This window comes from Pteronotus mesoamericanus, unplaced genomic scaffold (assembly GCF_021234165.1).
Source record: "Pteronotus mesoamericanus isolate MK-2021 breed Mesoamerican mustached bat unplaced genomic scaffold, CSHL_Meso_final scaffold_31, whole genome shotgun sequence".
Lineage (NCBI taxonomy): Eukaryota > Metazoa > Chordata > Mammalia > Chiroptera > Mormoopidae > Pteronotus > Pteronotus mesoamericanus.
In genome coordinates this window covers 6281672-6570029 of record NW_026555312.1, presented here as the reverse complement: position 1 = coordinate 6570029, position 288358 = coordinate 6281672, and the positions used below count along the sequence as shown (strand labels likewise).

Sequence of the window (288358 nt, the reverse complement as noted above, 5' to 3'; positions counted from 1 at the left end):
TATACATTGATGGTGCCTAAATCTAAAGGTCAAATTGTGTTCCTAAATTCTAAATCAGCATATCTAATTGCTGAGACTTTTGACTGTATGTCTGATCAGTACTCAGAACTCATCTGCTACAAATAAAATTATTAATATTTCTCTTCACTTTACAGTCTGCCCAAGTCCTCTTCCTTTATTGAATAGCATCATTTTCCATCTTCCCAATCACTGAACCTCAACTTTCTGGAGCCATCTCTGGCTCCTAATGCACGAATTCTTTTTCATTTGATCACCAAGCCCTTGTTGATTCTAATTCTTTCCTCAATGGTTCCAAAATCTATTCATTCTCTCTATTTCTTCTGACCTCATTACTTTTTGCTTAGAATATTATGAGAACCTTCTAACCAATCTCTGTAATTATAATCTACCCATATCCCATACCACCAAAAGAATGATCTTTCCAAAACAAAAGTATTAACATATTATTTCCCTTCTTAAAACCCTTTAGTGACTCTCCATTGTCTTGATGGCAAAATATAGGCACACTAGCATGATATAATGAGCTCTAATAGTGGAAATCCCTTTGGTTACAAGAAAGAAAAAAATAGTTCTGGCCAACTCAAGAAAAAAACGGGGGGTAGTTTATTGGAAAGATATTGGAGAAGCTTATGGAATTGGAGAAATTGAACAATCAAATGCTAAGAAGAATCTGAACCAAAGCAGCTCTGAGTCTACCAGCAGCAGAAATTCAAAAGCCTTAACCAGGGCTACTACTCATAACGGTGCTGATTGTTCACTGTTGGTGGTGGTCATTCTCTCCAGAAGTCTCATTAATATGACTCAAGTTAAAGATTCTCAGGCCCTGTGTCCATCAATTTCCCTAGAAATTCAAAATCCCTAGAAATGATATTCTGATTGGCCTAACTTGGATAAATCTATTAATCTCTAGACTCATGGGAGGAGCAAATCATGCAGGTGTGGCCACCAGGGACTCCCACCTGTGTATAGGGTATTCTCAGAGAACTGGGAATCACTGTGAGCTGAGAGTGTATCTAGAGGGTGCATGCTGTACACTGCACTTCCTCTCAATTTTCTTTCTCCACTATGCCTCAGATTGTATATCATCTCCTTCCACGGCATATGTAATTGACTGAATGTTTGTATCCCCTCAAAATTAATATGCTAAAACCCTATCCCCCGATGTGACTGTGAGAAAATAAATTACTGTTTTTTAAGCCACTGAGTCTGTGCACGTTTGTTATGGCAACTTAAACTGATGAAGACAGTGTGCTACTTGCTGTCTCCTGAAACAGACCATGATGCTCTTTTTAACTATCTTGTCTATGATTTGCCTGGCTTTTTCACCCACTGTTCACTGGGGCTTGAATTAACTTCTCTCCACTAGTACATTTTCTCCCCTTCTTTATCTTGCAAACACACATTCATCAGTTAGGAATCAACTTAAAGATCACATCCTCCAGATACCCTTCCTTGATTCTTCCAGGCTGAGTCTATATTTCTCCTCCATATATTCATAGCTTCCTTAGCTTAACTTTATGACGGCTCTTATTGTAATTCCCTATTACTAAATCTGTCTCTCCTACTAGCTTGTGAGATCTTGGAGATCAGGGGCTGGTATTTTTAAAATTTGTACCGGCAGAGGCAAACACAGCACCCAATTCATTGCTGATGCTCTCCATATACTTACAGAGTGAGTGACTGAAACTCATGGCTGCGCAGTTCCACACTCGGTCTGAATTCAGTAGCGCCCTATCTCCAACTCTATGCACTGCCTCTATGCACAGCTGGTTTTGAATGTGTGACTCTCACTCATACAAAAAAATTATGAAGAGCTAGAAGAAAATATTTTTACCTTTTACTTTTGTGTCACCCATCACATCTCACTTTGTATTTTGTAACATATTAGGTAGACAATACTTTTTTGTTAAAGAAGTAAATATGGTTGACAAACAAACAAAAACCTAATGTACCTTAAACTTCATTAACAGATATTCACTGTAAAAAGACTGTTTGTACCTCTAATGATTCTTATGTGGATCAGATCACATCTGAAGTATTACGTTCTGTTCTGGGCAACAGCTATAAATTCCTTCCTTCAACAAATATTTATGGAGTGCCCACTTTGTGCCAAGCATATTTCTTATATGCCCAGGGCTTGGAAATTAAATAGACTTAGGTTTGAATCATAGTTTTGACATTTACTGTGTAATTGGTCAGGATAGACTAGTTATTGCTGAAGAAACAAATAATCCCAAAACTGGGTTTACCACATCCCAGTTTTGTTTCTACTTCATGCTACATGTCCTTCATGGACTGGCTGTAGCTCTATTCCACATAGTCTTCATTCACTCCAGGATCCAGGCTGCCTCCATCTGGAACATTGTTGGCTTTATGGCAGAGAGAGAAAGCATAGTGAACCATGCACTGACTCTTAAAATTTCTACCAGAAGCGACACATGAGATTTCTGCTCATATTTTATTGGCTGAAGCAAGTCATATGAACACATTTGGACAGATACAGAGAGGGGCAAATAAGGATGAACAGTATTATAGTCTACCATACTATGTATATTGACCTACTCAAGTCCCTGTTTTTTTCATTTGTAAAATAGTAATAATAATCTCTGCATTGAAGACTGAAGTGAGGATGCAAAATAATGTATGCAAAGTGTTTGATACATTGAAGTTTGCCAGGAAGTGGTAGTTATTTTGGTTTAAAAGTTTTTAAATCCTGATATTCAGCTTAAATTATTGTAAGGAAAGCTCTCTACACACTTCACAATAAAATAAATTAGTTCTCTCTTACTTTTAATTGTTTTTTTTTTTTTGAAGACCTCAAACTGTCTGAACTGTTTTTAGCACTGGCTTGATATTTTTTTCCATCAAGACGGTTTTTGCCAGAATAAAGGTGATCTGTGAAGAAACAGGTTGGATAAAATTTCTATGATTTATTATTCATCTTTTCATGTTCAAAGTATGTTTTCTAAGCAAGATTATCAGCAACTGAGACAAGGCCATATCTCATACCTTTTTGCATCACTAGCAGGTAGCACAATTCCCTACCCAGGGCATTTCTTGTTGTGATAAAGCTGTTTGGAAATAGAATTAGGACTTGATGTTGTTATTTCACAGTATCCCTGGTTTTCTAAGTTTATAGTTACATTTTGGAGATATTTATTTTTAAAAGCATCTTATTTATTTATTAAATTTACACATCATTTTCTACCAAATAAAGTCAGAGCAAAGAGCAAAGTTGTCTGACTTGGCATATAGGTAGAGTTACATGAATGTGGGTAAGATTTCTTCTGGATTCACCCAGTGAAAACTAAGTAGAATAATAATTTACTTTTCATTACTTTTCCTAGAATGGCTAGAAGAAATTCTGTATAGAGTTGAAAATTCTTTCCATGAGATTATTCATTCTAGTTCTTTTAAATATTTACACACTAGCAAATATTTAGCTATGAAAAATACAATATATGGCTTCCAATATAACCTCTTAACAGGTATGGGCTCCAGCCCAGATCTTCTGAATCAGACCCTTTGGGTAGTAGGGCCTAGAAATAGGTGTTTTTTAAGGGTGCCTTGGTGATTTTCATTATCTGCCAACTTTGGGGAGTATTGAGAGGAAAGCTAGACTGTGTGCTACTTTGATCTCTTGGTAAAAGAGCTATTCCTGGGGCTTAGATCATTTTGGCAATTAAAAAGACCTGGTCAGAACCATAGCCCTCCCCACTGTCCTTCTGCATCGCCCCCCTGCCACACATACACCATATTATCATAGATCCTGAGGAGTGCAAACCTATGGACCAGAAAATATTCCATGCAGGGACCTCAGTGACTGCATGCCCATTAACACTGGAGTCCTGAGCCACACATCCCCAAGGGCGACGCATTTCCAGTAGTGCTGCCAAGCTGACTTACTGCTCAGAGTTTTTTTTTAAACCGCCCCCCCTCCTTAGCTGCTTTCCATCTCACTGTTTATACTGTGTAGCATTTGTCCAACTGGACCCCAGTTGATTCGATCCAGAACCCCCCTTCCTTTGAGTGCTTGTAAGCAGTACCTGACAGAGGAACTCTTTTAAAAGGAGAAGTCTGTGTGCACATAATTCAAATTCTAGTTTCCAGTGATAACACTATTATGTATGATTGCAATTCTCTAAATTCCTCCAGCTTATTTCCTGCCACCAGAGTGACGAATGCCTTGCTACGTTCCTGAGTTTCTGTGATGCACTGCCATGAAGCCCTGTAACATGTCTCATTGATGGTGTTGATCTCAGGGTTAGCTTTAAGTGCTGGGTTGTTTCCACACCTCCTAGCACACCTCCTGCATTGTGTTTGCCCTGTGAGGTATGATAACACAGCGGCCCCAATTCCTTCCCTATCATGCTGTCATGTTTGGTAAACATGAGGATTTAGTGTAATTTTAGAAAATTACAGATCCTTGTTTTAGAAAGTGAGTTTACCTATAAATGTGTATGTATATATATTTTATAAGTGCATATATGTGGATACATGTGTATGTGTGCTATTACAGTACATGTATACACCTATATACTATAAGACACCAATTTTTTACTATTTTTATATCTCAAAGAGCAATACTATGGTCATTTCTATTTTTAGTAATTGTAAGAGAACACATGATCACTTGTGGAAATATAATTAACTCTTGAAATAATTTAAGTATTTCTGTCATTGAAAGTCAGTATTCAAAGTCAGAAAGTGATACCTAAAAATTCAGGGTTGATGGAGGATGTGGCACATGAGAATAGACTGAAGGACCTCAGTCTTCTCTGTTTATCCTACCATTATTCTGTCTGTAAGGTAATTTGACAAGTCTGCCCCAATCTGTCAGTTATGGAAAAGGAATGGGTCATGAAATAGTTAGAGAACTAGATTGGAGTTTGCAGAAAAGAATGTAGATAAACGTTAGGCATTCTTTCTCTCCTTCCTGTTAGTGTCTCCAAGTTGTTTATTGTCTTTTATTTTTCTATTTCTCTAGCTTCAAGACAAAATTAATTAATTTTTTAAAATACTTTTTATATTAAAATATAACTACGTATCATATTTATCATTGTAACCATTTGTAAGTACAGTTGACCCTTGAAAAACATGAAGATTAGAGGTGCCAACCCCCCCAAAACTTAGCTACTGACAGAATGCTATAGACTTGAAGCCTTACTGATTAAAAAACAGTTGATTAACACATATTTTGTATGTTATATGTATATATACTATAGACTTATAATAAAGTAAGCTAGAGAAAAGAAAATGTTATGAAGAAAATCATAAGGAAGAGAAAATACATGTATAGTATTTATTGAAAAAAACTGTTGAAAGTGTACCTATGCAGTTTGGACACATGTTGTTCAATGGTCACCTGTATACAACAGTGACATTAAATTTTTGTACTTAACGGTGAATTTCATGAGTCCACCATGCTCATTGTGGATAGTGTATGTGGCTTATGGGAAAGATTGATAAGGGTGTACAAGTGAGAAGCCTGGAAGACTGAGACTTTCCATCTTCCTCTACAGGTTCCATAATGGTACTCACTTTTCAAATCAAGGGACTTTTACTATGGGAAGGTTACCTGTAAGACTATGCCAGGTTGGATGGGAGATAGAACATTACAGATCATCTCTCCAGTTCTCTAAGAGCTCTTCATCTGCTGGAGAAGAAAGCCAGACCAAAAAACTAATCATCATATAAATGCAATTGAAAAAATAAAGTACTAAAATGTAGAAAGAGAAGGAAGACTAAACTCTAATTGAGGGAAACCAAGAGACGAATAGAATATCTAACGGAAGAAAAAAGTGGTCCTGGTAGAACAGAGTAAAGAACAGTGTTTGATATAGTAAGTGCTCAATAATTATTTATTGAATGAACAAATGAATGAGGGCCAAATCTGAGCAAAGGAAAAGAACTGTGAAAGTGTAAGGGGATTTTGAAGAATGATGCATAATAACTGGATGTGGTCAAGACGAATAGTGGAAGGTAGTATCAAGATGATGGAGACAAAGTTAAAATCAGATTGGGGAAACCTTGGCTCAGAAGAGCAAGCCTCACCAAATTCACATTAGAATGAATAGAAAGAAGGACCTTGAGGGAAAGGCTATAGATAGAATGAAAGTCCAAGTCAATCCCACCCTTATGAAGGCCTTCAGGACACTTAGGTGGGAGTGAATGGGGGTGGAGGTGAAGCCCAAGAAGTAAGGCAGAAATTTAGACCACAGAGGAGGTTCTATGAATACACTTATTTAGTGAGTCATAAAACAATGAAGCAAGGCCACACATTCAACGAGCATGGACTAAAGACTCACTCAGGTTGTCCCTGTGGCCACAGAGTGGCATAGAATAGTTATTGTATTGGTGGCCTCCGTTCTACTTTGAAAAATAGAAAGGTAAACTTGATTTTGATATGCTCTAAAAAGTGCTATAATAGAAGTTATGTGCTAAATGAAATGACATATAGTGGAAGGAGGGATTAGTTAGTGCCACTGCTCTGGGGTCAGGAAAAACCTACTAGCCAGATGACATTTAAATCTCATTTGAAGTATAATGTCGAAGCTCCTCAGTCAGAGAAGAGGGGCAGGGCTTTCCAGGCAGAGGACGCAGCACAGACAAAAAAGGGCATGAAATTGCATGGCAAGGAAAGCATTGCTTCATACCCTAAGCAGCTGCTCACTAATCTATGCAGAAATACTATGACCTCTGAAGATTAACCATCTGGGAGGACCCTCACAGCTGCTCTTTGAGAACCACTGTGTTAATGGACAAAAGGAAACCACGAGAAAGAGCAAACCTGGCCAAAATAATCAAAGGAGCCGGAAAGTAGGACACTCTTGTCCACCACTCATGGGTGTTAGCTAGATTAATAACAAGTTCATAGTTAACTTGATTCCTTACAAATGTAAATTGACCGATATTATTGCCATCTTAATTCCTCTACACATCAGAAGTTAGCATTTTTCCTGATGGTCACATTTTTGCATTTACCAAATGTGCTTGAATATTCACCTCATCACTATACTTCCTTTGAGGCCTGTGATAAACCTAAGCAGCAACAGGAATTCTACCAGAGGGACAGCATTTGCTCCTATTTGCTGACAGTCGGGTTGGTCCCAAACCCATCGTTCCAGGCTGGCATGCCTACTTAGTAATTAAACTGAAGCTTTAAAATGACTTAAAATATTTTAATGTGATGATGCCCTGAGGGTCCACAGCAAAGTTTGGTTTAATAAATTTAATTACTAATTAAGACGCCCTCAATTTCAACCTTCATTAGGTCAATTTTTTAATGAGTTTCATAATGTCTCTCAGGACATCTTTTCTCTAGATGTGGTGAGAAACACACACATGCACACCCACGTACCAGGTGTGGATTTTAATATTTGACTTGCCGGGCACAAGCTGTGCACTTGGGAAAAATAACTCTTCTTTGCTGGGCTGCTCTTTCCTTAATCTACAAAAGGAAAAGTTTGGACAAAGTTTTCAAAGTTCCCTCCAGTTTTTAAGGTCGAATGGCTGTTCTCAGTACCTCCTTTATAGGGAGGCAGAGGGTACAAAACTATACATCGTGTGTGTGTGTGTGTGTGTGTGTGTGTGTGTGTGTGTGTGTATGCGCGCGCGCATAAATGAAACTCAAACAATCTGGCGGCTGTGTGCAAGTAATAGTGTTAGAATTGAGTATGTTATCAGTGTTCAGCAAGATTCCTTGAAATATATTAACTGACCAATGTACAAATATTTGGAGACAATCTGGAATTATCAAGATGTGTACATTTTCTGCAAACTACTTAACCACTCTGCTCCTAAAGGCTGAATTGGTTCCCCTCCAAGAGCTATATCTTGGAGGACCCACTAGCAATTGGTGAATAAGACTGGTTCTAACCAACCTGCTTTCCTTCAGTAGGGGTCTCAGGGAAAGGCAACTCACCAGCTTGTCCTTTTCCCAGCCTTCTTCCTATCACCACGTCAGGCATACCACACTGCGGGGAACGTACCTTAATGGGGGAAGAATGAGAGGATTTCAGAGAAAGGGAAAGAGAAAAATGAATATATTAACTATTTCACTGCTACAATTGAGTGGTCCTTCTCCCCAGATAGATTTCAAGACTGATGATTTTTTCCCTCTTCCATGTTAAGACCACACACACACACACACACACATGAATAAAATACTGATTCTGATCCATTTAGTGCCTACAAAAATAATTGGTACTTAAAAAAAAAACTACTTTATAATTTGTTTAAAATCCTAGTCAAAATGAGCATTTGTTGAGCAGGAATTTGAGGGAGCATGATCTGAGGCAAAATATGGTCTGAATTATCTTATTTAGGATAGCCAAACGTCAATTGTCCAAACCCATGACAAATCTGCCTTTCACTTTCTTTGTGACATTACTTCCCTCAACCCCGCCGAATATTTAACTCATCTGTAAGAATAAGTTGGCCCGTTCTCTAATACCTTCAAAGCTGGACCTTCCCAGAATGGCAACATTATTTTCACTTAAAGGCCATTGAATTTCTAGAAACATCCATATTTAAATATTAGACTAAAAACATATTACAAAGTAAGGTGAAAAAGTGCACTCTGCTTAAAGCATGGAAAATTAGGACTTGACTGTTTGGGAAAGTTCCTGCTGTGTCAAAATCTGTTCAAAGCATGCCTGTTTTCATTTCTACCTTATTTCTTCTGAAGAGACAAATGTAATGGTTTAATATTTCAGGATGGCTTCCCAAACTTTTTTTTAGGTAGAAAACCCTCCTGTTGTGCTTGTGACATTGTTTCTACCCAAATGCAGAATAGAATCTGAGAATCCAGGTTTTTGGAGTACCAGAGATCCCAAAACCGAATAATTGTACTAATTTTTAAAGCATAATCAGGAAATAGGAAACTTTCTGATGCTCAGCATTTCTTTTCTTTCTTGTTGCTTTCTAATAGTCCCTCTCTTGTAGGTTTCTTCTTCTTTACCCTTTTCCTTCTACTGCTTATAACTTTTGCCAGCTGGCACCCAAAGACTCTACTGGGCATCAGTTTAAACTAACACAGGAGCTGAGAAGCCTGCCAACCCCTGCCTGCACAGAACATGGAGGCAGGAAGAATGTTGCTTGTGCTTTGCTGGACTTGATTTATACACAGGTGCTGCTCTTTTGCTATGTGAAGCATGTCTGAATTAAGCATGCAGGCATGATCCATCCAAGATTCACATTTTTGTTATTACCTAACAAGGAGGAACTCTTGGCCATTCTTGAGCATATTAGGACAACAAAGTTGACTCCTGCACAGTAGCCTATCACACAAATCGTTGTCCCTACATGGTCGTGATGGGAAGGTAGAAACCATAGTAAACATCCCTAAAACCAGTTAGATTTTCCCTTCCTTCTTGGTAGGATGTTTGTAAATGTAGCCATGGCAATGAACACAGAATAGCTGGCTGGAAAGGTTAAAAGTAACTTTAAAAATCTTCCAAACAACAGTTTCCAAACATAGTTCATGCACATCAGAATCACTTGTGGTGCCTTTTAAAAAGTTGGATTCTCAGACGCCAAACCAAGGCCTTCCGAAATACGGTCTATAGAATCAGGACCTTAAACTCTATTTCAAGTGAGCACCTCACAGACAGTCAGGTATCAAACTCTCTGTTAGTCCAATCCACAGTTACCCACCTGCTCTGCATGCGTCCTTTGGGGGAGCAGATGACCATGGAGAGTGAGCACAGTGGCTTCTAAAGAGGGTCAGAATTGGAGGCAAAGTCAGAGAAACTAAGATCCTTAAAAATAAACTGGTGATTTCTTTGAACAGACCTCCAGGTGACATTGCTGGTGCCTGAGACGTTTACACTGCAAAGAGCCTGAGTCTGAAACCAGCGGAGACTGTACAGCAAGCTGAAGCCCTGTTCCGGCTGTTGTTCTTCAAATAACCTTCACTCCTGGAGAATGAAGCTCAGTGGCAGGAGCACAGGGTTGTCGCTGGACCATCTGCCCGTTCTGCCAGAACCTCCTCCACTCCCGATTCCCCAGGACAGATTAGTTACCCTTCCACTATATTCCCTTGAGACCCTAATCAATGCCCCTATCATACGACACGTGTCACAGTGTGTTAAATCAATAATTGTCTATTTACATGTCTTTTCCCCCCACTGTAAACTCCACCTAAGGTATCTGTTTTCACGATATATCACTTTCCCTATAAGGTATCTGCGTATTACCAAGCACTTGGTATTGCTGAATGAATGAGATTGTATTTTAGAAATTCCAACTTGGTTGGAATTTTTTCTGCAGGATTCCAAGTACATTTATTTTGAAAAGCAGCCTATTTGCTTCACGATTTAAAACACTATCCCACCCGAGGATAGGAAACAACATTCACAAAGGTGAGGGCCACCTGCCAAATCCAGATGACCTGCTTTTGTGAATAGAGTGTTACTGGAACATAGTCACACCTATTCATTTATGTTATTATTTTATGCTTTCATGATACAATGGCAGAATTGAGTTGTTGCGACAAAGGCATGGACTGTAAGGCTCACAAAGCTGAAAATATTAACCATCTGGCCCTACATGGCATTGTTTGCCAACTCTTGTCCTAAAATCATATAGACCTGACTATGTGACATTGGACACATTACTTAGTCTCTCTAAATCTCGGTTTTCTCATCTAGATAGTGGGGATAATAATGGCATTCTATATTACAGGGTTTTTGTTTGTAATAAATGGGATAATCCTTATAAATCCGCATGTAGTAGGTGTTCAGTAAATATCTGCTGTTGTTTTAAGACTTTTAAAAACTTGCCTATATTCTTTCTTGTCCTTTTCCTGTTATTCCTTTTTTTTTTAATTTAAATTTTAAAGCCAGAACATTCTTTAGCTTTAATGGAGGCATTGCCATTTGAAAGAACTTTGGGTTTGACTCCTTCTTGGTGATAAACTTCTTGGCTCCTCAGAACAAAGACTATCAAAAATTTTTTAAATATTTTATTTATTGATTTTAGAGAGATGGAGAGAATGAGAAAAACATTAATCTGTTGTTTCATTTATTTATGCATTCATTTGTTGCTTCTTGTATGTACCCTGTCCTAGAATCAAACCCACAACATTGGCATATCAAGATGATGCTCTAACCAACTTAGCTACCCAGCCAGGGCTAAAAAAATTCTTTAATTCTATAAAAAATCCAAGGCAAGGTCTTTGGGCATTCAACAAACTGCCTTGATATGAGGTGTTTGTTTTGCACAAGCTTTGACCATACTAGACAGAAGTGGGGGTTGACTTCCCATGCATTCATCCCCTAATGTGGGATCTGTCTTACACATTACTCCATTGTTTCTCAAACCAAACATCCACTGCACTTCTATTAAATTTCTTTTAAAAATGTGGAGGCGGGGCGAAGCACTAAATATTTCAAATGTTTCCCCCCCCCCTCAGCCAGAAAGGTCTGAATGATAAATAAGAGACCAAGCCAAGAATCTCCAAAGGCATCTTTTACTTAACTTGTAACCGTCATTTCTGGAAAGCCTGCTGACCACTCTTGTTAAAATAAATTGCTTTTAAGCCCTTTAATCAGACAGATGTCCTGCAGAGCAGACTGTAGCTCAAGCAGAGGAGGACAGCTCTCTGACTCATCTAACATCTTATTCATTAGTTTCTTTCTGATCATGGAGCTTAAATGAAATTTCAGTTTTTTCTTTAGTATTTAAGATTTCCAAAGCCTTGGCATTGACCAGGACTCTGCCCTGTGGGAACTTACAGCAGTCGGCAACTCCTACCTTGACTGCCTTCAGGGCTCATCTACCCATCTGAGGGGTTACCTGCTGGAGCACTAGGTCTGGGTGCTCACAGCAATGGGGATTTACAGTGTTTGCCGACGTACAAATCTGTGCTCTAAAAGTATAGTTGAGATATTCACATTTTGGATTTGAATCTGCTTGGATTAAGAAATTTTTTTTGGAATTTTACCCTAAACTCCAAGTTTGCTCTTGTGCCAGTTCAGGTTCTTCGAGAAGCAGCCACTAAGAAAGAATTAGGAGTGCCTGCGATTTACTAGGGGCAAAGCCCATAAAAGGGGCATGAGACCGGGAGTAGGCTGGAAGGGCCTTCAGACTATAGTGCAGGGCTAGCATAAGCGATCAAAGAGAAGAGGAAGGAGAATTGGGTAGAAAGAACTTCGGACTGCAGCAGAACTCGGTGGAACTCTCAGGCAGGCCAGTGGAGAGCCCCAGAGCTAAGGCTTGTCCATCACAGGAAGCTTATTTTGGGTAGGAATGACCAGATCTAGTACCCCACGATCTCAGTCATTGGTTGGGACCAGGCTGGGAAGACTGTGGGCTCGGAATGAAAGCTGGGGCATATCCAAAGGTGTAATAGTTGGAGGATGTTCTATACTTCTTGCATCTGGTTCTCTTGAAAGGAGATCTGAAAAACACACTTCCATGCTTACCACTGTCCACCCCGTGCATCTCACAGATCCACTTCACACCAGTTCAAACAGCAGCTCATCCATGGTTCCCATAGTTCTCTCTTCCTGGAGAGGAACTTAAAATCTAGTTCCATCTCTGCAGTTAATCTTAGCGTCAAAACTGGCTCTCATTCTCCTCTACTATCCATTCTAAATCTCCCTTATCCTCAACCTTTACTTTGAAAGGTATTGGTGGCTCTCCTGCTAGTTGAACCCAAACCCTCAATCCAAAGGTGTGTTCATATCCTCCCAGCACCAGGGTCGTTATCTGTGCCTGTTCACAGTTACAGTCAGCTACCAGATTTCCAAGATGTGACCAACTAGATAATGTGAATTCCACACATGCTCGCCCCAGCCCCATTGCGTAAAAGTATCTCTCGTGCAGGGTGGGGTCAGTTATTCCTGATTTTACTTTTTTGTCTGCTAGTCTCTGGACGCAAGGGTTTCAAAGTATCCAGGTTGCTGCTGTACTTTGTAATTCAGTGGGACTCTTTGCTCTGTCCCCTGGCAAGAGGGTACTTCCTTTGAGGACTAGGGCTTCTAATCCTGCAGAGAATTACCAGGATGGGCCACTGGGAGTAATGGTACGTGAGATGGACTCTTGTTTCTAACCTTTGTGCTCTTCTTAGAGGGGCAATAGTCTCATAAAGAGGTCTTTAAAAGGTTCTGTGTCCTGAAGGATGGCACTCCACCTGGTAGGGTATTGCCACCATATTAGCATTTTAACTGTACCTTCAGCAGGCCATTCTAGTGTTCTGATGGGCCACTGCTGCTTGCTATTGCCAAAAAATCTGTTGTGGAAGGCAATTTCTAAGGTGGCTCTTGATGGTCTCTACCTACTAGTGTTCATGTCCTTACATAATCCCCTCCTTTGAGTGTGAGTTGGACCTTGTGACTTACTGCTAACAAATGAAACACAACAAAAGTAATGGGATCTCACTTTTGAGATTAGTTACAAGAAGACTGCCTTCTACCAGGCTCGCCCTCTCTTATTCTCTTATTTACTCACTCTCATGGAAACTAGTTGCCATGTTGTGAGTTATCTTACAGAGAGGGTTCTGTGGCAACAAAATGAGGCCCCCTAAGCCTACGGGTGAGCTTGGTCACAGATCCACCCCTCCGTTGAGCCTGGAGATGACTCCAGCTTAACTCACATCTTGGTTGCAGTCCTGTGAGACACCATGAGCCATAAGATGTAGCTAAACTACATCCAGATTTCTGACCCATGGCAACTGTGTGATGTATTGTTTTATGCTTTTAAGCTTTAAGGTGATTTGTAATGCTGCAATGGATAACAAATGCACATTCTTTTTAAAAAATATTTTTAAAAATCATGTTTATTCTATTACAGTTGTCTCAATTTTTCCCCCTTTGCCCTCCTCCACCCATCCCACCCTGGCCCCTGTTCCCACAGTCAATTCCCACTCTGTTGTCCCTGTCCATGGGTCATTCATACATGTTCTTTATCTAGTCCCTTCTCCTTCTTTCCAACTTTGTCCTCCTTCCCCATCCCCTCTGGTCATTTTCAGTCTGCTTCATGTTTCCATGCCTATGGTTTATTTTGTTAATGAGTTTATTTTGTTGAATAGATTCCACTTACAGGTGAGGTCATATGGTATTTGTCTTTCACCAACGGGCTTATTTCACCTAGCATAATATTCTCCAGTTCATCCATGTTATCACAAAAAGTAGGAGTGCCTTCTTTCTTTCTTTCTTTTTTTAAAATGCAGATTTATTTATTTATTTTTAAATGTCAAGATCCATTACAAAATATTAAAAGATTTAAATCCATTATGAAGTCTCAGCAATTAAAACAACATACACCAGCACAGAAATAATCAAGTAGATCAGTGAAATAAAAGGAGCATTCTAGAAACAAATGTATATATCTGTCTAGCAATGTAATATATGAATAAATTGGTATTTCAAATAAATGGGGAAAATAAGGCTTATTCAACAAATAAGGTGCATGAACCACTATTACTTGAAATACAACAAATATAGAACCCTATTTTGTACATTACACAAAAAAATATTCAGGTGAGTTAAAAATCAATATATAAAATCTAAGGAGTTTTAGGAGAAAATACAAACTAATATTTTTCTTACCTTAAAGTAAAATATTCAAATCCAGAAACTGTAAAGTAAAATATTCACAATATGACTATATTAAACATCTAAGACTATCCAGTAATATACATATTATAAAAGTTAAAGGACAAGTAATAGAATAGGAGAGTATTTGCAACACATCTAGAAAAGGGTTAATACGTTGTTTATTTTTTAGGGAAAAAATTCTACAAACATTTAATCAAAAAATGGATAAATAATGCCAAAAAGTCATTTAAAGCTTTTTAAAAATAATAGAAATGGGCAAGAAATATACAAAAACAGGTTTAGGTTCAACAAAAAATGAAGTAACAATTAAAATAACATCATTGTCACAGGTTAGTAAGTATTAAAAATATTGGTAAAATTAAGTATTGGTGACTGTGAAAGGAACTGAGTACTCGTAGACTCTTTTTCTTCGTCTTCTCAAAGCAGCCCCTTTAGCAAATCTTGCAATGCTGATTTGGGGGAGGTGTATTCTTTTAGCCTTCTTCTATCTGGGAAGCTTCTTATTTCACCTTCCATTTTAAGTGAGAGCCTTGCTGGGTAGAACAGTCTTGGTTTTTGAAAGAGCAGGCCTTTGCTTTTCATGACTTGGCATATTTCTTGTCATTCCCTTCTAGCTTGTAGTGTTTCTGTTGAGAAATCAGCTGCTAGCCATATCAGGGCTCCCTTATATGTTCCTTCCTTTTTCTCCCTTGCTGCCTTTAGGATTCTCTGTTTGTCTTTGATATTTGACATTTTAATGATGATGTGCCTTGGAGTGGGCCTCATTGAGTTCCTCTTGAATGGGACCCTATGCGCCTCTTGGACTTGTGTGACTTTTTGTCTCCTCAAATTAGGGAAGTTTTCCGCCGTTACTTTTTCAAACAGGTTCTCTACCCTTCCCCCTCTTCTTCTCCTTCTAGTATCCCTATTATATGGATGTTATTTCATTTCAGATTGTCCTGCATTTGTGTTTAGGGAAATTTCATTCCCTCAATGCCTCTTCATTCTTTTTGAGTCTTCTTTCATTTTCTTGCTCTTTCTGGGAGCTTTTTTCTATCTTATCCTCCCGCTCGCTGATTTGTTCCTCTGCTTATCTAGCCTGCTTTTGAGTCCTTCTACTGTGTTCTTCAATTCAGAAATTATATTCTTAATTTCCTCTTGCCTCTTATTGATAGTTTCTATGTTCTTTTTCATGCTGATATAGTTTGCAATAAGTTCCTCGTAGTTTCCTTGTAGTTTTTGTAAATCTCTCTGAGCTCACCAAGCTCATTGAGCTTGCTTAGAACTGTTGTTTTGAACTCAATATCTGATAGCTTACTTGTCTCTAGGGATTTCTCCTTTCCCTTGGACTGGAGGGTGTTTCTTTGTCTTCCCATTATCTGTGAGACTCTTCTTTTTTGCTCCTGCTTCTTAAATTGATCTGTTCTGATTTTCTGACTTTGTGGTGTGAACTTCTAAGGTAGGAGACCGCTGTTTTTTCTTTCTGGATATGTCTCTGATGGTGTCAGATTTGACCCTGTCTGACCTTAGGCAGCCTGTTTGAGACTTCCAAGAATCTACTGTCTGTGGCTGTCTCCTTCAGTTGTTAATCTAATCACTCTGCACTCAGCAGTCAGGCTTAGGCACCACAGGGCAGGGTGGAGTCCCTCCTGGGGACAGGGTTATTGGGTTCTCTCACACTGCTGCCGGTCAGGGGAGTAATCTGCCTGAGCCAGATGGCTGCTGCCACAAATACACATTCTTATCCTGGGCCACTTCTTTCTTACAAGGTAGACATTCAAGTATGCTGCTCTAAGCTCTGTCCATTAGGAACATTTTCTTTATTCACTCCCTTTTAAGTCCATCCCTGAGGGTGGCTATATAATGTAGCATCTGTCCGTTTTTGTCTTGCTCCCATATACAAAGCCAACCCATTCATAAGTCAAGTTCAAGCATTTTTCCTCTGTGTAGGCTGGTCACAAAGGAAGTCCTCTCCCCTCGATAGGCACAGGAAGGTGCAAGTTGAGGAAGAGATGCTGGTGCAACTATGGTGGGTACCATGGAAGTCTCAACTATTTGCTCCTGAAGTTTACTTGTGCCCTCTGGTGCTGCTTGGGCTCAATCCTGGATGTACCAGCTCCATCTTTTAATAGACTACTACTGAATCTGTCTTTCTTTATGACTCGGTAATAACCTAACTCATACTGGGTACTTGGTGCCCCATGATCAAGCATTTCATCATGTCTACCAGGGCTCAGAAAGATATCAAGAGCTCTTTCCCAAAAGGTGCATAATGTTTAGCTGCAGATGGCATGGCCATGCTCAGAACTACAGGGACCTGCATTATAATTCTTCCACTAGGACTTACCATAAACTCCACTTTCCCACCACTGACAACTTGACTAGCATAGGTCTGCTGGAACTTACAGCCCAAACAGTCTGGCTGCCTGTGTTAAATCTGTGACAGAGCCCTTTTCTTCTCTGGGCCCCATCTAAAACTGGAAGTTTTTCATGACACTGGTATATGGACTGGCACAATGTTCCTAGGTATAGAATTTCTTACTTCCAGAACCTCAAAGGCTAATCAGGCATGGTGTTTCCGGTTTTGTACCAGAGGAAATAATGTCAGATGCAGTAATGATGCATCTCTTACCTTGGAGGCATATCCCAACACACCTCTTACTGGCAGATCCTAAAAACTTCATTAATGTGGCAGATCCCTGAATCTTCATAGGGCTTATTTCCCACCCTTTGAAGTGCATGTATCTTACAAAGGTCTCCAGCTTATTAACTACCTCTTGTTCTTTTTGCCTGATCAGCATGATGTTATCGATATAATCATGTTCTGAGGGAAGCCCAGCTCTGTTTTTTGAACTATATTATGACAATTTGAATAGTTAACACAGCCCTGGAGCAAAAAACTATGGTTTGTTGTTCATCCCCTTGACTTTATTCACTTCCAACTTCCATGCTTTATCTCAATTTTAAACTTGAGGACAAGAGAAATGACTCCCATTGGGATTTATGGGCCCAGTGGATCCACTGTAAATTGGGCTACAGCCAGCACTCTAATTATATGCTCATGCGACTACTATTATTTATTTATTTGTTTATCTTATGTCTCCACAGCTAGAATGTAAGTTCTTCGAGAGCTATAACTTTGTAGGTTTTAGTCTCTGCTGTATCTCCAGCACCTTCAACCATAGTATGTATACAATGATTGAGTAGCTCAATTGCATTATTATTTTAATTTGAATTGCTTTAATTATGAGTAAGATTGTGTTTCCTGTTTTGTAAACTGCCTTTTCCTCATTGCCATCATTATCATTAAAAGTATAACAATAGTTATAACAATAATAATAATAAATTTTGCTCCTTCTGTTCCTGGACATGAGCAGTTGCCAGCTCAGAGCAGATAAAAGGGCTGATCCAATCCTGAAAATTTAATTGCCTAAGGGTGAACTTGGTAATGATCTGAATTATTTTAGAGACCATGACTATATCATAAACTCTTGTGTTCCTTTAGTATCCTGTTGTCAGCTGTAAGGAGGCACTTTAGCTGTATTATAATTGTCATTTTACTTGTCTATTACTTCCTCTAAATTTGATTGTTTAAAAGAAAGAACTTTTCATCGTATACAATCAGGTCCCAACACAATGCCTGACAAAGAGTGGGAAATTAAATGAATGCTCATGAATAAATGAATCAAGTCAGCCTGCCAGGGCTAAGAAGTAAATAACAGGTTTAAGTTAGATAAAAACAGAGTCTTTCTGAGCTCTGAAGCAGTGATGTTCAACCTTTTTCATCTCATGGCACACATAAACCAAATACTAAAATTCTGTGGCACAACAAAAAATGTTTTTTGCCTATATGACAAAAAATAGGTATAATTTTGATTCATTCACACCAGACAGCTATTGTGTTGACTGTTGTCATGTCATTTTTTAATTTGACAATCTAAGAGAAAAGAGGTCAGTGTCTCTGACTAAATAGTCAGGTATTACATGTTGTAAAATTTTTTGTGGCACACCAGTTGAAAATCGCTGCTCAACAGTGAAGCTCTATATTCAAGCACCAACATGGCAAAAGATTCAGCTGTCTAATTGGATCCAGGCCATAACTGGACTTAACTCTGGGAGTTTTGAAAAGAAATTTTTCTAGACTTTCATCCCAGGGCATTCGTTGCTCTGTGGAATATGTGATGAAATTTTTTAAGTCTTTAGAAATAAACATTGCCTCAAAATAGGAAAAAAGGGGAAAAGATTATACTCTGTTGACAGACTTAAGTTATTGTGTTATGAAAAAAATCTAATCTTCTTACATATGCATATATATCTGCATTTATATTCCTACTGTATAAGTATATATGTGTGCACATATATGTACATGCATACATTTATGAAGAGTTATTATTGAAGTTTAGTTTGGCTTAGCAGAAACATACAAAAAGAAAAATAGATGTAAATGGCTCAGGGGTTTGTCTACAGTTCACCTATGGAAGATAATCATTTGGTAGTTTAAGCAGACTTAATTAAATATGCTAGTGTGTTCAAACATTCAACTAATATATACAATATTTACTGTACACATACTATGTCTCAGGTGTTATTCTAGGCACTTGACATATATTAAGGAAAGAAGGGGAGAGAGAGAGAGAGAGAGACCCTGTCCATGAGAAACATAAAATAAACATAATAAGTTTTAGAACTGGTGGTAAACTCTACGGGGAAAAAAATTGATCAAGATAAGGTAGTTCGTAAGTGTGTCAGTATATATATGGGGGGTGGGGGGGAGGGAGTGGCAGCAGCTAAGGAAGGTGAAAGCTGACAGAGTTAAGTGGGATGATCAGAGTAAGTCCACTAAAAAGGTAAGATTGGAACAAAAACTTAAAGAAGGGAAAGGAATTAATAAAGTGAATATCTTTGAAATTAACATATCAAATATTATCTATAAGTCTTGCCATATAATACAAATATTTAATTAAACTAAGAGTTTCAATAGTTATATTCAAAATGAATATCTGAATAAAGACAGAATTTTTAAATATCAAAGTATTGAACAGCTATAATTAATAAAATTCACTAGTTATCTTCTCTATTGGTGAGAAATAACCTATGTTTAACTGAAGCTTATACAGTGTAAAAATAATTGATAACTAGAGAAAGAGGGAAAAATATAACAGAACAAATATTAGAATTGCCAAATAAATGCAATTATTTCAACTATTAGCTTGAGTGTTTTAAAGTCTCCTATTATATAGTGGAGACTGAGGTAGTTCAAAGCAATGCAATAATACTAAATCATTAATAGGGGGGCATTTGCTATTGGTTACATCTAGGGTTAAGGCTTTCTTATGGATTATTTCTTATAATTATTTCAAATAATACTCATGTTATAAATGAGAAAACTGAACCTTGGAGAGGTTATGCTATTTACCCAAGGTCACACAAGTTAGCAAGTGTCCAGTTCTGGATATGATCCCAGGTTTGTTTGACATCAGAACCCACCATCTCACTCTTTCAACTCTGCTGCCTGTCCACTACATTTTACTGTTATATTTGTGCTTGTGATGGGAGATAAAATGTAAGTGAGTTAAAACGTCACAAGAGCAAAGGAGAAGTGTAAATGAGATTAGACAATCTTTGTACTTTTCACCTGGTCCCAGAACTTAAGAAAGGGTTACTCAAGGACAGTAAGACTGCAATTCACATTAAGCCTTGTGACACTATAGCCTTTGGAAACCAAGGCTGTACAACTACATCTTAAGTGAGAAAACACCAACAAGCACTTTCCAAGATTTGGGATTACTAACATGCCTGCTGAAGGTCTAAGATAGTCTAAGTTCTATACGTTAGCAGCCCGTATTATTTTTAGACTCCATTGCAGAAAATCAGAAAGAAAATGCTGAACATGCAACTGGCCTCTTTCTAAACTATGGAAGTAATTTTGACTCAAGATAGAGTATTGTATAAAAAAACATGAACAAAGCCCTGAGGAAGGCATGATAGGGTAGTGGAAAGATTACTGAACTGAGGACAGAAGGCTTGAGTTCTCCTCCTGGCTCTACCATTAACTCATGCGACCTTGGTCAAGTCACTTCACCTCTATGAGCTTTGGTTTCCTCATGCATATCATGCCCAATGCTAAAGCTGAAATGGCAATGAGTGTATTTCCTCCAGGGACTAATGATTGATTGTCACAAATAATTTATCTGTATATGTGTTTCCAGAACTGGAAAGTTTGATGCAGGTATCTTAGAATGGGAAATTCCAGTGCTGGAGAGGCAATGAATACAAAAGGGTGAGTTACCATGTATTTAGGACAGATTGGCTAACAGGTACTCTACTGAACCCAAAGAGCCCTCTTCTGAACCAGAGTTATGGAAGTAAGTTGATTGTCCCAGCCTCCGTGTGTGCTGTGCCCTGAGCCCACCTACAATGCGGATGAAAAGAAGCGAAGGCCACAACACTAAGGGCTCAATGCATATAGTCAGGGAGGAGAGAAGAGTGGAGGGAAAAAAGACAGCATTCAGGATAAGTTGGCCCCTCTCTATTAGGAAGGGAGAGAGACTCAGACACGCATTCAAAGCTCTGGTAGTTCCCCAACATATTTTGGAAGAGAGAGTATATTGACTCCATTGAGAGTAGTTTGTAGAGTAGCATGGGCTTCAGGAGTTCCTAGTCTTTGCGGCCCAGGGATGAGCATGCCACAGAGGGAGTTTAATGACAGTTTGTGTCTGGCTTTTGAGCCTGGTTGACCCCCTGCCCTGGACATGTCAGCCAATTTGCCCGTCATTCCCTACTTCCCTGTTAGCTTTACCTTAGAAGGGCCAGCCCTTTCTCTCATTCCAATTGCCTGAACTCTAAGTAGGTTTCAGTTTCTTTTAATCAAAAGCAGCTTGGCCAGAAAGAATACCACCATGTGCCTTCCTGCTGGCTCATAAAATAGACCAGAAACAAGAGCAGTGTTTCTCCCCAATCTCCCGACATCCACATTCCTGGTTCTGTGCCAAGTCTGTAACAGCTGCTGGAGTGGAAGGCTACCAGGCTTTCCTCCTGGGTTTTTAGACTTTAGCTTCACAAGCTACTCTCTTGATTTTGGTGTCCCCCATTATCTCTGGTGACATAGCTCCTGCCCCTGTAGAACTCACTAAGGCAATCAGCCACCCCCGCTCTGGAAGCAGGGGGTTCACACAGTCAGCATCAGGTCTAAGGAAAAGTCACTGGGTTTGGGGAACAGAGAGTGGTGACAAGGAGGGGAGATCCCAAATGTATGGCGAAAGCATTATGGTAGCGCCAACAAACTGATACTAAACTGATGGAATTGGATAATAACACCCCACAGAGGAGTGATCAGGGCATTCTAAGCAGTAATTGATAATTTGTTTCTTGGGGTTTCTTCAGATTTGAGTGGCTGCCCCTGTTTTCCACATTCCCTCATGAGGCATGTCTATGGAAAGGGTTTGCTGGAAAGGGGCAGTCTGAGCTTGAGCTGCCAATATTCAAGTGCCAGGCCTTACCTTCTCAGAAGAAAACTGAAATTGGAAGGGTTAAAAACGTCTCATCCGCACAGCTTCTGGAGCAGGGCCAGAGCCAGGAAGGAGGCAGGGCCATCAGGAATGCCATGTCATCCCTGCCAAGGCAGCTTATGGATTCAGCTCACAGGGAAGCCAGGCCTGGCCAGTAATGCCAAAGCAGTAAGGGAGAGCCAAGTGGGGACTAGGGCTATCATATGGTGGATCAGAGGTCACATCAGCCAGGGTGTTGATACTGACACAGGAAAAACCAAATGGGAGTTGGGCAGGGATGGGATAAGCCTGGGGAGTGGAATAAGTTTTATTAAGATGAAACTGGCAAACGGCCACAGCCTTCAGTGCACATTTAGTACACTCCCTTAATATCCCAAAGCAAGCCCTTGAAGTGTTAGTTTCTCATTGGACTTACAGCACATGGGAACAGAGAAGAAGCCCTGAGCCAAACTGAGAGGGACTTGCCAGAGTCAGCAGCAAAGCTAGGGCAGAGGTGGCCACCCAGCGAAGAGGGTGACCATGAGGGACTAAGACCAATGCCAAGAGAAGGCTTAGAAAATGCGGTCCATTTCATAACTGTCAAGGTCAAGGGGACAACTAACAGAGGAGAAGAGCTTAAGGGAATGGCCTCGCTGGCCTCTGGCAGACACAAAGAGTGGGATGGGATGGAAGATTGTTGGGATGGAGGATTGTGAGGTGTAAAGCTAAATCTTCCAGGAAAGCCTACACAAAAGAAAATGGAGAAGAGCAAGAGATGGCCCAGTCCCAGGTAAAAGGGTAGGCAAGCGTGCTTCAGGGGAAGCATATACTAGAAGGTGGGGTACAGGGTAGGATTCCCCTGAGTGAACTCAAAAACACAAAAGAAGTAAGTGGAAGAAGGGGGTTATAGAGGGGCACACAGAGGCATTCAGAGACAACCATTGCCCAAAGACACTGAAGCACCTGTGTCTTAGTTCAGCCTGAGAACCAAAAACCATTTCCAGACCTACATTGTCAAACAGGGCAAGAGCTATTGATGTTCTCCTGACCCAGAAACTGCTCAGGCTTGGCATAGAAGGGATGGGCTTTGGATGTCTGGGTTCCAGTTATGAACAATGGAGCTAAGATGAGGATCAGTACAAAACCTAATAAAGAAAGGCTCAGACAGGAGCCAGGAAGAACACCTGAGGCTCAGTGGAACCTTTGCCAACTCATGGGAGAAAGAAATCAAGAGCTCTTGTGGTGGACGGCCATCCTAACATGCCACTGTCAAGATTGAGAGTAGGTGTATTCTTTCTGGATACCAGTTTAGCAATGTGTAGAAATATCCATAAAAAATATGCCCTTGATAAAAAAAAAAAAACAACACCCCACTCCTAGGGATATAATCTAAGGAAATGATGATTGGTGCAAACTCAGCTTTATGTACAAAGAAGCTGAGCATCATGGTATTCACACCCAAGGAAAATTGGAAGCAATACAAATATTCAATGGTAGAGAAATGAACTGGCTAAAGTAAGGAGTTCTGGAAAATGAACAATATATTATATGGTCACACTAAATCATGCTGTTGAGAAATCTACATGGCATGGGAAACTCCCTATGCTGAGTGGAATGCTAAGTGGAAAAGCAAAGTCAAATTAAAACAAAACAAACAGAAGAAGAAAGTGGCATATATGGAATAATTTTGTGAAAAAAATGAAATATATCTACACACACAAAAAGATTTAAAGGAGGAATACTAAGACATTAGTAATTTCTACTTTGGATAGTGATATAGGTTATTTAAAAATTCTCACCTATTTAAAAAAAATGAGCCTGTATTATTATAGACAGAAAACAAAAACACACTGTGTACACCCAAAGGGAATTAGGGGATGGGGTGAAATTTATTACGTTGATGTGTTCTTCCTCCTTATGTGACATTTCATAATTGGCCTAAAAATTACACACATGCGCATGATTTACAAGGCTTCTACCTCATTTAGAGCACTGCTCTTTCTGATTACAAATGACCAGACACACAACTCCCTAAATTTTTTACTTGTAAATTATTGAAATCTTTAATTCTGTTGAGGTGTAGCTATATATGACCCATATGCACAACACAATAAAGCCAAATGAGCCCTACCCTTGTTGAAATGAACACAAATGTTTATTACTTCAACATTCAATGGGATCAGTGTTATTATAACCCATGTGCCTTGATTTATAAGGCATGCCAGAGCTTCTACGGCAGGTGAATTAGGAAAAGGGAAGCAGCAGAGCTGGGGATAAGAAGGACTAGCCAAGCTACCCTAATGAGCAGTCCAAGTGTCAAACTTTAATAGGAGGCAGGGTACTTGGATCATTGGGATGGTATCCAAGAATTCTAATCTTATGGAATTCAGCAGTGGCAGATGGTTTCATGGCCTGGTTTCTCAAGAATGGAGAAGCATTTAGCTTAGTTAATTGCAGGGATAGAAAGAATAAGATGATGTTGTAGGAATGTAGGATGTAAGGAAGTCAGGGAACACTCTTAACAGCTGCACAGCTGTACCTCACAGAGACCAGAACATCACGGACTAGAAGCTGCTTTAGAATACCATGCATCTTGCATTATCCTGGGGGCCCCTAGGCACCCATCAGCCTAACCCTTACACCATTTTTACAATAATATAACTATTCTTGGTCATCTTTTTTATTGTTCCTGCCACTTACTGCCAACTTCCTACATTCCTCTTTATGTCTTAAGGCTTCTGCCCATTAATGACATCTGCTACCTCATGGTTTCTGCCTTCTGCATATGTTTTTTCCTCTGTGTATCTTTCCAATGTCTGTTCTTACTGCCAATAGCAGGGACTCTCCAGCTCCTCCTGTTTAAACTCTCCGACATAGAAGTTCTTACCTGTGCTTTTGCTTATGTTTTTCCTCCTTCGGTAGAGTTTATTTGCCAGATTACTTCACAGAATACTGATAAGCCTACAGATAAGCCACGCTTGGATGAGGCATCCAAATTTGGTGGAATCAGCTAAGGCCAGGATGAAGGGTCTGTGGCCCCCTTTCCTAGAAGAAGGGGCAATAGACATCCCAGGAATTGAGAGTATGGGATTTCTCCCCAATGCAGAGAGTTCATCCAATTTGAGGCAGACCCCAGTCAGAGATTAAAGTAAGACAGAACCTGTCCTTAGAGAAATAACAGCTGGTGAGGTTGTCAGAATCAGTCTCAGGAGGGAAACTGAGTCAGATACCAGTCAGATAGACAAGGCACACATGGGAAAAGACTACCACATAGTGCTCATTCAAATGCCTATCGCTTACCCGCCATATCAGATTTCAGGATTGGGACAGTGTACCAGATGGTGATAGATTGGTAGATGGCCTTCCTATCACAGTAAGTCTTGGTCAGGATTAGCCCAGGGCTGAGCCATATTGAACCATATGCAGTGGATGCCTCTGGTTCTCCGTAGATATTTCACAGATGCTTTTGCATTGTATAGGAAGGCAACTTTTCCTCTCTGAAGAGTTTATTCCCTGGCTAACAGTGGGTTAGGAAATACTTCCTGAACTTTTGACTGGGGAACTCTGAATTTAAATATGCAACATAGATTTTTCCAGTCCATCCTAAAAAGGCATTACAGTATTTAAATATTTTTATGTATAGTGTATGTATTAGTTTCCCATGGCTGCTGCAATAAATTATCATAAATTTGGATGGGTTAAAAAAATGCATTCTCTCACAGTTTAGACTAAAACCCCCAAATGAAGGCATTGATAGGACCATGCTCCCTCTGAAGGCGCTAGAGGAGAATCCTTCATTGTTTCTTCCCTGCTTCTGGTTGCCAGCAATCCTTGGTGTTCCTTGGCTTACAGCTGCACTGGTTTAATTTCTGTTTATCTTTGTATAGGTCTCTGCATCTCTTTCTCTTCTTATAAGGATTTCAGTCATCAATTTAGGGCCCACCGTAATCAAGTATAAACCTTATTTTAACTAATTACATCTGCAAAGACCCTATTTCCATATAAGATCACATTCTTAAGTTCTAGGCAGACATGAATTTTGGAGGGTCATTAGTTAACCCAGAACACGTTAAACATTTCCCAATCTTTGATCAAATTAATAATGGAAAGAAAATCCTATGTTTTATTAGGCTCCTTTAGATGAGTTCTGTTTATTACTTGTATCTCTAAAATGGATACAAAAAACAGAGACGACTGAAATTATGAAACCTTAGGTTTTTGACCAGCTGCCTAATACCACTATAGATTCTCAAGGGATCTGGGTAGGAAGGACACCTGGTAATGAACACTACTTACGACTAATGGGTACTTTGGCCCTTACTCCCATGGAGCACCCCATTCCTAAAGATTTGAGGTGAACCACTAGGCCCTTGGTCTAATGCCCTGAAAAAAGGCAAGAGAATGACCCAGAGTCAAGACTATAATTTTCCATAGTGACAAGGGTCAAAAAGGATTCACTCAGATTTTTTTTAAAAAGTCGCAGTGGGAAGAGAAAGTTAATCTCTCCTCCTTGGGAAGTGGCAAATGTAGAGGATAAAAGCCTGGGCTTTGGAGTCAAGTTTGACAGGAGTTCAGATTCTGGTTTTACTACTTAACTTGCTAGATGACCTTGTTCAAGCTAATTAGTCTCTTTAAGGCTCAGTTTCCTCATTAGAACAACGGAGATAGTAATATCTTCCTCACAGAGCTATTGTGAGGAGTAAATGAGATAATCTATGTAATGCATTTAGTACATGGGAAGTGCTAACTATAATCATTACCAAGCCCTAGAACAACCGGTCTAGGCTGTTCATATCAGGACTTTCATCTTCTGGACCCCACACTGATTTTTACTGGAACTTTCTAGAGCAAGAAGGCCCTCCCTTGTGGGAGGCATTCTAAGATCCTCTGTTATCAGCTATGTGAGAGATAAATTCTCCAAAAAGGCAAATCAAAGAGCACTCTCATCTAAACTAGAGGCTGTAACCTGAAAGTTGCAAATTGGCTGCTTGACCTGGACAAAATTTTTAAAATTTGGAAATTTTTGGCCACACTTAAAAAATCCAATGATTTTTTAAGATTTTTTTTAGATTTTTTTATTGTATTTTTTTATTATCATTTATCTTCTTTATACCTTCTTCCAGCTCCACATGCCCTCCCACCCCCATAATCACCACGCTGCTGTCCATGACAAATGTCTGGTTTATGAAAATCAGAAGACCAGGCAATACTATGCCAAAATTTTCCTATGACTAAAGAGTCTTACACGGTATTATACAATTGGCACACTTTTAAAGTGAGAGGAGGCTCTGTTAATAATTACACCTGAACAGGTATTAACTGAAACTGCCTGCAGCAAATCGGAATACATGGTTGGTCAGCCTATCTCAGTGGTCTGGGGCTAAGAACGAACAGATGCTTCCTGTCAGTGTCTGGCTCTCTGTTTGCCCCTACCTCTAGGGTTTTAAGTTTTCAAACTCTACTTTAACACCTTTGTATATCATATCTAGTCATTGGCTCTCCATCACCAGAAGCCAACATCTCTGACCTGGGCTTCTCTCATCTTCCTTCTCTGAGAAGGAAAAAGTGTAGGCCAAGCCATCTATCAGCATATATCCTGAATTTCATTCAGGTGTTATCAGGGATTCTGACAGAATTTCTTGTAGCATAACAACACCTATGTAATGTCATTACCACTTTGTCATTATCCAGTCTCTTATTAATGAATTCTGCTCTGCATCATTAGGGCATATATCATTGGGTTATGTGACATGTGTCACAATAATCATTTAGAGACACTGCACGATTCTTGAAGAGTCTTCTGACTCCTAAAATGATTGATTTGAGAGGGGTGTAAACAAAGTCTTTGAAAGTTCTTAACTTTCAAGGCATCCCCATCCAATGAATGAATTGTATTTCAAATATTTGCTTGTAAGTCTAGTGTAAAGAAATAATGTTATTGCCTCTTCATCCCACACACATATACAAACCAAAAATAAAATATATTATATATTATAAAATAAATAAACTATGGAATATGTAAAGATTAGTGCTGGGCACTGGTCTATCTGAAGGTATTAGTAGTTGGAACGCTATGTAAGAAAGAATGTCTTCTAAGTTTTTTTTTTTAAGTATTCACTCTTTAGAAATTCTGAACCAAGGCCATTGGTGGGAGAAGTAACTTACTGAGGGGGCTTGGAGGACATTCTCCTCTTCTGCCCATTTATATGTGCAAATATATATTCATGGAGTATTTGTAAGATAGGTACAATCTACACAATAAATATCAAAACTTTTTGTTACCTAAAATATTTAATGAATGCAGAAAATGCCTTTCCTTGATCAGAGTGGATTATTTAAAACTTACAGTATGGAATAAGACTACTAGGAGCTGGTGGGTGTATTGGAAAGAGTCCTGCTTGAAGAGACAGGTGACCTTGCTTTAAGTTCAGTCTCTGCTATTAACTTGTTGTGCAACTTTGGGTAAATTGCTTATCGTCATTGAGATACAGCTTTCTTATCAGAAATCTGAATAAGAATGACAACAATAATTCACATTTCACAGACTTGCTTTGAAGATAAATTGAAAAAATATATGTATGTGATAGAGCTTAGTACACTGTGAAATACTATAGAACCCAAGAACTATGATGTAATCATTACTATTATTAACTAGCCACCAATATACAGGGGCAGCAATAATATTCTTAAAATTGCCGATGTAACTCTACTTCTGTTGGATACGAATGAAGAGACTAGAGCATCCCTTCTGCTCTGAGCAGAAACCAGTCAGCCTCCTCCTATTTACAGGACACCAGTCTTGTAAACACCCTGGCTCTGATTTTAATGACAATATTACAAATAGAGATGATGCTGCATCCTGGCCCACACCCCAGAGTAGGAGTGATATTGACTCATTGAAACTTGTGAATATTATGAAGGAGAAATGCCCCACTTAAAGAGTTGGATAATGCCAGACTTGGATTTAATTAATATTTCTATGGGGTGGGCAAGGAAAATGGTCTTGGGTCCAACTAGAACCCATTAATGGTATTATTGTTTTATTTATTTATTTATTTGTTTTTAGACAGGGGGTTGGGAGGAGAAAGAGAAGGAGAGAAAGGGACCTAGCCTGCAACCTGGGCATGTGCCCTGACCAGGAATCGAACCAGCAATCTTTCGGTCTGTAGGCTGAGCCATAATAGCCAGGGCAGTATTATTATTTTATGCCTAGAACTTAACTAGTATTGTATGTCATGGCAGTTTGTTGCCATTACAAATCACCACAAACTGTGTGGATTAACAGAAATTTATTTTCTCAAAATAACTCAGTATTCCAGAAGCTAAAAGTCTGAGATCAAGGTGTTGGCATAGTTGGTTTCTTCTAAGGATTCTCTGGGCTTGTAGAGAGATGTCTGTCTTCTCCGTGCATCCACATGGTCTGGGTGCATCTGTGTTCAATCTCTTCTTATAAGGACCCCACTCACTTTGGATTAGGGCCCACACTAATGGCCTCATTTTTGCTTAAGTACCTCTTTAAAGGCCCTATCTCCAAATACAGACACATTCTGAGGAAGTAGGGGTTAGGGCTTTAACACATTAATTTTGAAGGGATACAATTGATCTACTTTGTTCTCAAGGAAATGTCTCTGTGACCTCTATTTCCTCTATCTTTTCTTCCTCCCAATAGTTCTTCCCTGCTCCCACTACTAAAACCATGTAGCCCCTTCAGTTTTCAGAGCATTTCAAACACTGATTCACAAATATAACATTGTTGGTGGCATTGGCAGCTTCATTTCTGAGGCTCACTGGTATTCAAGAAAAGTCTGTGTAGACTGAGATACCACTTCTCCACAAAACATCTTCAAAGAGTCCTTCTAGAATACACTGTTCCTTGACCCATATTCTAAGCTTCTATTTTTTTTCAGTCTCCAAGTAACTCCAAGATCTCTATCAAGACCTCTTATCTACCAGTCTACTCATTTCCTTAAATTCTGGTTTTTTGGTAAGCTGGTTTTATCTTTTAGTCCCTTTTTTTCCCTCATGAAACTCGTTTTGCCCCCCTCTTGGTTCTTAGTCATTAACCAGAAGGAAGCCATTAAAGCAGGCTTGAGTTTACAGTATTATCTTTATCTAGTCACAGAATAAAACGACAGCAGTTTCATTTTGCAGCCCTACTCAGGCTAACTTCTAGGCAAGTCAACTCACTGTCTTGATGCCTTGCTTGACAGTCCATTTGTTCTCCACCCTGTGTATACTAAGCTGATGGTTTCAGTGATGTTACATAAGAGAGATTTCATCAGTCTTTTAGCTAGTAGGATATATAGTTATGCTTGTGACCTCATATATTCTAGTACCATGTAGCTCCCAGATGAAATTAATTACACCTGGTGAACATCCCAAACTGAATATGTCATCAAGCATAAGAAAGATGTCAAATCCATCCATGGCAAAGGATGTCAATGCCTCAGTGATATTTTTCAAGGTCTTTGAAGCAAAAGTTTACAGACATTTTGAGGTACCAGTCTTACAGGATTATTAACTCATAGTACTATTTTCCCCTGTATTTTATTTCTTTTAGTTTAAGGCCCATATTATCAGCTATTGAAATAATTTCAGACTAAAATCATTTATATTCAGACACCACAATGATTGGACAATAATAGCTCTTCTGATGCCATGGAATGTAATGTCCTCTTGAATGAACTTAAGAGGAAACTTTGCTGAAACAGGTTTATACAAGTAAATATTTTTCAACTTTTATAAGCAGTCACTTCCCAATCTTCTGGCAAGCATGCCGCAGGCAGTCACCCCTATATAAATAGGCAGTTAGAAAGATAAACACTCACTAAAGTCCCTAGTGGTAGCATTGTTTCTCAGGGTTCAGCAATATTTGTTCAGTAGGTAAAGAAAGAGATTAGAAATGTTTCGTTTGGGCTCTATTCCTTCCTAAAGCCAGCCACCGTTTTCTCTGAGGGAAAGGCCATACTCTGGGCATATGTTCCAGAATGCCTCAGGACAACTTTCTACTTCAAGAGCAAACCAGCTCATCACTGGCTCCCTGTTAAGCTACTCATTCTTTAAGGGCCATTATTTTTTAGTAACTTAGTAAATCAGACCTCTAAAATAATAAAAGTAAATTTGTAGTATAAATTTTACATTTAAAGATTTAGTATAGCTTAAATATTTACATGTTAAACTAAGAATGATTCAGATAGGTATGCTGATCTAACTTCATAGACACAAACATTTGAAGACCTTAATCTGTCAATTAATGTGGAAAGACCTCGGGTCAGGCCAATGACTAACTGGGATTTCTGGGAAAGATGGGTTGCACTTTCCTTATAAAACAAAGGAGGATGGAGTAGATGAGCTCTAACATCCTTCTGGCTCTGAAAATTATGATATTTTCTTCAGAAAAAAAACAGATCTCATTTTCCCATCTCATAAGGTTTTTGTGAGGACCAAATGACAAGATGTACTCTGAAACGTAGTGTCATGCATTGAATAAAATACACAGGTGAGGGGTGGCTATATTTGTTTTCTTATCTAGTTAGCATTTGGTAGAAGAGATGAGAGAAAAACAATAACAGAAAATGTTTACCCTTACACTTTAAAGAAGGAAGGAAACAATTTAAGACCCTAAAGTTATTTATGGTTCTTTCAGATAAAGATTGGATGAAGTAATTAAACTTGACATGCACTATTATGTTAGTTACAGTAGCTGATGTAAAATCTTTGTCAAACAAAGCAATACAGTCCTTTTATTTCATTAAAACTTCAAAAGTATTAACAAATTAATCATTAAAAAATAAATTTAGTATTTATGCATATGTACTGTTGTTTTCTTTAAACCTTTTTGTTTATTGATTAATTCCAAATACTTTTCAAGGGGCTTGGGATACAATGGTGAAAAAAACAGGCAGAGTTCTTTCATCATAAAGCTAACATTCTCACACTACTGTGGGGAAATAAAAAATATACAAATAAACTAATAACTATATCAAGCCAATAGACAGGCAAAATTTAAAGCAGAGTAAGGAAGATAGGGAGGTGTAAAGAGAAGAAATGCTGTTTTCTACAGTGGCCAGGGAACATGTCAATGATAGGGAACATTTGAGGAGAGACTGAAAGGGGGCAAAGAGCAAGTCACATAGATATGGGTGGGTGGGAGCCGGGGCGGGGGTTGCCTATTCCAGGCTGAAGGAACAGCAAAGGAAAAATTTCTGAGGAAAGAGAGCCCCTGGGGTATGTGGGGAACAGCAAGCAGGCCAGAGAGGCAGTGAAAAAATAAGAGGAGTGATTTTCCAGGATGTTTTCCTAAGAAAAGTATGGTCAAATTTATCTTCATCTTATCACTGATCTTCATTAAGTCCAACAAAAACTCTTGATTGAAATTTTGTTCTGGGCTTCAGTTTTTCACTGATAAAATAGGGATGATAATAGTACCTCATAGACTTGTTGTGAGGTCTAAATGACTCACTAAATGTAAAGAATAATTAAGACAGTGTCTAGTACAGAGTAAACTATGGAAGGCTAGTTTTTGTTACTATCATCATTATCATCTTGTTATTCACAACAATATCAATAATTCAATTTTTAGTCCAATAGATTTATTTTGCACCAAACATCTATTGGGAGTGTCCTTACACATGTTAAAACATTAATTAGGGTCATGGTACTTAGTGACTACAGCACAGAAATTCATGTTATCAAAGATCTTACAGAGAGCTAAAAATAACCAAAAAACTGGGGTTTGAAATTTAATATGTCAATCTAGACATAAAATTAGTATGATATCATATCCATACACTCACTTGAGTTTTTCTTTAGTTTTTTCAGTCTTATTCAGTTTCCTCTCTCCTCATGACAACACAGAATTCTTGGATGTTTACAATGTCTTTCACTTTTATTTCCAGTATGTGGTCTGAATTGATTCCTTGTTTCTCAATTACAACCATCATGGAATCAAGATTAATAACCTGCTTGGTGAGTTTTGTCCACTTTGGAATCTGGTGCCTTTGTACTCAGTGTGGCCTATCAGACTCTCCATGATTCTTTCTAAATACTCCAGCAGCAATGGTCAAGGACAGCTACAGTGACAGGAAACCTACCTGCCTTTTGGGCCACCTTTACCTGCTTTCATTACTTCAACTCCTCTCAAAGGCATTTAATTATGATTGAGGGGAGTCTGAAAATGGATTTAAAGTTTACTAGTATAATCCCAGTGCTTAGAACAATGCCTGGCACATTGGAAGTGCTCAATAAATATTTGTGCAGTGAATAAAATAGCATAGGCCTGGTAGACAGTGTTGCGCTCTCTAAAACAGACTGTCACTTAACTGTGGCTGAGAGGAAGAACACCTGTCTACTGCATTCTCCTGTGGGGTTGGGCTCACATCTCCACTGTCCATCTGGAGCATCTGCCTTCATTAGCAGTCCCTTCACCTCAGGGCACAGGTACCTGGGAAAAGCTTTGCTTTAGGCAAGTGCTTTTGTAGCCATTGCACTTGGTTTTGCTAGTTACGACAAGATGAGCAGAGCTTATGGCAAAACAAAAACAAAAGATCTTGTAAGGATTTTTATTCTTGGGTTCACTGGTCATTTCCTCAACATTTCTCCAGAAAATATTCAGTCTCTTCTATACCAGACACAGGCCCATGTAACATAATACTGTTGACCTTCACAGTCTAATTTGTATAAATAAACACTACCAAATAAAATACTGCTTGAGAACCACAGGTGCCACAAGAATAGGATTCTATGTACCATATAATGTCAAGCGGGATGATAGATTTTCAATGAGGAGAACAGGAAGAAATGTTCTGAAATGCTGAAGTGAAACTACTACTTCAGCATAGGTGACAGTTTCTCTGTCATGGAAAAAATGAACATTTCAATAGGCAGAATGGTTATATGTTATTAATAAGTACTATAATTATAAAATACAATACTATAGTATCTGTCATGTATGTTTAACTACTAACCCAGCATCCACCATACCTCTGATTTTTGTTTGTTTGTTTGTCTGTGATTCTTTGTTCTTTAAAGCCATGATCCTGAGCCACTTTAACTAAGAAATAATTACATGTAAAACACAAGTTGGTGTGTAAGGGCATGGACTGGGACACTGGCAATAGAATTTGGTGGCAGTATTGCCCTTTATTCCTTCTCTACCAAACATATAAGCCACCTGTCCCAGATAACAGATTTTTAAAATATTTATCCTTTCTCAGTTAATAATTGTATTTACTTTGCAAAAATGAATTGCCATCTTTCTCTGTTTTCAAATATATTCTTCTGAACTTAAAAAAAGAGTGGAGAACATGGCAGATTTTTAATATATTTTGAAAAAAAGTTAGGGGAAGACTGCGATTGAGGAACTTTTCCAAATTCCTTTCCCATCATTTTACTCATTTACTCAACAAATACTTACGTAGTGCCTGCTATGTCTCAGCATAGATGACAGGAAAGGTATTGGTAGAGTTGTTGTGCTACAATATATACTCTATTCAAAAGAAACGCTGAACTATTTTTCATATAAGTTGTGTGACCCAACCTCTAGATAAATGCTTTAATTTTGGTTGTTTGTTTCCCTTACAGTGTTGATGAAGCCCGTTGCTTACGGAATATTTAATGGTAAGAAATAAGTAGCATAGTGAGGGGGACATGCATTCAATTACTATTTATTGAGCAACTTCTATGAGCCAGGTACTGTACATAATAGTTAAGTAATTTAGTTTCTGAAAATGACAATAAGTATAAGGCAGAAAAGAATGGGCCAGTTTTGAAGTTAAGCGCAAAATATATTTTTGTTCCTTAAGGCTGTGGGAAGAAGACAGACCAAGTAAGTTCAAGACCAGATACCTGACTGGAAGGAATTAAATGTGTCCACCTGAGAAATATCCACTTGAACAACAACGACAGAGGATCTGACCCCTGCTGGAGGGTTCAAAAGGTGACTTGTTTCTAAGACTCGCTTCGACTGTCCTACGACCAGCATCACAGGCTGGCTAACACGTCCTATGATGGGGACAGTATGGGGAATCTGGTGCAGTTGACAGCCTGAGCCCTGCGCGCCGGAGCCCTTAGCTGCCTCACTTGCCGCTGGGCTCCGAGCTCCGCCTCCCCAGGCGCGCGGGCCAATGGGTTGGGCCTTGGGGGCGGGGCGAGGATAAGAGGGAGGAGCGAGGCCAGGGGGTGGGGCGGCGGCGGAGGTGGCCAGCTCGGTTTTGGCTGTAGCTCTTGGGGCGGCGGCGGCTTGGCCGAGCGTCCGAGGGTCGTGGGGGGATGGGGTCTGCGAACTCCAGCCCTCGGCGGCGGCGGCGGCGGCCGTGAGTGTTGGGCGGGCGTCCGCGTCCGGAACGCGGGATGGAGTGCCGTGGTGAGTGTGGGGCGGTGGCGCTCGTTTCGGCCGCGGCGGCTGCGGCTTGGGACTGCGGTCCCCTGTGGTGGCCGCCTGCGATTTGCGGTCCAAGGTCCGGTCGGCCCACGCGGTGGCCTTGAGTGGAGTCGGTGCGGCTGCGGTCAGCACTGGGGACCGACCAGGGCCCTCGGGACTCCTGGCCTCTCGGAGGGGGTGGGAGGTCCAACCCGAGCAATGGGTGCGCTGGGAGCGGCATGAGCGGGAAGTCGGGAGGGGGCGAGCGGTCGCTTCACGGACATTGTAGACCCAGATGGGTATCCTAGTTCTGCGACGTCGCCCGAGCCGCCGGGGAGAGACTTGCTGGGCGGACTTTCATCCCACTTCAGGTTCCCCCGAGCTTCCTGCAGCCCTTGTCCCATTCCTGGCCACACGCCCTCATCCGCCTCCTTTTGGAATGCAGGGGCTCCTTTCCCCTTTCCCCGCTGGTTTCCGTCACTGGGTCTTCACGTTCGCCTTCCTCACTTGGGATCTTTTTTGGAAGTTTGGTGGCATTTTCTGAAATTTCAGTCCGACAAATGCCAAGGCTTAGATAAATTAACAGACATCTCTGGTTCCATATCTCCTTTTTCTTATCACACTTCACCTCACTTAGGCCCAGGCTGTTTATCATTTGCCGGGGGCGGGGTGGGGGGGGAGGTGTATGGGTGTGGGGTGGGGCACTAAAGGTGGAAAAACATTCTTCTTCCCTTTCCGAGTGCCCCACTCTGGTGCGTCTCTGTCACTCTCTCCATACCCCTTCCCTTCTCTCTCTTCCCCTTGTGCGATCCCTTCACCAACCCCCACCACCCCCGACCCCCGCTTATCTATCGTTTCCCAGCCTTGGCTCAAGAGCATGTCCTGTGCTTTGCAAAATAGGAATTGACCAGCGGAGGATTGCAGCTGCTACCAGAAAGAGAGAGTATCCTTGTGAATTTGTTTCCTTAAACGTCCCAGGAACTCATGATCAAAACTTCGTTCTCAGGACATTTTTCCTTTGGCTGGAAAAGTGGTCAGGGACTCTCCTTGCCTTTGAGCCCCTCTGACATGTCCAGGGTCTATCTCGATTTTTCACCACCATCCCTCATTAGCGACAAAAGTGAAGTTTCTTTACCACCTCTTCCACCCCTTCCACACTGAGTTTTTTGGATCTTTGATATACTGTCTCCCGACTGCGGATCTTTTGGGGGAGTTAGGAGGTGCTTTGTGAAAGTTCCAAGACCGCAGTGGAGCTGAAATAGCCAAGGAGCTTTTGGTTCCAAATTTACCTTTTTCTTTCCTCTTCTTTGGGAATTAGCTTCCCCTTCTACTCTGTTTGGGGGAGGGGTTTCCCTCTTAACAAAAGAGAATTTTAAGTTAGATATGACAGTGAATATTTAGAATTAATAAAGAAATTACAACAAATTGCTAAGATTTAGATCTCTTTCTTCAGGTTTCTTTAGGCAGTTTGCCAGAAATGCGTCCTTAGAAATGCTTCCTGATTGTAGGAACTGCAAGTGAGGAACCCTGACGCTTACGCTTGATTAGCTTTTATGGTACAAATAGCTCTAGTCTCCTGATGCTGAGAAGAGTTTAAGAGTGAACTTGAAGAAAAGTGATAGGCCTGGGTAGAAAAAGTTTCAGTCCCCACATTGGCAGGAAATGGAACTTTGGCTGAGATGAAGACAGCAGTGTTCAGGGAATCTATGGTGGCTGGTCATTCTCACTGGGCCCATGTCTCTAAAATAGGACATCCACTTAAATTATCAGTGCCTTCACTTCCCAGCTGTAAAGTCCCTTTACCTAGCAACTGGTGGCCTTCTGCAACCAGTGCTGTTGGCCCCAGGGGTTAGTAATATGTTGAACAAAGCTCATGCCCAGATGGCACCCTGGAAGGATTTGTATTGGTGATTCATTTCAGCATTCATTCAGACAATTTAGTGTGATCCCATTCTATGTTAGGGTTCTATGGAACCTTTCAGTCTATTGCATAGAAATAGACAACTCTGAATAAATAGGACCAAAGACATAATATCTTGGGTTACCCAAGAAGTGTATGTTGAATGTCCTATGGGAAAGTAGAAAGATGATTTATTTTCAGTTGAGAGAATGAAAAGGCTTCTTAGCAGAGGTGATGTTTTCATAAGACTGAGGTTAAGAAAATGATTTTAATATGCACAGGAGGCAGAAGAGTCCTTCTGGCCAGAATTGCTGGTTATGTCTAATGCATACCAGGATATCACTGATCAGCTACCATGATTCTGCTTTGAACACTATCTTGTTTGCAGTTTGTTACCTCATCCCCAGCATGATGATGAGCCACAACACATAAAGACACATTCACATGTAATGAAACAAGGAAGTTTAAAAGGAAAGTTAGCAACACATTTTGGTATGATAAGGATTTTTTCCTTTCTTCTTTGTCTTTATTGCTCTAATAAGCAAAAGAGCCATTTGATGCTCTTGTCTCCCTAGATAAGAATTTTTCTATTTCTTAAAAAATATTCCAATGTTTGTCACTGAGAAAGTTTTCAAATACCATAATTTTCCTTTCTAAGGAAGAGGATGGAAAATATTTTTAAAAATATTGAGGACGGTGAGTGTAAGAGACTATTCAAAAAGAACCTTCTGTAATTTTACTTACAGTTTATTTATCTAATGTTCAGTGAGCCCCAGCATGATAACAGATTTTTATATACTTAGAGTGAGTTTTGACTAATGTATACACTCATGTAATCACTACTGTAATCAAGATGTAGAACATTCCCATCACTCCAGAAAGTTCCCTCATGCTTATTTGGAACTCCCACACCCACTCCCATAATCCCTATCCCCAGGCAATTCTTGATGTTTTTAGTAACTAAAGATTATGTTTCATCTTTTCTAGAATTTCATGTAAATGAAATCATACAGTATTCTTTTGTGCCTGGCTTCTTTCATTTAGCAGAATGTGTTTAAGATTCAACTATGGTTTTTGCTATATCGTGGATATTTATTAAGTAGTATTCCATTGTAAGGCTGTATGACAATTTGTTTATCCATCTGTGTGTTGATGGATAGTTGGGTTGTTCCCAGTGTTTGTCTTGAAAAAGTTGCTGTGTACATTTGTGTACAAGTGTTTGGATGAATGTATGTGTCGTTTCAAAAGAGTAGAATTGCTGGGTTGTATGGTAAATGTGTGTTTAATTGTATAAGGAACTGCCAGGGTATAGGAGCAATGTGTAAGAATTTTAGTTGCTCTGCACCCTGCCCCAAATTTCATATTTCAGTCTCGCTAAATGTAAGAATTTTAGGAGCTATTTAGTGGTACCTCATTGTGGTTTAAATTTGTATTTCTCTGATGCTAATGATGTTGAGCACTATTTTGTATGCTTATTGCCCAGTTGTATATCATCTTTTGCAAAGTGTTTATATCTTTTATTCATTAATTTATTGGGGTTTTTTCTTATTATCAAATTGTAAGCATTCTTGATATAATTTGGATACAAATCCTTTGTCAGGTATTTTCTTCCAATTTGTGGCTTGTACTTAATTTCTTAACAGTTGTCTTTCTAAGGGAAGTTTTAAATTTTTATAAAGTCCAGTTTACCACTGTTTTCTTATGGTTCTTGCTATTTGTGTCTGAGAAATTGTTCCCTAGGTTTTCTCTCATGTTTATTTTTTTTAGAAGAGGTATCCTCAAACTTTCTTTTAATGCACCAGATTGTAAATATTTTAGGCTTACAGGCTATAGCAGCTCAAGTACTCAGTTCTGCTCTTGTAGCTCAAAAGCAGTTACTGACAGTCCATAAATGATTGGGCATGGCTGTATTCCCTCAAAACTTTTATTTATAAAAATAGGCAGCTCCCCTTCTGATTCCTGAATTTAAAACACTGATAATTTTAAGTTATATGTTTAGGTCTATGATACATGTTGAGTTAATACATATGAAGTAAGTCAAACGTCATTTTTTAAAACATATCCTCACATGAGGATGTGTTTGTTGATCTTAGAAAGAGAGAAGAGGGAAAAGAGAGGGAGAGAGAGAAACATTGATGTGAGAGAGATATCGGTCACTTCATATAGGCACCCTAACTGGGGATCCAACCTGCAACCTAGGTATATGCCTTGACTGGGGATCCAATCCACAACCTTTCAGCGTACAGGGTGATGTTCCAAACAACTGAGCCACCCGGCCAGGGTGAGGATCATTTTTTTCTCAAGTGTACCTCAAGTTATTTAGCACCATTTGAGTACCTTTCTCCCGCTGAATTACTTTGGCACCTCTCGAAAATCAGTTCACTGTATATATGTGGGTTTACTTCTAGACTCTATTCTATTGATCTTCTCTTTATACCAATATCACACTGTCTTGACTACTCTGTAGCTCTGTATTAAATCTTGAAATCAGGCAGTGTAAGTCCTACAATTTTGTTCTTTTTCAAAATTATTTTGGCTGTTCCATATCTTTTACATATTCATGTACATTTTAGACCTGGCCTATCAATTTCTACAAAAAAATTCAAGAGGTATTTATGTGGGATTGTTTGAAACTATAGATGAATTTGAGGGAAATTAAAGTCTTAAAACAGTATTGAATCTTTCAATCCATGAACATGGTATACTTACTGATTTATTTAGCTCTTTAACTTGCACTAGTGTTTTGTAGTTTTACATTTAGGATCTTATACATGTTTTGTTAAATTCCTAAAAATTTTCTTTTGATGTTACTGTAAATGGTATTACTTTCTAAAATTATATCATCCAATTGTTTGTTGCTAGTATAGAAATAAAATTGATTGTGGTATATTGGTCTTGTATTCTGTGACTTTGCTATGTTCATTTATATGTCCTTAAGATGCCAGTTCAACCCCAATCCCAGTTTTGACAAGTTTTTTTATTAGTTCCTTAGGATTTTCTAGGTATATACTCATACACATATCAACTTAGAATACAGTGTTTCCCTTTCAGTCTGTATGTGTTTTATTCTTTTTCTTGTTCTACTATACTGTCTAAGGCCTTCAGAAGACAGAAGATTATTGATTTTGATCTTGGGGAGAAAACATTGTCTTTCATCACTAACTATGATGTTAACTGCAAATTTCTGGTAGATGCCTTTTATCAGGTTGAAGGAATTCTTTTCTGTTCCTTCTTTACTGGCTAATGAGTGGGTGTAGAATTTTGTCAGATGTTTTTCCTGCATCTATTGCAATGATCACATTTTTCCTTTAAAATTATTTCTATTGTTTATTTTTTTCTATTAAATATTTTAAAATTTTTATATTGTTCAGTTACAATTGTGTCCCCTCCCCCCCATTACTCTATTGAATATTAAACTAAGCTTGTATTTCTGGGAAAACTCTTCTTAATCATAATGTATTATCCTTTTTATATATTGTTGGATTTGACTTGCTAATACCGTGTTAAGAAATTTGGGCCTTAGTCTACGGCCATACCACCCTGAACGCACCCAATCTCATCTAATCTTGGAAGCTAAGCAGGGTCAGGCCTGGTTAGTACTTGTATGGGAGAAATTTGGGCCTTGGCTGGCATGGCTCAGTGGATTGGGTGCTGGCCTGCGGGTCAAAGGGTCACAGGTTCAATTCTCAGTCAGGGCACATGCCTGGGTTGTGGGCCAGGTCCCCCGTTGGGAGTGTGTGAGTGACAACCGATCGATGTATCTTTTACACATTGCTGTTTCTCTCCCTTTTCTTTTTTCCTTCCCTTCCCTTCTCTCCAAAAGTAAATAAATAAAATCTTTAAAATTAAAAAAAAAGTTTGGTATGTTTTCTGGTAGTCTTTGTTGGGTTTCAGTATAAGAGTAACATTGACCTCAGGAAATGAGTTGGAAAGTGTTCATAATATCGCCTCTATTTTCTGAGAGTTTTTGTAGGAGTATTTTCTCTGATTCAATAGATTTCATCAATGAGGCCATCTGGGCTTGCAGTTTTCTTTCTGGGACATTTTCAGTTTTTTTACTACATACAAGGCTATTCAGATTTTCTATTTCTTGTGTTACATTTGGTCATTTGTGTCATTCAAGAAATTTTCCTTTTTCATCTGAGTAGCTGAATTTTTTGACAACGTTGTTTGTAACATTGCCTTGTTACTCATATTTTAATATCTGTAGGGTATGTACTGATGTCCCTTTTTTCATTAATGATGTTCCTAATTTGTTTTCTGTCCTTACTTTTTGATCAGTCAAACTAGATATGTATCTTTTTAAATGATCTTTTCAAAGAACCAGCTTTTAGTTATTTTGATTTTTCACTGTTGTCTGTTTTCTATATCATTGATTTCTACTCTTACCATTGTTTCCTTCCTTTTACTTATTTTGTGTTTAATTTGTTCTTTGTTCTCTAGCTTCTTAAAAGTGGAAGCTTAGGTTGTTGATTTTAGACCCTTCTTTTTAACAAAACATCTAAAGCTGTATATTTCTCTAATTACTGCTTTTACTTTTTGAAATGCATTTTCATTTTCATTCAGTTCAAAATATTTTCACATTTCCCTTCTGGAAGCTTGGCATATGAATTATTTAAGAATATATTTTATAATTTACAAATATTTAGGGATTTCCCAATTATTTTATTGTTATTTATTCCAGACTTAATTTTGCTTGACTCAATCCTCTTAAATTTATTGAGACTTATTGTATGGTCCCATATATGGTCTGTCTTAGTGAACATTTATGTATGTTTCAAAATAATGTGTATTTTGCTGTTGCTGGGTAGAATTTTCTGTAAATGTCTATCAGTTCAAGTTGGCTGATAGTATTGTTTAAGTCTTTTATATTCTTACAAATTTTCTGTTATCTATTCTATCAGTTAATGAGAGAAGATTGGTGAAATCTTAACTATCATTGAATTTATCTCTTTTTCCTGACACTTCTGTCAGTTTTTGCCTCAAGATATTCTGGAGCTCTATTTTAGGCACATACACTTTTAGGATTATGTTTTTAAAATGAATTGACTTATTTATCATTATGGAATGTTTTTCTTTGTCCTTGGTAAAACTCCTTGTCTGATATAATGGAGCTATTTCTACACTTTTATGATTAATATTTGCATGGTATAGCTTTTTCTGTTGCTTTTACTATCAATCTAGCTGTGTCTTTGTATTTAAAGTCTGTTTTTATTTCAAGTCACTATGTAGTTTGGTCTTACTCTTTTATCCAGTTGGACAATTTCTGCCTTTTCATAGGTGTGTTCAGGGTGTTTATATGAGTATTTAATGTGATTATTGAAATGATTGGGTTTAAGTCTGTTATCTTGCTGTTTGTTTTTTATTTGTCTCATCTGTTTTTTGTTTCTTGTTTTGGATTTATTAATTTTTTGAAATTCCTTTTATGTCCAGTAGCTGACCAACTGTATTGTACCTGTGAAGATTTTAACTTATATTTCTTATTATAGTATACCTCCAAATAATGTTATATTTCACATATAATGTAAGAACCTTATTGTATACTTTCATTTCTCTCCTTCCTTACTTTGTGCTATTGTCATACATTTTACTTTTGTATATGTCATACATTTTACTTTTGTATATGTTGTAAATGCCACAACACATTGTTAATTACTTTTGTTCTAAATTTTTAAATTTTTCAAGAAATTTACAAAATGAGGCTTGTTTTGAGGCTTCATTGGGGTGAGTCTAGAATGCCATTTTTATTAGAGCTCAGCTGGATATACTACTAACACATGCCTTTCTGGGATCTCTCTGTGAGTGTTCGTCAGGTGTCTCTACTCTGGGTGGTGAAAACTCAAGAGGTCTCCCAGCCCTGTGGGAGCCATGGGAAATCCTGCTACAGCTCCCTGGAAATTCTTTGCCCATCCTTGTGGAGTTTTGCGTGACACTTATTCAGCTTTATATTCAGCAAGAGAATTGAAGAATGGTCTATGAAAATTTCTGGAGTCGTCTTCCTTTCTCTTTCTGTCCTACATATTCCAGTTGCCCCAGTCTCCCTAGGTTATGATCCTTGTCTCTTCAACTTAACAAGAGTACCATGCTTTGCTTGCCTTCCCCTTTCCTGTGCCATGGTCTAGAATGTGCTCCCAGACAGAAAGTTAGGATGATTGTACGGTTTGCCTCATTTGTTTGTGATCCCTTCTCTTAAGGCTCACAATTTTGTGCTGTCTGTAGTACAGTGTCTGAAGACAATACAGTAGAAGGGCAAGCCTGGTCTCATCTATTCTTGCACTTCATATATGTAAAATTTTAAGGCTTTTTAACCTCCAGATTTTCTTTCCGTCTTTTCCTTGCAATTTATTTAATAAATTGTGTTTACCCAATAAAGTGGCTGAGTCTAGATTTTGCCGAGTGCATCCTATGCTGTAATTTACTATGTTCCTCTGTCTTCTGTATTACTTATAAAACGTTGGTTGGATCTAGAGCAGGGTTTCTCAACCTTGACACTATTGACCATTTTGGGCCAGGTAATTCTTTGGTAAGGGTGGGGTGAGAGGGTCTGGGGCTTTCTTCTGTGCAAGCAGCATCCCTGGCATCTGTCCACTAGATGTCAGTACAACCTCTTCCTTAGTTGTGACAACCAAAAACTCCAGACATTGTTATAAGATGCTTTTAGACCCATCTTCTGTTATGAAAAGTAGGCTACCTAAACTACAGAATCGACTTCAGGAATATGAAGAGACCTATCTAGCAAAAATAACAATATTATGTTAACACTGCAAAGAACACGTGAAAAAGAAGATTTTAACAATATGTAAGCTGAGACTTCGATGAATGGTTGACTCAAGAGCAACATTATAAAGGATATGAATTTCTGTTTGGGAAGGCAAAAATACTGCAGACAATAATAATGTAAAATGGTAAAAACACAAGTAGTTTCTTTTCAATTATATGTTTCTTCAGTAAATGTTTTTTTCCTGCAACCTGTTGAACAACATTTTAAGATGCTGAATTTCTATAACAGATGTACAGATTTTTTAAAAAAAGATTTTGCTGCTTAATTTTAAACCAAGAATTTTGGACTTCCAGAGAGGTATTATTGCAATAACATACTTTTTATACTTGTAACTTATATGTGTGATATAACATTATTATAAACAAAATGCAAGTGGAGGATTAATAAAATAACAATTTTAATTTAAAAGTGAACTATCACTTTTTCAGATGTTTCCAAATGTCATTATCTTTCTTACTAAGAAAGGTGGAGAATATGACAGAAAATTAACGTATCTTTTAAAAGATTTAAGAGGAAGATTGGGATTGAGAAACTTACAAAATTTTCTTCAGATAACCTTACTTATAATTTAACCATTTAGTGTTCATTGAAGACCCACTCTGTCAGATCTTATGCACAATAGTTGTCTGTTTTGAGATGGTTTAGAGGTAGATCTGATCTGGTAGTTTAGAGGTAGATCTGGTGGGAAGGTTTTTTTAATTAACCCCGAGCAGTTCAGAGGGTCACACTTTCCTCCACTGAGCTCCCGGAGAGTTGCCCTGCCACTGCCCTCCTTGGCCTTCAGAATCCTTTCCACTTTTTCCACTCATGTCCTCCAGTTTAGTCATCATTGGTTTCCATGGTGAGTGTCCCTGGTATGTGGTTCTCATCCAAACAGGAACATTTGGATGTTAGGTATCTCCAGTATCTCTAGTGCTTTTGATCTTAGTACAGTTAGGTTTAAGTCTTAATGGGTAAGTTTTAAAATAATTGCTGAGGCCAGGTAATGAAGGAGCCTGGGCTTCTCACATTTATCTTTTTCAGGTAACAAACTAGGGACCTATTTGGCTTTACTTCCCTTGAACTATTTCTATGTGAGAAGTGTCCCTCTTCTCTTTCTCTGGCATTGGGCTATCTCTATATCATTTCTCTTTGTCTCTCCCATTTTCTTTGTTCTGTCTTCATCTTTTTTTCTCTTTCTCTGCCTCCACTTGTCCCTGCACCTTTCTTGGTCTTCTTTCCCTCTGTCTTTTTCACCTCTCCACAATTGTTTCTTGCCTTCTCACATCTCCTTTTGTCTCTCTTTCACTGACTTTTCTCTCCCTCCCTCCTGTGTTCTCCTTTCTGTCTCTCGTCACACCACTACCTCCACCCCATATACCCTTTCTCCCCATCAAGAACTTGTTCAAGATACTGTCAGTGATATTGCCATTTCCACTTTAATAAGGAACACAGTCCTCTCTATTAATGGGAATAGTGGATAAGGTAGCACAAAGTAGTATATTTTAAAATAAATGTGAGGGGGTGTTTCAGGTTGTGTGACTTTCTCATTATTTCTTCTTAAAAACCTTATTTATGATATAATCAGGGTTGCACTGTTCTCCCATCCTGACTCCCCTTTTGGCCTGGGATCTCCTGATGTCTCCTCTTAATAGTTTGTTTCAGTTCAGGGCATTATCAGTTTCCATAGTGAGAGTCCTTGGTGCTTTTTTCTTTCTAAGTGTAGTTAGAAGGACAGTTTGTTTTTGAGGTTTCCTGAGTATCTGTGGTATGTCCTTGGCACTGTTGTGTTTGGGGTTTGAAGGGGTAAATTTATGTAAGTTAAGTCTAAAAATTCAGTGTGGGAGCTGAAGTGACCAAGGAACTGAGTGAGCACTTTCATATTTATCTTTCCCAAGTAGCACTTGAAGGGCCAAATTTGCTTTCTTTACCCAGCATTATTTTTCCCCTAAAGAGTTTAGATATGAGAGACGTTCCTCTTCTCTTTGTCAATTAGTATTTTCCCCCTCTCTCACTATTTCACTTGTTGGCTCTATCACGCTGACTTCCTTTTTCAAATGTCTAAGAAGGTTGTCTTTCCTTTCTCTTATTTCTAATTCTCATTTTCTTTTTCTGCCCTCACTTGTTTCTGCCTTACTTGGTTTTGCCTCTCTCCCTGTACCTGCATCCCATTTTTTTTCTTTCTACTTCTCCTCATACTTTGTGTCTTTTTCTGCTTTCTCCCATGTGTGATAATTTTTCTCTTTGCCTCCACCACTATCCAGCCACCTCCCCCATGTCTCCTCTGTTTCTCCATCAGTTCTCTCTGAATGTTCAAGCACTGAGGCAAAGGACATTGGTTGTTCCAGTGAGCAGTTTGATATGAAAGCTTATATGCTTTAAGCCCCTACTGCCTTCTTTTATTATTTCATCTTTCAGAGACATTTTTCTTATTTTGAGCAAGTTTGAGAGTGCAGTTGAAGAAAGTAATATCGCTCCAAGTCAGCGATTTTCAACTGGTGTGCTGCAAAAAATTTTAAAACAGGCAATACCAATTTACTGCAGTTAGGGGCGCTGACCTCTTTTCCTTTAGATTGCAAAAAAAAAGGACAACAGTCAACGCAAGGATAGCAGTCAGGTGTGAATGAATCAAAATTATACCTATTTTTTGTCAGATATGGCAATTTTGGGGTGCTGCAGAATTTTAATAATCAGTTTGTGTGCCATGAAATGAAAAAGGAAAAATCGCTACTCTAAGTGCAAAGTATTTCCCTCGGCAGAGAGCAGAGTAGTTGTCTGATTTGGCGTTAGTTCAATTCTTCTGAAAAGGAGGTGGTGAGACCCAGGCCTGTGTTGCACTTCACCTGTGTGAGGTCCTGTTTTTGTTTTTGTTTTCTTAAAGGAGTTGGAGAGAGAAGCAAGGCGATCAAAAGAAGTACCTCATAAGAAATATATACTGCTTGCCTTGAGAAATTCCCATTAGCCAGATCTAGCCATCAGGTGACTTGTTCCGAAGGTTCGCTCCGCCTAGCCTGCCGCGTGCTGTACAGGGCCTCTACCATGTCCGGTGATGTTGGGTACAGTCTGCTGGCTTGGGTGCAGCTGACAGCCAGCGTCCAGTGCACAGGAGGTAGGCGCCGAGCCCCGCCCCCAGGCACGCGGGCCCGTGGGCTGGGCTCGAGGGGGCGGGAAGAGTCTGGGCGGGAGGAGCAAAGTCAGGGGGCGGAGTGGCGGCGGTGGCAGCGGCCCGCGGGGTCCTGGCTGTAGCTGCTAGGACTGCGGAGACTACTCGGCCCGGCCGAGCGTCCGGGTCGTGGGAGATGGGGACAACAAGCTTCGTCACTCGGCGGCGGCGTCGGCGGAGGCCGTGAGTGTTGGGTGGGAGTCCGCGTCTGGGCGCGGGAGGACCGCCGCGGTGAGTGAGGGGCGGCGGCTGCGTCTCGGGGCTGGGGTCACCTGAGGCGGCTGCCTTCGAGCTGCCGACCGGGATCTGGGCGGCCCACGCGGTGGCCCGGAGCTGAGGCGGCTGTGGTATGCACTAGAGGCTGGGCCGGTGTCCTCCGGGCGAGGGGTGAGGAGCGTGCGGCTCCGGCGGCTGAGGAGCCGCGAGGGCGCTGAGCGGGTGATGATAATAAAAATAAACACAGCAGGTCCTACTTTCCGCACCCTGTCCTAAGAGCGCTCCACGTTTACCTTCTTTAATCCTCACAAGTCCGAGATAACTTCACCCGTTTTTCACACGGAGAAACTGAGGTTAGAAACCTGCGGAAATCTGACCAGTAATCGGCAGAGTGCGGATTTAAAGCCAGGCAGTTTTGCTTCAGAATCTGTACTCTTGACCGTTACACAGTCTGCTTTTGGTTCTCTGATCTCGTCCTGCTCCCACCTGCCCTGACAACAGTCCTCGCTTCAGCTGGGTCTCATTCCCGAGATATTTTAGATTTCCATGATGCATTGTTTTCCTCCTCTCTGTCTTTTGGGTTAAGGAGGGTTGTTTCGTTCCATCTCAAGGGTTTTCCCCAATTCTGTTGTGGGTGTATTTGGGGCTTGACGGTAGTTTTGGATTTTGCTTTTTAAAATATCTTTTTGGCGGATGAGCTCAAGTCACAGACTTTTCAAGTTGGAGCCCTAGTAACTGGCGCCGCGTGTCTCCATGTTACTCCTTTTTCCCCCTCTCTTTCTCAAGACGGAGTTGACCTCATACCTTTTTGGGGGGCAGGACTGTTAGCGGGTGGAGGAGAGAACCGAGTGCCCCTTCCCCTTTCTCCAGCCGTCTCCGTGACGATATCTGTGCTCCCTCACCATCAGTGTCCGCCTCCCCTTTTGCTCCATTTTCCCACTCCGTTTTTAAATCCTGGATTGGAGAACGCGCTCTTTGGCACTGGGTACTCTGGGCTGGTCAAGGGAGAGCCCTGCCTGCCAGGAATGCTAGACATTCTGGAGGCGTGGGAGGTTGTGCAGCTTCCTCTTTTTTTAAACGTGCTGCGTTCTAACTGCACAGGAATGAAGTGTATGTGCAATGCATGCCTTTCTTTAGAAATTACAGTTATTTGCATATTGCTGAAACTTTTGACATGGCCCTATTCTCTTTTTGTGGAGTGTTTTTTAAAAATATAAAGACCTGCAGAATGAATTGTTCTGATTTATTTAGCATCGTTACGTAGTTTGTTACCAAATCAGACAAAAATTGTGCTGAAATAGCAGATTTCTGAAATAACTGGCCGTTTTTTCCTGAGGTAGAAAAAGTAAGATGGGAACTATTAAGTACAGATATTTGGGGTAGTTTTATACTTCAATTAGCCCAGTGCCTAAAATGAAAATACTTCTGTAATGATACATTTGGGGGTGGGGAGAAGTAAATGGGGCTTTCCAAGACTTTAACAGAGGTTACTGAAGTCTTGGAAAAGCCACATTCCAGGGTACTGGAAATTAGTGTTCACGTTTCTAATGTTCATATTACGCAGAATTTAGAACATAACAGAGCAAGTAGCTTTAAAGCACAGTAATTTACTGTTTGCTACAGGGTTCTTTGAGAATTGGTAAAACATGTTTTTAATGTTGATGGTTTGGAGTTGAAAGCAATGCACAAGAATTAGGAGAGTTTAACAAATATGCTCAACAGTCTGTTTGCACAGTTCAGTCTTCACTTGGAAGTGATTTAATAGGTTTCCATGAAGTCAATTAAGTTTCTGGAATTGTTCTTAGTCCTGTGTTTCTTGTCCACAGTCTACATATATATAGTAGTGAAGCCACATCTTGTTCATTCCTTGTGTTAAAAAATAATGTCCCACAATAAAGCATTGCTATTATAATGACTAGCAGTTATTGAGTACTCATGATGAGCCCGGTACTGGGCTAAGTGCTTTCCATATTATTACCTCATTTAATTAAATTGTCACTTGCAGTCTGTTACAAACTACATTTTATGTTACACTAACTAGAGGGTCATTATTTTGGGACATGGGAAAGTAGTGTGGATGATCTTGAAAAGTGTATATTCTCTAAACTTTCTCATTATCATAGTTCAATTTTATGAAAGCGTAAATTTTGTTATTTAAAATTTTTTGACCTCTAGTAAAGGATGTATAACAAAATTAGTACATTACTCACCATAATGTTAACTAGAGGTAAATTATAACCCTTTTTGGTTCCTCCTTTGTTTACAGATTTCCTTAGTTTTACCTAAAAATGTTTAAGGAGTTTTGAAACACTTTACAACTTTGGGTTACTGACACTTACTAAATTTTTTTTTTCTTTTTTCTGAGATAGGTGAATTGTTTTATCTGGAACTTGTAATATGTCTTTAATTTTTATAATCACCTTTTCACCAGTGACAGTGACCAGTTCTCTGATTTATTAAACTAAATCCATCAAAATTAATCAGAATGACTTCATTAAGTAAGCTGCAAAAATGATGTTAGGTTAATAGTCTTCTCAATTAGTGATTTGTAAAAGAGCTGTCAAAATAAGACATTTAAGTGTTTTGGGGGTTTGTTGTTGTTGGGGAGACTTAGGTATAATGATAGTGCTTTAAAAATTGTCCTACTGTCATTTTAGTAATTATCTATACATTTAAGGATTAGTGTTAGGTTTGAAACAAACTAGTTTAAATGTAGAAATTATGTTCTCAGAAACAATTTGAGATTAACTAGACTATTTAATAGAGGAACTTTAAAAACTATTAGGGAAGTGTTAGAACACTTTAATAATCAGAGGTAGAGAAACAATAATTTAAATTCAATTTTGATTTCAGTTTTATGTAATCTTGCCTTTACTCAACTTCATATGCTTGTTGGGTTTTTTTGGGTTTTTTTTTTTTTTGGAAAGTATGTTTTAGAGACATTTTAAAAAACGATTGATATTTTCTATTCAGAACACTGCAACAATCTGGAATTAACCATTTTTGTTTCCATAAAAAGTAATTAAAACTATAAATTTATAAGCTCCTTATTCATTCTGCAATTAGCTGTGAGTAGTAGTTCATCCCTCACTTGCTATATACTGTGCTGTAAACAGAGAACAAATGGTTAGCAAACAGAGTGGTGCTGATTTCCTTGAGTTTATCATCTAGATAGGAAGATGTGAACCTTATAAATAAGGTTTATGAAAAGTATAAGATGCAGTAAGGCACCTAATAGGAAGGAGATTCTGCTCTAGTTTTTTGGTGGCGGTGTCGGTGGTGATGGTAGTGGTTACGTGAGGTGGGGGTTGGGGGGTGGTCCAGGAAGGTTTCTTTGAGGAAGTGATCTTTGACCAGAGTTTAGAATGAGTAAACAAAGGGAAAGGAGTCGTCCTGGCACCCTAAATTGAACAGTCAGTGTTTTTGAGTTGTAGGATCATGGACACATTATGGATATGAAACCAATTTGGTGGGTTGCCACCAGCATTTTTAAAAATGAAATGGGATAGGACAGAAATTATCTGAGTATATCACCTGGCTCCTTAGCCAGAATCTGTTTTCTGTTTTATGCATTCCTACACATAACACCACACACAAACATAACATACTTAAGTGTATTCTGGCCCATAATATAAATTATTTTCTACCGTGGATCACGGTACACAAACGTTGTTGTGTGTTGCAGGAGGGTTGAGAGTGTTGACTAGGGATCTTGACTCCAGAGGACATTGCAGAGGTAGATAGGAGCCAGATCTCACGCTGAGCCAGCTTTGTAGTGCACAATAGCTTCTTACTTGTCCTTTGGAAGAGTTTCCTTGTTTTGAAAAGTGTACACTTTGGAGTGGGACAATAATGATGTGGAGAGATTAGGAAATTAGTAACAGTAGCTCAGACAAAAATTGGCAGTAATTCACCTCGAGTGGTAGTAGAGTTAGAGGGGAAAAAAATATACAGAGTTAGGTAAGGTATAGGAAAGAGGAAACGACACTATAATATATGTTACATGTGACTTGGAAATGAATATTACATAAAATTTTTTATAGCAAATTTCACAGAAGTCCTTAGTAATTCTGCCATTTTGAAAGTATCCAAATAATCAAGACAAAATACTTGAGAAATGTTTTAATGACAATGCCTGAGCTGATTTGACTCCATAAGTCATTTCCTTTTTGATTCCAAGAGATGCAAACAAAATTAGGACTTTTTCTTCTGGAAAGGTAAAATGTGAATATGAATCAGAAGCAAAGATTTTATTGAGTTCCAACTTTGTGCCAGGATTAGGTGTTTTAACATATGAAGTCTTTTAATTTTGTGTCTCCTTTTAACCTTCACACACAGCCTGTAAGCATATGGAACAGGTCATCTGTTTAGAAGGTATTCAGCCAGGATTCACATCTAAATCTTTTTCATTCCAAAAGATTGTATTTTTACTATATCATCCTGACATTACTAAAAATAATGCCCAGATAATCATACATTTATTTGTTCAACCAATCTGGGCTTGTCAGATTAGTGGACACCCTTAGAACTTGTTTTCAACAAATATTGCTGAAACTTGATAACCTAGATTGTATCTGTTCGTGTATGTATGTAAATATTATTATTATTAAAAACTAAATGTAATTTAACTTCTTTTATATGTTGGGGTGAACACTTCCACGCCATTGTCTATTTTAATGCTTACAATAATCTCCTGAGGTAGGTATCGTCAGGATGTTATCCCCCACTTCATAATGAGCACAGCAGGTAAAGGGGTAATTAACATCATATCAGGCCACACATAGCAAGTGATGGAGAGGGATTTTTGGAAACAGGGCTTATATTTCATCTTTATTTTTGAAGGCGCTGTCATGGAGGAAGAACATGCCCTTCCACTAAGTGACATTTCAGGAAAACTTTCACAAATTACAAAAATTCTGTACCCTAGGAGTTAAGAGCATAGATTTTAGTGACAAGGCAGATACGGGCTTAAGTACCAGTTCATCATTTGTCAGCTAAACTCTTAGACAAATTATTTAATCTCCAAACCTCAGTTATTGAGTGAAATGAAGAGAATAGTAGTTTGCATATCATAAATTTGTCAGGGTTACTGGCACCAAATAAATGGAAGCTGCTACTATTAGTAGTAGTACAGTACAGTGTTCGTTGTCATGGTTGGATTTAATAGAATACTGAGGTGGGCTATGAGCTATTTGTGAAAACCTAGTAGAATGTTCCCCCTGGTTGATGTAGTATTGTGTTTCTCTTTTTTTTTTCTCACCCCTTTAAGGATTTCAGTTTTTCTGACTGTTATATGAAAGGATGATTGCTCACAAACAGAAAAAGACAAAGAAAAAACGTGTTTTATCATCAGGCCAGCTCTCTACTGATGTTACAACTTCTGAAATGGGGCTCAAGTCTCTAAGTTCCAACTCTGTTTTTGATCCGGATTACATCAAGGAGTTGGTGAATGATATCAGGAAGTTCTCCCATATGCTATTATATTTGAAAGAAGCTATTCTTTCAGGTTTGTCAACTGTTTTCTCTTAGATTTCTTACTGGATAGCTTGTAAAATTTTAAATGCCAACCTAGTTACAGATAAGTGTGTACACAGTGGTACAAACAGGGACTTTTCCTGTAGCTATTTAATGCCTTTTTCCTCCCCAAATGTTTACTGTTTACAGTGTAAAGTATTTTATAATCAGATACAGTGCAATATATTATAGGAACTTCGGTAAGTGTGAGGGAACAAGAATACACAAAAACAAAAATAAGTCTTTGGTTCGTAGCGGTTGGGCCCATTCGGCATAGGAAAATTTTAGATCATTGGGATTTTAACCTTCTTAATAATAACAGTGCATTGATTGGTCTTTAATAAGCAGCCTTATGTTCATATTTTACATTGTTGATGCTTCTGCCTAGATTTGGTTTTCTACATTGTTCCTAAAACCTAATCTAAAAATCACTGCTTTTGAGTGAATTTATTTTCAAAAATCAAACTTAATTCTCAGTTTGCTTCTTCAGTTAAGGGATAATCGCAGAATTTATTCTCTGTTTAGTTAGATATGGATAATGGAGCATGAGACTTGATTCTTCAGAGAGAAAGAATTATACACATCTGTACTCTCTGTCTTGCTCTTGTACCTAAGTCTTTCAACTTTTAGTGCCTCTTTTATGTTACAAATTTGATGACAGTGATAATTATAGATACAGCTTCTATTCTTCTGTTATAAGTCACACTTAATTTCTATGTTCATAAATAGTTTGTCTGGATGTGGAAAAAAAAGATACTTAGTGTTATTTAGATGAGACCTCCAGGTGTTTTGTAGACATAAGGTTCTAATAAATATTTTCTATATATATATAAGTTAAATATTTATTTTCTGGTAAACAGAAACTAAAACAATATCTTGTTTTAAATACTGCTTTTTAAGAGTTTATTCTAGACTAACTCTAATTTTTCAGGTTGTATGCCCAAAATAACTGGACTTGAATTGTAACCTCAAAATTTTAGTACTGAATTTTACTTAAAACAACAATCACACAAGCCATTCTTTTAAGACTCTGTGTGTGTGTGTGTGTGTGTATTTTATGACTTCTAATTTGTGAGTAGGCAATTATATTACTTTTAATTTGTGAGTAGACAATTGAGAGTTTAGGAAGAAAGAGGACTGAAAACGGATCCTAAGTGAAAAAAGAGGAAAATGGTAACACATAAAAGATAGCCAGAGGAGACTACCCCTTGGGATAAAAGTGTGTGTATGGAAATATATTTTTCACAAAAATTTAATGTTAAAAAGCTGTAAGGATATTATCCCAATAAGAAAACTAGTACTTCAAAATTTAAATATTCAATTATATTGTTGATAAGAAAAAAACTTGCCATTTATGGCTGGTAAATTAATTAAAATATGTAAAAACCATCTTTTGGACAGCCAATTCTCATTAGTAAGCAGTGGTCAGAAAATTTTGTTGTTTTCCTTTGGGTTGATTGTAATGCTTGGTTCTTCAATCAAGAGTTAAAAGGATGAATGTATGCCATCTCAAAATAAGTATTGGATTTGACAAGAATTTTTTTCTTGTTTTTGGATCATTGTTTTCAAAATCTGAGAATATACTAGTTAGTTTATTTGAGTTGATAGAACCTTTTTTGTTTGTTCTCCTTAAATAAGGGAGTAGGTATAAACATATAAATTAACCTCATTAGAAATCGTTAAGAAATGCTACATAATAATATGCTTACTTGTAATATTGATTATGATTTTTCAGTCTGTTGGAGTATCAGGCTATTCCTTATTTACTTAATAGAATTGTTATAAGAATCATGAAATCTGATCTGGAAAACAGGTAAAAAGTTTAAAATTCTGTAACTCTTTAAGGTGGTATTATGTATATTCCTATAGACTAGAATAAGCCATCCTTTTGTATTCTGGGTATTGAGAAATATCCCTAGACTTCTGCCATTCTGTAGTTCTACCATAGTTGTAAATTGTGACCCTAGAGCAAAGAGCTATGTTACTATTTTTCTTTCGTAGTGAGGGAGCCTTGTCAGTGGCCTTGCCAATATTTTGGTCTTTTGCCTCTTTTAGAGGAAGGATGCCAAATTTTTGTCATTGTTTATGACCTTTTAATTCATATAAGTTGACTGTTAATAAACTAAAAAGTTAGCTTTTGAGAACATAAATTGTAGATGTACAAATCAAGTCACCTTTTGGTGTGATTTGAATGCCATTTTCTTTATATACTTTACCTGTCATAAGACAATGATGTGCAGATCACTTGACTGCTGCTTCAGGTGTTCAGCCTAATAGACTTTTTATGTTTTACCAGAGTACTTTTACATACAAACAGCATTGAGTCACACAGTCCCCAAAAAGGCAGGTACTTTTAGCACCATTTCACAGATGAGTTATATGGATGACATAGATTATGTGATTTCATCAACCCCTTAATGCTGGTAAACAGTAGTTTCTTTTGGAACCCAGAGGTCATGAATGCGGAATGGTGTGTGCTTTCCATTCGGTCCTACTTGCTTTACGTGGCAGATAGTCTGTGAAAACACTGCTCAGTTTTCATTCTTTCATTAGCTAGTTCTCTTTTCACTGGGGATTATCTGGATCTGACTATCCACTAGGGTGGCTTCTAGACATGTGGCTATTTAAATTTAAATTAAAATTAAAAATTCAGCTTCTTAGTTGTAGTAACCACATTTCAAGTGCTTTTTAGCCACATAATGGCCAGTGGCATTTTGGACAATGCAATGAAAAAATTTCCATCATTTGCAGAAATTTCTATTGGACAGTGCTGGTACAGACATTTGGCCTGTATCAATCTTGAGAAATTGAGATAGGTTCTTGACCTATAAGTATTTTTGAATTCTACAGCATTAAAAGGAAACTTAGAAAATTGGTATGGGAACACATTTGAGAAAATTTTACTAGAAATAGGAACTCTTGGGGTGTATTTGGGTTCCCCTTCCTTAGGTTGCCTTTGGAGTGTGTATCTTTCATGCCCTTCTTTGATTTGAACAAGTAGGTCAATATCCAGCCAGATTATACAATTTGGTTAAATTGGTAGTAAGGGATGACAGAAAGAGGACTGGAAAGAGAATCACGTGACTTAGGTTCTAGGCCTAGCTGTGCTACTGACTAGCTTGGGAATGTGGGTTAAGCCATTGAGTAATTTGTTAAGAAGGAGGTGCTTACACCAGATGCTGTCCATTTTATAATTCTATGATTCAAAATTTGATTGGAGTTGGAGAGTCTATGTTGTTCTGAATATTGACAGTTCAAAGCTGAAGAATACAGCTAAGTTTTCAAAGTGCATAATGTATTTTAGAGAACATCCATCTTCCACCATTCTATAGGATTTTTTAAATAGGAGTTTTATGATAACGATCTCATGTGATATGAAAATTTCCCAAGTGAGGATGTAAATCTCATACTGCAGTAGTTGTTGAGGAATTGATTACAGAAAATAGGTGTTTGCCCAAGAGTCCTGTGTCCCTTAACAGGGTTAAGACATGTATGCAGTTTGCCTCTTCTGTTTTTATTTACAAATAAAAATGGAGAGCTTAATGTGGGAGATCAGAGGACTGTGGAAACACTTAATTTGATAGGGTGAGTGGTAGAGCTGTTAATCCTCTTTGTCCTCTACTAATTCAGGGAAGAGTTTACCCTGTAGTCTCCTACAAGTAGTAGATGTGGAATTGAAGTTTTGAGCTCTATCCAATGCTCTTAAGGTATATTACGAATAAAGGGGCAAATTTTGCATCTTATATTAAAATGCTGAAGACACTGAATTATATGTACATCTTCTGTGTTTAAATAAAAAAACACAGATTAATATATATACAGTGTAAATGCCAATTCAGGTTTATGGTTGCCCCTTGAGGAGTAATGTGTTCTGAATTCCAAAGAACAGATTCATAAATCTTCTAGTTTACACAGTAATTTTTTTTTTTAATTATCCTCACCAGAGGACATGCTTATTGATTTAAAGAGAGGGGAAGGGAGGGAGAGGAGAGAAACATTGATGGTTGCCTCTGGTATATGCCTGGGCTGGGGACGGAACCCACAATCTAGGCATGAACCCTAACCGGGAATTGTACCTGTGGCCTTTTGGTTTGTAGAAGGGTGCCCCAACCAACTGAACCACACCAGCTAGGGCTATTCAGTAATTTTAAAATCTGTCTTTGTGACAAACCTCTCCATTCCCAGGCAGAACACCACTTGAAGCCAAAGATTTGGGAATTTGCCTGGGTTTTTAATCAGGCTAAAAAGAATTTTGCAGACTACTTAATTTTTCTGGTACCCAGTGCTTTGAAGTCTCTAATTGCCATTATAACATATTTGAAGGTCAGCAGTTAGTGTAATACTTCTTGTAATATATTGATTATATGACACTATTTTTTTTAATCCCAACCCAAGGAAGTGCATTTTGATTTCAGAGGGAAGGGAAAGGAGGGAGAGAGAAAGGAAGAGAAACATCTATGTGAGGGAGAAACATTGATCAGTTGCCTCTTGCAGGTGCCCTGACCTGGAATTGAACCCGTGACCTTTTTTGTTTTATGGACCATCCTTTCCAACCAACTGAGCAACATTAATAAAAGTTTACTATTGGGAAAACGGTGTCTTGTTTTTCTGTTTTGTTTCTTTTTAAATAGGCTAGAAAGGGAGATAAACGTATCACTTTAAGATAAAGTAGTTCTCTAACTTCTAAGAGTGCTTTCTAATTTGAGTGTATCACTTTTATTTTGTAAAAACATAACTGATCTTATAAATGATTACTTCTAATGAATTCTAGGTCCTAAATTTGACAGGACTGTAGTTAGAAGAGAGGGTTGTTAACTTTCTAAAGCATATTTTATTGAACAAAAGAACTTAATTAACAAGTTTAATGCCATTAAATAATATATTCTGTTGTTAGAGGGAAGTTGCACTTAAATTTTCCAAGTCTGAATTGAAATCTTGTCATATGGGTTAACCCAATTTTTTCCAGGTGAATATAGAGGAGGGTGTATAAATTTATCTTAGGCAAATTTCAGTGCGTGTTACCTTGACTACTGATGACGGTTAACTTAATTTTTAGTCCCTATAATGTACCGGAAATTTTGTAAAATATGGGAAATATTAAGTTGCTAGTCTCAGACATGTCCTCCTGCTGTGTTCTTGTAGAAGTAAATTTCTTTAGAAGTTATTTCTAATGGATATCACTTATGACTCGTTAATAATAATAGGTTATATCTTAGTGCCTAGAAAATATGGATTGAATTTTTGGGGAATGAAGTATGAAATACAAGTAACTCATTCATTATACATGTGCCAGCTCTTAGGAGATTACTTTCCTCTTTTCTGTACTGGTCTAGAACGGTTTGCCAAATTTAACACCACTTAAAATAGTAACTGGCATGTTCTATTAGATATTAAAGCCTATTAAATCACAGACTGTGGAGTACTGTCATTAATCATAGCTTCTTAATCCATGTTGATATGTTTTAGTGATTCTAGAGCTGGAATGCCCAAGGTGGAATCCTCATTCTGCCATAGGCCAAGTTACTTATCTTCTCTGTGCCTCAGTTTCTACATCTGTTCAAAGGAGTAATAATACTTAGGTATTACTACATCACTGGGTTGTTGCGAAGATCAAATGATTTCATAAATGTGAAGCTCTTAGAATAAATATTTTAAAGTGTCAGCTGTTGTTTTTATAGTCCCGGAGTGGCTGGATAAGGAAAGCTGCTATTCAGGCTTCACTTTTATTCTGTAAATTCAGAAGTCATTACAGCTAAATAAAGGGAATTTCCTAGCGATAAGTTCTGAAACTTTTTTCCTCTTTGTTGTTTTCATTATTCTCCCACAGAGGTTACGCTGAATTAAGAAGACTGATTTTAAAAATTGTCAGGTTTTTGTTTTTTTTTTTAATCAAGGAGCACCATGGATTTTTTCATTTATTTACTTAAGCATTTCCATGAAGTGTTTGCAATATAAACACTGCAGTATTGTGTTAATGCATGAGAACCAAAAAGTAGAGCTGGCTAATCTGTTTTTACTTGATAAGCTGAATGAAGCAGAAAATAAATGGCACAAATAAGTGAAACAATAAATTAAAATTCAGATTACCATATTACTGGGATGGTAGATAACAAACATTGTGATACAGGGGTTTTACTTATTAAGATTTTGGTTGAACATTATTACATTTGCATATATAATACCTTTGTGTAGTATAAATTAAATTTCATTACATTTATAATGTGGCCACTATAAAAATTATGTTGCATTTAGTTATATGACTAGTTTAAATACTATAATTTAACTTAATAGGTATAGAAATGTTTTTATAAAGTATATCTTTAATTATGGTTTCCAAGCAATTTACTAATTTAGATTTTTATATACAAAATGAAATTGAAACTTAACTTTAATGTTTTGTTTTCATTAGCCAAATTATTGTGGGACCTTACTATAAGTACGTTTGCTATTGAGTATAATTTTATATGAGACAAATCTGTCTTCAAAAGTATTTAGTTCAAATGGCTTACAGATTTAATAGAAATAATAGCTGTTTATATTAAGACTATAAAGCAGTTTTGTTCCTATTAATTTATTTGATATTCACAACATTTTTTTAAAGGTAGCTATAGGGACAGGCGTTCTTATTAATTCCATTTTACTGAGGATTAATCTGAGATCAGAGAAACTAGGAGTTTTGTAATAGGGTCATTTCAAGGAAGTTTGGCAGATCAAGCATTGGAACCCAAGTTTCTTGATCTAAATCTGTTGTTTTCTACTATACCAAGTAGCCACTTAACCTTTCTTCTGTACTGGGGAAGAATTAATGGTTACTGCTCCTTGTACCTTGCTCATTGGTGCTGCTGTGGTGGGCGGTAGGTGGGAGGACAGACTGGGGATATTTAATGTTGGTGAAGGAGCTACTTAAAACTCCTTAAAATTTTTTTAAAAAGTTTCATTTTCAGCTTAAGATGCCTTGTGTCTCATAAAAAGAATTTGAAGTAGCTTTCTTCTTTTATAAGGGAGAAGAACATTTGGTAAAAATGGAACTTTTTTTTGCACTTAGAACATAATTAAGGGCATGCTATAATTTATAAAAACCCAGGTGAAGTATTATCAGGATATAGTGATGTGCTGATAGTTGATTCTTCTACTAAGAAATGTAGAAAAGTTTATGAATCTTTGTAATTGACATTTTCTTTAGCTGTTGTGTTCATTTTTGTTGATTCATAAGCTCCCGAAGTGTGTTCAAACACAGGAAACTGGAATTATTTATAGGGTAATTTGATGTACTTCTGAAATTTCTTACTAAATTACTCAGTTACTGTATTTCAGTATTTTGATTTGTGTTTATATGTGTTTATAAAGACTTCCTTATAGGAAAAAAAGGACTTCAAGTTGGTAAAACATTTATGCTGATAGTTACTGGAATATTTTTCAGAGTTTTTGTTTGTTTGTTTTTAGAAAAACCATTAACATGGAATCTCAGGACACCTTACAATGTTAAAAATTATTGAGGATCTCAAAGAGTTTTTCTTTATGTGAGCTGTATCTGTTACTGAATGTGGCATTAGAAATTAAAACTAAGAAAATTGAAAACCATGTAATAATTTTGAAATAAATGCAATTCAACATCTTTAATTTCCTTGACTCTCAGAAGACCAAAACTTATTACCTTGGATTATATAGGCCTTTAAGCCATTAGTATTTTGTAGTTCTTGCTTAATATCCAACACTAATTTTGAATATTGATGGTTGTTGTTGACACTCAAAAATCAAGCTTTTTTTGCCTAAGACCTCAAAATAAGGCAAAAGTATTTTCTAAGTATATTAATATCTGTAGATTGCATTATGAAACATCAGAGTGGGGGATAGAAATGACTGGCTTTCTTTTATCTTTAAAGATTAACATAGGTTTCAAAAAGAGTACGGTACAACTTTATGATACTAGGTAATCACTCTACCTTGGTTTTGAAGTAGGCAGAAGTATTACCATAAACTAGCTTTATTTAGTTATAGGCCAAACAAAGAATAGATTTTGCAATACAGAACGGGGGGAAATATAATTATTATATCTAAAAACTAGTCAAATTTTATTATTTTCCAGAAGTTTCTTCTATCTCAAAAATAATGAGGTTTAATTTCAGACCTAACCTTTGTTATTAACCTGTTTCTGCTGCTACATACACTAATAAGAATAACAACAAGTATTTATGGAGGGTTTACTATGTTCCATCTACTGTTCTAAATAATTTATGTGTTTTAATTTAATCCAGCCAATAATGAAGGAGCTATCATTATCATCTTTTTACAGGTGAGGAAACTGAGGCACAGAGAGGCTAAGTAACTTGCCCAAGGTCTCTCTGCCATGGAGTTGGAATTCAAATTCAGGCCGTCTGGTTCTAGAGATTTTGCTTTTAACCAACCACTAAATTATATGGCCTCAACTTGGTGAACCAACCAAACTAACAATTGCAATTATAAAACAGACAAAATAGATATTGATCATTTAATTAAGATAATTTATAACTTAATTATTATGCAACTAGCTGCATACTCACATTTCCCTAGGAATTAAAATATATAAATGAATTTCTAATTATAAAAGTAATACATATTTATGGAAAAAATTTTAATAGTGCATAAAATTCCTAAAATCTTTTCTCCATTTGTATTTCACTTATTAAATAGACTATTTTTAGAATAATTTTAGATTTACAGAAAAATTGAGACGATAGTACAGAGTTCCCATGTACTCTTATACCCAGTGCCCCCTATTTATTTACATTTTATATTAGTATGATATGTCTTTTAATGAACCAGTATTTATAATGATACATTATTAATGAAAGTCCACAGTTTATTCATATGTCCATAATTGTCCCTAATAGTCCCTAATGTCTCTTCCAGAGTTCTATTATACTATATTTAACTGTCATATCTCCTTAGGCCCTCCTTGGTCGTGACAGTTTTTCAAACTTTCCTGATTATTTAATGACTTTGAGAATTGAAGGAGTATTTGCTATGTATTTTGTAGGATGTGCCTTGATTAAAATTTAACTAATGTTTTTCTCATGATGAGACTCGGGTTATGGGATATTAGAACGATAACAATATAAAGTGCCATTTTTATCACATCATACCAAGAGTACTTACTATGAACATGATTTATCACTGTTAATTTTGACCATGATCACCCATCTTATAATAGGTGTTAAGCTTCTCTACTGTGAAACTATTCTTTTTGTCTTCCTTCCATACTGTAGTCTTTGAAAGGCAGTCACCATATACACGCTTTTCCTCCTTGAGGTCAAAAATCTGTGTCAATTATTTGGAATTCTATACAAAAGATTCTTTTTCATTTATTTATTCAATCATTTATTTGTATCAGTATAGACTCATGGATATTCACTTTATACTTTGGGTTATAATCTAATACTCTGATTTTTTTGTTGCTCAAATTGTTCCACCTTTGGCCATTGGGACCTCTTTCAGTTGTCTCTTGTGCATTCTTGGCATAACTCTTCAATATGAGAGTTTGTTTCCTTTAAGCCCTTACTTTCTCACAATACAAGATGCTACTAACTCATCTTTTGTATTTCCTGCCCCGGCCCTAGAGTCAGCCATTTCTCTAAAGAGCCCTGGTTCCTTTTATTGGAGAATGGTATTAGAAATGAAGATCAGGGTGCTAGGTATGTTTGTTGTTACTGGAGTGTCATTTCTTTTAAGCTCTCTCAGCTGACAGCAAAGGAATTTTTGTGTGTATACTAACCTATATACTAACACATATCTGTAAATATCTCTATATGTAGCCACCTATATCTATATTAACATTAATTCTAACTGAAGTATCCAAATTTAATTCATTACCACCTGCATCATTATAGTCTCTTCACCCTGCTAACTGTAAATTCCACCCCAGCGGTGAGATACTCAGTTCCTACCATCCGTCATCCATTTACTCTGTTCAATTCCAGTACCCATGTATAGCAGTATCATAATTGTTAACCCAAATCCTCATTGAATACACTTTATCAACTACAGTACAGTATTTATGTGCATTTTCTTTGTTCTCTTATAGACTGTATTCATTTCCGAGGCTACTTAGGCCAGCACTCGATCCCCTGTATTTTTTCTACTTTAAAATTTTTTAGTTGAATTAGTCAGATTTCTTTTCCTGAAGGCACTCTGCTCTCTCTGTTTCCATCCCTACTATTTTTCTGTGCCTCTTAGAATATTCTTTGCCCTGCTATGCAGGGCTCCCAGCCTTGCCTGCTCTTATTCTACTTATTTCTCTCTCTTGGTAATGCTGTTGATGAATAGAGTATTTGATGAGTGATGGTAGAATTTGTTGTTTTTGTTTTTGTTTTATTCCCTGTAGACAGTTTTTCTTCTTAGTGATATTCTTTTAACATTTCTGAAAAGAATTGTATAATTATAAAAAGTTTTTTGTGTTTTTTTAAGCTATTTCACTAGGGAAGCAGTATAACATGAAGAATGTGGCTTCTAGAATTCTACTTTGTGATTTAAATTTTGGTTCCATAGTTTAGTAACTTGGTGAATTTAGGTGTGCCTCAGTTTTCTCATCTGTACAATAGAGATTTTAAAATTATCTACCTATCAATGTGAAAGTTAAATGCGATACAACTCTCTCATATAAATATAATTTAAGTACTTTTAACAGTGCCTAGCACATAGGAAGCACTTAACAAATGTTAACTATTATAAAACACTAGCGCTCTGTAAAGTTACAGAAAGGCAAATTACCTATTGTATTTAAGGTGGTTGTCTTTTCAAACTTTTGAGCATTATTTCGGGGGTTTTAAAAGTTAAAGGGTAATTGTACTTTTTGGTTTGCCTGGGATGGTGATCCAGGAATATGCCAGTAAGTGCTGTCACGATCATGAGTAGCACCCCATTTTCATTGGCTAGAGTACTCTGATTTGAGTAAATTACTGTTCTTGAATATTGGTTATTATATCAGACATTGTAGGACTTTAACTCTGTTACCATATGTATTAAAACATATATTAAAATAAAAACCCTAAGACAGGAAACACCTTATAAAGTTTCCTCGAGAAATCTGGAGAGCATATTTAGACATAGAAAATTGAAAAAGGTAGTGCTAAATTCTGAGAGACTTGAAATCCTTAATGAATTAAAATGATTAAAGTTTTTTTGAAGGCTGTACATATAAACTATATAATTGCAATTGTGAGAATAGAAGTGAATGTATAGTAGGCAAAAATTGTGGAGACAAAGCTTCAGAACGATCTTTCATAATTTAGATTCCTGAAACTTTATTTTGGAATCAAATTTAATTTTTTTTTTCCTTTTTAAGACTGCTTTAAAGAAGTTATTCATATACGTCTGGATGAACTTCTCCGTGTTTTAAAGTCTGTAATGAATAAACATCAGAACCTCAATTCTGTTGATCTTCAAAATGCTGCAGAAACGCTTACTGCAAAAGTGAAAGGTAAGAAAGATATATTAAAAGTTGGTTGGTGAGGGCAAAAAAGATCCAAGTGATACATTTTCATTCAAAATCACTATAGAGCCATCTTCTCTTACGGCATTGATATGATGTGTATTAATAGAGGTGTGCATACTTCAGTATATAATATTCCTGCTGTCATACCTAAAACTGTTCCTTTTAAAAATTAAAACTTTATTTGGTAGAAAACACTAAAAATACTACATAAAATAAATTAAACAATTAATATTTAAAATTTTTGAAATTTTTGAAATGGGTTGTTTGAAAGAGTCCATGCTCTTTTGAAGGAGGCTATTGCTGTACAAAGTCTTTGTTTTGTGAAGATAGTTGGTGCTAGAAATGGTGATTTGTAGTGACTCACCTTAAACTAGGGAACCCAATGGAGAAAGAGAAGACTTGGGAGATTATTTAAAATATTAAAAATGAAACTAAAATTGTGAAATAAGTTTATCATGTATGCATATATGTGTGTATATAATTTTGTGTGTGTGTGTGTGTGTGTGTAAAAGAGAGAGAGAGAGAGAGAAACATGTGCTAAAAGAATCAAGAATTGGGACATTTTCATCTAACAAAATGATTTGCCACCCCAAAGTAGCAGAATCTGTTATTCTGGGCTGCCGTATATAGGAAGGACTGAGGGTGAAGGGAGTGTTGGAGAAGAAATGAGACTGGAGACACAGAGTTTATTTAGGAGGTTCTTAGAAATAATAAACAAGATGAGGCGGACAGCCTGATCTAAGGGACAAGCAGAGATGTGGCAGAGTGGAATATGGTTGTTACAGAAGAGGGGATGGATGTTAATTTGATTAAACATACCACAGGTTGAATATTAGGGGTTAAGTTGGAGTTGGGAGTTGAAGATGTGGACTTGAGAGTTGTTGATGTGTAAGTGGTGATGGAAGAGAGCGACACCACCTCAGGGTGTGCAGAGTAAATAGAGGGCTGAGTATGAGATCCTAGACACACAAAAATACAACCTAAGAAGTGAGGAGATGTCATGAAATTTAAAAGTGCAAGGTTCTAAGAAGTGATCTTCAGTGTTAAATGTCACCGATAGGAAGTATGAATTCAAGTAATGTAACTATAAATAATGACTCCCCAGGGTTGAGGAAGGAAAGGAAAGATTAAGCTTCCTTGTGGAGCAGTAATACCTGTCCTGTGTCTCCAAGATCAAGTAGGCATTTACTTATTGGGCTAGAGGGCCTTGTTGGGGATTGTGGTATAGGGTGCACGTACAAGAACTGTGGATGTTGAAGAACATGATATCATTGGTGAACACACCCATATATAGAGAGGGCAAATGGCCAGTGTCAAGGGATGAGGCAGAAAGAGCAAAAATTCTTTTCAATAAAGCATAGTTCATTTATTTAAGAACTGCCTCCTCTACTTCTGACATAAATTTATGGTATTTGTATGGTTCTTTTTTCTGTATTTAAAGCACTGAAGGAGAAGTAGATGGATTTAAATGGGAAAAACGGGTAACTTCTCTTGTGACTTTTTAAAATCTGCTTAGTAACCAAATTTGTTTTTTAAATAGACTGTTTATAAGGGCCATTTAACTTAACTTAGGGAAATTTGTGTCTATAGATAGTAAAATTTCCATGCTTGGAAATAGCAAGCACAGTTCACGCAATTGTTGTCAGTAGCTATTGTGTGTGCAATCAGGATGTCCTGGGGAAGGAGTGTGCCTGCGCATAGCTGGTGTCCACATTCCAGAAGTGGACCTGAAGAAAGTGGCCTCTCAGCTGCATTGAAGATCTCTTTTTCCTTTTCTTTCTTTCTTTTTTTTTTTTTGAGGTAAAGCAATCTTTTGAATATTATTTCTCACTATGACTGACTTTACCCTTGGGATCATTGTTAGGATTTAGTTGGTGTTGGAAGAAATTTAAAAGATTACTTTGTTGAGAGACTTATTCTGGTTCAGTAGGATTCCATGAGATTGGAGACTAGAAAATTTCAAAAATTGTGTTTTCTTTGGTGGTGTTTGTTTTTAAATATACCCCCCCCCAACCCCTGACAAACAAACTCTCTTATTCTTGAGGTCATCTAAAAATATCACCAATACCAAAATGAAAAATATTCAGTGACCTAAAAAAATTGAGGTTAAATCAGAGCTTATTTAATTCTTTCATCTAATGATAATTTAGTTTTCAAACCCTGGAAAGCAAGAGGGAGTTAGAAACTGGTTTTAAATGTCTGTTCTGTGGCATTCTCAGTGTTTTGCTAAGCTGTCTACTTTAATATTTTCAAAAATCTATAAAGGCACATTTTTACTTCTATTTTAAAAAGGAGAACATAAAAAGTATTGTATATTAGAATCAGAAAATTTCTGAATGTGGAGATTATCTTGTCTTAACCCCCTGATTACATTTAGAAAACAACTATGACCCTGCTTAGGAGATCTTAACTGTCGAATGCATTTTGTGAATATATCACACCATTAAAAAAAATTACATCTAAATACATAATAACTTTAGAATCAGAGAGGTATAATCTTATTTGTTCTATAACAGGTTTGAATACATGAAATTTATCCACTTGTAAGCATGATAAGTGAGAAATTGCAACCTGACTCCTCTCATTTTTTATTTTAAACATGAAATTTACTTTTTAATAACTTAAAAAAAAAAAACTCCTTACTTTTCCTCATTCATTCTGGTAGTGATTTGTATTTCCTGTGTCTCCTCCTGTTTCCAAGCAGGAAGTGCAGTCTGACAAAATATTTGGAATATGGTAAGAGAGATACAACCTATTTTTGAAGTAGATAAAGGCATCTTCAACATGCAGTAATTTATTATGTACTTATGCATTTGTGTTTTCATTAGTATTTACAATTATTTTGGTCTCATTTGTAATATAAATTAAAGCTCATTTATAATATAAGTTAAAAGGACTTTTTAGGTTTCTCATGATCTGTGCTTGGCTTATATTTAAAAATTGACAAATGAAAAAGAAAAGTAAGATTTAATAACACATCCACAATTATAGAAGTCTCATGTTTTGAAAAATTAATTTTTTAATAGGCAATTCATTTACACAGTTGATCATGGAAATGGTATAAAAAAATATTAAGCAGTGAAAACACTTTCTACCCATTCCTTTCCCTAGATAAGCAACAGCCGTTATTGGTTATTTGTGTATCTTACTACACATATGTAAGCAAATACAATATGTTCTCTTTTTCATCCTCCTTTTTGCACAAATGATATTCTTCTCGCTCATTGTTCTGAGTTGTCTGTACATAAAATATTTCCTTATTCTTTTGTTTTATTTGTTTTATTTTTCCAAAGCTGCATGATAATCCATTATATTGATGTACTATAATTTCTTTTCCTAGTTCATTACTAATAGATGTTTGGTGTGTTTCCAATTGTTTTCCTGTTACAAACAATGCTTCAATGAATATATATGTAAATTCTTAGATGGATGGTTACTGGATCAGAGAGCATGTGCATTTATATTTTGGGTATTGCCAAATGCCCTCTGTGAAGGTTTGCCCTTCTGATAGCAGTGCTGAAAAGACTGATTTTCTGCCCCTTTGCCAGGAGGGCTGATTATAAAGCTTTGTTCTACGATCTTTGTATATCCAGTTAGAGTAAAAATTGGTATCTTGGTGTAGATTTGATTTGCATTTTTCTCATTTTGAATGCAGTTAAGTATCTTTAGATGGTTCAGAGCCATTTGTACATCATTTTATGTGAATTGATCCTTTACCTATTTTTTTTCTTGATGATTGGCCTTTTTTTGGTATTGATTTGTACAAAGTCTGTGTAAATGAAATTAGTTCTAATTTTTAAGTTGCACATTTTCTTGTATTTGTTTTTTTAATATCTATTTCTGGTCCTTTTTGTGTCCTGTTGATTTGTTTAGTCATATTTCTGGTCCTTTTTGTGTCCTATTGATTTGTGGTCCTTTTTGTGTCCTATTTCTGTCCTATTGACTTGTTTAGTCATATTTGTGGTCCTATTTGTGTCCTATTGATTTGTTTAGTCATATGCCAGTACTGTAGTATGTAGTATTGTAGTTTAACAGTATGTTTTAGTATCTGGTAACAGTAGTTTCTCTCCATTACTTTTTTCAGGATTTATTTTTCCATCGAGATACTTGAATTGGCTTGTCTCATTCCAAAAAATATCTTGGTATTTTGAGAGTGGCTTGAGTTAAATTTATAAATTAAATTAAGGAGAATTTATATACTTAGCATTTCTGTCTGAGAATATAGTACATGTATTTCAAGTTGTCTTTTACATTCTAGAAACAACTTAAAGTTTTCATTTTGAAATCCCTTTTTCCCCCTGAGCATTTTTTCTCTGTGCAAATGGTGAAATTTTTCTTCCATTATATCTTCTAATTCAGTGGTTTTCAAGTTAGTGGATCATGACCAGCATTTTGAAGTATGAACAAGAATAGAAAGAAAAATCATAATGTAACACTCATTGAATAAGACTTAAGAATGTTTCAAAAACTTTATAGGTGTTATATAACCAATTACTCTTATGTGTGTATGTTATACTCTGTCATGATGTAAAATCTTTTTCTTACTGAAGGTTATGGTCAAAAAAGTTTGAAAGTTGCTATTCTAATAGGTTATATGTATAAAAACTATTTATGTGATTTCTTAACGGCATACTTAGTGTGTCTTAGTAATTATTGTTGAGACATAGTGGGGAACCCAAGGGAGAAAATTATTAGAAGCTGGAGCAAAATTTTGATGGAATTTTGAAGAGAGGCTAATAGCATGGCAAGAGTAGAGACAGACACCAATGAACAGGTTGTTAAACAGTATAGACTAGGGGTACAGGGTGACCTTTTGATCTAAGTCAGTGGCAATGGGAATGAAAAGGAAGAAGAAACTGTTTTAGAGGCATTTTGAAAGCTAAGCTAATGAAGTAAGAAATGTATGGAAAAGAGTAGATTTGAGGAGCAGAGTGAGAAGAAAGATAAAATACAGTTTAGTACATGTTGACATTGCAATGCTGGTGGGTAAAGACTGGGAAGTGGGGGAAGGGATATATCAAACAGACCATTGGAAAGGTGGGTCTGGAGCTCAGGTTAAAACTAGGCAGGTACAGGTAGTTTAAGAATTCATTCCTTTAAAGGTATGAGAGTGAATAAGTTTCTGTGGGTATAATGTATAGGCTGAGTGGAATGACTGTATAAAGTACAAGTTGTCTCAGATGTAGACAGCTTGTACATGAGGCTGCTTATGTTTACTAATTACCAAGCACTGTACTCTGAGTATGTTACATTTATTTTCTCTGTTGTTCCTTTTAATAATATGCCATTGCACATACGAAGAAACCGAAGTTAGGTAATGTATCGAGTGACACAGGAAGTGGTAGAGGTCAGATTTGAACTCATGTCTGAAACTCTGAAGTCTTCTAATTACTATAACACATTGCTCCTAATAAAGCAGAATACATCAAAGTGGAAGGAAGTATAGTAATAATAACCGACGTTATTGAGGAGGTACTTAATGTATGCCAGAAACTGCTAAACTCTTTTCATGGATTATCTCATTAATCCTCAGCAAAGTTTTGAGGTCATTAATATTGTTATTAGCTCCTGTTTTGCAGATAATGAAGCTGAAACAAGTCTGTTCAAGGTTGTGTGCAAATTAAGTGGTAGAGTTGTTGAGCACTGCAGAATGGTCAAATGGGATGAAAGTGTAGATGTAGAGGAAGGCCCTCTAAATTTGACTACTAGGAGGGTACTGTTGACAGTGTTATTTAGTGGTATTGAGTGAAAATATTAACTGACATTTATTGAGCATTTTTTGTGTCACAGACTCTGTTCTAAGTTTATTCGATCTTCACAACAGTTCCTGAAATACTTACTATTCCCATTTTAAAAATGAGGAAACTGAGGCACAGAGCCATTAAGTTAACCAAGTAAGAGAAAGAGTCAGGATTTAACCTAAGCAAACTGGCTTGAGAATGCATCCTGTATCCAGGCAGCGAACTACTACCAGTGGGCTAAATCTGGTCTGATGCCTGTTTTTGTGAATAGTTATATTGGAACATATCCACTCTTATTTGTTTGTGTATCATTATATCTCATTTGTTTAAGTTTGGCTCCCTTAGGCAGAATTGAATAGTTGGCAACAGATTGTATGGTCTAAAAAGTCTAAAATATGTATTATCTAGCCCTTAACAAAAAGGGTTGTCTAACCCCTAATAATCGTTAAACTGGATGAAAAGCCAGATCCTGGGGAATTCAGTCATAGCCTATTTATCAAAGGTTGGCAGTAAAGAAATAGTATGTTAGACTGGGTAGTAACTTTAAGAAGAAATATGGTAAAATGACATTTTTTTCACGTAGGAAAGATTTAACTATGTTAGTAGCAAAAGAAAAAAAAATGTCAAGTGAAGCTATAAGAGAGGAGTGATAGTGTTAAAGCGTTTTGGAGAATGCAGGAGAGAGTAGGAAGTTTATTATTGGAAAGGAGCCAAAGACTTTTCTATGAAAACTGAGAGGAGCAAAAAAGATAAAGGATATTAGAAATATAGGGATATTTCGAAGTAGAGGCAAGGGCAATAATAGGAATTTTCCTTAGATGGCATAAACTCATTCAAGTGGGGAGGAAAATGGTTGAAATAATTGTCTTTTAATTGTTCAAAATTATTTTTATAGGGCTTTTTCTTGTTTTTGTTTATTTATTTTTAGAGAGACGAGAAGGGTGGGAGAAAGAGAAGAAGGGAAACCTTAATATGTGGTTGCCTCTTGCACACCCCCAACAGGGGACCTGGCCTGCAACGCAGGCATGTGCCCTGACTGGGAATCGAACCAACGACCTTTCGGTTTGCAGGCCAGCACTCAATCCACTGAGCCACACCAGCCAGGAAAATTATTTTTTAATCCCCAATCATGTTTAGTGCTATGAAGAGGTATATTTACAGGAAAGAAAGAATAACTATGGAGTTCTGAATAGTATTATAAAGTCTTTTTTTCTTTGCAGTCTAGGAGGTTAAAGTTTGGAAATAAGAGTAGGCTTTACATTTTTGCTCATATTACATTATAAATTACTATTTAGAGGCTCCTTCCAATGAGATTTTAAAAACAGCTTTATTGAGGTATAACTGGCAATCAGTAAACTTCACAAATTGAAAGGGTACAATTTGATCAGTTTTGACATGCAAATTCCTGTGAAATCATCACAATCATGTCCCTTTGTAATCCTTCCCCTCTGTGCCTCCTTTCACCAGATCTGATTAGCTGTGTTTCATTTTTATTCTGGGCACAATGCTTTCTAATTTCCCTTTTTCTTCTTTGGTCCACAAGATATTTAGAAGTGTGTTAATTAGTTTTCTAATATTTGGGGATTTTCTAGAGATTTTTCTGTCATTTCTAATTCCATTTAGTCACAGAACATACTTTGCCTGGTTTGAAACCTTTTAAACCCATCGAGATGCATTTTGTGGCCAATAATTTGGTAAATATTCCCTATACACCTGAAAAGAATGCACATTGTTGTTATTGGGAAGGATGTTCTATAATTCTCCATCTAATCAAGGTGGCTGATACTTGTACTGATTTTCCATTTACGTTTCCTGTCAGTTATTGAGAGGGTTATTTAAATCTCTGGTTATTACTGTGAATTTGGCTATTTCTCATTGTAGTTCTATTAGTTTTTGCTTCAGGCATTTTGAAATTATTATTAGGTGACCTTTTTGATAAATTTACTCCTTCATTATTATAAAATGACCTTCTTTATCCCTGGCAGTTTCCTTTGCTCAGAAATCTACTTTGTGTGATATTAGACAGTAAGCTGGGAAATTGTAGAGCTTACCACAACCACATTTGTTTCTTTTCTTTAGGGTTATTGGCCTTTGTTGCCTGATAACCAGTGTCTTGAAAACTATTGTCTCATATAATTTGTTGTGGATTTCTTTTCATTTTTTCATGAAGAAATATAAGCCTGTTTTTCCATCTTTGCCAGAACAGAAGTCCAAAAATATTTTTTAAATTAGTTATGGTCGTTCTTAAGTTTTTATTTTTGTTTGTATCAGGGATACTTAGAAGAATCTGATGAAAGGTATGGATGGACCTTAGCCTCTCATATCTACAAAGGCTTATACATGTAAAATCTTGGTAGTAGGCTTAGGGTTTAATTCATCCCTGCAAAGGGATCCTTTTCCATCAAGCATTTCAACCCTAGTTACACATTAGAATCACCTGGGAAACTTAAATACATATATATACGTCACCCAGACCTGTGAGCTGTGAACCCTTGATGGTGGAACCCAGACTTTGGTTTTAAAACTCCTTGGTAATTCTAATGTGCAGCAATCTTAAGAACAACTCAGTTTTAAGGCAAAGAATGGCTTCCTCTCCACTTAGTTTCCCTACCTTCCCTTTGGTGGCGAGGATCCTAGGGAAGGGAGGATACAAGAAGCCAATTGCTTCTTAATCTCAACCTGACTAGAATGGGTTACTTTTCAAAAATTGCCAGTTCTGTCTTCACATTTTGTCCTGATAAATCGTATGTGGATTTTTAACAGAGGTACACACAGAGAAGTTATAATAAGAGAACTTTGTCAGTTATGTCTCACAGTTTGCTTTAACAAGATGCAAAATGCTAGAATATTCCTATGATAAACAAAAGTCAGCTACATATCAATTAACATGGACCTCAGAGCCCAAGGATCTGTAAGAAATAAGGCCATAAATAAATAGGAATTTAAATTTTCTAATACATTGGGTATCTTTATATGGCATGCTTTGTATATAGGCTTTATGCTATGTAAAATATATATATGACTTTATAATTCATAGTGAAAACTGTACTTCATGTTGACATAAGTAAACCACAGGGTGTTTAGTTTTCTTAAAAAAAAAAAAAAAGCCAAAAAGCAATAAGCAATAGAAAATAGAACAGAATCCTTTTAATGAGAGGGAGCTAGTGTAAAATGGACTCTGGATCCCCAAGATTGATTGATTTCACATTGAATCACTTCTGAGATGTGTCAAATTATATAATGCATGGACTAGTCAGTTTGGAATGCCAGCTACTTTTATGTAAGCTGATTCTTTTTCTTTGATTTTTTTTGAATGAAGAATTGAACATCAAGTCCATTTTGTGTATTAGGGTGTTGATTTTCTGATTTTTTTAATGTGTCATTTAAGTAGTGGTGGATTTTTAAGGGATTAAATGACTTTATAGAAATGTAGATTAAAATATTTCCTCCCATATTGATTTTAACCCATCTTTCACTATAGCTGTGAACTTCACAGATGTTAATGAAGAAAACAAAAACGACCTCTTCAGAGAAGTGTTTTCTTCCATTGAAACCTTGGCCTTTACCTTTGGGAATATGTAAGTAGAGTAGTGTCTTTTAAAGAATTTTGGGCCTACATATCTCAGTGAGAGTTTTGTCACATAATTCATTAAATACATGTTAAGTAAAGTATTGACCAACATAAAATAATACCACATTGGAAAAACTATATACTGTGTTGTCTTATTACTGTATATGAAAGTGTCTTCAGAACTACTTAGAAGCAGCATTCATTTGCAAGTGACTATGTGGTTTATGTGAATAGAGTCCTAGGAATTTATTTCTAAGGTTCTTAACTGAAAAAAATTTATTCTGGATGACATGTTGAATGTAAATCCTGTGACAGAGCAATGTAATGACTTACCTTATTTGTTTCTTTTTTTAACCTCCCTGTACAGTCTAACAAACTTCCTTATGGGAGATGTAGGCAATGATTCATTATTTCGACTGCCAGTTTCTCAGGAAAGTAAGGTAGGCTAAGTTTATGAAAGCAAAGACTTTAATATTTTTAACTTAATATTTTAATCATTTTCTAATCTTAATCTCAGCATTACTCTTCTATAGTTTTTGGGACTTAGTGACAAAAAAATGCCAGTTTATATTAAATATGATAATTTATGGTCAATATCTGGAACAAAAATGTAATTGAACTTTTTAAGTAGAACTGTCATTTAAAAGAACATGTCTGGCCCAAGCCAGTGTGGCTCAGTTGGTTGGAGCATCATCTGGTAACTAAAGGCCATGGGTTCAATACCTGGTCAAGGTGTATACCAAGGTAGCAGGTTTGATCCCTGATCAGGGTGCTTACAAGAAGACAACCAATCAATGTTTCTCTCATATCAATGTTTTTCTCTCTCCCTCTGTCTTTCTCTCTCACTCCCAGCTTTCCTTTCTCTCTAAAGCAATGAAAAAAAATTCCTCGGGTAAGGGTAAAAAAAAAAAGAATGTATCCAATAACTTTAGTGTCTTATGTAATGAATCTATGCTATAAGGCCTAAAATTTTAAAAAGTAATTCTTAACCATTTTTCCCTCTTAACATTGTCGCAGATCTTAAAGACTGGTGGAAACTAAGAAAAATAATGCAACAAGAGGTGTTAGTCTTCTCACCAATCCTAGTCTTTTTGTTACCATGAAACATTTATTAACAGGCCTGTTGGTCTTCAGTCCCCCTAAGAACATCCCTATAAGAATGTCAGAGGATTGGGGTTCTGATTCCCAATTGGAAGAAAAGTTGCTGTGAAACAATAGAACATGGGAGAGGAATGTATGTAGAATATTACTTTAAAGATGTATAGTTTTAGTATTTTCATTTAAATAAAATTTTTTAACCAAATGCAAGATATTTAAACAAACTGCATTAGGAACATAAGTTGATCATTTGCTGTAAGGGATGATCAAATCCAAAAAGGATGTCAACAAATACTGGAAATGTGCCAAGTACTTGTATTATATAAAAATAATGTAAAAGTTTCAGGTCTTTCTTAAAATGATAGAAAATATGAATGACTACTTAAGACATTTGTTATATGTACTACAATACTGAGAAAAAAATGGACTACATCTAAAGTCATCCATTAATGAATCAAGGATAGTGTATAAACCATATCAGAATGATGAAGAATTTTAAGATCTTTGAATATTATTTACAATTATGATTTTTCTTCATATTATATTTTCAAATATCTGCTAATTCAGAAGATATAATAAAAATTGTATCTGTGTGACAAGGCTCCGAACAGTTTGGTATGAATCATATTTCCTGTTCCTGTTTCTCTGTTGTACATACATTTTATACTAATTCTTAACGGCAAAATACCTTTTGCTTTCTTTTTTCTTTTCCACATTGTTTTTCTTTTTGTAGTTTTTAATTTGCCCTAGAAATTGAAATAAAATTCATGATGATATAATAATAATAAAATTACTTTGGTGAGTTTTGAACAATAGTGTTAAAACTAATAATTGCCATTTATTTAATAGAGCTTATTACGTACTATGTACTATATGAAGCCCATATCATCTCAGCCCTTAAAATAGCCTTATGAAAGTAGTGTTCTTATCCCCATTTTGCAGATGGGCAAACCAAAGTTAGGTGAGCTTAAATATATAGCTCAGTGTCATACAGCTAATAAGTGATAGAGATAGACCTGGACTTCAAACCCATGTCTCTTTGATTTCTCTTGCATCATATCCCTGTATACTTTACATTGTCCAGCTAAACAGATGAAATTTGTTTGTTACCTCACAATTTTGGTAGATAATGTTTTTCTGCACTGTGCAATAAAGTAGCCTCTTGCCACATGTAGCTCTTTAAATTAATTAAAATAAATAAAATTAAAAATTTATTCCTTATTTACATTAGCTGCTTTTCATATGCTCAGTTAGCTACATGTAACTGGTAGCTACCTTATTGGACAGAGCAGATACAGAACATTTCCATCATTATAGGAAGTTCTGTGCTATGCTCTCCAGTAAGCACTCAGAGAAAATACTTGTCATATAATAAAATGGTAAAAGATGGCTGGAAGACATAGGTCTTTGTCTTCTATTTAGATAGCAGTCTGTTTAGATTGCTTCTTTAACTTCCTAACTTATATTTTTGAGATCTGCAGAATTTAAATTTTGAATGGATTCATTAATGTTAACTAATGCTGTTAGTAAACAATGAGGTTATTCATCTTTGGACCTTGAGAACTGCTGTTGTAAAAAGGCTGTATAATTCTCATAAAATGTTCTGGCATTTAACAGAGTTCTCAGACCCTTTGAGTGCTAAATACTTAAAATTCTTTAGCAGGAATTATGTCAGAATAACAAATTAGAGTGAAAAATACTGAAGCAAAGATCTATTACCTTCTGCTCTAACCTTAAATTTGTTTTCTTCCATGTTGTAAGTCTTTTGAAAATGTTTCTATGGAATCAGTGGACTCGTCCAATGAAAAAGGTAATGCTTAACATATTTTAAACATTTGTTGAACTTTTTGCAGTTATTTTCAGTAAATGTTTAAATTTTGATAAATGCTTGCATCTCTTCTTGCTTAGCAACCTCATATATATTTATTTTAACATAAACTGATATGTAAAGTTTCAGATATAAAACAGAAGGAAAAACTCTGCTAGAGTAGATAGTGTGATGGTAGAGTCTGATCAAGAATTATATTGGGCTTGTAACTTGATGAATAATAGAAATACACATTAAGATCAAAAATACATTTTTACTTCTCTCACCACAATGCTATGAAACTAGAAATCAATAACAAGAAGAACAGTGAAAAACATGCGAATACATGGAAGCTAAATAACATGTTATTAAACAGTGAATGGGTCAACAATGAGACCAAGAAAGAAATCAAAAGATACCTTGAAACTAATGAAAATGAGGACACAACATTCTGAGTCTGTGGGACATAGGAAAAGCATTCTGAAGAGGGAAATTCATAGCATTACAGGCCTATCTCAAAAAACAAGAAAAAGCTCAAATAAGCAATCTAACTTCACACTTAAAGGAGCTTGAAAAAGAACAACAAATACAGCCCAAAGTGAGTAGAAGGAAGTAAATAATAAAGATCAGAGCAGAAATAAATGAAATAGAGTCTTAAAAAATGATATAAAAGATCAATGAATCTAAGAGCTGTTTTTTTGAAAAGATAACAAGATTGACAAACCTTTAACCAGGCTCATCAAGAAAAAAAGAAAACACCCAAAAAGATAAAATCCGAAATGGAGTAGAAATAACAACCAACACCAAAGAAATACAAAGGATTGTAAGAAAATATTATGAACAGTTATATGCCAGCAACCTGGATAGCCTGGATGAAATGGATAAATTCCTAGAGTCATACAATCTTTCAAAAATATATCAGGAAGAATCAGAGAATCTGAATAGACAGATTACACCTAATGAAACTGAAGCAGTAATCAAAAAATTCCCAACAAACAAAAGCCTTGGACCTGGCTTCACAGGTGAATTCTACCAAACATTCCAAGAAGAACTAACATCTCTCCTCAAACTATTACATAAAATTCAAGAGGAGAGAAGGCTCCCAAGCTCATTGTACTAGGCCAGCATTATCCTAATTCCAAAACCAGATAAAGATACTACAAAAAAAGAAAATTATAGGCCAATATCAATGATGAACATAGATGCTAAAATCCTCAAGAAAATATTAGCAAACTAAATACAGCAGTACATAAAAAAATCATACACCATGATCAAATGAGATTTTTTCTGGGTATGCAACGTTGGTTCAACATTTACAAATCAATAAATGTGATTCACAATGTAGACAAATGAAGGATAAAAACCACATGATCATATCAATAGATACAGAAAAAGCTTTTAATAAAATCCAGAACCCATTTATGATCAAAATTCTCAACAAAGTGGGAATAGAGGGAACCTACCTAAATACAATAAAGGCCATGTGTGACAAACCCACTGCCAGCATCATACTTAATGGGCAAAAATTACAAGTGTTCCCCTTAAGATCAGGAACAAGACAGGGATACCTGCTTTCACGTCTCTTATTCAACATAATCCTGGAAGTCCTAGCCACAGCAGTCAGACAAGAAGGAGAAATAAAAGGGATCCAGATTGGAAAGGAAGAAGTAAAACTGTATTTACAGATGGTACTGTATGTAAAGAACCACAAAGATTCCACCAAGAAACTACTAGACCTGTTAAATGAATTCAGCAAAGTAGCAGGATAAAATTAATATCCGGAAATTAGTTGCATTTTTGTATGCCAGTAACGAACTAACAGAAGGGGAAATTAGGAAAACAATCCCATTTACAATTGCTTCAAGAAGAATAAAATACCTAAGAATAAACCTAACCAAGGATGTGAAAGACCTGTACTCAGAAAATTATAAGATGCTGAAGAAAGAAATTGAAGGAGATACAAATAAGTGGAAGCACATACCATGTTTATGGATAGGAAGAATTAACATCATTAAAATGACCATACTACCCAAAGCAATCTATATATTCAGTGCAATTCCTATCAAGATTCCAATGACATATTTCACAGAACTAGGACAAATACTTCAAAAATTTATATGAGACCACAAAAGGCCCTGCATAGCAACAGCAATCCTAAGAGGAACAAAGATGGAGGAATCACACTAATATCAAACTATAAGTCCATAGTTATCAAAACAGCCTGGTACTGACATAAAAACAGACAAATAGATCAGTGGAACAGAATAGAGACCCCAGAAATAAACCCACACTTTTATAGTCAGTCAATATTTGACAGAGGAAGCAAGCACATATGTGGGCTAAAGACAGTTTATTTAATAAATGGTGTTGGGAAAATTGGACAGATATGTGCAGAAAAATGAAACTAAACCACCTTCTTATACCATGCACAAGAATAAATTCAAATACATCAAATGTTATGCCTGAAACAATAGAAATCCTAGAAGAAAACATATGCAGCAAAATCTCACATTGCTTGTATAAATTTTTTGTCAGATATACCATATTTTGTCATGTATAATCACACCCAGGTTTTTGTGCACATTATACATGGGAATAGTATACCCATTTTATGTAGTCATTGTACCCATGTATAATGCACATCTTTATTTTACCCTCAAAAATTTGGACAAAAAGTGTGTATTATACATGGCAAAATATGGTGTCTCCTCAAACAAGGGAAAGAAAAGGAAAAATAAACAAATGGGACTATATCAAACTAAAAATGTTTTGCAAAGCAAAGAAAATCATCAGCAAAATAAAAGAACCCACAGGCTGGGAGAACATATTCACCAATACATCTGATAGGGGGTTAATATCCAAAATTTATGAAGTACTTATAAAACTCAACACCAAAAAAACCAAACAACCCAAATTAAAAAAAAAAATGAGCAAAGGACCTGAATAGACACTTTTCCAAAGACTACCTACAGATGGCCAATAGACATATGAAAAGATGTTCAACATCACTAATCATCAGATAAATGCAAATTAAAACCACAATGATATACCATCTCACACTCATCAGAATGACTTTCATCAATAAATCAAAAAACAAGTGCTGCCTAGGATGTGGAGAGAGAGGAACCCTTTTGCACTCTTGGTGGGAATGCAGACTCGTGCAGCCTCTGTGGAAAACAATATGGAGATACCTCAAAAAATTAAAAATGGATCTGCCTTTTGACTCTGTGATTCCACCTCTGGGAATATATCCAAAGGAATCTAAAACACTTAATTTGAAAGAACATAAGTTTCCCTGTGTGCATTGCAGCATTATTTACAATCACCAAGATATGGAAGCAGCCCATTGGTTCATCAGTAGATGAGTGGATAAAACAACTATGGGACATTTACACAATGGAATTCTACTTGGCCTTAGAAAAGAAGACAGTTTTACCCTTTGCAACAGTATGGATGGACCTGGAGAACATGCTAAATGAAATAAGCCAGTCAGAGAAAGACAAATAATATATGATTTCACTCATATGTGGAATCTAATCAACACACTGAACTAACAAGCAAAACAGAGACAGACTCGTAGATGGAAAGCAGATGACAGCTAGTGGCAGGGGTGGTTGGGGGTGAAGGGATTGAGGAAAAAGTACCCATGGACATGGACAACAGTGTGGTGATTGCTAGAGGTGAGGGTGGGATATAAGGGGACTAAATTGTAATGGAAAAAAATAAAATAAAGATTAAATAAAATATTTTAAAAATCAAAAATACATTTTAATTCGAAACCACCTTAAGTGTGACTCTTTAATTCTAAATGTTACTTGTATTTTTTAAACCAGTTTTCTTTGAAGAATACCTTCTAATGTTTCTTTGCTTAGAGTTACATGATCATATTTAGTATACTTACATAATATTTTTTATTTTCAGGAAATTTTTCTCCTGTAGAGCTAGACAGCATGCTGTTAAAGAACACTGACTCTGTAGAACTGGCTTTGTCATATGCTAAAACATGGTCAAAATACACCAAGAACATAGTGTCATGGGTTGAAAAGAAGCTTAACTTGGGTAAGTAGCTTTGGATCATCTGATTAATTTTGGAGTGTAGGAACTAAATTGTTTGAAATTCATTTGCTACAGACTATGAGTAATATGATTCCAAATTAGCAACTTGTTCATGTCCATTTTCTTTTCTTGAAGTAAGACTCATCGTACAATAAATGTACTTGTTGGATATTACTATAGGGCAACCACTACATCTGGTGACATGAAGACAAATACTGTGTTTGACTTTAAGAAGTCATACCTTAGTGATAAAAAGAAATACAATAAGATAATATGGTAAAAGGAGATAAAACCAACAGTACATTAACAGAAGATAGTGGAAACATAAAAGGAACATTTTAATAGCTAATATTTTCCCAATGTTTATGGTTGACAAAATGCTTTTACATCCTTTTTCCCACTTAATCCTTACCAAAATCCTGAGAGGTAGGCACAACAAGAATTATTATCTCCATTTTTACAGCTGAGACAAACAAGATAGGTGATTTGCTTAATGATGGATTACAGATTTGCCTAAGATCACATAACAGTAACTGGAAGAATATAGAATTTAGCCAAAGCCAGTGCTCTTTTTACTACATTATTTGCTTTATAGAGAATGCCTTCAGAATCACCTGAATACTCTTACGAAAAGAGAGTAAACTGGCCTAGGTCCCCATTCCCCAGGAGAGGCTTAAGCAAGTGTGTTTTTTTTTTTTTTTTTTTTTTTTTAATGTTTTAAATAGTATGTTTAATGCAAAATACATTTAAAATTTATATTTTCAAAAAAACTACAGGGTAAGAAATAAGTATTTTTTTCTGTACATAAGTGGATCTTTTTTTTTTTTTTTATTAATTTATTTACTTTTTAAATACATTTGTCTCTGCCTTCCCCCCCCCTTTCCCTTGCCCCCTCCCACCTTCCCTCCCTCAGCTCTTCCCCTTTGGTTTTGTCCATGAGTCCTTGCTATATGTCCCTTGGAAAATAATATTCCAAGCAAGTGTGTTTTGAAAGCTTTCCCATTGATTCTGACTTTACACTCCCGATGAAGAATCACAGCATCCCATATTTGTTTTATCTCCATATCTACTGATGTACACTTGGGCTGCTTCCATTTCTTGGTGACTGTAAATAATGCTGCAATGAACATAAGGATGCTTATGTTCTTTCAAATTAATGTTTTGGGTTCTTTTGGTTGTATTTTCAGAAGTGGGGTCACTGGGTTAAAAAGCAGGTCCATTTTTAATTTTTTGAGATATCTCCACACTGCTTTCCATGCTGTTTTCCACACTGCTTTCCACAGAGACTGCACAAGTCTGCATTCCCACCAAGAGTACAAAAGGGTTCCCCTCTCTCCACATCCTAGGCAGCACTTGTTTTTTGATTTATTGATGAAAGTCATTCTGATGAGTGTGAGATGGTATATCATTGTGGTTTTAATTTGCATTTCTCTGATGATTAGTGATGTTGGATATTAGCTCCTTATCAGATGTATCAGCTTATATATTCTCCCATTCTGTATTTACACAATGGAATACTACTCAGTTTTTTAAAAATAAAGAAACTTTCACCCTTTGCGAGAATGTATGGTTGGACCTGGAGAACATTATGCTAAGTGAAATAAACCAGTCAGAGAAAGACAAATACCATATGATTTCACTCATATGTTCAATCTAATGAACAAACTGAAGTAACAACCAAAATAGAGACTCATAGAGAGCAGGATGACAGCTAAGGGGTGGGGTGGAGGGTGGAGGGATTGAGCAAAAAGCATAAAGGACTCATGGGCATGGACAACAGTGCATTGGCTGCAGGGGGTGTTGTGGGTATAAGCGGACTAAATGGTATTGGAAAAAAATACAATAAAAAATAAAAATAAAAGGAGAATCAAGATGGTGGAGGAGTGAGTAGAAGTCACACTGACCTCCTCCCAGGACCAACCTGGAATTACAACTAAGTTGTGGAGAAATCACCTGGAACAAACAACTGAACAATAGAGAGAGAAGCCTTGTAACCTTAGAGACAGAAGAATGGGCTTTAGCGTAATCTAACTGGTAAGGGGTGTGGTACAGACCTGAGAAGGTGGGCAGGGTGCCCAGGGGAGGCAGCACCAGAAGGATATTGAAACAGCCAGTTGGATCCCCCTGAGAGAAGCAGTGTCTAAACCAAAAGTGGGGATCTCTAGCCCACAGCACCAGAGCCCAAAAAGTACACAGAAAACAGCCAGCTGTGAAAAGGGGCAGGGTTGCTCTCTGCCAGAGACAGGCAGCTAGAGATGCAAAGAGCCGTTTATAGGGCCAGAGCAAAATTTTTATTTGCAGCCACTTACCCTGGCCTCTGGCAAAGGTGGGGGCAGAGTGGGCTAGAGATGCTTGATGAGACTGGGGAAGGAGGCTTTGGGAGGGAACTGAGAGTAGCTGGTGGGATCTCAGTGCTGACTCATCCCCCATTTGGCCTCAGTGTGAAAGGACCCAATAACCCAGCCCCCAGGAGGGACTCTGCCCAGCCCAGAGCTGTCTAAGGTGCCCTACTGAGTGCAGAGTGAATAGATTAACAGCTGAAGGAGACAACCACAGACAGCAGATTCCTGGAAGTCTCGAACAGACTGCCTAAGGTCAGACAGGGTCAACATCTGACATCATCAGAGGTAGATCCAGAAAGTAAAAACAGCAGTCTCCTACCATAGAAGTTCACACCACAAAGTCAGGAAATCCAGACAGATCAACTTAAGAAGCAGAAGCAAAAGAGAAGAGTCTCACAAATAATGGGGAGACAAAGAAATACGCCCCACTCGAAGGGAAAGGAGGAATCCCCACAAAGAGAACTAAATGAAATAGAGGCAAGTAAACTATCAGATATTGAGTTCCAAACAACAGTTCTAAGGAAGCTCAATGAGCTCAGTGAGCTCAGAGAGAATTACAAAAAACTACAGGGAAACTATGAAGAACTTACTGTAAACTATACCAGTATGAAAAAGAACATAGAAACTATCATTAAGAAACAAGAGGAAATGAAGAATACAATTTCTGAATCAAAGGACACAGTAGAAGGAATCAAAAGGAAGCTAGACGAGGCAGAGGACCGAATCAGCGAGCTGAAGGTAGAAAAAACTCCCAGAAAGAGCTAGAAAATGAAAAAAGACACAAGAAGAATGAAGAGGCATTGAGGGAAATGCAAGACAACGTGAAGCGTAATAATATCCATATAATAGAGATACGAGAAGAAGAAGAAGAGCAAGGTATAGAAAACCTGTTTGAAAAAGTAATGATGGAAAACTTCCCTAATTGGAGGAGAGAGAAAGTCACACAAGTCCAGGAAGCATAGAGGGTCCAATCAAGAGGAACCCAGTGAGGCCCACTCCAAGACACATCATCATTAAAATGGCAAATATCAAAGACAAACAGAGAATCCTAAAGCTTGAAAGGGAGAAAGGGGTAGTAACATATAAGGGAGCCTCAATAATGCTAGCAGCTGACTTCTGATTAGAAACACTCAAGCCAGAAGGGAATGGCAAGAAACATTCCAAGTCATGAAAAGCAAAGGCCTGCAACCAAGACTGCTCTCACCAGCAAGGCTCTGTTAAAATGGAAGGCGAAATAAGGAGTTTCCCAGAAAAAAGAAGGTTAAAAGAATATACCTCCACCAAACCAGCACTGCAAAATATGCTGAAGGGACCGCTTTAAGGTGAAGAAGAAGTTTCTCTGAATACCCAGTTCCTTTCAGAGTTGCCAATACTTGATATTACCAATATTTTTAATACTCATTAGTCTGATTGTGACAATGATGTTATTTTAATTTTTCCTTTACTATTTGTTGAAACTAAACCTGTTTTAGTGTATTTCTAACTTATTTCTATTATTTTTTTAAAAAAATCTTTACATGACTTTTTGATATTCTTTACCCATTTATTGATTAAAGGTTTATAGAACTTTTTTCCCTAAAAAAACACAAGAAACAAAAAACCTATTAACCATGTTTTAGATGTGTTGCAAATACTTTTCTATTCTATTCCTTGTCCTTTAACTTTTTTTATATGTATATTACTGTATAGTTAAATGTTTAATATAGCCATATTGTCAATATTTACTTTGTAGCTTCTGAGGTTGAGTATTTTACTTCAGGTCATGAAAACTATTAGTTTTATTTTCTTATAAAACTCCTTAGGTTCTACATACTGATTTTTAACTGAATATTTCTTGTATAATGTGTGAAATAGGGCTTTATATTTGTTTTATTTCAAGTAATAGTGGTCCATGCACCTTATTTGTGGAATAAGCCTTATTTTCCCCATTGATTTGAAATATCAACTTAATCATACATATATTAATCAGATATATATGTTTGTCTCTAGAATGTTCATTATATTTCATTGATCTACTTGATTATTTCTGTGCTGGTGTCATGTTGGTTTAATTGCTGAGACTTCAATGGTTTTAAATTTTTTTAAAATATTTTATAATTAACTTTGACATTTAAAAAAAAATAAAATCAAACTACATTTAAGAAAGAGAGATGGAACTCCTACTTTTTGCGACAACATGGATGGAAGTGGAGAATATTAAGCTAAGTGAAATAAGCCAGTCGATGAAAGACAGTTACCATAGGATCTCACCTATAAGTGGACTCTATTCTGCAAAATAAACTAACAAACAAAATAAACCACAGGCACGGAAACATGGAGCAGACTGAAAGTGACCAGAAGGGAGGAGGAAAGAGAACAATGGTGGAAAGAAGGGGAAGGGACTAGACAAAGAACAAGTATGAATGACCCATGGCCATGGACAACAGAGCGGGAATTGACTGTGGGAGTAGGGGATGGGGGTGGAATGGGTAGAGGGGGGTAAAGGGGGAAAAATTGAGACAACTGTAATAGAATTAACATGATTTCTAAATAAAAAAATAAATAAATTGCAAAAAATAAAAGAATCACAGCATCATATCATGTGGACTAGTATTTGTGATCACTTTTTAATTGGAGAATTGCAAATAATTTTGGAGTGTGGAGGGGATCATAAATTTTCTTCTGATGCTTTCTTTTACCTTTTTAGAACTGGAGTCCACTAGAAATATTATCAAATTGGCAGAGGCAACTAGAACTAACTTCGGACTACAAGTAAGTGTTCAGTGAACTACTAGGGTTCTATAACAAGAGATTGTTCAGATGAGCTCCAAATAGTGCATTGCAAAATCAGAACATTTCATAGTTAATAAAGGGAAGAACTTAAATGCTAAACTTGTTATTAACAGAATAAAATCCTTTTAAGTTGACCTGGATACCCATTATGAAAATAACCTAGGAAACTCACATTATATGAATGTTATCCTGTTAGCTTCTAATTTTGCTAATTTTATAATTATCAATTTTCTTCAATTTTTTTCCACAGTCACATTTATGACTAGATATTTTTCTTAAAAAAAGGTATAACTTCAAATTTTTCTTTTTGAAGAAGAGTACTGACAGGTGGGTCTAGAACTCTAGTTGACATTTCCATTGAAAAATTTACTTTTGAATTTTAAATTCTAGGAGTTTATGCCGTTGCAGTCCCTATTTACCAATGCTCTTCTTAGTGATATAGAGAGTGGCCACCTTCTACAACAAACTATTGCAGCTCTCCAAGCCAACAAATTTGTACAGGTAAAAATTTATATGTACAATACACATTTTTCTTAAAAAAAAAAAAAAGCATACCTTTAGAAAACAGCTTTTCTTTTTTTTAAAATGCCCTTGACAGCCTCTACTTGGGAGGAAAAATGAAATGGAAAAACAAAGGAAAGAAATAAAAGAACTTTGGAAACAGGAACAAAATAAAATGGTTAGTATTTAATGGAGTTTAATCTATGTATTTGTGAATACCTAAAATTATCTGTAGTGCACAAGCAACTACTCTGGGAAAATGCATATCTTCCTCCATAGTTTTTCTAAAATACTGTATTAGCTATCTTACTGAATATGCTAAAGAAAGCTGTTAGTAAGGGTTTCTTTCTTATTTATTTTTGTGTAGCTCGAAACAGAGACTGCTCTCAAAAAGGCAAAATTGTTGTGCACACAACGTCAAGATGAGTATGAAAAAGCAAAATCTTCCATGTTTCGTGCAGAAGAGGAGCATCAGTGCGCAAGTGGTGGATTAGCAAAAAATCTCAACAAGCAGCTGGAAAAAAAGCGAAGGCTAGAAGAGGAGGCTCTTCAAAAAGTAATGATTTGGGGGGGTTGTTATTTGCAAAATCACAAGCTAAAGCTTTGGCTCTCAAACTTCAGCATGCATCAGAATCACCTGGAAAGCTTGTTGAAAAAGAGTACTGGGCCATGCCCCCAGAGTTTCTGATTCAGTGGGTGGAGGGTTAGCCCCAGACAACTTGCATTTATAACAAGTTCCCAGGGGATCCACACTTTGAGAACCACTATGCTAAGGGACTTTTGTTTATCTTTTGACTTTTAGGGTTTGTTTGTGAAAGAAGTATCTTAGGGAAGGCAATAATTTCATAATTTTTACTTGATTCTTTAGTAAGTTCACCTTTTAGGAGACTGAGTGTATGTGTGTACTAATTCTAATACCTGATAACAAGGCCAGGCTGAAGGTTTGTATTTATGAAATTTAATAAAGTGGACATTTATTTAATAGGTAAATAATATACTAATTGTAAATTGCATTTAATCATTCATTAAAGTTAAGTGCCCTTGAAACACTGACCAAAAGAAATTATTTATCTTTAGAAATGTTCTACTTAAGACATAAAATATTTCAGAGTTTTTATACATAAAGGCTTTTCTATTATATAAATTGAACTTTATTGCAGTAGTATTTGTTTTAAAATGTAGATTCTAAGAATTAGTGTGATTGTGATTTTTTTTTCTGTTATTTCTAAAGGTAGAAGAAGCAAATGAATTCTACAAAGTTTGTGTGATGAATGTTGAAGAAAGACGGAATGACCTAGAAAATATTAAAAGAGAAATTTTAGCACAACTCCGGAAACTTGTTTTCCAGTGTGATCTTACTCTTAAAGCTGTAAGTAATATCTTTAATACTTTGAAGGCAAGAAGAAAAAGTGCAAGAAAGTGAGGGAGATGCTTGATATGTCATAATTAAATTGAATCCCATGATTCTTACGGAATTTCATTTCTGTGGTTAACAGAACATTTAGAGTTTGAAAATTGACTTTTAGTTTTCAATGGTGGTATATGGTTTGAGTTACATTTTTTATCTGGTTTCTCCCACTCTCACCCAATAAATAGATGATTTGTTTGATTAAAATTCATGCCTGAGACTTTGAAATTGCCTCATTATCACTATTTTTTTGGTTTTCAAAATGGATTTGATCCCTGAAACTTCTATCAGCACTGTGAAATCTATTCTTCAGAATTAGAGTAAACTAAAAATTGAGCCCAGTAATTTTTTAAAGATTTTATTTATTTTTTTATTTACTTGTTTTAAAGAGAGGGGAAAGGAGAGAGAAAGAGAGAAACATCAGTGTTCAAGAGAAGCATTGATCAATTGCCTCTTGCACACCCCCAACCAGGGACTCGGCCCATAACCCAGGCATGTGCTCTGACTGGGAATTGAGCTGGCCACTTTTAGGTTTTCAGGATGACGCCCAACCCATTGAGCCATATCAGTCGTGACGAGCCCAGTAACTTGTTTGAAGACAAAACAATCCTGCCCTCAAGTGTTTTCATTTGCCTCTTTAAACATGTTTTTGTAAAACGTTTACCAAAAAACCCACCCTTTTTTGGTTGTATATTTTATAAATTTTAATACATGTATAAATTTGTGTAACCACTGCCACCATGACAACCTGAATTCAGAGTAATTCCATCACTGCAGAATATTTCCTCATTCTGAGCCTTTGTAATCAAACTCTCCACCCATCCCTAACCCCTGGCAAGTATTGATGTGTGCTCCATCTTTCTAGTTTGCTCTTTTCAAAAAAACAGCTTTTGATTTCATTTTTTCTCTTCAGAAAAAACAGCTTTTGATTACATTGTTTTTCTCTTTTAAAAAAATTATTTATACTTGATTTGGCTTTATTTTGCTTTTGTTTTTAATTACTTAAAGGTGGATGCTTGGATTGTTCACCGAGACCTCCCTGCTTTTTAAATAGTTATTTAATCATTTAAATTTCCCTCTAAGCACTGCTTATCTACATCCCACAAATTTTGAATTATGTATTTTCATTTGTGTACAAGTCAGGATGTTTTCTGATTTACATTGACACTTTATCTTTGACCTGTGAATAATGTTGAAGTTTATTGTTTAATTTCCAAGTATTTGATGATTTTCTGGCTATCTTTCTGATATTGATTTCTAGTTTAAATCTGTTTCGGTGAAAGAAATACTTAGCACGATTTCAGTTCTCTTAACTTTGTTATGGTTTGCTTTATGATTCTGTCTTGGTGAATGTTCCATGTGTACACTTGAAAAAAATGTTTATTCTGCTGTTGGCTGGAGTGTTCTGTAAATGTCAGTGATTCCTGTTGGTTTATGGTGTTAATTATTTCTTCTATATCCTTGATTTACTTCCATGAATTACTGAGAAAGGAGTTTTGAAGTTTTTAACATACTGTATATTTTTAGTTGTATGAGTTTTTGCTTTATGTATTTTGAAACTTAGATTTTTTACATTAATAACTTATATATTCTTAGTGAGTTAATCCTTTTATCCTTATGAAATGTTTCTCTTTATCCTGGTAATTTTCCTTTCATTTTAGTGCACTTTAATATTGATATAGCTATTTCAGTTTTATTTTAAGCATGGCGTATCTTTTTCCATTTTTTACTTTTATTATATTTAAAGTGAATTTCTTATATTGCATACAGTTGTCTTGATTTTTTAAAAATCTGTATTGACAACCTCTTTTAAGTGAAGTGCTTAGACCATTTATATTTAATATTAATATGTATTCAGATGTAGGTCTTCATTATTGGTTTTCTGTTTGCACCTTGTTTCCCTTTACCTGTTTGCCTTTGGCTGTCTGTTTTAATATATATTTTTAATTTACATTTTCATTTATATATTTAATTTACTTAATACAGGAGTGAGCAAAAGTGGGTTTACAGTTCTAAGTACATGAAACAGTTTATTCTTGGATTATTTAGTTATTAATCATTGTATTTATTTGTATTATATAAACCTACTTTTGCCCACCCCTGTATAGATTTAATTTAACCTATTTTATTTCTCTATTACAATTATACTTTGTTTATCTAAAATGCTTATCTACATTTTAATTTATCTGTTGGATTTTTTACTATATTCCTTTGTATAGTTTTTTTTAATGGTTGCAGTATGGATACACGTGGTAGGGCAAAAGTAAGTTTACAGTTGTGAGCATGTGAAACAGTTTATTCTTGTATTATTATTTATTAATTACTGTATTTTTCCATATGAACAACTGTAAACCTACTTTTGTCCCACCCCGTATATATCCCTTTTGGAATCAGAATCTGTCTTTTCTACAAGATTCCCCACATTTGTTTGCATATTAACTTTTTTGAAGCAGTTGCTTAGAGAAGTTATAAATAACTTGGTCAAGGTAACCCAGCATATAAGTTGTAAAGCTCTCAGGTAAGAACAACCTGGTTGAATGGCTTTAGCACCTATACTCTTAAATACTATGCTGTCTTGCTGAATGATTATTTAGTCTGGGTTTGAGCAACTCCAAAATTAATAGGATGTTTATACTGACTTAAAAAATCTGTTTCCTTATGGACCTTTCAAGTGATATTGTACTATTATAATCCCTCTTCCACAAGATAGCACTTTAAATATTTAAAGATAATTATCTTCCTTCCTTGTTTTTTCCATATTAAATATTCCCAAATCTGATGACTTTTCATCATGTAACATGGTTTTAAGTTCTCTCATGAGCTGCAATCTTGTTTGTCTACATTCCTCTTAAAAAGCAATGTTACTTGATGATCCAACAATTATGATTTTTTAAAATTTGATGTTGTATAAACAATAGCTTGCCTAATTTTGTATATAATGCATGTGTATTTATCAACATCTTCTAGTTATATAAAAGAAATCTAAGACAGATACTTGCTCTCAAGGAGTTTAGCATCTAAGGAAAGAGAACTAACACATCTGAAAAATTGGAAAGCAGTATATATCAGTGTATGAAGTAGATTTTGAAGTTAAAGTTCCCCAAACTTGAACAAATCCCCAAACTCATGAAAACCACTACAATATGTAATGCATAGAGGTAGTTGGTATATAGGTTCTGTATACATATTTGTGAGTAAAATTTATTAGCTAGAGTTCTTTTGAACCAATTTAATCTATCAGCTAAAAGTTGTCCTGAATGATGTTATTCACATTCAGGTCCGAGCCGATACCATATCCAACCTCAGTTCTTGAGTATAGATTTAATTTACTAGGTAAGAACCATGGCTTTCTCAGTTATGTTTTCTTCCCCTCCATCAAAGAATTTGGGATTTTGCCTTGGCTGGTGTGGCCGAGTGGATTGAGTGCCGTACTACAAACCAAATGGTTGTTGATTCAATTCCCAGTCAGGGCATATGCCTGGGTTGCAGGCCAGGTCTGCAGTGTGGGGTGTATGAGAGGCAACCACCTATTGATGTTTCTCTCCCTCTCTTTCTTCTTCCCTTCCCTTCTCTCTAAAAATAAATAAATAAAATCTTTAAAAAAAGATTGGGGTTTTTGGTGACTTACTTTGTGAGAGCACCTTCCAAATTGTGTTTTTAAATATATTTTTTTCACTCTAGGACATATCATTGCATATATATTGTAGAGGAAACAGAATCATTTGAGATAATAAAGATGATAGACAATAAGGTTCATTCACTATCTTAAGGAATATACTCAAATGAGATTCACATCCCACCAAAATAGTTAGTTATATCATAAGCACTAAGGATTATTCTTGAATATTAAAAATTGTCTTGAATCATGAAGTAATGAAGTGTGTGGGATGTAGATCATAATTACACTTCTAAGTGAGAGGAGGGAGAAGTGACCAAGCCAGTCACTAAAGACCTAATCAAATCAGTGGGCTTTGTGAATGGGAAAAATTAGAACAGGAGTGTCTGTTTTATATTGTTTTAAAGAACATTCTAGAAAACTTTATCATTTTTAAAAAGTATTAGATATAAAATTATATTGAACAAAAATTAATTTTTAGATTTTTGTTCATTTATATGGGAGAAACTTTTCCCATTTATTTTAATTTATGGAAAATTGTATGCCCTAAAAGTCCTGCAGGACCTACGCCAAGGGGCTGCACTCAAGCATTTCTGTTAAGTGTGGGAGAAGGGTGAATTAACCTAAGGAAAAGAGATTTTAAGATTGGGCTACCTGTATATGAGTATATTATTGCTTAAGTCTTTTATTATTAATAAATACTCAGAGACATTCAGCAGATGATTTGGTTATGCCAGTTTATTCATTTCACTTTTCAAATTTTTAGTGATTTTAACTAGATTCATAAAATTTATTAAAGTTCAGTCTACCATTAACTGGAGAATTCCCTGATCACAGCTAGTTGCTGGACTTAAGCTTTACCATCTGCAGTTTGAATTTAAAACAGGGCACAAATAAGCTATTCTGTTAGGTGCACTTTTCAAACACTATTTGTGATGTCTTAGTTTTCCTTGAGGAAGGCCTATCTACCTTGGAAGAGACTTAGGGGCTAATCATAAGTTCAACATATCATTTGGTATATCCAGAGCGATGAAGAGGAAACATGACAGTCTTTGAAATAACATTAAGCCAATGAAATTTGGCATTCATTCACATTCCCCACAGAGGAGACAGAGTGGCATTTAAAAGTATGTCAGATCATGTTATAGATCTTAACACTCTTTAAAACCCTCCACTGTCTTCCCATTGTACTTAAATGCAGCTCCTTAACATGATTTAGATGACTGCTTTCCTTTCTGGCTCCACCTCTTTCAATGTGCTTAAGTCACATTGACCTTTCATCTGTTTCTTGAGTGTGACAGGCTCTTTCCCACTCATTGTTGCCCTTGGGTCTTTTGTCTGGATTGGTCTTCTCCCTGGAACTTTGCATTCATACTTTCTTATATCAGGTCTCACTTCAAGTGCTATTTTCTCAGAAAGTCCTGCACTCACCTGCCATGTCAAAAGTACCTTCCATAAACACGTATCTGGTCATATTCTATAACTTGACAATTAATATAATAATAATAGCAATTTTCAGTACCAGAAATTATCTTAATTACTTAATTTGCTCTCTCTCTTTGATGCTCTTTCTTAAACTCTTATGAGGATTAGGATTTCATCTGTTTGCCATAATATTCCCAAAGCCTAGATTTTTGTGAACATTAAATTAGCTAATTCATGTAAAGTTCTCTGAATGGATCTGGCATTTTATAAGCTCTTGTCAGCTGCTGTATTGTTGTTGTTACTATAACTAGTAGTAGTGATAGTCTATTTAGACATTTGCAGCTACTCAATGGAATATAATGTATTTTGAATAGAATAAGTTCAGGATAGTATCTAATTATAAAAATTGAGTACTCTAGGATACATTATACATATAAAGCATTTCTATTTTTATAGGATTGAAAATGAAAAGTCACATAAGAGTTTAGATAATTATGGTAGACCATTAGAGTACAGAGCTGGGATCCTCAAAAATACATTTAATTCCCAAAATTGTGAACCAGTAGGGACATGGGGCTATATTTTTTTAACTTTTCAGTTTAAAGCATTTTGCTGGAAGTGATTGCTCCTAGATATTGTATTAAAACTCTTGTTTTCTGACCTAGCCCTTGCACAAAGTCAGGAAAATAGTATGCTCACGATGATATTCAGTGTTGTGTGCTTCACTGTACTGCCTTTCTCTCGGTGATGTCACTTGAAATAAATGTGTATTTACATAGATTCTGTATATCATACATTATTTTGCCTTTTGTCTCTGTGATCATAGGTAACAGTTAACCTCTTCCAGATGCAACAACTTCAGGCCACCTCCCTTGCAAACAACTTACAGTCTTTCTGTGATAGAGCCAAACTCTATGACCCAGGTCAAGAGTATAGTAAGTTTGTCAAGGCCACAAATTCAACCGAAGAAGAAAAAGTTGATGGGTGAGAATTAATGATAACTGAAATTTTTTTCAAGAGATAATATTTATTGCTAAGTTTCTATCTGGTATAGTGTCTTTTTTTTTTTTTTTTTTTTTTTACCATTTGTAGATTTGGCAGATTTAACTTTAAAATATTATTTGAATTTTAAAATATTATTTAAGATGTAACTCACTTGAGAGTAAAAAAGCTTTCCATTTGACCCAGTGCTCAGTTCTTGGAGATTTAGAAACCTTTTGAGAATGGCAAATCATGATCATACCTATTTTGAATATTTAGTACACAGATTTTACTGACATTTTCCACAGAGATTATACAAAAAGTTTAACCATGATATGAATTGACTTTGCTTTTGCTTCTCTTTACTATATTTCAGCTGTAATGAGTACAAATGATTAAGTTTTATACATAACTCCTTCAGGAAATTAAACCATGTAATATGGTTCTTAATATTTAGTTAAATTACATTACTTAAATTAACATTTTTCTGAAAATAGAATAAAATAGCCTGATTATTAGTCATTCTTCTCAGTGATTGATTTTATTTGGGTTTTTCTTAGGAATGTAACTAAACAATTAACAAATAGTTCCCACACTTCTGGATATGGACCTGCGGATTCGTTAGAGGATGTTGTGCGCCTTCCTGACAGCTCTAATAAGATAGAAGAGGACAGATGTTCTAACAGTGTAGATATAACAGGTAGTTTTTCACATTAAAGACAGCACTAATCTTATGAAAGATCAAATTGTTTAAATATGATTGTTAAAGGAGTTGTGGCCCTGGAATGTAAAAATTGGCCTTGAGCTATAACTTCACAGTTTTAAGCGCTGTGCTTGTCTTAGAATCGTTTATCGATTACGATTTATGAAACTTGATACATCTCATTTTATATAATGTCAGTATTTTGCCTTATGAACCATCTGAGCCAAGTTGAACTTTAAATATTTTTTCTTAAAGGTCCTTCTTTTATAAGGTCATGGACGTTTGGGATGTTCAGCGACTCTGAGAGCACTGGAGGAAGCAGTGAGTCTAGATCTCTGGATTCGGAATCTATAAGTCCAGGTATGTAAATATTTAAGTCTAGCAGTGAAAAGTCAGTGGAAGATTAAAATATTCCTCAAGAGGAATAAAAGGTAGTTATAAAAAACTACCTTATTTTTATAATGAATTATGTCATAGAGAGCAGTATGCACATATATGTGTACAGTTAGAAGAAAAATAATAAACCATTCTACATTCACCACTCAAAGAAATAGAACATTATCAGTATACTAGGTCCCTGTGTACACCTCCTTGATAACATTGCCCTATTCCACCAGAATAAAAGAACCTTCTGAATTTTGTTCATCATTCCCTAGCTATTTTAGATGTTTTAGTACCTGAAACTAGTTGAGCTTTACCCACTTCAGAATGATACACAGATGGAACGACACTGTTCCTTTTGGACTTTCATGTCTTTTTTTTTTTTTGAGGTCCAAATTGATGCAAGTAGCCATCTTTAATTTTATACTGTATACTTTGGGTGGTGGTCTATTCTGTGAACATAACTGTCTTCCATCTTTTGGATTGTTTTGTAACTAATTGCTATAATGAACAGTATAGTTAACACTGATTCTTTTAACTGATTACTTATTCTTATAAATTTTTTAAAAATGTACTTTAAAGTACATTGATAATCTCATGCTCTCTAGAGAAGCAGAGAAGGTGTTTTTGAGGCTGCCATCATGGCTCCAAAGAGAATAACATGCCGTAGGTGATACAGCTAGCAGGAGAAGGTAGCCCTTGAACTCAGGAGATTTTTACTTCAACATTTGTTCTTCTCCACTTCTCTACCAAAGACTGCTCCAGTTCTGTTCTTCTGGCAACGCACTTGCCTCCTAGGATCTTAGCACTATGGGAGATAACGTTAGTGGCTTGAACCACAAAGTCCAAGGCATTATTTTTTAGTGTTCTACATATTATAGAAATTCATGTAAATAAATTCCTTGAACTTAAGTTAGAAATAGTTTCCACGCAACACTGGTATTTGTAGGCTTACTGTGTCTTCCTTTAAAACAAGCTCTGTTCAAGGGACACCCTGGAGAAGAGAGCCTAAATATTTAACTAAATATTTGTAATTACCTTTATAAAAAACAATGTGGGTTGAGAAATTAAGAGCTTTTCTAGAGAAAACCCTAAATTATTTGGAATCCTGTAAGACTTCAGGTAAATTAGACAAAAATGCAGAAACTGGTCACATGATAAATGGGTGAAGACCTCAGGATACTTAGCTTGGGAAAGAGGAAACTTGGGGACACAACAGCTGTCCTTAAACATGGAAGGCTAGAGTGCGTTTGCTTATTCCTTTAGGGAGAAGTATGACCCAAGGCTAGGATTTATAGAGAGGCAGATTTATGCTCAATAATGTAAGAAAGCCATTTTACAATTAGAATGGTTCTAAAAATGGAATATGTGACCTCATGATTTCTCAGTCACTGGGGACACATTCAAAGCGAAAACCCAGTAACTACCTTTCAGCATATTGTTCAGAGGAATCTTTTCAAGGGGAGGTTGTTGGTTTAGATCATTTTTAAAGCTCTCTCTGTCTCTAAACCTTAGACAGTTAAGACCCTGAGTTAAATGAATTCTTAACTATAACCCTGTTTCTCATATCAGCAGGGAACAACTAAACCTCATTGCCTAGTTGGGCTACTTCTGAACATGCCTTGTTACACATGGCCATGTCTTTTGCTGACATAGTGCATCCTGTGCTCTCAGCTCTCTGTCAGGAATCATTGTTCCTGGTTCCCAGTCTCTTGTATTACTGATAACATAAATGTGGTATTACTGTTGTGTGGCTGAACTTAAAGATTTTTTGTGTATTTTACAAAGCTTTAGGTTATACGCATTTATTTATAGCTTGATTCAAGAAGCATTTAATGACAACTTTGCCACTATGCCAGCCACTCTGTCAGATGTTAGTTAGATAGAAGATGTGAATGGAAAATACTCCCTGTCTTGTAGAGCTTACAGTCTCTAACACTTACTGTCAAAAACTGACAATTAAGGTCTCATTGAGATGTGTGATCCTCAGTTTTACATTTATCTAGAAAAGTCAGTTTGGGTTCAGTTTTCTTTTGTTCCCAGGAATAAATATCAGAAGTTCCTGTATCCAAAGTCTGAGAATGGAAACAAATTTTTTACACTATAGCTAATAAAATTGTATGACTGTATTATTCAAAAGATGTTGTCATTACCCATTTATAAAATTCTATAGGTTATAGTCATGTAATTGTAGTCATAATTTTATTTTAGGAGACTTTCATCGAAAACTTCCACGAACTCCGTCCAGTGGAACCATGTCTTCTGCAGATGATCTAGACGAAAGAGAGCCACCTTCCCCTTCAGAAGCTGGTATGACATTCTGAATGTCCCTGAATCAAGCTCTCACTAAACCAATTGAATCAGTAGCACTGCATGATATTAGGAAAACAGTGTAATTCAAAGAATTAATTTGCTATGTATTAAACAAAATGCATTTTAATGACAAATACGTCAAACATATCCCAACAAATTATGTGTAAGTATGGGTTGATAATATATTAATCAGATGTTACAAATACAGATACAAGGAGCAAAACTACTAGATCTAAAATGTATTAGCATGGAGCCCTGGCCAGTGTGACTCAAATTGGTTGGAACATCATCCTGTACACCTGAAGGTTGTGGGTTTAATTCCTGGTCAGGGCACATGCCTAAGTTGCAGGTTCAGTCCCTGGTCAGGGATCATATGGGAAGCAACCAATCGATATTTCTCTCTCTCCCCCTCCCCCCTTGCCCTCTACATCTCCCTCTCTCCCCCCTCCATTTCCCCACTTCTTCCCTCTCTAAAATCAATAAATATTTTTAAAAATAAAATAATGTGTTAGCATGGTGCTAAAATAGGCTAGATATTTTGATCTTTCATAAACCTAATATAGTGACTTAATTGTTAAAAGGGTTGCCATGCATGAGAACTTCTGAAAAAGCCTCTTCAAAAGAAACAGCAAGGAACTACGCAGGAAGAGTAAATAAATATACTTCTTGAAACAAGGAAAATTGTGAATATTGAAGGATATGAAAGAGAAATCTGTTACCTTAATGACTTGAATTAGACTCATATAAATTAGTTATGTGTATTTGAAATCTCCAGATATCTGTTTTGGCATCATTTTCTGAAATAATATAGAACATTTGATCTCCAGCAAGATACTCATATCTTACTAACTAATATTACCTATAATTTTATAATGATTTAATAATAGCATTATCCTTAATGTGGATAATGCTGATGACACAGTAACCTCATACAGCTAGTTTTCTTTGAAGCTTTTAGAAAAGAGAATGTAATGCCACCTATGGAACACCCATCCCAGTTCAGTTAAGGGTATATTAATGACAGTGTTAACTTCCTGATTCTGAAAACATTATGATGTATTATTTTAGAAGTATCTTAACTGGTTTAGTGGTGACTTTTATTCATTGCTAAAATGTTTGATAAATGTGTGCCTTGTAAGAGATTTCTAAATTAGATCCTTATTTTGATGTTACAGATTCAAAATAATAGCTTCTTGTAACATATGAATGATTGTAAAGTCTAAACATTTTTCAAAATATACTATCTGTGGGAAAAAATTAGTCATTTTACGATTCTTATATAACAATCTGTTTCTATTACAAGGACCCAATTCACTTGGAACATATAAGAAAACATTGATGTCAAAGGCAGCTCTCACTCACAAGTTTCGCAAATGGAGATCCCCCACAAAATGTAGGGATTGTGAAAGCATTGTAGTATTCCAAGGTGTTGAATGTGAAGAGGTAAGATTTTTCTGGAATTACATTAGCCCCTTAACCTTTTTGGTTTTTACTTTTTTGTCATTAATTTTACTGATTAGGATCTTTTGCAAATAAGTTGAACCACAGCGCACCTTCTACAAATTTATATTTCATTTTGCTATTAAATATATTTCAGACACTGCAAGTAATACCTTTTAAATTCATTTTTGTTGTGTTACCACTCTCTCTATAGTTTGTCCAGTTGTGAATAGTTTTAAGGTAAGTTAACCAGTTTTAAATTGTTATTTTTTTAGTGTCTGCTTGTTTGTCACCGAAAGTGTTTGGAAAATTTAGTCATCATTTGTGGTCATCAAAAACTTCTGGGGAAAATACACTTATTTGGAGCAGAATTCACACAAGTTGCAAAAAAGGAACCAGATGGCATCCCTTTTATACTCAAAATGTGTGCCTCAGAGATTGAAAGTAGAGCCTTGTGTTTACAGGTACATTGTAACTCTTAAAATTACAAGTTTTAAACATAAATCTTTGTGTGATTTGTTCTAATGATAAAAAGACTTTAAAGGAAGACAGTGCTCTTAATTTTTATTGTCACCTATTTTATTTAGATCTATTTGGAAAATATTACCTTCACCCAAGTTTTTGCTAAAATGTTAATAAAAATTGAAGTAGACACATCAAATGTATGTGTATGTCCACATTTAGCCATTTGTACTAAAGCAGAATTTTACAATATTTCCCCCTTTTCTCCTCAAGGGAATTTATCGTGTATGTGGAAACAAAATAAAAACTGAAAAACTGTGTCAAGCTTTGGAAAATGGAATGCACTTGGTAGACATTTCAGAATTTAGTTCACATGACATCTGTGACGTCTTGAAATTATATCTTCGACAGGTAAAGTTTTTACGCTTGGAAACTACCATTAACTAGAAAAAAGCAAAAATATGATTTATATTTTGCTGATTACATTTGCTATTCATGTATTTTCATTGACATAGACCATATTAATATCTTTCTTCTTAATGTATAACAAAGTATATATAAATATATGTAAAGTTTACAGACCAGTAGCTATAAAGACAAACACGCATTTACCATCACCTAGCTTAAGGAAATAGAACACTGCTATATTTTTTAAAAGGGTCCTATGTGCCCCGCTCCATTGCAGCCTGTAACTCTGCCCCAGTGGTCTTTTCTAACCATGTTAACAACTCCTTCTCTTTTTTCTAATATACGTGTTGTGTATTTCTAAACAGTGTATCATTAAGTTTTAGAAAGCTAAGCAGAAAGCATACAATCTAGCTGTGTAAGGAAAGGCTATTTTTCACATTGTTATACGAAGGGTTGATTCAATAAGAACAGTGTCTGGCTTATAGTCCAGCTATATACCTCCATTGGTATTTGTAAAATAGCTGTTTTGGGAGGTCAGTGGTAAAGGTTATGAACGCATCCTGGAAGTTCACCACACATGGGGCATCAGGCAAAACTACCTAGAAGCCGGGTACTGGAAGTTCAGCAGGAATATGGTCAGGGAGTGGGCTGCTGGATATTTGCTGTTTCTTTGCTTACTGTAAACTTATAAACTTGTGGTTTACAGACTTAGGTCCAAAGGAAACACTTCAGGTGGGGTAAGATAAGTGGCCTTCATGGCTTTAAGGAGCAGCTTGTGGAAGGGCTGCTGGAACAATCAGCACATTTTCATGATGAGCCAAGTATTAAACATGACCTGGGCTAAGCCCAGCTGCCTTCTGTCCTCTGGTGAAAATGAAGAAGACAGTTACAGAAAGCATAGTGACCATGGTTGTTAACATGTTGCTCTCCAGTGTTCTGTTCTCCAGCTGTTATCCGGGACCTTTCTTCTCCACCATCTTCTCATTTGTGAGGAAACACCTGTCTTCTGTGTTTTGTAATGGTCTCTTCTTCCATTTTAGTCATGCCCATCTTTTGAGCAAGGTGGCATAAGAGTAAATATTGGATTGGCCAAAAAGTCCATTTAGTTTTTACCATAAAATAAAAGACGTATTTTTCATTTTCACCAATAACTATTAATTTGGATACTTTGAGTATGTCAGCTCTCTTCCACATGGTATAACATTGATTGTTCTCAATTAATATCTTCACTTGGTCATTATCAACTTAAACTGATCTCCCTGACCATGAAGCATCATCCAGCAAGAAATCTCTAGCACAAAACTTTGCAAACCTCTTTTGACATGTTTGATTGGTTACAGCACCTTCTCCATACACTGCACAAATCTTTTTTTTGCATTTTTACCTTTCTTGAAATAATAAAGCATAATGTGCCAAAAATGTATATTTTATTCCATGTTGAGTATCTAAATGGCTGCACAAAAATTCACCAATTTTGATGTTTTTTTTAAATGCACGCAGATATGACACTGTCACAATGCAGTCTAACAAAATTGTTTCGAATGAAGTTAAAGACAACTAGGCGCTACTAGATCCATCTTATGGGAAAAAAACAAATGAACATTTTGGCCTTATTTATCTGCCTTTATTCTGTTTTCTTGATGGGGAATGGAAGAGTATGGATAGTGTAGAAGATTATAGCATTCTAGGCTGGAAGGTTTTTCTTCAGAATTTTGAAGCCATTTCTCTAGTTCTCTTTGAAGCCTTAGACCCTTCACTTTCTTGATTGTTTGTAGGTGGCCTATTTTTTCCTCTCTGAAAGCTTGTAGAATCTTCTTTTTCTCCCTATTCGAAAATTTCACAATGAAGTGCCTTGACATGGGTGTATTTCATCTATTTCAGACACTCCGTGAGTTCTGTCATTCTGGTTACTTGTCCCTTAGTTCTTGGAACTTTTAGTCCATTGCTTATTTTCTCCCCTCTGTTTTCTTTCTGGAACTTCTGTTTGGATACTTGACAAGTTGAACTGGTTCTGTAGTTCCTTTTTTTCTATTGTTCATTATTTTTGTTTTTGTTTTCTTCTAACACTTTCTAGGAGATTTCCTCAGCTTTTCTTTCACCCCTACTGTAATTATTTCATTTCTAAGTTCATGTTTAAATTTCTAAAAATTCTGGTTCTCTTTTCTTTTATGGCATTCCTTCTTTTTTAATAAATACAATATCTTACTCACCTAACGGTATTCATAGCTTTTTAAAAAAGGGTTCTTTTCTCTGTTTAGCCTCTAGCCCTGTCTAGTACAAATGTAATGTGAGCCCCATATATAATGTTAAATTTTCTAGTATTTATAAAAAGAAAAAACAGGTGAAGTTAACTTTAATATTATATTTAACATTGAAAATATATGTGTATCTAGTCAGTATTTTAAAATTATTGATTAAATATTTTTTGTTATTGTTATTGTCAGAGTCTTTAAAATGTGGTGTGCATTTTTATTAGAAGCACATGTCAATTCAGACCAGCCACATTTCCAGTGCTCAGTAGCCCTATGCAGCTAGTGGCCACCATTTAGACAGTATAGTTTTAGAGCTTCAAGTTGGTTTTTTTCTACCTATTTTGATTTGTCTTTCGTGGTTGTCTCCCAACTCTTAAAATGAAAGAGTTGGGAATTAAAATGACTTTGGAAGCTTTTGGATATATGAAGGCTTTGAAGATTTGAGCTTTACAGTAATTTGATCTGGGTGGGTTGTTTGGGAAGCACCTGATGCCTGCATCTCTAGGTCTGTTCTTAGGTTGGTCAACACCTCAGAGAAGGGTCTTCTATTGCCTAGAGGGGTGGTGCCAGGCTTTGGGAGACAAGTAGGGTAAGGAGGCTCTAGGATCTCAGCATTCAGCATGCATACAGCCACTAGATCTCTATTTTTAGATAGTTGCTCACTTGTTTCTTGTGCTTCGCATTGCCCATCCAGAAAACCCTCAGTTTTACACTGCTCAGAAAAGAAATCTCCAAGCTTCTGGGCAAGAGGTTGCTCAGGAACATGGAATGGAGACAATGATCGAGAGATCTAGTGCTTCTTGGATAGCTCACCCTCCTTCACAATTAGAAGACCTCATGCTGACAGCCCTTGAGTCTCCCTAGGATCCTGTAAACCGTGTTGAATTTCAGTTTGAAACTGCAACTTTCTTGGGCCAGCTAAGTCAGTACTTGTTCATCTGCTCTTCGGCTGTAAATGTTGGACCTGCCATGTTAGCCCAGGAAACTGTCGATCTCTATAATGACGTTTTACAGGATTCTCAGCCGAAAATGCAAACAAGTTATCTTTGAATGACTGTAAATTTCAGTTAATCATCTTTTATCTCTTCTAGCCGGTCAGGGAAGGAAATGAATGGGGTCCAGTACTATCAGCTCTCATCCTGTCTCAGGAATACTATGTGACCAAGACTTCAGTGTAGGAAGCCATACTCAAATCTGCAGTATTAGAGAGTAGCCTTCATTTTACTCATATATCATGTGAGGACTCTGAAACTCCAAGAGGTTAAGTTACCTTCTTTAGATTGCAGAGTGGTGGAGGTAGAAAGTATTCTCAAAGTGTCCCTCTCTGGGACCAGCAGGGGAAACTAGATGAGCAGGTGCCTACCTCATCACAGACAGTACAGGACATCAGCTAGGCAGAGGTACACTGTATTTTCTGTCACTGAGTAGTGGAAACACTGAAGTAAGTTATACCAGTAGACAGAGCAAGGCGGCATACCCATTGATAGTTTGAGAGAGGAACTTTTTCTGTTGACCTGCTTATAGCAATTCAAGTTTTATTTAAAAATTAGGTAAATAAACTGTTGACAGTTTCTTTCTTGTGAGTCATATTATCTTATGCTAATCTTCAGTCTGATTTAAGTAAAAGCCAAGGACCCTATGGCATTTTGTTTTTCTGTTTCTCCCATACTAATGAAACTCAAGAGTATAAGATTTTTCTAATTAATTTGACTTATTTTGTGTATCATTATGGATTTGTTTCATTAAACAGTTGAAGATTATGCTAACTTTGGGGCAATAATGAACATAAAGTTTATAGAGTTTTACTATCAGTTAACTCATTTTTTATTATTTTTTTAATAAGTATTTATTTACTTTTAGAGGGGAAGGGAGGGAGGAAGAGAGGGAAAGAAACGTCAATGTGTGAGAGAAACATTAATGTGTGAGAGAAACATCGATCAGTTGCCTCTTGCACGCCCCCAACTGGAGATCTGTCCCGCAACCCCGGCATGTGACCTGTCTGGAAATCGAATTGGGGATCTTTCAGTTCGCAGACTGGCACTCAATCCACTAAGCCACACCAGCAAAGGCATTCATTTTTAATAAAGATATGATTTATGGTGATTATGTCAGATTCACTTTATAGATCACATCTATAGCAAATATATGTACATTTCTAAATGTACATATTGACCTTAAAAGACTTGTTAATCTAAAGAAACATGCTAAACCATTCAATAGCTACTTAGTAATTATTAACAGGGAGGGAAATGACAGAATAACATTTCCAATGTAATTTTATTTCTTTAGCTCCCAGAACCATTTATTTTATTCCGATTGTACAAGGAATTTATAGACCTTGCAAAAGAGATCCAACATGTAAATGAAGAGCAAGAGACAAAAAAGGATAGCCTTGAAGACAAAAAATGGCCAAGTACATGTATAGAAATAAATCGAATTCTCCTAAAGAGCAAAGACCTTCTACGACAATTGCCAGCATCAAATTTTAACAGTCTTCATTACCTCATAGTGCATCTTAAGCGGTAAGAACTTTCTATAAGAAGAGTATCCATTAGTGGATGGATAATTGATCGGCTTTTGTTGGGGTTTTTAATTGTGGTAAAACACAAATTTACCATCTTAGTCATTTTTAAATGTACAGTTTAGTAGTATTAAGTACATTCACATTGTTGTGCTCTTGTTCTTAAGTGAGCATTTCATTTCTAACATGTGTTAGGGAAAGGGGGATAATGAATGTATTCATGCAGCCAACATCTTTCCCTCTGGTGCCTTGTTTGTGCCAGACTCTGGCTGGGGGAGCAAGAATGAAAACACAAGATTTTTGTCATCTGTTCTGTGTGTCAGCTTTGAGGGGCAGACCTGCAGACAAGTGCAGAACAGCACCATTCCTGTTCTAATGGAGCTAAGCACAGTATGTGGGGGTTGGAGGGGTGGGTCACGAATCAGAGGGGGTAGCCCTAACCCCCCTGACTTGAAGAACTAAATAGTGGTTTGGCGGCAGAGAATGTGCAGAAGAGCATTCCTGGCAGAGGGTAACAGACACAGAGATGAGAAATCAATCTGCATTTGGGAAGTAGAAGTAATTTGGTTTAGGCTCATATATAACAGAAATTTGCAGGAGTGAGGTAGGTAGAGGCCTGGTAAAGAAAATCTTACATACCTGGCAGATGACTTGACTGTCTTCCTTCTGTATCTACTAAGGAATTTTGAGCCAGGAATTTGACATGCTTAGATTTGCCTGTGAGATCTTTCTGGGAGCAGTATGGAGAATGGTTTAGAGGAGAGGTCTTTACTGCAATTCAGATTTCCTTGAGTTCCACAGGAATAAAAGGTGATGAGAACTTGAAATAAGGCTAGAGCAGTGGGCATGACAATAGAACAGAGAGACCTTTAGGAGTAGAATCAGCTAGGCCTGAAGACTAGCTGTGGGCAATGAGAGAGAACTTGACAATGATATTTAAGTTTCCAGCCTAAAGAAACCTACAACCTATAGCTTTTAGGGTTTTGGTTTTGGTTTTTAATTTCTGCTGGTAAAACTTTGGTAGTTCCTTCTACTTACTTAAATTATATCTTGATATTATAAAATTCAGCTTGGTGTGTGGTCAGCATTTAATCAAGTAAATATATTTCTTTTCTTAGACTTCTGCAGATCATTTTTTCTGCACCCTTCCCCACCCATTGTTAACTACCATTAAGGAAATCTAACAGACAAATCTCATACAGCTTAATGTGTTCTACTTTGCAGAGTCGTTGATCATGCAGAGGAAAACAAGATGAACTCCAAAAATTTGGGGGTGATATTTGGACCAAGTCTCATTAGACCAAGGCCCACAACTGCTCCTATCACCATCTCCTCTCTTGCTGAGTACTCAAATCAAGCACGGCTGGTAGAGTTCCTCATTACTTACTCCCAGAAGATCTTTGATGGGTCCCTACAGCCACAAGATGTAGTTGTGTGTAGTACAGGTAGTGTTGCACCTCCAGTGGAACAAGGCTGTCTTCTGAAGCCTCTGTTATCACCAGAAGAAAGAGACCCAGAACATTTCATGAAGCCACTGTTTTTCTCTTCAAAGGAAGTGAGTTTTGTCCTTTATGGAATTGTGTTGGAACTTTGTAATGTTTATGTTTAAGTTAAAAATCTTTGAACTGTTTATTGTGATGTATGTTTTGCCTCTTCAAGTTTAAAAATTCTCTCCCATCAACAGGATATCCATACCACAGATAGTGAAAACAAAATTCTTGAAGCAACTGTATCATTTGAGGAATCAGAACGAAAGCAGAATGCGTTAGAAAAATGTGATACATGTCTCATTGGTGAGTGGCCATGTAAAATATGTGTTTGCTGACTTAAAACTATGTTAATAAACCATGATTAAAAGCCAAAAAACTTAGACTCCTAGCGCTCCTAAAATTTTTTTAAAATGCTTTACTTGTCACCTGCCTTTAACACATTGAGCACATGTGTGTATATGTCTTTTTATTTCCTTGACTGCAGTCATTTTTTCACTGTATGATAATTTTGCATCACTGTATGCAGTGATTGGTAACTGTAAGACTGGTGGAATGTCTTCCATTTATTACTGTAATACTATATATTACTAGAGCTAAATTCCACTTTTTAAAAATTCAGCCATATGTGTTAAATTTGGTGTATAATCAAATAGCAGTGACATAGCCTGACTGGGCCTAAAAGGTAGGGAAGCTAACATTCATTAAGTGCCTGCCTGCTCTCTGCTAAGCACTGTTTATTGTTTTGATTTCATTTATATGATTTAACCTTCATAACAGTGCTGTAAAGTAGGTAGTGTTAGCCTCATTTGGCCATAGCCTAATAGTGTGAGTGAGGTGAAATCATGCCAGAAGTCATCCCCTAATAAATAGTTCAGTCTGTATTTGAACCTATGTTTGAGCTTATTTCACTGTCCCATGATCTAGGACTCCCAATTAGAATAGTTTATAATAATAAATGTCATTTGTGAGTGCTTATTGTATACCAAATCTGAGCACTTTTCATGATTAGATCATAAGGCTGCACATCAACAAAGATCCAGTTATGATTCTCTTTTGACAAATGAAGACCCTGAGGGACAGTGAGATTGCCTCGCCCAGTGCAGAAGTGGTAGAGCTGAGCTAAAGCCAGCACCTGGGCTTCTGTGTATGCGCTCTTATCCATTAGGCTATGAGTTTTTCCCTCGGAACTTAAGAATATACTTTTGCTAGTGTCCAAGCCTGAACACAATGAGTCAGATACCTCAGAGTGGTCTGTAAACATGGGCATGGAAAACAACAGAGCGTTGCTTTGGAAGCCCAGGGAAGAGAGGTCAGCTGTGTCAGGTGAGGAGGGAGGGCAGATGAGATGACTGACTGGGATTCTGATGGGCGCCTGTCAGCAGACTGTTGCCCAAAAGAGGCAAATGAACAGAGGGCTGAAATTTTCCAGAAATGGAAATATTTTAGGGGAGAAATAGCAGAATGAAACAGGGCTTAACGGAATTCAGAGTTCTAGTTTGAGAAAGCACGGGCTTTGGGTCTAGACTTGATAGGAAAGAGAAGAAGATAAGTCTGCGAGTAAACAGTAAGTGGAGCAAATGGCAATTTTTTCCTTAAAGTAAAACTATTAAACCTTAATTGGATAGGATGAATGTTACAGTCCATTCATTAATTGATCAGATTGAAAGCCATCTAAAGCACTTCATGTAATGCGCTCTCACTGTGGGTTGAGTGTGACTGAAAAGCAGATTTAGGGAGTTGGCAAGAGCATTGGGATTCAGGGGCACCTGTATTTGGCTGGCCTGTAAATTGCTGTAACTTTTCTGAGGTGAATTTACAAATGTCTGTCCGTTGAAATTGTGACAACCCTTTAACCCAGCAATTACTTGTTTGTTCATGCACAGCACATAAAAAGAAATACTTCAGCCAGTGTTTTTATTTTAATTAACCTGTAGTGGATTTTGTAGGTGTTTGTTATATTTATTTAGTAAACATAAAATCCTAACATTTCTATTCAGAGCCCACCTTTAAATTTCTCTCCATAGCCCTGGCCAGGTAGCTCGATTGTAGTGTCATCCCAGTACGCCTATGTTGTGGGTTCAATCCTTGGTCAGGGCACATACAAGAGTCAACCAAGTAATGCATAAATAAGTGTAACAACAAATCGATGTGTTCTCCTCCTTCTTCTCACTCTAAAATCAGTAACTAAAAAATTTTTTAAAAACTCCTTTGCATAGGTAACTGAAACTACCTTGAAAAAAATATGTAAAACCATTGTTGTTTTGAGAGCATGTTTGTAACTCATTTAGACTCTCTCATTAACCAGGTTTCAGGAAGTTTGATTTTCAAATAAATCTGTTCCTTTTTCAGACAACAAAGTGCGTTTGCTTGTAGACCAAGGACTTGAATCAGCGGCACATAAGACAGAAGATGTTTGTAAAACCTCCAAGCCATTTACTCTGAAATCCGATAGGGAAACAAACAGTGTTGTTGAGAGGTATACTCCAAGGACCAAGAATAGACCTGCAAGTTTGCCCGTGGATAGACTGCTGCTTCTTGCAAGCCCTTCCCATGAGAGAAATGGCAGAAATATGGGAAATGTAAACTCAGACAAATTTTGCAAGAATCCCACCTTTGAAGGAGTTAATACCCCTACTGTTTGTTGCAAATTTGATGGCTTTGACCAACAAACTCTACAAAACACTGGGGAGAAACAGTATGAACAAAATGACCTAAATGCAAAGTCTGCAGTGATTGTACCCAATGCACTCCAGGAAGGAGGAGTGGTGACGAGCATCAGGATTGGTGGGGATCATCCAGTCAGTGCTACCCAGCCCAATAAGCCATACCCAGAACCAGTCAGGTCAGCGAGACAGGTGTCAGAGGGACGGTCCTCTGACTCTTGCCCTCCTGCCCTTGTCAGAGCACCCAGAACATTGCAGCCCCAGCACTGGACAACATTTTATAAACCACGTGCTCCCGCTGGTAGTGTAAGAGGGGCTGAGGAGAAATCTGCAGCATCTTCCCCAACAGTGCCTCCTGGCACAGCTCCTGCTTCTCAGGAGCAAGTGCTGAAATCAATTTCAGACTCAGAAAATGCACCAGCTTGTCCCTTGCAGCCCACAAGTAAACCTAAGGAGAACTGTGAGGAGCGTGACTTGCCTGATGTGCACCCAACATGTCAGAGACCAAGGCTTAAACGAATGCAACAATTTGAAGACCTTGAAGATGAAGCCCCACAGTTTGTGTAGGGTTGTGAAAATTCAGTTTTTCTTCTTCAGTTGTTTTGTTTTGTGGTATTGTGTTTGTTTTGTGAAAGAATTTTGACAGGGCCCCTTTTGTATAGGATTGCCAAATCGTGGAGTTTGCTTTTTGTCATTGTATTGTGTTATATCCTGTATTGGTTGTATTGAATGGTAGAATGTTTTGATAGGGCCACATCTGTGTCTCACTGGAATTGTCTGTATTTTTGAAGTTGTGAATAAGTAGGTAAACTCATATTTTTTAAAGTTTAGTTGATTCTCTCCATAAAATGGTCCATTTAAATGCATCCCTAATATATGATCTAGTTCTCAACTAATAGCTGTCATTGGGAAAAATCATCTTTATTTTTTTGAAATAAAACTATGTGCTTATTTATAAAAGGAATGTTTCTGAATGCAAGTGCCTGAAAGATCTTTGTTTTGTATGACTTTTTAAAACACGGTTTTATAGTGTGTCTTTGACCATTGTGCTTTTTACAGTATGTATGCAACCTTTTATTTTTCAATTGGCAAGTTACTTTTTAATACTCATGTAGTGGCCAAAAAGCTTGCAAATCTGTGTTTAATTGCATTCCAATTAATTGCCAGATTTACAAGTGGTAGTTCAGTTGTACAAAGAAAATGCACTTAAACCTGTTTCAGAATTATATAGTGCAGTTATGTCTTATTTGGCTTTAGATGGTTTTAATACATTTAATAGTTTTTTATGTTTTAGCTTTGTTCTACAGTAACTTTTGTTGTTCAACAGTTCGGAACCTTTTGGTATTTTACATAACGGTCCAAAAAATGTTTTAAAATTTAATGCATTTCCTCTTGATATTGTCGGCGTTTAAAAGAAATTTCTTTTGTATGAAATGTTTTTACTTATGAATAATTTTGTGTACTTTTTCTACCTGGACTTTAACCATTGACAATGTATGTTTCCTATGAATCGTGCAAAGATTTATTTAAGTTGATTCTAAGTATAGTTCAGTTAAGCCTTATTGTTTGAAACTCAAGAGGAGGTATAGATGATTGGATATATTCATGTATAAGTTTCCCATTTTTTAGAACTAGTGCAATTCTGTTATTTTCTGGGTTTCATCATTTTGCCTAAAATAGGATATAAAAGGGACAAAAAAGTAGCCTTTTTATATGTGTGATTTCTATTTGTAGTAAATACTTTTGTATGACGATATTGTACTGGATAAAATATATATTAATCTGTTAAATTATCTCAACTTCTGTGGCTTCTTTGAAATTGTTGCCTCTTAGGGGATGAAACTTAAAGGCTTATTAACCATTGGCATAGTGATCAACACTTGGGCTCATATCTCTTGACTTACTACAACATGGAATTTATTTTATGGGAAGTTATATAATTTTATGGCTACAAAAACCTAAAAAGGAAATAAGATCCAACAGTTACTGAGCCCTCTCTATGTGCCATGAACTCTACTAAGTTCCTGCATAAATCATATCAAGTTCACAGCAGCCCATAGTGTTGGTAGGAAAGTATTTTATTATTCCTGTGTTATAGATAAGGAAACTGGAGCTTAGTTAAATGATACATTCTGGGTTCCACAGTTGTAACAGTTGGGGTCAAGTCTCAAACACAGGGGTCAGAGTCTGATGGTTAGTGCCCTTAATGTCTGTATAATTACTAAGTAATCGTATCAGGTAATGTTTAACAATAGAAAATTCACCTTTGGTGGCATTAAGTACATTCACATTGTTTTGTAACCATGACCACTACCCATCTCCAGAACTTTCTCATCATCCCATACTGAAACTTAGAAAATGTACTTTTAAACTCCTTCAGTTTCTTTTTACTGTATTGAGACAACCCAATGAAAGAATATATAATCAACATGCCTCTTTATTTCCCCTCACCATTAATCCTCACAGTGAGAGTTCTGCTTTGGGAGGGTTTCTGCTGTTAGGGCTCTCCGACAACTTGTCCAGCTGAAGCTGTTAGTCTGTAGACACTTTTTAGTTTCCTGGGGCATTAAACAAGTATCCCCTGAGGACTTGCTGCTCTAGAGAAGCCACAGTGTGCATTGTGCCCTGATACCCAGTAACTTGGTGGCACTCCATCAGGAAGTTAGTTTTATGGCACACGGAAAGAATGTGAGCCAGAGGAAAGGGCATTTGGTGGGGAGTCCCTTTAGAGCTGCCAATCCACCAGAGAGCTTTGTAGAAAGCATATTGTTTCCAAGAAGTCATTAGAGAAGGGTTGATAATAACTTCCCCACATAGGTGTGTTTTACATGCTGAGAATTAAAATTTATGAGTATTATAATTACTTTGAGTGCACCTTAGGCAATGTATTTCTTTTGATACAGAGATGAAGGTAGGATCCCTATGAGAGATTTGTTGCCTAGAGATCTCAGAAGCAAACAGAATCATACCTCTCTTCCTTGGGTGATTTAAAGATGGTACTGTGGTTACACTATTCCAACTAGGACTGTGTTACAATATTTGTACAAGTATAAAAATCTCTCTAAATGGCAAACTCTGTATTTTTCTGACAAGTTATAGTCAACATAATTCTTTGCATTTTCTTTCCCAGAGGCAGGAAATTGTTTTGATGTGTTGGTGTGATTATAAATGTAGACAATTCAGTAACTACAGTTACAGTAATTAAAATTTAGCTAAGTTGCTACATTTACAATAAATATGCAAAAGTCAGTTGTATTTCTGTGTATCGCCAACTAACAAAATGAAAGCTTTTAGATCTCTTAAACAATAGCATAAATAATTTGAAATACCTGAGAATAAATCTAACAAAATATATACAAGATCTTCATGGAGAAAATTTTAGATATCAACAAGCATTCAAGGAGATCTTAAATAAATAGAATGTTCCATGATATACATGGACTTGAAGTAACATTGTAAAGATGTTCATTTAGCTTACATTTATTTATAGATTTCACTGTAGTCCCATCCAGTGTGATTTTTGAACCATTTGAAAATTGCAGGAACGATGTCCCATTACCCTTAAATACTTTTAGTCATATATCCTTAAAACAAGAACATTCCCACCTAACATACCATAGTGGGACCATTAAAGTCAAGAGGTCAACATCAGCATATGACACCTAATCCACAGATGACATTCAAATTTGCTAACTGTCCCGCTAATGTTTCTCCCTGTCCTGGCATCCCAGGCCAGGATCGTGCAGTGCATTTAGCTGTCCTCTCTCTCTCAATCTGGAACAGTTTTTTCAGCCTTTTCTTTCATGACCTTGACACTTTCGAAGAGTATAGGCCAGGTATTATATGGAATGTCCCTTAGATTGGGTTTTTCTGATCTTTCTTCATGATTAGGTTCAGGATACATATTTTTGTTAGAAATACCACAGAAATGATGTATTCTCACTGTATCATACCATGAGGTACACAATATCAAATTGTCCCATTCCTGATAAATGTTAACTTTGATCACTTGGTTAAGGTAGTTTCTCCATGGTAAAGTTAATAAAAAGAACTTCATGAGGAGATTCTTTGAGACTGTGTAAATGTCCTGTTCCTTACCAAATTGTCATCAGTTAGTTGAGGTTTGTTAACACTTCTTGCTTAAATCAATTATTACTATTATGGTTGTCAAATGGTTGCTTATGCTTTGACTGATACTCTACTGTAAGAACAGCCCCTTCTCCATTTGATCATTTGTTTATTCATTTATATGAGTATGTACTCACAGGTTTTTACTTTATTCCGTAAGTAGAATATACAATATATTATTGTCATTTATTTTGATACTGAACTTTTCCCAGATTTGGTCTAGGGGAATCTCTTCAGGCTCACTTCTATTTCCCTTTGACTTTTCGAGCTCTTCCTTATTTTTTGACACATGAAGGTATCAAGCTTATCTTGTGCTTTTCCCTGCCCCAGCCATTTTTCCAAGCAGCCCTGGTTTTTTAAAAAGGAAAATAGTATGTGGAAAACAAGAGCTGAATAGTGCTCATTGCTACTGGAAAATCACTGGTTTTAAGCCCTATTGGTGGACAAATGAAATACATGTGTGTATAAACACAGACATACATATAAATGTATTTCTGTATATACATATACATTGAAAACCTTGAGTTCACATTGATAACCTTCAATTCTAGTTCAGTACTTCAGGGTTTAATCTAGTCTTTACATATTTGTAACTCCTTCCTCTCTTAGTGGGAAACCTGGCTCCCATAATCCTAAATATATTATTTGCTTACTCTTCCTTTATGTTTCAACCTCCCAACAGTGCCATCAAGCTCCAATTATGCTAAGTAGGTCCTCCACTACTGCTGCCCTGGTCCTAACCACACGGGTCCCTTAGTGCCAGCTGAAACCCTTGTGAAGACGAGGGCAGCTGAATCCTTGTCCCCTGGTACTGTCAATCCTGACCATGCCGTTTAAATCCGAGGGCCTGGTCATCTGGCTGAACCCTCCACCCCAACAGGAAGGAGAGGGAAGGGATAAATTCATCTTTTGATTATGAGCGCCGATTAATTACTTGTTTATTGAATTTATTTGGAAAACTTTAAATATGAATAGTTATACATGTTTCTAAGAAATATTTAAACATTTTCTTATGAAATTATAGAAAGTTTAAATGATGATTTGCTATCCCTTCTCTGACTCAGCTCTAATACTTGCAAATAATTTTAAAATAGTACTTCCTGTAATAACTAAACCATATTACATATGCTGTTTTTTAATGCCTTTACAATTAGCCAGTTTAATTACTCTACATATATAAAATCAGCTTGCTTTTCAGGAAATAGAGTAAAAGACACTAGTTGTCCATGTTTCTGAGTTATAAGTACTATTTAGGTATGTTGTTGGCTTTTAAGTAAACAACTTGAAATCTGTCTCAGGTTTCTCCATCCTGTCCTGCCCACTCCTCACTGGATATTTTAAGTCTTTCTTAGAGTGCTGAAAGAATTGAAAAGATGGTGTAACAGTGTAACCAGTGAGTTTTCATTACCTAGGCAAGGGTGTCCAGCCTTTTAGTGTCTCTGGGCCACACTGGAAAGAGTTGTCTTGGGCCACACATTAAATACACAAACACTAATGAAAAAAAATCTCATAATGTTTTAAGTAAATTTACAATTTTGTGTTGGGCCGCATTCATAGACATCCTGGACCACGGGTTGGACACCCCTGATAGAGAGTGCTGAGTACCAAGTGAACGTGGCCCAGAAATATAAAAATCAGCACATAGACCCAAGTGTGGTAGGATCTTACGATGGCAGGCACAGAGGCTGGCATGTAATAGTTGTTGTCTGCTAAATTAACTATATCAGGTTTCATCTTACATCAGAAATTTGCTTTTTGAGATCTACTTCCAGTGAAGTCTAAACTTCCCAGTATCCAACTATTTTCTTCAAAGTTGTGAAAATTCATCTAGTTATTTGGCAGTCAAATCAGAATGTGTTGTGATTCAAGACAGGAGAAAGCAGTGAATCTGAATTCTCCAACTGCAAGTGCAGATTCAGATTCAGTGACAGTTTTAAGTGACTTTTGTTTTAAATTGTAAATGCAGAAGTGTGTAAATGTATATGTTTCATCTAAAGTGTAACTAGAATGACCTCCCATATCCCCCCAACCCCCTTAATAGAATGCTAAGAAGCTACCAGAGCACCCGCCCCCGCCGCACCCACACGCACACCAGCTATAACCACTGTTTTGAATTTTCTGTTAATCATTCCCTGGCTTTTTAAAAAATTCGCTACCTATGTGTTATTTAATTTTGCCTGTTTTTATTTTGTTTTGTTTTTTTTAACATTTTGCAAGTGAGATCATTGATTCTTTTATGGCTTGCTTCTTACATTCACCATGTTTTTGAGATTAATCCATGTAGATGTTTCTAGCTGCAAACATTTTTCCTTTTGCGTTTAAAAAAAGAAAAAGACTACTGGGAAGTATGCCTGTGGTAAAGATACCATAATTTATTACGCATCCCACTGTTGATAGACATTTAGGTTGCTTCCAGTTTTATTGTCACTGAACGATGCTGCATTGAAAACTTAATTTTTACCTTTTCTTTCCTTCGCTTTTGTTTTAAACAGAGTTGCTTGTGGTTGTCATCTAGTTTAATCTTGCACCAAAGCAGGTATTCTTAACTGTCTTTATAGCAAATAGACTTCAAAGAGGTTAAATAACTTATTATAAGTTATATAGCTAATAAGAAAGGGTGATAGAACTTGAACCCAGTGCCTTTATTATAAATTTTGTCTTTAAATTCTGTTTATAAATTCTGTCTTTCTAAATTATTGCATCTTTATTTTTTTTTAAAGACAGAAGCTGTCATAAATCTTGTATGTTTAGGCTATATTTTTTTCTTTCTAGTTGCTAGGATACTGAATTTTAGTGTTATCATATCCCAACTTCAAAGTCATTCTTAGTGTTTGTGTGTTAAAGCTTATTCATTTAGTTGTAACTGTTGCATCTAAAGTTGCCGAAGTTTGCCTGCATTATAGCTGGTTTTGTAGCTTAAACTTTGTTAATGATGAGAGATCAATGGAGCCGGTAACCAGATTGACATGCTTATCCCTCCTCTCTGTCTCAGAACAACACTGTCCTGGAGAGCTTTTGAAGATTTTAAGCATACAGAATATAGGGTTTGCACGAGACCTCTTAGCTGCTTCTCCTAATTAGGAAAATATTTAACAAGCCAGGTGAGAAATGGGCCCTAAATTAAGCTGCTGTCTGTGGACATGATGACCTAAATTCCAATTTGTTTTCAGAAACATAATTGACAGGGATCAGTGACTCATGTGAGTGTGGGGGAGTTGAGAGTGGAGTTGGGCAGGGTAGGGAAAAGGATGCTTAACCTGGAAGCCGGGGACTTACTAGCTTTCTTTTAATAACCTATTGAGAACTGAAGGTTAAATTTCAGCACCTTGCCTGTTCCTTTAAGGCAAAGTGAAATCCCATGACTGAGTTAAATGGAGGCAGTTTTTGTGTTAGCATTCTCTAAGGAAGCAATTTATGATTAGATCTGTTGTCACATGAAATGCATCATTTTATGATTTGCTGAGTTCCCAAAACTAAAAAAGTATCCAAGACAAAAACTAAACAACTATTTACAAGGATTATTATCAGCAAGGAAATTGGGCTAGATAATCTGTGAAGTCCTTTCAAGCTCTGATCCTGAAGCTGTGGCCTTGAATTTCAAGTGACTGAGATATTTCTAGGTGCTGGAAATCCTAAAATCATTGCACTAAGCAATTTCAGAGTTTTCATTTTGTCAGTTATTCATGTCAGCACATTACCTAGAAAACATCTTTGAAGTGCCGGAGGGAAATTGTCAACCTGAAATTCTATGAAGAGTAAAAATATCCTTCAAAAATGAAGGTGAACTGTAGAATTAGTCACTAGCAGGCCATAGATGGGTCCCTAGGTAGAAGGGAAATGATGCCAGATGGACATAGTGAAATGTAGAAAAGGATGAAGACCTCCAGAAAGGAGAGTATAAATGAATATTGGTTGTTCTAAAACAATACTAGTAATGTGGAGGATGAAATTTATGTAGAGTTACAATACTTGACAACCATAATGGAACGGGCAAAAAGAACAGAAGTATTATAAAGTTCTAGCATTATCAAGGAAGTGGTAAACATTTAAGATATGCACTGTAACATTAAAAAGAATGATGAGTTAAAAGGAGGGGAAATGAAATATTTGAGTAATATGAAAACCAAGAAGAAGGGGAAAAAAATGAAACAGTGGGTTAAATAGAAAATGAATAGTTGCACAGTAGATATAAAATCACCTAAAGCAGTAATTACATAAAGTGAAAATGGACTAAATACTCCAAGTAATAAACTAATGTTGTCAGACTAACGAAGAAAATAAACATCTACATCCTGTGTTCAAGAGGACATATTAGATAAAGTCACACAAACTACAGGGATGGAAAAAGATAAACCACGCAACTACTAATGAAAAAACCTGATGTAGCATTACTAATATCAGAAAAAACAGATTTTAAGTCAAGAAGCACTACTAGAGATAAAGAGGAATATTCTGTAATGATAATCAATAAGGAAGATTTCACAATCATCAGTGACATTGTTTCAAATATACAAGGCAAAATAGACAACTAAAAGGAAAAATGGACAAACCCACAGTCTTAAGCATCACTTTAACATGCCTCTGAACAGACAAAAAAGTAGCAAAAATGCAGATTTTTTGCAGAATCTGTAAAAAACATACAGAAATACGCAGTTAACAAATGACCTAATCTACATACAGAGGACACTGTCAATGGTGAAAATTTATATTTCATTTAAGCTCATATTTAAAGTTTACCAAAACTGACAATAACCAGGCGATAAAGAAAGCCTCAAAACATTTCAGAGGATTGAAATAACTCAAAATATGCTATCTGATCTCAGGGAAATTAGAAATCAGTAAAAAAAGATAACTAGGAAATCTCAAGTATATAGAAATTAAACAGAACACACTTCTAAATAATCCATGGATCAAAGAAGAAATAACAACAGGCATTAGAAAATATTTTAAATTGAATGATGAAGACATGCCATGTCAAAAGCTGCGGGCTGCAGCTAAAGAAATTCTTAGAAATTTATAACCTTAACTACATTTGCTATAAAAGTCAAACATTAATTCAACTAAATTTTATTTCAAGAGGCAAGAATAGTAAATTAAACCCAAAAAATGTAGGAAGAAGGACACAATAAACAGTAGACATCAGTGAAATAGAAAACAAGGCTAAAGAAAAACAATAAAGCTAAAAACTGGGTTTTTGAAAAGATTAAGAAAATTGATAAATCCCCAAAAACGAATCAATAAAAAGGGGAAAAATAGTATCTAGGGTTAAAAAGAGAATATTAGAGACTCTACAGATATTAAAAAGTTGTGATATAATGAACAACTCTGAATGAGAACAAATTCCTCAATAATTAAACTGACAAAATAAATAGAAAATCTAGAAAGTCTCCATCTATTTGTGGAAATTGAATCAGTTATTAAAAGCCATCCCACAAAGAAAAGTAAGACCTTACCAGTGAATTTTTTCAAACATTTAAGGACGAAATTACCCCAATTTTATACATATTCTTCCAGTATATAGAAAAAGGGAATAGTTCCAAACAATCTGAGTTCCTCCTAAGCTTGATATCAAAACCAGACAAGAACATCACAATATAAAAAAGAAACTTGTAACATGCAAAAAAGGATAATGTGTCACTACCAAGTGAGGTTAGTTCTCCATGCATGCAAATGGGGTTTAACATTTCAAAAAACAAATTTACCACATTTTTTAAAAGGAAAATAGTCCTGACCAGCGTGGTTCAGTTCGGTGGGCATTGTCCTGCAAAGCAAAATATTGCTTGTTCAGCTCCCCAGTAGGGCACATGACTGGGTTGTGGTTCGGTCTCCAATTGGGTCCTGTAAGAGAGACAACCAATCGATGTTTCTCATATCAATGTTTCTCCACCCCTCTTTCTCCCTCCCTTCCCCTCTCTCTACAAATAAATGAATAAATAAATAAATAAATAAAATCTTCCAAAAAAAGGAGGAAAATACAGTTATCGCAATAAGATGCAAGTTGAAAAAAATGGTTTGGTAAAATTCAACAGCAATTTCTTATTTAAAACAAACAAACAAACAAACAAACCTCCTGGTAAGCTTTGGATAAAACTTCCTTAAACTGATAGAGATGCAGTCTACTGTAGAGACATTGTGGTAAAACATTGAAGTTTTATGCCTGAGATCAGAAATGTCACAAGGATACACATCATCATTGCTTCTATTTAACATTGCGCTAGAGATGTGGCCATACAATAAGGCAAGAAAAAGAAATGAAAGGCATAAAGATATTTGAGAAGGAAGAAATAAAAGTCATATACTTGCAGATGATAACAATTATGTACATTGAAAATACAAATGAATTTAGCCACTATTAGTATTAGTTGACAGGATGAATGTTATTGTCCATTTATTAACTGATCAGATATGAAGGAAATCTAAGGCATTTCATATAATATACTCTGATTGTGGGTTGAGTGTAATTGAGAAGCTGATTGAATGAGCAAAAGTCTTAGGATTCAGGCCACACCTACATATGGTTGACATGTAAATTGGTATAACTTTTCTGAGGCTAATTTACCAGTGTAAATGTGACATTTATAATGTGAAAATATAATTGTGACATCTCTTTGACCCAGGAATTTCACTTCTCTGAATGTGTCTTATGGAAATACTAGCTGAAATTTTCATAAAGGAAATTTCACAGAGGCAGATTTTTTAAAATTAAGAGTTTATTATATTAATTTTAATACACATGTATATAATTTTACTCAAACTGTATCTTTAATCTTTTAATATGATTTAGGGATAAATACGCCTATAGAGTAAGTAACAGTTTTTGTCTGATAAGCAGAAAGAAGTATTCACTAATGCCTATGTATCTTTTAGTGTGAGAATAACTTGATTAATAAAATTATATAGTGTCTCTTATTCTGAGAGTGAGTCTGTCAACTTAGTCTTCTTTATTAAGTGCCACACAAGTGTGATTTTGATATGTTTGATTTTCCTATGGCATTATATACCTGCTTGAAGGCCAAGACCTCAAAACATCGTTCCTCTCTTAAGATGAAATATGTCTGAAAACCCCCTAATCATCTTCTTCTAAAACCTGACTAGACCTGTAACTCTGCCTATAGATAGGCTACTTCATATGGCAAAAACAGGAAATGTAAATTAAGAAAAGTTTGGAAGTGTCCTACAGAACATGGAATATAATCATTTTGCCCATGGTAAGACTACATGAGGAAGGTTAAGTCATTTATTTCTGCCAGGATCTGAACCTAGGCCAGTCTGACTTCTAAGCTTGTGGTAGTTGCATTCATGATGCAGTACATATTACAACACAAGGAATGCTGATCATAATCTGGTACTGTTCCAAGCACTTTGCATCTATCACTCACTAAACGAGCTTTAGTGAGCTGCCTATTGATTTATAAGGTTATACATCTATGAACTCAAACTTGGCTACTAAATGCCCTTCATGTTTAGTTTCTAAACAATTAATTATCATTCATTCCTTTAAAAAAACAACAACAACAATCTGGTTTCTGGCCTTGGACCAAGATGTTCTGAAAAAAAAATAAAATAAAATCAGTAACTATCTAGATCTTGTTCAGCCTCAAATTCTTGAACTGCTTTCAGTTCACTGCAGCCCAAACATGCAGTGACATTCAATAAGCCTCCAAGTGACTTCTGAGTAATATACACATCACACACTTTGTGTTTTGAAACTTGTAAACACAACATGCCGATTTTAAAGTTCCACTGATTTTTTTTTTTGGCTCCTGTAAAATTGTCTCTTAATCTGTCTTCAATAAAGTACAGCCAGCAAGCTGGTAGATAAAGTCACTCAGAAGCAGTTTTACTTTCTGGATGGAACAAAGTGCTTACTTTTAGAAAGAATTTTGACTGCAGTTTAAAAAAAAAAACTACCTCTCCAGTATAAATTATGTAGTTGTAAAAGAGAGGACGAGATTTTTTTTAACAGTTGATCTCTGTTAAACACAAGCTTTTATGTTCAAAATGCCAATTGAGAGTTTCATTTTTTAATATTTTTCTGTAATAGCCAAAGAATTTTAGTTTTTACGAGTGAGAGTCACCTGGACTGCACAAAGATGCACTTAAGCCTGTTTCTGAATCATGTGGCTTAGTTACATTCAATACCTGGATTTTAAAATACATCGATAGTTTGTTTTTCATCACTTGGTCTTAGGCATATTTAAATTTTAAATTTCCAATCAAATTCAATGCTGACAACTTACATATTTTATACAAAGATTTAAAAAAGCTCAGAACTGGATTACAGATTAAAAAAATTTAAGTGTATTCACTTATATGTAGAATCTAAAAAACAAAACAAAACAAATGAATAAACTAAATGAAACAAACTCATAGATACAGAGAACAAACTAATGGTTGCCAGAAGGGATGGTAGGTGGGTGCCTGGGAGGAGAAGGGGAAGGGGATTAAGAGCTACAAACTGCCAGTTATAAAACAAGTCACAGGAATGTAAAGTACAGCAGAGGGAATAGAGCCAATAATAACATACTAACTGTGTGTGGTAACAGGTGGTTACTAGACCGTTGTGATGATCACTGTGTAAGGCACATCAATGTTGAATCACTATGCTGTATACCCAAAACTAATATAATATTGAAATCAATTATAATTTAAAATAAATGTTAAAAAATCAAAGTGTATATACACCAAAGCAGAAATATTAGAAAAGGGATGAACTATTGGTGTTTTAAAGACATATTCTAAAACTATGACTTCTTTGAATCTCACAATTCAATGATCAACTTAAGTGTATTTTTTTTATTGTAAAAGTGCACATTATAAAACTGTCAACAACTGAAATATGGGTATAAAATAAATACAATACAGTCTTAAGCTTTCTCACAATTATGTAAAACATTTAAAATTTTGTACTTATATTAATTATGCATAAGCATATATATTAACTATTTATAATTGAAGATATATATATATATAATTTTATATATCTTCATATGTGAACAGTGCATAAATTGTTAAGTAACTTGTACAGAGATAAGACTAAATTTGTGTGCGAATAGTTGAGTAAGTCACAGTATTTAGAGTATGATATATGGTTTAGAACAGGGGCAGCGAGCCATGGCCCACATACCACATCTGACCCACCACCTGTTTTTGTAAATAAGTTGTACTGGAACACAGTCATGCTCAGGCACTTATATAGTGTCTGTGCCTGCTTTCCTGCTACAATGTCAGGTTTGAGTAGTTGGGACAGAGACCCTACAGCCTGCAAAGCCTAAAATATTTACTATCTGTTCCTTTACAGAAAAAAGTTTACTGACCCCTGGGTCTGATGAATGAGTCAGATTGTGAGCTAAATATTTCTCTTGCTGTTCAAATGAGTGTTTTACGTACAGGAATTCCCTCTTCTGGGTTTTGACTAATGCATCTAAAATGGAATAGAAAACAGGCCAAAATAGCCTAAATGTCCACATTAGCATCCACATTTAAATTTATCTGTAGTATGTGTTTTGTATGGCTTTGTTATATCTGCTGAGTGTGTATATAAACTCATTTTTTGCAACCTATTTTAAAGATTCATAGCTCCTCTAAAATCATGGCCTCAGACTCTATTCTTGTCTGTGAAACATACTTTTGATTTTCAACATTTTGAATAATACTTATTTCGCAGTGAGATGACGTACATTTTTTTCATGAGAAGTTCTGAAGGACATTAAGAAAGCCCTGGCTGGGTAACTCAGCTTAGAGCGCCGTCCCAATGTGCCCAGGGTGCGGGCCCTATCTGCAGTCAGGGCATGTGCAAGAATCAGCCAATGAATGCATACGTAAGTGGAACAACAAATCGGTGTTTCTCTCTTTCTCTTCCCCCCTCCCCAACATCAAAAAAATTAGATAGATAGATAAATAGATAGCACTAAGAACTAGAGAGAAATGAATAGCTCCTTCTGTTTGCCCTGGAGCCTTGTTTTTAGTCTTCACTGTGTAAGATATAAAAGAATTATATCACTTTTGGAAACCCAGAAAGAAAATCACTTTTGGAATCCCAGGAAAAAAACCCAAAAAGTGAATATTTATGAGCCTCCGTTATGTGCCAGGCACGGGTACTCTACACACATTCTCTCATTTCATCCACACAAGCTTAAGAATTAGGTTGGTGTTACAAACCAGGAAACTAAGTCTTCATTAAGACGCTTGCCCAAGCCCTGGCTGGTGTGGCTCACTTGGTTGGAACGTTGTCCTGCACACTGAAAGGTTGCCAGTTCAATTCTCGTTCAGGACACATACCTAGGTTTTGGGATTGATCCTTGTCCCCTCTTTCTGGAATGAGAATAAAATAAACCTTAAAAAAAAGACATTTGCCCAAGATCATACAACCAGTAATTGACAGAGCCAGGACTCACACATAGAATTGTCAGATTACGAAGGCAGTGCTCTTAATCTTACTATTAAATAATAGTGTTAGTGTTTATGCACTTTAAAATAGTTTCACACGTCTCTCAACATGTTAAGACAACCAAACTGGAGAATATAACAGAACTACCTGGTCAATTGACAGCTCTGTTTCTTGTCACTGGTAAACCCCAAAGGGAGTGTCATTCTTTGCTGTCATTCTTTCCTTTCTGCCTAGTCTCCCTTTCCCATCCTCTGACACCTGTCCCCACTCCCACCCCCAAACCCAGCCTGCACTGCACACTCTCAGATGATTTGGGAAATCCTGCCTTCAGGGTCTCTTGCATCTCATGTTATTGCTAATCCTCAGCATGTAGACACATGCCAGCTTTTGAAGGCCATGAAACAAGAAAAGATGTTACTATTTTTATTGTGGAAATCATAAATTGGTGGAGACCTGACTGATGCAAAAGGGCAATAATGTGGAATTTATAAACCCAGTGACTACCCGACATCCCTGTGGCTGGTGTATTGTGTGGGCAGGTGAGGGACAGTGTCTAAGGGATTAGAGAACAAACTCTTCTAGGTAATCTGGCTTTATAACTCAAATATTCAATACAAAGAAGGGAGGGCATTTTTTTTAAAATTTGTAAATCATGTTTATTCTATTATAGTTGTCTCAGTTTTTACCCTTTTACCCCCCTCCACCCATCCCACCCCCACCCCCCACTCCCCACCCCCCACCCCCACAGTCAGTTCCCACACTGTTGTCTATGTCCATTCACACATGTTCTTTGGCTAGTCCCTTCTCCTTCTTTCCACCATTGTCCTCTTTCCCCATCCCCTCTGGTCACTTTCAGTCTGCTCCATTATTTCCATACCTGTAGTTTATTTTGTTCATTAGTTTATCTTGTTGAATAGAGTCCACTTATAGGTGAGGTCATATGGTATTTATCTTTCATGAACTGGCTTATTTCACTCAACTTAATATTCTCCATTTCCATCCATATTGTCGCAAAAGGTAGGAGTCTCATTTCTCTATCTTTCTTTCTTAAATGCAGATTGATTTTATTTATTTTTTAAATGTCAAAGTTAATTATAAAATATTAAAAAATTTTAAAACCATTATAAAGTCTCAGCAATTAAACCAACATAACATCTGCACAGAAATAATCAAGTAGATCAAAGAAGTATAATGAGCATTCTAGAGACAAATGTATATATCTGTCTGACAATGTAATATATGATTAAGTTGATATTTCAAATCAATGGGTAAAATAAGGCTTATTCAACAAATGAGGTGCCTGGACCACTATTACTTGAAATAAAACAAATATAGAACCCTATTTCACACATTATACAAGAAATATTCGGGTGAGTTAAAAATCAATATGTAGACTCTAAGGAGTTTTAGAAGAAAATGGAACTAATGTTTTTCATGACTTGAAGTAAAATATTCAACCCCAGAAGCTATAAAGTAAATATTGACAATATGACTATATTAAACATTTAACTATATAGTAATATACATATAAGGGAGGGCATTTTTAAATGTTTCTTACAGTGCATATTTGGGCAATGAATATTTATTTATAAATACAGAGATGGATAAAGCATGTTTCCCCTGATAGATTTTCAATCTAGAGATCTCAAAAGCAAGCAGAATTAAGATCCTCTCTCCCTTAGTTCAGATACTTGACAGATGGTACTATTGTTTCCTTAGGCCCAGCAACTATAGAGCCTCTTATGTTCGTGAAATGGAGTTTCTTCCATATATGCATAGATGGTCCTGTAACATAAAAATCTATTAATGTAATTTTTATCTGGTGATGGCGCGGGGTGGTAACCTAAAATGTTTGCATTATATTTAATCAGCAGAGACATTCTAATATAGAAAAAGATAACAAAAATGCCTATCACTATGGCTATCCAATTACTAGTTAACAGTGTAGTAGAAATATTGGTCAATAAAATTAAGCAAGAGAAAGAATGTAGAGGTAAAAAACTTGGACAAGATAAAATGATCACTATTTGTAGATAAATATAATTGTAAACACGAAACTTCAAAAAGAATCCTAACAGACTACAAGCAATAAGAGAATTTAATGAGATGATGGAGTACAAGATAAGGATCCTAAATCAATGAGTAGCACATAAGGGTTGTCTTGAAACAGTATCACTGTCTCGCCTGTTGATAACTGTCTCTGGTAAAGGGTTGCCACACAACTGACTCTTGTTTAGATTTTCTGATTTAAAAACAATATGTTTGTTTTCCCGACTCCAAAAACTCTTCAAGTACACGTCCTCAAATTACCCAATTTGAGGAACAGAATCTTTCTGAACCAATATAGAGAATATGGTAAGCTAATTAAGCATTTTTCCTAAGCATGTTTTCTATTTAAAAAAGAAAAAGAAAACAATGGACTTTTTGACATGTTTTTCATCTGCAGGCCATCTCGGTTTGTTCCCTCTCCTATAATGGCGGTGGTCCTACCTGAGACTTTTCAGTTTATGTGAATTGGGTCTTTTAAGCATTTCCAAAGAAAAGGCAACTTTTCAGGGAAGGTTGTTAGAGCTATTTCAATTGTCATTGTACACATGCCTCCTGTAATAATACTTAAAATCAGATGATGCTGACCTAGTTAGAGCTAAGGATTAAAGAAATCTGCTTAGAATTTAATTGAGTCCACTAGAACAACTGCCAAGAGAAATACGTTCCACAGAATGCCCTTCAGAGAACCTCTCATTAGCCAGACTGCAAACCTTTGATTTCTTCTCACTTGATATATGACTGACTGGAATTTGTTTAAGTATGTGTGTAATATATGTTCATACACGGTCACAACATATTGGTTCAGTCTTTTATTTTTCCTGGATAACATATAGTCTTATGTAAAACTTATTTGTTTGTAGGTTTACCCTAAAATAAAAATTAGAGGTCATATAATTTTAATACAAATTGTATACACTCTAGATATTTTTGTATGATTTTTACACTTCAAATGCATCAGAATTATGAAAAAGTTAAAGCATTGCCTTTAAACTGCAGGCAGTTTTTCTGACTATATGCCTTTAATCTGAAATTCCAAGAAAACAAATGCAGTCTATTCCTCCTCCCATCAACCAGATGTTGTAGAATCTGCCCAGAGATATCTCTGTGCTTTGCCTAATCTCTGCCAATTTTGCATTTATCCTCGTCAGTATATTTGTTTCATGTCAGATCTATTGTTATCTGTAGCTATTGTATTTTGTCCAAAACGTGTTTTTACTATGTGTCCTATGACAAATGTATTTACATCAATAATATCTATCGTGGACCAGAAATTCTCAGAAGGTAGGATTTTTAACACTATGGTTTTGAACCTCGGCTCTGCATTAAGACCACTTGGGGAGGTTGTACATTTAGTCGTGTGAATGTTGCCCCTAAAGGTTTCAGTTCAGATGCAGGACGGGCCCACACATCAATAGTTTTTTTAAACATTTTTAATTGATTCTTTTAAGAGAGAGAGAAACATCAGTCTGTTGTTCCACTTATTTATGCATGCCTTGGTTGATTCTTACACGTGCCCTGACTGGGGACAGAACCCACAACCTTGACATATCAGGACAACACTCTAACCAACTGCGCTACCTGGCCAGAGCACTTCAATATTTTTAAAAAGCTTGACAGGTAATTTTGATGCATGGCTGAGAGTCAAGAAGACTTGAGAGGCACTCTCTATAGAATTATACCTAATTCTATCCACAGTACCCAGAATAATTGCCTGGCACATAGACAACCCTCAAAAACTGTTTACATATTGGTGAACTGGGTTGAGATTCAGCTGCACTTGAAGGGTCATTGACAATCATTACAAGTCCATTGATTCTAAGTAAATAAAATGCTGCAGTTGTTTGCAGTTGTCATATGAGCCCACCAAATTATTGGTTTAATCCGGACAGGCCCAACCTCTTTTGTAATTAAAAAGAAAAAAATTGGTAAGGAAATTCTGGTTGCTAGCAATCTAAGATTGCACAAGCAATATGCCTTTATGGTCAAAAAACATTATTTTGATTCATGGAGTCCTTTGTCTTGAATTAAAAATGAATAAATAACCATGCATTCAAATAAGTTTCACATAAATGATTACACATCTGAGTTATATGATTCAATAAGTTCAAATTCCCAAAGATTTGCAGGTGATGTAATAATGGAAGTCAGTAATTTTCTTAGCATAAACCAATTCCACTCCTGTTGGAACGGCAGTGGGTTTGTAATAATCTGAAAGCTGTGAGAATTAACTGAACTTGAATGGCAGCGCCTGAAGGCAAACCCTGGCGCCCTCGTGGAACACCACCCTGTCTCTCTAATCTCTGGGATGCTTCTCTAATGCAAGGTGCATCACAATCACCTGGAGAGCTTATTAAACATATGGACTCTTGGGCATCACCCCCAGAGGCCCCGATTGAGTGGCCTGGCCACCAAGCCCAAGAATCTGCATGTTTAACTCCAGGCTGATTCTGATGCAGTGGGTATGACGTCTACAGAAAGGCGCTCTGGGTTGTACTTTCTTTGTTTCACAATCAGTAACCAAAGGAAGCCTATGCAAGTGCCTAACAACCCAGGGTATTGTGCAAATTTCCTGTGCTAGGTGTGTATGATACTGTTTTTATTCAACCTTTTCTTTAAAGAAATGTATTTGTACACCAAAAATCTTTATATTACCCTTGGAGACATTTATTCCTGTTGAAATTCAGTCTTGGAGCCAGTGTTTTCAGAGCCAGTGTTTTCAAACCCAGTGAATTAAAGTGTTGTACCAAATCTGTTGGGAGTGTTTTACAAATCCTACCCTTTAATCTGAATGAAAATAGAATATAGGCTCCATTAAGACAACTTCAATAGAATTCATAATCTAATCAAGAGAGAATACTACTAAGTAATCTTGACACAACACTGGTTCTCTACAGTGGGGAGCAGTTACTATACACTTGATGTTGTGAGTGTGTTCAGTTAACATGGCCATTCAGGCGGTGAAGCCTTTGTGGGAGGTGACGAGAGAGGAAAGGGAATGCTAGAGACTTTTGCCAACTGCTTCACAACCACTGGATTTTCCCGACTTTGGACTAAGGCATCCCAAGAGGGACCTAAGGCAGCACCACCCCTCCGGTCCCCTCGTAACTTTCTAGTCTTTTTCTTCCTCTCTCCAGTGCTGTCCATTCTTGCTTTCTCTTACTTTTTTTCTCAGAAGTGTGAGTGAAATCTGAGGCCCAGGGCCCTTTGAAGGGGTTACTTGACCTTTTAGAAAGATGGCCGGGTGATACACTTGCCCGCAGGCTCCCCGTCAAAGGTCTTGCCTTCAAGACTGAAAGGGCATAACAGCATATAAAACCTACCCACCTTGCCTCCCTCTGGATGCTCACAGTGGTAATTAAAGTCTATTGTGATGATTTCTGAAATGGGGAGGAAATAGGAAGTTAGCATCCTGAAACTGAATTGCAACTCCAGACAACCTGCCAATACATGGCTGAGTCACCATAGGGTCTCCAAGCTGTTTGCCACCTATCAGCACCGTAGGAGGTTAGAATAGAATCTGTGAAAAACAAATGACTCAGTTTTCCTTTTTAGAAAATGCTCCATTTCAGGTGCCTGATTTCCCTATTGAAATGAAAGGGATAAAACCACAACTGACCAGTAGCAGTAGAGGATGGGGTGTTAACAACCGCTCCCTGCATTTGTGCCAATCGCAAAAGGGAGGCTTCCCGAAGCTCATTGATGCACTGTGTAACTTTTTATAGAAGCTATGACATTAAGTGCCAGGAAGAGGAGATGTAAGTCAAAGGAAGAGTCAACCATGTATTTATTTCCTGCTTTGTCAGCCTCGTGCAATGGGAAGAAATGAGAAAGCCTATGTTTCCATCCCAATTTTTCTATTTACACGCACTATGTGACCTTGGCAGGTCATCCTTTTTGAGAATGTTTCCTCATCTGTGAAATGAGAACAATATCTGCATCAGAGGGCAGTTGTGAAGGACAGGTGACTTGAGTTAATGTACCTGAATTAATGTACGCTCTAAGCCCTATAAAAATGTGAAGTACCTTTGCTGCTGTGAAGGTATTGGAGAGATGTTGATGGTTACTGGGTCACAAAATGAGGTAAGAGGAGTGTACTGTTAATACATTTAGATAAGAATGGGTAAATTTTGAATGGACTTTTATTATCATAGGCATATTTTTATATGTATGATGATGGACCTACATTTCAATCATGTTATCATTGGTTTCAAAGTATTATGTAGCAAATGCATCAACAGTAGACATTTCTTATCAAAGTAATAATAACCATCTCTTATTGCTCCCTTTACCAGGGGTGTCCAACCCACGGCCCACAGGCCACAGGTGGTCCAGGATGCTATGGATGCAGCCCAACACAAAATTATAAATTTATTTAAAACCTCTTTTTGCTCATCACTTTTCATTCGTGTTTGTGTATTTAATGTGTGGCCCAAGACAACGCCTCTTCTTCCAGTGTGGCCCAGAGACGCCAAAAGGGGGGGCACCCCTGCTTTAGACTGAGTGCAGCGATAAGCTCTCCGTGCCATCCCGGCTAAGCACGGCCCTGTGAGGCCGGGGCTCTCTGCAGCCACTAGCAACAACTCTGCGCAGCAGGTATCACTATTCCTACTTTACAGGTGATGGAATTGAAGGAAATTAAAATTTTAAAAACTTTCCCAGCATCACACACCTAACAGAGTTTCAAACTCAAGCATGTCTGTCTCTAAAGCTCGCGTCCTTAACCACCAAAGTCTGGAGGCTGCACTGTCTTCCACCGAATTGGAACAGAAGGCTTGTCTCTGTGACAAAGTGACCTTGGCCTAAGTTACTGTCTTTGAAATTGGTACACGATGATGAGAGTAGCTGAAACGCATATATACACACCTGCCCCCTGTCCACCATGAACTTGCTAAGAAGTGTGATGTAACTGACTGACGCAGTGTCAGAAAGTGTAAGGTCTTGTTCTGCCTTCCTAGGGTCTAGCTATGTGTTCTTGAGTAAGTAACTGAAACTCTGAGCCCTGATTTCCTCTGTAAGTGGAGGCTGTGATGTTTATCCAGCCCAGCTTACAGGGAGTTGCGAGGATCCAGTGGGATGGTGTACGTGAAAGTATTCTTATATATTTAAGAGTTTCTTTAACCAAACAGAGGTTGGAAGAACATTTGGTAAGTAATGGAGGAAAAAAAAATAACCATTAATGTTTATGCCAGTAATGTTTATGCCAGTAATGTTGTGCCAGTAATAGTCACTCCTTTCTGATATATTTGACCATCTAAAGAAGTGCCTTTCAAAGAATGCGGAGCCTACTGGTGGGACACAAGATTATTTTTCAGAGGTCCATGAACAATGTATTTTAATAGTTCTGGGCTCTAAGCACCCTACAGAATATAACATAAAAACCCTGTGATTGCCCAGATTACTGTTGAAGATTCAGCTAAGTATAAAAAAGTGAGCCAATTTAAAATCGATTAAATATAATAAAGCACAGGCGTTCCATGAGTCTGGCAAACATGGTGAAGCAGAAAGGAAGTGACCTTACGAAGCACTGACAGAAGTTTGAAAACAGACTTAGAGGAGCTTGCCTCTGATCGATCTCTGGTGATCTCTTCATGGCTTCCACAACAGTAATAATAACAGCAAAGGGGTCTGTTAACATCCTCCCTGAAGCTCAGCCCATGCCCCACCTCCCCTCTTCTGGTTGAATGCACTCAGCTTGAGTCAAAGGGTGGTTTTTTTCCTTCTCTAAGAAATAATGCTTTTTCACCTGCATTACATGGAGGATGCCAAAAATGGACACATCTTCTACACAGGACATGAGTTTCTAGTTTGAAAAGTAGGACTTTACTTTTGGATTCTTAAAGTCCTGCTCCAACGTCTTTCAGAGGGAAAGCCAAGGGGCTCTGGGTAAGGTTTGCAGCAGCCCTGAGGGAATTCTGTCCTCAGTTGGAATTCATTCCTTGGTTTAGGCCAAGTGTTCACCATTCTCTAGCTGCCATTTAGCCACTAAAGGTTGAAAGCCAGTGATAACTATTTTACTACAAAGTTTGCTTTGTCTTTGATGACAGGGTTTTCATTAAGATGGCTTCTCCAAGTAGTATGGAGAAACAAATATTGACCTGATGTGGTCTCTTTAAAAAGCATCACAGTCTCCTGTCCTAAGGGACTTGGATACACCATGTCCAATCTTTCTCCAGATATAACCTAACAAACTTAAATAGGTGCTGAGAGAAAAATAATCATTTATTTTTTTAAAAAAACCTATAGGTATTTTCTTGAGGAACTCTTGGTTTAATGCAGGTATTTTCTCATTATTTTAATAGCAACATCTTATTTTTAAAACATGGAGAGGTTTAGAGAGTCTCGAGAAGTCACACAGCTAAGGGACAGATCTGAGATGATAACCCAGGTCTGTCTGGCTTCAAAGACCATGATTTTCCACGGTCCTCACATTCAGATCTTCACTGACCGATACTGGGAAACAGCATGCTTAAAATAAGTTAATTTTATTAAGAAGGAAAGCAAATCAGAGTTCGGTTAAGTGATGGGGACAGAAGTTATTTGCACACCATTCATGGGGGCTCCTGGGCAACCGCTAAGGGGGACAGCTTGGACCCCAGGGCTCTCAAGGCTACATGTGTGCTGCTAAAATGACCGAGCAACGTCGCCACTGGGGTTGAGGCAGAGATAAGTCCAGGGCGGGGAGGAAGGCTGACCCACCATTTATAGCTAAACACCTGGGCCTTTTTCCCATTCCAACTTCCCGTGACCTAGATGGTGTAAAGACGGGAGGAGGCAGACAGACGGCCAGGGTTCTATGAGTCACGAAGGAAGGGGGTGATGCGGAGCTGTGCGGAGAGAGAGATTTCTCTCATCCAAGAGGGGTTTTTGTCCCTTTGACAAATTTAGCTGAAGGAATCTGACAACCAACCACAAGCTTTCTTTGTGTGACTGAGCACGCAACAACCATGTGAAATATTTTCCCACACCACTTCCACCACCTCACAGAATGCTGCCTAAGTAGTTTCCATTTTCCTCTGTTTTCCCCATGCTCAAGGTCAAACAGTAACTGAAGAACTGATATCGTTTTTGGTCCTTGGGTGGTTCTACCCATTTGGCAGGGAAATTGGAAGTGAGCTCCTCCTGATCATTTGTTAGTTGTGAGGCGGCACCGGCGGGCAGGCTCTGCACCTGTGGTTGAAGATTAAGCAGGTCCACACTGCCCGGGTCTGTGGAGATTTTACTCACCAACCTCCTTACTACAAGTTTCGGAGGGCAGGCTCCAAGTCTTCCCTAACATTGGAAGAGGCACACACCTTCCACACAGGTACTCAAATCACTGCTGTTACCTATCTTATGAAAAGGATCACCACAAAGGACTTGTTCCGAATTACTCAAGGTCCTTGATTCTCAGAAATTATTTTTGGCACCAGAATGTCTCTTTCCCTCTGTTTTTCAAGTTTGTTATTTGATTGCTTGACTTCACCAGAGCCCTTTGGAATGTCTGAGCTGTGAAGCCGAGCTCCCCATGTCCTGGGACTGCAGAGTGGCAGGTCTGGCTGGGGAGTGGGGTGACTCAGGTGTTATCAGACTCTGTGCACAGCCAGCAGCTCAAAACCCCGCTGCGGTTCGTGTGATAACAGCTCAGACTAATGGTCTGCTATGAAACACTCCTCGGCATCCCCCGAAACTCTGTTATCTGGCCAAGGCTTTTGCACTTAATACCCAGAAAATGTAAAATCCCTGGGCTCTGGTGAGTTTTCTGAGTGTCAAGTCAGCAAAACTCTAAACAGCTTTTGAAGTGTGTGTGTAAAATGTGCTTGGAATAGCAACCTGCCTCCTCACTTTCGATAAGAGCTTGATTTAGTTTTATTCTGCCCGAGTAGAGTTCCTCATACTCGGGTGTGTAGATTACCCCCTCCCCCACTTCCCAAAGTCCACAAACACATTCCAAATATATACGGACACATTTTCAGATCTTTAATTTCCACTTGAGTAATTTCTCCAAAAGGCTTTGATGAAGGTCAGGATGCAGTAGATGCTCCATGCAGCCTGAAGAATAAGAAAAAAGTTGGACCAACTGCTAACATAGGACTGGGGCTGTGTGTCTAGGAGAGAAAAGAGTTTGGGGAAACCGAGAAGGGGGCTGGTGGGCTGCAGCACAGGTTACAGTGAAGGATGAGACCCAGAAACTAGACCTTGTTTTCCCAGGGACGGCAGACTTTTGAAAGGGTCCCGTTCTCCCAGAGCGGGAATAACTTTAGCTAGGAATAGAATTCCAGAAAACATTTTTGTTGTTGCTGATTATTAACTTAAACTGTTAATCTGAATTGAATAACAAGAGTACCTATAATTTGCCAACTAATTATATGACTCTAATGGTGAGCGTGTGCCTGTGTGTGTGCTGGGAGAGGGATTGTGCAGGAATAATTTGGCCCCTAAGAGCTACATACGCTATATATATAAATTACTCTCCCATTTTGGATGGTTTGCTAGACATGTACTTTACTTAACAAAGAGTCAAAGAAGAGCAAAGGCAAGACGAGACTATAAATGTGCATTTATTACCAACTTATAATTCACATTATCTCACTTAATCTCATTTTCCCGATGCCCTAAGACAGGTGCTGCTGGGGTGAGCGCCCTCAACTCCTGGCCTTGCTTCCTAAATGAGTCTGCCCCTGCACCTTCCTGGCCTCCTTCCCCGGCAGTGTCTGCGGAATGCAAAGGGCCCCTTCCCCCGCCCAAGGCTAATTCCACCTCCTCCCCCTCCTTGGGACCCCATCAATCATTCCTCATGAACTTCAGTATCTTCCTTTCAACTGGCTCTTTCCTACATATTAATATGATCAAATCTCCCCTGTCTTCAGGGAAATGAAGACCTGCTTGACCGGATGTTCCCTCTAGCTACTGTCTTCGTCATTCTCTTTCCCAGCACAGTCAAGCTACTTAAAAGAGCAGCTGTGTTCTTCGTGTCTCGCTCCTCAACCCTCTGCTGTCTGGTATCTGCCTCCCATTAAAACTCATCTCTCACAGATCAGTCATCAAGTCCAGTGGGCTGCTTTTGGTCTTTGTCCTACTTACCCTTCTTAAGCCATTTGCTACTGGGGGTTGGTTCCTCTTTCTTGAAACATCCCTGCTCTGTGACTTCCAGGACACCCCACTTTCCAAACTTCCCCCCATCATCTCTAGCTCATCCTGATCAGTCTCTTTCACTGTGATCTTTTTCTTCACCTGCTTTTAAAAAAATGATTATTATTGAAGTATAACATATGTACATACAAGTGTACAAATCACGTGTTCACAGGCTGATAATTTTTACAAGCGGAACACACCCAAGTAACTAGCACCCAAATCAAAAGACAGACAGTTTCCAGGGCTCTCAGAAATAGCCTTATACCCCATTCCAGCCACCACATCCCCTCAGAGAGTAACCGTCATTCTGACTTTGAATATAAGAAACGAGTGTTGCCTGTGCTTGAACTTTAGGTAAATGTGGACTACAAATGCTTTGTGCTGGGCTTCTTTTGCTCAGCACTGTGGATGGAGAATTAACCATATTTTTGTAGGTATATTTTGTTCACACCTGTTGCTCTATGAACTTTGACTGAGAATACACCACAATCAGTTTATCCATACTTCTGTTCTGAACATTTGGTGAGTTTCCAGGTTTTGCTACTAGAAGGTGAGGTTTGATAAAACACTTGTGTCTGCTTTTTAAGTGGTGAGCTCCCTAGGTTTTCCTCCTAGGCCTCTCCCTCTATGTAGTCCTCCAGGGCGGCTCTAGAATATTTGGGAGATAGATGGGCAAAGATTAGGCATGAGAGCAGTGTCTCCCCTCATTAAGCAAGAATAAAGATCCTGGAGGCCCGAGCCAGATAGCACCGTTGGTAGCGTCATCCCGATACCCAGGGTTGCAGGCGTGATCCCTGTTCAGGGCATATACAAGAATCAGCCAATGAGCGCATAAACAAGAGGAACAACAAAGTAATATTTCTTTCTTTCTCTCTCCCTTTCTCTCTCTCTCTCCAATCAATAAAGAAGTTTTTAAAAGCTGATTTAAAAGAAAAAAGAATGAAACTCTTGGAAATGTTTCAGATGAACATTTTTTCAAAGAGTGCTATTTCTTAAGTTAAATTCAATATCTGCACAGTAACCCAACAATAATAGCAACCTGAAGTCCAAAATTCTTGCAAGAAAGATTAAATTAGTGCCAGCTAATGTGCAAGATTTTCATAAGAGAAGTTAAATTAATAAAATATAACTTATTGATTGGTGTACGGGGCCAATAATTCCACTAAACCACTGAATGCTTACGTTCCATTAGTTTGGTCATCAATTTCTACTGCATCATAATGAGTGATGGGACCTGGACCTCTTTTATGGCACTGAGTAAATGTTCCTGTTAAGGCAAAGAAGAAAATGGACATGCCATTCTTGCTGCAGTGACCAGTCAAGGCAAAGTGACAGGCAATAGCTCCAAGCCACAGGACTCACTAATGACCCCATGTCAAGCAAGAGCCAAGATTGATTAAAAGATGACATTGAGCTGTAGTTATTTTAGGGAAAAGCAAAGTTCTGGGATTACATTCATATCAAGTTGGCAAAGAAATTTTTTACATATTTTGATATTGCTTTATTTAATTCAGAAATTGTTTTTATTTTAGCATCATCATTCCAGAAAAAAAATGGAAATTTAATCTAGTAACATGGTTAGCAATTCATAATAATAGATATTAATTTTATATTATCCTGAAGAGACAGAAAAAATGCACTACCCAAAATTCTCATGATGTCTAATTTTCTCTCATCCTAAGATATTTTTAAATATGAGACTTTTAGAGATTATTTTTTCCAAAGAAATTCCTTCTACTCTGTGCCAAGTGGTTTTGCAATATTCATCATTTCTCTCTGATGATAAACTATGTGGTATTGCTTCTACTTTTAAAAAACAAAGAAAAAATGTGTTTCCAGTTTCACTTTGGAGCTCTTTTCAAGGAATTCTTGTAACATTTAGTGAATAATAAATTTTAAACAAAAAGTTGCCACAAAACTAGAGACAAATGTAAGTATCTGACTTGATTGATTGGTCACCAAAGTATTTGAAGACTCAGTTGATACAATTTTTAAAGTTTTGATCAATTATGAAAGTGCTTCACTCCCAGCTAATATACACGACTGATGTTTTTGAACCTGTTACACATTATCCTACTTGTCATGACTTAATACTGTTTAGCATGTTTTTAAAGTGTCAGCCTTATCCTAACAGATACAGGAATTGACAATATTGAATATTTTGGAGTTTTGTCTTACTTTCTTAAAAGATACAACAGTATAGATCTTCATTAAACTTGGCTGCAGCTCTCCTCAATTTTCTGCTTATGTTAATACTGCGAGTATGTACCTACTCAGGAAGTTTATTCTGATACATTCCAATAGGCTGCAGAGAGTGCTTTTACCTCATGTCAGTTGGTCCAGGTGATATCCTCTCTTTGATCAATATAACTCACTTTAGTCAGGAGTCTTTCGGTTGCAATTAATAGAAGCCTAACTTGAGCTAAGTTAGGCAAAAGGGGATTTTATTGGAGGGATTGGGGTGTATTACATCTAAATTGCCTGAAAGAAAATCAGGGAAGCAGCTGTGTCCCAAGGACAGCTGGGAACAGGCACAGCTGCAGCTGGGACTTCTGCTGTCTGCCTCTGCCCCTCTCTGCGCATTCCCTTCATTCCCTCTGACAGCAGATCAGATTTCTCCCTGCGGTGGGTGCACAGGCCTCAGGACCTCAGCCAGCCTGCGTGGCACTTTTGTGCAAACTACAAAAGGCCTCCCCCGGGTAGAGGCAGTCTCACAGTTGCAGAGTTTGGTGAGCAGAAGGCACCTTTGTGAAAAGAAAAAGGCACTTTATTTTCACGGACACAGCCCTATGCCAGGGCCCAAGGTTTGGCCAGCAAATGCCAGGGAGATTTCAGCACAAATTCCACTCTTCCCCGGGTACCTTGATCTGAATCTAGTGACTCGGCATAACCTCGAATTTCTTATAGCTTCCCACCTTCTGTAATGATAAACTTATCTTTCTGTCAGGTCCATGGTCAGAAATTCTGTGACTAGGCTCCGACTGGCCCAGCTAAGATCATGGATATGACCAATCAGCGTTGACCAGGGTAACAAGAACCCACAGCATTGGCGTCCTGCTCAGAGAAGCAACTTCTACCCAGCCTTGGATCTATTTTAATGAGTAATTTTCATAAACTAATGTTTATTCATTTATGGCAGTATTACCTTATCAAATACTATTGAATAAGCAGAAGAAATATTTATGTTACTCACAGTGATTAAAGATTTAATTACACCATGATTTAGTTTTGAATTTGTAGGAATAACCTTAAATTTAGAAATCAGGACATTTTTCCTTTTTCTTAGTTGTGATGTCTTGAAACTATCTTTATGCTTATGACATAGAGTCATAGTGCTTCCTACCTCCCTTATCATTGCTGTTTTCAAAGAAATAGAACATGCCCAATGATGCACATGGGGGATAGTCTATTTTCCTCAGCTTGTTACAAGTGAACTGGCTATCTACTAGCATTAGTTTCCTTATCAAATTTATCTACACTCTAAAGTTACAGTTTTCTAACTCATTTAACTTATACATTTGCCAGAGCTTTTATCCAAATCGCATTTTCAGCTATATATTTTTTTCACTACTGAATTTGTGCTGCCAGAATAATTAGTGTAACTGAATGTCTCTTCCTTGAAAATACTGATTTCAACCCTCAAAAATAGGAAAGACAAAAATCTTAAAAAGATCACCGTTTGTCCTCACTTCTTTGTACTTATGAAGATAAATATGGGTTGATATGTTTCATCACTTAACTTCGCAATTTTCAATCCATGTGTAGGGGTCTAACCTGAAAACACTGCATTCTCTACATTTACATCAATTCCAGATTAACCCCAATCAATTAGCTGAGTAATTTTGAACTTTTTTCATCTCACAGCACACATAAACTAATTACTAAAATTCTGCAGCTCAAAAATATAATATATTCTGGGGGGGATCTAAAAAAAAAATAGGCACAATTTTGATTTGTTCACACTGGATGGCTATTGTTGTGTTGGCTGTTGTTTATTTTTTATTTGACCATCTAAGGAAAAAGAGGTCAGTGCCCCCTGAGTAAATACTCAGGTAGCATGTTTTAAAAATTCTTGTGGCTCACTGGGTGAAAATCTGTGAATTAGTGTTACTGGTGATAACTATGAGAATAAAATATGTAGTTACCAGCACAATTCTTGACTAATGGAATAGTCTCAGAAATATTTGAGGTAACTGTGAATACAGGCATTTTTTTTTATTTTGACATAATTTTTAAACAACCATAACTACCTAGGAGAAAAAATTCACACTTAAATCAGGCTATAATATTTAATGAGTTTCTTTAACACCACTAATCATTAGGGAAATGCAAATCAAAATTACAATGAGATACCACTTTATACCCATTAGGATGCTTATTATAAAACAAAACAAAAACCAGAAAATAATAAGTGTTGGTGAGGATGTGGAGAAATTAGAAACCTTGTACACTACAGATGGGAATGTGAAATGGTATGGCTGTTATGAAAAACAGTATGATAGTTCCTAAAAAAATTAAATATAGAATTACCATTTGAGCCCTGACTGGTGTGGCTCAGTTTGTTGGAGCATCATGCCATAAACTGAAAGGTTGTAGGTTCAATTCCCGGTCAGGGCACATTCCTGGGTTGCAGGTTCAGTCCTGGTCGGGGAGTGTATGGGAGGCACAACCATGTTCTCTCACATCGATGATTCTCTCTCTTTCTGGAATCAATAAATATATCCTTAGGGTGAAGAGTAAAAAAAAGAATTACCATTTGATCCAACAATTCCACTTCTGGGTATATATCCCAAAAACTGAAAGCAGAGACTTGAACAGGTATTTGTGCACCAATGTTCATAGCAGCATTACTGACAATAGAGAAAAGGCAAAATCAGCACAAATGACTATGGATCATGAATGGATCAACAAAATGTGGTGTATACATACAGTGAACTATTATTTGCCCTTGAAAAAGAAAAAAATTCTGACACATGCTACAATATGGATGAACCTTGATTATAGGATTATGCTAAATGAAATCAACTAGATGCAAAAGAACAAATATCACATTTGAGTTATGTGGATATCTAGAGCAGTTTAATTCACAGAGACAGCAAGTAGAATGGTGGTTGCCAGGGACAGAGGGAGCAGGGAATGTGGAGTTGTTGTTCAATGGGCGTATAGTTTCAGATTTGCATGACAAAATGCCGGTAATGGGTGGTAGTGATGGTTGGACACCAATATGTTTCTCACTACTGAACAACACACTTAAAATTGTTAAAATGGTAAATTTTATGTTATGCATATTTTATTACAGTAAAAGAGTGTCAACATCAGCAAACATTTGTTCAGGCGAGAACATCAGTTAGATGGATATAATGCTATTGGAGTATTGTCGATTAAATTATAACAAAGTGCTCACAGTTTAAGCTTTTCTTTTGTAACTCAATGAAACGTGGGTTATTTTTAAAACTGTGACAGAATACAGTTCACACAGCTGATATCTGCTGACTACAGCTTCTTTTCCCTTTGGTACTTTGGAAGGGGGCGTATCGCTTCACCAGCTGTAGCTCCCCCACAGAGACTCCACATACTCTCCAAGTTCACGGTCCTTGGAGAACCTGCCTAATCACTCCCAGGGCTTAATCTATACGTTGATCATTCCCAACTCTGTGTCTCCACCCCAGAACTTCTGTTGACCATCTCTACTCAAGTATCGTCATAGAGACCTCAAAGTCAACATAGCAAACACAAACCCACCTTCGCTCCTCCTCCCTCCTTCTCCCCAGGGCCCTCCTCTGGCACTCTCCTCAGTTATGAGCACCACCATCTCACCATGCAGACCACCAAACCCTAAACCCCAGTCATTCTAGCTGACTTCTTCCTCTTCCTTATCACCCACATCCAGTAAGCTACTGTATCTCCTTCCTACTACCACTCCAATCCCTCCCCTATTACTGCCTTTGCTCAGGCTCTCTGCTTCCCCCATCCTTCCCGCGCTGCTGCCAGTGGGAACTTACTCCTCCTGGCAGCCACTGGATTAAAACCTGCTATAGCCTCTTGCATGATAACACCCAGACTCCTTAGCATGTAACAAGATCTGAGAGATTCTACACAGAGCTTGCTTCTGTGCACCTGTGGGCCACTTTGCAGGTGCTTGAGAAATCTCAATCAAGTAAATAATCATCATCAGCTCTTGAATCTGGTCCCTATTTCCCCATTCTAGCCTTTTTTTCCCAGCACTCCATCCACCCCCTCCACTCCGGCCATGCTTCATTTCTTGTGGTTTCTCTGGGCAGGATAAGCTAGTCCTGCCTCCCTTCTTCATGTAGGACTTAAATGACTGAACCCAGCATGATCACATGGGACCCTGAGCCAAGTATTTAATCCCATCAGGCCTCAGGCTCCTCATCTATGAAACAGAATGACTACCTGCCTCACAAAGTTGTAGTGAGGACATAATGAGGTGATGCAGGCAAAAGCAGTTTGTTAACCATAAAAGTACAGTAAAATGTTCTCTTGCGATTCATCAGAGCCTATTTCTAATGCCACCACCCGCAAAGAGCCCTTTGGATTGGCTACGTGGAAACCATCGTCCTCCTCTTGGGACCCCCGCCATGCATAGCCTGTGCGCCCTCATGGCTTCATTTATCTAAGTTCATGTCTCGTGTCTACAATCAGATCGCAACCCCATGAAGCCCACATCCATTCCTGCTCTATGGCTCTCCCTCCATCCTAGGTAGGTCAAGGCTTTAGAGTCTTTCAAAGAGAAGCAACTTCTAATTGGAGGAGGTAGAGATGAAAAGTTCCCAGTGGCAACAGGGTGTCTTCTATTTGGGGTGCCCCTCAGGGTCATGGACGCAACTCCAGAGGGATGCAGCCATCCAGCAACACCCCACTGCGACCTGGGATGGCAGTAGTGCCTCACCGCTGCCTCTCCTCGGGCATGGCCTGTGTCGGACGTGGCTCGTCAGTCATGGGCTCTGTCCCGCTGAGCCTGGACAGTGCCAGCGACTTTTCCAGTACAGCTCCGGGCAGCCATGACTTGTGAATCAATTTTAGCACAAGTGATTAAAAAAAACATGTACCATCCTCTAAGCTCAGAGATGCCCCCAAATAGCTGGCCTAAAGTCACTACAGAGCAAGACAAATGGCTAAAAAATAAAGGGAGAGAGGCCTCCGATCTGGCAAGGGGGTTGATGGAGTTTAAAGGGGCCATCAAACTCTTTATGCTGGCTCAGGACAGGCTATTGTGGAGGCCAAAGCCCAGCCTATATTTATGCAAAGAGATTTTTGTCCCACATTTTAAGGTTAGAGATTCCCAGCACCCCTCTGAGTGAAGCAGAAGCCTAAGGGTCCTGGTTTCCTGTGAAATGTCCTCACCTCAGTTGGCTTAGTGCTCAGCTGCTTGTGTCTTTAAGCGTCTCTTTCTGTTCATAAAAATGAGCCAGCAAAATGCCAGCTTGCTTTCCTCAACAAAGGGCTTACATGTAATTAAAAGGGATTATGCTTCACAGGGGAAACTAGCCTCTAATCACCCAGAGAAGGGGACAGCACTCTGAGCCGGAGGTGTTCTGGCCACGTTTACGTCCGTTGCTTCCCGTGACCTTCGGCCGTATACGGAGGGCTCTGCCCGATCTGGCCTCCGGTGGTCCCCAGCATGGGCTTTGTGAGACAGATCCAGCTTTTGCTCTGGAAGAACTGGACCCTGCGAAAAAGACAAAAGGTAACAGGTACAGTCTGTGGTCTCAAAGTGAGGTGTGCAGCAAATTCACAGGAGAAGAGAGTGGGGTGGTGGAAGTGGGGAGAATGAACAGTTGATGGGCTGGTTACCACTTAGCTCTGAAGCAGTGGTGAACCATATGGCTGCTCTGTGAGCCTCTTGGACAAGCGTCCTGCACAGGCAGACATGCATCTCTGTCCTGAAATGGACATCTTTCACCCACCGCTCAACATGGTCACATTCAAGTCTTCTTTTGCCTTTCCTGCCTATGACTCCATTGCCCACCCCCCTCCCCTGTCCCCTGTTGTTTAAACATGCCAGTCCAGTCCATGCACCCTTGAGCATCCATGCTATGCAGTGGGAAGAACCTAAGTCCTGAAGAACAGGCTCAACAGAAAACAACACTCTCTAAGAATGTCCCAGCCCAAGAACACTGTATTTCATCAATTCTACAAGGCACACTGGCTTTTCACATTTTCTCATTTCTGAAATTAGGAGGCAGCTCACAACCAAGTGACAGGTTAACCAGACACATTTGCTTCTTTCACAGCGTGCCAAAAAAAAAAAAAAAAAGACAAAAAACAGTACATCTTATAATTGATGGTGTCTTAGATCCAGTGAGATGCAACACCTTACCAACCACGACAGGCATTCACTGAGCCCCTTCTGTGAGCAGCTGCGAGGTTGGGCTGGACCAGGGGCTAAAAGCCTAAGACACAGATTCCACCCCAGGCTCACTTCTAGCCTAGCTGGAAGAACCCAAAGTTTTGATGTTTTGAGACCAAAAGCAATAAAAGTAGCTTAAGCCAAAAATCCCCTGAGAAGTACAGGCAAGAGCCCCAGGAAATCAGAGCACCCTACTGGCTTCTAAGTTGTTTCTGGAAAGGGGTAAAGAGTGACTCTATGACTCTAAGGATATATGCACTTTGCCACAAGCTTGCAGTCATGCCAATGTCAAAGGACTAAAACATGACTCAAAGAGCTGAAAGAGGAGGGTGAGAAGGGGCAAGGAGTAGGCAGGGCTGAGCTTAGAAAGACAGCAGCCAGACAAGGAAGGAGAAGAAAAAGGAAAATCTGCTGTGGGGAAGAAGACAATGGTATTGTTCCCGGCCCTGATTCAAGACGGATCTACGTAGAGAGGGCAGGGTTTTCCTGGGTGTTGGAAGGAATGTGAGAGAAGAAAGGATCCAACTGTGGAACATCTGGAGTGTCTCAGTCAGAGAGAATTTAATATAAAAATGTGTTTACCAAGTACAAAGCCAGGAACTGAGAGGGTAAAAGAGATCTCCAAGATATCATGGAGGTAGCAATGGCAGGACACAGTTATAGCCGAGAGAACCAAGGGAAAAATGTGGAATTAAGACTTGGAAACAGCCCTGTCCTGGTGGCTCAGTTTGTCGGCATGTCTTCCCATACACGAAAAAGGTTGTGAGTTCAATCCCTAGCTGGAACTCATGTGGGAGGCAACCAATTGATGGTTCTCCCTCACATTGGTGTTTCTCTCTCTCTCTGAAATCAATAAAAAAAAATCCCTGGGTGAGGACAGAAGAGAAAGAGAGACTTGAAAACGCAGAAGAGAGGTCAGTGGAGCTGAGACTCAGACCTCTGAGGAAGGGGTGCCATGCGGTGCTGTGGGGTCTCTGTGCCTGGGCTCAGATCCAGACCCATGAGGAGGGAGCCCTGGCTGACTGGTGGGTTTGGACTGAGGGACAATTGCTTAACAGCAAACACAAAAGGGAGCAACAGACACAATCCAAGCACAGGCACAGATGTCCTTTTCTGTGTGTGGCTTAGACAGGACTTAGGGAAGCTGGAGGGGGAAGCCAAGTTAGAGCCTGCTTGTCTGTGGGAAGCACCGCTGTCCTCAGGCTGCTTTCCTTTGCCAAAATTGGTGTGATTCTTCACATTTATGTTTCGGTTATTTGTTGCCCCCAGGCAACAGTAGTCAGAGACCCAGTCCCTTGCTTTTAGAAGTTTCCCTTCTAGAACGAATACAGACAAAACTTAAACAAGACTCATTCTCAAATTCTTTCATTTGTTCCTTCAATCAACAAATACCTACTAATTGTCAGGCACTGTGACAGGTGCTGGGTACACAATGGCAACCAAGAAAATCAGTCTACAGTCCTTGCCTGCATGGAAGTCTGTGGAACACCAAGGAAAGCCAATATACCACTGTTTTGCCTTCTTTCTCTCTTTTCCATAAGAAATTAAGATTCTCACTTAACTTTACTCTTGATGTGCACTTTGTGGCCATAAGAGAGTATACCTGAGGACTGTGTCTGCTGGCCTGAAACGCTTCCAAGCCAGAGGAAAACATGTTACTGTTACAGAGATGAACCCTATTTTTAAAGACAGGATTTGGCTAGGAGCCCCTTGCAGTCTCTGTTCCCTTTCCCTGGTGTTGGTGGGTGTCCTCTCTTAGGGGAGTCTGCCCTCTCCACTCCTCTCAGAGGAGCACATTGACAACTCCTCTCCCGTGAGATGGGGCCCTCCTGGCTGAGGACCTGGGCTGGAGAAATCTCCCAGGATGCACCTAGGCTGGGCTGACATTCCTTTGATATCATCGAGATGGCCTGGTAATTGAGATCCCTTGTCAGATGTGCCTCCAGCCCTCTTCCCCACTGCTAACAAATTCCAGGAATTTATAGGCCGTCTGGGTAAAGGTAGAGGTATCTTCCACAGCCCTCAGTATTTCTGAGGCAGCAGGGGTTCCTTCCCTAAGCTTTTGGTTCTTCTGGAAGCTTCTGCCTCCACAAAATGGCAACTCTAAGAAAAAAAGAGAAAGTACAACACTCTCAGCCCATAACTCAGCTCCTAGATTAATTTCTCAAACTTTCATGGTTTGAGGTGTTTACTATTATGAGCAAGAGCAAAAACAGATACCAAATTTCCCCGTTCCTCCTCTCCCAATCCCTAAGGGCATAAGATAGCAATCTTCAGATGTTTCTCCTTCCCATTTTTTTCTTCCTCTGCTAACATTTATCAAGTACAATTTTATTAAGTGTCTGGCACTGTATGGTCACCTCCTTTAATCCTCACCTCAGCTCCATGAGCGAGACACCACTGTGATCCCCTGGGGACTGATGAGGTCTCGGAGGCTTCAGAGAAGGTTAGTGTCGCGTGGACGGGAGCTGGGACTCCAGGACAGGCCAGGGATGTTTGTTGCCCAACACTGTCCCCACGTATTAAGCCCTATCAATAAGCTGACCATGGAGACCACAAAGATAGGGTGGCCATCTCATTTTTCACCCCAACCGAGGTAGTTATGAAAGTGAAAGGGGGCCCTATTAACCTACTAACAATTGCACCAGGACAACAAATGTACACTAACACAGGACCTGGCAAACTGGGCCGTATGGTCACCCTATACCTCCTACTTGGTTAAGCGAGTTAGACATCGCCCCTGCTCTCAGGGAATTTGGAGCCAGGCACAATTACTAAGCAAAATAAGATAAGCAACAGTGGAGCAGAATGAAGCCCAGGGTGGGAGGTGAGGACAAGCTCTGGGATCTCAGAGGAGAAACTGGTGTTGGGCCGGGTGCCGGATGCCTTCTCAAGTAGTTCATCCGTAGAATGTGTGTTCTCAATGATAAGAGATCTCTGCACTGCCTGGGACAAATGCACATTCACCTGTATTTGTGATGGGCCAGGCACATGCAGGGAGGTTTTATAAAAATCATTAGACTTGTCTCTAGCGCCTGAGAGCTCACAGCCGAAGGGCCCCTTGGTGGTGTCTCCCATTCCCAGCTTCCATGCCAGTGAAGGACATTTGGGGAGGACTGAGACTCGAGAGTCTTATTGACTCTCACCTCTCCCAAGGACCACGGGGTCACTTTAGGTGACAGCATGTTGCAAAGGCTGAAGAGCCAGGAGATACAATTAAAATGATCTGCAAGCTCTTAGGCCTCTGCTCACACTGATGTTTCTTCCCGTTCTCCCTCCTTGGGTCCAGAACAGCTCATTTGCCAGTTGGAAAGCATGGGGTTTCCTGAGAAAGTAACCACCAACTGTCCCCTGCTCTGTATGATAGAGGGGCTTGAACCAGGGGAGGGATCAGCCAGCGTGGCCTATCTTTCCCAGGGATAAAATTCGCAGACCCAAGAGAGGTGAGAGGTGACTCACGAGAGTAGGGAGCTTATCATTTCCAGGACCCCAGACCCCGGCACTGGGAACAGCTATGGCCCTTGGTCTCAGGGTCAGCCTTAGGCAAGGAGAGCCTGGCAGGTGCAGGAAGGCTGGGCAGCAAGCGCCCAGGTACCCACGTCCTGGGTCCAGTTCATCCAGGCTAAGCATCCCGTCTGGAGTCCGGGTGCAGCAGGGAGAGTCATACAGCTCATTTCCAGGCTTGGGTACCCAGTTTTAAATTGAAAACAGAATAGGAGGGAAAAAGATCTAACTGGCCACGATTTAAAACTACAAGAACAACTCTGCCCTTCCCTGGGACCCCTCCTCCCCCATGTAGGGTTGAGTGGTGGAGAGAGGGGGAGGGGAAGCAAAAAAGAGAACAAGGAAATACCAGTTTGGGGGAAAAAATTTCCACCAGCCCCTTCTGAGTTCGGCTGGGCTTAATTAAAGCTACAGACACGTTTAAAGGAAGGGGTGGGGGTAGCCAGAGCTGCTCTGAAAACATGCTTTTAATTATGCTGTGGAATTTCTCCCCAGGGTATGCCCTGCACAGTTGAGCATCAAGGACAAGGATGCCGCTCGGGGAGATGAGCAAGATTCTGGGGGAGGGAGAAGGGGTTGTTGTGAGGACCTGCCAGGCAGGAAAAGAACTGCCGGTGGTCTTTTTGCAGGGTGTGAAGTGTGAAATGCAGCCCCTCCAAAACAAAGGCTCAGGGAGTTAGAACAATACCAATGACCTCCCCACAAATGTTTCTCAAGGGTTCCCAGCCACTACCTATGCCCCTGGTCCTTAGCCCCAGCTGCACACTGGACCTGAGAAGTGTAATGAAACCAAACTGATGTCCCACAATTAGAGGTGCTGGTAGAGTTAATCTGGGCCCACTTCCTAGGCTCCCCACAGGATTCCAGCACGCAGCCACAGGAGAACTGCAGGCCCAGGTCGGGGTCCCGGCGGGGCAGGCATCACAGAGGGGCGGGGATCACAGGCAGAGCACAGCAGCCCAAACTCGGAGAGAAGGTCAGAGGAACACCCGCAAAGCCCCACTTGTCCTAGGGCCAGGCAAAGGATGAAGGGGGCATGGAGGATTTTGATCTGGCCGCCCACTGATGGGAGGACTTGAAATCACAATGCCTTGCAAAGACCAGATCCTTCAAAAACACAAGACAGAGTGAGGGAGTGAGGGAGTGAGGGAGTGAGGGAGTGAGGGAGTGAGGAGAGGAAGGACTGTGTGACTGACACTGCAGAGAGGGACGAGAGGCAGGAGCTCGGGTCTGGGAATTTTATCCCTGGGAAAGATAGGCCAGGCTGGCTGATCCCTCCCCTGGTTCAAGCCCCTCTATCATACGGAGCAGGGGACAGTTGGTGGTTACTTTCTCAGGAAACCCCATGCTTTCCAACTGGCAAATGAGCTGTTCTGAACCCAAGGAGGGAGAACGGGAAGAAACATCAGTGTGAGCAGAGGCCTAAGAGCTTGCAGATCATTTTAATTGTATCTCCTGACTCTTCAGCCTTTGCAACATGCTGTCACCTAAAGTGACCCCTTGGTCCTTGGGAGAGGTGAGAGTCAATAATAAATAACTCATGTTTATTCAACATTACCTTGGGCCAGATTCTGCTTTCAGGGTTTCATACGGTGAATTCATTTCATCCTCACAGCTGCTCTGGGAGGTGGGTCCTGGCCTCACTCCCCATGTTACAGATGAGACCCTGAGGCACCGAGAAGTTGAGTGGGTTACCTAGTGTCACACAGCTAAGAGGGAGCAAAGCCAGGCATAAACCTCAGTACTGACACACTCTCAACCTGCAGTGTAAACTGCAAAACAAAATGGTCCCACTCCACATATGAGAAAACTGAGACTCAGATATTAAGCAAGTGCAAAATTGATTCTTAACCGAGAGCTGCCCATTCTTAAATCAATAATGTCTAACAAACCAGACTCCTCCCAATAGACTTGCTCAACGGAAAGCAGCTGACTTACTCGACAGAGAGCCAAGGCTGCAGGTCTTAAGGAAGAGACAAATGTGTTGAATCTAGACTGGTTGTCTCATGTTCTTGGTAAAGGCAGCAGGAACAACTTCCGGTTTCATTGTTTGCACCTATTACTCACAGTGCTATCTTGCCAGACCTGCTCCCCAACCTTAGAGACAGGGAGGACTTGGGACGGAAGGTGTGGAGCAGGTGCAGTTAGTTTGTTAAGTCTGAAAACTGTTGGTGATCCTGAGCCTCTGTGTCACCTCCAGCTTTCCCCGGGGGACCCTCCTAGACCAGTCTTGACAGAGGCTCACTCATTCCGTACTTATTGGACACCTATTGTGAGCCCGGCCCTGTGTTCGGTGCTAGAACCACAGTAGTGATGAGGATAGATGTGGTCCCTGCCCTCAGGGGGCTGACAGCCAGTGAGAGGTGCACATACCTGAAGGAGTCGTGAGTGACCCTGGCATACGGTGAGCCGTAAGACGGGAAGTGTGGGGTGCTGTGGGGACAGTTGCGCTGGTCTGGTAAAAGCAGGGTTAGCAATGGGATGGGGTCACTGGGGAGGAGGCTCCTGGTCCCTTGTCCATTGATTTGCATGTCCTGATTTGCATATCTGGAAGGAACTGCCACATTCCAATGGTTTTCAAGTGTGCTTGGGGTCAGTCCCTTTAACACTGGGTGGGAATAGTTCAATATTGGAGTTTTGCCTTCTTGTGGGAGAATGTGTGGGCAGAACCCTGAAAATGAGTGCCTTAAGGAAAGTCTATTATTCTTTCTTCTTCCCACAATCTCTCTGTGTGTGTTTCCTCTAACACATCCTCCCTAGACATGTTTCAAGTAAAACATTTTGCAATCAGTTACAACTGCATAATCGCCACCTGCCCTAAACAGTTTTTGCTTCATTTTCTTCAGAGTGTTTACCTTTTTTCCTCATTGACTTATGTTATGACTTGTACAATAATAACTTGGCTGTCGGCAGACCTTACTACCAGGGGAAAAAAAACAGTTATTGAGCACCTGGTATGGTGTTCACAATTTTGCTGAGAGTTTAAGTTCATATTATTTTGAAAGGAACAACAAATGGTTAAAGACCATGCTAATAGGTCCTACCTGATCTATATATACTTAAGTCTCTATTCTTCACCACCTGCTTAAGTTCTTTAAATCGTATGCCTTTCCTTCCAAAAGGTCTCTGGAATAGGGATTAGGTTGAAGAGCTATTACACTAGTTCATATCCTCCCTTCCTCCTGCTCCCCCACAATCTCATCTACATATGCCATGCTTCAGAGCGGGGGCAGCAACAACCAGCTGGTTCTTCTTCCTCTAGAGTTAAGAGTCCTCAAACTCTACATTAAACATAAATTTAAATATCAACCTTCAACCATATGTTCACAGCAGCAATGTGTCCCAGTATTGAAAAAACCCACAACAGTACACCCTGTTTTGTCTCTCTAAGCTACGAGCAATGGTTGAAGGAGAAATATTGGTAAACCTAGATTTCTGTTGATTTTGCTATGGATCACAGTATTTCACACAGTCATTTGCACATTCATTCGTTTATCCGTGACCACATATGCAGAGTCTAACGTGTGTTAGAAGGCAGGGCAGTGGGGTGGAGCAGGGCATTGACCTGGAGACAGGAGGCTGCATTTGGGTTCCAGTGCTGTCACTGCTTGTGTGACACTGCTCCGTAACCTCCCCAGGGCCTGTTTCCTTATCCACAGGAGAGCTTCTAATGAGATCTTCACTACCTGCAGCATCAGCATTACATGTGAAATCCGGTGGGGTCTTACTGATCAGAATCTGCTTCACATGTACCGCAACATCCGGAAAGCACAGGAGCACACATCTTGCTGATCCTTGATCAAAATCCTGAGTGAACGTAGTTTTCTAAAATAGAGGCAACATGAACCTCAGATGGACACCATGTCTTGCTGGTCTGACATATCGTAACAGGGGTAGAGTGGGAGAGGGGATAAAAAAGGAAGTCCTTTAGGAAATACCCAAAGTCCCATCACATAGACAGGTGCTGAGATGAAAGGTGTCTTTTCAGGGTATGTTTCCTACAATCTCTTAGCATCACTGATCTTTCTCTTTTTGTTTCGTTTATCCAGATTCGCTTTGTGGTGGAACTCGTATGGCCTTTATCTTTATTTCTGGTCTTGATCTGGTTAAGGAATGTCAACCCGCTCTACAGCAAGCATGAGTGTGAGCATTGCGGGGTAGCCTTGGCAGACCCGGTGTCCCACCCCTTTGTTTAGGAAGGTCTTTGGGGTGGGGGTGCCAGGATCACACCTGCTTATTATCATTTCATGCCCACAATGTAGAAAACAGAGATTTGTCAGTGTTACCCAAATTAATCTTTTATTCTTACACATTCTATGCAAATACCTGTATGTGGTCACTGATGAATTGTGATTATTTTTTGTTTTTGTTTTCTATCCCTAAACTGGTACTAGTATTAAAAGGAAGCAGAGTATAGATGAGTTCTCCAATATTTTGGAGACCAATTTAGCGATATGTTATACACAGTGCCAGAGAAAAATAAGAAAAAGGAACACCATAACAATCATGCTGAATAAAGTGTTATTTCTTGGACCCCAGAGGTGTCCTGGGATCCAGGGTGAGCCTGTGAGTGCCTCTCTTAAACCATGTCCCTCCGGGAAAACCTTCACCTGGTTTCTGGTCAGGGTGACATCTCCTCCCTCTAGGCAGCTGATGTGAGACCTCAAGAGTTATGCAAAGCTGCTCAATCCCCTATTCTTGTTCCTCACCCTCTTGTTCCTGAGTTCTAAGACCCAAGTTCTGATCCATTTCCTTCCCGGCAACCCCTGCAAGGAGTCTATAATCTGTAAGCTTCCTGCCTGCTTGGGGGCAGGTGCTCATAAGAAGGAACAGGTGAGCCTCTTCTCCTCCAGTGTCAGCAACTTGTGGAGGCCCCTTGAGCGAATATCCCTTCGCCCCTCCCACCATAAAGTGATGTGCTCCCCTTCTGTCCCCCCTCTGTACTTCCATCTATGCCTCTGTTAGAACATTTGTCTGTCTTCTGCTGCACTGAGGGCTTGAGAGAGGAGACCCTGTCTCCGGGACCCAGAGCAGGGCCTGGCATGCAGAGATGCTCCTGCTTCTTAGATGAACGAAGCAAAACACCAGAGGGGCAGAATCCTTCCCGTGGAGGCCCTAGTTCCTGGGGCCTTCGTCCCACTGGGTCTGGGAGACTAACTTCTTGTCTTCATTTCCTGTCTTAAAGGCCACTTTCCCAACAAGGCGATGCCCTCAGCAGGAATTTTGCCATGGCTCCAGGGAATTTTCTGCAATGTGAACAACCCTTGTTTTAAAAGTCCTACCCCGGGAGAATCTCCTGGAATTGTGTCAAACTATAACAACTCCATGTAAGTGCTGAGATTTCCACCTTAAGGGGGAGGCTGTTGCACACCCCTTTGTTCCGCCATAAGCTGCAGTGCATGCGCACACCCAGAGCATGTAATGCTGAATAAAGGCTTCTGTGGCTTGCTGGACCCTTAAGCTCATAGGAGCAGGGCATGTTTCCTCTCTGGAGCATTCTATTAGCTATCAGGGCCTTTGGGAGAAAGCTTCCAACTAAGACCACAGGACACGGTTTCTTGATCCTGGTATTTCCAAGATATGACCTGAAGTCTGATGGCAGTGCCCTGCTGAGATGCGCCCACTGCCTCCGGGTGGTCCCTCTGCTTGGGTGGAGTCACTGAACAAGAAACACTCAGTTTTCCTTCTGTTGCCTTAAATCACTGCCCCCCTGGTCCACCCTGACAGATTCCTGTCCCTTTAAAAGCCCTCTTGGACAGTGCTCACTCGAGCGGTACACATACAAAACTGGAACAATACAGAGAGGATTAACATGGCCCATGTGCAAGGATGACATGCAAATTTGTGAAGCATCCCAGTTTTTTTTTAAGCCTTCTTGGACATATAAAGGCTAAGGAAAATGTCAGAGAATATTTTAAGGGTGAATTAAATAAGATTTACAAGATGAAATTTGCTTCCTGGGAGAAAAGGACAAATTCCAAATCCTCTATTTTAGATGACATCAGCTCCCTCAGCAGCAAAATCTGAGGCTGTGGCTGGAGGGTGGTGATTCTTAACCTGTGGGGCTGGAGACCATTCCAAGAAAGTGATGAGAATGGGTGGCTCCTCTTCCAAGAAAAATGAGCACACAGACACGAAACATTACATTAATGTCGGGGGACTTGTGGACTTGAGGTTCATGACTCCTGGTCTGGGGCCGAATTTCAAGTCCAATCCCATAGGAGGAAGGTCTGCCTATGGAATTCCCTGTCAGAGGTGGGAGGGCATGATGGGAGACTGTCCTACACACAGAGGCTCAGGGATGAGGACAGGGCTGTCCTTCACCCACTGGGCTGAACTTGAGCTGCAGCTTGTGAAGCTTATTCCCCAGAACCACCAACAAGGGCTTATTGTAGAGTGGACTTCAACAAAACACCAAGTCAGATGGAAACGGAGGCATTTTTGTTACTTCAGTTTTTCCTCTGGATAGAATTCCTCCAGAAAAAAAAAAAAAAAGCTATATTTTGACTGAAAAAAAAAAAAGAACATTTAGTAAGTCAGCCTAATGCTTAGAGATGGCCACCGGGAACAAACTGTGAAGGCTTTTGCCCTACAGTGGCAGAGTTGAGTAATTGTGACAAAATTATGGCCCAGAAGCCTGTAGTGTACAACTCTTCACTGACCCCTGCATTATAGAAGGGTAGGAGGGGGAACGCCTGTCTTTCTAGGACAGCCGGGAGGTGATATTTTAGGTGGGCTCCCATGGCTGCAGACACTGCCTGAAGGCTTTAATTTACAATCTACACTTTCAGTTTGAGTCTCTTTGAGGTGCCTGAGAAGAAATGCCTATCCACCTAGAGGGATCTCATGGGTTACATGGTGGGATCCAGGGGGCCTTGGCGACATCCTGGTAAGGCCAGATGGAGCTCTGGCGGGACTAGTACGGGCAGTGTCTGTAGATTGAAGGGTGAGAGTTGAGGAAGGGGGGCTTCAGACTTTAGTGTGTGCTCAGCATTTGAACCAGGAAGTCTGGGTTTCATGTTGCACACATATCTTATAGGTGAAATATTGGCTTATTCAAGGGTCTTTTGCATACAAGTCACAGAAACCCCTTTAAACAAGGCAAGTCCCAGAGGAAAATATATGATTTGGACACTAGACCTTCTCATGAAGCCAAGGTGCTGCAGTCAGGTATCTGGAGGGGCGGGCCAAGAATTGAAGAGCCGTCAGAGCCGCTGTCTGCTGTCAGGGCCCGCAAGGCGCAGCCTCTTCGCCTCTCCCTGGACATCCACTTTATTTGTCCCTTCATGGACCAGTGTCTCCTCCTTCTCAGTGCCCAGGCTGGTGCTGGCTGTTCAGTTCATAACACCTTGCTTTGGGCAATCGGCAGAGCATCTTGGAATATTATTTAAATTCCTGGGAACAAATCCGGTTGGTCTGGCTTCATTCTCCTTGTCCAGTCAGCCTTGGCGGAGGTGTGTATGCACACATGTAGGTAGAAACTTATGGATTAAGTGTGGCTATCAGAACCTCCCCCTATAAATGGCTGGAAGGGCGGGTCTCAATGAGTGGGTGCCAGCTGAGAAGAACCTCCAGTAATAGCCACTAATATCCTGCTCAAAGCTTCTCTGGATAAAGACACCTAGAGAGTGGGATTGAGAGGTGACTTGGCCCTGCCAAAGTCGGAGGCCTGAATGAATTGCTCACTGCCCCTGTCTGCTACCTTATATGTATTCAATGCAAAGAAATAAAAATATTATTCTCCTTTTGCCTTGGCACTATTGTAAAGATACATAATGTAGTAGCTGGGTCACGCAGACGGTATCTTTAAAAATTGCACAAGGTGGTATAATTACTATGAGAATGACAGCTAGGTCTTTATTGATGAGGCCTCGTTTTTCTCCCAGCTTGGCAAGGGTGTATCGTGATTTTCAAGAACTCCTCATAGATGCACCAGGGAGGCAGCATCTTAGCCAGCTTTGGACAGAACTTCGCACCTTATCCCAACTCATGGACACCCTCCGGACTCACCCCGAGAAAATTGCAGGTAAGGCGGGCTTCAGTGTTCTTAGTCCTCACTCTCCTCTCACCTATCTCACGTATCAGGGCGACTGAAGATACAGGAAAGAGTAGGGAGATTTGGTGAGAAAAGATGCTAAAAGAGACAGGATGGAATGGGATCTAGAGGGGGCGTGGGTCTCACCTTGATGAGGACTCCTCTTCCCACCAGCCTAGAAAGTAGGAGTTTGGGAAGGAGGATCAGCAAGTTCTTACCCCAGGTAAGCCCAGAGACAGAAAGGAGCACGCCCCCAGAGCTGGTGCTCTGGGAAGTATGAGGCTGGTCTAAGTGTTAGAGGCAGGGAAGATGGATTTTCAGAGTAAGGTAAAGGTACGGGGTAGCTTTCACAGAGCCCTAGAGAGCAAGCTTACCGGGAACATGTGTCCCAATGCCGAGTAGCATTAGGGACTTGCGGAGGCCAGAGAGCATGTGTTTATCATGACATAAATATGTATGATCATTTGATTTCTTCTAGCGATATTCGGCATCCCAAGCGCTGAGGCAGAGAAGAAGGTGCAGGGTCAGGAGATACAGAGCCAGGTGCTTGTAGGGGGGCAGAGAAAGTCCAGGCGGCAAGGGGGTTGAGGGTGGTGATTGAACTACACAAGTCAGGTCCAGGATGCGTAAGGAGGGACAAGTGGCCAGAAGTGCTGAAATGGGCCAGGGGATAATGTGGGGGAGAGGCAAGGAACTAGGGGTCTCGTGGCCCTGTTTAAGGGCTGAGAGAATGAGCAGGATGGAAGGACTGACAGTTGTGGTCAAAAAATGAAGTCCATGAATTCAAGATTTCAAAGGCGGGCAGGATGGGCGAGGACAAGCCCCTCAGGTGTGGCCATGGTGGTTGAAGTGGCGTGGAGGTGACAGTTTGGTTGATGCGGAGATGAAGGAAATGAGAGGCCAGCAGGGTGGGAGACACGGACCCTGCAGTTGTACGGGCAGGAGAGCCCCTTAGAGTAGGGATCAGCGACCAGAAACAGTGGAGGAGCTCCCTCCTGGGCCTCTCCTCCCAGGGGAAAAACAAGAACAAACCAACCCAACCCCAGTAACCATTCTGATATTTCTTCTTGAAGCGACAGTGGGTATTGTGCAGTTGATATGTTTGCTGGAGGCTCCACTGCAGACGGCCCTGGGGACTGGACAAGGCAACAGCCTGGGCCCCAGCTGGAACCGCCCCCATGGGAACCCTGTGCCAGGCCCACGGGAACCCCGGCTCGCTGCGGCCCAGGGGTGGGGAGCAAAGGCTGCTGGTGCGGGGAAGGTTGTTCAAGGGGTGGGGCTGAGAGCCTGAGAAGGAAGCAGTTTGGATCTGGGAGAGGTCTGCTCCTCCGGATGACCTTAGAGGATGACAGGAATGAGGAAGGGGTCTACCAAGAGGACTGGAGGGGCTGGGTAGCACAGCTCCTACTCAGGGTTCCAAACAAGAAAGGTGGAGAGATGGTAGGGAGCAGTCTGGGAGCCTCGCTGTACAACTCAGTCAACATTCAGCAGAAGGCTGGCCAGTGCCTACTGAGCCAGGCTCTGTGCCGGTCCCTGGCGGGAATGGTGGGTCAGACGAGGGTCCGCCTGCTGTCAGGGCAAAAGTGAACGGACAGTGTGAACAGTGACCGCGTGTGTAGAGCAGAGGGCAGGTGGAGCTTCAAGAGCTCAGCGGAGTCTGAAGGGGAAAATTTTCCAAGGAGAGTCTGATCCGCCTTCTCCCTTTGCTCCCCATTGGAGCCATAAAGGGCAGGAGTCTGTCCAGAGAGGACTTTAAGATTATGTTATTACATTCTAATTGTTTCAAACATAGTAAAGCATATGCTTTATGTAAAAAAAACAAACTACAAACGCTATGTCTTTGGCTGCTTGGGATGGAAGAAATTACTTACCTGGAGTTTGAAGGACTAAGCATTTAGTCCTATGAGCACAATCAGCATTTTAATAGTCAGAAAAAAGGGATGGGAGACCCCAACCAGAAAGCACTTTTTCCCCTAAGGTTAAACAGCAGAAGAGAAAATGGCTGGCCGAGCCCTGGCATGGCTGCCTGCCTTGTTCATCCAGCAGACGTTTCATTTTGGTGCCTGAGCCTCGCCTGGAGTCTGGCTGGGAGGAAGTAGAAAGGAAGTAATTTCAAACTTCATTTTCTCTGTGGCCTTTACAGCATGTGTATGAGAACCAAAGATCACTACTTCCTAACCCAGAGCGGGACGCGTTTTGAATTGGCACGCAGGTGGTTCCTCCCTCAGGCCTTCAGGCTTTGGGGGAACACCGCCAAATGACAGCAGCCTCGGGAGTCTGGGCAGACCAGGTCAGGGAAAGCCAACCAAGGCTCCCCCAAGAATTCTGGGGCTGGGAACAGAAACTGCAGAACACCTTGTCTCAGTGGCCCTGAGAGGGGACAAGAAGACCATCCCCAAGTAAAGTCTGGGATACTGCCTCTGAAGGAATCCCAGGCTGGGGACTGAAGTACGTCGTCGGCAGGGCAGACTCTTTCAAAATCTGCCCCAGAGTCACCTGTGAGTGTTGACTCCTCAGCGACAAGCTGCAGTAGAGCGTTAAGTCTTTGAAAGCAAGGTGGCGGCTGTCACTGGTGTGTGCTTTTGCCAGTCAGTTCCCCAGTCACCTGGGAAAGTACGCTGATGGTTGACCAGGAGGCATTTTCATTTTCAGCAAACCTGTAGTACAACATTCTCAGCAGGAGAAGATTAATGGTTAAAGGCAGATGTAAAGCCCCCTCCCCTCTCACCCCCGAGGAAGCTCTGCAGTCTCTCAATCATCTTTAAACACCTTCTTCCCATGAGCCTCAAGCATTCTCCTGGCTGCCCTCCCACCTCAGCTCCCCTCAGCTCTGAGGGCCTCAGCTGCCCCTCCCCCAGCTTCTAATCTTCCTGGGGAAGAGAACAAGCAGAACCACATTTTAAACTAAATTTATTTTTCTTTCCTCAGGCCCCCAGTTCACATTTCTCTCTCAAGAGCAGTGAAACCTCTGTCTGGTATCAGCCACCTCTTACATATTGGGCCCCACACTTCCCTTGCAGGGCCCCGCCCCCCCACTCAGGTGTGTGGAGCCAGAGTGCTCCTGCCCCTGCTCCCTAGGGCCACAGCCGCCCAGTCACCTGGGCGGAATACTGTCTCCCTCGTCCTGTCCCTCTCCCCAGCAAGGTATTTTTATGTAAGGTCAGGTGAGTGAGTTAAAGAATAACAAAGAGATAAACAGTCAAACGGGGTCATGATTTTCAGGTCAAGACCACAGGTATTTACTGGGTGCCCATGCCATTCCTTTTATTGGGGCTCTGATTGCATGTCAGGCTCCAAGGCTGGATGTCAGAGACAGGTGACTTCAAGGGCTTACATCTGTGTGCCCAGCAGTGCCAGGAATGATGAGGGGCATCGATGAAAGTAGAATCCATAGCCTCCTACTTCCGGGAGGGGGGTGTGTGTGATGTAACACTGTACTAAAGCAGTGACTGGGAGGAAAACAACTGAGCTGTTACCACAGGACGAGGATAAGAAGCAGCAGGACCTGCGTTTGAAAGAGGATAGAACTTACCTGTTGAAAAGGAGGGAAGGCAAGAATCAAATAGAACAGCCCCCCTTAAAACCCTCCTCTTCCCTCAGGCTCCTTCCTGTGTCAGGTTCCCCTGAAACCTTCAGGCTTTTCTTATGCAAAGAGCAGTGAGACTGGGTTCCCCCTTGGCAAGACTCTGACGGGCCCCCATCCTGGAGAAAGAGGTGACTGGGAGGGGGGACCTCAGGACAGGCTCCCCTGCCCTCCCTGCATAGCTGGGCCTGTGGTTGACTCATCCCCTTTCAAGGGGAAATGGAGCAGCCAGTCGGTCCGGACAAGGCGCTGTGCAGGGAGAGTCACGTCCTGAAAACAGAAGGGACGGTTGTCACGTACTCAGACCCTTTGCCTCTTGGCTCCCTGGTGAGGGAAGAATTTGGGGAGGGAGGGGATGGGCTTTGGAAGGAGCATGGGCATTTGATGATTAAATCTAGTTAAAGAAGAACTAAACAAGATAAGCAGTCAACCAGGCTCGCAGAGAATTTGGAATGCAGAGATAGGCATTTTCATGCAAACCAAAGACTTTCCCAGAATGTTGAAATGATTTCACAAATATCTGGGCCTGTAACCTTCGTCTTCTCTGGCCAGCTCCTTATGAACTGTGACAGCGGCCAACTTGAGACTGAGTGCTGGCTCTGGAAGCCAGAGGTGGGCACCCTGAGCGGGACTCCCCTGAGAGCGGCAAGAATAACGTGAACGCAATCAGAATAAGCATTAATTGAGTGCTCGCTATTTTCAGGCCTGAGAGCTGAGAGCTAAACACTTTGCATTCCTTGTCTTTCGTCACCACCACAACAATCCTGAGAGGTAGATGTGGAAAGCAGATGCACAAAGAGGTTCAATCACTTGCCCCAAGGTTACCTAAACTGTTAGGAGTCCTTTTTGCCTCCCCATAAAAATGTTCTGCTTCTAGCAGATTTTGAGTGGAGCTAGAAAGAATGTGACTGGGATGATCAGGGCATGAAACTGCAGGCCCAGGCAAAGGGCCATCCCCTCCTTTTCCACTTGAAGTTTTTCTTGACCAAAACAGCCCCTTCTCTCTTAGTCCGTGTCAATACTCTGAGCTTAACTGACCCTTAACTGACATGACAGAAGGGCCAAGAAGGATCCTCTACCCCGTGATGACGACACAGTGGCCAGAGTGTGTGTCTCCTCCAATACCAGATTAGCAATTCTCCACCTTAGCACTACTGGCATTTTGGACAAGATAGGTCTTTGTTTTGTGAGGGGAGGAGGTTTGTCCTGTGCCTTGTGGGATATTTAGCAGCATCGATGTTCTTTTCTCTGCCCACTAGCACCTCCCCAGTTGTGACAACCAAACATGTCTCAGATGGTGCCAAATATTCCCAGGGGGACAAAATCCCCCTGCTCCAGCTCCTTGCTCCTATCTCATTGAGAGCCATTGTCCTAGACCAACCCCACAAAGTATCTGAGGACAACCCCACACCAGACCCTAGGCTAACATTTCCTGCTTTCTGTGCCTTCTCACTAAACTTTGTCCAGCAGCTTCAGCAGTCAATTCTGTGACTCTGTTGGGGGACAGCAGACTGGCAGGAGCTCTGCCTCCAGGCGCTCCTAGGACACCCGAGGACAGAGTTAGAAGTGTTTCCAATGAGTTTTAGATGTTTTCTCTTTTTTGACCCACCTCCTTCTCCTTCGGCACCCTCATCTTTCTTTCATTCACATATAGGAAGAGGAATACGAATCAGGGATGTCCTAAAAGATGAAGAAACGCTGACACTATTTCTCACGAAAAACATTGGCCTGTCTGACTCAGTTGTCCATCTTCTGGTCAACTCCCTAGTCCGACCAGAGCAGGTAGGTTCACGTTCTTGGTCAGTGCTCCCTGGAAGGGAGGGGTGAGCACAAACCTGAGAAAGGCAAGGAACAACTTGGCTCTTTTTTCTTTTTTCCCTTCTTGCTTTCACATTCAGAATCCATAATTCATGCCACATATTCAGAAAAATACCTGGCAGCTACTTGAGCTGAGAAGTGCTCCCCTCTTAGGACTCTGAGACAGTGCCAGTCCTGGGGACACAATATCTCAGCTTTTTATGACTGGAAGGAACCTTAGAGGTCACGTGGCTCGACCTCCTCTTCCAGTGGAGGAAACAGGGGTTTATTCATGTACTCATTAAATATTTAGGGACATTTTGGGCATTAGAATACAGTGTAAACAATATGGGCAAGCCCCTAACTCCAGGAGCTTACTTGGAGGCCACAGGAGAGATGAAGTAAGTAAAGGAAGCTCTCCGTTTGCAGGCCAGCATGGGTGTTGTGAGGAAAATCTAGCAGGGTCAGGAGTGAGGGAAGGACTGGGAGCATGGGATGGGGCTGTTTTAAATGGGGTGGTCTGGGAAGGCGGCATTTGAGCAAACCTGACTGCAGGGAAAGCAGCCATGGAAGTAGCTGTAAGGAGGGTTCCAGGCCGAGGAGCCAGCCTGAGGTGCAACAGGTGCAAAGAGCCTGAGTTGGGCTGAGGTAACCCCCGGGTTACAGACTGATAATGGCCACATGCAGAGCAGACTCTGATTGCCTGCACTGTTTCTTCTCCATGCCAGGCAGACTCCTTCCTCTGTTCCCCTTGCATAGCCTGACCTAATCACGCCACCCCCGCCCCCGCCGCAATCTAGTTCATCCATGTTCATACTCTCCTATATTTATTCAGAGCATTTTTACCACGCACACATGACTTTCACACCTGTTAGCTATGTGCTCTTCACATGAATCCTGAGATGGCTCAAACAGATGAGGAAAAAGAGGTGGCTGACGCCTGAGTGATTTGCAGGAGCATGTAGAGCTAAAAGTTGCGGCAGAATCCAGGCTGTCTCATTCCATACCTAGTCTTCCTCACTCCGGTTCGGTGATTTTCAGAGTCCCAGACCAGTGGCACCGGCAAGGACTCGGAGCTTGTTAGGAAAGCCAGTTCTCAGGCCCCTCCCAGACCAACCAGCAATCCACGTTTTTACCAGCGCTCCAGGTGATTCTGACAGGCTGAGCGGTGAGAACCACCGCTTCAGTTCGGGGCGTAGGGCTCCTGGCCCAGCATCCGGGGTGGGGTGGGCTCCTGGAGAGTCAGGCCTGGCTGCCCTGCTCTGCGTTCCTTCCTCCTGACCCCAGGGGGTGGTGTCAGCAGCCTTGACTGCTCACTTTCCCCTCTGCTTTCCCTTCAGCTCATAAAACTCAAGTCCTGGAAATGCCGGTGATGACTTCCCGTTGGTAATAAAAGGGCGGTGGAGATAAAGGCAGGAATTGAGGGGAAATGTCTTTCTAGTGCCTCACTGACCGGGCGTTTGGATCTCTAGTTGCTGTGCTGCTGCCGTCAGGGCTGAGGCCTTTCATGTGGGGGGAAGAAGGGTCCCAGGTTTCCCGGTTGTGACTTTGTTTAGTGTTTCTGGCTCTGATCAGCTGATGCTTCCCTGACCAGCACACCCCAGAGCTTGAGGGCCTGCGCTGGCAGAGGCCACTCCTGGGGACCCATCTCCCTCTGTGCCCCGTGCCCCCCCTGCTTCTCAGCCTGGTTGCCTTGTGTGCCTGCCTCCTCACCTGCCTCGGTCTCGGTCTCTGTCTAGTTCAGCAGCTCCTTACAGCACCATTCACTAGAACTTTCCTCCACGAAGTCAATGTCCTTCCTCTGTGCTGTCCAATAGGGTAGCCACTAGCCACACATGGTAGCTAGGCACATTAAATAGAGCTGGTGTAGCTGAGGAACTCAACTTTAAATGTTATTTAATTTTAAAGATTTTATTTATTTATTTTTAGAGAGAGAGGGAGGGAGGGAGAAAGAGAGGAAGAGAAAGATAGGTCAGTCGCCTCTCACACACTCCCAGCCAAGGACTTGGCCTGCAACCCAGGCGCGTGCCCTGACCAGGAACGGAACCGGTGACACTTCAGTTTGCAGAATGATGCCCAACCCCCACCAGTCAGGGCTAATTTTAATTAATTGTAAATTTAAATAACCACATGTGGTTTACAACTTTCTAATTGATTATCCTCATCAAACATGGAATTTAGTTCTTTGCCATCACTGGCTACCCATCCTGGCCCTTTCTGCCTGGTGTCTAAGCAGGGCTTAGAAGGGATTCCCGTCACCCCCTCTGTCCCCATCTAGGGGGTTATTAGACGATGAGAGTGATACCGTTCCCTGGTCGGTCCCTCACCCCATCCCCAGCCCTGTGAACTCCTCGACTTGCTTCAAGGCCCAGCTCAAATGTTGTCTCTTCAGTGAAACCAGTCATAAACCCTCCTCTCTTTGTTCTGCCCCCCTCATTCTTCCCTACTCAACGAAGCTGTAGGTTCAAATCCCAGTAAGGCCACACAGTCAAAGGTGTGACCTTCAGCGAGCCACTTAATGACTCTGTGCCTCTGTCTCCTCATTTGTAAAGTGGCGATAATAAAAGTGCCTACCACATGTGGTTGTTATGGAAGTTAAAGAATTAATATATGTAAAACACTTAGAACAGTGCCTGGCACACAGTAAACGATAAATCCTAGCTACTTTTACTAACTATTCTTAACGCTCCCTCTTCTGTGCTCTGGATTTACTACATTCAATCTAGCATTCATTACTATTTAAATGCCTACATTTCCACATAGCCAATGAGCTCCTGACAAAGCAGAAAATTTACCTTGTTTTCTTTTTCTTTCCTTTTTTTCTTAATTTATTGATTTTAGAGAGAGGAAGGGGGAGAGAGAAAATTATTAATAAAGATTTATTGTTCCACTTTTCAATGTATTCATCAGTTGTCTTTCATACCCATCCTGACCGGGGATCAAACCCACAACCTTGGCATATGGGGACAACACTCTAACCAATTGAGCTACCCAGCCAGAGCTCACCTTGTGTTTTCTGTATCACCAGTACCTGGTTTAGTCCCTGCAGAAAGGGAACTCAGTGAATGAGCACTGTGAGGATGAGTGACTGAGGAAGAGAAGGAGCGGGGGACTTCTGTGGTGTCCAGCTTTCCCACCAGCCTTCTGTGTAACCTGCTCAAGTCCCCCAGCCTCTTCTCCATCACTTTTCTCCCCTGGCATATCAGAGGTTTGGACAAAATGAGCTCATTGGTTCCTTCCACCTCAAAATGTTTTACACTCCGGGATTGGGTTTGGGGGACGGATTTTCCCTGGCCTAAGAAGTGTAGGCAAAACAGGAGGCTCTGCTGGAATACGTACCCACTAACAGTCCCCTGAGACGGACGGAGTCCACACCGACCCAGCACCACCCTCGACCAGTGCTCCATTTCAGGATCAGGCTTCCACCTGTGCTCTGGACTCTCCACACAGGGAGTAGCAGGGCCTGGGCCTGCTCGGCTCTCCAGCCCAGAGGACTGTGTAACTAATTGGAAGCCATCGGAAGACTGCAGAGACTTGGGAAGCTCATGAACCTTTTTACAGTCCCCAAGGCCTTGTCCTCTGCTGGGAGTCCAGGATTCCAGGAGACCAGCTTCTGTGCTGGGTGGCCAAGTGTCCTGGCCAGTATTGAGGCAATTTTAGGGACTGTGCTTCAATCATCCTTGCCGAGGGGGCTCCCCAGGAGCTGCAGGATGTGGCCTAACCAGGGGTTAGGGTCGTCAGATAAAATACAAAATAAGTAGTTTAATTTGAATTTCAGATAAGCAACAAATAATTTTTTAGCACAAGTACGGCCCATTTGGACCCTATTTGGGACAGACTGTTATAAAAGTTGTTCATTGTTTATATGAAATGCAAAATTATTTGGGCATCCAGTATTTTTATTTGCTAAATCTGGTGAGAAAAGAGAAAGAGGGGCTGGCCATTTGCCATCCATCACTCCAAATGCGTTCTAGCCGCTCCTCCACCCGCGTCCCGGGGAGCAGGTCTGCCTAAGCACCGGTGCACTAAGAAGGGATCTCTCAAATTCTAAATGGATTGCTGATAAAATCAGGCTTGGGAGTATGTTAGTTTCCTGTTGCCACTCTAACAAATCACCATAAAATGAATGGCTTAAAACAATACAAAGTTATTATCTTATGGTTCTAGAGGTCAGAAGTCTGAAAGTCAAGGTGTTGGCAAGGCTGCACTCCTCTCCGGGGTGGGGGTGGGGGGTGGTTGTCTAGAGGGAAATCCATTTTCCAGTTTCCAGTCCACATCCCTTGGCCGGTGGTCTCCTTTCATCTCCAAGGCCAGCAGTGACCCATCCTGGCTTTCCCACATTGCATTCCTCTCACATTGTTCCTTCTGCCTCCCTCTTCCACATTTAAAAGACTCTTCTGATTATGTTGGGCCCACCCAGAAAATCCCAAAATAAAATCAGCTAGTGAGAAACCTTAGTTTCGCCTGCAATCTTAATCCCCTTGCCATGCAAAATAATGTTGTCACAGGTTCTGTGGGTGAGGACAGGGACACCTCTGGGGCCGCGGCGGGGGGGGGGGGGGGGCGTAGGGGCAGCGGGGGGGGGGGGGCGGGCGGGAGGATGTTCTCCCACAGGCAGTCTGCCAATGTTGCTTCTCCTCCCTGCAGTTTGCTCACGGAGTCCCAGACCTGGTGCTGAAGGACATCGCCTGCAGCGAGGCCCTCCTGGAGCGTTTCATAATCTTCAGCCAGCGCCGAGGGGCGCAGCCAGTACGGGACGCCCTGTGCTCCCTCTCCCAGGGCACCCTACAGTGGATGGAAGACACATTCTATGCCAACGTGGACTTCTTCAAACTCTTCCATGTGGTAAGAGAGGTATTTAGCTTCATGCCCCTTGGAAGATAATTCCTGGGGCAGGAGGACCTGGTCCTCCTTTGGAGGCCCCATGAATTGACAGTCAGGAAGAGTGTGAGCCTGGTCTTCAAGACAGTCCTTGAGGAAGTTCCAGGCTCCAAAGTCCAAGGAATATTGACTGACAGCATTTCTAGAGCATGGGTCCAGTCTCCTGGGAGTCACCATTAGGTATGTGGTTGTGGCAGCTCTGTGTCCACCCCAAAAGTGGGATAAATCCTCTCCACCACGCTTAGTCGCGTGGAAAAGAGAAGGAGGCCTGGTTTGAGTCCCTGTCCTACCATTTCCTAGCCAGGTGATCATAAGCAAGACAGTTGACTTTTCCTGGCCCTATCACTCAACTCTCAGGCAAATATAATACTTTATAAAGTAGCAGGAAAATATAAATGAAAAATATATATGCAAAGTATTTAATTCATTTCAATAAATGAGAGCTTCATGCTCCCTGCTCTGGTTCTGCTCTTGACCCCAAAGGTTCCTGTTTCTGGGTAGGAAAAAAATAACAGGAAAATTTCCTAGTCTTAAAAATTTGGAAAACTTTGATCTAGCTCAAACTGGTATTCCAGAACTACATGCCAGACACACTTCTTGGGACCTGATAATATCCCATCTTTTGCCAGAAGGATCAGATGAGAGGGAATTATGTACGTAAAGGAGGTATAGAGCAGCAGTTCTCCTACTTCGGAGTATATGAAAATCATCAGGGAAGCTGGTAAAAGATGCGAGTTCCAAATTCGCATGCCCAGGGACTGATTCCGGAGATCTGTGCTGGGCTCAGAATCTGCCCTGTTACCTTAGGAGCCCCCTGTAAGCCACGCTTTCAGAAACACTCGAAATTAGAATCCTTCAGAGAAAGGACCATATATAATGCTTCTAGCATTGAATTTTTTTTTCTTGTGCCTACATTTTAATTTCTGGAACTGTGTTGTGAGGAGTGTCTGTCACCGAGAACTTGGTTGAGAAATTTATGTTTTTTGCTTTTCTAATGGTTGCTCTCTGAAGTCCCCAAAAACCCACTCTCAGGTTTCCTTAAAAAGCAACATGAAGGCTTTTAAAAATGAAACAAAATAAAAACAAGACCACACAGTTTCTGGCAGAGTTCACACTTTATCCCTTTCAAAGTGTGATTTTCTGTCGGAACATTACAACATTCCCAGCTCTTCGGGGTGGGCCTCCAGACTGGTAAGAGGTGTGGGGACGCACAGAGGCTACCGCTACTGAGAACCCAGAGTGCCCCAAAGGTCTCTCATCTCCCCACATTGCATGGAGAATAAAAAGCCATGTGGTTTAAACTTCTCTATCCAAAGTTACAATGGAAGCTCGTTTCAGACACACTCATTGGTTTGTTTTCAGAATTAGACCGAAGAGTAAGGCGGTAACAATCCCTTGTCCTGGACAGTGAGCACTGCACAGCTAGGAGACCGGTACCTGCCTGTGTTTGCAGAGCCATTGAGGTTCCCTGGGCACCAAGGGTCATGCAATCCTCCGGTCACTAGAAAAGGGGCAGGCTCTTGAGCCTCTCTTTGAAGGACCTTGGCTGCTGGTATAGGTAAATGTACCTTTGGGCCATGACCAGCAATCCTGAGGGGACATTTCCAGAAGTAGAAGGATAAAGGGGAACCTGTGCAAACTCCATTAGGGACTGAACTCAAACTCTGGCTTCAGAATATTTATTTATCAGACAAGAAAGACCAGAAAGTCTTCCTGCCCTTACATGCTGCTAGAATTCAGAAACCAGAGGAGAGCTTTGGCCAATCACCCTCACTGACCTGAGACAGGACCTGTGTGCTTGCTCGCCACGTCTGCACATACGTATCCACTCACTCAAACCTGGACTGGGTGCCTGCAAGGCCAAGGCTCCGAGCGTGCCCCTCCCACTCCCACTGAACTCTGTTAGCCCCAAGATGAGCAAACAGGCCACGTCACAGCAGCGCAGCTTAGAAACGCCAACACTGATAGCATGTGGGCCCCAGAGCAGTGATTTCCAGCCAGGCTGCTCATTGAGTCACCTGAGGAGCTTAAAAAACCTACGAGTGCCCAGCGCCTACCCCCTGAGATTCTGGTTCTGTTGGCCTTTAGTATTTTTCAGAGCTTCCCAGATCATTCCAGTGCCACAGCTGAGACTTACTGACCTAAAACATAGGAGTTCGAGTCACAGTCTCAATTTCTGTAGAGCAAGCATGATTATAACAGTACCTCTGATGCCTCTAAGGCTTCGAAGTACTTTCATTTGCTCAACCATAAGACCAGGGTGCTGTGGAGACACAGTCTCTCTGCTGTTCTCTTTACAAAACCGCTGAGTGGCCCAGAGACTGCCTAGAGGAGCACCAGGAGGCAGACGGGGGTCTGGAGGAGCCCTCCTACTGGCCACCCTCTTGCTCTGCTCATCTCTATGAGGAAAGAATGCACCAAGACAGGACACATGGGCCCCAAGCAAAGAAGGCAGACACTCTGTCTGGTGCCCTTCAAATGTGCTTTTTCATTTGACAATGGGCAGAACGACTAAACATTAAAAAAAAAAAAAAATTACTAATAAGAAAAGCTAAAAGAAATTACAGGCATTAAAATAGGATTTTTGCTGTTATTGCTCCTATACCCATCCTAACCGTGTTTTTAGAAAAACAGCCCTGAGGGGGCACAGAAAAGCTGAAGGCAGACGCTGGGACCCTTTGAGAGGGGCGTCGGGGAGGCAGGGGTTGCTCTGAGGCCTGGGGTGGGGGTGCCTCTCTGGGATGAGGCTGTTATTGCAGCTGGTTGGCTCGCAGCCATGCTGAGCTCCAGTACAGGGAATGCTGGGCCGGCTCCTCTCCTGGCCTGTTTCTCATATGCATGTATGCCAGTATATAAGTAAGTTTTTATTAAATGCCAAGTCAGTGCTCATTAACAAAGAAAGAGGGACAATCCCAGTAAACCACTGTGACGGCACCTGCTCTTGCTGTGTGAGGAGCTGTGTGTGCGTGGGCTGGGGACTTGGGTGTTAGGGGCAGTGGGGGGTGCCGAGGGGGGAGCACAACCTCCAGCCCCTGAAACCGCAGGAGCAGAGAGAATTGGAGAGGGGCTTTGGGGGTTAGCACCAACTGGGGCCAGCTGTGTTTTTCCTCGGCCCCTTGGAGTCAGAAGTGAGTGTTGTCATCTTCAAATAATCCAAACACAGGACTATGGCCTTACCTCGCCCCACCCGTCCCCATACGGACACCTATGTACACTTGAGAGCACTTTGGAGGCCCAGAGGCTCAGGTGGGCTGAGAAAAAAATAAGCGGCCAGGTGGAGGGGTTTTGTCTGTGAAGACTTATCCCCTCTTGGTTTCACCTAGTTGAGAGCTTAAAAAAGCTTGTCTTCACCTGTGGTCCTTCGGGCTTACCACCCCCAGCTTGAAAGCCAGCAGCTCAGACCTGGGCCCACAGTACCGTGACTGCCAATACAACCTGAAACGATTCACACCTCATAAAAAATGATGTGTCAGTTTCGGGTGAGCAGTTGGGACATTTCCCATCTGATTTGGCCTGAGGTAAGCATGCCCCTCCTCCTCCTCCTTCTCCTCCCTCTAGATCCTTCCTGTTTTCCCTCTGACTCTGGTGCGCAGCTTTGAAATCTTGCTGAGAAGCAAATCTGTCCCTTCTGCTCTGATGTTTATTTGTGGGAGTTCAGCAGGGGAACTGAGGCGGGTGCCAAGACCTGCCACACTGCTGGGAAATGGTTTCCCTCCCTTCCCCCTTTCAATGGATGTTGATAGAGGAAATCTGGCCTCCCCAGCATTTTGGCCCACGGTTTTCCCCTCTGCAGTCGCTTCCAGTGTGGCATGATTCAGCTTTCTTTCCTTCCCCTCAACTCTTACTCCATCACAGTTTTTTATTTTTCTGCCTTCATTTTATCCCTGTCTCTTTGACTACGGTGGGGCTGAACATTGCGTTCTGGGAAAGAAAGGACCCAGTCTTGGGGGTCCAGGCTCCATGCTCCTTTCAAGGTCCTGCTTTGTCCTTGGCTCTGCTCCCTAAATTCCTGAATCATGGGGAATAAATGTGGGTGGATCACCCGCTGCCCAGTGTGAGCTGGCCAGGGTTTCTGCTCTCTGTCATTATTCTTTAGGGTTTGCTAAGTTTCAACTATGTCTTTCAATTTTGGGGTGGTACTGCTACATCAAAATTCCCTGGAAAAGACCCAAATCTCCAGGGTTTTACAATGAGGTCCCATTAATGACTTAATTTCATGATTTCCTCTCCCTTCTGATTTCCGAATCTTTGGACTGCCAACTTTCTCCCATTTCTGTGGGAGGGTTTGGGAAGGGAGAAGAGAAAGGAGTGGTGTCCAGTGCCAGCCGCGTGAGAGTGAGGGCAGCATGACTGTTAGGCAAAGGCCAAGCACAATCAGAAAATATGTTTTTGGGTCTTCGAAAATTCCTAAGCCACAGCAAACATTTTATTTATAGCATTAGTATTTGTTCCTGCCTACAACTACAAAACTGTGTCTATTACAGCCAAAATCTCCCCTCGGTCAACAGATTTCAATAAAGAAGAAATAAAAAGGCAACAGGAGAGGGGAACATCGATGCACACTTAATGTACATTAGGCCTCCAGGCTTGATGGTCATTGGCCTGACTTGACCTCTTTTTGGGCTCCAGACTTACAGAGGGTCAGCGCTTATTTTCGTGACAGATCTGATGTTGTTTTTACGCATTAAAAAAAAAAAAAAAGTTCTAGAGGTCAAAACTAAAGTCACTTAGGACACAAGCAGGCCCCTGTGAAGGCTGCTCGGAGGGTCGCAGGGCCTAGGGTCCTGGCCTTCAGTCAGTACGTACAGACTAAGCACCAGTATGTTAGGGGGCATCAGTTTCTCTCCAGGGTAAACCGATTTGAAGAAGGATTTTGTCCTCATATTTCTTATCTCTACCGAACAGTAGCTCTTAACTATTTTATAGATTAGGACTGCCTTTGAAAATCTAACAACAGCTCTAAACCTTTTCTCTAGAGAAATACAAACACAGACATACAGCGGGTGGGAGCTCATGGAACTTCTGAAGCCAGACAGCAGGTTAAAAGCTTTGGTATTAAAATTTCTTTCCTGCCTACCATTAATATATGTCTTTTTCTAAAGGGTCTCAATATAGCCACGGATTCTTCCTTAACTCTCTTTCTGCGGTAATCAGCTTCGCCCCAGAGCGCAGGACCCGTGGTGAGAGGGCGGGGCAGCGGGCAGCCCAGTGGAGCGCGCAAAGATCTGATGGCCAGGAGGCGGGGTCCTGGCCCTGGGTTGTCCTCTAACTTTCTGTCATTTGAATGTATCGCAGCCACCCCATTTGTAAGGTCGGGATAACAAGGCCTGTGGTACATACTGCATGGGATGGCAGTGACACTCCCATTAGAGAAGAGACGGAAAAGCTCTTTGAAACAAGAAACGTTTTTGCTCTTACCAAAGCAAGAATAAAGCCACTTTGCAGAGGGTCCCATTGTCCCCACTGTTCCACTCCCAGAAACGGCCTCTTCAAACACTTAGGTGCAACATTCTCCTTCCTCAGACTCCTCAGACTAGCAAGAAATCTGTCTCATGGAGTGACCTTTTGACTGCCCCTAGATTCCAAACTCAGTTTTGCTTTCATCAACCACAAATACCAGGACTGAAGTCACAATGGAGAGAAAAAGGCCTAGTTTCTGTTGAGCCAAAGAGAGTCCTATAACTTGTCGGTTCACATACCCCAGAGCCCACCCTCTCATCAGACACTCTTCTCTCCAGTCCTGGGAGACAGCATGTCTCTGTGACCTCTCCCATTAGAGACAGTTTGGCGTTTCCACCCCCGCCCCCCGTCTCTGAGTGATTTAGTCTGAATTCTCCACTCATGACGCATTTCCTGGTACTCAGGGTGTCCCCTCTGGTTGCCCCCTCACCACTGAAGCCAGCTTCCTCTCTTTTCCTCTGGTGCTTAACAACTGACAGGTTGCAACAAACATGCTTTAAATCCACAGTCTCCTAGTTGCCTAGCAACAACTTCCCCCCTGGATAAGTCTGGATTTCCTGTAGCAGCAGCCCAGGCCTGAACACAGGGGGCTACACTGTCCAATGCTGCTTCTACGTTTCACCTCTGTCTGGGTGCTTTCAAGACAACAGCTCATCTTTCACTCCAGATCCTTCCACCGGCTCCCACATGCCATGTCATCCCTGTAAAGACACTTTAACCTCTGGCTACCTATTTACCCTTGCATTAGGTAGATCCTCAACTTAGAAATCAATAGTGTTTTTTAAATGGTCTTCTGTGAAACAGAGAAAGTAAAACAAAAAATTCAATTGATAAAATGTTCTCTTCGTGAGCTGGCAAGCTGGCATCTGTTTAATTAACCCACTAGATCCAAAACATCAGCAAATACTGCGCAAACAAGATTTTTAGTAGCAAATATGCTTTATTCTGCCTTTGGAAAAAATATTACACACTCTGAAAGGACAGGCATGTTTCTTGTCCCTTGAGAACCCAAAGAGACACCTGAAATAACCAGAATCTTCCTATATCCATTACTTAGGTGTATGACCAAGGCTCAAGGACCCCTCAGACCAACCACAGCTGTTGGGAGATGATAGAGACATAACCTTTCCAAAGCCCTATTTGAATATGGAGCTCACTTGGGAGGTCAAACCAGACCTTGAGCGTGGGTTGGTGGTGCTGAGCCTCAGGGTGTCGCGGAGTGTTATTTGTTATTTTGGAAATTAAGAGAACTTGTTTGGCATAGGAAGCAGTGGGGGATGTGTGTGTGTGTGTGTGATACTTGTCATTTAGTCTATGACCTTTTTTCTAGAAATGTTTTCACACTTCTACTCAAATAAACTTACATTCTCTTCCAGTTCTGGCAGGAACAATCCATGAGAATTTGAATAGATAATGGGGGAACCAAAGGAAGAGGAGAGTCCTGGGAAAATTATTTCATAATTTATGTCAACATCATTCAGGCAATTGGTGACCAGGTTTAAATGGAGGGCTGGCTGCCGGGGAGGGGCGGCAGGAGTACATGCGCTGGTGTGAGACGCAGGTTGTGTCTAAAACAAGGGATGAGTTCCAGACCCTCATTATTTACCATATCCACTGGAAAGAGGTGGCCAAGAAATCGCATCTATAGTACCAGGCACCCAGCTGGAGCTCAGTAAATAATTGAATGATGAATATTATTAAGTTATTAACAAGATTGAAAAAGAGTGTTAACAGGACATAAAAATGCATCTCAAGCTATTGTTCCTCTGGTTCCCTCTCCACCAAGTTCCAGGTGTTTTTCTTCTAATCTGACCATCTGTGTAGTCACTCTCTCTTGCTGACTCTCCTCACGTTCCTCCCTCCACTGGGAATTCCTGGCCCTTCCCTTCCTCGTACAAACCCTGTCCTCACCTTAACTATTGTCGACTGGTCTTTGAAACATCAGCTCAAGCGTCATCTTTCCTATCCCCAAGTGGAATTGACCTCTTTCTCATCCTGCAAGTCACCATACCTGCAGAGATGTATCTCATGGATCCTAAAACCTCAATAGGCTGTCTCTTTTTTTTTGCTAGATTATAGTTAATTTACTCATTAATTAGTACAACATATATTAATTGAGCACCTACTACATACCATCCCCTGAGGATGTAAAAACAAAATAAAGCCTATTTCTTTATTTAATGAGTTTACAGTATAATAGACAGATACATTTAAAATAGTTTTGACCCAATATAAAAGTGATAAATGAGTGCACCGAGAATTCTAAGAGCAGCTAGGAGGACCAACTAGCCGGGAGGAGGACAGCAGGAAGAGCATGGTAGTGAGGGAAAGAAGACCTTTTGGAGAAGGTGAGGCGGCTTCAGATGCGCTGACTCAGGCTACAAGGGGCAGTGTGAGGATGGGAGGGACGGGGTGGGTTGGCATTTAATCTATTAGGCCCTAAAGTGATAGGTGTGGTGTCCAAGAATTTCAAGTTTTGCAGAGGCCTACAAAAAATCTTTCAGACTCAAAAAAAAAAAGTTATGGCTCTGAAAAAAAAAAAAACAACTTTAGAATTGAAATTAATAAGCATTAAATTTAATGTTTAAAGATGATAATGTTATTCAACTTTATTATTGAATCTAGTGTTCATAAAATTGGAAATTTAGAAACTAGTTTATAGTTCAGATTATCCCACTTTACAGCCCTAAATATTTTCTATGTTTGCTGAGAAATCATACCAGATTATTTATTAAATGAATTACTCAAGGCCAATTAGTTTCAAAAACAAAGTTAAGAGCCTTAAAATGTATATATAGATATAGATATCTATATTGGTAGATAAATATAGATACATATAGGTGTGGATAGAGAACAGATGCGTTTCATTGAGTCAAATTTGATGCAGGACGGAGTGTTAAGACCAGGGTGCCAATGGAGATAGAGGAGAGAGAACGGGGAGAAGGTGCCCTCTGGGGTAAAACACAGCCACAGATCATCTCTGGCCCACAGGAAAGTGAGGAAAACAGACTAGGAACTCACAGGGAAGGGAACGTACTTAATAGGATAAAGCAGGTCACCAACGGATTGATGCCCAATCTCTTCGGAGGCATGACGGTGACAGTTCCTTATTTTTTTATGCTCCTAGGCCCCTAGCCTCTTTTAGGTGCCTTCTCCTCATCTGGGACCTGACTGTTATTTCCCTGTACAGCCTCTTTGGGCTCCTGCAGGCTCACGTTGCCCCACACTCAGCCCCGCCATCAGTTTCTACATCTCCAGGCTGGGGAGTTTGAGAGTGGAATTGGAATAGGGAAAAGTCAGCGATGACTTCCAGGCTTCTAGCTTTGGTGACTGGGCAGAAGTTGGTGTCACCGCCTGGGAAAGGGTGCACAGCAACAGAAGTTGGTTTGAGAAAAGATCAGTTTAGGACAAGTTGGATCTGAGCAAATGTCCAGCAGACAGTTGGATGTGTAAGTCTGGAGGTCTAGGGAGAGGTCTGGGTTGGAGATGCCAATCTGGAAGTCATCATCAAACAGGTAGCAGATTAAATGATGGAGGGAATGAGACTACCCAGTGAGAGTGCGCAGAGAGAGAGGAGGACAGTATGGAGACCCTTGGGAACCTCAGCACTGAAGGGGCAGGTGGAGGAGCTCGTGGGAAAGACAGAGAAGGAAGAGAGCAAGCCAGAGGAGAGCAATGACACAGATGACAAGGAAGGAAAAGGACATGATCAAAAGTGTCAAGAAAAGCAGAGGTCTGAAAAGATAAGAACCCAAAGTGTCTAGGTAGAAACGAGTTTTTACTTGAAGCTTTTTAATAGCATGGTGAGGTGGAAGATAGGGAAGTGGTGGCAAAAAAGTGAAGTCCCTGAATGTAGATGGCTGTTCTAAGAAGTGTAGAAATACAGGGCAGGGGAGGAAAGCTAGACTGTAGCTATAGCGGTGTGAGAGATCAGAGGAGTTCTTTTCTTTCATTTGTGGGAATCTTGAGCACATATACATGATAATAATGAAGGGAAGGCTGAAGATACATCAGTGAGAATCTTGAAGACAAACTTCAGAAAGGGAGCACTTTGCTTTGCTCATTGCCCTACTCCCAACACCTGGTGCAGCAGAAAATACATATTTGCCAAAATGTGTAACTCTAAGGTCATTTAGTTACATTGAGAACTTGAGTTACATTTAGTTACATTGAGTTACATTATAGCTTCATTTAAAAGCTATAATTGGCTGTAACTCGGAAGCAGAGTCCTGTGGTCAGTCATTCAGGAAGCTCTAGATATTTGATCAAATGTCATCCTGGGTGTTCCCATGTGGGTGCTTTTGATGGATATTAACATTTAAATCAATAGACTGAGCAAAGCAGACTACCCTCCTCAATGTGAGTGGGCCTCATCCAATCAGTTGAAGGGCTGAACAGAACAAAAGAGCTGATCCTCCTGTGAGTAAGAGAGAATGCTTCCTGCCTGATGGCCTCTGAACAGGGACACTGACTTCTTTTCTGCCTTCAGACTCAGGCTGAAACATCAGTTCTTTCTGGGTATCCAGCCTACCGACTCACCCTGCGGATCTCAGGGTTCGCCAGCCTCCGCGATTGCGTGAGCCAGTTCTTTGTAATAAAGCTGTTCACACACACACACACACACACACACACACACACACACTATACGTATAAAATATATACCGTAAGTCCTCACTTAGCATCATTGATAGGCTCTGTGACTTTAGGCAAAACAATGTACAACAAAACCAATTTTACCATAGACTGATATAAAAAAAGAGTTAAGTTCCTATGGCAACTCAACAACATTGTAATGAAATGATGTTTAATGAAACAACATTGAATGAAATGTTATTCAAGGACCTGCTATATGTAGTATATGTAATATATAAAATACATACATCTTATTGGATCTGTTTCTCAGGAGAACCCTGACTAAAAAGGAGAACACTGCCCTACATGAGCATATAATTTTATGGAACATTATGCATATACACAATTATAGTTGGTCAACTTCTTGCTATAATAAGAGCACTCATTCATTAAATTTTATATATATACATGTATATATGTATGTATATGTATGTATGTGTATATGGCATGGTTCCTGTCTAGCATCTAATAAGACGGACGGATGACAAGTAAATGGCAGGATAATTACCAGTGGTGAGAAATGCAAAGGAACAAGGTGCCTTAGAAGAGAGAACAGGTCAAGGGCAAGCAAAGGAGTAAAAAGAAAAGGCTGTCATCTCAGTCTTCCATGGGGACAACTGTCTTTTACATACATAGTTGTGTTAGGACTGAAACGTGGAGGATGAGAGGTTTATCAGGCAGAGAAGGGCAGGGGAGTGGTGTGCAGAGCTAGGGGAATGAGAAAGAGACTGACGTGTTAGAGAATGTAGAAGAAGCCCGGTCTGTGAAAGGAGAAGCAAGAGAGAAGGGTAGAGAAGGAGCCACATACCAGCTCACAGGATCATGTGTGACTAGCACAGCTATTGACCTGTCCTGGAGGCAGTACGGAGCCCTGGAACGTTTTTGAGCAAGAGAAGTGACATGATTGGATTGGCCTGTTAGGTAACTCAGGCTCCAATGTGGAGAGGGCATTAGGAGGGAGAAGCCTGAAGGCAAGGGGCCAGCAAGAAGGCTATTCTGACATAACATTCTGGGATAGAAGCAAAGAGAGCCTGAGCAAAGGCAGTCCTCACGAAGAAGGAAAAAAGACAGAGTATTTACTGAGCATTTAGGAATTTATTTATTTTTGTATGCAAATTTTTTTATTTTATAACTGTATTTTAGAAATAAGTATAAAAATAGAGACAGTATCACAATGAACTCTGGCATGCCCATCTCCCGGCTTCACTATCATCGGCATTTGACTGATCCTGCTTTATCTATTCATCACTTTTTCCCTCAAAAGTCTTTGAAGCAAATCACAGACAGCATATCATTTCACCCTTACGTACTCCCTTACGTATCTCTAACAGATAAAAACACACTTCTTTAAACAACACTACAATACTATAATCACACCGAACAAAATTAACAATAATTCGTTAAAAGTATCTAATTTTTGGTTATGCTCACTGTTCCTCTGATTGTTTCAGCCAGTTTGTTCAGATCAAACCCCGTGGAGCTTCATGGTGAAGGTAGCAGTTCTGGAAAAGTTACTGTGGATGAGACAGGTGCTAAAGTTGAATGAGCTAAAGGATGAGTCTTAGATTTTAATACAGAAAGTTTGAAGAAGAATCGACAGGACTTGGGGATAACTTGCCATTGGCAAACGTTTTTTACCTGCTTGCTTCATCTCTTCCTACCTATTCTTCTCAGCCCCACCCTCCTATGGAAAAACAGGGATTAAAGTGCTTTTCCTAGGATACACTGAAGGTATTTGAAAGAAGTCATGGCAAGACCAATGCCTAGGCCCAGTGTTAAGGTTAAGGAGAAAAGATACTTCTCAGTGGTATGGTTTCTGTGTTGGCTTTGCCCCTCCTATGTCTGGAAAATTCTTCTCCTGTCTGCTTTGCTGCTGTCATGCATAACAAAACCTTTCATTTTAGAGTCAGAAAATAAGCCTAAAATGCCCACTGAGTGTACTTATGTTTATTCTTCAGTCTCAGGGTGAGAGAGAATGCACCCTTGCGTCTATAGCAGGGAGAAAGGGGAGCAGGACATACTGCTAGAAATGAGAGGCAAGACTGGTCAAAGCCTAACTCCACCTGCTTCTCTGCTTTGCCACAGCTGGATTCATGCACCCATGATTTAAGGGAACCACATTGGCAAATAAAAAGCTGAGGTTGTGGCTTGTGGTCACAAGTATTTGAATCAGAATTACATGTCGAGCTTGTTAAAGTACAGATTCCCTCCAGGCCTAGTCAGAATGCACATTTGAGCTCGAGAACCACTGTTTTAAAACTTAGAATTCAGTCCCGAAAGACATAGGATCAGTGAGTCAAGCAGTTTTGAAACTTACAAAGAATGAAGTCATTCGCTCAGGACTTGACCTTGGCTTCTGGAAAACAAGGTGTTCACCACAGGTTCTGGGATTTAGAACCAGCAAGTGGACTTCCACGTTCCACACCGCTGTGGAAAAAGCATGGACAGTTCTGTGTCGTCACATCGATCTGGAGTCACTGGAACTCTGCTGTCACTGTGGAGTCGCAAGGAAACTTTCTCTTTCAAGCTGCCAGCAGCTGCTTGAAAGAAAGGTGATGTAACTGGCTGAATTATTTGCATAAGAAACTAGCGTTGAGCAGAGGAAGCTACAAACCTGCCTTAATGGACACAAAGGGAGCAAAGACTTGAACAATGGGGGCAGGGGAGGGGCGCCCCTGCAAGCAGCTTCCATTACACTCTATTTTCCTTCCTTCAGGAGTCTTGTTTGGTGTTAATGAGCAATCACAATCATTTGGCATATTTCATGTCACCATGAAACTATTTGTGATTGACTTGCTCAGCAGGGTGACTTGGAATAAGAGCCTTTGATTTTCTCAATTAGATAAAAGAAGTTTGTTTCTGAAAGCAGCCTTGCATTAGAAAGAAGGGAAGAGGACTTCCAGTCAAGTTGGAGACATAGGTAGATACACTTTGCCTCCTGGCACAACCAAAAGAAGGATAACAACAAATTTAAAAACAAAAAATAACCAGGCTGCCAGAAAATCGGACTGTATGGAAGTCCAACAACCAAGAAGCTAAAGAAGAAACATTCACCCAGACCAGTAGGAGGGACGGAGATGGGCAGCCGGGGTGGAGAGGACGAGCAGCAAGGCAGCGGCCAGAGAACCAGGAGGGTGAGGCGGCAGGTGGTGGACCGGGCGGTCCCACATTTGCGTGTGGATAAACCGGGAGGAACAGGTGGGGAGCGAGACAGACTGCACAATCCAGGGTTCCAGTGCAGGAAAAGAAAGCCTCAAAACCTCTGTAGGTAAAAACCTATGGAGGTTGTGGCAGCAGAAGAAACTCCCAGCCTCACAGGAGAGTTCGTTGGAGAGACCCACAGGGTCCCAGAATGTACACAAACCCACCCACCCAGGAATCAGCACTAAAAGGGCCCAATTAGCTTGTAGGTAACAGGAAGTGACCGAAAGCTGTCTGGGAGCCAATCAAGTGGCATTGTTCCCTCTCAGATCCCTCCCCCACATACGGTGTCACAACACAGCCACCTGGGTTGCCCCACCCTGGCAAATACCTAAGGCTCCTCCCCTTCCAACCTAACAGGCACTCTGAGATAAAGAAATATAGCCCAAATGAAAGAACAGATCAAAGCTCCAAAAATAGAACTAAACAATGAACAGATAGTCAGCTTATCAGATGCAGAGTTCAAAACACTGGTAATCAGGATGCTCACAGAAATGGTTGAGTATGGTCACAAAATGGAGGAAAAAAATGAAGGCTATACAAAGTGAAATAAAGAAAAATATACAGAAAACCAACAGTAAAGGGAAGGAAACTTGGGCTCAAATCAACAATTTGGAGCAGAAGGAAGAGATAAACATTCAACCAGAACAGAATGAAGAAAGAAGAATTTTAAAAAATGAGGAGAGGCTTAGGAACCTCTGGGACAACTTTAAACGTTCCAACATCTGAATCATAGAGGTGCCAGAAGGAAAAGAGGAAGAGCAAGAAATCGAAAACTTATTTGAAAAAATAATGAAGGAGAACTTCCCCAGTCTGGCAAAGGAAATAGACCTCCAGGAAGCTCAGAGTTCCAAAGAAGCTGGGTCCAAGGAAGCACACACCAAGGCACATCATAATTACATTACCCAAGATTAAACATAAGGAGAGAATCTGAAAATCAGCAAGAGAAAAGGAGATAGTTACCTACAAAGGAATGCCCACAAGACTATCAGCTGATTTCTCAAAAGAAACCTTACAGGCAAGAAGGGGCTGGAAAGAAGTATTCAAAGTCATGAAAGGAGGGACCTACATCCAAGATTACTCTATCCAGCAAAGCTATCATTTAGAATGGAAGGGCAGATAAAGTGCTTCCCAGGTAAGGTAAAGTTAAAGGAGTTCACTGTCACCAAGCCCTTATTAAATGAAATGTTAAAGGGATTTATCTAAGAAAAAGAAGATCAAAAAACTATGAACAGTAAAATGACAACGAACTCACAATAATCAATAACTGAACCTAAAAACAAAACAAAACAAAACAAAAACTAAGCAAACAACTAGAATAGAAACAGAATCACAGAAATGGAGATCAGAGGGGAAGGGGAGGGGAAGGGGGAAGAATGGGGGAAAAGGTACAGGGAATAAGCAGCATAAATAGTAGGTACAAAATATGCAGGGGAAGGTTACGAACAGTATAGGAAATGGAGAAGCCAAAGAACTTATCTGTATGACCCATGGACATGAACTAAGGGGCGGAGGGAAGTGCTGGTGGGACGGGGAGTGCAGGGCAGAAGGGAATAAAGGGGAGAAAAAAAAGTGGGACATCTGTAATAGCATTATCAATAAATTATATATTTAAAAAAAAGAAAGAAAAAAAGAAGGGAAGAAATGCCCCGGCTGGTATGGCTTGGTTGGGTGTAGTACCACAAAGGGATAGTTTGCCCGTTGGATTCCCCGTCAGGGCACATGTCTGGGTTGCTGGTTGGATCCCCAGTTGGGGCATATGTGAGAGGCAACCAATCCATGTTTTCTCTCTCTCATCAATATTTCTCTCCCTCTCTTTCTCCCTCCCTTTCCTTCTTCCTAAAAATAAATAAATAAAATCTTTTAAAAAATAATCATTACTCTCTATGACATTACTGCCTTAAAAAAAAAAAAAAGAAAAAAGGAGGGAAGAAATGTTCCTCAAGCATACAGGAGATCAGATAGAGGCTATGTGTGTGTGTCTGTGTGTGTATATATATATATATATATATTTTTTTTTCCCCCTATCAATTACAGCTTCCTACACTCCTAGATAGCAGTTCTCAAGGTATTGATCTGAGATCCTGGGGAAGAATATTATCTGATATGTCACCAAGATTTCAAGAGGTAAGTGGCTTGATGACAGTTCATTATAGTTTAATTTGATCTTTCCACCAATTTACTACACTTATGATGTCAAACAATTTAATTGTTCCTCAAACCTGTTCATGGAGAAATACATTTGATCTTTCCATCTAGCAATTTCAAAGCACTTGTTTATATCCTAAATTATCCGTGCTCCTGAGATGAAGAAAAAAAGAAGGGAACCATCCTCCTGGTTTCACACCTGGTAAGAAACACCACCTTGTCTGGTGAGGCACGAATTATCAGTGGACTCACAATGGAATATAAGTGTTTCCAGTACTGACGTGGTCCATTATTCTATCATGCTCTTAAAATCCACCTGTATCTGTACCGCAGTAGTAGTAGCACACGTTTATAAAGTCCTTGCAGGACTAAGTGTCTTGCATGTTTTGACTCGTTTCATTACAATGAAAGTAGTTGATTTTTTGGTGTCATTTTGTGAAAGATGTGCTCAGTTTAATTAACATCTGGTTGCACAAGCCTTTGCCCATACAGAAAGTGACCTTCCACTCAATAGATGAGAAGTGCTGGAGGCATAATGATGAACAGATATGGTCACTGCCCTTGTGAAATGTACAGTCCAAAGGGGGAGAGAGATGTGAACAATTACTTTCAAGTATGATGGGTATTATAGGGGAGGCAAAAGATGAAACAATTTTGCCTGAACTTTTCCCCCTCCAGTACTCTCAGCTGACTTGGGTTTAGCCAAGCTGGAATATTGCATGGCTGGAATCTGTTTTTTATAAAGCTAAGCTCAACCTAGGCCGAGTATGAGCAGGGACAGTTAGAGCAGGGCCCACTGCACTGATAGCCACGTGTTGCACTGGCAGTCTCTGTTTAACATTCTTTTATTTATAAGCATTTAAAAAATTCATATCCGGCTAATAGGTTTAAAATTGATTGAGAATGTTAAAAAAACAAAATTCCCAAAGCATATTAACACTGTTAATTCTGTGTGGGAGTTCCAGAAGGATTCTTGCCTGTCTAGATAGACTGAAGCAGATGGCCCCATTTATATTAACTGATGCTAGACCATTTGACCCTGGAACAGCCCCTTCATCTCTGAGTGCTTGGATTAAATGAGCAATGTAATAATAACCCCCTTACAAGACTGTCCTAAGACTTACTGTTGTTGAAGCAATTTGAGATTCCAACTTCATTATTGAAGCCGAGACTGTCATTATAGGCATGACTCACTCTGTGGATTCTACATGGTGCTCAGTAGTTTCGGAGGGCAAGTGTTGGCATGTGGACAAAGAGAGGGGATGACAGGTAAACATCACTTACTGCGGCAGGGGACTGTTTTCAGTCTCACCTGATTGAATCCTAGTGATTTTTTAAATTTCCAAGTATGTTTGAAAATGAGTAATAACATGTGTTAGGAGAATAAAAGCAGCATTGTTTTTATTTTGTGTTTTTCCTTAAAGCAAAGTCAGATGGCTTTGTGGGAGCTGAGACCCCAGCCACTCTGTCAGCCCTCCACTCAGTTCTGGACATCACAGGCTTTTGGGCAAAGGATGAGGCCAGACAGTGCAGCCGGAACCCGTATGGAGAGAGGCCACTGGCTGGTCTAATGAGTCGGGTGCAGAATTTTTAAAAAAAATTTTTAAGTGTTTTTCCAAGTATGGAGACTTCATCTGATCTATATTTGCTTGGATCCTAAAACATACATACAAAGAAATCACAAACCACACATTTCAGGAAAAGGAAGAGTCCACATTTGGTAAAAGTAAGCTAATAAGAAGATAATTTTCTCGTTACAAGAAACTAAATTCTAAACTATAATTTGCCCAAAGAAATTTGCCCAGACATTGTCTTTCTAGGACAGAACCATTCCTCCATCATTTTATTTCCCAATTTTTCCCAATATCTCCATCCTGGTGGAATGATAGAACCAAAGAATTAGTTTACAGAGAAGTATGGTCTACATTTCCCCAAAGACACATTCCCAAGGAATCCAGGTAAAGGGGACTAGAAGAGAGAAGTGATATTAAAATGAATTACTCTTTGATGTTCTTTAAGACTTATCTTAGTTTCTTTTTTTAAATTGAATTTATTGGGGTGACATTTGTTCACAAAACAATACAGGTTTTACAGGTTTCAAGGGTACAACTCAACAAAACATCATCTGCACAGTGCATCATGCATCCATTGCTCCAAGTAAAATCTTTTTCCATCCTTCTTTCCCCTCCCTTTGTCCACCTCCACCTTCCCCCTGACCTTTAATTTCCTCTTCGGCCCTGAGTGGATCACAGTAGAGTTCATGATTGCTGAGAATATGGATGTTTTCTTTTAAATGTGGAAGTCAAATGCGTATGTGGAGGTCTCCTTGATACTTTGGAACTTGATTTCACAGTAGATTATAATTCTGCCTTAAAACAACCTGGAACTTTTGCCTTGCCCTAGTTCATCCATCGACCAAGTGTTCAAGACTTGCTGTGGGTGACCAGGCCCCTCATGCAGACTGGTGGTCCGGAGACCTTCACTCAGCTGACAGATGTCCTGTCTGACCTCTTGTGTGGCTACCCAGAGGGAGGAGGCTCTCGGGTGTTCTCTTTCAACTGGTATGAAGACAATAATTACAAGGCCTTCCTGGGGATTGACTCCACAAGGAAAGATCCTATCTATTCCTATGACAGAAGAACAAGTAAGTTTTCTGTGTCCTGTATATAATTCAGCCTCTGGTGTCAGTTAAGCTGAAGGTTTGACACTTTCAGGTGAAACTGGTTCCAGGGTTGACTCTCCCGTGCTCTTGTTGAGGCGCCTTGGGCAAAGAGCTTCTCCTCCCAGGAAAGCATTTCTCTTTATAGGAACAGGGTGGTATGCACAGAGCTCTGGATTTGAGCCATGGAAAGAACTGAGACCCACTTGGAAAGGGAACAGAGAGGACATTTCCCACTGATCTGATTGAACTAGGGTTACATTCTAGAGGAAGAGAAGAAAGATAAATGAGGAGGCAGCCCCAAGCTGCAAGCCAAGCTCAGGTCAGAAGGGCCCTGGCAAGTAAACACGGCTGTGGGATGTTTTTACAAACACAATGCACTGAACAATCTGTGTGTGTAGTGCTGAATTATGTCCCCAATGGCAAGTCCCTGGCAAGTCCTCTTTCCCACCTTTCAGTATTTTTTTTGGCTCTTATGGGGTAAAGGAGAGTGGGGTGCGTAAGAAGTGCAACCGAGTGACCCTCCCGTTAAACATTAAAGAGGCAGTGAGGCACGCACCGAAAGTCAGTGGGGCCTAAAATAGCCACATACAACCGAGAAGTTAAACAGCTAACTGAAGGAAAATCATTGAGACTAAAACTGAGATTCCAAGGGGAGGCCTCGTGTGGCCTCTCGGTCCCTTTCATCTGAGAATGGCCTCTGTTCCTTGCAATAATCACAAGCCACAAGCGGGCTTCTCAGCCTCCTTCTTCTAAAGCAGAAGAAACCACAGGGCAAGCCCCGTCCTTTCTTTCTCTGATGAGGCCCTTATTGAGATGAACTGTGACATTATGTTACTTTCTAATGACGAGCTTGTTATCAGTGGGGTATAGCCTATTAATTTATTACTTGTAAAATCCTCCAGCATAAAGTTGAATAAAACATGTGATCTGAACACACTAATGACCATATTTAGCTCTGAGCAATGGGAGTCTTTATAAAATCTGTCCCTTCTCTCCTGTCAGCGACCTTTTGTAATGCAATGATCCAGAGCCTGGAGTCCAACCCTCTAACCAAAATAGCCTGGAGGGCAGCAAAGCCTCTGCTGATGGGAAAAATCCTCTTTACTCCGGATTCCCCTGCTGCACGTGGGATACTGAAGAATGTGAGGTCCCAGCTGGTCTTGTCCCTTCTACCCTGGACCACCCAGAAGGATGAGAGAGAGGGAAAGAGAAGGGGAGAGAGGAAAGTAAGAGAGAAGGAAAGGGAGAGAGAGGAAGGGACAGAGAGAGAGAGAGAGAGAGAGAGAGAGAGAGAGACTGTGCCCTCCTGGTAGTGAGGCTCCTGTTTGTTTTTTTGCTAAGTAGACTCTTGAGTTTCTCCTCCATCATCAAAATGCTTTCTGCTAGCACCCCTGCCTGGACCCTACCCTCTCTACCCAGCCTACAATGAGGTTTCCTTTCCCAGAGCCTGAATTATATCCTGAACAGGAGAGTTCTCAGAATCCTGGCTACCTAAAATAAAGATGGGGAGGATGGGAGGAAGAGCATTTGCTCACAGGGAATCCAAATCTAGCTTTAGTTAGATTCTGAGGTAATTACATCATCAATATTACATGTACCTCTGAGACACTAAAACATTATATTCTGTCAATCCTGGGAGGCTGGGAAATAGCAGATTGTTCTGGAAAATATCAGTGGACTGAGAAAATTAAGACATAGCCTAGAAAAGCCTTTCCTAAACATTGAGGGTTTCTGACATGAGCAGGAAAGATAAAACCAAAGGTTCTCTCTCACTTTTTTTTCTCTCTGTCTTTTGTCTATCTCTGTGTGGTTTTAGGCCAACTCGACTTTTGAAGAGCTGGAGCGTGTTAGGAAATTGGTCAAAGCCTGGGAAGAAGTAGGGCCCCAGGTCTGGTACTTCTTTAACGAGAGCACGCAGATGACCGTGATCCGGGTAAGGATGATGGGGGAGGGGAGGAGCGGCCAAGAAAGTACCTCTTGTTTCCTTTTCCCAGTAAAGGACTAATCACTACTGGCATTAGATCAAAATATAACAAGCAGGGCCCAAAGGCACTAGTTCCAGAAGCTGTCACCAAGTGGAGTCACTGACTTTGGGTGGGAAATATATTTCTGGGGAAATGTAAAAACTGCCACAAGGCCAGTGGCTTCCTGAAATTTCTTGCTTTTATGAATTCACCTGAGGGCCTCAGATTCAAAGAGGGGTCTCCTCAAGGAGCCGCCGCCTCTGTAATTGCAAAGATGGTTATAATTTCCAGCTTTGCAAAGCCAGGAGACAAGGGTTCAATATAGCAAGGATAATTAAAAGAGAATAAAAAGATCCGTAAGTAAAAGAAAGTTCCCTATATATCACTTCCTTTGCCCCTCTCTCTCCACCTCAACATACACATCTTCCCTCTATTATAGAGATTATATGTTGGGGGGAAATGGGATATAGATAGGTATGCTTATAAAGGAAGAAAACCCACCAGTTTTTTAGCGTGCCTTAGAGTCTCTATCCCTATTCATTAAAAATTGGAACAAGACGAAGGATCCTTTGGAATTTTCTAAATACTGTGACTGCATTGCTTCTTCCCAAGGACACCCTGGCAAACCCAACAGTAAAAGCATTTTTGACTAAGCAGTTTGGTGAAGAAGATATTACTGCTGAATCAGTGCTGAGCTTCCTCTACAAGGGTCCTCGAGAGAGCCAGGCAGATGACGTGGCCAACTTCAACTGGAGAGACGTATTCAACATCACTGATCGTGCCCTACGCTTGGCTAATCAATACCTGGAGGTAAGGAACAGCAAACCATGGAAGGGCCACACTGGGCCCCTTCAAGACAGCCCTGTGGATGGATCCAGAGACCTCTAAGCAAGTCAAGTGGTCTTGGCTTCAGCTATCATTTTCCCCACTGAAGAAATAAGAATTTGCACAGCCCCCAAACAGAGATGGATCCTTTTCTCTAACAGCTTATCCACACTTAAAGCAGTTCCCCCTTTCTACCTGCCTCCTAACAACTCCTCCATGACTTCCCCTTCATCGTAGCCCGTGAAGTGTCTGTGGCTGTCCCCAACCCTCTTCTGTTGGCTATCACTTCAGTGACCATCACTGACCAGTGTCTACCAAACCTCAAGTCTGAGGGCCCATTGCTTGCTGGACACTCTCACCTTCAGGTTCTGCAGACACATCAGACTCCACATGTCCCAAACCAAGTTTGTGTTCTATTCTGACTACTGTCCTCAGCCTTTTTCCAAATTCTCAAGCTAGAGACTCTAGTGTCACCTTTAATTATCATTCTTCTTCCCCTTCCACACAACAGCTATCACTTATTGAGTGTTACTTTGTGCCAAGCACTGGTTAAGTGCTTTTACATATGTAAACCAAAATTAATTGTAGGTTGTAACAAAAACTTTTTAAAAAACATTTATTTGGGCAAAAAGAGTTGCAGCCCAGGACACACAGATCAGGTAGCAATCTAAATTGTGTTCTGCTGAGAAAAAGGGGAGGCTTTCTTTTCTAGCAAAAGTTCCCACCCAAGTTCCTAGTTAGGTCCCTTTTATGTAAATGAGGTATTTAAATTTGTACACTTCTGATTGGCCCAAATCATACAGTCCTGATTGGACAGGGAAGGCCTTAGTCCACTGGTAGAAAGCTGAAACCAGGAACTCCCTTATAATAGTTGACCCAGCTGGCTTAAGGAGCAGGGCATACGTAGTATGGGAAGTCCACGGTTCAGTTTGGGTTTCTTCCCAGTATACGGAGTACGTGAGAAGCCCCTCTCAGCAAATGACTGCTAGGCTCTTATTATTTACAAAATTTGGGTCCTCAGTTTACCCTAGGGAATCCTCCTCAGCAGATAATTTCCTCCTCAGGCTTCTTATTAAATGAATCTTCCTTCTCGGGTCCACATATACATTAGCTCATTTAATCCTCTACAACTCCATGAAGTGTACACTATTATTGTTCCCATTTTACAGATGTAGAAGCTGAGGTTTAAAGAGGTTAAAGAAGATCCCACCCCACAGCTGTTAGACAGAACCCTGCTCTTTAAACCCCTCTCCTGCCTCTGTCATGTCTAGTCATCAAGGATAACTCTGCACCCAATTCCAATGCATGGGGATTTTTTCCTACACCAATTTTTCCTACACCAATGTAGGATTTTTTTCCTACAACAATTTTCCAATACCAGCTGGGTGTCCTATAATTTGACTCAGTTCTGACACTATCTACCTGGAGATTGCATCACACCCCACAGATTAAGGATTTAGTTCCATAATACTGCCCCGCCCCCAACTGCAAACACCAATCACAAATCTATGTCATCCAACTAGCTGGAGGTTTCCATGATCCCCTTTATGGATTCGATTAATTTGCTAAAGCAGCTCACAGAACTCAGATAAACAATTTACTTATTGGGTTACCAGTTTATTATTAAAGGGTACAGCTCAGGGATAGCCAGATGGAAGAGATGCTTAGGGTAGCATATGTGGGAAGGGGTGTGTTCACCAACCTGGAAGCTCCCAGAACTGCATCCTTTTGAATTTTTATGGAGGCTTCATTATATAGGCGTGATTGACTAAATCATTGGGCTTTAGTGATTGAATTCAATCTCCAGCCCCTCTCTCATCCCAAGAGTTAGGGTGGTGGACAGAAGAGGGTGGGACTGAAATCTCCAACCTTCTAATCACCTGGTTTTCCTGACAACCAGCCCCACTTTCTTAGCCGCTTTTGGAAAGTTACCATTAACATAACAAAGACACCTTTCTCCTCCTCCTCACAGAGGAAGTTCTAAGGGTTTCAGGAGCTCTGTGCCAGAGACAGCGATGAAAGCCAAATACATATTTCTCATTGCAAATCACAGTGTTACACAAAGCTTTGTCTACTCTATCTTCTAAATATCAACTCCACCTCTTGTTTTCCAGACTCTCTGAGGCCCAGAGGCCTTGTCTTCTGCCCACCAGCCTGTTGTAGCTGCTGGGCTCCAGGGTCCAGTCTCTTTTAACTCAGGCGTTTGTCCACACTGACACCAGAACTACATTCCAAACACACATCTGGCAGCATCACTTCCATGCCTTAAAATCTTAATGACTCAGTCCCCAAGGAACACAAGTCCTTCCAAACCCGTCCAGCCTGCCTTCCCAGCCCCTGCTCACTCACTCTCTTTGGCTCTGCTCTGGTCCTTTCACCACCCTCCCTGGACCCCAACCTCTCCTGATCGCCCCCTTTGCAAATGCTGTTCGTCTGCCCATTTTTTAGGGTCTTTTTGCTTAAAGAGGGAGAGAGAGAGACAGAGAGACAGAGAGACAGAGAGACAGAGAGACAGAGAGAGAGAGAGTTTATTGACTGACATAACGTGGAAGTTCGGGGGACCTAGGAATTGAATGCCACCATGGGACCCTTCTTCCATCTCGCCTTGCAGCTTGTCTTCACCTCTTCAGTCTGGGCCAGATCCTCTTTGTTTAGTGACAGATCATCAGCTTACAACCCTCTGTGGTCATCTTTACACCAACAATTCTGCAGAAAGTGGGAGTGGCTTTCCCAGAGTGTAAGCATTACTACTATACAGTTCTCTGATTGGCCTGCCTGCTCTACCTGTCCCTGAGTCCTTGGGGAAGGGGACCCAGGGGGCTTGTGTGCTGTGATGGGGGTCTGGGTCATATGCCCAAGAGAAAGGGAAGCAGAGTTAGCTTCATCTGCTTCTCATGGACTGAGCAGGATTACTATAAAGTGGGGGAGGGTGTTTTCCTAAAAAGAAGAAACATAGGACAGAAAAGCCTGAGATGACTTTTCCTTCCCCACCTGTTTAGCTCCTATGCATTCATTCTTTGAGACTCAAGGTCTCAAATGTCACTTCTGCTTCCACACAGGTTTAGCCATTCACTCCTCTGTGTTTCTCTGGCCTTCTCTTCGCACTTCTCTTAGACTCTATCCATGTTAGATTTGAGTTACCTGTTAACGTGTCCATCTCTGGCTGAATGACAAGACTGGAGTTACCCAGGGCCAGAAAGCACATCCCAGGTATTTCTGAATTCTCGACCTTAAATTCCCAGGGAACCTCTCCATCTAAGGGACTGTCACACCTGACAAAGGGCCAGGTCAGGGCCAGGTCTGGGCCTCATGTCATCTGGAGCCATTAGTAGGTGGAAGATGCTCTGGGCAACAGGAGAGGGAATAAGAGGAGGCCCCCAAGGGCAAGCCCCTCCCCCAGACTCCTGGTTCCGAGGATAACTAAATAGTGAGAAAAAGCCTTGCTTTGCATGTCACCGCAGTGTTTTTGAGGACACTGTCTTGCCCCTGGTACCATCAGAATTTCCCTAGAAATTCCCTAGGGTATGGGACCTTCCCTCTAGAATCATGGAAGGGGCAGCTCAGGCTCCCTAGGTGGCCTTTCGGAATACGCCAGTTGCACCAAACTGCAGGTCATTACAAAGTGATTCTCAACTTGTCTGAAGGCAAAAATGACCTTGGGTGCTTTTTACAAAACCGATCCATGGACACCCACTCAGATCAACTGACTCAGAATTTCCAAGGACAAGGTAATCTGTATATTTTACCTATTAGGTTGGTGGGGCCTTCAAATCCCCTTGTGTAACTATGCAATTGACATCGCCCTCCTCTCACAGTGCCTCTACCAGCTAAGTATGGGTGCCTCCACCCTTGGCTACACCCACCACCATCTACCACTGTGGTTACAATATAGACAAAACTCTTGGAAGGGCATGAATAGAAGAGAGGGACTCTATTCCTTCCTTCTCACAGAATGGAGTTCAGTGGTTTTCACAACGTTTTGGTGAGGCACTATTAGTAATAAATATATTGTAAATAGGATTTTTTATTTGTCACCATTAAATGTCTGAAGGTTCTTGGGCTAGGGGTTCACATGCATCAGCTCATTCAACTTTAGCACCTGTCTCATACACAGCAGCTTTTCTAGAACTGCTGCCTTCACCATGAAGCTCCATGAGTTTTACCAGTTCAAACTTGGGCTTCTTCAGCATTTTGGCTTTTCTAACAAAGACATCATGAAGCAAATGCTATATTTTGCTGTGTATAATGTGTTCTCCTGTATAATGTACACCTGGGTTTTTGTGCACATTATACACAGGATTATTTTACCAATGGTATGGAATCATTATACCCATGTATAATGTGCATCTTTATTTTTCCCTCAAAAATTTTGGCAAAAAGTGAGAATTATACACAGCAAAATACAGTAAATAGGTTGGTGAGCCTTTCCTATGTCTTTTTGAGTGCTTAGTCAATTTATTGACCACTTCTTTCAAGTCATTTGTCTGCACCTTTTGGGTCATGATTTCCATCATCTTCTTCCAGATTTGGTGGACCTGTTGGTGCTGAGTATAAGCGGTCTTCTGAATCTGATTGTTGTGTTTTTAGTTAAACCAACACAGAATAGACAAAGAAAATAAGCATCTGTAGCCTTGACATCAACATGAGCTTCAGTCATGCTCTGCCATTTTTTGACCATGGAGCACATTTTGTCATGGGTAAGATCCATGCCATGGAAATTAGTCAGGCAGGTTTTGCCATGAACATCCTCAGTCATCAGATTGAATTTTCTAAATGCAACTTCCTCATTCTGCAGATCAGATAGGCTTGCTTCAAAAACACGACCCTTCAGACCATCAGATGTGATTCTGTTTCCTTGCATTCTTGTGACCAGTGTTTTCCCAATATTTCTTATATTGAACATAGCTGGTGCTTTCACATCACACCAATCTTCCTTAGAAAAATGGATCAATCGCTGTCTTCTTGGCTCCCTTTTAACGCCTTTCATAAGGCGCCTGTTCTTGCTGACCACCATGCTGCTGCTCAGAGAGCCAGAAGGGGCAGTGATGAGGAACACTTCTTGTCTCATTTGACTTGACATTTACATAAAGGTCTTGTTTTCTTGAAGCATTATTATTATTTTTTTTTCTGGGTAGCTTGGGCCTAATGTAGAACCAGACACATAGAGAACAGATACTTTAAGAGTTCAGTCTCTGATGCCAGAATGCCTGGTTTTAAATCCCTGCTAGTTGTGCTCAGTTTCCCCATCCGTAAAATGGAGATATTAGTAGTTCTTACCTAATAGACTTGTTATGAGAATTGAATTAGTTCATGCCAAGCACCTAGAACAATTCCTGGGATATAATAAGCAGTTAGTAAATATTAACTTTTAAACAAAACACAAACAAAAAATACTGCTTAGGAGAAGGAAGGTGGCATTGGTGAAATCAGGTCCAGCCACCAAGCCACTCCTGACCCTCCTCTAGGGATTACAAAGTCGCTCATTTCATCCAGCCTCAACCACCAACACTTCCTGAGGGCTCTGCTGTCCTATTAACCTAACTGAAGAGCTCCTAGGCAAAGGCCAGGTGGCCGCAGGTCAGTGGCCTCCCCCAGGGGTTCCTAAGCGGGATTTTGATGGTGCAGAAGCAGAGGATGATGAGGATTCTGATCTCCCTGCCTGTGGGGAGATGGGGGAGGAACGGGGGCGGAGGCTGAAAGGAGAATATAGGAGGGGAAAATACGCAGTGAGGGAGAAACCAATCATTGCGATGGGTCCTGGATTTTTCTGCTGTTGTTCTTGTGTTTGGGGAACTCTGGGGGAGCCTTCGAGACTCCCCAGCTCCTGTTCTGAGTGTCTCTCTGGGACAGGGTAGCAACTATGTTCCTTCACAGGCTGTTTACAGCTTGACTGAGGCTCTCCTTTTCGGTACTATGACTTGTACTGAAGAGCTGAGAGAAGTTCCTGGGCCAGCCTCTAAGCTTACTTCCAAAAAAGAAAAAAAAAATCCCCTAAGGGAAATTAAGCAAAAAACAATTTTTAAAATGAAAATTATGTCACTCTAGGTCTGTGGGCCCTCAGAAGTGACTATGAACAATGGAACTGAACTGAGAGCAAAGACCTTTAAGCCTTTTGTCATTAGGGGGAAAGGAGTGGTCCAATAGGTTTTTCTCTTCAGTTAATAGAAAGGCTAAATCGCCTTCCCTTCTGCTTGGGGTGAGGACTTAGTTACCGAACATTCCATTGAGAGGCCTGGAGCCAATCTCATTCCCCAGGGGCCACCCTGCGCCTGGGGAGCAGGCATGTGATGTCAGGCTACAGCTTATGGACAGTTCTCACCCATCCAGTGAGGACAAGTAGGCCTGGGTCTCTGCCTTTTATGAGCTGAGTCACTCTAAGAAAGTCACTTACCTTCTAAGGCTTAATTCTCTTACCTATAATGTCCAGAGAGTAACACAGCAAACCTTATAGGATAGTTGTTGACAAAATGAGAGAAGTGTGCAGAGCCCTGAGAACACTGATGCCATTGATGGGTTAGGCAGGAGTGTAAATTCTCTGCCCTTGAGTTCCTCATCTGTTAGGTGGGGCAGGGTGGGGGCAGTATCGTCTTTTTCAGGTAGCTGTGAGGATGAGATGGGAGAGGGCTGAGTGCATAGCAGAAACATTTAATGCGCGGCAGCTCTTGCTGTGAGCCACATGAATGTCTACCCCTGAACCACAGGCCAAGTAAGGAATGTACCTTTTTCTCAGATTCCAAACTTTGTGTACACATTACCCAGGGACTGTGAGGCTATTCTTCATGTTAACCTTAGTGAATTGGCTTAGAATCCAGAATGTCAGACCGTTCCTGAAAGCACAGCAGGATGGCCCTGGGCACAGCTTCTGTGGAAGATGGCCCAGTGGCTCCAGAATTTTCCTTGTCCTCAATTAGGGGTTTCTACGACCTCATTCATCCTATAACCACATTCTGTCTTCTCCCTGATGCCCTGCCCTCAGCTGGGAGAAAAACAAAACACAACACATTGATGAAAGGCAGCTCCCTGGTCAGGAGGTGGGCAGTGGGGACCAGGGAAAGGGGCGGTGATTTTGGGAGCCTCACATCTTAAGCATGTGGAGAGATTCCCTTCTACAGGCCTTCTGATCACCCTGTTTGCCACATCTAAGGAGACTGAGGACAAGGGAGTCTTCATGCAGGTAAATATTTTAAACTAATAAGCCTCTACTTTTATGGTCATAATTTATATGTGTCTTATTCACATCTATTTTTCTTCTGGAGAAAAGCACCGTGAGAGAAATTAATAATTTATTCCTCTGATTACTCTTTGGTTAAAACAAACATGTACAGCCCTCCACTTTGATTTCTTTGTTTAGGGAAAGGTTAGGCCTGGCACAGATGAAATACTATTTACGGAGTTCACAGTGTATTTTAATTTCATAGTATATTTGAATTTCAGATCTTGAATTTCACATCAGGAAGCTGAATTCAGCCAAACTTTAATATGAAAATACCTCTAACCAAGGCATAAAACTGTACTTTAACCAGTCCCAACTACCTTTCCCTGAGTCTTGAAAAAAGCATGTATTCATTAACTGCTTTTTCCCTCTGCTGTCGACACAGTCACTATAGGTGCATAACTCTTTTTTATCTCTATGATGGTTATCCTGTTGATGAATTATCAGTAGAGGAACTTTTTTTCACTGCTTTGCTCTGTACCTTGCAAACCGTTGGCCGCGTGCCACTACCACCCAGCCAGAATGTGCTCAGGGGTGTGTTTTTCAAGCTGGCCTAAGAAAAATAGGATTAGGAAGGTAAAGCTACTGATCATGTAATGGACTTTAGAGTCAAATGTACAGATATTTGAGGAATATCTGTCCTATTGCATTCTTCTGTTGATTCATTGACTCCAAAATGTGCATCGGGAGACCAGGGTAAAGTTGGAAGGGAAGTAGGAAAGGTATAGAAATCTTTATCATGAGGGAAGTATTCTCTCAAGAGTCATGAACTGGATCATAAGCAACTCATGGGCAGTGACCTTCTTTCATGCTTCATCAGTTTCTCAGAAACATAGAGCAGGACTGAGGACGGAGAACACAAGTTCGGGGAATGGGGGCCTGCAGCCAGGGGTGGAGGAAAGGAAATTGTACCTGAGTCTGCTATGAGCCAGTCACTACGTGGGGCACTTTTACACATCATCTCATACACTGCTCTTAACTACCTGCCAGGCAGGCATGACTATTGTCATTTTATAGAATTAAAAAATGACATTCCTAACATATCACAGCAGATAAGTGGGAAATCCAGAATTCTAATCCAGACCTGCCTGACTCCAATAAGGATGTTCTTTCTCTTATATTATGAGGGGCACATTATTAAGGGGCTCAGTAAGAACTGTTTGGATAAATTATATAATGAGTGAGATGAAGGCACCAATTATTTTATAACATTGAGGACAACAGACACTATTCTGATTGGGTCTTTTCTGCTGGAAAATAACTAGATTTATAGTAGAAAACCAAAATGATTAGAGCTCATTCAGTCATTCATATATTTGCATCTATTGAACTACTTACATCTGAATAAATACAATTCATCCCAGAGCCCCAGAAACATTGTATGGGGAGAGATAAGCATGTTATTACATAATTTTACAGTAGCAGGATCTCAAAGAATGGCCAAAACGATAATTCAGTCTGATGGAGTAGAAACAGGTTGCACAAATCCAAATTGAAAATGTCACAAATCCTCCAAGGATTATCAATTCTTCCTCCAATTATCTCTGAAATCCCTCCTTTTCTCCCTCTTCACATATGGCCTCTGTTTACAGAGGCCTGGATCATCTCTTTAGACTGGTCAGGGGTTTCCAGTCTCTCGCTTCTTCTGTTCAGTTCCCACTTTGCCTCCAGTGAGATCCTTCTAAAGCCCTCGCCTCGCCATAGCATGCCTGCTTAAAGCTACTCAGTGCTCCCTTATTGCCGTAACGGTCAAGTCTACCATGGCCTAACCCCCTCACGACTCTTCCATGTTAGATGGGATGGATGGCATGCTGAGTGGCTGAGCCCTTCCCCTCTCAATCCCTGCGCCCCCTTCAAGACTCATCTCTTATATTTAGGCCTTCCATGCACCATATTCCCTCTATTGTAGCCCTTAATAATGACTTGTTCACACCCCTCCTCACCCCTAGAAACCTGAATCCCTTAAGGTTCCAGACTGCCTTTTTTTTTTTTTTAATTCTCACCCAAGGATATGTTTATTGATTTTAGAGCCAGAGAAAGGCAGTGAGAGAGTAAGGGAGAGAAAAAGAGAGTATAGATTTGTTGTCTCCCCTATGTACCACGACCAGGGATCGAACCCATAACCTTGGTATATGCCCTGACCAGCGATCAAACGTACAAACTTTTGGTGTACAGGACAATACTCCAACCAACTGAGCCACTTGGCCAAGGCTTATTTATGTTTTGATTTCCCAATTTACCTCAGTGGAGCTGCAACAGCATAAAGAAGACACCCATTAATGCCAAATTAAAACTGAAAATACATTTAAAGCTGGGCCTTAAAAATTGAATTTGCTGGCTGAGCAAGGCAGAAAGACAACCTCAGGCAGAAGGAAGACCACTGGCAAAGTACAGTGGTACGAACCTGCAGGACAAGTTCAAGAGAAGCAGGTAGGCTGGGTAGGGGTGTGGCTGTCCATCAGGGGAGTAGCTGGGCATGGGGAGCAGCAGCAGTGTCCAGAGATTTGACTAGAAAGGTCAGCTGGCCCGGTCCGTGAACGACTTCATCCTGTAGGTGATAGGATGTCATCTCTGGCGCTTAGCCATGGGCTCTGTGAGTTTGGGCAGCACTGGGGTCTCACTGCCTGAAAAATGAGGGTGGCTCTGAGCCTGCAGTTCTGGTGGGGTTCACCCAGGTGGGTGAAACAGAATGTGCTCCGATTGGTCGGTGACCAGCTCTGTTGACTATTACATATTTCAAATATGGTTGATACCCGCCTCCCAGAGTTGTTGGAATAATTAAATACGAAAGCTTTGAGAGCTAAAGTTCCCTGCAGTTGTCAGCTAGGTTATTTATTGTTTTCCCTTGGATCCCACTAAATAACAACCATTACCTGGTGGCTTTGCCCCAGTGTGAGGCTTCATGCTCCATCTTGGCCTTTTTACTCGTTTCTCTATTGTATTTATTTGTTTTAGAAACAGACATTTTTTAACAGCTGTGCATTTCCTGTCCCTTTGTTTTCCAGCCATGGTGCATTTCCTTACTCTTTGTGGCTGAATGTTTCAGATGTCTGTTCACAGGCCCAATGTGTTGGATAAAATTTATTGCACTGCCTTGGGCCTCTATCTCACTATGCCCACCAAGCGCACAACCCAAAGCTATGTTATCCAGTGGCTTTTTCCATGTGGTGGGAAATGAACCTTAAAGGTAACAGTCTAGACCTGCCAGGAAATCCATTCTGGGATGTTTGCCCACATCCATTGGCATTTTTCGAAAGGAACCCCAGGTGTCCACATTAACACCAGCAGGACCACTTTAGGCTCCCATTGGCACCCATCAGCCACTTTGTGCTCAGCCTGAGTTTGGAAGTTACAGATGTAAGAGGCGAGATGATAGAGCCAAAATCTCTAAGTGGGGGTGCAGTGCCTCCCTTATCCCTGAAGACTCATCCCCACACGTCCCGGGTGTATTAGTCAAAATGTGTCAGCCCAGGGTGCCTGTCCCCTTTGCTTATCAAGTGCAAACAAAGAGATTTTCTTTCTCTCTTTTCTTCCACTGGACAATGTTTCCCACTTAATATATAATTTAATTTATCTATTACTTAATGTGTTTGAATTAGAGTCAGAGAGGTCACAGTTGAAGAAGGAAGCCTGCTGCTACTGCAGCTTCTCCTTCCAAGGTGGTGTTTGATTTAGCTGCATAAACAAATGACTGCATTCCGCAGAGGTCTTGAGCACAGCTGGCTGCCCTGGAGAGAGCTCCGGCCTCTTCCGCCAGGATGAACTCTGCTTCCTGGGGACTTAGAGCAAAACAGCCGAATCACAGGACTTGTGTGGACTTCAAAGAGTGGTGGCCCTGCCACCTGGGTTTTGCTACAGCAGTTGGGAACTGAAGGAGACACGGAAACCCCTTTTAGGGCATTATAGGGTTGAGATGCCAAACTCTGGTTGGAAAATTCGTCCAGAATCTGCCTCTGAGACCATAAGACACTATCTCTTTATTCACTGACAATACCCTTTGAATTCTTTTCCCAGCCATGGTGCTATCTTTATATTGTGTTCCTTACACTGGCCAGTTCTTATTCTACCTCCGTTTTTCCCTAATATCCATAATTGCACAGTTTCTGTTTGTGTAGAGCCAAATAGCTTTTATCTATTTATTTTTAGAGAGAAGAGAGAGAAGGGAGAAAGAAAGGGAGAAAGAGGGAGAAGAAAGGGATGGAAACATCAATCAGTTTCCTCTTGCAGGCCCCCAGCTGGGGACCTGGCCTGCCACCCAGCCACGTGCCCTGACCAGAAGTCGAACTGTCAACCTTTCAGTCTGTAGGCCGGTGCTCAGTCTACGGAGTCACACCAGCCAGGGCCCAAATAGCTTAGATAGACCCTACAGATAGATTCCATAGCCTCAGCCTCTTTAGAACCTATTATATTTCAACTTACAAGCTGATCAGACCAGACCAAATATGTATGTCAAAATTAATGGCATTGGCCAAGGGTTTAGTCATTAATCTTTGCCTCCCCAATACACTCATGTATGTACTCACATAAACAGACAGGCTCTTTAGCCAAGATTTTAACTTCGGGGACCAGAACAAATACCAATAGGGAATGAGGCAGGTGGCCTCCACATAAGGACTCAAGGGTATACCATGAGTTATACCTCAGAAGATGATCCAGGGACTTCTGGTTAACGTCCACAGCTGCTTTCGTAATTGCTCAGCCTTGACCTCAGGAAGAATTGGTGCAAATGACACTCTGGATTAGCTTCACCAGAGCTTCCATGGGTGGAATTGTCTGACTTTTACCTAATGGCCAGTGAGCGGCAGTTGGTTAGGACACGCCTCTCTCCCTCCCTCATTGCTCAGGGTGGGTATGGGGCTTCGGCTTCTGCCCACAGCACTGTTGTGGCCAGATGATGTGCTGTGATCAGTTCAGGACTGGTTGTTTCCCAGGCATATTATTTAAAGAAAATAACTGCCTTCTCCCCAGATTAACAGCTGTCATGAATGATAGGTGCCCTGGTGGGGGCCTGAAAGCCATTGGACTCTGTTGACTTTTAAGATATTTTTCAAAAACAGTAATAAAAATGGCATTTATTGAGACAGTTTAACTATGTGGCTAACTAGACTCTATCCAGAGGATGTTCACCATAGCTCATTGTGCCTCATAAGTGAGTCTGGTGGGATCATTATAAGTGACATCCTAAGGTGGTTGTGTGGATTCAAAGCATTAATTACAAGCAAAGCCCTTGGACCGGTTTGGGGTACATGGTACGAAGAAGCATCAGCTTTTATTCTTAGCAGCAGGAGCTGGCTGGCCCTTCACAAACCCTGCCAGATGATCCTTGGAACACCATCTGAGGTAGGGTGTTCTCAATTTATAGAGGAAAACAGAGGCCACGCAGGTAGGAAACAACAGAGCAGGAATGGTCTTCAGGGTCATTTGTCTCCTAAACACTACATTATACCACTTTCCGAGATGAGGAAGATAATCCAACTTTGGAAATGGGTCAGGTGTTTCAAGGTAGAAATGAGTGTTTGCAAACCTTTGAAGTTTTGTTTTTGCAGAGTGTATCAGGGTACCAATCTAGGGGGAACACAATAGGAAACATGACACACCAGCTGCCTGATAAAACTGCAAGGATGGAGCCCACGTCACCACAGGACCCAAGAATATCACTGCAAACATCAGCCACTTGAAAGTGTGTTTGTTTTTACTGTTTTGTTTTTTGGGTCTTTGTTGTTGTTGTTGTTTTTGCTTCAGTGAGAGTTGAGCTCTCATTAGCATCATGGCAAAAATTCACTTTATGCTGATTTCTTCTAGTTTCCTGTTTGAATTTTGGGTATACAGGATTATGTTCAAAATACACAGTAGTAAAGCTATGTTTCTTACAGCATTCAGGACTCCTAAAGTCAATTTAATTCAGTAAACACTATTGAGTCCCTCTCGTGGGAAAATGCTATTGCAGAGACTGCAATGAGCAAGACACGGCCCCTGACCTCAAGGAACTTACTGCATCTGGAGCTGTGCTGACCTGTGCAGTAACCAGAGCCACAGGCGGCTTTTTAAAAAAGTGTTTTTATTTATTGAACTGGCTGGTGTGGCTCAGTGGATTGAGTGCCGGCCTGCCAACTGAAAGGTCGCTGGTGTGACTCCTGGTCAGGGCACATGCCTGGGTTGCAGGCCAGGTCCCTGGCCAGGCACTTGCGAGAGGCGACTGATTGGTGTTTCTCTTACACATCAATGTTTCTCTGCCTCTCTTTCTCCCTCCCTCCCTCCCTTCTCTCTAACAATAAATAAATAAAATCTCTTTAAAATTTTTTTTTAATTTACTGATTTTAGAGAGAGGAACAGAGGGAAGGGAAGAGAGAGAGAGAGAGAGAGACATCGATTTGTTGTTCCACTTATTTATGCATTCATTGGTTGCTTCTTATATGTGTGCCCTGACTAGGGATTGAACCCACAACCCCAGCACATTGGGATGACACTCCAACCAACAGAGCTACCCAGCCAGAGCCACAGGGGGCTTTTAAAATCTAAATTAATTAAAGTGAAAAATTCGGTGCCTCAGATGCACTAGTTACATTTCAAGTGCTCAATGGCCAGATGTGGTTACTGGCAACCATATGGGGTAGGACATCAGTATAGAGTACTTCCATATTCCAGAAAGTTCTACTGGTTAGTGCTATCTAGGCTGAGAGATCTTCCAGCTCTCAAATTATGCTGCCTGGACTTTGTGGTTGGAGTCTGGCTTACCTTAGAGCAATGTGCAGGAAGAGCACCGCCCTCAGGCTCAACAGGAAGATATGGATTCAGATTCTGCTTCTGACCTACATTGACCTTGGGGAAGGCCCTTTGCCCCTCACCCCTCTCATGCCAGTTTCTTCACAGGTAAACCAAGGACATCAGGCCACAAGAATTCCGTAACTCCTTCTGTCCAAATATTCTGTGATGCTATGACTGAATTAGTAGAGTGTCGTGTGTGTGGGGTGTGTGTGTATGTGTCATATCTAAAAGAAACTCCAAAGAAAAAGTCCATCTCCCAAAATAATTTTGTTTTCATTTTAGAATTTTTTTACAGATTCACTCTAATTTCCGTTCTAAAATTTTATATATGCAGTCCTAACTTGCCAAACTATTTTTTAATGAGATTATTTTATTATTCATCTTTGTAGAATGTCAAGGTCTCCCTAAAAGAAACTTAAATGTATTTTTTAAAATATACTCTGACAGTTCCACCTTGATGCATCCTTGCCCAAGCAGCAGACAGCTCATTCTCAGTGTTATTAAGGGAGCTTGGCCTTGGGTTGTGATGCAAGTCTACATATTAGATCTCCCCTCGCCCCACAAAAAAAGCATAAAGTAGCAAGTCCCATGTTATTTTTATCTAGAAAAATGAACATTTACTGAGGACCTCCGATGTCATGAGTCACTTAAGTTCTTCATCTCACTTAAGGACCAGCCAATGCTAGGCTGGGCAATGCACGTTTACAACAGAATAGCTCACCAAAGAAAAATTTCCATTTCCCTTAACTCTATGATGTGTGCTACACTTACTGGTACTTCTTAAAGAAATACCAATTCCATTTCATTTTAAAATGACCATCTTCTTACTGCAGTGTCCCTTAAGCCTTAGCCCTCTCAATTTTCTCAAGTACCTGTATTCCTCTTTCCCGTATCAGCTGGGAAACTAATAACGTCCTTTGTTTCCTATCTTTTTATCTGGAAGACTGAAAACATTACAGGGCACCCACTCCCAAGATGTGGAGTCTGGGGTGGGACATTTAGTTCAGAAGGCCCAAAGAGGGTTGATTTGCAGCACCTTTTTTTTCAAAGCTAGCTCCTCAGTGAAGAGTTCTGGTTCACCTTCTGGCACCCTGGGTGGGACTCAGCAGTGAGGGGTTTTGGTGAATGAGTTGGGTTTGTCTGCTTCCTGCCAGTGTGGCGGGAGCTTGGGTCTCTGGTCAGGTCCTTAGGATCAGTCCGCCTGTCTCACTTCTTCATTTATCCGGGTAATTGTTGTGGGAACCACTGACCTGGAGTTTGATACCTACTCTACCACTTCGGAAAAGTTACTCAGCCTCTCTAAGCCTGCGTTTCCTGGGCTGCAAAGTGAGGATGAATAATAACGGCTCTCCTACTTTACCAGCCAGTCATGAACATGGGGACGGCCTGCAGACCCAGTAATACCTGTGGCTCCTGATATGGGGAGAAGAAGCCTGGGCCTGGAGCAGGAGAGTGGGGGGGATCCAGGGCCTGCCACGTTCTAGCTGCCTGACCTCTGGCAGGCCTCCGGTGTTCAGTTTCTCTTCAGTAAAATGGGGATTCCAGGTAACTCAGTCTTTGTGAGAATGAATTTGTTCCTTTGAGCCTGTCTTACCTCAACAGGCTTCTAACCACACTTCCTGCTTCCTCCTTTCCCCCGATCAGTGATCCTTTGGAAACATGATCCGATTCCATATGTCATACACCTGCTTAAAGCCCTACAGTGGCTCCTTGGGGCTTTTAAGGTTTGTCTGGAACGTTCTTGGTTTTAGCTTGGAGAACCTTGTGCCCCAGGAAATGCTTCTGTTAGTTGGTCACACTATAGAGTCTAGCAGAGCAACCGATCTGGTCCCCACCCACCTCCCTAGTGCTCATCTCTCACCATACATCTCTCTTCGCCTTCATAATTCCATGCACAGTGGAACTACCTGGGAGTGTTCGACAAAATGCTGATGGCCTGGCCTTCCTCTTGAAAACCTGATTTCATTGTTTAGAGTGGGGCCTGAGTGTGAATATCTTTTTAAAGCTCCTCAGAGGCTCGAAGGCACAGCCAAGGATGGCAGCCATTGCTCTATTCCTGCAGATCTCCAGGCATCCCACGTGTCGTCGCCTCTGCTGAGTAGACCTTTCCCCTGCATTCCTCCCGCAGGCTAATTCCTGCTCATCTTCATCCTCCTCAGGAGTCTCTTCCTCCAGGCAGCCCTCCCAGGGCTCTCCAGGGAGACTTAGCTACATCCCTCCCTTGGGCTCCCGGACTCCCCTGGGCTTGCTTTCATCAGAACCTGATCATTCTGCCTGATGATTGTTAGTTTACTCCAACCCTCTCCCTTTTTAGGTCTTGAGTTTCCTTCAGGAAGAGATTTTATCTTTCTTTCTTGTATCCCTGGAGCCAAGCAGGCTTTGGCACATTGCATGTTCTCAGTAAGTGTTCGGTGAACAAATTAATCAAGACAAGGCCACCTGACCTCTTGTGAGTTACATTATAAGAAAGAAGAAGAAACATCAACACAATAACCCTCATGTATTATAGGGAACAAGAGATTAAGGAAAAAAGAGATCCAAGTAAATACTTTAACAAATTTATATATGACCCCTAATATTCAAATTAAAAGAAATTCTTAGTTTTGCTCTTTTGGGGGTAATGATGTTTTTCTGTTCCAGGGAGAGAAAAAAGATATATTAGGAAATCCCTCTATTACCAGCATTACCTGTCATAAAATTGTGATTGGAAATGATTCTCTGACTAACTCACTTCGGCTCTCTTTTTTTCCCCCCTCCTTTTCCTCAGCTGGCCATCCTTGCATGTTTGCAGCGAGGCAGGAAGGTTCACTGTTTCTGTCTTTAAAACTCTTTCATCGGCAGGCTTTCTGATCTTCAAAGCAGCCTGTATTCAGTGTGACCCCACTCCCTTGACTCCCCACGCTGGGGAGTGAGAGCTGTGAGTATTGTTGTCATTTTGACAACTTGCATATTTGGACAGCCTCGGACAGCCGGATAATACAGACCTCACTAAATCTGCAGGATTTAAAGCAAGTCAGCATTTCCTAGCCCCCTTCCACCCCGAAATCTAGACACATTGAAAAATTGACACCGGACTCCAGAGTTAAGCAAACAGTAAATTTATAGGTCCCCTTGCATTTGACCCACCCCCTGGGGGCAACAGCCCTTATCCTCTCTGCCCTTTATTTCAACTGAGCCTGTGCAGTTGGTGTTCCTCAAACTCTCTCAACCTTTGTGATTGTCCGCAGTGCTTAATCCTGGACAAGTTTGAAAGCTATGATGATGAAAATCAGCTCACAAAACGAGCCCTGTCTCTGCTAGAGGAAAACAGATTCTGGGCTGGCGTGGTGTTCCCTGACATGTATCCCTGGACCAGCTCCCTCCCACCCCACGTGAAGTACAAGATCCGGATGGACATAGATGTGGTGGAGAAAACCAATAAGATCAAGGACAGGTAATGTTTCAGACAATCCCAGAAGGCCCTGGGCACCCCGAGAGATATATGAGGCTGGGAGAGGGGCAGGAGTCACTTGGACAGACAGAGAAACACTTTGGTATCAAAGAAGCGAACTAACCAGTTGGTGGGACCAAGAGAGCTCAGCTACCCTGTCTTCATACCCTCAACTCAGCACTTCTCCCTGCCTGGCCTTTGTGCAACTTGGAGAGAGAAACCTCTAGGTACTGAATTATCTTCATATAAAGATTCTGCAAATGGGGCTTCTTCAAAGGCACTGAGAGATTACACTTGGTACAGAGTAAGGGATTGAGATTGGACTCAAAGTTAAATGAGAGGAAATAAGAAATTTTGAAAAACTCAAAGTAGAGCCCTTGAATGAAAGCAATTACAAGTCATGTTGTGTCTTATAGTCATAACTGAGATTTAAATTATGAACTAGAAAATAGGATTGGATGGCTTGGAAAAGATTAGGGGAAATATTCCAAGAGAGGGTGCTGAGCCAGCTTGTGTTTGTGAAGTGTGTGTGAGCTGTCCATTCCCATTCCCATCCTTCATCCCTCCCTGCCTCTGGCTTTTCCCTAGGTACTGGGATTCTGGTCCCAGAGCGGATCCCGTGGAAGATTTCCGATACATCTGGGGAGGGTTTGCCTATCTGCAAGACATGATTGAACAGGGCATCACAAGGAGTCAGGCCCAGGCCGAGGTTCCATTTGGAATCTACCTCCAGCAGATGCCGTACCCGTGCTTTGTGGATGACTCGTGAGTGGGAGCCTCCCAGTCCCACTCCCAGACAAGCTCATCGGGTTGCTGGGTGGGATGGGGTGCTCCCCAGGCTTCAGTCTCTTTGGAGAGAAACCCCAAGGACCAGGGGCAGCTTGGGGAGAATGGAGGTCTGACTGAGGAGTCTGCTTCTCCAGGCTCCAGGCAGGGCCAGATGGGCAAATGAAGAGGCAGGGAGAAAGGAGTTGGTGTTGTGGGTGGAAAAGGGAAGGTAAAAATTAAATCAAGAGAAGTGAAGTTGAGGGAGGGGAAAAAGGCATTTAAAATTTCCACTACATAGCATGTTTGGTATGTGGAAGGGTTCTGGTCAGAGTGTTTGCCCAATGATTGCCAAATCAACAAATGAGGACTCTGCATTGCAAGCAGGGCCGGTTCCTAGGAGCCTCAGAATAATGCAGCTCTTTCCCTGATTAACATTCCCATGATGAATGCTTAATGAAAGGTAGAGGAATGTGCTGGATGAGCTCAGGTCCTCCCTGCCTGCCCTCTCCCCTCCCCAGGCCTGTACATTTGTTGGCCAGTAACAAGCTAAGCAAATAACCTAGTGTTTTCTGATCTTGCATTTGGGGGATGGTAAAAAGAGGGACAGAGGGGTGGAGAGAGCTGGGAGGGTCCATTTCCCATGGCGAATGGGGGCAGAAATGCTCCCAGGACAGAGGCAGAGACCTACAACTGGCTTAGGGACTCAACTCCTAGAAAAAACTGGAAAGGTCACGATAGTGTACAAGTGCGTCTACAGGGTTCAGCGAGGAGAGAGATGTGCACAGCCTAAAGAAAAGAAGAATCAAATTGCCAGCTGGCAAGATAGTAAGATAAAGGCCAGTGTGGGCACAGGAAACCCTCTTTCAACATCCTAGTCCAATCCATTCTTCTTCCTGGGCTCTACAGAAGACTAAAGAGATAACAGTGGCTGTTCTGTAACCAGTTTGGGCTTGGACAATGCCCAGAGATGGAAAGTAGAGCCAGGGGCAAAAGCCCAGTTCCACTTTTAGGATCAGAATGGGAGTGGCTGGCAGGGAATTGGGCAGACTGTGAGGAGAGACTAAGGACTCTGCGCATTCAGTGTGTGAGAGCCCTCTGTTGGCAGGTCCTAGAAGTGCAGACTTTATGCATTCATAATTCTTTCCCTAGGGCCATCTTGAGTGAAGCCCTCCCATGCTGTAATCACGCCCTCCCTGCGACAATCAACAATTTTCAATAGATAATAATTCCAGGGGATTTACTAGCATATCAAGCACATAAAAACATGGGTAAAGTTCACAATAAAATAATTCTACATTATCAAATCTACTCTGCTTGCTGAAATGGATATCTATGTATTTATTCCACAGGTTCATGGCTGGTAGAGTCAGTGGCTATTGGATCACTGATTGATTTATTGATGGTCTTCTGGAACTGCCACACTGATTAGTTATATTGTGCCTCTTCCTGCAAAACTGGGGATCCTCCAGGGTAGATAGTACTACCCTGCCTTGGGGGGCCCAAGTTTTGATCTCAACACCACCAGTTCTCTTTGTTTGTGGTCCTTGTCCTTGGGCTTCAGTGTCCGTTGACACATATCTGTCTACTCTAGTCACATGCCACATCACCAAGTCTGCAGTCCTTTCCTGCGAAACCTTACAACTAGGTATATACTGTGTAACATACATAGTACGATTTTATTTACACATTTAACTTATAGAGCATTCATCTGGGCTAACCAAAAAGCTACCATCTTGCTCTAAAGAAAAAGTAATCCTTCAGGAAAAAGTGCTATATATTAAAAGATTCAAGCCCATTGGGTGCTCGTTGGAAATTAGTCTGCCTTTCCCTTCACCAGGTCCTTGTTCTCAACACATGCATTCAACAAACATTTATTCCATCTCTACCAGGTATAGAGAATCCTACCATTCTGCTTTTCTCTTCTTGTTTCAGTTTTATGGTCATCCTGAACCGCTGTTTCCCTATCTTCATGGTGCTGGCCTGGGTCTATTCTGTTTCCATGACTGTAAAGAACATCGTCTTGGAGAAGGAGTTGAGACTGAAGGAAACCTTGAAAAATCAGGGTGTTTCCAACACGGTGATTTGGTGTACCTGGTTCCTGGACAGCTTCTCTATCATGTCAATGAGCATCTTCCTCCTGACAATATTCATCATGGTAAGCCACAAGGAGAAGCCCCAGAAAATCTTGAATAGTTTTGTTCCTCCTGCCTTTCCTCCTGTTAATGAACTTGTGTCTAGATTAGTCATCTGACCACCAAGGATAGCATGACATGTAACTGCCCAGCCACTTTAGCCAAGTCTCCCCCAGGAAGCCACTGTATCATCATGTCTTCCCTGCTCCCACTTCCTGCCCAGGGAGCCACAGTCGACACAGATTATCTAGCCCCTATCCATGGACTGTCTGGAGAAGCTGCTGTTAGCAGAGCCCAGCACAGGGTGATTCTATGTGCAAAGGGTTCTCTCTTTCCAAACACAGAAGAAATTAATACAAGGAGTGCTTTTTGGGGATTACCGTCCCAACCACCAGCTGGGGTGGGAATGTGGAGAGCGTTTTCAGAGTATTAGGGGAAGAGATCTGGATTGTTTATTATCTTCATGGTCTCACCACCCATGCTGCCTGCAGAATCTTCAAGACCTCTCTGTTTCAAAGAATGGAATTTGGAGTCTATCCTTTCTCAGTGATAGGAGTTTTTATAACCCTAGAGAGCAGGCAGAGGTCCATCCTCTGAAAACTTGCAGCTCTCTCACAAGCTATACCTGGAAATAAAATGCGAATTTACTATTTTACAATTATTTTGTATTATTTCACATGGCTAAAACTTCATTTTTAGTTCCTCCAGAGTTGATGATTTTTTTTTCGTGCTTGTTAAATGATAAGGACATAAATTTAGGTAGCTTTTGATATTAATTTGATGAGATTTAGGGTAAGTTTCAGACCTCAGGCTTTGTAAGCTCCTGATATAGTGTCATCAAACTGGTTCTGCCTCTTTCCCATCATCATATTCAGTGACCCTTTGCACCAGGCAAAGTGTATGTTGACACAGACTCTGGTTAAGCATGTGCCATCCATGCTGGACAACACCTGGTAACTACCTGGTTCAGAAATGTTCCATTACGTATCCTGTCCAACCAACACGTATCCATTTAAACTAAACCCTGCCCCTTTGCAGTAAAATGTACTAGGTCTGAGGGGTTTTGATTTTAGTGTTACACTGAGATCCAGTGAGCTGTGACCTTAGCTGAATCCTGTGCTAGAGAGCTATCAAAACCAGTGCTGATATAGAGGTCATTCTGTTCATCACAACCCAACGCAGATGCAGCTTTAAATATATAAAGGGTCCCAGAGCTCCATAGCAATGAGGGGAGAAACTGAGCATCTTGTATGCCTCTGGGGGTTCCCTTGTTCCTTCCCATCCTTCAATCTGCTCCTTTCCCCACTACCAAGGGGACATCTGTGTCCTCAGAACTAAATGATTCGAAATGTATAAGCATCTGACTTACACAAAATGCATAAACATGCATGACATCGCACAATGGCCATAGACTTGTTGCTGATAATTAACATTCAGATTTGCCTTCCTAAGAATGAACACAGGGACTTCAAAGCACTTAGGATGTGAGGTAGAGAATGTTCACCAAGAATTTCTTGTACAAAAGGGTTTCACCTTGTGGGAACCAGAATATTGTTCCAGTAATGACGCAAACAGAGCTTTCCACACCAGAATAGGATTTTCCTTTTAATGACGCTTCCATCTTTCCCTTGTTCTTCCTTCCCAACTCAACTATGCAGGAAAGAAGCTGGAAGCTGGTACAATGGGAGGCTTCCCTTGTTATTCAAGCTCTAAGAACAAAAAAGAAAAAGTGTCCCTCAAAGGAAGCCAAGGCCAATGAAATTGTTGGGTCAGCCAAATGAATTTCATCTCTGCCTTAAATCAATGAGAAATTCTATAGACATAGAAGTTTGTAGGACTTCGCTTTGAGCTGAGATAAGAAATGCATTTCATTCCTCTGAGAATAGCAACAACTGTCTTAAAATTCTTCCAGCCAAAAGCCACAGGTTGAGCCATGGACTTGCTTTTATGTGGACTGTGTGTGATTAAGGAGATTAAGGAGAAAGAGTGAGCTTTCCAGCGTGGTGTGGGGACCTCTTTGACACAAAATTAGGAGCTCTGAGTCTTGATCTTCAGTTTTATTTAGAATTCCTCAAAGTTTGGTTATAGTTAAGCATGGCTCTCTTCCACTACTCTTTGCCATTTGTTTTATTCTATTTTTTAAAATCTGTTGTATCAAAGCCCAGCTGGTGTGAGAGCATGAGTGGAGGAGAAATGGTAGCAACAGCAGATAAGTAGCACGTATGTTCTACTCAACTCTCAAATGCCCGTTACAGATCTTGCTAATTGGTCACTCTTTTCCCCTGCGAGGAACCAGTGCTGCCGGGCACCACTACCAGTTAATCTGACCAGTTAAAGCGATGGACCTTATCTGTGTCTTTATGTTCCCAAGAACAGGTGGTGACCTCTATATATTTGGAGTTAATGTACAAAGGATAAAAGTCTGCATAGGATGCCACAGCAAAGGAGAACCAAGAAGGGCTAATCAATTTGAACATTTCAATTTATTCTATAATGTAATTTGCCAGGAGCTCATTTATTAAAAATACTTAGGTTGGACCTATTCTCTATAAAGCCAAAGTGATTGAATCATTAGTTAATGGGAAAGATACTGAGTATTACTGATGTGTCCTATGAAATGATATTTATATGACATTACAGATGGGGTATTACTTTACTTCCAAGTGCTAAGGATTAATTACTGATATTTTCACCTTGTGAGTGGCAAATCTCAGAATACAAGTACAAGTTATTTTGTTAGCAGGCCAGACCTCAGGCAAAATTTCAAAGCTTGTTGGGTGGTCTCTCTCTTTTTAATTTTTAAAATTTTTTTAGCATCAACCCATTGCTGCCTTTACATGCTATGAGATGAGTTTCTTGGTTAATTCCATCTGCCTCTTTTGTTCCATATATCCCAGAGCTATTGATGCTCCAAGACCCCCTATGCAGATCTTCCTCCTCTGCTCAAATCCCACCAAGGATTTTCTCATTTAACACATAACAATTAGTTGGTATTAGTAATGTGTTATCCTCCTAGGGAAACAGCATTCATAGAATTTAAGGACCTCAATACATTGAGTCTTAAATGTGGAAATGTAGGTACCAGCAACAGGCTGGTGGGAGAGACTCCTCTGGGACAGAAGACTCCTGAAGGGCCTGGGTTCACTGCACAGAGATCACCCTTGAGAGGGACGCTGCCCCTGGACGTGGGTGGAAATTACTGACTAAGGGGGCCTCTTTGGTTTCAGCATGGAAGGATCCTGCATTACAGCAACCCGTTCATCCTCTTCCTGTTCCTGCTGGCTTTCTCCACGGCAACGATCATGCAGTGCTTCCTGCTCAGCACCTTCTTCTCCAGGGCGAGCCTGGCCGCAGCCTGTAGCGGGGTCATCTACTTCACCCTCTACCTGCCTCACATCCTCTGCTTCGCCTGGCAGGACCTGATGGCGGCCGACCTGAAGATGGCTGTGGTGAGGGACCATGGGCTCACTGCTGGCACGTGCTCTGAGGGGTCTGTCGCCATCCAAGAGGACCGGCCCGCCCTTTGAAGGGATCCACTTTGCCTTCAGGCTCAAAGGGATGCAGTAAGGCTTAAGGGCACCGGGATAAAAGTGAGAGTGACCGGACAATTCCTCTTCACCAAACCTGCTTGATTAGTCTGCCCTGGGAAGTAAATGAAAACCAGTTCGGCTCATAGGTCCCTTTGTGTATCCACAAGAGGAAATAGCCAGGCCCATTTCACTCCATTGTCTATTCTTAGCATTTGACAAGATTCAGAAGGAAGGAGCTTGTCTCCCTAATTGTTCTGTCCACAAAGATGTTTCCATGAATTAAAAGTTTTTGTTTCTTGCCAAAAGAACTTCAACCGGGGCAGCTCTCCAAGTATCATTTTCACGCTCTACCACTGCTGGCAGCGCGGGGTGTAGAAAGGAGCCGGGCCCAAGCCGGGTCCTCTTGCCAGCAGAGGTGTCCAGAAACTGGACTGGACTTGTGATTGCCTGAGAGACCTCTTAGTTCAAGATTCCAGAACACCACTGTCCTTTCCTCTAATCATTTTCAAATAGGTTACTTCCACCTTCTCACTGGGCTAAAGAGCTTCTGGGCCCTGTAGGGTGCAGTTCTCCTTGTCCTCCAGAATCTCCCTGTCCACCATTTGCTGTGCAGTGGAGTTGAGAAAGAACTACCACCTGCTTCTCTTGGGGAAATATCTAAGGTCTAAGTTGTTCTCACAATTCAAACTTAGTTGGTTCCAGAGCGGCCAGGACATCTGTCTTTTATTTCTCACGCTAAATAAGAAACTAATTGCTGCTATCTATAGCACCCAATTTTCTTATTTTAAAAAATTTTTTTATTGTTATTCTATTAGAATTGTCCCGATTTTCCCCTGTTGCTCTCGCCTCTCCTGCCCCCTGCCCCCACCGTCAATCCCCACACCGTTGTCCATGTCCCTGGGTCATTCACACATGTTCTTTGACTAGTCCCTTCCCCTTCTTTCCACCATTGTCCCCCTCCCCTCTTCCTCTGCCTGCTGTCAGTCTGCTCCATGTTTCTGTGCCTCTGGTTCTGTTTTGCTCGCTAGTTTATTTTTGTTTATTAGATTCCTCTCATGTGAGATCATGTGGTATTTGTCTTTGACTGGCTTATTTCACTTAGCATAATGCTCTCCTGTTCCATCCATGCTGTCACAAAAGGTAGGAGTTTCTTTCTGCTGCGTAGTATTCTGTTGTGTAAATGTACCACAGTTTTTTGACCCACTCATCTGCTGATGGGCACTTAGGCTGTTTCTAGTACTTGGTTATTATAAACAGTCCTGCTAAGAACACAGGGGTGCATAAGTTCTTTTGAATTGGTCTTTTGGGATTCTTGGGAATATATTCCCAGCAGTAGAATTGCCGGGTCAAAAGGCAGTTCCATTTTTAATTTTTTAAGGAAATTCCATACTGTTTTCCACAGAGGCTGTACCAGTCTGTATTCCCACCAAGATTACACTAGGGTTCCCTTTTCTCTATATTCTCACCAGCACTTGTTGTTTTTTGAATTACTAATGATGGCTATTCTGACCAGTGTGCATCTCTCTGATGGCTAATGGTGTTGAGCATCTTTTCTTATGTCTATGGGCCATCTGTATGTCCTCCTTGGAGAAGTGTCTATTCAGATCCTTTGCCTATTTTTTAATTGGATTGTTTGTCTTTCTGGTGTTGAGTCTTATGAGTTCTTTGTATAATTTGGAGATTAGACCTTGTCCGGTGTATCATTGGCAAATATGTTCTCCCATATGGTCAGTTCCCTTGTCATTTTAATGATGGTTTCTTTGGCTATTGGACCCAATTTTCTAAAATGATCACAATGGATTCATAGCAAGAAGTCCTTTGGACTCTGCCTGGGGGTAGAGCTGAATGACCTTGGCATACTGGCCAGTATTTTGAGACCACAGCTAGATTCTGGGGTGTGTGGATCCACCAGGAAGCTCTCGTTCAGGCAGCCATGTGGATCAGGTCTGGGCTGAGATATTTTAAATTTGTGTGTGTGTGTGTGTGTGTGTGAACATATAGCTAAATAACCCCTTCTTTTAGAGACGCATTCTGAACCCTACCCTCGGTCCTCCAAACTATGGGGAGGCCTCTGAGTGGAGGGAGTGGGAATAGCCCATCCCTCTGCCTGTGTTTATGTGCCTCTGTCAGGTCAGGTCCACCTGTGAGGACTTGGCTGGGGAACTTCCTCTTTAGACTGTCTTCTCTGCACACCGCCCAGCCAGCTGGCTAGTACTCTCCCCAGAGAACCTAAAAGAATGAGTGTCCCCAGTCTGGAGATGGGAAAACGTAAGATAGTTGATGTTGTCTGAGGCATTTCTGGACTCTAACAGACCCCAGGAGGTCATGAGACCTTCCTCTGTGTGGCCCCCTAGCCTGCCCTGGGAAACTGATGACTTTGTGGACCCGTCCAGTGGGATTCTCACAAAGTGGCTCAAGTTAGCTTCTTTGTTCTACCAAGAACTGTGATCTTAAGAAAGAAGGAGAAAGAAGGGGGAAAGGTGGGTAAAGGAACATGAGGACCTTTGGTCTTTCAGTATGGTATGCTGTGCTGTGTTTGTCTTCCTCATTCCACAACTGTGTTTCGTTGAACAGGTGAGATGTGGCCTGGTGGGTAGTAGGCAGGGTGTCTAAGACCTGAGAGGCATTCATAGAATTCTTGTCCCGCGAGAAGACTGCTTTAACCCTTCCCTAGTGTGGCTTTACACCTGGATGCAATGAGGACCTTCTTTTGGCCCTCCTCCCTGCATGTGAGCATCTGGGTGCTGCTGAATTGGGTGCAAGACCCTCTGCTCACCTGTGGACCCTCTTTGCCCCACTGCAGAGCCTGCTGTCTCCTGTGGCATTTGGGTTTGGCACTGAGTACCTGGCCCGCTTTGAGGAGCAAGGCCTTGGGCTGCAGTGGAGCAATATTGGGAAGAGTCCCATGGAAGGGGATGAGTTCAGCTTCCTGATGTCCATGAAGATGATGCTCCTCGATGCTGCTCTGTACGGCTTGCTTGCCTGGTACCTTGACCAGGTATTTCCAGGTAAGTGTTCCTATTCATAGGGTAAAAATAATTGGGTTCTTCAGATCCCCAGCCTGCCCCTTTTCTTCTAGTTTAAATCTCATCCTTTCTAAGCTCTCTTAATTTGGGCACTCAGAACTAGCATTTGAAACTGAAATCCAGGAGCCAAAAATTCTCCAGTGAATGCTGTTGGCTGCACAGTAGGAATAGATCCAGAATCTGATTCCTTGCCACCACCTCTGCACATGCTTCCCAGTCCAGGTCTCATTCTCCCACTACTACTTTCTACCTGTCTGTTCTCACTGTGTTCAGGGATCCTTTCAGAATCTAGGTCAGACAGTGTCAACCTTCTGTTCAAGCGCCTCCGGTGGCTTTTCCTCTTGTTCAGGGCAAAATCCAATGTCCCAGCTCGGGCCTACAAGGTGCTTCATTTTCAGCCTCCAACTATCTTCCTCCTCTCCTATTACTCCATGTTTCTCTGCTGCAGCCACACCAGCATCGTTATTCAGAGTTCTTCAATACACTGAGCTCCTTTTCTTCTCAGGACCTTTGCATCTGCTGTTGTCACTGCCCTGAACACGTTTCTACACACACACACACACACACACACACACACACACACACACACTCTCTCTCTCTCTCTCTTTCTCTCTTTCTCTCTCTCTCCTATCTGCAGGCTTGCTTCCTCACTCTGTTCAGGTCTCTGTTTCCATGTCATTTTATCACTGGAATCTTTCCAGACTGAAACTTCCTAAATATCTATCCTTATATAAATAATAATCTTTCAGTGCTAACATCCCTTATTCTACTTTTTTTTTATATCACTATCTGACATAATATTTCTTTATGTGTTTGTGTGTCAACCTCTCCCAGTAGACTATGGGTCCATGAGAATATGTCCATCATCTCGACTATTCAGTGCCTAGAATAGGACCTTTATTTGGGTGCATACATATCTGATTAATCTGCACCATGAAAAATCAGCTCCTGAATCAAAATTGGCTATTTGCACACTGTTGTGTTTGCTTTGTAGAAATCACATTTTCCTTCAAATTAATCTTTCCTAGTAGCTAGAGAAGTCCCACCTTCATTTGAGTGGTCTGTGGTCTCCAAGTCAACCCACAGCCACATTATGCTGTGGCTTCCACGGCTGGCTCTCGACGCTGTGGCCAGGAGCTGCAGGGGAGAGGGAGACTGGGCCTGGTCCCTGGAAAGAGATGTACTCACAGCTCTCAGATCATCTCAGGGCAGCATTTGCTGGCAGAAATATGTAGGCAGCAAGCCTGGAGTAGGAAAAAGATCACTAGACTGAGTCAGGAGGCCTGGATTTAGATCCTAACTGTGTGACTGTATTAGTTTTCTAAGGCTGTCATAACAAAGTACCACAAACTGGGTCGCTTAGAACAACAAACATTTATTATTTCACAGTTTTGGAGGCTCGAAGTCCAAAGTCAAGGCGTTGGCAAGGCCATACTCCCTCTGAAACCTGTGTGGGAAGGATGATCTCTGCACACCCCATCATAAAGCTATTTAGGGGCCCCCACAGAATCACCTCATTAGCATAAGTTCAGGTGTGGCTCACAACAGGGCTCATTATGAATAACAAAATGCACTCCTATCATTCAGGAAACTCCAAGGGTTTGGGGAGCTTTACCAGAAACTGGAAAAGAAGACCAAATATATTTTGTATTCTACGACGCACCTTAACATATCATTTTTTGGTGCAGGGTGCAGGGGTGCTAAACAATTCAACCCATAACAGTGACTTTGAGCAACACACTTGACCTTGCTCAGCTGCAGTTTTTTTCTGTCTCATTGGGCCATTAGAAGGCGACAAGTGAAAATTGGTTGGATTGAGAATGAAGTATGCGCATAATTCAAGAGCTTTATTTTAGCCAATTTGTTTAACAACTATTTACTGAATAGCCCCTGTGTTTTAGTTTCACCACCAGGTTCTGGGAAAAGAGCGGTGGAAAAAATAGACCCAGGGCTGCCCTAAAGGAGCTTACAGTCTGGCAGTGGCTGACAACCTTGGTATAACTATTAAATAAGCAAAAATAGGATTCTCGCAAAATCGACATTTTATAAGGAGCAAAGCTTGCTAAGAGAACTGGATTAGAAATTGGGAGTCTTTTCCTTGAAACCCAGATGGTTCCAGCAGGGTGGGGAGGTTAAATCCGTGGTATCCGAAGGAGCTTAGCAGTGTTAGAATGCTGTGCCCCTGCTTACGGAGCGGTGACCCGGGGCAGATGATTCAAACCCAGCGGGCCTCTGTTTCCCTGTCCATGAGAATACCACGTATCTCCTAGGGCTGTTCTGAGGATTAAATTATTTAACATACAGAAAAGGCTCACAGTAATGCCTGACACAGAAAAAGCATCTAACGCGTGTTAGTGATTATCACCGTTATTATATGATAATTATTGAAAAGGGCAAGATTAAATTCTTTAATAAAATGTTTTCTTAAAAAACTCATGTCAACCAAGATCATCAGTCTTAGTGTTGCTGGTCCCGTGCCCCCGCCCCGCCAAAAAATGATCTTTTGAATTAAAACAAGCTGGAAGTAGTAGCTGCGTAATGGCTTATGAGCTGTAAATATCTATTGTGACAATTTGAGGTTTAGATAGATAAATTCAATATAGAGCTGTGGCAAGGCAGGATAACTCAGGCTTTCTCTTTTTATTTTCCTGTCTATTTTTAGGGGATTATGGAACCCCACTTCCTTGGTACTTCCTTCTACAAGAGTCCTATTGGCTTGGTGGTGAAGGTGAGTTTTTTCAATTTAAAAATTAAAAAAAAAAACCACTTTAACATTTGAAACTAACTTTTTGGGCTATGGTATATGTGTGGGCTATACAGGTGGCTCTTACATCAAGTGTGTGATTCCTGATTGATTATTCTGCTGCCTCCTGGGAGGTCAGCCACCACGTAGCCTATGGGAACCCACCTTTTGTGACCAGTGCCTTAAATTGACCTAGTAAGAGAAGGTCAGACCACTTCAGGGTACATGTGACTTTTGCTGCTTCTCAATTTAAAGCAAAGAGATCCACAGAATCTTGAAGGAATTTTGCATTCAACCTTCTGCTGCCTTCCCTTCTGCTTTTTTCTCATTAATTTTTCAAAATATGAACTCCTTCTTTCATTCATTCTTTTAAAAGAATCATTCATTCTTTTAAAGGACCCAACCGGAGGCTGGGACAGAGTTGTGATCTTCGAGGCAAATACTCTCAGGCTCTCCTGGCACTGATCTTTGCGGTGGTTGGGGGAGAGGGCTGGAAGGGCATTGCCCAGAACGCCTCTTTGATAATAAAACTTACCTTTCCTATTGAACAGGGCAGGAGGCCACGGGAGCCTTCTGGAGGTGGGGTGTCGGGGGGACCACAGATTCTTTTGTGAGGTGTGAGAGGGCAGCAAAATTTCTGACCTGAGAGCTGGGGACTCCCCTGGATCGGAGAGGTTCTGGAAACAAAGGAAATATTTTCCAATTGGTTTGTTCCTCATCTACCTGCCTTTAACTTTGTATTATTGTGCCTGACCCCGGGTTTATCCTTTAAACACTAATATAGGTGTTTATTTTCTCTAGGGGATTAGTCTAGGGCCTTTAAAAGGTTTGGGTGGGTTCTTTCTTTCTTCTTTCTTTCTAATGATTCAAACAAACAGCACTTCCACAGCTCAGTACTTTTCCATTATGTTGATTTGTCTGTCTTGTCTACCTATAAACTTTTACATTTCTACAATGTTATAAATGGGAATTTTTAACATAGGAGTGTATTCCTGGAATGTTCCTAATTTTAATGAATATCAGGATTTGTGGGCATTTTTCTTTTTCTCTACAATCTTAGCAGAGATTTTTCTCTACAATCTTTGCCTCTCCAAAAAAAAAAAAAAAAAAAATTAAGACAAATGTTCTCCTTCAAAAATGAGTCACATATTTTTGCCAACAGAAGTTAAATACTTTTCACCTGTCTCACAGGCCAGACTGAAATAGATTCCTAAACCTCTCTAACATCAGAAAAGAGCTGAACTTCTCCACCTAACCCCCCTCCTTTCACAGATGAAACAGAGCCCAAGAGACAGCCAATGTCTTGCCCAAGTTCCCATTGGTCACTTGGGACAAAATCTGGAACTGGGACCCACATTTCCTGAAAAGGAATTCACTCCAATGGCTAAACTAGTAACAAGACTATTTCCTCCTGCTTTTTTATTACACGTTAGTACAGTATCCTAGCTAATAAAGTGATGAAAGGAATTGTGGACAATAGATTTAAAAATCCCTCAGGGAGCAGAAGTGGAAGTCCTGGAGGCCCATTACTTGTTACTCCACCACACGCCCTGCACATCTACAGAGGGCCGCGGGCAGAGCGAGGCCCTGCCTGGCTGCTGCCTGAAAACTCACCCCGCTCTCACGGGTGCATGAGGCTGGAGCCTTTAGATGCTTGGCGACAGTGGTTTCCTCCTGCCCCTGGTGTCCTCTCTGGCTGGCTCGCCCTCCCGCTTCTCTCCCCCCTTCCAGGATGTTCTGATGTCCTTTTATACCAAATGCCAAGGTTACAAAAAAAAATAAATGCCTCTGTGTGTGTGTGGTGGGGGCGGTGGATGGGGGTGCGTTGTATGAGAGCATGTGTGAATGTGAGAATGCGTGTGCGCGACATGCAGCTGTTGGGGGGGAGCTGTGTGTGTTTACACCCTGCTTCACTATTTATGCAAGCCTGTACCTCACCCAGGCTCCACTCTGGTGTTAATCCCAAAATATTGAATGTCCATGAAAGTAGATTTCTCTGCTAAACCACTTCTCAATCTGTAAGTGAAGCTGGCTGCCCACCGTATCACCTCGAGTGGACTTTTACTCAAGGTTCACCATGACTTGGACATGTTTGGGATTGAAGTGAAAAGTACTGTTGGTGAGCTAAAGAAAATTAACCCACTTCAAATTCAATCCTGGTTTAGTTAATATATATTTTTAATCACAATGTCTGACATTGTGGGCTTCTCATGGCATGATAAGAGAATAAGGTGAGACTCCTGTTTAAAAAAAAACACAACACACTCCCTCTGGGCTCGGCAAAGGCCACAGGGGTTGGGGTGGCACCGCTGGCCACTTTCAGAACCTCACAGACCCGCAGGTCAGGGGTTGGCAGGGCCATGCTTAGGGCTGGTCCCTGGGAATGCTGACGGCCTTTGGAGGGAACTGTGTTTCCCAGTTATGGCAGGAAACTCTGCCCCCTCCCCCAGCCTCTGCCCTTCTTCCCTCCTTCCCTGACTTACTGATTTGCAGCTTTCCCCAAGGGAGTAACAGTGGCTTCTGGTTCATGCAGGGTGTTCGACCAGAGAAGAAAGGGCCCTGGAAAAGACAGAACCCATAACAGAGGAAATGGAGGACCCGGAACACCCAGAAGGAATAAATGGTAAAAACCTCAGTAAAGGATGCAGAGCAAAGGCAAGGAAAAGGGCCTGAGCAGACCACCTCAGAACTGGGGTGCAAGGGAACCCCAGAAACTGTCTCTGTTGACAAGGGTTAAACCTGATAGCTTCTCCAGGGTCCAGCTGCACATTTGCAGAATGAATGCTACGGCCAGACATGAACGCATATTTCCTGGAGAAAGCAAATACCAAGTATGTGGTGTGTTTGTGCCCTTGTTAGGCAAATCCCGAGTGACTTGCACAAATGTGCTGACTTCCGAGGATTTTGCAAGAACAATAACTTGGGTCACTGGGACTTAAGGCGGATATGAGCTATAAGGAAAGACAAAAATAAATGCTTCTGTGCACAGGGGGGAAAAGTGTAGTGGTACTGCCTTCACTCATGGTTTATAAATCTGGAAGCCCATTCATTCAAGCCATCAAAAGCCTTTCCTGACTGGAGAAGTTACCTAATGATTCCTGACCTGATGAACTAGGATATAAGTGCTTTCCTGGCCTTTGCCTCCCTTACCTTCCCCCTTGAGCCAGTTCTGTAATTCTCCCAAGGTTCTCCATTCCCTAAGCACATGCATTTCTCTGCAGACACTAAAATGCTCTTGTATTTTCACCCTGGGTTTAGAGCAGCAGCCTGACCTCTGGACTTTGCCTGATATTATATGGGAGGGTCTGGCCTCCATACCTCTGGCCCACCCCAGGTGTCATTTCACAAGGCAGAGGTCAGTGCCTTGCAGCTCCTCAGAGAGGTGGCGTGAGTCAGTAGCACCCCTGGCAAGACCCTCCTCCCCGATTGGAATTCCACAGCCAAAATCAAGGGGCTGGAGGCTGCCAGTTCCATCTCAGTTATAGGCGAGGCCAGGAGGTATAGAAAGAGGAAGTACTGGGATGTTTTTTACAAGGGAGTAAATGCCCAGAATGACAATGTGAAGATGACAAGTTAAGTAGTGCCTTACAGGGTGAACCAAAACAGGGAGAGACTGGAGGCAGGGAGAGGGGACCGATACCACGGTAACGAGGGTCTGCAGGGGAGGGGACTGTGGAGTAGAAAGGTGGAGGGTTGAGTCTGAAGGACAGTAATGAGGAAAAGCGGGCTGTCCTACCCACTTAATTGGAGAAACTCTGGAGTTCTGAGGAACAAGAATTCAGCTTAGTTAAAGTTGCTTCAAAGATTTGCGCCAAGGTGACTAGGAGAATGGGACGAACATGGGAGAGTCTGAAGGACAACACTGTTTTGGGAAGAAGATGAGGAGCATGAGCTGCCACCAGGAATCTGTGAGGAAATGCCTCACATACTGTTGGAAATAAGGGCCTAGGATGGAAGATTGAGTGTAGGGCTGACTGCCGGTATAGACAGTAAGCTCATTCTGAGCTGAAATCCCAGCTCTGCCACTCATGAACTTGGTGACCTTAATTGGACACTTGGTGTCTCTCTGTGTTATGTTTCTTCATCTATAGAAATGGGTATAATAATATGTACCTCATAGGATTGGTAAAAGAGTGAAATGAGGTATTCCATATAAAGCACTTGAAACAGTGCTTGGGACATAGTAACTGTTCAACAAGTGTTAGGTACTATTATAACCATTATTATTCTGTAGTCATCTTTACAAAGGTCATGGCTACAGGCATGGGGGCAGGTGAAACTAGAGGCAGAAGACGTGGTCCGAAGAAAGAATTTGGGGGACAGGTACATTAAATTGTCATATTTACCTCATGTTCACTTTTTTCCCCTCCAAGACTCCTTCTTTGAACGTGACCTTCCAGGCTTGGTTCCTGGGGTGTGTGTGAAGAACCTGGTAAAGATCTTTGAGCCCTATGGCAGGCCCGCCGTGGACCGTCTCAACATTACCTTCTACGAGAACCAGATCACTGCCTTCCTTGGTCGCAATGGAGCAGGGAAAACCACCACCTTGTGAGTCTTTGGGCAAAGACACTGGATTGACATCCATCTTGTCACTTTCTGGCTGTATTGTTTCCCTCTTCGCTTCAGTCTACTCTTTCCCACTGAATTTTAGTGCCAAAAATATGCTCTATGTTTGTGTCCCAGGAATACACTGCAGTATTCAGTGCTCACTGGCACATATTGTTTCATTTGATCCTCACAAGAAATTGGAAATGGAGGTGGAGTATATTTATTGGCCCCTTCGTGTGCCAAAGAAGTAGACATCCAGAGAGCTGAAGTGACTTCCTGAGGCCACCAGGTTCTAAAGGTTCAGTGTGGGCAAGAGCCAAGGCCTCCCACAATTGTCTCTTGTCTGTGGCAGTTCAAGCCTGCCCCGCACCCCACCCCCACCTCCACCTCACTAGTGTTACCACCTTCAACCAGTGGTGACAAAGTCATGGTCATCACTGTCATATACTCTCGGTCTGCAGAGTTCTGCTTATTTTTAAAGAGCATTTCCTTCCCTGCCTCTGAGGCTTGGTGGTAGTTTTGGTGAAAGTAAAAAAGGGTACAGTTTCCAGAGGGATAACAGCCTGGTGGCTGAAGGCCAAGTTCAGAGAAGTTGAAGGCTCAGGGCAGACCAGTCAACTCAGGAAGCTTCCTTCACTTTTCTCGGGGTCCTGAGCGCCATCTGCTGAGGAGAACAGGTACCGCTAAGTGTTCCCAAGTTTCAGGAGAGGCGGCCCTCTCCAGGGCGGGGAACCCATGTGATACACAGTCTTCAAGTCCTTTGGCTTCTTTCAGAGCCCCGGGAAGGAACAGCCGTGCACACCCTGCACTGGAATGTTCTCTGAGGGCGGTTCAGTGTAAACGGAATGTGGGGCTGGTGCCATTGTATTTGGTTCTGTTTCCCTCTAGTGGCTGATCAACAGAGATTTCAGCTTCTAAGGTCAATTTCGGAGAGGCTGAGATTGCATCTGGACGCAGGGCCAGGGCTGGGTGGGGCGGCGTGAGAGCCCTCTGACTGCTCTCTGTGCTAACTAATGCGGTCAGAGCCCTCCGCCCAGGACCCCAGCGCCTCTCACAGCCAACACATTACTTCATCGACTGCTGGAATGCGACTTCCCCTGGGGGTTGAGATACAATGTTTAATAAAAATAATATTGTTGAGTTTTACTTTATATTGGCACTCTTCTAAGTGCTTTATGGGCATTAACTCATTTAATCCTCACACCTTCAGGAGGTGGATGTAATTTCTCATTTTCCCAATATGACTAACATTGCTATTGGGCTCTTGATGTTTTCAATCCGAAGACGATATGGTTGGTGGTAATTCCCATGCCTGGCTTGAATCAATTAATCAACAAATGCAAATTGACTGCCTGGGCTCCTGATTCAGACCTTTCCTCTGTGCTTTGTCATGGTGACATCAGGCAAAGCATTGACCCGTGCACTGAGCACCTTCGTGGAGCCCCTAGGGCACCGGGAGTATGATGGCTGCGTTGGGGAGGGACCTTCAGTTGTAAGTGACTCTTCCACAGCCGGGAATCCTGGAGGCCCATCAGTGTCTGCTTGGGAGCACTAGGAAATAAGTAGGAGCAGAGGAGGAAGGGAGATGTGGTCACAGCACTGGGGCCTGGACATACACCTTGGTGCTCAGCCCGGTATGGGAAACTGCTGGTCCCCACGCTAAGAATGGTTGGGGGTCAACCGAGAGCCACGGACAGAAATCATGGCGAGAGCCCTCACCTGCTGTGGGGTGGGGCTGCCGTCCCAAGGCACTGCTACAGGCCATCCTTTCTGCCACCGACTCTCTGTTCGGCAGGTCCATCCTGACGGGTCTGTTGCCGCCAACATCAGGGACTGTGCTCATTGGAGGAAAGGACATTGAAACCAGCCTGGACGCAGTCCGGCAGAGCCTTGGCATGTGTCCCCAGCACAACGTCCTGTTCCACCAGTAAGTAGGACAGGCATTCAGACCCTCCCCCTGTCTTCTTCTTGCCCTGCCCCCAACACACATGTTCTCTGGAGCCCAGCTCCGGGATGCCAGCTCTGGAGGTAGGAGGCAGCACCTTTGGTAGGTTTCCCCGAGTTCAAAGTCCTTTGTCTTGCGTGCAATGAGTGGTGTCCCTCAGGTGTCCCTGTGGTGCTCAGAGCTGAGGTCCCTCCCTCGTAAGAGTGACTCGGGTGGCTTGTCCGGGGCCTCTTGGTCAGCCCTGAGGTCCTCCCTCTACCAAAGGGGGACACCAGTGTTCCCTTCTCCCTCTTAAACCAGGTGCTAAAAGCAGACTTTTCATGAGACTTTTCAGTTGCTTTTTTCCCCCAAACTTTTATTTCTTATCTACAGAGTTATATATAGTCATTGTAGAAAGGAAAGAAGGCAATGTAGATTAAAAGGAGAAAATAAAAGGCAACTATAATTTCACCACCCAAAGATAACCACTGATAACACCTTGGTATATAGTTGTCCAGAACTTTCTCCTGTGCATGTATAGATATTCATGTATACTTTAAAATTATAAAGGAGAATTATAAAACTCTGCATTCAATTTTGTAAACTACCATTTTGTTTTAAAAAAATGTGATTTCTTTCTCTTCATCTAAGATATCATGAACATCTTTTCATGTCATTACATATTCTTCTATAAAATACGTTTTAATGTTTATATACTATACCATTGTATCGAGGTACTATTTAAGCTGTCCCTTCTTACTAGATATATTTAGCAGGGTCTGCTTTTTGTTTTGTTTTGATATTATAAACAACACGATGACAAACATCCTGATTCCTAAATGTCCGTGCCTGTCCTTAGCTATTTCTGTAAGTTAAATTGCTGCAGCTGAAGTTGCTGAGCCCGTCGTCTTTCTTGTCCCTGCCCCCACAGCCTCACAGTAGCTGAGCACATCCTGTTCTACGCCCAGCTGAAGGGGAGGCCCTGGGATGAGGCCCAGCTAGAGATGGAGGCCATGCTTGAGGACACAGGCCTCCACCACAAGAGGAATGAAGAAGCTCAGGATCTGTCAGGTGCTTGGTGTTGGAAAAAGACAGGTCTACAGATACCCATTGTTTCCCAGCGCATAGGGTGTGTGTGTGTGTGTGTGTGTGTGTGTGTGGTCTTAGGCTTATAGCAGGAGCCGCCCTAACAGCTGGAACCCTTCAATAAAGCTATTCTGAGCATCGAAGAGTAGCACCCTCTGGATCATTTTCCACATGGAACAGAGCAGCCTGGGTTGTATTTGTTCTGATGTTTATGGGTTTGAACTAAAATTTGAGAACAGCCTTCAAAAGATCTAATCCTAAGAGGCAGAGGTTGCCTTTTCTGCATTTAAAGAGGCCTGTACAGCCCCAATTTGAATGTTGTATAAACCCCTAAGGAGGCAGCATCAAACCACTGCCAGAGCTGAGGTACCCCCCACCTTATGCCACCAGCCCTGGGCCTTCCTCACCTTGTCCTACGCAGCCCCTGAGACCCCCCTGCCCCACCTCGTCCCTCCAGGTGGCATGCAGAGGAAGCTATCCGTTGCCATTGCCTTCGTGGGAGCGGCCAAGGTGGTCGTTCTAGATGAGCCCACCTCTGGGGTGGACCCCTACTCAAGACGCTCAATCTGGGACCTGCTCCTGAAGTATCGCTCAGGTAATGGCCACTGCTCAGTGCCCTGTGCACTCACTAAAGCTTCCTCCCTGGCCCCTCCTCCCTCACACCTTTCATTCTGCAACTGAGTGTATAGCAACTGCCATAACTACACTCAGACGGGGGCCTTACCAGTGACTTGGATGAATCCAAGTTCCAGTGGAAGCTTCCTGAGAGTTTTACAAATATAAGCAGGGACTCACTAACGGAACAACCTACATTCCAAAATATTCTAGAAAATTCTCTCAACCCTTCTGTCTCAAAAAATGGGTGCAGCTGTAGGTGAAATTCCCGTGACTAAGGGGACCCAAGTCACCTTCAAGTATTCCCAGAAGCTCCATAGTTATTGAATGGTTGCCTTTCAGGACCAGGTATGAAGGTGACATGCCAGTATTCAGTGCTCCAGAAGACTGCTGCAGGTGGAAATGTGTCAAAATGGGACATTCCATCTCTATCCTAGTACTTTCCAACCAGCAGGTGCAGACCCAGAAGCGACAGCAAAGCTGAGTGCCCATAAAAGTGACGGTGTCATTTAAGCCTGTGGTCAATTTGCCATCCTGGAATCCTTATTACCTTTTTAATAAAATGACATTTCCAGCTAGTGTAAAAGACTGTATGTGTGTTCGTGTGTGCTTTGCAAAGGTTACAAATGTAGTGCTTAATGATCCAGACGCTATGGGTACAGAGCTCAGTTGACATTGACTGACATAATGAATGTGCCCCACATACGATATGCAGGATGCTATACAATGTTAACTATTGTCACTATTATTCCAGTACTCTGGACTTGGCTGCAGAATGCTTGTTTTTATTTATTAACTCCTGGTTTCTGAACCCATGTAATGGGGAGGCTGCTGTACACCCTCTCCTGTCCAGACCGACGCAGGCCTGCCTGGTGAGTCCCCTGCCCCCTGCCCTTGCAGGCAGGACCATCATCCTGTCCACGCACCACATGGATGAGGCCGACCTCCTTGGGGACCGCATCGCCATCATTTCCCAGGGAAGGCTCTACTGCGCCGGCACCCCTCTCTTCCTGAAGAACTGCTTTGGCACCGGCTTCTACTTAACCTTGGTGCGCAAGATGAAAAACACCCAGAGCCAGAGAACAGGCTGTGAGGTGGGTGTCTGCCCGGGGACAGGGCCTGTCCTGGGGGAGCGGGGATCACGGCGTGGTGCTGCCCTTCTGGACATTTCTACCCAAGTCAGGCTCTGGCCATCAGAATGGTCCTCTTTGTTTCTGGGGCCATGTGTAGGCTTTGATGAACTGACATTCTGAATCTTCCGACAGAGATGCTTTACCCTAAACAAAACAACTAGTTGTTTTTTTCTTTATTGTTATTGTTGACATTATTACAGGTGTCCCCATGCCCTGTTCTTTGCCCACCTCCACCCAGCCCCCACCCGTTTCCTCTGGCCATCGCCACACTGTCGTCCGTGTCTATAAGCTATGCATATGTGACCTGAGAGCCTTTTTACCTCCGAATTCTAGACCGCATGTGTTGTGTGGTGCAACACACCAGTTACGTCTTATTCTGCAAGGTTATACCATTTCAAGGAGAGTAGTTGTTTAAGCTTCCTATTTTTCATTCCAACATTTATGTTCCCTAATTAAGCCCTAATTCCCCTTATAAACAAAAGCTAAGACAAGGCTTCCTGGGGAACTATAACCTAAAAATGGCGAAGCCAAAAAAATACCACCCAGCAGAGACCCCCTCAGCATGTCAGGAAACCCAGGTTCGGGTCTGGGCTGCAGGTGGACTGATTGTGTCATCCCAGGCAAATGACTTAATTCCTCGTCATTGCTGGGGTTTTTGCACACAGAAAATGAAACAAATAATCTCTGATTCTGCTTCTTAGGGATACGGTGAAGATAAATGAGATAAGGTATTATGACCAACATTCAGGTTGTCACGCTTTCTATATTGTAGCATCATTGATACCTCTAGCCCCTGCAGTTTAAATGTCCGGCTGCCCCTGGGTTTTCCTGTCCTGCGTATATTTTCAGAGCCCAGCATGCATCCTGGGGGAGGGAGGAGCAGAATATCTTGCACAGGCAGCCCTACAGCTATCACGTAAGTAATGACAAGCCAAGGGATCCTTTGAGGTTCTGCTTACTCCCTGTGCCTGAGTCACAGGATAAAATCAAAGAACCACACCTTCAAAATGCTCAGATGAAGTAATAGTTAAAACTGTGAAGAAAAATGTGTTGACCGCACTTGGTGGTGAGAAATAAGGCACGGTGGTGACAACAATCAACATAAGGGAGATGCTATCACTGAAGTGACTGGTGTCCCTCTGTTGTAGGGGACCTGCCGCTGTGCGTCTAAGGGTTTCTCCATCAGGTGTCCAGCCCATGTAGATGAGATAACTGCAGAACAAGTCTTGGACGGTGAGGACTGCGGGAGGCCATATCTCGGTTCTTGTCTGGTGATCGTGTCTCGGTATTGTTGGGTGTGTCGCCTGCTGTCATGCATTTTAATGGGAGTGATGAGAAAACTTGGTGTACTTCTCAAGTCCATGGCATGCAATTGCTTAATTTTTTCTTTGAGCGTCTTTCTCTTCCTCCATTCCCAAAGGGATTTTAAGACTCATGCTCCTGGGGATCCTTTCCCTTTAGTGAGGAATCAGTCTTTGTTTACTCTGCGCCGGGGAGGGGGGGGTGGTAACCAAGCCTCCATTCCTCGGGTCCTCCTGCCCTGGCTCCAGGCCGCTTGCCTGAGTGCCTGGAGAACTGGGCTTCTAAAGGTGGCAGTGGAGCCCTCTGGTGGAACCACAGTGACACGCACCTCTCCTAATGAACTTACCCAGAGTCAGATTGCACTGTGTAGATGCCATGTCTGTGGAAAATTGCACATCCCTATTATACCCCTAACTTTTTCCTCAACTTACCAATTTTCCAGCAATTGTCCCTTGGATTAAAGTGCAATTAGCCTCATAAGAGGTGCCCCCACCTCAAGGGTGATGCAGAAAAAAGGTTGTCACTGCAGAAGCACTCACCCCACAGGATCTGATCTTAGAAACCCAGAGTGTTTGCCAACAACTCTTTCCACTTCTCCATTAATGCCCATCTCCCATCCCTCCTCTGGGGTGTCTTTGCAAATGGAATCTCATATACCCCGTATCCCTAAATAAGAGCAAAACAGACCTAGGTTAATGAAGAGAGGAAGTATCTGCTCATCAAAGAAAAAACGAAGTTCTTATTTACCACAATTTTTTTTCTACATCTGAGGAATTTATAAGTAACATCTGGTGAAATTAGAAAACCAGATAATACTTCTGTACTAAGCTTAAAATGTATGGGAAAATGCCCAGAGTTTCCTCATATTTACTCTCTCGCCCACTCTTTGCACTGACAGAACTTGTGGCTAACATGACACATCCTTTTAGGTTGACAATCATCTGTCTGTTTCTTGCCGGCTTTGCTGTGGATTCCTCCTGTTTTCTGAGGTTCCCTCCCAGGAGGAATCTTGGTCAAAAAAATGATAATTTTTGAATGAATACTAATTACTGCGGTGCACCAAAATCACATTGGAAAGAGAGCCCGCTACCTGGGAGATTTTCTAAAAAATATTCCTTGATTTCTAAATAAAGAACCATTTTCTTTTACTGGAATAGGGATGCTGTGAGTGGTGAGAAGCTCAGTAGGTACTTATGCCCAGTTCACTCCTCGGAGGCTTTCCCCTCACGCACGCCAGGCACCACACTCTCACTCCCAGGCCTCCCTGCCGCCCGAAGGACCACCTCTGGAAAGGCTGACACACACACATCGGAGACACAATTCCTGGGAATCCAGCAGCTTCAGGTTGGATTTCCTTCCTAAGAGAACAATGACCGTGACCTCTAGAGAGCTGTTAGGGCAGCGCTGCTTCCTCATAAGAGGAGCCCTCCAGCCTCTGCATGAAGTCATCCCTGAACCAAAGACAATTTGAGTCCGACTTGCAGGTTTGACATAAAACAAGCTGCTCGGTCCCGCTAGGCAGAAGGGGTCGGGTTGAAAGCCATGAAATCTCTCAATGTGGGTCGTTTCTAAAGCAAAAAAAGAAAAGAGCACACTGGGTGCCCTGACCTGAGAGGACTGCTTGTGGAAGTGCATGGGGGCTGGCTTCTGAGTCCCCGAATTCCTTTGCCTTTTTGAACTGCCTTTCAAGATGATGGGCTAGGAGACGGCTTCAGAAAAGTGCGTTAAACTTTATAAAGTTAGATTTTTAATTTTAAAGGGGCACATGTTTGTGCATAAACCTCAATTCCGATTGCATGAGGATATCAGGCCAATGCTTGATACTGGACATGTCCCCATGCACCCCGCGTCCCATCCCCCTGGTCTGTCTCCACAGCTTCTCAGCCCCCTCTGCATTTGCTGTGAGCTGGGTATTATGTTTTGTTTGTTTGAGGAGGCAGGTGCCATTCCAAGAGAACTGGCACAGTCCTCCAAAAACTTAGACTAGCATGGGTGGGTGATTTGGGAAGGGGTGTTCTCACCCAGCCTAGCTACCATGTCTAGGTATGTGTCTTGAGCAAGTCCCCTAGAGCTTGGGCTAGACCAGGAAAATGAGAGCAACTTTGACGTAACACTCAGACTTGCAGTGAATAAGAATGAGCAACAGCCCTGGCTGGTATAGTTCAGTTAATCGGAACATCGTCCCCAAAACCAAAAAGTCACAGGTTTGATTCCTAGTCAGGGCATATGCCTGGGTTGTGGGTTTGATCCCTGGTCAGGACGCATATGGTATTTCTCTCACATCGATGTTTCTCTCCACCCTCACTCCTTCCCTGTCCCTCTCTCAAAAATTGGTAAGCACATCTTGGGTTAGGAACAAAATAAAAAAAATTAAATTAAATTAAACAAAATAAAATAAAATAATGGGCACAATAATGACAAGTGCTTTCTTACTTGAGATGATGTTCACGATAACAATAACAACTAAGATTCATCTGCTCACCAAGCACATCGTTCTAGGTTTCATATATATATATATATATATATATATATATATACACACACACACACATATTAATTAACTTATCCAATCCTCACAAATAACAATTACTTTGATGCCATTATTTTACTCTTTGCACAGATGAAAAAACTAGGATATGAGCTGCCCAATGTTACATAACTTGTAAGGGACAGAACATTCGATTGAACAAAGGAGAAAATTCAAGGGCATTACATGACCTCTCAAGGTTGCAGAGTTGGTTAGTGGGGGCACATTTTCCTGCCTCTCTCTCCCACTTAGTCCCATCATGAGGCCAACAAAGCTAAAAACAGACATCAAAGAATGTTACTCCTTTAAAAGTCACTCCTGAAGAACAAAATGACCCTTAAATGGGAACAAAGTGAGGACCTGGGCACAGTCACAGTTTTCCAGGTTCTGGAAAACAGTTGCCCTTGGTATTTTTTTCTTGCCCTAGGAGATGTGAATGAGCTGATGGATGTAGTTCGCCACCATGTTCCAGAGGCAAAGCTGGTGGAATGCATTGGTCAAGAACTGATCTTCCTTCTTCCAAATAAGAACTTCAAGCAGAGGGCATATGCCAGCCTTTTCAGAGAGCTGGAGGAGACGCTGGCTGACCTGGGACTCAGTAGTTTTGGAATTTCTGACACTCCCCTGGAAGAGGTAAGGCAGGGGTCACTGACACCAGAAGACATGCAAAAGTCTCACATTAGAGGGAAATTCTGTACATGGAAAAAGCCATATATCCCCATTCAAGCATAGCAACTTTCTTCATTTTTGGCATACTTCCTCTTGCCTGTGTCCATATGCACACGAATTTTACATAACTGTGGTCACCATGTGCATACATCTTTGTGTGTATAGAAAACTGTGTTCTTAGGCAAAGAGTCATAATGTATTTTCTTCTCATTATGAAGCAATACCCAACAAAATTGATCTTGGCTTAAGCCTTGGCTGCAGGTTCAGTTGGTTAGAGTGTCATCCTGAAATGTCAAGGTTGTGGGTTCAATACCAGGTCAGGGCACATAAAAGAAAAAACCAATGGCCCTGGCTGGTGTGGGTCAGTGGATTGAGTGCTGGCCTGCAAACTAAAGGACCACCGGTTCAATTCCCAGTCAGGGCATGTGCCTGGGCTGTGAGCCACGTCCCCAGTAGGGGGCATGTGAGAGGCAACCATGTATTGATGTTTTTCTCTCTCTCCCTTCTCCTCTCCTTAAAAATAAATAAATAAAATCTTTTTTTTTTTAAAAAAAAGCAACCAATGAATGTGTAAATAAGTGAAACAATAAACTGGCATTTCTCTCGCTCCCTTCCCCGCTCTCTCTACAATCAATAAACAGTTTTAAAATATTGATCTTGGCTTAGATTTGTCTGAGAGTAGGAATGTCTAAACCAAATTCTCTCTCTTTTTCTTCTCAACAGGTATTTCTGAAGGTCACAGAAGGCTCTGATTCAGGACCTCTGTTCTCTGGTATGGTGCTGAAGTTTGCAGCTTTTCCCCCTCACTGCACCCCTCCCTTAAACTCTATCTTAAAAATCTAAGGAAAAAAGTCATGAAACTCCAAAGCAGGCAAACATTCATCCATAGTATTTCTCTGACATCCAAATAACACACATTTTGCATTCTTGGTTCCTTTGAAGGACAGAGAAAGGACAAATGGAGTTAGGTCTGGGTGGCCATGCTGGATGAATCAGGCCAGTGGTCGCCCTGGACCTGAGCCCCTCCTCCCCCTCCCAGATCTCTTGTTCCTGCCAAGGCACCGTCCTCACCTCCTCCTCTTATCTCTGCCAGGCCTCTGATCAGCCCGTGTCTGCATGAGTGACAGCCTGCAGAGTCCTTAGTGGTACTGGAGACAGTAAACACATCCCAGATGCTGGCTAGGATCCCCTGGCCCCTTTGAGACCAAGATAATGTTATTCTGAACCCTCATGTAACACCCTGTGGAGATTTGAAACTGCGAGGACCATAATTCCTGTAAATTCTGGGTGCCTCTCTTTTGTATATGTGGGCCTCCGTAGCATCTAGCCCCTTCCATGGTTTCTACCAAAACGCCTGAACATCACAAAGCATTCATGAGTGCAGTAGACATCACTGTGGAGGCTGTGGGGTGGGGAGGTGAACGTGCAAGAGGGGGTTACCTGCCACACTACACAGGCTACTTTTGATAGAACAAAGAACAATAAGGCTCCCACCCATAATGATAAAGCCTTTCCCCTGGCTCCTCTCTCCCCTTCATTTTCCTCTCTCCTGCAAAGCTGTGTAGCAATTCTCCTTTGCTGCTTAGGGCCCCTGCCACTGTTTACCTCCTCCTCTGCAACATAGCGTATCATGGTATTTTCCCTACACAAAAACTGTTTCCCCACTATGGGCTTTCTGGTGCTAGTTCTTAGGTAATATAGTTTTCACCTTGCTTTGTAAGTGATCCCAGACGTTTACTTATCAGCTATGCCCAGAATTTCCAGCGGTCAAAATTTCCAACCCAAACGCGCTCCATGGCTCAGGTAGGTCATGTGGTGGCCAGAGGAGGTGGGCACCCTGACCAACTGGGGAGTGGAGGGTTGGCCTCTGGAGGGGGTGGGAGCAGCTCACCAGAGGGCTGCAGGTTTTCTTCCAGCTTTGCAGACACAAAAATGGAATTTTCTTAGCTCAGCCAAAGTCAAAGACTTCCATTAACCAAGACCAGAATGAAAGTATGCTAATTCATAGCAGAAGCTATGCTGGATCCTGAGTTGGGGTCTTTTACCTGCAGAGAATAAGTTAGTAATTAGGCCTTCTCAAAAGAATAAATTACACATCAAAAGACTGGTCAGCCTGGGCATAGAATGGAATGTCCCAAAGAGATAGTCAAGGATAAAGGTTAAGAGTGTAGCCTTTAGAAGGAGCTCAAACCTGAGCTCCACAATTTGCTCAGTGAATGGTTTCGTATAAACACTTAGCCTCTTTATAATTCAGTTTCCTCATCTGCAAAATAGGAATAATAATACTATCAACCTTTTAACGTTGTTGAGAGAATTAAATGAGTCAATACCTGCCAAGTCTTAACACAGTATGCAAGTTCAGATTAAGATTTAGCAACACCGTAATCTCAACATTTAAAAATCATCGCTTACCTCAAACGTGTGTAGCCCTCTGCACTTCAGAAAGCACTTCACACCCATTGTTTTGTTTAACTGCCATTATAGTCTCATGAGATGGGTAAGGCGGGGATTAGCCTATCTGGGGGAACCTGAGCTCACACAGATTGAATGACTTGCCTAAAGTCACACAGGATTCTGAGTCTTGTTTTCGGGTTTTAGCTTTCAAATCTAGGACCCTCAAGGTCACACTCTTACTGCCTCCCATTTTCCAGATGATTAAATATCCTTTGTTTTGGGTTGGCTCAGTTTTAGAGGACACTTTCAGAGCTAGTCTGAAAAGTCTAAAGGAAGCAGTAGGTGTCTATTGGAGTCACACCTTCCTTGCATGGTACCAAGGTCATTGCCACTTCTGAAGGGGGTGGCTCATAGCCAGTTACCACTAGAGGGCAGCAGAGCTAGGGACAAACTGGGATTCTAATTATGGATTTGGCTCCAGCTGGCCCAGTGGGCTCCGGCCTGGACCGGTATCAAGTGTAGACATGCAGAGAGGCAGCAGGCGTCCAAACAGAGGCTGGCCACAGAACATACCAAATCTGAATCCAAATCAGGAGAAAAGAGACTGGAGAACTAGGACTCCGGCACCCCGAAGTCAATGAGCTTGGGAAAGTTCTTTCCTCCCTGAGTAGCCCCACCTGGGGCACTGCAGGTGCCTGAGAATGCTAGCTGACAAGATGACCTTTGTGACCGTCCTCATCCTGGGGTACGTTAGGAAAGTTAAGAAAGCCGCTGGGGACCAACCAGAGGCCCTCTGGGCTCTCCCTTTATGTCTAACAACACGTTCTGCAAATGAAATTAAACAATGACGATAAACTATAGCCTCAATGTAACTGATAATTGGCAATAGTTTATAAAGCACATTCATATGCGTTAGTTCATTTGACCTTCACAACAGCCCTGTAAATGTTCTGATTTTCACTTTACAGAAGAGAAAACTCAAATTCAGGCAGGTTGAGCTGTTTAGCCAAATTTACCTAGTAAGAGTCGCGCTTCAATCCAGGCCTCTGAATTCTTAGTTCATTAGTCTTTCTACCACTTCCGTGGCCTCTAAGAATTTAGAAAGAACCAAGTCATCTCTGCCTTTTATATTTTTAAATACACAGGTTATACATGAAGATATTTTTTGTTAAAAAAAATCAAATAATACAAAAAAGGGCTGAAATCACCCTTCCCGCGTCACCCTCCCCCCTCACCCAGCCCTGCCCGCCCTGGTAACCGCTGTCAACAGTCGCTGGGCAGTCCTTCCAAGCGTGGCCGTTATACGTGTGTGTGTGTGTGTATCGGAAATGTAGTTTTTCTTTGTACATGATGTATGTGCTCTCTAATATAAATATGATCTTATTATACATATTGTTCTGCCACTTAGTTATATGTTTTTCACTTCTCTCAATGCATTTAGATCTATCTTGTTCCTTTTAACTATTATAGAGAATACTTAAGTGATTTCAGGTTATTCCATCTATAAATGCTTTACACTAAACAGTAGAATTTTTAAAAGTGTATTAACCTATGTAGCTTGATGTTTTGTTCTTGATTTAAATGAAGGGAAATCTAATGCAATAAGAAAAAAATAGAATATGAGATCCAGGCTCTGTGGGTGTTTTTCTAAATTATTCACTCATTCTCAGGCAGCACTCAGCAAAGAAGAGAAACCATCAGCCTGCGACACCCTTGCGTGGGTCCTAGCAAGGAGGTCATACAGACTCCCCAGGGCTCGCACAGCAGCTCTGAGAAGCTGGCTTCTGCTGAGGGCCGGCCGTGCCCGGAGCCAGGGGAGCAGGGCAGCCGGCTCAACATGGGAGCGCGGCTCATCATCCAGCAGGTGCAGGCGCTGCTGGTCAAGCGATTCCACAACTCCACCCGCAGCCACAAGGACCTCCTGGCCCAGGTAACACTGTGGGCCTGTGCTGTGCTCTGTGGCTCCTGGCCAGGGCCTGCCCGCCCTCTGCTGGCCTCTCCAGCCTCGGCCAGGCCTTCTGTGCACAGGGGTTCGGAAGCAGCGGTAAGCACCCCTTTAGGTTCTGTTGGCTGTGTTTCCTCCTTGCCAAACTGTATTTTAATTCTTAGTTAACACAGAGCTTCTCTGTAAGTATTCAACCTCACTAAGCAGAGAAAACAAAATAATAGTGAGTGTGTCAATATTGTTATTATGTTTATGATAAAGGGTAAAGTCATGTTGTTCTTCATTTTTGCAATGACCCGACATATCAAAGTCATTGTCCTCATTTTTTTTTTGTATGCTTTTTATTCAGAAAAAGGAACTCTGGTTCACCTCTGGCTGAACACTGGCCTATCTCAGTGTTCCGTGTTGGCCTACTTCAGCCGTTCTTCACTGGTTACCAAAACATTCTCTTTTCTCCTATGTGTCTTGCCTTTGCACATGCTGCCCGTAATGTTCCCCAGAAACCTGACCCCCCACCGGGGCCCAGTTGAGCTGGTGGGCTGGGATAGGCCCCGCCTCAACCCTGCTCTGCACTCCACGCCCACGGCCACTCATGACCCGCTCTCACCCCACTTCTCCTTTCGCACCTGCACACAGAGGCCTTCACTGCTCCTCGGGAAGCCCCTGCATTGTTGGACAGCTCTTTATTTCTATAATTCCCAATATCAAAAGTTCCATACTACGTTGACTTATGCTTTCCACAAGCTGCTTGAAAGGAACCTGAGCAAGGGAAGGAGGGAGATAGGGATTGTCAGTTGTGTAATTGGACGATGAATGGCATTAATTATGTATGTGGCCAACTTTCAATTATTGCTGTAACTATAGAGAAGGGAGTTTTAGAGGGCATTTGAAATCCACCAAGAATCCTAAAAGTGCGATATAATGTTATGTAACTTCAGGATAAATATTTAAAAGAATGGACATGTGTGGGTGTGTGAGTGTGTGCTTCCATGTGCATGTGTGTGCGTGTGTATGTGTGTGTGTGTGTGTCTTTTGCATTCCACAACCCACAGTCCACGTTGCCGTGCGTATTTTCCCACAGATCGTGCTCCCAGCCACTTTTGTGTTTTTGGCTCTGATGCTTTCTACTGTCGTCCCTTCTTTTGGTGAATATCCTGCTTTGACCCTTCACCCCTGGATGTATGGGCAGCAGTACACCTTCTTCAGGTGCGTAGGCTCATCCCCAGAGGTCATCATTTGCCTCCATGGGGTGTGGGGCTCCTGGGTCACATGCTGCTTGATGGGGCCCTCAGCGCCCTCCCTCCCTGGGATAATCACCAATGTGGTAGGATCCTTGGGCTGCCATCAGAAAGGAAATTAAGTTACCTGCCACTTGGGAAGAGGGATCCCAAGTGGACAACCAGGACAGCCAGGAGTAAGGAAAGAGAAAGCAAAGGTGAGGTGGGTGGCTGAAGCTTCACCTTGGGGAGAGTAGACATGATATGCCCTCAGATTACTGGTATGTTTGGGGGGGCTACCCTCCTCCCAGAAAACCTACTGCCACCCCAACACAGCATTCTGTGCCCTGTGCACATGTCTGGCATATAGTAGCCACTCAGTAAAACATTTGCTGAGTTGCGTGTTGGCTGCCTTGTCCCTCTGCCCAGTCAGGTGTCCATTGAGTGAGCCCCCTCATGTTGTTTAGCATGGACCGGCCGGGCAGTGAGCGGCTTGCAGCACTTGCAGACGTCCTCCTGAACAAGCCAGGCTTTGGCAACCGCTGCCTAAAGGAAGAGTGGCTTCCGTAAGTCCCTGCGCACCCCTGCCCCAACACCAACAGCTGCCCTGGGAGGTCCAGGTGACAGGGCGCTGAGACGGTGGGCTGGGATAGGCCCCGCCTCAACCCTGCTCTGCACTCCACGCCCACGGCCACGCATGACCCGCTCTCACCCCGCTTCTCCTTCCGCACCTGCACACAGAGGCCTTCACTGCTCCTCGGGAAGCCCCTGCATTGTTGGACAGCTCTTTATTTCTATAATTCCCAATATCAAAAGTTCCATACTACGTTGACTTATGCTTTCCACAAGCTGCTTGAAAGGAACCTGAGCAAGGGAAGGAGGGAGACAGGGATTGTCAGTTGTGTAACTGGACGATGAATGGCATTAATTATGTATGTGGCCAACTTTCAATTATTGCTGTAATTCTAGAGGAGGGAGTTTTAGAGGGCATTTGAAATCCACCAAGAATCCTAAAAGTGCGATATAATTTTAACTACTTCTCTCACTTAGTCTTTTTCAGAGCTGTTGATAAGGACCGAAATAGACTAATATCAAATTCCTCTTCTATTTATTGTCTCTCAACAGCTAGAGCCACCAGAAGAGAAAAAAGATGTAAAACTGTCCGCAAACTAGATAATTATTCCCCGGCTACACTGAGTCAATCAAAAACAAACAAACAAACAAAAAAACCAACCAAAAAAACCCCTAAGCTTGATTTTTCGTGGGCAGAAATAGCCTTTAAGAGTGTCAGAAAAAAGAGTGTGGCTGGGGCGGGGGGGCAAGGAGGGAAGGCTAAGGAGGAGAAGGTTGGGCACTATTTCTAACTTCTAGGGACTTTTATCCACTGTGGAGCCAATTGTGAAATATTTTCTTGTCTTCCATGAGGGAGTACCCCTGTGGCAACTCAACCCCCTGGAAGACTCCCGCCGTGTCCCCGAACGTCACCCACCTGTTCCAGAAGCAGAAATGGACCCCAGACCACCCCTCGCCTTCCTGCAGATGCAGCACCGGGGAGAAGCTCACCATGCTCCCCGAGTGCCCCGAGGGTGCAGGGGGGCTCCCGCCCCCTCAGGTACCACCAGCCTCAATGGGCAACTAGGGGCCCTGAGTCTGCCTGAGACCCCAGGGACAGGGGAAGATACATTGTGCCCCCTGAGTTTCTGGCCAAGTAACATTTTAAGCTGACAGTTGGGGGCAGGATGAAATGGGGATCCCTGGGCCCTCTCAGTGGGATTCCCACGGGGCCCTGTCCAGCCACTTGGAGGAAGTCACTGACCTATAGCTCTGTTTTCCACCAAACACTTCCTATGCAACCTAGTAAAAAAAAATGCCTTTAAACATTGAACAATTACACAAGCCATGCATGTTCATTATAGAAAATTAGAAAATACAGATGTCAGAAGAAAAAATTAACTCTATCACTAGGAAATAACCACCAATAAATAACTCCTGGTTTTTACCCAGTCCACTGGATTATATTCAGAATGCCATCTTGAAACCTGCTCTTCTCACTCAATATGAACCAACGCCCATGTCAATATGCATCTACGTCATTGTTTTTAATGCCTGCACAGCGTCCCACTGTTTGGATTTACTTTATTTAACTAATCTAATCTCTCATTGTGGGACCTATGAGTTTTCAATTTATATAACATTATAACCAATGTTGTAGTGTCCTTTCAAGTGCATATGTATTTGCACACTTACTAACAATCTTATTTAACAAGCTTGCCATGTGCTATGTAATTAACATACACAAACTCACACGCCAACAACCTGTCTTTTGCAGGGACATCAGGTATCTTGGCTCTGAGCAGCATCCTCTCTTGGGTGTTGTGAACTCTAGAGTGTATCACAGTAAACCTCTCCCAGGGCTTCCAGAGGCAGAAGGCACCAGAGAAGTCTCACTTTGTCTTGGGTTGGTAGCAGGTCCCCCCACCCCCCACTGACTTGTGCAGAGTGGAACATCACGTGGCTGTCTCCAGTGATCTGCTGATGAACACAGGACCCCAGGGAGGCAGTGTGGTACGGTGTCAAGGGCATAGGCACTGGCATCGGAAAGCCATGGGTTGGTTACTTGGCCTCTCTGAGCCTTGATTTCCTCACTTATAAAGTGGGGGTAACTGTGATTTTTTTATAGCAGCATATGAGATGTCAAGGAAATAATGCGGGTGAGGAAACTGTGTTGCTTAGAATTACACTGAACTGAATGAGGATGACTCTAAACTAGCAGCGGATAAAATAAGACACACTGTGTTTCTCTCTCATGTAAAAGCTTATGCAGGTGCTCTGTCCTCTCTGTTTTACTTGCTTCTCCGTGGTAAATAGGCCTCAACGTCATTGGCCCAGATGGCAGAATCTACTTTCCAGGCAGCAGAATGGAAGAAGGAATGAATAAAAAGAGAGGGCAAAGTGTGCAAATACACTATCTTCTAGAAGCGACTGCACAGCACTTTCACTTATACATCATTGGCCAGAATTGAAAGTCAAGGGAGACTAGGAACTACAGTCTTTAATCCAGGTGGCCTTGCGCTAAACAAAAAAAGTCTATTAGTATGGCACACGGCAGAAGAGCAGAGCAGGTAATGAGGGACAACTAAATTTTGCCACAGCATCAATCATAGTTGCTGGCTTGTAAATGATGTTTTGTGTATGAGCATCCTTTCTTTCTCTTTTTTATATATTAAAAGCATAAGCCTTTGTATTTCTCAAGCAATATATATTCCCCTTGAATCATAACTCAGCCACCTCAGCGTCGCAGGGATCCCAAAAGAGGAACTAAGGGAGTTTGTCCAAATTCTCTGTACCCCAAGAGAAAGCTTTACTCCTGTTGGGTTTGCTGAGGACCCCTCCGGCTGCTTCTACTCTACTATATCCAGCATCGGGACAGAGAGCTCTCACAGTGGGCTCCTGCCAAGGGCAGGGATGGAAGGCCAAGAGTGGCTACGTGGAGGTTCATTTCCCCAAGTGAATCCTAACATCAAGGCTACTTGTCTAGCTCATAGAAACTTATTTTCAGTGGTTTGTCCTTGATCCTTGGGGAAAAAAATTTAACAGGCTACTACAGCCAAGGTCCTGGACACAAGGAAACCAGTTCCTGAGATTTTCTTTCACTCCTGCATTTCCTCATTATCATTCATGTCTTTCCTCAGAGCAAAATTGAACATTACAAATCTGTACAGGATCTCTCTCTCTCTCCCTCTCTCTCTCTCTCTCATATTTACACATAGTCACTCAGACACATTCTCCCATCCAGCCACAACTAAGCCAGAGGTATGGGTGTAAGCTTGGTTCCTAGGTAGTAAATTGCCCTCATCTGGAAAACAGGACACAGGACGCACTCACCTGTAGGGACCCACCTGTTCCAGCATCTTTACATGGTAGTGGGTCCTGAGAAGGGAGTGCTCCATCCATGACTTCTAGAATACATCCAGTTATAGGACTATTTCATTTAAGAGAAATTTTTGAAAACAAGTTACCATAAACTTCCCAGGCACCAGAAACTGTTCCAGCCTAGATCGCACCCAGAGAATTTGGCAGTTCCCTTGAGTGCCAGTCTCAGCTTGAGAGGCAGGGTGACGGAGTGAAAAGAGTGAGGGCAGTGGAGTCCAATAGATGTAGGTTCAAATCCGAGGTCAACCACCTGCAAGTTCTACAACCTGGTGCAAGTTAGCTAACCTTTCTGGACCTCACTTTCTCTGTCAATAAAGTAAAGTAACAATTTCATAAGGATATGAGGATTAAGGAATCTATTGTAATGTATGTAGAGCATTCCACACAGTGCCCAGCACACAGCATTCGGCAGATGCTAATTCTTCTAGCATTAGAGAGAGGAACTGAAGAAAGAGAATTGAAGAAGGAAGTACAATAAAATGGGAAAGGGGGAGGAAGCGATAAAAAGTGTATAAAAGTGAGAAGAGTGGTGTGTGATGATGGTTGTTTTAAAGCCACCAAAAATTCCCATAGCTACCTTTGGTTGACACACAAGGTTCACGACTGACCAGTAGTAACTAAATATCTCATGTTCCCCACTTTAAAGTAATACTGCCACCTGGTGGCCAAACTCATATTCTTTTGAATTCTCTGAAGTCTTTTGATGAACTAGCAGCTGGTCTTGGATGTATTTTGAGGACGACTTGTAAATTGTAAGATATTGTTTGAACTCTTTCACTCATGTCACAAATTCATTGTTTTGTTTATATGCCAGGTACTGATCTGGGTGCTGGGGACAGAGTAGCTAATGAGTCAGCGAAAATCCCAGCTCTCATAAAATTTGTATTATGTAGGATGTAACAGACAAAAACAAGTAAACAGATCAATTGGACAGAAAATTTCAGATGGAGATGAAGATGTAAAGATAACACGACACTGTGTTATGGTACAGAATGACTGGAAATAGAAAATACCTCTCTGAGGAATAAAATTTGGGTTGAGGCTTGAATGATGACAAGCCAGCCCTGTGAGGTGTCCGGGTTGAGCATTCCAGGCACAGGGAACTGGCAAGTGCAGAGCTACTCTGGGAATGAGAGGTGAGCATGTGAGAGGTGAGGAGGGAGAGGAGAGTGGTAGCAGGTGAGCTCAGAGAGCAAGGCAGGGCCAGCTCCCCTGGGCTGTGTCAGCCTTGGTAATAAATTTGGAGGCGATCTTAGTGTTTATGGGAGTGTGGTAAGCAAAGTGCCTGGGGTACTTGACTTGCATTTTTGAAGCTTGGTCTGGCTGCTGGGTGGAGAATGGGTTGCGGAGGGCCAAAGGAGGAATCAGGGAGACCAGTTTGGAAGCTTCTGTAGCTGTCCAGGTGAAATGTAGGTAGAGGTTTGGGCTATGGTGGTCGTAGTGGAAATAGAGAGATGCAGATGTATTGGAGATTTATTTTGGTGCTAGAGCCATTCTATCATATCAATGAGTTGGAGAAAAGGGAGGGATCAAGAATGACTCCCGTATTAATTATGTGGGAACTAGGGAGATGGCAGTGCTTTATTTAGTAGCTTCATTTCCCAGCGGCTGAGTCCATAAATAACTTTTGATGAAGAACAAGCAGTTTCACAAATTGCAAAGCCTTAAATTCCAACATAATTAACACTAATGTCTCATTGCCTCAGAGAGTACAGAGCAGCACTGAAATTCTACAAGACCTCACAGACCGGAACATTTCCGACTTCTTAGTGAAAACGTATCCTGCGCTTATACGAAGCAGGTAAGAAGGGGCCCTGCATGCTTTCCATCCTGGCTCCCTGTAGAAATTATTAACTAAGGATAAAAGATAATTCACTCTCATGATTTATCAACAATCCGGGTAGTGGAATTTTTTTCTTTTTTCTAATTTAAGGGCATCATCCTACAGAAAAAAAAAAACAAAAAAACAATTGAGACCTATGCAAGGAAAATGCAACTTAAGTTTAATTTTGTTTCTGGGTTTTTTTTGGGGGGGGGGTGTTTGGATTAAGTGGTCTTAATGTTTAACCTGTGTACTCTTAAGAGTAAAATTTAGAAGTACAGAATTTACCTAATAACACAGACTCCTATTTTAACTAGTTAAGAAAGAGGCAAAGTTTGGAGGGAGGGATGAACAAGAATAAAGGGGGAAAAGGTAGAGGAAAAAGAAACAAGATGGGAAAGTAAGAAGTAAAAAGCAGAAAGGAAAAAAATGAGACCAAGATAGGACAGAGGCAGTGGCACAGTATCCAAGCGAGCCCACAGGTTGGCCGGGGTAGCTGCGCCTGTCTCACTCTAACTGTAAATTATCACCTGCAGTGCTGCCCTTTAATGTGCCCATGAACTCGTCTCTAAGTGGATTTCTCTCAGCTCTGCAGCTGTTCTCTTCAAGCCCCAGCTGGGGAGGGACTGGCTCACAGCCCCTGTGAGAGTAAGCAGCTTGACAAGAGCGTGCTACCGAGAGGGCTTCGTAGGGAGCCCCAATCCAGGCCTCGTGGGCTCTGGGGCTTTAAAAGAAAACAAACTGTCTAATTTTAGTAGTACTTTTAGTTGCTTCCCCTACCAGGGCCATGCACAAAAAAATAAATGGGCTCAATTAACTAGAACACACTGCAGGTGGTGAAAGCAGCTGCTGAGAGGGCAGGTAGCAAAATAGAGAATGCCAGCCAAACCCAAAAATAAATGCAGTGTGCATAAAATTTATTCAATATTGGGATAAACAACAACCATCCCAAACTTTGTTCTCAGCAGCAAGTTTGCGATATGGAAACTTGGATTTTATCCTTGATGAATAATGATAATTCGTGGACCTGACCTATCAGGTCTACAGTTGACGTCTTGTCATCTTCTATCTTGTCATTTTACCCTTGATTGGCAGGAAGTCAGTCTCTGAGTTTTGGGCTTGGAGTAAGTCAGAACTTGCCCAAGTGTGCACGTGGTCACTAGAGCCTTATTTGTGCAGGCGGAAGAGGAGAGGGCTGCAGACTTCACACTAGCATGATAGTTGCCGTATTACCTGGTTCCAGATGGTCTGACAAATGACCTAACAACAGGGCCACCCAGAAAGCCCAGCACATGGGACGTGACTTGAAGAGCCAGCAGTGGAAACCACCTGTCCTTTATCTGCATGTGTATTTGGCTGGGCTCCTAGGCTGGGCATTTCCATATTGCTTAGATATCAGGAAGGCAAAAATGCCCCCAAGGACTGGGACACCCCCCTGAGTGCTTGGGGAGGAAAGTTAACACCACTGCCATGCTTGTGGTAGTCATTGTATGATTTGTTTTCACTTTTAGCTTAAAGAACAAATTCTGGGTCAATGAACAGAGGTAAGAAACTATTTTTATAAGAAATTAAAATCTCAAATTGATCTATTTAAAACAATTGCATATAAAAAAAAAACCCACACCTCAAAGCCACGTAGATGGAACGTTCTGTATGTGCTCAGGAAGTCACAAGACATGTCCTGAAGGATCTGTGGCTGGAGACACCCGGCACCCCGAAGATGCCCAGTGGTAGGTCTCCTCGAAGGACACAGATGGGAAGTGACATTCTCGAAGAGTTGGTCCAGAGCACTCACACTCAAGGGAGGTTCTGAAAGCCCCACGCGTATAATAGTTTACATACTCATGAGGGGACACAGGACCTATGCCAGCCGTTTCTTGGCCCCTGCTTTTAAGCTTTAGGGAGTCTGGCCCAGCCCCACATTCACCTCGTGACTGAGGCATCCTAGAAACCTAAATGATTCCAGAGGTTTGGAGAACCCTCCAGGGATATTCTAGGAGCGAGCTCTCAGGCTCCCTCAGAAACAGGCCTCTAGAATGAATGCAGAGCTGTTGTCAACTTGATTCTAGACCATAAAAGTGAAATCTAGTTTTTAGAATTGCTCCCTAGAGGGAAGTATGGATCCCCAGCTGAAGCAGAAAGTTGGGGGCAGGGGAGTTCAATTTGAGTCCCCCCTGAGAAATAAAGTTCAGCAAATTTATTTTATTGATCCTGCCATTGAAAGGTTTTAAACCAGAGCGGCACACCCAGATCTGTGTTTGAGCGGGATCACCTGAGGCTTCCAGAGCAGTGAGGAAGACGGGCCAGGGGCGGGAGAGCCCCACGGCTAGGATCTCAGTTAAGCACCCAGGGCGTAAGTGAAGGCAGGAGATGGTGAGGGGCTGACCCACGGAGGGTGGGGTGGAAGAGGCACAGAGCATAGCAGGGCAGGACCGGTCCTGATTAGATTAAGGTGAGCTCAGGGCTGTCAGAAGTGCCTGTTAAGTACAGAAGTGGCACAGGGGAGGAATCATGGTTGGGATGGGGGCAGAGTCAGGAAAGACTTCAAAAATAAGATGACATATGACAAAGGAGTCGGAGTTGGCCTGATGCTCAAGACAGGGAAAGGCACCCCTGGGAATCCAGCAGCCCCGTGGAGGCAACCCAGCCCCTGGCAGCTCTGGAAGTGCCTGGGCGCGGCCGGGATTGGCCGTGTAGGGAAGGCAGGAGGAGAGGCAGGGAGAGGTAAGCAGAGACGAAGCCCAGAAAGGATCAGAACTCCTTTGGAGGCAATAACGAAGCATTACAAGTAGGTTAAAATAGGAACAATAAAATGACAGTAAATGCATGTCTGTCAACAGTTGAATCTAAGAAACAAAATAAACAAGCAGAGCAGAAACAGAATCATAGATTCGGAGAATGTTTTGGTGGTGGCCAGATGGGAGGGGCGTCAGGGGGATGGGTGAAAAAGGTGAGGGATTAAGGAATACATATTTGTTGTTACAGAAGTCACGGGCACGTAAAGTAGAGCACAGGGACTAGAGTAGTCAGAGAACACGTACGCATGACCCATGGGCGTGGACAACGGTGTGGGGATCGCCTGAGGGAGCGGCGAGGGGGTGGCTGGAGGGAGACAAAGGGGGGAAGGTTTGGGACAACTGTAACAGCATAAACAATAAAATATAATTAAAAAAAGAAAGAGAAAAACAAAGTTGGTTTGTAAAGAGGAGCCCTGTTGCTCACTAGCACAGACAATTCCCCCAAAAGTGCACACTTCCCTACGGAGACTGAGAGCCGCTGGCCAGCAGGCAGCCCCACAGACACAGTCGTGGCGCTGACCTGGGGCCTTCTTGTTCCCTTGTCAGGTACGGAGGAATTTCCATTGGAGGAAAGCTCCCGGTTCTCCCCATCACCGGGGAAGCACTTGTTGAATTTTTAAGTGACCTTGGCCAGATAATGAATGTGAGCGGGGTATGTAAACAGAATGGAGATGTGGGTAGGCCTTTCAAAGTGCCAATCATTATGAAACAGAAATTATCATGAGTGCTAAGAGTGAAAATAAAAACCTTCTTGCTTGTTCATTAATTATGATTTTCTAGGGCCCTATCACCAGAGAGGCCTCTAAAGAAATGTCTGCTTTCCTTAAACATCTAGAAACTGAAGACAACATTAAGGTATTACATAGTTTGCCCTAGAGCTAAAAATTCACGTGAGCTGGTTATTTTTATTTTCCCAGATTAATTAAATTCCATCGCATCTCCTGTAGAAATCTAGCATGGAATGTCTTCCAGCTGCCAAATCTTTCCTCCTCCTCACATCCTTTTTCCTGCAGCACATTTTTTTTTTTTTTTGAAACAGCTGTTGGTAGCACAGGGCCTCTGGCATCGTGTCTAGCAAAGCCTCACAAAGCCCGTCTCTGCCTTCCAGGTGTGGTTTAACAACAAAGGCTGGCATGCCATGGTCAGCTTTCTCAACGTGGCCCACAATGCCATCCTACGAGTCAGCCTGCGCCAGGACAGGAACCCTGAGGAGTATGGCATCACCGTCATAAGCCAGCCGCTGAACCTGACCACGGAGCAGCTCTCCGAGATCACAGTGTAAGCCACGATGGCCCCCAACCTCACAACTTCCTGTCCACCTCTCTTCTCTTTTGAGACCTGAGAGGATTTTCACTAACATAAGCTGCTGGGCTGGATAGGAAGGTTTAACCAGGCAAACACAAAAACTAGCAACACTTTGTGTACCAAACTGCTTGGCTGTTCTTTCTCCTCATATTTATTATGGAAGTTTGTTTTGCTTTTTGGTGGGTGGAGTTTACACCAACATTCTTATTGTAGTCTAGGAAGGTTCAGTAAATCTTTCATCTCCCCAGCAGTAATTATCTCATATTCCAGTGACTTCCCTCAGACAGTCAGGCTTTGAAGATGTCGACGGAACCATGCCTTCCTCAAGCTTAGGCTCTTACTGCACAGCTTCAGGAATAAAAACATCCATCTTGTGCAATTTGTAGTACATTTTTAGCCTTTTTGAAGGCAAACTTCTTCTGATAAGCTGTAGGGTCCTCATTTTCCTATTCCAGTACACTGAGTGCCCTGAACACGGGGCCTTCGGCATGCCAAGTGTCGCTGGAAAAGTTGGGCCCTGGACACCCTCCTTTGGATGGTCTCCGGGGCCCTCTACTGAGGAACAATAGTCTGTCCTATGTTTATTCTCACTCAACCTTGCCAAGTCTCTTTCTTGAATCTGAAATATGAAGTAGAAGTCTTCTGTGATTATAAAATGGTGTATGTTCATTAAATAAAGTTTACAGAATATAGAGTTTTAAGAACTTATTATCTATAACCCTATATAGTTTAGGGTATTTCCTCAAAACATTTTTGTGTGTTTCCCTTCAGTCAGTTGTTCTGCTCTTCCTACATGTGTGGATCGTGCTATTTCCAATTTTATAAGAGTATTGACAAGCACAAATGGTGCCTTTGTGGGAATTAAAGGTATTTCCTTCTGTAGGTGGGCACTGTCCCCTGCAGGGTGTCATGGCTTGTATGTGAAGTTCAGGTTGGATTTCGGCCTGCACTTGCCGTCTTAGCCAGATGTCTTCTCCTTGATCCAGGAAAGTGTGAATAGAGACAAGTCCTGTATAATCGGCCCATCCTCTTTTCCCTCAAACTTATCATTGTGAACATTTCCCCATGCTACGATGTGTTTGATGTCCTAAGAGATAACTTACTTCTTTTAACAAAAGAAATAAATTTCAAATATCATATGACTGTCTACCTAGAAAATTCAAGAGAATCTATAGGCAAATTATTAGAATGAAGAAGAGCATTGTAGTATATGACATTAATATAAAAATCCATCTCTATAACCATCAGTAAATAATTTGAAAATGTAATAAAGAGAAAGTTTATCTAGACTTTCATATTGAAATAGAACAATAGTCAACATTGACATGGAATAGAAAACCCAAAAATACTCACTTAACTTTAACCCACTTTAAGACAGTTGAATGAAATGACAAATGTCAGGCTATGGAAGGGGATTCAGGAGGCTGTTGCCATTGGGTGAGCCTCCCCAGAACCTGACTTTGTTTTTCTCCTGCATCTGCTCCTCCTCCTTCACCTCTCTCTGCCTGTATCTCCTGTCCTGCTGCAGGCTGACCTCTTCTGTGGATGCTGTGGTTGCTATCTGCGTTATTTTTGCCATGTCCTTTGTTCCAGCCAGCTTTGTCCTTTATTTGATCCAGGAGAGAGTGAACAAAGCCCAGCACCTCCAGTTTGTCAGTGGAGTGAGCCCTACCACCTACTGGCTGACCAACTTCCTCTGGGACATCGTAAGCGTCAGGTCATGGTGCCCCTCTCACTCCACTGGCCTAAGGGGTGGGCGCTTATGTCTACCCTGACTGAGGGACAAGCAGGGCGGGGCTCTCACACTGCCAGGATTGCTGGAAGGTGCTGTGCGAAGAGCCCTGTGTATCTGCTGTCTGTTGACGTCTTAGAAAGACACAGAACTTGGAGCCTTAAGCTAGGGAAGAACATGAGGCTCAGGTCGACAGCTGCTGAGAGGGGGCTCTGCATGCCCTGCCTCAAGGGGCCTTCTGACCCACCCAACAATGACTGCCCTTCTTGAGGATAATCTGGAGCTGAAGAAGTAATACCAAACAGACCTTCACCCCGCATCCTCTTCTTAAATCCTGCCCCGCCCCCAAAGGGGTAATGAGGGAACTTCCCTGTGGCAGAGTCACCAGATAAATATAGGACACCCGGTTAAATTTGAATTTCAGATAAATAATGAATTTTTACTGTTTCATCCCCAAATACTGCATGAAACATAGTTATACTGAAAAAGTTATTTTTGTTTATCTGAAATTCAAACTAGGTATCCTATATTTTTATTTGGTAAATCTACCCAATGGCCTTATTTTGTTTTCTCAAAGTAGCCGGACTTTTTCTGTATCAGTTAAGCCACAATGTTAGAGAAAATGAAAAAAATTATTTAGCAAATCAACAGCAGACTACACCATTTTCACAATCAGTATTGGAGGAGGCAGGGTGGGGTAATTCATGACAGGCTGTGGGGTTAAAATTAATTGGCAGCAAAGACCTAGTTATAATATAGTAGAGGTCAATATGACAGCCAGTCTATTCTGGGTGTCTTGGGTAATGAGATCCTTTGTTTTATTTATCTCAACATTCTAAGACTAACTTGAGTCCCCACTTCATGTGATGATAAGATACATTATGATGGAGACCAACACAAACAACCTTCTCCACTATGACTTTTACTAATGATAGCAAATGCTAAAATTCCTAGAGACATAATTTATTTTATCTTACTCGGCTTATGAAGCAGCCATCACTTGACAATACAACACCAGAAATTTTAGGTAGCAACTAAGTTCTTTCCTCTCTTTTCTGTCTGTTCATGAAAAAAACACTCATGGGAGGTCAGGTTCTACAAGCCTCACTTTGGACAAAAGCATTACTTCGTGAAGCCCATATTGACATCATGCTTTGAATGTGGAAAGAACTAGGCTCACCTGCACCGAAAAGTTATTAAAGTGCTAGTTTTTCACTCTGCTTTTTTTAAAAGACAAGGAATAGAATTTACACTTGGGACTGACCCATGCATGTACCTGGCTACAGACAGAGATGTCTGAGCCTAAGGAGAGAGATGTGGAGAGAAGGACACAGTGGTGCCTTGGGGGGAGGCGATACTAGCAAAGCAGACACCCAATGATGTGTTAGAAAATGGCAGCATGATGTCAGCAGACGGCCTGATGCTTCAAGTCTAGCCTGGGATTCAGACTCCGGGATTCGCCGTGTTGGAGCTTAGCCCCGCCGTTAGCCAGTGGCAAAGAGGCACCACGTGCCTGGGGCTGATACTGAAGGAGTGAACACTCACTGTTTCTATCATCCACTCAGCACATATATGATATCTTAAATTCTTTTTATTTATATTATGTTTTTTCTTTTAAATGTCGAAACAATAGCAAACTTACCGAAATGTTGCAAGGACAGTTCAAAACTCTTTTTCAGTCATTTGAGAGTAGCTTTCCAGTCAGATGCCCCTACACACATGTACGTGCACACAGACACACACTCACATACACACCAGCACCTCTACTGTAACCAGCATTCATGCTTCACCTCTATCTAAGCCTTAGACCCCACTCAGGTTTTGTCAATTGCCTGAATATTGTCTTTTATGGAAAAGGATCCATGAGTATCTCAGTATCATGCTTTGAATTTACTTGTCCTGTCTCTCCAGGCTCCCTCAGCCTGGAATGTTTCATCAGTTTTTCTTTGATACATCTGTCTATACACTGAACGTTATGGGCTCACTAAAACCTCTAGTTCCAATCCAATACCATAGGCTCATTATAGCTTTCCAGGTTTCCATATTTGTAATTCCCTTCTCCACAAGTGAGACACCAGCTTCTGTCACCTCAACTCATTTAGCTATCTGAGCAATATACCCATATAAAAAAGCCCCACATCTCTGCCACTGTCCCCTCCACCATGTGGACACCCTCCTCCCCTGTCTCCAGCCAACCGCACGTGGAGAAGGTCCTCTTCATTCTGCTCTGGCTCGACACCCTCCACCAGCTCAGCACCCTCCTCACCCCACTGGGGCCCTAGCACCCCGCTAGCCCACCCTCTGTGAGACACCCTCTCACCCTTTTCAGGGTCTCATCCTGTTTGGGACCACTGTTACTCCACCCCAGACCCTGCCACGGCTCCCCATCTTTCCCTGCCCATCCTGGTGGCTTTAGGACTGAACTGTGTAGGAAGGAAAGAGAAGGAGAAAAGCAATGAAAGGGTATCATTTATTTGAGCTTCATGAGGCCAACGACCAGATCTTAAGTTTTTCTGAATTCTGGAGACATATTTAGTAGAATCAATAAGACTTCCTGACCAATTAGAAAGAGAGAATGAGGTAAGAGGTAGAATTTTATCATTCATCCTTTTCAAAGATACAAACTGAAGGTCCCCTGCACAGGGAGGTGGGTGGGGTGGGAGGACTAAGGACAACTTAACGTATGTTTGCTAACAAAGAACTATTTAGACAAATAGAATCAGAACCCCAGACCATATGCGCTGGAGGAGCTGGCCCAGTCCTCTTTGACAGACAGGAAACAGAAACCTCCTCTTCTTTCTTTCAGATGAATTATGCTGTGAGTGCTGCCCTAGTGGTGGGCATCTTCATCGGGTTTCAGAAGAAAGCCTACACTTCTCCAAACAATCTTCCTGCCCTTGTTGCCTTGCTCATGTTGTACGGGTGAGTTTTTTGGGCCATTGGATAATGCCATCAAAAGGGAAGCCAGAGGAGGAGCATGATCTCTTGACAGAAAACCGGGATTTCTGGTGGCAAGGTTAGCTTCCAGCCTCCAGCACGCTCTTCAGGTTGACCAGAAACCTGTCTGGCTTCAGTTTCTGACTCCATGCATGGAGGCGTCCCTGAGGCTCGGCCCACTCAGGGACTATGGCGGTGCCCCACATGGCCTGAATCTTCTTCCATTCCAACTGCCTTAACCAAAATCTGGGAATCTGTCACTCCCTCATTTCTCATCCAGCTATGATTCTGATTCTTTTGTGGCCAATCTATCCATCTCAGTGTCTCCACCTATGCTGGCCAAGAGTTATTTGCACAGCAGAAGACTCCAGCTGAAAAGCTGTTCCTGGGTCAGGGCAGGAGGATGTCACAGAGATTGAATTCAGTGGAACTGTAGAGCAAAGCGTGCAACTTTATGTCCAGGCCTGCCACATACCACCTGCGTGCCGTGGACAAGTAATACTCCTCATCTAGGCCTCAGTTTTCTTAGCTGGCCCTTCCTGTGTGGGTCGGTAGAGTCCTACCAGAGCAATGGTCTCCATTTACTTCTACTGAAAAGGGAATTCAGGCACCAGTGTGACTGTGGTGCATCCTCTCCAGTGAACTGTGAAAATGAGCCTGTTGGGATCTCAGCACAGCTTTGCAGGGTAGGCAGCGCTCCAATGCATCATATAAGGCTTTATAATTTATGTACATTCACAGTTGCTATCTCATTTGCTCCTCACAAACACCCCACGAGATGGTCAGGGACGGCCTTATTATCTCAATTCAAAGATGGTGAACAAAGACCAAGGGGGTGGAGCATCTCTTTGGTCTCCCTGGGACTCTAACCAGCTTAAACATTTCACCTCATGTGTGAGAGGAAAGCATTGTATCTAGGGGTACAGCAGGTGGAATGGAAACTGGCACTCTGTGCCACTGAGTTGTGTCATTTCACACAGATGGGCAGTCATTCCCATGATGTACCCAGCATCCTTCCTGTTTGATGTCCCCAGCACAGCCTATGTGGCCTTGTCTTGTGCTAATCTGTTCATCGGCATCAACAGCAGTGCCATCACCTTCATCTTGGAACTATTTGAGAATAACCAGGTGAGCATGACTTTCTTGGCTTCCTTGTTTGGTTACTAGGACACTAGAGAGTATGTGATGGTAAAGCAGAGACATGGGCGAGCACCATCGGGACAAGCTTAGGACGTAAATGAATGTTGTTTCCTCCCTCCCTCCCTCTCTCCCTCCGTTCCTTCCCTCCTTCTCTCCTTTTTTTCTTTCTTTAAACACCTTATTCATGTTTGTACTCTAGAGTCATGGTTTTCTGGGCTCATTCTCCAGCTATAAATGACCTTTCATGATTTTAATCTTTTATTAGATTAATAAAATTAATCTAATAATCCTTCAAGATTTTATTGAGGACTTTGGGTATTAGGTTTTCTACACATACCAGAGCATTCATGTATTTTCAAAATTTAAAACGAGCTAAATGGCATATAACGAAAAGTCTCCTTCCTACTCCTGTTTCGCAATCATCTATTTCCCTTCTCCAGAGGCAACCTTTCATTTGAGTTTCTTATGTGTTCTGGAGACATATAAGCAAATACAAATGTACTCTTCCTCCACTTCCTTTTTAAAAATTAATTAATTAATTAATTAATTTTTAGAGAGAGGGAAAGGTAGGGAGAAAGAAAGGGAGAGAAACATCAATGCAAGAGAGGAACATTAACCAGTTGCCTTTTTCGCGTGCCCCAACAGGGGACCAAACCTACAACCCAGGATTGTGCCAAGACCAGGAATCGAACTGGAGACCTTTTGCTTTGCAGGATGATGCCCAACCAACTGAGCCACACTGGTCGGGGCTCTTTCTCCACTTGCTTATGCAATTTGTAACAGATTAATATATACTATTCTACATGAAAATTAATCCTGAGGGTAGGGTTAGGAATTTATGGTGCTGAATGAGTCCTTTTATGACCCATAAAGTCCAGTTGTCCCATCCATAGCCCCCAGACTTCTCTTTTCCCAGGAAGAACTGGCCAGACTGAATCATGAACACAACGGCAGTGGCTACAGGGCCGTGTCTGAGCCCTGGCTGTGGCTGTCCTGGGAACCTTCCCAAGGCCTGCTGGTCTCGCCCATGCACCTGTGTCCCCAGTGGCCTGTCTAGCCTTTCCTTCCCTCATGAGGTCTCCGCAGTTCAAAGGGTGGGTCCCAGCCAGCGCCTCTGCTGTCCTGCAGCCCTTGTCCCCACTCCTGCTTCTGGGCCCTGCTGGGAGGACCCAAAGCAAGTCTGCACTAACCACCGTGTCTTGTGGCTTCCCGACAGTGATGCTTCCCAAATCTTGTCAGGCTTTCTGTGGCCATGAAGCAACGAACAACCCCTCCCCTTCTGTGCCATGACTGATAAAACATATACCATGTCACAGTCAGACCCCAGAGGGAGGTGGAGAAGAACACTGACCCCCCACCTGTACCCCCACAGGGGCCAGAGCATCCTGGCAGACTGAAGTGGCTGCTCTTCAGAGCTGTTTTTGTCACAGCTCACAGCCAACTCAGTCTTAAGAGAGTACGTTACTTCAGAAAAATTAAATAATAAGCTTAAACTATTCAAAACATTCTCCCTCCTGCCGGCTGCTCTCATTTAGCCACCATGTACTGAGCGCACCCTCCTCCCCTGCAGAAAAGCTGGTTGCTCTCACATAAGTTCTCACACAGATGCTGTGGAAATACCCAGTATCCCAGTGGAGGCCCCCCAGGTCCCCGTAGCTGCTGTCCCTTCTCAGTCAAGAGGTGTCAACTAAGTGAACACCACGTGATGGATGTGCCAATATGAACAAGCATGACCCACTCAAGCTTCCCTCCAGAACTCCCCTTCCAGTCAGGAAATGACCGGCACACCACATATCCCGTGTTCCGTATGACAGGACATCAAAGGGGTGACACAGATAAACGCTACAGGTCAGAGAGGGCCCAAAAGAGCTGGGCTGCAGGGCTCTGGAGAACCTCGGTGGAGGAAATTCAATTTAAACCTGGTCTGGGATAAGTAGAATTTTATTCACCCACTTAATAGATAGTGAAGTGTCTACTATGAACTAATCATTGCACAAGGCACTTAGGAAGGACAACAAACGATTAGGACCCAGTCCCTGTTCTGCAAGAGCAACTGACTAAGGAGGAAAGTAGGGAGGTAAGAAATAATTCACCCTGGTAATAGGGGAAGTGTTCTAAGAGAGGAGTAGGTATTTTACCATGCAAACGTGGAAAGGCTTATGAGAGTAGGGGTTACTGGAGCCAGCTTTGTAAACAAAGGCATTTTTCCTGCTAATAGCAACAGTTAACAGAAGCTGCAAGTGCAAATGCCCAGAGACAAAAGAGCAGAGTGCCTTTCTGTAAGGGCAGGGAGCAGGGGGAGGCTATGCAGTGGGAATCGGCCAGAGAGCGGCGGCAGTGGCCTCTTCTGCCTCATCTCTGTGTCTTCTCTGCCTTCCTGGGGGAGGCTCTGCCTGACACACCAAGGCGAAGGCAGCAAGCACCGTCTGCACACCCAAAAACACGTTTCCCCAGCTCAGTGCAGACACCAGAGAGGTCCTCTGCCGTCCCGCACACAGCCTGGAGCTGTCCTGTGGGAGCTGAGCAAGAGAGCTGGGACGTGCTCCACAGGCCCTCTCCCCTTTGGTCAAAGCTGGGTGGCAGTGACGGCTCACAGCTGTGCTGAAGCAGAGAGAGCCTGGGTCACATTCCCAGCCACTATTGCACCTCCTGGTAACAAGTGCCCTGGAGGGCTTGTGGGTAATTTCAGAATCTGCATTGAGCTCCCAACGGGCTACCTGGGAGGCTCCCCAAGAGGCACCTCCTATGGGTATTTCAGAACTTTTCTACTTTGTGACAAAGCTCTCCTGTGGACAGTCTGGCTGTTAGGCCCCTCTGTCTACAGTCCTTCCCCTGGTCCTTTCCTGGGAGGGCATCCAGGCCCCACCCCGTTCAGGAGAGGGCAATGGCCTTGGCGCCATTCCTGATCACTCTGCTTTTCTGTGTTTCAGATGCTGCTCAGATTCAGTGCCATGTTGCGGAAGCTGCTCATTATCTTCCCCCACTTCTGCCTGGGCCGGGGCCTCATTGACCTGGCACTGAGCCAGGCCATGACTGACGTCTGTGCCCGGTTTGGTGGGTGGCAGTCAAGGCCAGTCGAGCATGGCCCTGGGTGCTATGAGGCTGGGAGGGCTGAAGCAGAAGTCTCTAGGCCAAACCTGCAGCCTGGGCTGAGGGCACCTGGCTGGTGTGGGCTGTCCTGCTGCGTAGGAGGGCTCGAGGCGCCTCTGTTTCCTTCGCTGAGGAGCCACAGGAGGGGTTGAGAGTGGGCTCTTCTCTTCCCTCCTCTGACCTGAGGAGCCAAGATGAGGCCTGTATTTGGCTCTTCCTTAATTCCTCGCATAAGCCCTGTTCCAGCTGAGCCAAGTGTTGAAACTAGGCCTTTAGGGGCAGTTGGGGCAGCAGAGTAGACTTAATTCCTGTCACTTTCTGGTGGCCTCTGTCTCCAGGTGAGGAGAACTCTTCAAATCCGTTCCAGTGGGACCTTATTGGAAAGAGCCTGGTTGCCATGGCGGTAGAAGGGGTAGTGTACTTCCTCCTGACCCTCCTCATGCAGCACCACTTCTTCCTCACCCGATGGTACGTTCGTGACGCTGCCCTGAGGATGTCAACACCCGAGATGTGGCTTTACATTCGTCTAGCCATCCTCTCCTCACGCGCCCCATACCGCAATGGTTCTTACATTCTCAAAGACTGGCTTGCTCTGAGCAACACAAGAAGACACACACAAAATCGGCACAAAAGAATTTGTAAAGAACCTGAACTTCAAAGTATTTAAAATACGATACTATTAGTTTCAATCACTAATATTTAATCCCTCCTTTAATTAACAGATCGTCATTTTAAATTGGATGATAGTATTGCCAATGAGGATGGTTAAGGGGTATTCAAACTACAACTGTGTGCATTCACAGAAAATAGACCAAGGAGGACCCATTGCCAATTAAAGACGTGAGAGTAGGGACAGGATGGGGAGGAAGGGAGCAATATGGGGGAGATATGAGATGCGTGCAGCCCGGAGCAATGCGTACGGTGTCCCCCGGGGGTGGGGGGCTGCCAACCGTGACTAGCCCAGCTGTCCTTCCCCAGGCTGTTGCCCCAGAACCTGCCCCATCCTGAGGGGGTGCTCAGGTTTCCGGAAGGCAGCCCCTTGGCAATCCCAGCTGACCTTGCCAGCTCTGCCCGGAGGACTGAACTACAAATCACAGGGCCCTCAGGGCAAGCTTTCCTGAACGCTGGTTTTTTTCTTCTCCTTTTAACATCTCAGGCTGAGTCTGGCCACATGTAAATTAAATATTCAGAGGACTTGTTTTTAGGTGTGGATCTAGAGGGAATTGAGTTATTAGAAATAAATCTACCATCCTACTCAGAGGGCTGTGAGAATTGAATGAAATAGGGACTAGAACGTGGGGCCGACTCCGAGTTTGATCACTTGCTCTCTGTGCCCAATGCCTCTCCTCTTGTGAGTCCTTTTAAGAATTCAAGTCTCAGGGGATAGGAAGCCAGGCTGGAGCAGCAGCGACGGCATGGGAAGAAGGTGGGAGCAAGGGGACAGAGCTGAGGGCACTGTGCACCAGCCCAATCCTGTCCCCTTTCCCTCTTGCAGGATGGCCGAGCCCACTAGGGAGCCCATCATGGATGAAGATGATGATGTGGCTGAAGAAAGACAAAGAATTATTAGTGGGGGAAATAAAACTGATATCTTAAGTCTAAATGAACTAACCAAGGTAAGAAAATAGGTGTAGGCATGTTCATCCGGCCATGCCAGTTGGACCCAGAGATAGCACAGTGTTATGTTGTCAATTGCCTTCTGTAGAATAAGCACTATGCCTATGGGAGCAATTCATTTTTCTAATTTTATGTGGGCCTGTCACTTTTGTGTTTAGCTTGTCTTCCAAAAAACATAGGATTCAAATGTGCTTTCCCTAGGATTCGCCTTGGGGACCGACATAGGGCCTCAGTGGGAGCTGCTACAACTGAGCCTCGCTAATCTTTCTCGGTCACTTTCTGTGCAGGGCCAGTTCCAAGCCTTCTGGGGCTCAAGGCACCTCTCTGAATGCCCTTGTTAATCTGCAACCTCTTCGTGATGGTAGTTTTCACTGAAGCCATTCTTTGCTCTCTCCTGCCTTCCCTGCTTTAACCCTCTCTCAGTCCTCAGTCCCATGTCTCTGACGTTGCAGGTTTATTCGGGCACCTCCAGCCCAGCGGTGGACAGGCTGTGTGTGGGAGTCCGACCTGGAGAGGTACGTACATGGCACGTCACCCAGGGAAGGGCTCAGAGCATCAGCTCCTGTGCATGTCTTCTCCCTCTAAAGCCGAGCTACCAAAGAAATATAAAACACAAGTCACCATAGGTCATTTTAACTTTTCTCGTAGCCACAGAAGAAAGATAGAAACCAGTGAAATTAATCTGAATTACTTATTTTATCCAATATATTTGAAATATTATTTCAACATGTAATTCATATAAAGCATTGTTTATGAGGTACTTTTGTTTTGTTCTAAGTCTGGGATGTCCAACCTGTGGCCTGTAGGCCGCATACAGCCCAGGGTGACTGTGAATGTGGCCCAACACAAAATCATAAATTTACTTAAAACATTATGGGATTTCTTTTTGTGATTACATGTCACAACATACTAATGTGTGGCCCAAGATATCTCTTCTCCCAGTGTGGCACAAAGATGCCAAAAGTGTGGATGTTCCTGTTCTAAGTCTTCAAAATCCAGTGTGTTTTGTACTTACATATCAGTGTGTTTTGCAGCACATATCACTTCAGACTGGGCGCATTTTTAGTGCTCCGTAGCCACTGTAGGGGAGGAAAGTCCTCTTCCCTACCACCATTCTAGGCTCTCGGGCTCCATAAATTGATCTGACAAAAGACAGATTAACAAGAGAATAACAAAGAGAAGTTTGTTATCATGTGCATTGCATATATGAGGAAACAAATGGCTCAAATGGTTGGTTAGAACTTGGGCTTACATAGCATCTTAGCAAAGGAACAGTACACCGTTAGAGAAGTGACAAAGCAGAAGAAAGGGGCTTTGAGTTTCCAGGATAGCAGATTGTAGGGAGGCAAGTAGATGGGGAACAAGTGGTAAATAATGGCCAGTTAGTGATATTTGTTACGTCACTTCCTCTGGTGCCATCTCCAGGCTGTTAAGGATCTAAAGTTGCCTTCAGTGATCAACTTATCTTTCCTGGTAGAGAAAGGAAGGAAAACACCTTGTAAATTTATGTCCTGCTTTTAGGCAAATAGGGGAAAGGCAGAAAGCTTTTCTGATATTTGCTTCTCCTCAATTGCCTTCAGCCCAAAATCATCCTATGCCAAAGCGGCATATTTGGGGTAGCCTATTCCACTGCCGCACACCACACCGAGCCAGGGGCCTCCTAAAGGAAGCGCACATGCTTTGCTCTAGGGCCTGGCCCTCTGGACCCTCTTGGGCTCTAGGGCCAGGCCAGTTCTGTGTGTTCCCCCTCAGTGCTTTGGCCTCCTGGGAGTGAATGGAGCTGGCAAAACAACCACTTTCAAGATGCTCACTGGGGACACCACAGTAACCTCAGGTGATGCCACTGTAGGAGGCAAGAGGTAAGTGTCCTGCTCGTCCCGTTATCAGGGCATCTCTCAGGTCCTGGGTCATGTCCCCATCTAAGCACAGGGAGGGAGAGCGTCAGGCCCTGTATCTGAGGGTGACATGAGAGCCTGGAGGTCTGTGCAGAGGGGTGGACCTCCCGGTGAGCATAAGCCAAAAAGTCTAAGATAAAGACCTTCTGGAAAATTGAATAGAATTGTGATTGTTAAGAGATTCCTCTGTTTGTATAGATTCTCAGAAAGTTCTGGGATGTACTAAGCCAGTGGTTTTCATCTTTTAGTATCATGGATTCCTTTGAGCATTTGATGAACACTTGTACTTTCTTTATATTAAAAAAAAAATACACCATTGTCCCTCATTACTTCCCTCCACATATTTTTGCAAAGAATTTTGGGGAATTCATTGCGCTGTGAAGCATGTTTTATGGCCTTGCAGGACTCATGGGCCCCAAGTTGAGAACCCCTGCTATGAAACATCCTATCTCTGAGCTTCTAGATGGGGCTAGGTTCTAGGGCCTTCAGGGGCCTGCATTGCCTATTTATGTGCTGATGCTTGGTGCCAGGCGAAGGAATCTTTATAAAGGAAAACCTGGCATGTGCTCTTGGATTCTGGAGGATGCCTTTTGTTCTTTGTAATAAGGTGTGAGTAAACAGACTGGCCCTCTCCAAGCACAGGACAGGAGCTCACACTTGTTCACCTCTTTCCAGCTGCTCCTTGAATAGCAGAGTTCACATACATTAGATGTGCCCAGAGGAAATCTAGGCCCCAGTTTGTAAGTGGCATTAGGCACTGTTCATGTCTGCCCAGCATTTGCCTGACTGGGACCTCATCACCTAAGAGCCATTCTCAACACGGCCCAATGCCTGGCGGGCACGGGGAGTCCTGAGCATACACTTCAACTGGCTCCGACAGGATGAATCTGGTTCCCAGGCCTTCCCTGTTCATCCCTGTTGGCAGGGGTGGAACAAGACCACGGCTGGAACTATATCATCTGCAGATCCAGCTTAGTTTACAGTGAAGATAATGACTTCACAATGGCAACAAAAGGAGTCTTAGGAGGCAGGGTCAGAGGACAGGGGATGTAATGGGATTTGCTATAAGATACCAAGTTAGAGTCCAAATAAGACACAGTCTGATGCTTGGATAGTAAAACCAAGATGGAAGCTAGAAGTAAACTATAGGTTTAAGACACAGGATTGGGGTTCTCTAGTTCAGAAGCTCTTGTGAATTTCACAAAGTATACTCCTTGCTTCCCTGGGTGGTTTTAAGTGGCCCAGCCATACCTGAAGTCATTTTTGTTATAGTGGGGGGCTGTCATAATGGATGGCCTCTCTCTGCCCCATCCCATTGCTTCCATCCTTTATTCATAGACTCTAAGCTGTAAGGAAAAAGGGGAAGAAATTAGATCAGTCTATGGACAGTTTATTTTTTCCATCAAGGCAATGTGTTTTCTAGTAGGGGCAAATATATTAGTCAAAGGGAATTGATAGAACTCAGTTCACTTCATCTCTTCTCCCTATCAACCTCTTGCTCCAGGGTCGGGGTGGGGGAGAGATGATCTGTTTGGTTCCTTTTCCATTGACTGTATCTCTGCCAACAAATACAATGGGGAAGTTTACTTTCATCAGGGACCATGTATCTTCTCTAGCTACTTCCCAAATGTCTTAAAGGGATCAAAAAAATCACTGTTCAACTTCTTAAATCTGATCTTCTCTTTGTTTTTAAACTAGTATGTGAGGCAATCCAATCCAAAACCAAAGCTAAATTGGTTGATAGGCATTCAAATAACCTAAACAGGGAAACTGGAGAATCCGACTGGATTCAAAGCTCAGAACTCCCAAAGTTCACCAGTTTCTGATCAGAGGGCCCCTGCTTTGATTGCTCAGTGTTGAACACATTTCTGAAGCAAAGTGGGAGAAGAGAAAGACAGCTTCCATATCCTGTTGGGAGAATCTCCTCCAGCCCCAGCTCCCTGGTCACGCCCTTTCTGAAAGAAATAATTGCTTTTTTTGTTGCAGTATTTTAACCAATATTTCTGAAGTCCATCAAAATATGGGCTACTGTCCTCAGTTTGACGCAATTGATGAGCTGCTCACAGGGCGAGAACATCTTTACCTTTATGCCCGGCTTCGAGGTGTACCCGCAGAGGAAATCGAGAGGGTAAAAAAGGCTTTGTTGTGGCAACTTAGGAATTTGGTAAACCATAAGGCTATTTCATAAGAGTGCAGTTACTTAGAGATGGGAAAACTGTAGAATGCTATCCATTCATTCATTCAACAAATGCTTTTCTGAGTGTCTACTATGTGCCAAGTCCTGTTCCAAAAGTGGGGGTAGAGCAATGAATAAAACAGACAAAAATATCCCTGCCTTCATATCTCACAAAACAATGTATGTCTTTGTCTTTTCACCCAGAATCCCACTTCTGGGAACTTACCCTGAATGTATGCCTCCCAGAGAACAAAATGCATAAACACAAAGTTATTTATTGCATTTTAGTTGCAAAATATTGGAAGTTAATGCTCAGGAATAAGATGTTGGTTGAATAACTTATAGTTCATACATACAGTAAAACCTTAAATCTCTGTGAACTGATATAGGGTTATTTGCAAGAGATATTTTCAAGTAAAAAAAAAAAAGCAAAGTGGAAAAAAGAATATGATGATGATTTTTATGTAAGAAACTAGGAAAAATAAGAAAGCATACATAAGTCTGCTTATCTTTACAAATAGAAAAGATAAACCAGAAAACAATAAATTTCATCATCAACAAGCGGGAAGTGGGTGAAGGGGACGCAGGAGGCAATGACACCCCCCATGGATATCTTTTTGCATAGTTTTGACTTTTGGAAGCATATTAACATTCTACACATTCAAAAAATAAAACTAAGTAAGCATGGAAAGGGGGTAAAAATGAAAACAAAAAGAAAAACAAAGCCAACTGAAACAAATTAATTCAGTTTTATTTCAAATAAATATTATGTGCAGAAGGGGAGGGGAAGAGCCAATATAAATAGCTAATGTCACAGTACTTGATGATATATCCTCAGTCTCAATGGAGCAGAGGGAAAAAACTACCAATTCTGAGCTCTGTTTAGTCTGTCTATGTTTTTTAGTGGCATGGACAAAGCAGTTCTAAAACAACTTAGATGTGTTATACGGTTCAGTAAGTGAATCAATGTGTTAATGTTGTTGGGAGCCAGAGTTCTCACTGTGGGGGAAGGGACACACAGGCATGGGAAAGTGGAAATCAAGAAATTGCCCTGTGGGGAAGGATTGGAATTAGAGAGATCACTGTAAACTCATGAAATATTCATATGCGTGAGTCCGTGCCTGCATGCATAATATGTTCGTATATATTGCACATATGCATGTATATGTATGTGCACATATGTGTGTATGTTTGTGTTTGTGTGTAACTGAAAGGGCTAAGAAGAAAAAATACCCCAGCAGCACTGAGCAAATTTTGATATCTAATACCATTTCCCACTAAAAGAAACTATGACTCTTCAAACAAATAACAAATTCCAGGTCTGGGACAGCAAAGGTATTAAATCAATCTGGAAAACCTTATGCAAGAAGTAAAGAAGTGTTTAAGAAAAAACAATGAAAGTACGTCACAAACACATAGGAGCCACCCCGAAGGGACTCCCAATGGCCATATGTGGGACAATGTGAGCATCAAAATAATTAACTACTATGTTAAATTCTAAAACACCAGGGCAGGGGATAGGAATTCATAAGCCAATGCTATTAAATGGATAAATAAATAAACAGGAGAGAAATGAGCATTCTTGCTTACAGTCAAATACTGAGAGACAAGTACTTATGTGGAAGAAGTAATGGAGTTGGAAGATCATTTTGCAACAGTTATAGTAAAGATTGGATTAAACAAGAATCATCAATGGTTGATAAATCTAGGGGAAATTTTTTTATGAGAAGCAAGATATTTGTGTGGTTTAAAAATATCTTCCACAGATTGTTTATTGATTGTGAGGGGGAGGCATAATCATTTCACAATGGAGGAATTAGACAACACCTTACCTGGGTGATCAAAATTAACATCACCTGAGAGGCACATCGCTCTCTCCCGCCAACAGATGCAATACCCTGAGAAGGATACAATTTCCCTGAGGTAATATTCTGATTGGGAATACATAAACCTGCGTCTTATCATGAGGAAAATATCAGATAAACTCTAAAGGAACATTCTATTTTAAAAAATACAGGGGCTGTATTTTCCCAAAGAATCAAAGTCATAAAAAACAAAGAAAGAAAAGAAAGGCTGTGGAAATGTTCCTGATCACAGGAGGCTAAGTAGACATAGTGACTAAACAGTGGACACTACACTGTGTCCTGTACTGGCAAGAAAACAATGCAACAAAGGACATGATTGGAACAATCAACAAAACTAAACTATGAACGGTAGATTAGATAAAAAGTATAGTAACAATGCTAAATTTGCTGACACGCATAACTGTATTGTGGTTATGTATGAGAATAACCTTATTCTTAGAAAATAGACACAAATATTTAGGTGTGAAGGGCCATGATGCATCTTTGGGTCTGAAAGTGTGTGTGTGTGTGTGTGTGTGTGTGTGTGTGTGTATTAAGGGCAGGAGAGAGAGAAAGAGAGTAAAGGGTTTATGAGTGTTCTTTTTTTTACTATTCTTATTTTTACACATTTCTGTAATTTGGAAACTATTCCAAGTAAAAAGTTAAAAATGGAGCTTACATTATGGTGGAAGGGACAGATAATAAATAGATATACAGTATATTTGCGAATGAAAAGTCTCGGGAAAGACAAAGCAGGGAAGAACAGTTGGGCTGGGGGTTGTACTTTTAGGTATGGTAGCCCAGGGAAAACCTCACACAGGGAGCAAATTCTGAGTAGAGACATGAAGAAACTCGGAGAGGGGCATGTGGACCTAGGGGAAGAACATTCCAGGCAGAGGTACAACTGTGCAAGACTGAAGCGTCGTGGGTTTATCTCCAGCGACTTCCCTAGTTTTATTCCTGTGCATGCACATGGGCTTGTATGTGCACACACACAAACACATGCCTGTGATTCTCCATGAAAGCTCCCTGTTGAGTTCCCTCAAAGCACTGTTATAATTTGTCATTATCCTGTTTATTTCGATTGTCTATCAATCCCCATCTGTGAGTACAAAGCCAATGGCTATGTGTACCGTTATCCTCCAGCACCTAGTACAAAGCCTGGCTCAGGGTGGGTGCCCAGTATGTATGCATTTGATGCGCAAGACCCTAAGTGTGACCCTGTTCAGGGGTGGAATCAACAGGACCAGCCATCTTCTCAAACAAACCCTAGGACTGTTCCTCTTCTCCAAGCCATAGTCTGGGACACCGGGTAAGAAGCTCTGCCCTGCCCTTTGTAAGGCTGGAGCCCATTTCTCAGGGGGCTGCACCCCCGGGGTGCCGAGCTGACCAAGCTGGAATCTAAGGCACAGAGTGGAAAGGAGATGTCTGGTCCTCGAAGCATGTGCCAGGGAACCTGAGCCATCAGGTGGCACTGTTTCTGCGGAGCTTCTGTCATCTCAGATGTGTGAGATCTGGGAGCTCAAGGCTTTGAACTGGTGGAGGTCTGGGGTGTTTGCTTGTCTTTCTCCAATGGGATTCCTTTCTCTTCCCTAGGTGGCAAACTGGAGTATTCAGAGCCTGGGCCTATCTCTCTACGCAGACTGCCTGGCGGGCACCTACAGTGGGGGCAATAAGCGGAAACTCTCTGCAGCCATTGCCCTGATTGGCTGCCCACTGCTGGTGCTGCTGGTGAGGGGCACCGTGACCTCTGGGGACAGGCAGCCCGAGGGTTGGAACCAAGGGATGCATCTCTGTGGCTGGGTCAGCCTATTTAGAAAATGCAGTGGTCTGTTTTTGCCTGGACTATTCCATATAGTGCTCATTTTAAGGAAATCAGCCCAGCTCTTGGGGGAAACTGGACCCATAACACATTCTCACTGAGTTCCTGGGAAGTCTCTTGCGGGGCCACAGGCTCGCAGCAGGGAAGTTCAGCCCCTCTGTGGAATGTTGGTGTCTGCTCAGAAATGACTTCTGCCAGAGGAGGCCTCTGTGGGATTTGAGGTGGATGGGAGCACTAGCCTGAATCAAAGGGTCATGTGACTGTCACTCAGAACCAAGACCCCTGTGCTCATAGCATCTGGGTTTCATATGTCCATGGGTCGCAGGACTTGGAGGGAAACAGAAAAGTCACTTAAGCTATATCCTTGCCTCCTTCAAATATTGGGAGGTTTAGGGATTTTTGGGCTTGCTCTTTTGTTTTTAAGGTAATCCTACCTTTGCCTTAATCAACTTGAATCCATTTCTGGGATGAAACAGGTGGAGGTGTGTGCATGGTCTGTCTTAACTCTCCTCACTTGCCACCTGCCTTCCATACTCTGTGCCTGGGTACCCCGAGTCTCACTCCATTGGGGAGTGACTTTGTGCATTGCCTGCCAGAGACAGTGCTCAGAGGAAGCCAACCATGGAGGGTGCAGTGAGCCGGGCCTCTGCCCTCTCTGCCTCCCACAGGATGAGCCCACCACGGGCATGGACCCCCAGGCACGCCGCATGCTGTGGAGCACCGTCATGAGAATCATCAGAGAAGGGAAGGCCGTGGTCCTCACATCCCACAGGCAAGAGGTTCCCGAGGGCTGGGGTGGAGCAGGCAGGAGGGAGTTCCCCACCCCTCACAGCCCCTCTCATACCCCACAGCATGGAAGAATGTGAGGCCCTGTGTACCCGGCTGGCCATCATGGTGAAGGGCGCCTTTCAGTGTCTGGGTACCAGTCAGCACCTCAAGTACAAGTAAGGAGATGCTGGGACAGAGGGCACCTTCGTTACCTTCCTGGGGAGTGTGGGGTTTTCAGCCAGGCCCTGTGTTCTCTGCCGATACTTGGGAGGGTCCTAGTGCCCCCTCCCCCCATGGGCAGAGGCAGGTAGTGCCCAGGCCTCATTCTGCAGCGGCAAATGGAGAAAGCCCCTGCACTGGAGGAAGCTCTCTATATTGGGCTAAGTGCCTGAGGTCGAAGGCTCCCTGAGTCTCCAGATGGGGCATTCTGGTTGGGGCAGGTGCAGAGCCTGGCTGGGAGATGGAGGGCCGCTGCCGCTGCCTCCCTCTCCAACCACTGATCCCAGCAACTCCAGGACCGATGGCCTATTCAGGAAGAGCACACAGCCAGCTTAGGAATGATGAGGAAACCAAACAACCTGAGGATTAGTTTTCCATTCTGGCATGTTGCATGCTTTTGAGTTTGAGAAATGACCGTGTGTTATAAAACGAGCCAGAAATGCCAGTATATTGTAAATTGTAAATTGCTATAAATATGTGGTATGAATAATGGTTTCTCTGCCATAACTGACAATCAGTTAAAATAAGATTATGACAATAACGCCATGCTCCCTTGCATTCTGATATGCATTATACACGAGGAGGGGTGAATTTATACTTATCACTTATTTGTTTAACAAATGCTCTTCAAGAACCTGGAGTAGAAATTCCACCGTGCTAGTTGATGAAAGGAACAGTGCTTAACCCCCCTCCTCTGTGCCGAGTTGCACCAGTGGAAGAGCGTTGCACAGTACACGCATCATTCTTACATGCATCCGGGCAGGTTAATGGTTGAGAGAGACGTCTAGTATATTAGTTGCATTTGGATATTTGACCCATGATTTCTTGAGCAATTACAGCTAGGACACTGCACAGGTATCTAGGGGGACTTCTGCATGTGAGGTCACCAGACCTGTGTCGGCAACTTCCTGTGTCTGGGAGACGTGGCTGTTCCTTCCTCCTTTCCCTCTCACTCTTCAATATCCCCATGGAGAGCAGATGAGAGGGAACTACTCCCCGTGGGGAGAGACAGTTTTCCAGAGCTGAAAGGTAAAGGCATTTTATTGTAGAGGGAAGTGACCGACACTTGATCCTGGAGGGAACACTGAAATAAGTTATAACTGACATGGTTATACTGGGATGTACGTGCGTATGGAAGCCAGCTGGCGCTGAACACACTGTGTGATGCACCCGTTCTTCTTTCACCTGGTGAAGGGAGGAGGGAAGTACCTGACCTGGCAGTTCCTTTGTTTTAGAAGCTTCCACAGGGAAATGCTGCCTTTCTAAGCCTGTGCTCACACCTGGCCAGCCCCTTAAAGGGCCAGGCAGCCTTTCCATCACTGAGTGAGCACTGGCTCCACCCACCTTCATGGGCAGGTCAGTGACCTCTGCAGGGAACTAAACCCACCTTTGACTTCACTAGTATGTGAGAGGCAAAGGCCCAGGGACCATCCATGCCTCCAGGGGTTGGACACGGGAAGCTGTGACATAGGTCTGGTGACCCACTCTACCACACAGAAGCATTTAGACTTCTAAAATCTAGGATCAAGCTATTTCTCCAGGAACTGTTGTGGGTTTTCCCCCTAGTTTGAAACGTGCACAAGAGGTTTATAGTGTGGCTTTTAATCCTCAATATTTTCGATGAGTCCATTCCTTATTTTGGGATTGCCTTAGACCCAACTGCTAACAGGCCTGTACCATGCTGCCATGGGCGTCCCCTAGGTTTGGAGATGGCTACATCGTCACAATGAAGATCAAATCCCCCAAGGATGACTTGCTTCCCGACCTGAACCCCGTGGAGCAGTTCTTCCAGGGGAACTTCCCGGGCAGCGTGCAGAGGGAGCGGCACTACAACATGCTCCAGTTCCAGGTCCCCTCCTCCTCCCTGGCCAGGATCTTCCGGCTGCTCGTCACCCACAAGGACAGCCTGCTCATCGAGGACTATTCGGTCACACAGACCACGCTGGACCAGGCAAGTTCCCCAAGGGGCCAGGCGCAGAGCTGGGCTGTGCAGAGGCTGGGCTGGACCGCCCAACTTGGGCTGGGATCCGCCCAACTTGGGCTGGGATCCGCCCCACAGGGAGGCAGGACATGCCTGGGTTTCAACACTCTGGTCCTCCTGTCCATTAGGGTAAAACACCATCTATCAGAAAGTGTTGTCTAACACTGTTTTAATCATCAGCAAATTTCATTGACTTTACGTCATCTTTCCCCACTATGCTATGATTGTATTTCATCCTTCCTGGTTTGTGGTGACTTTTTTTTTCTTTTTCAAATCGACTTTATTGATGCTTAATTTACATTCAATAAAATGCACCCATTTAAGGTGTACAATTGGGTGAGTTTTGATCAACATGTATGCCATGGATCAAGTTTTAAAATGTGGTCACTTTTTATTGTGGTAAAATATATATAACATAATAACCTAGTTTAAGTGCACAATTCAGTGGCATTGAGTACACTCACATTGCGATGTGACCATCACCACTATCCACCTCCAGAAAATTGTTCATCTTCCCAAATAAAAATTCTGTGTCTATTAAACAATACCTCCCTACTCCCAGCCACTTTTAACCATTGTTCTGCTTAACTTTGGCTACTCTGCATAGCCCATATAAGTAGAATTAGACAGTATTTTGTCCCTTTTTGTTTAGCTTATTTCACTTTACATTATGTCCTCAAGGCTCATCCATGTTATAGCACGTGTCAGAATATCCTTCTTTTAAAGGCTGAGTAATGTTCTGTTGTAACATGTGTGTCATGTTTTATTTATCCATTCATCCATTCAGACATATAAGTTGTTTCGGGGAGGGGGTTCTGTTGTTGCTGTGTGTTTGTTTAAATAGACATCCTTAAAAGCTGTTCAGTAAAACAGCAGAAATAGACAAGTGTCTATTTATCCTTTGGGGAGCTGGCTCACCGGCACCTTTTGCTCATCTGCCGTAAGGGCTGTAAGCAGATGAAGGCAGGAGCAGGAATTACGGCCACACTGCACATTGAATAAACAACAGAGGAGAGATGAGATCGGACTCCTGTATTGTTTTTAGTTTCTTCTTCGGAGATGAAGAAGGTGCTGCTACTTGAGATCTGCCTTGCCTTGTACACCCCAAGTCCTTTGAGTCCTCCCACAGGAACTGCTGTAGCTTCGCTCAGAATTCTAACAAGCTCTGTCCAGGGCGCTGGCGGCCAGGCTTCCTCAGGTGGGCCAGCCCCCCATTCTGTGGGACACAAGGACTCCAGCAGGGCTGTATATTAACTGGAAAAGACAAAACAAAGTGGGTGGTGTGTGTGGAAGCTACCATTTTTCTGGAAACATATACCTATTCTTGCTCTTTCCTTGCCTTCAGGTATTTGTGAACTTTGCAAAACAGCAGACTGAAACTCACGACCTCCCTTTGCACCCGCGGGCTGCAGGAGCCAGCCGACAAGCCAAGGTACTCGCCACCCTTTCCCTGTCCTCTGCTCAGTCCACTGGGCCTGAGTGGCACCAAGGCTCAGACTGGCCCCCTGCCGGGCACCCCGCCCAACGACAGCACTCCCCGTCCCTGCCTGTCCCTCCCCTCCAGTTCTGTGCTAAAGGACTTTTCAATCGGTAGTGGTGTGGGTTCCTTTTATAATCAGGAAACCATTTGGATGGTGTGGGAGAGCATTTTTAAAAAGAATTTTCCCTCATGTTTTTGCTTATAGCAAAAAGAATTTAGATTTTGGGAATAAGAAGCAGGGAAATAGGAGAGAATATAAAAATATCTTGACTATTGGGCTACTTGGCATCTATGTCTGGTCATGCGCTTGAGTTTTGAAGGAGAGGAATTAACTGGCACTTCATGTCCATGGTGGACACGTTTGGTTAGAGGGAGAGTTATTGTCTGTTTTAGGAGGAGGGCTCTTTGTTCTTTTTAAAACTATCAAGGCAATGGAGGAAAAAGCAATAAAAGGTATGTATCCTGGCCTGTGATAACTCAGAAATAAGTGCTTCCAGGTTCCTGCCCTGGCCTGGCGCCCCAGCCCCATGTAAGGAGCACCCCCACCCCATCCCTGTTCCGGGGGCAGGGAGAGAGAGAGAGAAAGTGCTGCAGGAGGCACCAGGATCCAGGTGCCTTGGTTTAAGCCTGGGATTACAAAGGGACAAATTAACTCAGCCTTTCTCTTTAGACTTACCCGGAGAGTAAATCAAATAAAATCAAAACACTTTTTCAATCAGCAAAGATGTGCAAAATTTTATTTCCCATAAAATTCTCATTCCTTCCACCAGTTTCTTAATTGCAAGAAAAACCAAATACTGCTAATGATTTAAACACTGCTTTCTAAGATCATGCTTATGGAGAATTTTCCCCCTTCCTTTTGACTAGTAGAGGCATAATGGCTACTTGGTAAGGTAGACTTTGCCCCTCATCTCCCCAGAGGGCCCAGAAATATCTAAGTAAAGGTTCCAGTCCAGGAAAAGTTAGTTTTGCTAAGATTTTTCAGCCACATCATATATAGGTCTTGAACTTTGTTTACACCTGTAGGAAATTATTCTTTGAAAGCCATTTGCAGTTATGAATGTTTTTATAACTCAGAATATATTATGGGGTAGTAAAAGTGTTGCCTACAACTGCCAATGTTTTTCTTCCACCTTGCATATTCTCTCTTAAAGGGCTAATGCTAAGCCATCTCAGGGTCAAGCGAGAGGGCTGATGGCCTATGATCTCTTCGGCAGTTCATTTCAAACCTGTCTTCTTGGCCTTTAAGACAGGAAGAGCCTTGTAACTTTCTTGGGCTATAAAGCAAACCTGTAGATCCCACGGCAGCCTTTGGAAACCACCCATCGGGTATAGCTAGCTTCCCTCTAAGAGGCGAACGTGTACACACAGAGAGGGTATGAGTCTTTATGACATCTGCACCATAGAGCCAGAGAGACCTGAGGGGCCATCCCACCCAAACTTTTTACAGACACACAAACAAGCATAGCCCATAACCTTGGGGATCTGACAGAATCACAGTGCCCTTGGCTGAGCTTCTTCCAGCAACTAATTGATGACTAGTTAACTTCTAAAATCTAAAAGCCATCACACCATCTCTTCAGCAGACTGAGATGACAAAATTCTACCTGATCTCTTTCCGCAGGTCTGATCTCCTTCCACACTGTTCACTCGCTGCAGCTGGAAATGAACTCCAGGCAGCTGGAAGTGCAGGAGCCTTTATGTATGGCCATCCAACTCAAGCAGCCCACATAAGGCAGGCCTTGGCAGCAGAAACATACACCTGTGGGGCATACAGAGAACGCCAAAGGGGGCTTTTCCAGAAGGGAGCCAAAACGGACTGGTTCACCTGGGACACCTGATGGTGAAACTGACCAACCCAAAGAATGCAAACACCCTTTTCATCCAGACCACAGAAGCAGAAGTCCCAGTTCATCCTGCCAGTAGCTTTGAGCTCGATATCATTCTCATTCAAGTGGATCTGCTTTTCTTTGTCTGTCTGTCTGTCTGTCTGTTTTATTTATTTATTTATTTTTAAGATTGTATTTATTTACTGTTAGAGAGAGGGGAAGGGAGAAAGAAAGGGAGAGAAACAGCAATGTGTGAGAGATACATTGATTGGTTGCCTCTTCCTTACATGCCCCCAGTGGGGGACCTGGCCTGCAAGCCAGGCACGTACCCTGACCGGGAATCAAACCAGCAACCTTTCGGTTTGCAGGCCAGCACTCAGCCCACTGAGCCACACTGTCCAGGGCTGTGTCTGTTTAATTTTTAAGGAGAAAATAAAATGCAAACATACATTTATCACACACTCTCCAGCGTGCATCATCTGGTACTGTTTTAGACATAATTCGTGCCCAGGCAGCTTCCTGTCATTGTGTGCACTTCTGTGGGAGTTACTGCTGCCGCATTGCCAGTCATGGCAAGATTCTGCAACCCTGGGGTGGAACTGAATGGGCTGGTCTCGGTGCTTCATGTCAAGCCTGTTTTATAGGATTTGAAGAAAACACCCAATTGGCACCGCATGTGATCATTATCCATTGTTAACTGGGTATTATTTGAATCTAAGTTTCACGTCTGTTTGCTCAGCTTATTTGAGTGCCCACCCCATAGGTATAATTAAGACAAGAGAAGAAGAGGCAAGGACAGGCGAGAGAGAATCTTTGATTGGATATGAGATCCGACATGTCTTTGTAACTGTTTAAAGATGCAAGGCCTCATTCATACAGAACCATTCCCTTCCCGCCGTGCTGACGTGTGCACCTTCCGCAGTGATGATATGGAGCAGTGGTTCACAGCATATCTCACTGTTCACATGAAAGCTCACCAAGAATCAGAAAATAACAGTTTCAAACCAAACCATTTCAAATGGCTCATGGACAAGAACAAATGGACTCTCTTGCCAAGGCAGTCTCCTCCCCACGCCCACAGATGGCTTCCTAGTTGGAACATTTTGTGGAGCGGTGCCTCTCAAAGCACGTTCTATCATGGCTGTCCTCCAGGGCTGGGGGCAGGGGGGCGGCGGGGGCAGGAGAGGCAGGAGGGAGAGAAAGATGCTGAGACCCAATACCTGTCACTGAGAAGGGGACATGGAAGAAAGTGAGCACAAGGTGCCGGCATTTTGCCTGAGGAAGGAGAGTCCTGGATTTCTCCAGCGGCAGACGGAAGGCAGGAGGCTACCCAGTTTTAAATCCTGCACAGCTACTGGCTGGCCACTTTGTAAATAACTGTTGAGTTTATAAAACTCGTAGCCTCAGAGTGTAACTTGGTTTTGACTTAAAAAAAAATCTACCAGTAGCCAAAACCATTTAAACTTGGGTTAGAAGAGAGCTTAGGGAAGCTCAGGAGTGTGCTGTTGATACTCAATATAATGCGAGTACGTCCTGGCTGGTTTTGAAATTTAAATTAGCAACTACAACATCACAGGGGCACAGATGAAGTAGGGAGCAGGGACCACTGTCATTCCTGGTGTTGGGGGTTGCTAGGGTTTTAGAGAGGCATCATGGACTGGAAGGAGTCAGGTGTATGTGATATATCTCACCCTGCCTTGGGCAGGAAAGTTTGGTTTTGCTGTCTGTCTCTACTGCACCTAAGCTCTCCAATAGCAAGGACGGTGTTTTGTTTTGTTTGTTTTTTGGAATTTCCTCTAGCTTCCGTCACACAGAAAACACTCAACAAATGCTTACCAAACTCAATACTATAAAAATCCAGCAAAACATATACAGAAAAGAACTAGGTCCAAGAAAATGATGTCTTCAAAAAGCTAAATAAAGACAGCGGCACAGGGCAAGGGGAGCCTCAGCAATGTCACGCTTTAAAAATTCACAGTCCCAACTATAAGCAGGGAAAAAAATCAAGGAGGAGGTGGTGGGTTGCTTGGATTTAAGTAGTTTTCAAGTTGGAAGCTTGGCCCAGATCTCCTCAGAACATGGTAGTCCATTGAAAGACCTCACAATCTGGTTTAAGAAGGGAGGTTCACAAAGAAAAGGAGAAAATGGAGTCAATTCAGAAAATAAGACCACATAGGGGATGTTACAGAAATACAGCTTGCTGCTAGGTTTTCTAAGATTCTAGTTCTTCTCTGGGGAGCTCAAGATTTTGAAATAGCTGGAATCAACAGTAAATATCTTGCCATGACCAATGTGGCTCAGTTGGAACATCATGCCGCAATCAAAATCTTGTGGGTTTGATTACTGGTTGGGGCACATACCTAGGTTGTGGGTTTGATCCTCAGTCCAGGCGCAAAGCTACTCGATGTTTATCTCTTACATCCATGTTTCTCTCTCTGAAAAGCAATGAAAAAATGTCCTCAGGTAAGGATTTTAAAAAAGAGAGAGAATCTCTTTTACTATGAGTAAAAAGATCACGGAGACCTTCACTTGCGCCTGCTGCTATGGCTAAGTAAAGATAGAGGAAGGGGGAAGTGGGGAAGGCAGCAGGTCAGCAAAGCTCTGGGCTTGGAAAAAGAGGTCTCTGTGACACCCTGGGTACTTGCACCTGGGCCACTGATGAGGAGGAAGTTCTGTACCAGCAGGCCTTTGGGGCTCTTGGAGAAAAGAAGGCTTCCCCTAGAAACATGGCAGCATCACCCTCAAGGGATAGCTGCTTCAGGCACCAGAAGAACTCAGCCCACTGGGCCCAGGGTATTCGGGCTTGGTTTCCTCAGTGTGGTCATTCGGTGCCTCAGTGGGTCACCTGAGATGTACAGTTTGAGTTTACTAATGCTCACAGGGCAGAATTGCTGGTGCATTTTGTTTAAGGTGGTTGTCAAGTTTGGAAAAGCTTAGATACTACAAGTTTCAGATTCCTAGAACCACAGGCTCATAGAGCTAGAAAATATCTCAATTAAAAAAAACTAAGTCCATATATGTTTGTTTTGCATTGTTTTAATGGAAATGGAAACCAAATTTCAGAAAGATTAATTTACCTGGCTGTCCGTTTAGCCTTCCCTGCAGGCCCTAGGCTGGGCCTCCTGTAATTTTTTCACTCCCAAGGCCAAAGAGAGATATGCCCACGAGACCCAGAACTCAAGAATTCTAAAGCCTGCTTTTGGGGCCTTTGTGGGCTTCTTTCTTGGTCAAAGTTGGTCCTTGATCATGCAGGCTCATGTCTATACATGGAAAATCACGAGAGAGGTGGAAGGAGGGGTGAGCCAGGAGACAACCGGCTCGGCGCCTACTAGATGGTATAGAATTTTTAGTTGACCCATTACTAATGATGTTAACTTTGATGACTTGATTATAGAAATATCTATCAGACTTCTCCACTGTAAAATTTCTCTTTCTCCCTTTGTAATTAAGTATTTTGTGGAGATGTACTTTTGAGACTATGTAAATTATGCCATTCCTCTTCAAACACTTAATATAATCATTTGTTTATTTATGTGTGCAAGTATTCAAAGTTTCCTATTTTATGCAATGGATTTAATTCTTTATTATTTATTTCAATGCTCAATTTGTCTGTGATTTAGGCAATGGAAATCATCTAGCTGACTTCTGTGTCCTTTTAATACATTTCACATCATTCTTTGAGCACTTCCTTGGTTTTTGGCAGAACAAGACGTTTCAGGGTTGTGTTGTCATTTCCCCGGCTGAAATTTCCCAAAGAGCCCTGGTTTCTTTTAGGGGATATGCTACTGGGAAGCCAACATCTAGATTCTCTCAATGGACAGTTAGAGCTTATATATGTATGTACATGTGTACATAGATAAATAGAGAGATAATAGACACACAGATAGCCATTTATCTATATTTATTTCTATATATATTAATGTATGAATTGACAATCATGAGTTCACACTGATACTTCTGATTCTAATCTAACAACACAGGAGTCACTTTAATTTTCTCCTATTCCATATTTGTAATTCCCTTCTCTGACAGGCTGGCCTCTCTCTATCTCTAATATATTCATATACATATTTACTTATTTGATCGATCCCCCTGGATGTAACTCATATCCCATCTCTGCCACTGTTCTTGTCCCTGCGTGGATCCCACCTCACATGACCAGGGCTCTGATACCCACCCTTTCCTCTCCATCCTGTTCAGGCTCTAACTCCCCACATTCCCTGGGCCATTCCCACCACATCAACACCCTCCTCACCCTGACTGGGGTCCGACTCAGGGCACCTTCCTACATGGAAGCCCTCAGCACCCCACTGAGTCTCTTTCACCTGACTCAGGGTCACTGAGGCTCCCCGTTCAGTCCCACATGGACATCTAGCCTTTCCTACCTCACTTAATGGCCTTAAAAATAATTAGTTCAGAAAAGGAAGGGAACAGAAAAGGAAAAGGAAAAGAAACTGGAGGCTACATTTGGAAAGTCAAACTTGAAAAATTTACAAAGAAAATATAAGTCTTCATCATGTTGGGACAAGAAAAGTTTTCTTTTTAAATTTTTTTGAATCCTCACCCAAGGATACGTTTATTGATTCTAGAGAGAGAGGAAAGAGAGAGAGAGAGAAACATTGATCAGTTGCCTCCCATAGAGGCCCCAACCAGAGATCAAAACCACAACCTAGGTATGTGTCTTGACCGGGGATAGAACTCCCAAACTTTTGGTGTACAGAGCAATGCTCCAACCAACTGAGCCACCTGGCCAGAGTAAGAACAGTTTCCTTAAACAATAACGTTGGCACTAAGCACCAACTAACTATGGGCCAGTCACTGTTTTGAGCACTTTACATGTTTAATCCCATAGTCCTTACAGCTACCTAATAAGAAAGAAATATGGTTATCTCCATTATCTCCATTTTATAGACAAGTTAACAGAGGTCCAGAGAGATTACCTTAAACTAAATTGAACAGTAGGTGGAGCTGGGATTTAAATCCATGTAGTCTATCCCATACAAACTAGACAAACACACATGTGCACATAAACACAAACACATACCCCATAGGAGAAAAGAGTCATTCATTTGAATATATTAAACAAAACATAAAAATCATGTTGAATATATTAAACAAAACATATTCTAAAAAATAAAGATGGACTGCAGGCAGGAAGAAGCTATTTTTAATATACATAACAAACAGCCCTGGCTGGTATGGCTCAGTGGGTTGAGAGCCATTATATGAACCAAAAAGTCCCTGGTTCAATTCCTGGTCAGGGCACATGCCTGGATTTCTGACTAGGTCCCTGGTGGGAGATCTGCAAGAAGCAACCAATTGATGTTATTCTTGCACATTGATGTTTCTCTCCCTCTCTTTCTCCCTCCTTCCCCCGTCCCCAAAAATAAATTAAAATCTTTTTAAAAAATACATAATGAAAAGCATTAGTATCAGATATAAAGAACTTCTCTAATTCAATGAGATAAGGCAACCAAAAGAAAAATAAGCAAATATATGAATAAGCACTTTACAGAAGAGGAAACTCAAATGGTCACCTCATTAGGTTTCCACAGTCCAGGAAATGAAAATCCAACGGGGTACTCTTTTGTACCTACCAGATGGGCAAAAATTAGAAAGTGAAATTGTCTTTGTCAGTTTGGGCTGCTATAACAAAGTACCACAGATTGGGTGGCTTATACAAAACAAATATATTTTTCACAGAACTGAAGGCTAGAGGTGGGAGACCAGGGTGTCAGCACAGTCAGGTTCTGGTGAGAGCCCTCTCCTAGGTTTCAGACTGCTGACTCCTCCTTGTGCCCTCACATTGAGGAAAGAGAGTGAGCTAGCTAGCTCTCTGGCCTCTTTTTTCTTATGAGGACCCTAATCCCATTCATGAGGGCTCCACCCTTATGACCTAATCAACCTCCCAAAGGCTTCACTTCCTAATGCCATCTCATGGGAGGGAGGGGCACAAACATTTAGTCCATAAGAAATACCAAATCAGGCAAGGCCTTGGGGCAATGGGATGCTCACTGCTGGGGAGTGTGTGTGATAGAGGCCCCCATGACCGCTCGCATGTTCAGAGATTGGCTAGGAAGACTTACAGGGTTCAGCATATAGTTGTTCTCATGGCTAAGATTTATTACAGCGATGCAGAAAAACCGCATAGACAGATCATAAGGGAAAAGATGGGGCCGGAGTCTGGGGGGATCCACACACAGCAGTGAAGACACAGCAACGTGCATGTGGAATTTGTGCCTTGGGAGGCCCATTAAAGACTCAGCGCCCAAAGGCCCTATTGTATCACATAAGTACCCTCTAACTAGCATGGTCTAAAATTCCAGACTCCAAGAAAAAAAGTAGATGTTAAGCATAAACCAATGTGTGCACAAGTCTAGACATAGGACACTCCCCATTATCAGTTAAAAAACAGAAAGAACGCAACAGATATCCCAGTTCCCAGAACCCAGCCAAGGGCTAACCTCGCAAGCCAGCCCTTCTGAAGACAGCAGCTTCAGGAGTCCCATGTGAGCCCTTTTCTGCAGACAGTATACATGGATGTGACCAGTTTGACCAGCAATTTGGCAAGATGTAATGGAGCCGAACTAAGTCTCCTCCTAGGTCCAGCCTGTCTGAGGGAAACTTTGTACGTGGGCGCATGGGGGCATGTTCAAGTGTGCTCCTTGTAGCCTTGCTTCTGGTAGCAGAATAGTAAAGAAAATCTGAATACTGAGCAACACATTGGAAAATGAAATATGGCCTACTCATGCAATAAATGTTATGTAGTAATGGAAATGGATGAATTAGAAATATAGGTTTCAACACAAAATGGTTAACAAAAGTCTGTAAGGGCAGAAGGATAGGAATAGCAAGTCCCTTCCTGGCCACTCAATCTAAAATTTCAACTGCCCCTAAACCTATCCTACTAGTAGATTCCCTTTTCTACCTTTTCTTATATTCTTAGCAGTTGTCACTATTAAACATACTATATGTTTTTACTTACTTTTCTTGTTTATTATCTCTCTGCCCCTCTAGAATAAAAACTCCACTAGGGCAGAAATTTTTGTTTTAATTACTTTTTTGTGGTTATTTACCAATCCATTTTTAAATTTTCGACATTACAGAACTAAACTGAAATACATTAACATTCCAATCTAACGCTTCTCATCAAATAGAAATAAAATTCCTCAGCAAGAAAAACCCCAAAACAAAACAAAAAAGCAGAAAAAAGCTTAGAAAACTAAATATGGATCCCAGCATTAACAGCTAAACAGAGAATGTGATTTTAAATTCTCAGCAAATGATGAAGTTGTGCTGAAACTGAACACTTACAAATTATTTAAAGCCTGGAATGACCAGCCAGAAATTACACAGTTGGATCATGGCAAACAGCAGGAGAGGTTCTGAGTGAACCTATGCGATTCCAGCTGTGTTCTACACCCTCCTCAGACGAAAGTCGGGCACTGATTAGATATTGGGCCAAACTTATACTGACAGCAGAACCAGTAATAGTAACCTGTCCACCAGAAGCACCTTCTACTGAGTTGGCAGTTCTGATGTGGACCCTGGACATCTGGCAGACCTCATTAATTGGTGGTGGTGCCTTGGCCAGACTTAGTGGAAAAATGATGTGTTGTCTTTGAATTGAGTAGGTATCTAAAGGTGGTCCCTCCAGGCCGTGGGCGGTATGGAGGAAGCCCACAGCATGACTCCACTAATCCTGACCCCCCTCACAGATGCTGGAGAGCTGGCTGGCGTGCACTGCTATGGAGCGGCATGACTGCCCCGCGGGGAGCTGGAGAGAGCGACTCCAGCACGGTCAGGCAGACCTGACGGCACCCTTGGTGACAGGCTGTGGCACACCAGCTCAGCGGCGCTGGTCAGCATAGCCCCCTCCTCTGGCGGGGGAAACGGTGCCTGGCCATAGTAGCTACTCAATAAGTATCTGCTAAATTAAGCAATGAGCAAAGTATGATGCCATTTTTATAAAACTTAAAACATGGAAAAGTAGTAAAGATTATTTATAGACACGTGTATATGCAGTAAAAAAAATACTAGATATGCATGGGGATTATAAATACTGGACTTCAAGAAGCAATTGTTTCCAGGTGGGGAGGAAGGAGAACGAGACAAGCGAGAGACACAATGGAGGCTCAGCTGTGTGTGTAATATTTAAATTTCTTAAAAACATCTGACGGAAACCTGGCAACATGTTCAAAGTGACAAAACTAGGTGGTGGGTATAGAGACATGTGTAAGATTACTCCCTATATTTTCTGTATGTTTGAAATAGTTCATTTTAAAAATATCCTACCCAGAGGCAATGTCTCATTCCACCGAGGATCCGAGGCTGCCTTTCATTCCCATGATTACTCACAGCAGTGTGTGGGCAACTCCTTCAAATGAAGACTTACTCCACTTCTCTCATCCCTGCTACTGACTCATAGGACCTCTGATATTGAATCTTTACTTTTGCATTGCATGATCTTTATGGTGTCTTACTACAAAATGGATTTTCAGTGAATACTGAATTGGGTGGACTCATGCTAATTTGGGAAATAGCAGGCTGAACTGGCTACATAATTTTGGAACCCCAGGGCAAAATGAAGATGTGGGTGTCTTGTTAAAAGATTATTTAGAATTTCAAGATGGCAATAGCAGAACATTAAATCAAGTGCAAGGACCTTCTGAGTGTGGAATCCTGTGCAACCGCACAGACAGGCCCCACACCCATGAAGCCGACCCCAAGGGCGTGTGTGGAATGCAGACCTCGTGAAGTATGGGGGCTGGGGGAACACTTCAGAAGTTATAGAAATGTCTAACCACTTTGCTATGCACCTGAAACAAATATAATATTGAATGTCACTGTAATTTAAAAACTAAAAGTGACAATGTCACACTTTTAATTTTTTAAAAAGGCATCAGAATGATTTAAGAGGATAGGATGTGGGGAGGCTGCTGCTTCTTCTCCCACAATATCCGAGTAAGGACTTGGTGCATAGTTGCTCAGGTAGGGACTGCATTCCTCAAGCTTTGTAGTGTGGTGTGGTCTTGTCACTAAGTTCACTTGAGCAGAATGAAGTGCCCCTCCACGCTCTCTTCCTAGGTTCTGCTGACTGGAGCTCAGCTTCAACCATGGAAACAGCCTAAGGACTAAGGATGACAGAGCCTCAGTGTGGAAGGACTCTGGGTCGCTGAGTGTGTTGTGTGTGTGTGCAATACATCACACTCCTCATAGATCATTAAGTGGCCCAAATTAGTGTGTCTCTGGTTACAGCATCTAGCTTGGTTGACTTAAGTGATGTGATATCATTTTTGATTCACCCGAGGGCCCAAAATAAGCACTTCTAGACAGAATCTGATGCTGTAAACAGGCCCATGAGCCCTGTATGCTGGCAGTAATGGGTCCTGAGCCAGCCCAAAGAAGGACCTTGACTTAGAGGGGAAGTAGATTGGGCTACCCATTCGAGGTAGAAGCACACACACTCTCCCCAAATAAACTCAAACAGCTCCATTGGGGGGTTAAAGCTCCTCAGCAGAAGAAGTCTGGAAACCCCTGCATAGCGATCCAGGTGTCCTCAGGAGTACCCAGAGCCCTTCCTGCAAGCCAGGCGTGGGCTGCCATGAACCCAGTGGCCGGCTCCTCACTAACAATCAGGGACTCTTTCTCTGGGACTCGGAGTAAACAAGATCGCTGGACCTGAAAACCAGCAGGGCTGAGTCAGATGAACCAGGGAAAGAGGTTGTTTATCAGCTGGATTGAAACTCCAAAGAGTCATCTAGTTCCCAGCAAGGCTACAAAAAGATCCCAAGGCATGTTAAGCCCCACATCCAACCAGCTCCTCACCAAATAACATTCAAGTGTCAAGGATCAGGTGTTACATAACACAACACACACGCACACACATGTAGCTTTCTTTGGCAAAAGGCTTTGGCTTTTATAACCACATTCTGCTTAAATTTTCTCAGGAGTTTGGGTTGGTTTTTTGGGGTTTTTTTTTAAAATAGCTACTATTAATGAATATCCATGCTTGGTCTTTCTATTTCAGTGAAAAATGGGCCAGCTATCTAAAGATGCTCAGACAGAAGGAAACTAGGGTGTCTAACCCTGGGCCTTGCAGAAAGGAATACAGAATTTGTCAAAGCATGCCACTGTGCCACTGAGAAGATATATTCTGTAATTAACATTTTAAACAATATTTAGCATGTCTCCAAGAGACAGTCTGGACTCTTCACTAGAGCCAGTAAAAAAGAGAAGATTTAAGGAATTTGTCCCAGGCCAGAGGGAGACTCTGTCAGAGCCAAGATCGGGGTCGAGTCTTGACGGCCCCAATTCTGTCTTCGGCCCGCATTCATGTCCTCCCTTTAAATTAAAAAGAACAGTGGGCCTCCTGGCTGGTGTGGCTAAGTAGATGGAATGCTGACCAGTGAACCAAAAGGTTGCTGGTGCAATTCCCAGACAGGGCACATGCCTGGGTTGCAGGCCAGGTCCCCAGTTTGGGGCATGCGAGAGGCAACCGATCAATGTATCTCTCTCTCTCTTTCTCCCTCATGCCCCCGCCCCGACCCAGGTTCTCTAAATCCTTAAAAATAATAAAGAAAGGAAGCAAAGGAGTTAGGGGGGAAAAAACCAGTGGAGAAACAGACCAGTATCATGCAAAGGTCAAAACTGCATGTACGTACTTGTTGAAAGCATGGAATTTCTACAATAAAGGAAAGGATACATCACAAGGCTTAAAATACTAATGAGAAGTGCACCTTGGGAATGGAACAGCAACATAGGATGGAGAAGGGAGCTGAAAAGAAAGTGCAAATGTATGCAGAGAGATGACAGGGTGGCTGTCCACCCTCTGGAGGCGGGTAGTCACCCAAGATCATATACACAGTGCCCAGGACAGAGGCTAAGGGACACAGGGACAATTTGCCTTCACGAGAGTCTCGACAGCCTGGTTCCATGGGAAATCTGATGAATAAACATTGTTTCACTCAACTTTTTCATAAAGTGAAAAGAATGGCAGATACTGGCCTATCTGGAAATAAAAAGACAAAAAAAAAAAAATTAAGAAAGCTAAAGAAACATGAGTGGTGAGACATTTAGAATAAACATCCAGGTCCTGACATTGGGATCCAGGAACAGACTCAGTTCGTGCAAGGAGGACAGTCAGGAGCTTCCTGTCAGGCCAAGGATGCAAAGGGCATGCAGAGTGAGTTAAGCAGGCAGCGAGTGTTTCGGAACCTGCATCGTCTATCAGAGACAACTGCAAAAGGAAAAAGGCTCACAGCTTCAGGAGTTTACTAAAGTTTCACACATGCCAACTCAAAGGCTTGCTTTTTTATGATCTGACTTAATTTGGGTGGGGGCAATTAAGAAAAAGGGTGATTTAGAGTTGGCCAGAGCAGATAGAGAGACGGTGGCCTTTTAAAACCACAAACACACAGCAGCACAGTCAGAGAGAGAAGCTGAAATGAGAGGGCTCGCTTCCTCTCTCAGCTCTTGACCATGTAAGGACACAACAAGAAGTCAGCCATCTGTCTTCCCAGAACTCAGCCATGATGGCATCCTGATCTCGGACTTCTAGCCTCCAGAACCGTGAGAAAGAAATTCTGTTGTTTATTTTTAAAATAGAGAGAGCATGGAGAAGCAGCTAAGAATTTTCTCAAGGGGCCCAGCAGGCCCCGTTGCCTGTGTCCTGTAGCTGTCATATCCCCAGGAACACACCCCCAGGGCCCACAATGGCCCTGACCACCCAAAATGAGGCCTTTGTTATGAAACTTCACCATGGGGAAACTTCACCAGGGAGAGGGATCACGCAGCCCCGGGAGCTCCTGGAGAGTGATGCTGACTTCACCTTTTCTAATCTTCACAGCTCTTAGTCAAGTTTTTGCCCAACTCCTGACTTTCGATGGTGGTTCATGGCTCCCACCTCAATTGCTGCCTTCAGGACTTGGTGAGGCTACTTGATCTACACAGTGTCGACCCTTGGTACATCCCCCAATGCCAAACAGACCTCTGCCTGCTTTCTCCCTGGGGGTCCTGGGATAGAACCTCTGTCTTAGTTTCAGCCCCAGGGTTCCCCAGCTCCCGTCTGCAGCCCACCCACCCAACGCCCCCGCTGTCTAACTTCAGCCCCATGAACATGGTTCTGCACTTAGGATGGAGTCACACTGTGGTTATACCTTTATTTGTCATTTGTTGCAAATTACAATTTGCCTAACAACCTCAAAGTGTACACGGTTAATCTCATAGCCTGGGTTTATTCCTACTTTATTTATCTCTTTGTTGTCTCTTGAAGAGACCAGAATTTAAAAACAAATACCACAACCACTGTTTGGGTTTTGTTAAAAAGATGTGTTCAACCCAAGTAGATCGAGGCACTGGTGCCTCTAAATTATGAACCTGATTCACTCCCAATTGTTCGTAGCCACTATGAAGGACCAGAAAGCATAGTGTGCACTGGGGCACTAAGAACAAGACACAGTTCCCATTCTCCTGGAGCTCATAGTCCAATGGGGAGTAGACAGCTACCCAAGTGGTTATGAGAAGTAAGCAGAAGAGGCATGTCTCATCCAAAGGAGACAATGACTGAGCTAATAGTTAAGAAAATAAAAGAATAACAAGGGGAAGGGGAGAAAGGGGGAATGGGAGGGAGAGTGTTCTAAGTAATGGGTGCGGCATGAGGGTGAGAGACCTCAATTCTGTGAGGTGCATCAGCTTGGCTAGAAGTGGGGGTTGTGGGTGGGCAGGTGCTTCCAGAGGGATGAGAAGATGAAAATGGGCAGATCCACATCCTGGTGAGCCATGTACTCCAGGCTAAGCTGTTTGGACTTTATTCTGTAATGTACTTGGCTTCTCAAACTTAAGGGTATATAAGAATCAGTGGGGGAGATTAACAGTAGGTTCCTGAACCCAGTGCAGAAATTCAGATTCAACAGATCATGGAGTGGATCCAGAAACCTTCATTTTAGTAACTACTTCCTTGGCTGGGTGAGTTTAACACAGAGGATGACTGAGTGACCCTTTCCCAGATACAGCTGCAAGAGACGTGGAGCCACAGAGGGTGGTGTGATCAGATCTGTTTGAGAAAAATCACTCTGGCAGAAAGTACCCCACACATGCTCACGCAGCAAAGCCCCCAATCCTTTGATAATCTCCCAGGAGTATTCTGCTGTCCGGGGGCTGCAAAGCTCAGGGTTGGCTCTGAAACAGTTTCCTGAGAAAAGGGACCACTGGGAAGGTCATGCTTGAGTGATCCTGGACTGTTCAGCTTTGGACCTTTTGTCACCCAAAACTCAGGGCAACAAGATGTGCTGATTACAAAAGCATGAAAACCCAGGGGCCCCATGCCCACAGGTGACTTCTGGATTCTGGGAGCCACAAGCTCTGCTGGGGGCTGGCGCCTGGAGCAGACCCATGTGCAGTCTAGCCAGGGCTACAGGAGCTCTGACTGGACAGAGCTCCATGAGGACAGAGCCTGTGCTCATTTGGTTAACAAAAGCCCAAGGGGAATTTGGGTGCAGACCGCATCAGCTCTTTACCCCTGAAATGCCAATTATAGCATCTCAGAGAGCTGAACCTATCCTGAATAATGGAGCTTACTTTCTTGAAACCAACAGTGATAAATGCATTGATACACATTTTGTAGTGGCTACAACAATGACATTACAACCAAAAACTTGTCCACTCATTACTTGGCAATGCCTCATTGTTTGAGCTGGATTTCTACAGAACGTGCCTTCTTGTAACCTGGTGATTCTGAGCGTGAAACCAGGCTGACTGACCCAGGCTGATGACGAGGTGATGTCCACCCCACGTCGGTGCTCAGCACACACACCACCCCAGGATCCAGGCTCCGTGAGCCTTCGGAGCCCAGAACCTGCCCCATCGTCCCACGCCTTCTGCAGCAAAAGTCATATGTCTCCCAAAATTGGAAAACGCTAGAATGGGTAACATTCTGTTTCATATTCCACCATCTCAGAGGGCAAGAACCATGTCTTGGGCTTTTTTTCCCCCGGCTCCCTACACCAAGCAGATACTCAGATGAGCAGGTTTGAAATGGTCAAGGGGCCTCTGTATGGGTGGGCTGGGCTTCACTTTCAGCCCCCCAGCCAAAGTACCAACAGCTCAGCTCTGCACCTGCCCAGTTACCAGCTTCTAAACTGAGACATTTGTTTCCCAAACACCGTCCCCCCAGCCCCGCCCCTGATTTCAGCTTGTGTTTAGCAGGATTACCCTTTCACCAGCTGAATCCTGACTGGTATTTGGAGGGATTGAGCCTCATTGGCTATCTGACTATCTGATACCATAGAGAGTCTATAGAAGAAAATGGAAAAATTGTCATGTTCAAGGGCTTTAAACAGCCATTAGGAGACGATTCCATTTAAATCAGGTACAGAGGCCTAACTCAAACATTTTGGCTTTTCCATGTCAACTTGTCAGTCGGTGTCTAGACCATAAACATTTTTTTAAATTTAATCTTTATTGTATTTTTTTCCATTACCATTTAGTTGCCTTACGCCCCCTCTCCCCAGCAATCACCACACTGTTGTCTATGTCCATGAGTCCTTTTTCCTTTTTTTTCAAACCCCCGCCCCCTGACTGCCACCCCAAATGGCTGTCATCTGCTCTCCAACTATCACCTGTCATCTGTCTCTGTTTTGTGTATTAGTTCGGTTTGTTCATTAGATTCTACATATGCATAAAATCATATGGCATTTGTCTTTCTCTGACTGACTTATTTCACTTAGTATGGTGTCCTCCAGGTCACTCCATACTGTTGCAAAGGCTAAAATTTTCTTGTTTTTCACGGAAGCTATAAACATGTAAACATCATTTGTGTGTATGTGTAATATAATAACGTTGGTGAATATGTAGTTAATACCTAAAAAAAAAAAACTCTGAGAAACACCAACCTAATATTATTAATTGAAGAGTAAGTTTGAACATCGGTATCAAAATTTTTTATAATGAACGAGTTCCTCAAGAGTTGATCATTTGGAATCAACTATCAAATCCATGATTGAAGCTTGAAGAGATGGCCGTCAGGATGCTGTCCTGCTCTAAAGAACTGAAGTAATGAAGTCACTACAACTCATTAACATGAGATGTTGAGTAGTTGTTCTTAGTGAGACCCAGCCAGGTACCCATATGGCTCGGTGCAGCGGCCAAGAGGTCAGGACGATCAGGATGACTGTCCTTTTCCTGCCCATGGCACCTGGAAATGTGGGCTTGGAACTGGTCCAACAGGTGGGGCACTGTCACTCTCCATTCTGATCGGGGATAAAGATAACTTAAATCTCAAAAGAACTTTAAGATCTAGGAATTTGTATCAATAAAAATTAACCTTTAAGTATTTTTCAAAATGACATGTTTCTGGTGTTTTATAGTTATTTGGTCAAAAGTAAAGATATAATATATCAGGCACTTTCACATATATGAAATTCATTTCATGTCATTTAATTCTGGGGATTATTATCCCAACTTTAATTAAGAAGACTAATCTGGAGGTCAGAGAGATCCAAGATCATATAACTGGTAAGTAGTAGAGTTGAGATTCATGCAGATCTGTCTGCTCCAATTCCCATATTCTTTTCACCCCACCATACCTAAGATACCAGGATGTGCTGCCTCGTCCAGAAGACATAGCTATTTCTCGGTTTTATGGTCAAGAATTTCCGCCTAGTATAAACAAAAATCACAGCAAAATCTCTACTTACTGGTCATGTGTGGCCCACCGGCCTAAGATGTCTCCTAACACAGTTATACCAATGTCATTAAGGCCAGAACCAAAGATCAGGGGCCCCCACTGCCACGCCTCTACCTTCCCAGGGGCCCTAAGCTCGGAGACACTACTCAGAAACATGTGACTAGTTTTCAGTACAACTACTTTTCAGACATGAAATGACAAAATGAGTTTCAGGAGATCAGTATTTACATACACATGCAGCTGGGCCTTCTCATCTTAGCCGTACAAAGGCTTTGTGCACCTGGCTGGTTCTTCCCAGGGATTACATTTCAGATGGGTTGGACTTAATCCTTCCCATTCTCAAATCGTCTTTTCAGTTTATAAACCCTGACTCCCCGAGATGAAATAATCATGTGGCAGAGGCTGTGGCTCTGTAGCCCGCCCATGGTAAACAAGAACGGGTGAAAAGACATAATAGGAATGGGAAGAATGCTATCATTTTTCAGGTTCCTATTGTAAGCCAGAAGCTTTCAAAATAATTTTGTAAAGTAGTTACTTTCACCCGCACTTTTTACCGGAGGCTGCCCACGCTCAGGGAGACTGAGTGATTTGCCAAGTTCGTACAGCTAATGAGAGGCAGGGTAAGATTTGAACCCACATGTTGTCTCATTTTATTTCATTTTCATCTCATTTTAATTTTATTGTATTTCATTTCAAATGAATATAAGTTATTCTTTCTCACATTATGACGAAGGTATTATTATCCCTACTTTACAGATGAGTAAACTGAGGTCACTTCTGACAGGGGTTTGCCCTCTGGAACGCTCAGCTCAGCTAAGCAAATATTGCACAAGTGCCCCCCAGTAAGGGCTTCATCTTCTCATAGTTCCAGGTAAACTTAGCCTCCGAGCAGCCCTCACATTTTAATGGCACAACCGTTTCCTTGGCGGGGGGGGGGGGTGATGTAATGGCCTACAGCAAAAGAACCATGAGTTTTAAATCAAGTTTTTAACTACAGCTCAAATCTGAAAGCAACTGATACGCTTTGTCTTCCTCAGCTTTTAAAATTCTTGCTTAAGACCCTCAATTGCAAATAACAGAAACCAATCTGAGTCAGCAGGTTTTTATTGGAAAGATGAAATATAAGAGCTAGGACAAAACAGCTTTTAGGGCCTCAGTATGGGAATTTGAAGGCCTTCCCTCAAATGTAACTACAGTTTAAGCAGCTTACATGATTCAATTTCCAACTCCAGGACTCAGTCCAAAATCTCAGAATGAGAATCAAATGGGTCCATAGGATCAGTTATGTTGGGAGCAGGGTTACCTGGTGGAAACATGGGTTCCAGGACTTACCCTATGAGGGGCACAGTTCTTAGCAAAGAGAAAAGTCTCTCCTAAATATTTATTCACAAAAAATATATAGTCACTTCATTCTAAGCATAAGATTATAGTAGAGACAATACAATGTGGTGGGCAAAACACCTTATGAGAAGTCAAGAGACCTGATTCCTGTGAATTCTCTGCACTGGCTTTGGGCAATTCCTTCATCTATGAAATGAGGATTTGAAAGCAGATGACCAAATGCCTTCTAAAGCACCCTCAGTTCTAGGTCTCTCTCTGTGGTTGGTACAACAGCCACTTCAAGGAGATTTTAACACAGCTATGGGAGGAATGTGCATGTTTTGATGAGCCCCTGGGTTTGTGTGAAGCTTTTCCTACAAAATTAATGAGAAGCAATGTCTCAAGAATGTCCATATCCAGCTCTGTGAAAGGGGGAAGAATATATCAATGTGGCGATTCCAGGTCCCCAGTGCTGTCCTCACGGACCCCATTTCTAATGTGACTTCTCCCACACCTACCTAATGTTCTATTTGTCCTCAGCTCACCCAGAAGACCACATGGCTGCAATGTCACATTACTGTGCTGGGTTTTTAGCCAGTACTTTGTTTTAATCCTGTCTCAAATGAACTCTGAACCCGATTCAGAGTTAGTGCTGGCGTTGCCCTTGTTGTCAGAGGCTAACCAGACGAAATAGAACTCAATCATTAAAAGAGCGAATCACAAATCAAGGCAATTTGTTTCAACCACATGCCCTGCAGGTCCCTCCTTTCAGTGATTCTATTCTGCACCAACCACAGTACGTGAGTTCTTGTCTAAGACGAAGTTAGTTCTCGCTTGAAACACATTCAATATTGTAACACATTGGCCACCTGTACCCACCTGCACTCCTAACCCTGCCGTACACTGCTCTGCTTTTTGTTTTCCCATAGCATTTATCACCTTCCAACACATGTAACATTATGTACATTTTTATTGTGGTCTTCTCTCGCCAGACTGAAAATTTCACAAGAGCTTACTGTGGTATAATAATAAATACAGATTTGGTCTTTGTCCCTGGTTCCTGGCATAGAGCTCCTAAACCCCTTGGAATTTCCTGAGTAATAAGATTATCTTTTGTTTTTCACAATGAACTTCTTTTTGACCATAGCTGAGTTTATGCTAGTGAGGTGACTAGTGCTGAGGCCCTAGACAGCTACAGGATGGGAGCTGGTCACCAGAGAACCAACCGTGTGAATAGAAAGTGGGAATTTTCAGCCATGTTCTCATCTTCCAGGGACAGAGAAGGACTGAAAATTGTGTTCAGTCACTAATGGTCAATGGTTTAATCAATCATGCTTCTGTGATGAAACCTCATAAAAACTCTAAACAGTGAGCTTCCGCAGCTTCCAGTTTGTTGAAGTCATTTACATGCTGGGGAACACGGGACACTCAGATTCCGCGGGGACGGAAGCCTCAGCTGCTGAGGCCTTTCTTGACCTCATTCGATGTACCTCTTTATCTGGCTGCGCCTTTATATATTTTACAATAAATTCTGATCATAAGTTCCTGTGTTCTGTGTGTCACTCTAGCACATCATCAAACCTGTAAGAACCCCCGACTTTGTAGTCAGCCAGACAGCAGTGTGTGACCCTATTCACAGTTGGCACCTGAAGTTTGAGATATGGCCAGGACTCTCCTCTCCGCAAGCCTGGGCCCTACCCTGCAGGGGCGGGCAAGAAACAGCGAGTTCTGAGCTGCTCTAACACCCTAGGATCCTCGATACCTTCTGCCTTAATTTAATCAGTTACGGTACCTCAGTGCCTATTCCCCAAGACACAATAATGTTGAAAGCAGACCAATTAATAACCTGACAATGGCTTCTATGTGTTCAAGTAAAGGAAAGAGTCACGAGCCTCTCACTTTAAATCAAAAGCTAGAAATGATTAAGCTTAGCAAGGAAGGCAGTTGAGAGCCAAGATAGGCTGAGAGCTAGGCCTCTTGTACCAACCAGTTAGCCAAGGTGTTTATGCAAAGGGAAACTTCTCGATGAAAATAAAAAGCACTAACCCAGTGAACACACAAATGATAAGAAAGAAAACAGCCTTATTACTGACAGGGAGGGAGTTTTAGTGGTCTGGATGGAAGATCCAAACAGCCACAACATTCTCTTAAAACAAAACCTAATCTAGAGCAAAGTGCTAACTTCAGTTCTGGGAGGCTGACAGAGGCAAGGAAGCATCAGAAGAAAAGGGAAAGCTAACAGAGGCTGATTCACGAGGTTTAAAAAAAGAAGCCATCTCCATAATATAAAAGTGCAAGATGAAGCAGCAAGTGCTGAGCTAGAAGCTGCAGTGAGTTATCGGGGAGATGGAGCTAAGATAACTAATGAAGGCGGCTGCACTAAACTACAGGTTTTCAGTGCATACAAAATAGGCTCTATATTGGAAGAAGATGCCAGGTAGGAAGGACCTTCATAGCTAGACAGGAGAATTCAATGCCTAGCTTCAAAGCATCAGAAAACAGGCTGACTCTCTTTGTTAGTGGCTAGTCCAGCCTGTGGCTTTAAGTTGAAGCCATTGCTCATTTACCTTTCTGAAAATCCTAGGGCCTTTAATAACTGTTCTGTATCTACTCTGCCTAGGTTCTATACATGGAACAGCAAAGTCTGGGTGACAGCACATCTGTTTGCAACATGGTTTACTGGATATTTTAAACCTACTGTTGAGAACTGTGCTGAAAAGAAAAGATTTTTCTTTCAAAATATCACTACTCATTGACAATGCACCTGGTCTCCGAAGAGCTCTGATTAATGTTGTCTTCATGTCTGCTAACACAACATCCATTCTGTACCCATGGATCAAGGAGTAACTTCAATTTACAAGTTCTTGTTATT

The 288358-nt window shown here is 41.5% G+C and overlaps 2 protein-coding genes, 1 non-coding gene and 1 pseudogene across 6 annotated transcripts; 3 read left to right on the top strand and 1 right to left on the bottom strand.

The window, feature by feature from the left end:
• The first annotated feature begins 35264 nt into the window (after positions 1 to 35264).
• On the top strand, positions 35265 to 110308 carry ARHGAP29 (Rho GTPase activating protein 29). 4 transcript variants are annotated; one of them, XM_054592163.1, is made up of 24 exons: positions 35265 to 35414; positions 46953 to 47180; positions 52720 to 52956; positions 64285 to 64419; positions 73657 to 73753; positions 74114 to 74186; positions 76606 to 76654; positions 80573 to 80710; positions 85736 to 85800; positions 86212 to 86322; positions 86420 to 86500; positions 86690 to 86878; positions 87554 to 87691; positions 93598 to 93755; positions 94313 to 94452; positions 94711 to 94815; positions 97048 to 97146; positions 98453 to 98592; positions 98865 to 99053; positions 99325 to 99462; positions 104001 to 104233; positions 105457 to 105787; positions 105917 to 106025; positions 108072 to 110308. In XM_054592163.1, the coding sequence occupies exons 3-24, from the start codon at positions 52752 to 52754 to the stop codon at positions 108950 to 108952; spliced, it is 3804 nt and encodes a 1267-aa protein (XP_054448138.1). In that variant the 5' UTR covers positions 35265 to 35414; positions 46953 to 47180; positions 52720 to 52751; the 3' UTR covers positions 108953 to 110308. The 4 variants fall into 4 exon arrangements, with proteins under 4 accessions (XP_054448138.1, XP_054448137.1, XP_054448141.1 ...); XM_054592162.1 differs by lacking the exon at positions 46953 to 47180; XM_054592165.1 differs by lacking the exons at positions 35265 to 35414; positions 46953 to 47180 and adding an exon at positions 47284 to 47417.
• A 31397-nt stretch (positions 110309 to 141705) lies between these two features.
• On the top strand, positions 141706 to 267522 carry ABCA4 (ATP binding cassette subfamily A member 4). Its single transcript, XM_054592061.1, has 50 exons — positions 141706 to 141771; positions 149988 to 150081; positions 151124 to 151265; positions 153825 to 153964; positions 159211 to 159338; positions 164001 to 164198; positions 179565 to 179654; positions 182079 to 182319; positions 183340 to 183479; positions 184154 to 184270; positions 184914 to 185111; positions 202332 to 202537; positions 203123 to 203299; positions 205235 to 205457; positions 208662 to 208883; positions 211768 to 211972; positions 214653 to 214718; positions 217267 to 217356; positions 219107 to 219281; positions 221077 to 221208; positions 222137 to 222276; positions 222749 to 222886; positions 223807 to 224000; positions 225188 to 225272; positions 228296 to 228501; positions 229261 to 229309; positions 232602 to 232861; positions 233958 to 234082; positions 234561 to 234659; positions 235519 to 235705; positions 239733 to 239827; positions 241360 to 241392; positions 243193 to 243298; positions 243427 to 243501; positions 243755 to 243924; positions 245480 to 245657; positions 248490 to 248605; positions 249601 to 249748; positions 252691 to 252814; positions 253189 to 253318; positions 254346 to 254466; positions 254920 to 254982; positions 256220 to 256326; positions 258349 to 258490; positions 261979 to 262113; positions 262873 to 262976; positions 263056 to 263148; positions 264893 to 265142; positions 266518 to 266604; positions 267520 to 267522. Exons 1-50 carry the CDS (start codon positions 141706 to 141708, stop codon positions 267520 to 267522), a joined length of 6813 nt encoding a protein of 2270 aa, XP_054448036.1.
• On the top strand, positions 151697 to 151802 carry LOC129085812 (U6 spliceosomal RNA). Its single transcript, XR_008530750.1, has one exon. It is a non-coding gene; the product is annotated as a U6 spliceosomal RNA (small nuclear RNA).
• Positions 189164 to 190140, bottom strand: LOC129085740 (40S ribosomal protein S3a-like; annotated as a pseudogene).
• Positions 267523 to 288358: the final 20836 nt, after the last annotated feature.

Excerpts from the sequence above, each read along its gene's own strand:
- ARHGAP29 (XM_054592162.1), top strand. The coding sequence starts at position 52,752 with ATGATTGCTCACAAACAGAAAAAGACAAAGAAAAAACGTGTTTTATCA. Across the intron at positions 86,323-86,419 it reads AAGCCAACAAATTTGTACAG|CCTCTACTTGGGAGGAAAAA; the intron begins GTAAAAATTTAT and ends TGCCCTTGACAG. Across the intron at positions 98,593-98,864 it reads AAGGTGTTGAATGTGAAGAG|TGTCTGCTTGTTTGTCACCG; the intron begins GTAAGATTTTTC and ends TTATTTTTTTAG.
- ABCA4 (XM_054592061.1), top strand. The coding sequence starts at position 141,706 with ATGGGCTTTGTGAGACAGATCCAGCTTTTGCTCTGGAAGAACTGGACC. Across the intron at positions 205,458-208,661 it reads TCCTGACAATATTCATCATG|CATGGAAGGATCCTGCATTA; the intron begins GTAAGCCACAAG and ends CTTTGGTTTCAG. Across the intron at positions 263,149-264,892 it reads AGTCAGCACCTCAAGTACAA|GTTTGGAGATGGCTACATCG; the intron begins GTAAGGAGATGC and ends GGCGTCCCCTAG.